Genomic DNA, 288,358 nt, shown 5'->3' with positions numbered 1-288,358 from the left:
ACAGCCACTTTACCCCAGCTATTCCCTCCAGCTCAGAGCATGGGTAACCCAACCACTCCCTCTGCCACTTTTACTCGACTGGAAGGAACCCCTTCTTCCCAAAAGAGACTCCCTTCCCCTCGCTGCTGGCACTGAGGTGAGGTTGCATAGAAAATCTCCAGGTACTAGCCATTCCCCCTCTTGGTTTCTGCAAAAATTAACTCTGTCCTGGCGAAAACCAGGACACAGCTTTATAAAAATAGCTATAAATTCAGAACACTCTATCATTATAGCTAATAAATAGACAGTTGGATATGGCAATCTAATTGCTATAAAATTAAAATATATTCAAATAAGGAAAATTTATTCTTCTATTTGGGCTGGGCAAGTGTCTTAAAATTAATGGGCAAATATCAGACATTGAAAGTATGCAAAATTAATGTATTCTCAAATTAAGGCTATACCATTTCTTAGGACATACTCGGCTGGTTATCATCAGCTCCATCATCCTCTCTTGTGCTCACTTGTAAATGATCAACCCTTTCCTTTCTCAGGCAAATTAGACGTAATCCTCTCTATACTGCAGTGATATATTCATGAGATAATGGGACAGCTCTATAGAAACCTGTGCTAACTTCAGTGCATCATCTAATCTAATTTTTAAGAACAAAGAAGTACTAATAAGACATAATGACAGACTTTCTCAGATTTATAGTTCAACCGTGCACTTGGAGAGGAAGGATGCCTTTATCCTTAATTCTTTTCTTGTCTTCTCTGGAACAAATATTCCAACCTACCTCTTCAGTTCCCTGTAAGATCATTTTCAGTTTTCATTTTAGACTGTGCCATAGTTTCAGTTCTGTGTAAACATCTTCCCTCTGAATGTGACAATAAGGAATATTCTAGGAATATTATTCATATTATAACTCATATCTGAATTAGTCACTTGATTTTTGACTACTTTCTGCAATATTAATTTTAAGGAATATTTAATACTCTTTTGAAGTAACATAGGCTGGCTACTTTAATATTTGGACTGTGTCAAGAAAAGCTGAGATAGTTCTGGTAAATCAGTATTGCAATCAATAATAGCTCGAGCTGAATAAACTGAAACCATAATATTTTTTCTGATGTTATCTAAGCTATAGATATGAATAATGATATGCTTGAGGTGAAAAATTTAGTTTGCTCTTTGTATTTGATCCCAAGGTGAATGACATCAATTAAAAGCCTCTTTTCCCTTATGTTATGCTTTGGAGCAAGCCTAATGACATCAACTGAGATACTCATTTCCCTTATATTATGATTTGGAACAAGTCTTAAATTATGAAAATGTACTTACTCCAGTTTTAATTTGACAATATTGAGATAAAAATTAGACCTAGCATATTGGCAAGCATTCTGAAGTTCTGGGTCACAGGAATGGGTGGGCACAAGTCAGCCTTTCCTTATCACTGCCCAAAAGGCAGGTAGTCTATTCAATATTATTTTTCCCAGGACAAGGAACAAAATAAAAATACTTTACTAAGGTGAGAAATATTAATTTTATTTTTTTACAAATAAATAAGAGAAGGTCAAATAAAACAATGGATTTCAACTTGGTTGGAGAGTTACACTTGATCATGAACACAAACTGCATAGTTTGTTATCAATGGACTTGTCCCTCAGTTTTAATTGCTTAGCATCTATGAATGGTCTGAAATTTATATGTATTATAATTTTACTTTCATATGATAGTGCAACAATGTTTCCATGTCTTATTATGGGACAGAGTATGGCAACATTTTTTTTTATAATACAATTATAATTCCTACCTTGAATGCCTTTGTGTTGGGATCCCTCATTCCCTGCATGAGAGAGAAAGTGAATGTGTAAGCTGCCTTCTCCCAGCTTCATGCACATTTATACTCTCTGTCCTGCCACAACATAGGGTCTTTGGATCTTTTCTGGACTTCACTAATTGCTTCTCCCTGGCAGAAGGAAGGACCTGATTTCACACACAGTGGGCAGCCTTCTTTGCAGCTGCCTGAAGCCAATGTTCCAGTCAGGAGATACAGCTTCAAAAGTTGCCACTTTATGAGTAGCAGGTGTGCAATTTGCACTTGTTCCATGTCTTTTTACCTGGCAATGTGAAATTGCTAGAACAGGCTCAAGTGGCAAGAACCCCTAAAGGAAAGAGAGGATGTGCTTGTGGCTCCTGATGTGTAGAATGACAACAAAAACCCTTTTTCCTCTCTCCTCTGCCCATATAGGAATGCTGAGGAAGAAATGGACCAGGAAGCAACAGGTCTGGGATTCAGTTGTGGGGTGACAGGGTTTTATGTAAGTGAAGCAGGCTGTGGAAATATTTATAGAAGAATTCATGACCTTTACTGTACAGGCTATCTCTGCTTGTTCCCATAGCAGTTAAATTACTAAAGTTATGTCCTAAACTCATGCTTTGAACCTTGGTTTTCTTCCTGTGCATCTAGGACAATAAAGCATCTGATGGAGGAATAAATTGGTGTCTGGCTCAAGCCATGGGTTGAAATTTAAATTTGGAAATACTACTTGTCAAAAATAGCTTGTCTGCAAAACATGTGTTTGCTTTTACACTTAGTTATGTTCAGACTATAAAGCAAGGGCAGAATGACAAACACAGGAATGTTTCCTTATTCTTGCAGTGACTATTCTCTGGTTCATTCAAAACAGCCTTTGCTCAGACCCACCAGCAGGAATTGAAGTGCATGGACTGCCTTCACTGGAAGATATTTTCTGGGCTCTTGGAATGTTGCCACCTAAATCCTGTGGGTCTAAATGTGAATTAAGCGGTAATCAAGTCAACCAAATTGAGTCAAGGCTGAATACTACCTAAAGGTGACAGCAATAAAGGCACTTCTTTCTTATCTAGTTTATTCTGACAAATTCTGTGAAAATATTAGTAGGCACTTTTACAGAGACCAGTTGGAGGCAGGGCCACTTGGCACTAATACTGCTAGAAATAGAAAGAAATAGTTTAATTCTAGGAATGACAACTTGTTTGTGGTGAGCTTGAATTTTTAGCAACAAAGTTTAAAAAAAATCTCCCATTTCCCATGCTAGCCACAAAGCTTGTGAATCTGCTGAATATCCTCTTTGCTAAATGTAACTCAAGCATATAAATCAGACAACATCTAGCTACAGTGTTTTGAATGGGCTACTCAAACTGTTGGGTTATTCTGATTTGCTAAGTCTAGATTCCCCTGGTGGGAAAAAAAAAATCCCAAAAAATGGGTGTTAAGGTGTGATTTAATCCTTATTTAGATGACTTTTTTTGTGCTCAGTGAATTTCTCACAGTTTTTATCCTCTAACAAGATGCTTAAAGAATTTTCCCATATATTTTACTTTATTTTGAAATGAGTGCCTTAAATCCCAGAAGTCCAGCTCTCATAAAAACAGTACTTACCCACTGTTGTTGGCTGTTGAATGACAAGACTGAGCATATTGTTCATAGGAGGTTGTCATACTTTGCTCTCCTTATTAGTTTCAGTTTTATCTTTTTAATTTCCTGTATGTGCAACAAAAGTCAGAGGATTTGGCAAACACTGATAAAAAGGATTAAATCCTCAGTAGCTATTGGAGATAGTGCGGTTAGGAAAACTGCAGAGCTGACGCTCCTTCTCACTGACAGCACTAATATTTGATTTTCTTTCTTAGGATAAATTTGTGTGGTCTACAGAATGGGTGTTGCTAAACTCAGGTACTAATATCTTTACAGACTTTTACCTGGTTTGATCACTAATGGTGAAAGTATGGCCACCAAGCCCTGTATTCATCCTGCGAGGCTTTTCAGACTGTGTTCAACTTAGTTCTGCTGTGAGTGTTACAGTTATGTTATTATTTCAATCAAAAACTCCTGTCTCAAGAACCACACAAGACACTATAAGGATGACTATGCTTCTGTTTTTTTCTTTTTTTTTTTTTTTTTAGTTTAAAGTGCTAATATGTGATGTCATTTGTTTACATAGCTACACCTGGCAAAGTCATTCTGTAGGCATTTCATTTTTTTATGACTTGCAGTAGAGAAAACAGAAACTAAAGATGACAAAACAAGCCACATCTGTTGGGACTCATTCAAAATGAATTTATTTTACAGATAGCTAATTACTGATTTCAAACAAGCTTTGGTAAAACTAAATACTTCTCTTTAAAAAAAAAATTAGAAGATGACAAAAAAGTAAACCAGGTTTTTTTCAGGAAGGTCAAAAAAGTGGTTTACGTAACTTAAAATATAAAACAAACATATGCCTATTCTTATTTGATTGTCTGCAATACATATAGTACAGTTATATTATAACCATTCCCATGCTGGCTTTATTGAAAGTGTATGATCGTGTATAATAGTTCTGCTGTTTTCATTCCAGTGTTTCTGGACTTGGACTCATCCATAGTGTCATATTAATGATTTTTTTACTTCTAGCAAAGAGTTAAAATAGAATACAGAAAAATTGTGATGGATTATCTCACCATAGTGATAAAATATGAATTTCTGATTAAAAATATAACTACAGAAAAAGTAAGGAAAAAATAAAGCTGAAAGAAGAAGAAAAAAAACTAATTAAGAAAAAAACCACAAAAAGGAAACAAAAAATGAAAAAAAAATGTTTTAACTACAAAGCAATGATCTATGTAAAATGAATTTTAAAATTATTTGCCCAATATCTGAGTTTATTTTATTTGTTTTTAAACCAATGCTTTAAGTTTAATTGTAAGGTATATGCCTGTATTAATATATATTTGTTAATCAAGTACTGGATCTTGGCCTCTACTCAGTCATTTAAGAAGAATTTAAGTAAACTTCCTCCTCAGGTTACTTAGGTAGAACTAACCATCATATCTATTTCCCAAGGATATGGATAACAGAAGGTGCCAGGCAGGCAGTAGCTGCAATTGCACTCCACTATTGCTGCCTAGTTACTGGCCAGCTACAGCAATGCTGTGCTGCTGGGGAAACGTGGGTGCTGCCTTTTCACGTGTTTTATCAGCGCTTCAAATGAGCAGGAACAGTCAGATCCTTCTCAGATCTGTTACTGTTGGGATGTTTCTTCAGACCTTAAAAATACTTAGACATTGAAAAGTGCTAAAGCTAAACAACAACTGTTCAAAAATAAATTCTGTGATTGAAAAACCTGAAAAGCTTTCGATTGTGCAAATAGTCTTAAATGTTTTCAATAAACCCAGAGCTGTTATCAACCTGACATTCAGGCTAGGGTGATACAAACACGTGTGACGGTCTAAGCAAGACATGAAAGTATTTATATTTTAAAATCAAAATTTTATGGTCATTTAATTTTGCGTTGTTTTGACTCAAAACTAAGTGGACCTTACTAAGTATTACAGAATTTGACAAACCCACCAAAATCAAGGACATAAGTTGTATCTGAATTCTTTTGAAAATAACTAATTCCAGTAATTCTGAAACTAATCCATGTTTAAAAGGATTTGGCACAGAAAGAGCTATACCTCTAATTGCCTTAAATGCAGCAAGTACAAAAATCTGCCTAACCTCTTGCTCGAAGGCACACTTTTAATTGACTTTATTCTCCCATTTTGTCATAAATACTATCCTAGTCAAATTATCATCCTGGTCTCTTATGCTCTTCCTACAGTCATACTTCACATACCATAATATAGATTTATACAGCACTTTATTAGATTGCAGTTTTTCCAATCTAAGATAGTTACCACTCTATGTGTGACATAAACACCAGAACTAATGTATTTATTTTCACTGTATATAAAAATACATACAATACCCCTCCAAAAAGGGGTATTTGCAATTCTAAGCAATTTGTCTCAATAAAATACTGTTGAATCTACATTCACATATAAAATGCAATAGGAAAATGCAGGTAATTTGTTCATTTAGACCAAAATATCTACCATTTTTATTCTATTAGACATTTTCTTTCAAAGGAGTGCACGACAGAAAGTAAAATAGAACCATACAATAGTTCTTTCATCCATAGTTATTATGAACAAATACAGGGAAGACCATGAAGCTGATGAGAGTGCTGGAGCAACTCTCCTATGAAGGCAGGCTGAGAGACTTGCATTGTTCAGCCTGAAGAAGAGAAGGGTCTGGGGAGACCTTTTTGCAGCCTTTCATTGCCTAAAGGAGACCTACAAGAAAGATGGAGAGGGACTTTTTACCAGGATGTAATGAGAGCACAAGGGAGAATGGCTTTAAACTGACAGAGAGTAGGCTTAGATTAGATATTAGGGAGGAATTCTTCACTGTGAAGGTGGTGAGGCACTGGAGCAGGTTACCCAGAGAAGTTGTGGATGCCCCAACCCTGGAAGTATTAAAGGCCAGTTTGGATGGGGCTTTGAGCCACTTGGTCTAATAAAAGGTGTCCCTTCCCAAGGTGATCTCTAAGATCCCTTTCAAACCCATAACATTCTATGGTTCTATGATTAATAACTCCATTGTATTACTGTTTATTATTCTTGATCAATGTTTCTTCAGGTGACACTCTTTAAACAAATCTATTATGTTTAATTACTATATTCCTTGTTCTTTCTAAGTTATTTTTGGGGATAACTTAAGATTGATATTTTCAAATTTCCCATTAATTTGTGGGGTTTTTTTCCGTGTTTCCTTCTTCTTTCTGTTCTATTTTTTTTCCCTGAGTCACTTTATTAATGCAATATCTCACTGTGCTGTCCATAAAAAAGTTTTTCTTTGCTAATTTCAAGTTTAATGAAATTTAACTTATTTTAGGCATTATTCACATCAGTGTAGCTCATTGTTTCCTTCCAATGAGCATTGTTGATGTTAATTTAATCCTCCATAGTTACTCCATTTATGAAAATTCTCTGAATTTTTCAGTCCTTCTTCTCCTAAATATTGCTGATTTTTGCTACTTCATAATCTGAAATTCTTGCATACACATACCTAATTACACACAACCTTGTCCTATTGCTGCCCAATTGATTCCCTTATATCTTTTTATGTTGATAATTGGTGTATATTGCCACATTCTTCACATACCTCAATGCTTTTAGTGCACAGCTACAATTTCTCTCTCCTTTTTGTGAAAATGAGATAGAAACAGATCTGTGAGTGATTTTTACAAAGAAGGATTTAAAGTACCTTAACACACTATAACTACTTACTCTAAATGTCTGCTGTAATTGTTATTTCCTCAAAAGAGCTCATTGGAAAGAAACTATTTTTCCTTGCAGTTTTTATACGTCTCTTAGTGTTCTGCAAGATTTCTTTTGAAGATAATTTTTTCCTTGGTTATTACCTCATTATGAAGCAAAACTAATCAGTGAACTCATATTATATTGTATTGTCTTGTCTTGTATTGTCTTGTATTCTATTCTCTTCTATTCTATTCTACTCTATTCTATCCTATTCTATTCTATCCTATCCTATTCTATTCATCAGTTTTTAAGACATTTGTGCAATGAAATGGGATTCTCGCCTTTTGACACAGCACTTGATCAGAGTATTTTAAGAGCATAGCAAAGCTCAGAACTTTCAGATGGATATCAAGGTGTCCTGATGACCTATTGCAATAACTCACTGCATGTTGTTTTAGCAATATCATTCGTTATATCATGTTTCTGTTAATGAGTCACAGAAAAGTCACTCACTATAAATTTCCTGTCCTAAAGAGAGTGCACAACATAAAAATATCCAAGAATGTAGTGAAGGAGTACCAAGAGGTGTGTGAGGTCAAGGCTTTCTATACAGTGCAGCAGGTTGCAGAATTAAATTAAGGTAACTCTTGAGTGAATGGTGCAATGTAGGCATATTTGACAAATGTACCTACATGCATCTTTGAGTTACATATTGTTTTTGATTTCTGTCTTTGCATGTTTAAATGCTGGTATAGATGACTTTGCTAAAACAATTCTTTCTAATATTGCTCCAACATGACAACCAACCCCAAAAAGTATTACTAGCAACTGGGAAAGAAAATGTGTGTGTGTGAACTGTTGAGAATCATCTTAGCACATTACTCAAAGAGTATGTGAGAAGGAAAAAAAATGTAAATACCCCCAAAATAACAACAAGGTGTAAGGATGTTGAGAGTGAAGTAGTGTCTTCACATGGTAAGATTAAGGCTAATTTAACTGCTCATAGAGGACTCAATCCTGAAATCACTGAACTTCTAGGACCTAAACTATTATGTTCATGCAAATACAAAGTCTGGAAACCAAAACCCAACCCAAACCAAGTACATCTTTGACAAATGAAAGGCGTTGAATGGCAGTAATGGGCAATTAATTTACCAGAGTTCAGACATTCCCTGTTACTATTTTTATTCCAAGAAGACAAGTGACACATCAGGAATATTTAATAGGTAGAAACCCCCAGGAATTTATATGATCAGATAAAAAAGGTGTCCTGAAAACTGTTATCTGGAAACATTCTTAGTCAGAGGACATCCATACCACAGAGCATGACAGCTTGGAATACATAGACTCTTGCTGACATTCACAATGTAAAATAAAGCAGGCAGGATTCAGAGTCAGCTTTGTTCTCATCATCTCTGAAGCATCAGCCTATTTAACAAAACAGTTTTAACTGTAGTGTTCCCACACCATCTTCCCATATCTGACAAAGCCTCACCCTAAATATTTGCAAGAAATTGCTCAAGGATTTGTTAACAGCTCATCACCTTTTGCTGAAGGCTGACACGAAAAAATAACCTTGTTGTTTAACAAGGTCCTCATGTCCCTTAAGTGTGCCGTCCTGCCCATTACCCCATTATCTCTGAGGCCTCCTATGGAATATTAAAATATTTTAAAATCATCTCTCAGGAGTTTTTTAGGATTTTTATTTCATTCATTTTTCACAGTCTTGTATTCTACCTGCTGTAACTTAAATTACTACTCACTTGTACTTTTCCCCTATCAGTTCCTCACCAGTCAACCTTCTGTAATTTTAAAAAATTTATTCTTTAATATTATTTTATTAATTGCTGTACTGTACTAACATTCAATGTATAAGTGCATTTGAGGGTTTTGAATTCTGTATTAATTGTTAGTAACATTCTTAGGAAATGTGATTTGTTTGTCATTGAGTTTTTCTTTCTACAAAGATACTAGCTAGACAACCAATTGCAAAATCATTCTGCTGTATTAGCCTCAGGTTAGTGGATGGTCTCAGACTGTTCTCTTTTCTACATAGTTAAATTATACTGTCTACTGCTTTAATGAATGCTGAATTTTTCAATAAGTAGATTAGCAAAACTGGTGAATAGGGAAAGGTGTTCATGAGCCTGTGTGACAAGATATTGTTCAAATAACTGATCTTGTTGATTCTTTTCATGCCACTCACCCATAAAATGAAAAATCTGTGAGCATCCTGGGGAACAAATAAACCAACAAATTCAGAAAGGCAAAAGGAGAAGAAAAATGAAAACATTTGGTCACAGCTAAATACGAAATCCTGCTAGAGGGATGCATCGCAGGTAGTTGAGACATCTTCCCAGAAAGTGGCTGCATGGTCTATGTTTACTGCATGGGGATGGGCAAACAGGATCTCACAGCTGAGTTTGACTTTCAGTACATGCCAGCTTTAGTAATCAGAACTCGGGACCCTAATGGAAGATCAGGTTTTACAATGTCTTTCAATTAAACTCAGCTGATCCTCAATGAGGAATTGAAAATCTGGCTCCCCAAATACAAGGATTTTCATTTACACTCATCAAGCAACCCTGTATTTTTATTGTTCACTGACAGTGACCAGGGAATAGCAATCCCATCTGGATATAATAAAAAATTACTTGAACATTTCCTCACATTCAAGGTTTTTGGTTAGGTGTTTTTTCATTTTTCATGAACTACATGATTTTGGCAGGAACTGTGTCAGAAGTACCACAAAATACATTGGTTCCCACAGTATTGCCAGGCTAGTTTTCAAGCCAGATTGGTTTGGCTAAGTTCAAATAAGTTTTGTCTGACTGTTCTAATTTGCAGATGAATATGATGAATGAAGGAGCACTGCTTAAATTTCTTTGCCCATCCTATGTATCAGTTTTACCCATCCTATGTAGCAGTGGGTTTCTTGATAAAGTAAGATAGTAGAAAAGATAAGACTAGTAGAGCTGATGTGAGAGATGGGGGTTATTTACCCATTTGAACCTGACTTTGCAAAATGATATTGAGATAAATGCCTTGGATTACACTGTCCAGCAGGAATATGTAGGGAGCAATAACTTTTCTATGCTGTAGCTCTCTTGAAGACACATGGGAATCAATAAATTATAAGTAGGATGATGTTTTGTGCACTATTTGTAGGCAATTGGTAATAGGATGGTAAACTACAGTCTCGGCTTTTCTAGAACATATTAGTATTATGCCTCCATGCTCAACAACAAAAGCTATGTGCTTTTTCCTCCACATTAAGGTGGAATGAAGACTTTAATCATACTGCTTTCATGAAACGTGCTTGGGATGACAAGGTTTTAACTGCTAGTTGCAATAGATTTGCTGCCAAAGCAAATTTTGGTTTGTAGATGCAGTGACTAGGAAGCAATCAGCGGGTCCTTGCATGCACTTTGCATTCTGCCTACGTGGGCAAAGGCTGCGGTGCAACAGGGAGAAAAAACCTGGCCTGATACGTGCAGTCAGCTGCCATGGTTAAAGCTTCCAATTCAACAAAACAATCACTTTTCCAAGCCACACTCTGGGCCAGTGTATTTGGACTTTCCAGATGCCGGTTGCAGGGAAGTGTATGCAGGAAGGTGTGCAACGGGAATACCCAAAGTGCTGTGAAAGCTGCCAGGTGGGGACAAACAACTGGAGCACATGTGGAGTGCTGAATCTCAGGGAAGGAGACCTGTTCCCTGCTGGGTGGCTGCTGAACATCTGCTCAGAGAGATGATTCATGCCCTTCAAGTGACCATTATGGAATTTTAAAATTCTAAGATTACATCTGCACCACACTGGCCAAAATATCCCCTGGGCCTTGAACCATTCTGCATGTTCACCTAATAGCAGCGTAGTTATGACTGTTTTCACCTCCAGGTCAGTTTTCACCTCCAGGTTAGCCAAGCTGGCCATTGTACTAAATGAATTTGAAGTGACCCAATTTCCATCATATTTTCAGCCTGGGAACTCTTTCTTTACTACCACTTGGAGCTTTCCAAATTACAGATAGGAAAGAATCACAGGGTGCATTTTCTGTACTTATAAAAATGCTCATTGTGGTTCTATTTCAGTGTGTTTACCTCAGTCATAAGAAAATTGAATAAATGAAAAAAAAAAAAAAAGAGTTTACAGTCAAATGATAAACCAATTTAATTTTTAACAAAAAAGGAAAATGCCAAAAATGTAAGCAATCAAACGAACAAAGTAAAACTTCTAATGTGTTTCTGTGGTTCAGACAGGAGATGGGGAGTTTTTCTTGGCACGGTTGTATTTTTTTCAGAGAATTTGTTTGGGAAACATATCTCAGCTATGCATTTAAGTCACAGCACATTGTTGAGAGTGCAGAGGCGGGTCATTTTTTCAGTTTCAATCCCTGGATTAAAGCAACCACATAAACTGGGTTTATGAGGTCAGTTCCAATTTTTTCCTCATATATCAGTGTCCCAGGAATGTCTGAAAACATCTTGTTTTTCATTTCATCAGTGAAAACATTTCGGTTTTGCTTAAAAACCAAACCATTTAATTGAGACATTTGCTACTTTGGGTGTTTTCTTAGACCAAGATTATCCAAAAAAGGCTAGTGATTTCAGGTTTTTTATAGGGTCTTTTTTTCTTCTCTTCCAAAGCACATTTAGGTCTATCTAAAGGATCTCAACTGGGAAACCAAAGATCACTAGTCAGTTTTTAAGATCTTAGCATCATTTTCATCAAGTGCAATCATCTCTGAGGAGTAAATATGTAAGGTAGTCAATACCTCTTGTTCTGGGGGGAAAAATAAAAAAAGTCTCTCAAATCTATGGTTTGGTTTGGTTCTTTTCAGTTTTTAACTCAGAAAATGAATGCAGGAATAATGCACTTATTCATTGCATCCTGAAAACTCATCGCTCTTATTTTGACTGCCATTTATTTTTTATTGCAGTGGTGTCAAGAGGCCCTAATCAGGAATCAGCATGAGATATAACAGGTGGCTACTAACAGATGGGGGAAATACAAAGTAACAGCAAGGCGATTGAGCTTGATGAAGTAAGCCTCAGTCTCAGTACAGCCCTTGCTACCTAGAACTATAGTAAGTTGCCAGTCCTTCTCTTGCTAAAATAACAAGTGGCCTCTTAACTATTCAGGACACCACTCAGAATAGGTTGAGCATGTGCTCAAGGCTAAAATGGTTTAAAGAAACTGGGAATTAATAGAAAGTGAAGAATCTGCCAGTGTGATTTCCTGATATACCTACGGTAAGGATTGGCCTCGCTTTCCTCTCCTTGTGAGCATCTGTACAGCACACACAAGCTAGCCAAGGTGCTTACACATTTGTGGAATTTATTGTAGCTTAACCAGTTACAGCATTCTGGCTGGGCCGCTGGAATTGCCAGTTTGCAACATTTTCACAGGGGGAAAAGGCAGGACTATATGACTTCTTGTAATTTTTCTCTAAACTATTTTAGTTGTTGTTGGGTGATGGAGCAAACACAGAGGCTACCAAGGCTACGTAACTCATAGCAATTTTGTAAACAAGTAGAAAAATATTAATTAATTTTAAATCTTAATGCAAATTAGTTTGGGAAAGTTTGGCTCAATGCTCCTGTATACATGCTCATTGCTTTATTTTTAACAGAAAAACATCAGCTGTTAACTTGCTTATCTCATCCTACTCATCTTAGTCTGCTTTTTCTCATCCTACTCTGAGCCTCTTTTACCTAAACCCCTGCTTGCAGTGTATGAACAAGGTCAGTCTCTTTCTTCTCTGCTTGATGAATGGCTTTGGTGACTATAATAGAAGAAAAACCTCATAAAGAGAAGAAAGAAAGGAGAATGGGTAAAACTGAAGTAGACCAGAGAGTATGCCTCACCAAGAGATCTGCTTCTGGGTAAGAGAAAACAAGAATTTCCAAGGGAACACAGTGACATTACAAAGATAATTTAAAAATGATTACCAGTGACACATATTGTCGGCTGAGATAAGAGTCTTTTTTAAGCATTGACTTTTACTGTAAGTAAATTTCCAGGTTCAGTAAACATATAACAATAAACAATGTCCATTTTCCAAGGTCTTCTGAAATTTGACAGGTATAGTTTAAATGCTGCTATAGCATTTTAGAGAAAACCTGAGAACTAATGCCAGGTCTTTGTGTCAGATCTGGAGTTTCAATGGGAGTTCATCTGTGTTAAAATGACTGAAAATGCTGAAGTACACAGCAAGATGCTTTAATTATTGGGGTTTTTTGTTTACAAGTGCTCATTTTGCCTGTCATTCCTCTGCTCATGAACTACTAGGAAGTCTTAAATCATGCTATACAGTGTTTTTCTCTCCTAAAAGAGGAGTAGCAGAAAACTGGTGGTAAGTTTGCTTATATGTAAAACAGTAGTTTGGATGTCAGTCACAGCACCAAATGTCAAACTGTGGAAGATATTTTTGCAGCAGCATCTGGTTCTTCACAGGTTTCCAGATGCTGCTGCAGTGGTGGTTTTGGAGTTGTTTCTGGCTCAGTTATTTTGAGACATGGGTTGTCTGACTGTTTTGTCCTCTCAGAAAATGTTTTCTTTTGATTTAAGCTATAATACTTGAGATTTAGATATACAATTCCATATATAATTATTTTATAATATAGAAAAAAAAAAAAGTAGGGAGGTAAACAGAGAAATTTAGTATACATAACTTATGCAGAATCCTTTTTTTGTATTTCATTTAGAGATATGACCCATTGTACTCCTGGAACATTTCAGAAAACAGGGATCTGTAACTACTAAATAGCATCAGCAAAGTGCTTAAACAGCAATGAGACTTAAACAGGAATTAGTGCAAAAGTCACTGTGGTCATGCTGCTGGCAAAAATAACGTTATTCTTAGTAATGGGAAAACAGATGATGCTTTAAAATGCAAACCACAAAAAATGTTAAATAAGGTGTTTGAACTCATCTGTGGATTTGGTCCTCAGCAAGGAACTGTGGGCAGTTGCAATTCACAAGGCAAAGGGCAAGGCATGAACCTTCAGAGTAGGACATATAGACAAGGGCAAGCACAGATAGCAAAAGTCTTTGGCACTTGTGATGCCAAAATAATCCCAATGCCAGCATGAGTTTTGGTGCACAGGATGTGTAACACAATGATGCACTTATTGCTTTTTCAAAATGCATTTCAGAAAGACCACCTGTAGGTCACAATTTTCATTTCACAGCTCATCAGTAAAGCTATAGAATGTGCTTCATATACTACAGAAAAGCTGTGTTGGACTGTTTGGGAGAGTCTTTAGAAACTGTGGGAATTGTTTAATGTATCCTTGTGCTTACAAAGCCATTTCATTTCATTAAGAGTGAGACAAATAGACAAAGACTAAACAAGATTTGTGACATAAAAGATCTCCTAAATTACCCCAAACTAGATTTCTCATCCTTATTAATGTTAGCATTTAAGATACCAAATATCTTGGACCCTTCCAAAAGTTAAATACAGCCCTGGTTCACATACGTAGATTATAATCTGTTTTCTGCTAACATATCCATATTTTAGGAGTTGGACTCTAGAGTAAGATTTTCATGTATCCAAAAAAACACACTTGTGTATGACTATATTTCAGCCAACAGCAAGTGTTCTACTATGGTAAAACAATGTGCATTCCAAATAAAGGAAGAAAAGGTTATTTTGTAGTGTTTATTACCAAAAACAGTGATTTGATCAGCAGTGGTAAGAAATTTGCAACATTAGAATTTGTCTCAGAAGTTAAAGCTCACAGAGAATGGATGAAGTGACCAAATGTTATCACGAGCTTTTAGTTCACCAAATTGTCCAGCACTTCATCACAAATTGGCAGAGATCCATTTTTATGCTTGTAATTATCTAAAGCTATGTAATCTTGAACCCTAATAAGGTCTCCAACCTGTGGGCTGTAGTTGCATGTTTGTTTCTGTGCATGTATCTGTAGACACCATTTGATTATTCTCATTTGCAGTCTGGAGGTTACTGTTTACTTCAAGGTGATTTTTTTCCTTCACTGAATACTGCAGGTGAAAGGAGATATGGTGACTTATGGCAGTTAGCGTAAGAATATCCAAATTATGCAGCCACAGAGCAACATAAATGTCAATAATAGACCGATTTCTCTGTAGCCTATAACTGTACAAAAGAGCAATTCAAATAGCAATCTTTAATGTGCCAATCACATGCTATTTCTAAGAGAAAAAACAGTTTGGGGGGAATAGAATAAGGAAGATATTTTCAGACTACCAGACAGAAATAGCACTGCAAAACACTGTCTACTCAAGGTTTAATCAATAGCTATTAAAGTTACTGGACAGGTTCTTACAGAATTCTAATAGGCTTTGGAATAGGACAGCAGTGATAACCCATTCAGTGTAACTTATTTTTAAGACATGATTATTAAATTCAGATATTTTTTTTTCAAAGCAATAGACAAAATAAGTAACAACTTCTTTTCCTTCACCATTCCACAGCCTGTCACCCAACATCATTTGCATAATACTGCCACCATGCAAAGAATGGACAGGTGTATTAAAGACAACATTTCGGATCAGGTAGATTAATTCATTCCAAGGATTAAAGCAGCAGACTCTCAGATGTTAGCTTAAAAATAATTCTTAAAGACAATACTACTAGTAAGAAAATATTATTTTGAGCACAAAATATTTCAGAAGAAAAGATAAAGTTATAATGTACATAAGGAAGGTGTATAGAAAATGTTGCAATGAGTAGCAGCATGTAGACAATCAAAAAAAGTAGAAACACAATATTTCTACTTTAATTTAGATCAGATGACCATGCTTTTATGACACCATGAAATATAAGTTCCTCATCTCTGGACCCAACAGGCTATAGATATGGTATTTCTTGAGAAATAGCTTGTAAATGTACTCACAGACACAACTTTAGTCTGTGAGTATACTAAATTGATAATTTCAGTGCTGGAATATATTTAAAGAAGGAATTTGAAAGAAGAAAGTAGTGATAAGATTTTTTTTTCCAGGGCAGAAAGCAACTCTGCATGTAAACCCCAAACCTGAAACACTATTTTATATTCTATAAACCACCTACACACATGCTTTAAGCTAAAAATGTATTTAAAACATCTATCCTAATTGAGGCATAGGTTTTCATTTACTGAACTGGGGGCAGACAAATGGATAGCAACTTTATGTCACAAGTAGAAGAAAGCAACAGAAATAGTGGTGTTTATGTTAAATTTCTAAATAAAAAAATAAAAGAGTGAAAACCTGCATTGAGGAAAACTAGTGAAGAACACATGAGAACGTCTGTTCTTTCTGTACTTCTAAATTCTGAGAATCCCTCAAACTAAAATTATTGTAGGAATAAGAGATACCTGTTCTTAATTTTGTTTTCTAAAATGAACAATGAGATTTTCACAAGGAAAATGAGAGGTCAGTTTGAGTCCTGTGTATCTGATACTTAAAAAATATATTTAGAATACATTTAAAAAATAATGTACTATAATTTATATGAAAAAAACCTTAGAAAATTTAATAGAGCTTGTTAGTAGGGATGACCTAATAACAGTTAATGCTGAAGTATAGAAACTTTTAAAATATCTAAATTAAAACAAATTATTATTAAAAGAGTTTCCTTTTCTCCTGCTCTTTACAACACTCCACTAACAAGAGAGACTTTCTTTTGACTTCATCTGACACTGACTTCATCTTTCTTTGCCTCAATTTCCCCATCTGCACAATGAGTCCTGTGGTATTTATAACACTGGAAAGTCCTTTATGATCAGCTGAAAACAAGATGTTAGGTAGCTGCTAGACTCCTTCAGTAAGGCTTCCCACTATGCAGTACTCACTATGGAGAACATCTGTAGCCTTAATCATAATGATAAATGCAACATTTTGCGTTACTGAGCAAAAGAAGTGCTACATACAATAGAATCACAGTCATTTGTATTCCAGTGACACCCCCAATGTGCTAGCCACTGTTCTTGCACACACATACAGTCAGACAGGCCCTAAAGACCATGTTTTTAGGAAGTGACAGCAGTGCTTTAATGACATGTCAGTAATTGACAGCATCAGAGACAACAGCATGATACATGCTTTAAGGCACAATACATCCTAAGCATGCCACATCTATTCAGAGACTAGTCTAGATAAGGCTTTTCATTTATGGGGATGCAGAATCGTAAGAACTGTGTTTAATTGGAAGTACTTCTAAATATATAATTGTAAAGGCTAATAAATACTAATTAATCATGCTGATTCCTAAAAATCCATAACCATGTCAACTCACTATTATATAAAATTCAATATAAGCATATAATAAAAGACAATCAAGAGTCTTTAAAATTTCACCTGGTAAATGAAATTAATGGTGAAGATGGGAAATGGAGTCATAGTGGCACTGCCTTGTTTTTCCACATTTTCCTGGTTTAGATGATCTGTGTGACCCCTTTGCAGGTAGAAATCTAAGGAATCTAAGGAAATCTAAGAAATATTTGCTAAGGAATGAAAAAGCACAAATTGATAGAACTATCTCAGGCACTGTCCACTTACAGACAGCATTTCATGAACACTTCAGTTCTAGTGATTTTTATAGGGGGCTGTAAAGCCTTCTCTCAAATTGTACTTTCTATATCTCACAACTATTCTTTCTTTGAATGAAGGGCATGTTCTGCCTAAGGGGAAAGCACGCCTTGTGTATGTATTAGTTAACATCCTCTCCATTACTAAGTGGAGATTTGGTTCTCTCCAAACAATATTGAGTAGAATGAAACTTCCAAGCACTAGAAGGTTTTTGGTGATTTTTCAGAATGAAACATTAGTAGAATCTGAAGGGGGAAAGAAAGAAAAGCACTTGTATTTCCTACAGCTTAATGAAACAATCAAAATGATACAGGAGCTCCAGCTTCTTAGCATCAATTGTAAAATATTCTCTTAAACCTCATGGTTGTATGAGGAATTGAGAAAGCAATTGGATTCTTAATGCTGGAAACCTTCAAGCATAAGGAGAAGAGTACCTGGGGAGAATAAAAGATTGACAAAATATATGAAAACCAGTTCTTTGACAGTATGTTTTGAAAAGAAAATATGTTTTATATACATTCAGTAAACTTGTTTGGGGTTTTTTGGTTTTGTTTTATATTTTGGAATGGTTCAGTTTGGTTTGGTTTTGTGAGAGAAAAGTGTCATTATAGAGATCAGTGAACTCTTTCTTTTCCATTATTTCCGTATTACTCCTCTACCAGTTATTCTCCTGTTTATTCTCCTGCATTTTCAAAATGGGACGATGTAGGTTAACTATAATTTTATTTTTTAAAATTACATCTGTAAGTACCTTGCAGTCTTTTTAATGTAACACTTCCTTTTCTACCTCTTTCACCCTTCCATTTAATCCTACACACTGACAGTTTCCCTATGGTATGAGGCTTATATGGACTTGGGGTACAGTATTTGTTGAATAATTGTCTTTATAATTTAGCTGTACTTAAATGAAGAAGATAATGAGTGTTTAGTATTTTTTTACCTGAAAAAAAGGGGGAATAAAATTTTGGATAGTGTTTTTTTCATTTTAATCAAAACTTTCTGTGGGATCAGAATCTTTCTACTTTCCTATTCCCAATAATTATTTTAAAAGTGAGTTATTGCATGGAAAAATTGCAGTGGTTCACCACTTAATCTGAAGTAAATGGATTTTAGTATTGATTTAACTGAAATTGGCTTTAACCTTTATACTTAAATTATTGCCATCTCACAGTGGTCAATTTACCCTCCTTTTTTTCCTTTTAAGGTGTGAATCAGTTACATTTCTGTGGAAAGAAGTGAATTTAAACTTTGGAAATGTCCGCTTAAACCTTAATCACAACTAAGCTAGTAGATGTCACATCAACGTCTTCGTAATAATGATCTCTTTTTCTCTACATTTGTAAAGGGAGAAGGGAAGGATTCTGAACATGGTATGACAGTAGCACTATAAGGAGAAAATATTACTAAGTGAGATTATATGAAAATATATAGAAGAACTGAAGTATAAAACATGAACTACAATGTAGCTCTCATATTTTCAATCAACAATCACATTTTTTCTTATCTCTGTAATAGTAACTATCCTGTGGCCCTTGAATATACAGCAGAGCAACACCTAGATTCACTAAAGTGGCCATTGTAACTTGGTTATCTTGACTAGTTGAACATGTTTTCTGGAAAAGAAAAAGTGAGTCTATTTTCATGTTAGAGAACTAAGAATATTTAAGAAAAAGGATACACTATAACTTTCATTGATTATATAGACATACAGAGTACAAGACTGGGAGGAGAAAGACTTGTAAGACTCCATTTTTTTGCTTTTGAATTCAAAAAATTTTAACTGCATTAATGCATTTTCTAAAAGTAGCATTAAAACACTAGTATTTTTCATATTTTGGATGGAAATTATAAGCACTTGGGTGTGTTCCCAAGTCTGCTGAATAGGGATCTGTACAGTGAATCCTGTATGCACTATCCTGCATCAGACCATAGTAAAGTATTGTGACTGCTCCACAGATTTTGGACCATGTGGAAAGCTAGATCCATCTAGGAAAAAAACCAATGCACTTTTGACATAAATAAGGATTCAAATCAAAGCAAGAAAAAGAGAAAAAAAAATGCCTTGGAACCACCCATTTTGCATTGGCCTACATTAAATTCAGTCCCACCTTTTTTGTGCGATCCAATATAAAAGACATAGGTTCCTCTTGCCATTTTCTGAGCAGGAATCTTTTTCTAAACCCCTGTCCGTTCTGCAATTTGGTCAAACATTTTTCTGAAGTATTTTGTCATCTTTGAAGAAAAGTCACTACATAGACAAGAGGCCTATCAGCACACCAAATGATAGCAACAATTTTGATGCTTCCACTACAAGACCAGTTAAATCATCTTTATGTTGTGTTCACACTGATTGCAGCATGCTCAGGCCATACTCGATTTTGGCTATACCCATTACTCACCTTGATCTGTATATAAGCTGTGATTGTTTTCTGTAACTTCTGAGAAACCAAACTGAAGGGTTCTGGACTACATACAGAATCATTACAGTTTAGTTCTGTCATTAGTAAGAAAATTTGGAAGGGTTACTTCCTGATGTGTTCACATGGAAGCCAAGTGCTGGAATGAAACCAATGCATGTGTTGTAACACCTGACATGTTAGGAAAACCCATCCAAGGCTCTTGCCAGAATATTGGTTTTGCTGGTAAGCAACTACCATAAATGAATCATTAAACTGGAATCAATGTGTCAAAACAAAATGGATATGAAAAAAAGAATTAAAAGTTGTAGAGAAATGCCATTAGCAAAAGGTGACTTTACTATCTCTCCTACTGGGAATGAATCACTCAGGCAAAGAAAGCCTAAATTCACATGTTATATCAAACTTCTCAGAAAAACTAGAGTGGTGCACAGCAAGGCATAGTTCTCTTTTACCCTTGGCAATCTGATTTGGAACTGCTCTGTACAATGCTGGCACACTGTTGATGAAAGAATATCCACAGCCCTAAATCTCCATTGCCTGGAGAACAGAGCATTTCTTACATCTTGCATGCTGCATACCTTCTAGCACACAGGAGTATTCCTCCTTATTTTTTTACTATACATACCTCAAATTAGGGTTTTTTTCACCTCATGTTTTAAAAAGCTTCAATTAAATTTTCCTTTTGTTGTAACTCTGGTTCCTTTTTCTCTCTGGTAATAAAAAGAAAAAAAAGCAGGTATCAGTCTTCAAAAAGGCAAGAAGAAGAACCCAGGAACTACTGTCCGGTCAGCCTCACCTCAATCCCTGGAAAGGATGGAGTGCCGCATTCTGGAGGCCATCTCTATCCACATGGATGATAAGAAGACAATCAGTAGTCAGTATGGATTCATTGAAGGTCATACTTGGCCAACAAGATTGCCTTTTACAATGAAAAATTTACCTGGATGGATGAGCGGAGAATTGTGGATATTGTCTACCTTGACTTCAGCAAGGCTTTTGACACTGTCTCTGACAAAATCCTCATAGGCAGGATTAGTGGGCAGTGAGGTGAATTGAGAACTGGCTGAACATCAAATCCCAGAGGGCTGTAATTAGTGGCACAGGGTCTAGTTGAAGGCCTGTCATGAGTGGTGTCTCCCGAGGTTCAGTACTGGTCCTAGGATTGTTTAACTTCATCAGTGACTGGGATGAAGGCCCAGATGCCTCCTCAGCAAGTTCACTGACAACACAAAGCTGAGAGGAGTTCTGGGCTGATCCCCCTGAGTGCTGTGCAGCCCTTCAGAAGGGCCTGGGCAGGTTGGAGAGATGGCAGAAAGGAACCATCTGAAATTCAACAAAAGCAAATGCAGGATCCTGCACCAGCGGAGGAATTAGGATCCCTAATTCTCCTAGGCTATGTGATCCCCTTTATACCCACAACTTTAGGGGTTTTTCTGTGTGACATAATTAACATGCACAAAACATGTTTTCCCATATGTTTTTCATAAAAACTGTTACAGAACTGATTATTAAGCAAAATTTATTTTACCGTAAACCTCTCTACAAACTCCTCTGCATAATTTAGCAGTAATTTATAGAGTGACAGTTTTAAGGTAGTCCCATGAGATGAAAAGACTTCAGAGAAAATAAAGTTTTTCAAGAAGAAAATCTTATGCACTGGTGTGACTTGCATTATTAACAAGATTATCTTGTAAGATGGTCTTGTTAATAATAAACATAGCCACATTTTTCACACTGCATTGGAATGGTGATTCTTAGCTTCAGTCACGAAAAGAAAAATTATTAACAGGCATGAAACTAGACTCTTTGGAAAAAGCCTTAAAAGGATATTGCAACATAGATAAAATACAAACTCACAGACCTCACAAATTTTAATGCTGGAAAGCCTGACCATCCAAGAGGAAGTTTCTACTTAAGTAAACAAATGTTTGAGAGCAAGGAAATATAAAATTAATGGCATGCAGACAGCATACATCTGCTGTCATACCCCTTCCATAGCCAGAGAGTTTGAGGAAGATTTTCAGCATTGAATCTCTCATATGTTTTAACCTTATGGACTGCTTAACAAAGGAATTTTGAAATTTTCCAGCTTAAATGCTGAATATTGACTGCCTTTTATCTTGGTTGCAGACTAGATTAGGAAGAAATTCAAGACAGCGTAACACAAGTATATTTATGGCGAGTTCCCAGGAGCAGAGCTAAAGACCTAAGAGTTTCTGCACTTTAGAGGAGATGTGTCACCTAACAATATGCAGAGGACATAGTCAAAACAGGACGAATGCAAGTTAGTGCCTAGTTGCATACTGATATCTTATCATCTAAGATCTGGAATTCTGACAAAACAATTCAGAGTAATTCAACACCCACAGTCTAGGGGACAAAACTCATTAGGTAATAGTTGGGTTTTCTCATGTCACGTTTTAAAATAACATTGTTCAAAATGATATTAAATGAATAAACATCATACTGTCTTTCTTAGCCTGCAAAATTATGCATCTTGTTAGATTTGGTTTATGATGCAAATTATACTTGAAAGCCTTTGTAATAAAGAACACTTGTTTATGTCACGTGTGTTTGATTTACTATTCAGCTACAATCCCAAGTGGAAACTTGTGATCTGGGATTGGTTCATAACTAATGGTTTTCCATACCAGCTGAATAAGTGAAGTTTCTCACTTTTACAGAGCTAATTAAGTATGGAACAAGAGAGAATAGCCCCCCCCAATTTCTCCATTACAAATAAAATCCACAATTCTTCTGTCTACATAGGGCATGTAATAATTTAAAGAGATGCTAAGGATGGTAAGTACTGACAGCACATTTTGTTGTGTACAATGAAATTCTCCAGCTTTTCAAAGAAGTGTACATTTTCTGTTTATCTTATGACTAGTAATATGAAATTCATATGGACATTAAAAATCTCAAAGTTCATATTGCCGATCAGGCAAAAAAAGAAAAAATATAAACAAAATAGAACAATATGAAAACCCATCCCTTCCTATACATACACACTTTCTGAACTGAGTTTCAATTTGAAATATTATTGTCCCAGTCTGTTTAGAAGAACTCTGCACAGTATCTAGGCTAAGAAAGAGGCTGGAGCTGGTCTTGGGTTTGACCTGTTTCCAAAAAGTTTTTTATGTATTCTTTCTACTAACAGTGGGTTGATTTCAGCCTTTTGGCTACTAACACATTTTTGTATAGCTGATTGATTTGGCACAGTTCTTCAGGAAAGCAGCCCTGTGTTGCTGGCTGCATGTCTTTTGAGGGAATTTATGTTTTCCATAGTAGCAATTAACTGTGAAGATGGAACAGAATATGCACAGACTTTTTATACTGAAGATGCAAGAGGTGGGGGACAGAAAGATGAAAGATAAAAATCTGAAAAGTTAAAAAGTACATAACTCTATACTACAACTAAATTTTGTGGTGTGTACAATCCTTCTTCCTATATTTCAGCCCTCAACAATAAACATTATATTTAAAGCACACATTTAAAAAAAAATGCTTACCCTTCCATGAAGACTTAATTAGTGGCATACTCTCTCTGCATACTTGTCATGTCCTCTCCATCTTGCTTTATGTGGTATAGTTGTTTTCTCACCATGCCTTTAGAAAAACCTTTATACACATAGTTGGAAATGCATTTAAAGTCAGGCCTACCATTCCTCTTCACATGTCAATTGAATCCTTTTGGATTGAACACAAAATGTCCATTCTCCACTGTGCGTGCACATATACCACATCCTTTTAATCCTAGTGACATGCTATCTGTGTAAGAACACTCTCACCAATGAAAGAATAAAACACAGAAACTAACAAAAAAAATGCTCTACAGGAGCAGAATGGCTCAACATGTTTGAAGTGAGCTATTTATAGAAATCATTGCAAGGCTGTAAACTTTAAATAAACCCCTTATTTCTCTGCTTTGCTCATGGCAATGACCTAAAGAGGCAAAAGGTCCTGGCTACACCAGGAAGCAAATACATCACCATAAAGAAATTCTTCCATACACTCTATGAATTGTTATGCTAACCTGATGCAGGAAAGGCCCTTGAATGGCTACATAAGCACTACAAAGATAAAAGAAGAGAAGTAGGTATAAAATCCTGCAGGCAAGAGTTCACTACACCCTCTACAAATATCTGTATTAAGATTGTTGTCCATGTCCATTAACGCAAGACAGGGAGAAATGAGTTGAATTGTTGAAAGAAGAATGTTGCCCAGGAGTAGAAGGAAATGCCCTAACTGTAATGGCAGTTCGGCCTATTTGATTGCCTAATGCTTTGCTGCTGCTTTCAGGTCAAAGAAAGACCATATTAGAAAGAGTGCATGCTATTTACTAAATTTTTTTTCTATTGAAATATTCAAACTTCCTTCTTGATCCATCAGGAATCTTTCTGTATCACATTTGGCACTGATCAGCACCAATAAGTGTTCATAGATTATTTTTAAGTGACAACTTGCAAAGAAATAGTTCATGCATTAAAGCAGGTTTCCATGCTAGTAGGATTAGTATTAGTATTAATATTACTGCTTATAATATTGCTGCTATGACTGATACCACTACTACTATTTTTTAGGCTGCCTTTGTGTGACCAATACTAATATTCTCTTTTTTCTGGCTGATCTTAGAATTTTAATTTAAAATACAAGCAGGAGAACAACAGGTAGACAAAAACCTGCTGGCCCAACAGTTCATGAACCAGCAGAGAATCGTAATTAGAATAAATATTACATAATGTGATCCTCAAAATATCATCCTGGTGAGCTTAGTACACCTTCTCTGTTTCTGTCACAACGCAAAGAGATAGCAACACAACAGTAATATGCGTATAACGGTTTAACAAAACAGCAATGTGATTATACTTTGCTTCACATACTTAATGCTAATTACAAAAGATTTTCATGAAATTTACTCATGAGGTATCATAAGATTTAGGGAATAACCCCTATTTTTGAAGTAGGTTACAGTCTCAGTACCAGAAATTTATTTGAATTACAGGATACTTATATAGAGACATGTTAATGTAGTATGTAATCCTTGATAACCCTGAAATCAACTGAAATTGAACATTCATCCATATTGCTTTGAAAACATGAATATTGCACTAAAAGTATGGATACTATCTTTTTTTAGCAGGGCATTAGTAACTGCATTAAGCACAAAAATCTCATTTTATTCTAGAAATTATAATATATGAAAACGCTGGGAAGGTAAGCAAATGGGGGCCTTGAAGTCATAAACAAAGTTATAAAACTTCCATGGGAAAATAAACGAATATTTACTCTAGGGTATTGCTCAAACCTGCATTATTTTTACAGGCCAGAAGGCAACTGTAATATTTTAAAGCTCTTGTTGCAGTAGCGGGACACACTTTTGCTTTCATAGCCTCCTTTCTCAGGTGGTTGCCACATGTTTGGCTTCTGTGCAAAGGTATATTATTTCATGGCTTACCTTTCTGGTACACAGTTTGATTGAGAATGGGGAGATTTCTTTTAGAATTGGAATGTTTAGCCATTCTGCAGAATAAATATAAACCAGCACAGCAGAGGCTAAACTGCGGATTAGAGAAGAGAGAGGAAATGATTGAAGAATGAATCCAAATATAGATTCTGGCCACTGGTCAGAGAAGCCTGGAAGCATAGAAGCAGCTATCCATTTGAATTGAGGGACTGTCTCCATATTACTTATAGAGTAATAGAATGGTTTGGGTTGGACCTTAAAAACCATCAAGTTGCGAACCTCCTGTCATGGGTTCTTTTCTAGAAGGGAATTTTTAATTGTAATAATGTCTGTTAAAAAAATCAGAAACTCATACGAATGATGTACAAGACCCTGTAATGGCTATCCAAAAAACCTTCAGAACCAGCCTTAGGACTCCAAAAGTCCTTAAGTTCTCCTTTCCATTACTAGTAAATATTAGAGACAAAATAGCAACCTACCCTCCACACACCAAATATATCTTCTAAATTTATTTCATGGAAATCTTCCCTGATGTCTAAAAATTTTCACTCAGCTTATTTATTCATTTTGCTCTTTTGGGACTTCTCTGGGACCACAAGCAAGTCAGGGCAGAAAAACACTGTAAGAGGCTGATTTTATGGTATTTACCATCTGACCAGAAAGAATTATAGAAATCTCCCAGAGGTGTTTACAATCATGAGGTTTGCATAGCAAGAGCACTTAGGAGTTCTTTCACTGAAACAGCTCATTTGCCAACCTTTTTAAGTTTCACCCTCAAAAGAACTGAAATTACCTCAATTCAAAACAAAAACACCAGTGCAAAAATAAATGCCTAGTGCTGTATGGTAATATCATGGTGTGAGACAGTCTTTAGTTTCAGTGGGTGAGCATGTAGTGGCTGGGGTAATATTTTCTTCAGTAACATAAGTGCAGTTCCTAACTGCTGTTTCTAGCCCTGTACTTTCAGTACTTTTCTTGTTTCAGCCACACCTAACCCGAACTCAATATATTAAAATTATGAAAATTTTCTGTGTTGCTCTTTTCTTCTGCATTTCCTAACCAGGATGCTGTTTTATTTAAATAATTTTTACTGTGCCATCCAGAGAGAAGGAATCAAAAATGTGAAAGAAGACTGAGAATATGCACCATGTTCTCTTTTGGGTTTGACTCTTGCTGCTACGCCAGCTTTCTTTGATGGCTTCACCACTGAGGACTGTGAGCCACACACATGCAGAGGTCAGTTGTGCTAACCTCCATGGGACAGATTTTATCTGGTATGGCAGTTCAGACTCCAAAGCAGCTGCTAGTTCATGTCATCAGCACATCTGGCTCCATATATCCTGAATTTTCCTTTTAACAGTGTAGCTGGCTGGATGTATGTGAAAGACTAAGCATGGGGTCATCTGCTCAGGAGGTATTAGCCATATCCTTCAGAGCCTTACTGAGAGTCTCAGAAACAGTTTCCCTATTTTCTTGTCCCAGGGACAGGACTTATGCCTGCCTGGTATGCAGTTTTTCATCCAGGGCAAAATCCTGTCTTCACAGCTAGCAATTAGCATTTTCTTAATGATGTCCATAAAGGCAGAAATTTTTTCTTAGACGCAATCTAGGGAGCTGAGAAACACTGAGAAAATTAACCTGGTGGCCAATGTAAGCATACTACTTCTGTGAAGAAATACGTAATATTATTTTATGAATCTTGTAATTAATATAATGATATTATATATAATATAAAATTTATATATAATTTAATATCTTATAATTATATTGGTTATATAATATATTCTTAATTAATTTTTATCCACGCTTTTCTGACAATATTGTCATTTGTAGCTGCCAGGATAATCTTCTTGCAGATTATTTTCTGCCTTCCCCATTAACAATTTTCTTCCATTGAATATTTCCAGGAAGATATAGTCATTCTTTTTAGAATTAGTTGTAATATGTAAAGAGAGTAGCAGTCTCTTTTTGTACAGTCCCATTTTAACTCCCTATGTGGATTTACATCTTCATCCTTCAAATATGCTTGAACAAGTAGTTTCTTATGCTCATTTAAATGCACAGTTTTATTGATTTGCAAAAGGTGCTCATGTAGGATATATTTTTGAGTAATTATTTATGAAAGTAGGGCCATAGGACCTATTACAAACAGCCCGAAAAGAAAACTTAAAATCAAAACTGGTTATCAGCATTTCTTTCTTCAAAAATATCAAAAGTAAACAGATAAAATTATTACTTATCACCTTGTTAAATAAGACAGAATTCTGCATTATGCTGTTCTCACTGTAGCTCAACAAAGAATTTTAAATAATTATATTCATGATGAAATATTTCACTAAGCTAAGGCCTAGATGAATAATACATATTTCACAGATATAGTGGAAGGTTAGGTCTTTGAGGTCAGCTTGAACCCTTGACTTTGGAATTTAATACAAAAAGTTTATTTACAAGACTTAGTAGAGTGTGTTAAGTATTCAAAGGGGTACTTCTTTATACAGTTTATTATAAATTCACTTCTCTGTGTATTGTATTCACTAGAGATTCACGTTCTACTCATAAACCCTGTAATAAATTTTTTATTTCTGATTTCAAATGCTGCAATAATTTTTCTAATAATAAATGTTATCCCAAAGGGACTGTGAATATGCTGATTACAAAAAGCATCTCATGGGAGCTTCCATAACAATGAGAGGAAACCCTCTGGCTTCTCACAACAAAGTGAGGAGAATCTCTCTTTAATATCTGTGTCTACTGGACATTTTTCACACAACATAGTGACTTTTTTATCTTCATGAAAGAGCGTTTTTCTATTATATACAGAAAAATTCAACTTGCTATGTGTATGGCTTAGTAGCAGATAATATATTAATGAATTATACAACGTGGGTGCTCATTGTTTTGAAATACAGTGTGACATTATTTCTAAATATTCTTCCTTCAACTCCTCTCTCAAATAGGGAATCTTGAATAATGAAAACATAATTCTAGATAAAATTTTAAGTCAATGTCACACTGATATATCACCTCAGATCTTTTGACCAAAATTTACCTTCTTATATATTTCGGATCTGTATTACCCAGCAAGACTGAGCTGCACTGCTAAATTTGGCTTGGAAATAGATATCCACAGGTTGGATTTCACTTCAAGCTCTGTTGATGGATCCCTTTTTTTCTCCTGTGGGTAGAAATATATTTATATGTATTTATATATACTCTAATATATTTATATGTACTCTAATAGCAGGGCCAACATGAGTAATATCTATATATACCACAGGATATATAGAGTATCTATTAGAGTATCCGTCTTCCTCATAATCGTCAACTCATTTATCCTCACAGTCCTGAAAAGAGATTTTCTTGTCCAAAGAAATACAGCAAAAAGAAAGAAAATAATTAATCTAAGGCCACGGTAGCGACCCTTCAATACAGGGGAGAGACACGGCATCTAATTGCTCTCATGTATTACTGAAGACTGCCCTTACCATTACATGGTTTTGGCATTCTTCCTTTGCTTTCTGTATCCCAACCTTAAAATAGCTACTGAAGTTTTTCATTCCTTATTTTGCCTTTCTTCATCTCAATTACACACTCCATCTGGCAATCTGCCCTGCCCCTGAAATCAGAACTCTTCTTGCCTCAGTGTGCATTTGGCTTAATCCTTCCCTATAACTAAAAGCACCTGCCATTCCCTTCCTGTGTTCTGGATAGTGTTTTTTTAATGTCTAAATACAGCCCTACTTTGTCCCAAAGTGTTCCTTGCTATTCACAAGATACCATTTCCTTCAAGACAGGTTGTAAGAGGACTCTGTTTAATAAAATCCATTATCAAAAATGTTTTTTTAGAAGAACGTTTAAGTTATTCTTCAGATATCAGGAGAAGGAAAGGAATGAAAAGCTCTTTTTTTTCTCAAAATCTTCAACCCCAAGCCATGTAACATTCAGCAGTGATCTGAGTGGCCAGAGACCCAACTAGGGGTGTTCTTGTCATTGTGCTGATCAGTGTCACAGCAGTTTCATGACCATGTGCATTGGTGCAATACAGGCCAAGGTGTGTTGCTCTTGGCATGGGCAGGTGAGATGACAACCCAGAGGAGAGAACAGCATGAAAAACAGCACCAACAAATCTTTGAAAACTGATTATGAAAGGCAAGTTTTCAACCCACTTGATAGAGAGTGTGTTTCATTGAGTAGATGAGTAGTTAAACCTCAGCAGTGAGTGGGAGGTTACTTCTGGTTTAACCCAGATCTGCTGCAGCCAGAATCATATCTCTGGCTATGCCCTGCATGCACAGGGAATAACACCTATGAGTCTCTAAACACTGAAACACAAAAATGCTCCCAGCATTTTGGAATTTCAGCCTTAATTTTATTCCTATCAATGTGAAAACTACATTTATCTAAAAGTTGTTGTTTTAGGATCAGAGCCTCCTTTCCCATGATGCTCCTGTATTATACAGTCTGAAGCTGTGTATGTTCTGTGTTGGAATAGTTTCATATGCTTAGATAAGTCATTGAGATGATGAAGATGAAGAAAAAATGCCTCTGGCAAGTAATGAAGGAACTCTCACGGTCAGAATATATCTTAGGTAAAACCACAATCACTGTTGACTGGAATTTAAATAGACAAAAAGGCTGAATTAGGCAAAAACTTAACAAACATATGCAAAATGTGATGCCATACTTTCAAGTCTACTAAAAAATTATTTATGTTCTCACTCAGATATAAGAATTCAGAATATATTATGAATATATTGATGATAATATATTTTGACAATATTTTCCTGAAAGGAGCATAAAGACGTGAAGGGACTCTGGACCTCTATGTCATTACTTTACATAGAAATTCTTATTTAGTTAAATAGCATTGTAGGATTAGATGCTAGTATATAGAAATGCCAGAAACATTGTTTATTTAAAGCGGTTTGTACTTCCTTCAATAACAATCATGAGATATTGCTGTAGCAAACACATAACAATTTTATGGTTCTAGACTTCAAAAATATCCTCAAGTTATCTTCAGCTAGTTAATCCTCTGAGTCTATTGATTAAATTTATTTATATTGCATAGATCCATTGAGATTCAACTATCTCTTCTCTGTGTTTGGAAAAGAGTTGATGGAAGAACCCAAAAAAATTATTTAAAATATTTGAAAATGTGATATTTTACAGATCATAAGTAATTTAACAGAAGTAGTGGTTTTTTATTATAACCTGGACTACAGATATTTATTTTCCTGCATGATAGACTTAATTCTTACCAATCAGGAATATTGGAAGGGCAATTATAAGCATTTAATAAAATTATTTTTTTCTTAGACTCTTACATATAGCAGCAGTGTCATACAGCAGCAGTTTATGAAAACACGGTAAAAGGGTAAATAGTTTTCCCAATAAAATGCAGTCTGTGCTAAATCCAAATGGGTAGATATGAATCTTAAGAGGACATACATCTCCTTGTTGATTTCTCCTCTTTGAAGAACTGTACGTGTATTCATTTTAGCACAAACCAGACTTCACCCTTAACAAAAGTAGGTTCCTAATCTTTCCTTCCTTTGTTTTTTCTTTCTTTCTCTCTTTCTCTTTCTTTCTTTCTCTTTCTCTCTTTTTCTCTCCTTCCTTTCTTTCTTTCTTTCTTTCTTTCTTTCTTTCTCTCTTTCACTAATGGTATAGTTACTTAAACATAAAGTGGAATTAAAATTCTAAAGGAAACAGTCAAAATATCCTATATTATTTTTTTCCCATAGTCATGTAGCTAGAAGGATTTAATATAGTTGATATTAGTCAACTATTTTATTTTATCACTTCTGAAAGGTTTTCATAAACTTTGTATCTCAAACTGAGCTTCCAAGTACAACCAAATCAAGGTAAAATTTAACTTTAACCCAAGAAATAAGAAAAATAAACGTATTGATTGAGGTATTTGGGTAATATTGCTATTAATCACAAATCATAACTGAATATGTAACCATATGCTCAAATTATTTGAAATTGCAGACACTTTATCAAGTCTTTTTATAGTTGGCATCTGTGGGTAGTTTCTTACAGATCCCATTATTCTATTGGAAATTTTATAAAGTTTCTAATTTATTTGTATACTCATATATATGTATACACATCAGTTTGATTCTCCAGTCTAGTGCAACAATGAAAGTTTTCACACTGCCATCATTACTGGACTTGCTGAACTAATGCCTAGGTTTGTTACAATAGAGTTCTTTGGTGGGTGGGTATATATGTACATATCCACCAAATATATGTGGTACTTTATATTATGCAAGTACTAAAGAAACAACCAAATTGTGAAAATCAACTAGGTGGTTAAAAGCATGAAGTGAAGAAAACTGAAATGGGAATTATTTATAATAAGGGAAAGCAAATTTTCAATGACCTTATACACAGTTATCTTTCTTCATTATCTCAATTTAGTAAGTTGGTAATATAACAGAGATCATGAGCTTAAATGGAATATGTGTTGCTTGACATGATTTGTTCATTTTTTACAGTCAATTTATAAGTAGAGAATTAAAGAAACCAGACGGGATAGTATTAGTTAGCCTGTGGGCTGATTAAGGAACATTAGCTGCCTAAGGCATCAGACACAGAGGAATTCTTCTAACACATTTCCATATATTTTAAATCTACCAAGTGATTAGATGAAATATACAAGCCTAAAGTACCTGTCTCCAAGAACAACCATCCAGACTATTTGTGTACCAGACAGACAAGCTGATTTGTGGTTGCTACATTGTTAGGTAGGAGGGAAGTGAGATAAACAGTGGAGAGGAGTCATGAGTGAGGCATCCAGTGACAAGAGTACTCCCTGAACATGTCACTAGCTCTTGAATCCAACACATCCTAAACATGAGTGAAATCCAGAACAGAATATAATACTAGAAAAAGGGAATGCTGATTCAATTATGGCACCCTAAGCCTCTCAGGACCAGTCCCATGAACCATCAGCAGACTCTGTTTTGATTCCAGCTGTAGACCCCTCCCTCCTTTGCCTTGAACAGGAGCTCATCACACCCTGGTGAGAGCCAGTTACACCTGCCCAGGAAAAGCTTTTTCAGAATACCTTCTGCTATTTTATTTTTCCCTCATCTGTACACAATACTTTCCAGATTCTCCTGTTAAGTCCTGCTGAATAAACTGCTCTCATGTTTATGCTCCAGTAACCCTGGTGGAGACCTTCACAATAATTTCAACATGCAATTCCTTTTTTCTGACAATTTTTGAACATACACAAAAAGAGAACACATTCCATAAATCTAATAAAGCTGCATGGTTAAGAGCAGCCATCCTTGCCATGCCTGTGAAGTTAAATGCAGCACACTATAATTCCCTGATTGTGCCTGTACAATTACTCAGAGACCAACAAAAATGTGAATGAGACAAAAGATGATTGTGTGTCTGAGCAAAATTGAGGCTTACAGGTCATTTGGGATTTCAGCAACCAACCTCAGTGCAGTACAGCTTGCTGGAAGACAACAGACACTGGTAGGCTGACACTAGTCAGTGAACATTGAAGAAAATATTTCACAGATGTTTCTTCTAATCGGATTTATAACAACACTTTCATGATATTTTAAAACTTTTATTTTGAAAGATGCTTATACTTTTGATTTTTTTTTAATTTGCACAGAAAAAAATGTGCCCAGAAAGCTTCATGACTTATCTGCAGGAAGTTTCAGGCTAGTAATGTCCAAATTTGTCTATTTAGAGATATTCTACATAAGAAGGAAAAGTTATAACACATGAAAAAAAAAAAAAAAACAACGCACAAACCAGCAGATTATAAAACAAGATCAAACACACAATTTAGGAAAGCAATTTGTGACCAAGTAACAATGAAATGTCTACTGAACTGATAAAGAAATATGGATTGGTCTGAGAGAGCAGAGTAGGAATCCAGACATTAAATATCGATGATATAGGTTACTGTGGTGGGGAAGAGTCTTCATGTCAATCCAACTGTCATATCTGACAAGCCAGACTCTTGCTTTTTGAACAAATCAATTGAAGTTCAACTCCAAATAGATACTTTCTGGAGAAGCAAAGTGGTCTTTTGGATTTGAAGTTGTCCAGCCCCTAAGGGCCATAAGCGAATTGGGCCATACATTTAGTAGTTGGACTTAAAAAATGATGTTTCAGTACCATGTTCAGACTCATCAAGAGCCTCAAAACACTTCTTAAACTGGTGTCTACATTTCAAGAGATTAAATTTCTCTGCTAAAAAGCCCAAAAGGCCTCATGCCAGTGGCCTTGCATCTTTCCATCAGCTAATATTTCTTACACGGCTAATTCTTGTCCTATGCTCTGTATGGAGCAGGATTCGCACTCCCAGCTGTTTCTGCTGGGGAAAAAGACAACTGAAGGCAGGAGATTGATAAATCAAATCACAGTCTTGCTTTATTGTCTACATAAAGATTTAAGCTTACTGTTTTTCTGTTCCCATGTCTGGAGATTTCACTAAAGGATTTTTGAGCTTGCTTGATAAACATTGGGGTATTTATTCTAATAGTATGTGAGCTTATAATTTTTATGAATAATTCTCACCACTGCAAACTTCAGGACAACTTTGATTTGACTGTCTGCACTTTTCAAAGGTGTTTAATTCTCCAAATAATATAAAGGCCCAGTCATGGATTTAATTTTCTACCCTTTTGAAAGCTGCATTTGTATGTTTGGGGTTTTTTTCACAAATAGCCCGTTTTTAAGCAGCACCTCTCAGCTTGATAAGAGTGCAGAAAGTAAACTTACATGAATTGACCTACAGGGCATTAACTAGGCTCAGATTATTTTAGTAAACATGAAATCCCTTTAACTTAGTTTGGCCTAAGCAAAACAATTCAGCATAGACCGACCTATCCAGGGGCATGTGAGAGATGCATTCAGGACTACAGAGCTCTTCTTTCCATTTCCTTTGCCTTTCTGCCTTAGTTGATAGCACTTGCAAGATATGCTAATGTCATCATTACACAGCCCCTGACTCTGCCTTCAGGGAAGAAAAAACACAAGCTAGAGTGAAAGATTTGTCTCTGAAAGGCCATTTGAAAGGTCACCTGAGAGTAACAAACAGAACTTCACTGTGTTTTCTGGCTTGGAGAATTTGCAAACTTATGGAAGGACCATGGAGATGTACAGCAGTGTATTGCTGAGCCATAGCATTTCCATTACAAAACACAGAGGGCTCTAGGAAGTTAAAATTCAAGGTCTGAATAGAAGTCGGCCAAAGCTGTAAGAGAATAGCAAGGAAAGCAAAAGGCAGCTGGAGCTGGGCTGGCTTCCAAGGTCAAAGCAGTAGAGATTGATAATTATAAAGAAGACCTTATCATATCCTTGCATTTATCTGAGGATTTAGTTATAGGATATCAATTAATTATTTATTGTGTATGAAGCCTACATTTTAAAAAATGCCTGGGAAGCATTGGGTTATTCACTGTGATTATTCATTACCCATCAGGCAGCTTCCCAGGTTATGATGACTCTTCAGCATTCTCCCAAACACCAGATGTACTCCTAAAAGGCAAGATGTCAGTAACATTGACAAAATGCCCTGCACAGAAGTTGTCAGCACTGGGCAGCAGGGATCCATCCTACAGTGCAACATGCCCATGCCTGGGAGCCAGCTACCTGCCCTCTCATTAGCACAAGGGCACTTGCTAGTGCTGTCAACAGTAATGAACATGACAGGGGATTGCCCGTGGGACACACGCCACTGACAAGGTGCCCTTCCCTACCAAACAGTTTGCAACCACTGGGCAATCGAATGAATGTGGTAGGGGCAACCTCTGACTTCAGGCTGCCTAGAGCTGTTCTTCTTGTTCCTGTCTTGGAACATCGTGGGTGGGGGGGTCTCAAGACATTGCCTTGCATATGCTGTACCTTCTTACAAATGCAGCACTAGCACTAAAACATTAATTAACTATCTCTCAGTAGTGATTAATGACAGCCTCTGTCACAGTAACTCAGGGTGTTCTATTCATTTCGTAGGCACATCATCTCCTTATATCTTCATTTGACATTTAAGAAAGTGTATTTGCTACAACAATTGTATTGCAAGCAACAGCACCTTTCCACTTAGATGCATATTTTGAGACCAGAATGGAACTAATACAAAAGTATTCATAACATAATGTCATTATAATGGATTTGTAAACACTCTCCTAGCATTACAATGATGCCAGCCCAATAGATTTGTAACATACCGGAAAGTGAAACACCAGCACAAACACTTAGAGCATGCAGATAGGTTTCAAACAATTAAAATTTGCGACTCTTTGTCAATTTTTTTCCCATGTAATCTCTGCTCTCTTATTTTAGATTTAGCTAAAATATGGGCTTCTGTATGTTCTTGACATCCTCCTCTGCTTCAAAACAGACATAGGCTAAAACATTTGTTGAATTGCATCCAGTGTTTTGTGGAAGAGAAAGTTCTGTCTCATGGTTACTCATCCCTTCCAAAGCAGAGTTTTCAGCTTTCAGGCTTTCTTTTAAGTTTTATTCTGGGAGAATGAAAACAAACACACAAAGATATCCCATGTTTGCAGTCTTGGCTCCATCACCAACTCAATGTGTGGCCTTTTGCATATCACTTTGCAAAAAGCTACTGGTGGCTTTCCTAGGCTCAGGGAGAAGGGTTGGCCCTGCAGGAATCTTGTTTTGGAGGAAGGCTAGCTGCAAAGCACCTTTCCCAGGAAAATAAACCTTTAAGCAAATCGCTCTATTTTACAGGATGAACTTTATACCCAAGCCTCAAGCAGATTTGGAATTTGCTTGAAGCAAACAGTTCAAAACCTCAGGGTATAATTAAATGTCTTTGTTTGGGATGAATGTGCTCTCATGATAATTCTCCAGTTGATGAATTTTACTAACCCCTGAAGATCTTCACATCGGAGCTGGGTGAGCTGATCTAGATGGGATGTTTCTTTTCACTTTTTCTCTTATTTGTTTTGTCAGGTGTAAGAAACCGTACAGAAAATATTATGTGCCTATTATTTTATGGGAATTGTTAACATTCTGAACACTTTCCAAATTTAATAGATCTCTCAACAAATTGGTATTCATTCACAATGTCTTTTAAGGGTATTGTGTTCATAACAGCACAAAATTGAAAACAACTCTTGCTGGCGTGGAATCATATCACATTCAGAAAATACTCATTAGGAAAGGAAACAGCAGAACAGATATGCTATGTCATATCTTGCCTTTCATGCTTATTCGTAGTCTTTTACTAAACATTGTATTTCAAGGTAGGAAAAAACAAAGAAAAATATTAGAAAGCTACTTTCATCTACAAATTTGCACTATGAAGCTGGTCAAACACTAGTAGACCACTGAGACATGTGGTGTTAAAATGGCATTAAGTGAAGCAGCTGGACTGAGGATGCATATTAGGTCAATTGCAGAAGTGAAAAGGGGACCCAATACAAAATGAAGTGCCTGGCAGTTTCACAGTTTCCCTCTCTTTCCTGGAATTTCCCTTTAGCAAACTAAAATTAAAGTTAGATTTGGATTACTTAACTTCCTGCTAGTTTTCAGCAAGACATAGTCAGAAAACCTTAAATTTCTGCCCTTGAGCACCAGCTGTCTTTCAGAGAATCAATTATAGAGGGTAACCTGGAATGAGAATTTAATCCATAATCACACCTCCTGAGCCCTGTTATGTTCAGGGAGTTCACACCACCTCTGTGTGAGCAGTGGCAACACTCACATAGAAAGCCTCCCACCTTCTTTGCATCTCAGGGAAGCCAAGTTCTACTTTAAGTCAGTTTAATTCTATTACCTCTCTTCTGCCAGGATGAGAACTTCCTGAACCTCTTAAGCAGGGAAAATATAGTAATATAACTAGAAAGTTTTGGTAATATGTTTTGGCAATTTGTGCATCTGTTTATTAGAAAAACTGCATCTGGTTCTCTCCTTAGGTCACTAAATGGATAATGTGAATTAGTTTCATAAAATGAGAGCATATTTTTTTATACGCGTAGATTTATACTTCAGTTCTCTTTAATCATTGAAACTCATTTCCCTATTTTTGAGATGAGTAAACTGGAAGTTTAGTCTCAGTCTTGGAGTGAATTTTCCAGCTTCCATTTAAAAGTTCTGCAGATTTTTGACAAAAATTTATTTCCAACTTCTCCCAAGATTTGGGACTGCAGATCTTACCCAGTGTACAGGGCATTTGTAGTTGCCTGTCTAGTCTGGATACATTAAGGTTTATAGCATGAAACTTTCTTAACTGAAAGTAGTCGATGTATGGAAACTGGAGAAGTCTTAAGAATGTATGCAATGATTGCCACTTCCTAAACTATCAAAAATGATCACATATTATTTTCTGTAATGACTATGAAAAAATTTATCTATGATGCTTTTCCAAATGTCAGTGAGTATGTGTGTTGTACGAACACCTGTGTGAGTACATACTGCACACTGCCTGCATCAAATTGTTCTCAGAGATAATGCAGGTGCAACTTCACTAACTTATGTGATACCATGCTTTTCCCATATACAGATGTCAGCTCTAATGCTTTTTAGCTACTGTGGAGCTCAAGAGAAAATTTTTGTAGCAGAGGGAGGTGTGTGTGTCTGTCTGTATTTGTGTGTCAGCTTGTGTTCAAGGACAGTGTATGTTATTAGTTAGCAAGAAAAAAATTTTTTTTTAAAAAATTGACCACATAAAGCATTTTGTTGTACACTGGTAAAGAGGGGAAACTGGCCAATAGTAGAGGACTGCTTTTTGTAGTGCCACAGAACAGTGCCATTTTGGGGACATCCAGTGAAATCCCTTGTGTGCTACCATGCAGGCACAAAGTACTGCGCATTCAGGGCTGAGGTGTGTTGTAGGTGCACCCATTGTTAGTATTGATATGAATGACACTAAAATCGGAAAATATGGATTAATACTGTAAATAATAATTATTGTATTATGTGGCATGGCAGACTTGCAATTATATAAAAACTGTACTTCTCCAAGTAAACCAGATATAACTGGTTAGACAACACTTTTTTTTTTCTTTTCTGAAAGAGTCAGTGTTCTGAAATCAATATTTTGTGAGAAAAGGCTCTAGTTTTAGCAATAAGCTCTTTGATTTGTAATGTATTTAGTGAGATACAATGCAGAGACTATTTCAAGCAGGTCGATTCAGAAATAAAGGCACAGAACCTCTTGCTTGAGAAGACTGAGTTTAAGTTGCTGCTGTGTGACCTTAGATAAGTCACCAGTCCTCCGAGTCCTGTTTCCTCATCTCATAAAATAGGAATAAGTGGGTTTATTCTGTCTCACAGAGTAATTGGGCAGCTAAATACATAGGAAATGGTTGAGAGAGCTATAATAATAGGGGCCACGTAAGTCCATAATGCTTCAGTAAGGAAATAGAAATGCTAGCACTGAGAAGTACTGTGCTAAAGTAATGATTGTTTGGAGTTAATGTACCCACTTCATGGCTTTTTCAGTGAAGAAAGAACTGAATGTGTAATGTTATAGTGATGAAGTTCTGTTTTAAATTCCATGTGCCCAAGGCTTAAACTGTGAAATTACTGTAGCCACATCTGTAGTGCATTTAATCTAAAAAAGTCACTGCATATCTGCTGTTCTAATAGAATGTTTTAAGAATTTACATGGATGTAAAAGGATTTAAGCAATGCCATTGATGTCTAATTTTTAATACCTAATTTTCGTTCCACAAATGCTTATATACTCTTACTTTTGGTTTATTTACACTAGATTAGATAGGACTGAAAAATGCTTAAATCTGTGTACGTTAGTTTCAACTTGTGTTTCTGGGCTTTACTATTTGCCTCACCTTTTTTTCACTTTTTCCCAACTTTTTAAATTTTAAATATTTCTCTGAAGAAGCAATTTTGTCAATCTCCATCATGTGAGAATCTGACCATTTTCTCATTGCCTCAGCTCTCTAAATCTTCCAAAATCTTTTCAGGTTGTCTGTTGAAATCAACATCCTGAGTCCAGAGGCATGTCTTATTCTGGTTCCTGCTTCGCAAAGCTTTCAATAAAGCTAAGTCATTTAAAAGAAGCAGCCATATAACATTAAAAATACTCCATGAATCAAAATGAACAAAACAAGGTCATGTCTATATGGACAAAACATGCCATGGATTTTTCTTCTCTGTCACTTTTTAAGTGCTATGAAAGCCACATTTAAAAAATCACTTTACTCTGGTACTGCAGATATATTTGTGGGAATGCAAATTTTGTGGACAGAAAACATTACAGAGTTTGAATGGTCTAATAATGTATATCCAGAGGGCAATGTGTTAAAAGGAACAGTTCCCTCAGAACCTTTCTCTTAATGTGTGACATAATGCAGCTATTGAATGGGAAGTCACACAATTTTTATTTTCACTATTTCTTTAGTTATGGAAGGCACCAAAATTGCAATAAGGAGAGACAATTAGGAAACACAGGATATTCTAATAATTCACATATTCTAATACAAGTTATATGGCAAGTAAATACCTTTCAATTGTTAAGGGCATCTGTTGATTTTCCAAACAAATTTTTTATTGAGAAGGGGAATTCTTAAAGGTAACTATTTTCATGAAGAAATTAATTTTGTTCTAAAAATTAAAAAAACCCTTGAAAATGGCAAAAAGCTTTTCTGTTTTTCTTCAAGAGTTTTACTTCTCTTTTTGCTAAAAAGATGGAGAAAATATTTTATGAAGTAAGAATTTAATATTTTATTGCATTTTTAACTTATTATTTATTGGTGAAATAAGAAAATATGAATGTAGGAAGAGAGGTACTCTGCAGTGGCCTAAATTTGGGAGTAACTACTGTGGGGCACAGAATATTCTGTATTTGTACATAACCAGCAGTACAAGAGATTGAAAAATAATTTTCATACTCAAAAACTTCATAATAAGGCTATTATTGCCTTCCAAACAAGTGGACCCATTACTCTGAAATATTGCAAGAAGATGAGAAAGGAAACAAATGAATTTCAGATCACAGTGCCTTCCTTCCCTCTGTGACAAGATGGATAGGATGACCTAACATGCATTTTGCATCTCTCAATTTAATTATACTGACTTAAAGTGTCCCCCTAGAGTAGATGGCCATTATACTTTCCAAATACATTCTTGGACATACCCTGGAAAGGTCTAAAATTTTGCCTCTGAAGCAGAGGCATCAGGACAGCAAATCCAACAAACTTTTGTTTTCTGGGCAGCAGCCAGGTTTGATTCCTGGTAATTTTTCAGCCACTCTGGCTTTTGAGAATTGTTTTCACCAAATCAACTTGTGTTGCTAACAGATCTCTGTTCTGTACCACAGTCAGCATGTTGTCTAAACAGACCATTATCCCTAGCCCTTGCACACAGAAGGCTGCTACCATGGAGCTGACAAGAGGCCAAATGGTAGGCTGGAGATCTGCCAAAGTTCTCCTTCCCAGCAAAGCCTGGAGGTACCTTTGACATTTTTTCACTAACAGGATAGTAAGACATCGTTCAGGTCTAATCTCACCATCCAGTTGTCCTACACTGAGGTGTCTCTTAGGAGATGGAGACCCTCATCTTGCAATGCATTTATTGATATAGTACTCTAGCATTCAGTCTTTATAGATTCATTACAAATTAATTCTCATTCCTCTCTCCTTTTGAGCATCAGGAACAAATTTCTTGCAAATATTATTTGGAGTGAGAGAATTTTTACTATTACTTGCTTTTGCTTAAGGAAAAATCATCTTTTGTTGTGTATCAGATATTTGTTTGAAAAATTGGAACTGTGAAGAATAAAAGGTATCTGCAAAATCTGTCAGTGTTGACATTGTTTATTTAAATTTTACCAGGATCTTTACTTCTGTGTACTCAGCTGTTGAAATAAAATTCTTCTTTCTTCTTGGTCAATGACATCCTGGGTGGCATTAAATGAAGGGGGACCAGCAGGTTGAGGGAGGGGATTCTTCTCCTCTACTCTGCTCTGGTGAAACTCCACCTGGAGTACGGCATTCAGCTCTGTGCTTCCCAACACAGGAAGGACATTCACCTGCTGGAGCGTGTCCAGAGGAGGCCACAAAAATGACCAGAACAAGGCTGGAGCACCTCACCTATGAAGACAGGCTGAGAGAGTTGGGGTTTTTTCAGGCTGGAGAACAGAAGGCCACAGGAAAACCTTAGAGCACTGTGGCAAGGCATATCACCCCTCTCCCCACCACAGGGCGGGCAAGGCTCAGCAGGTATCATCTCCTCGTGCCAAAAGGTCTGCCAGCTTAACAGATGTGAGAAGAGATAAAAAACATAGGTGACCAAAAGGTCAGTTTTACACTATAAATGTACTACAGATTATCACAGAGGCAGATGTGTGCAGGCATCCTGCACATGCCCTGAAAGTGTGCCAGACTTCTTCCCGGAGTCTGGACTCAGATTCCACGGTTACTTTCCTAGGAATTGAGGGAAAGAATTTCGATGTGTGCTCCATCGGCAATTGGATGGTAAGAAACATTGGATCCTAAGTTACATTATTTCTTCCATAGCTGTAAAATTAATGGTACCTTTAACCCCGCATATATAATACTAGTTGTCCTCATTTGTCTTATCCCTGTGTAGTAATAGTCTGTCGTAAGTCTTATGTCTGTTAGTTTTGTGTCTATTAAATAAATAATTCATTCTATAATAGACAGAATCAGCCATTGATAAAGAATTTCCAAATGAGGGTGGGTCTTTGGGTGCTGGCCACCTCAATAAACTACTGCCTGCTACCAGAGGCATGGGCAAAAGGCAGGGACTTATTTAAACCCACATCTAATTCATAACAAGCACCTTCCAGTACCTGAAGGTGCCCTGAAAGAGACTGGAGAGGAGCTTTTTAAAAGGGCACGTAATGATAGGACAAGGGCAAATGGCTTTAAACAGAAGGAGATTAGGTTTAGATCACATATTAGGAAGAAATTATTCATTATGAGGGCGGTAAGGCGCCAGAACACGTTGCCCAGAGAAGTTGTGGAAGCTCCATCCATGGAAGTGTTCAAAGCCAGGTTGTATGATGCTATGAGCAACCTGGTCTAACAGACATTGTCCTTGCCCATAGCTGGAACTAGGTGAAATTTAAGTTCCCTTCCAACACAAGCCATTTTATGATTCTAGGAATCCAAAATTTGAGGGGCAGGCCATTTAGATTACCTGTAAATTTCATACTTTAAAAAAACTAATTTCCTATGGTAACCAGAAAACCCAGTGCTACATTGATCAGAACATCAGATTTGTGAGCCTCTAATTTTGGCATAGAGCAGAATACTTGTCCTAGTGGCATAAAAGAGCAACCAACTTCTTGGGTGAAAATCTTGTGCTATTCAGTTCAATGAAAAATCTGCTCATAGGTTTTTCACTTTACTGAAGCTGAAGGGATGAAAAGGAAAGGAGAGGTTTAGGAAACCGATTTTCTGTCCCCTTAAAAAAAAAATTATTTACAGAAAAGGGTCCAAAATAAGGGTAAAATGTTTATATACAATATTTTGCAATCAAAATGGTTGTATTCAAAAAACCCAGTTGTTTGGGAAAAGTTTGACTGTTTCATGTAAGCTTTGAGTCTGTTTGCTTTCTGTTATAAAAGTAGGTAGTTATATAAATTTTTTGGACTGGAAATTTGAAGGCAGTTCCAAAAAACAGTCTGAAATTTGATTGATAGAAAGTATTAATCAGGAATCTTTTCCAAGGTGACACGGAATTCATAAAGAGTTTCTGTTAAATTTTGCTGTGAAGTGATTTGCTAGATCCCATATTAGACTGTTAGTGTATCTGTAAGAGCTGAGCACATTTTCCATTTACATAGTAAGTATTTTCATAATTTGTCAATTTATTAAGCTTGCTGGCTTTAGGGGTTCCACCATTCTCATTTCAAGATTTTTTGACCACCTTACATAAGGTGAGGTTCATGACAAGGTGAAAATCCATCATTCTTTATTTCTATTTTCCAGAGGGTCTGAACTGAGCTATCAATCTTACATTAATGGATATTTGAGAAAAACAATATTTTGCAGCTTGATGTTACTATCTGTTATTTTCCTTACTTCCCACACTTCAAATGCAGACATACTTTCCTATGTGTTATCTGTCCAGCTTTTAATTCCATGTACCAGATGATACAGAAAATAATTTCCTCTCTCCTGTTCACTGAAATAACAGTGCAGGACTGCCATTTGCAGCAGCAATCTTTTGAACCTATTTTTCTCTTTTGCACACAGTGATTCAGATATAGTTTGCACAATAATCAACAGCAAATAATTTGATCATCTAATTGGAGTGCACAGCAAACACAAGCACCTTACCATGGTTCGTATTTATACCTGCAGTTTATCAGTGTCTGAAATTGCACGTCCAAATTTTAGTAAATTAGACTGAAGACATCTTGACATGCACATGAATCTGATTAGACGTAGTGTTTAATAAATTAAGATTATTTTACTCCTGCTTTCAAGTCCTGTTGTTGTTTCCTCTGATCACAGTGCACTTGATGACACCTCTGTTTTCTAGAGGTGAAATAAACATGCTAGAAATAAACATGATCTTTGCTTGATTTTTAGACTATTTCATGTTTTTTATGTGTCCAGTACATCTGCATTCTCAGTTTCTCCATGACTTGCTTCTCTGATGCGTTGTTTGAACCATCATTTTTTTATCACAGTTTCTCTTCAATAAATCTACTGCATTAGACACTCTCATATCTGAGGTTTTTTTGGACATGACCTTCATTTTTGTATGTTTCCCAGCAAAGAAATCTGAAAAATATGAGAAGCTTACCTAACAGAATTGATTAGTCAGATGTCTGCTTTTTTAAACACAGCTGCAGTTACCAGTCCTGTCTGAAATATAGTTTGACAATGGCTAAGCAAACCCTGAACTTCCAGTACCTGGTTACCATATGTGCAGAGATTCTGATCCATCGAGGAAGTTCTGTCGATAAAATGGAGGACATTTTCATGTCTTTTGCATGATTTTACATTCTATTGATAGGACCAACCTTGTCTAGTTTGCAAATGAATTGTATCTTCATAGAATAACACAAGATAGAATAACACATGGCTTCCTTTTATTTTTTAATTTTTCTTTCTATTGCCTATATATTTCATGGCCCTTCTAAAGGTTACATCTACTACATATAAAATGTTTTTCCCTCTACATTTATCTTTCTTGGGACAAAAAATCTAATTTGCAGAAGTAGTTTTGTTCCTACCCTCCTGCTTATGTCTCCTTTACTCATGAGCTGCTTCTCTGTTCAGTAACTAAATTAAGCTTACTGTTCAGAATACCAGAACAGCCTCTACCTGTACCAGGTAGAGGCTCATTGTCTCCACTTCAGAACCAGAAGTCATGGAAAATGTTCTCCCACAGCCAGCTCAATTTTGGAAGCAGATCAGTAATGTTAGTGTAGCTCTTTACCCAATCTAGATAACTCTATACCACGTTCCCAAAGGGGGAAAAAAAAAAATCGCAGTAAAAAGCAGCTTGTGAAAGTAATTGTTGCGTAGGATAAGAATCTTTGAACATTATAATGAGATGTTTTAAAGTAGGGACTCTTCTCAAGGAATGGAAAAATTGCTCTTGCTAAGTGTTGGTGCTGCTGGTCTCTCTCCTGATCTGGGTGTGGTAAAGTTTGAGGAGTGACCTAATAACACAGCACTGCCTCTATGCAAGCCTTTTCTTCTCCTTGCTGTGATCCAATCTCCCTGGTTCATATTCCTAGACAGAGCATGTGTCTCCTCCCTGTGATGGTCCTTCTGCCCATTAACATTCTCCAGGTCCCATCCAGGTGTTTATACTTTGCTGAGATAGATTGTCAGGGACTACCCACATCTTTTTAATTGAAATCTTTAACTTATCTAATGGTTTTGTTTCCTTCAGAGAACAATGGCAAACTCTTGCTTTCTCTGCTATGACTGTATTAGAAACCTAGACTTTTGCTTAAAATTCCTGTATTAGATATGTGGGGTTAAATGAAGAGAATAACAAATGTTCCAACAATTACTAGATTTCAGAAAAAAACATTAAAAATATCTTTTATATGTTTACTTTTCAACTAATAAATAAATCTCACATTTTAATAAGGCTTTTTATTTTATGTACTTGATGTGAAATTTGTCTCAAGTAAATTTTACACTTCATTACTTTTCATGGTATATGATTCAGAAAAATATCATCAGTTACCCGTGACAGATAAAATAAAAAATTTAACTTCTGATATTACTCTCTATTTTGTGTAACTCCGAAAATCAAGGATCCATATCTGAAAATATTACATCAAAGTCACTTGGCATACACTTTATTTGTTCATTTTAATAAATAAGAAATATATAATTTTAAAGCAGATTATAATATTATATACCTTAGATTATACCTTAAAAGCTGAAGTGTAAAATACTTGCTCCCCCTGGAGATTCATTACTGGCAAATCAGTATGGTTTTTGATAGCCAAACTTTATGAATGGAGTTAGAAAGGAACCACAAAGTGAGTCTGAATTTGTGAATCCAGCTCTAGGATTCACTTCAGATTCTTTAAAATTCTTTGTCCTGTACTCTTTTTATTACGTTAACACTACAATAATCATTTCCATAACTGTGGTTAGTAGACCAAAAACCACCCCCCACCCATTTTTACTAAAAGCAAGGAGTCAGAAGGAGCTAGAAATTTTTTGTAGAAATGGTCAGAGAAGAGACTTCTCCATCCTGTGGGAGCTATCACAGGGTGCTGAGTGTGGGGCTAAGCAGGCAGGAGAACCAGTCTGATGTTCCTGTAGCACAGACCGGCTTAGGAGGAGAAACTCTGGAAGGAAAACAGAAGTGAGGGTAAATCGGGAAGGAAAGAAAGTATCAAGGAGAAATGAAAACGTGGGGAAGGAAGTTCTGTTAATTTTTTATACACATTATAATGATGCAAGGGCTCTTGAGTAGCTTGCAAAAAATAGATGGATATAGCAGTTGCCCTGAGGAGCTTAAACATATGGGAATAAAATAAGTGAGACTGGAGACAGTGGTTTGAAACACAATAGCCTAAATGTGTGGGCATGGTAAAAGCTGTGTCACTGAGTTCAATGGCAGAGCAGGGCTGAGGTGCATCATATATCAAATTCACACATATCTGAAGTTCAAACAATCCCTATCTCTGCAAAGGTCTGTCTCAGCTCAGAACTCCAGGTAGAGCAAAGAGCACTGAGTGTAAAGAAAGGAATAATACTGAAATCTCCAAGACAAAAACTAGAAAACTCTCTCTATTCTCTTTTAGCCTTCAAAGAGCTTTGTCTTACAGTTAAGCTGGTGGTGTGAAACATGCCCTGCTTTATTGATATAAAAATAGAAAACAACTGATTTACTTTTCATTATGAAATTAATTTTCATTCCAAGTGAATGATCAGTCTCCTCTCAACACAAATCTAACTTAAGATGTTCTCAGAAAGCATTATTTGGCAAAGTAAACTAACTTGCACAGTTATTTTTCAGTGGTATTTGCACTATAACTACATTTTACGAGCACAGCACAAGGATACATATGTATGTTTATCAATTTCCTGCTCAGTAACTATTGAAGATATTATTTGGGGGTGTTTTCTTTTTTTCTTTTTTAAGTAAAAACAATGGCAGTTTTCACAGCAAAACTGTCACACTAAAGCATTCTTTTTCTGAAAAACTTATGATGTTCTCATATTCAGTATAGTGTGGATATAGAGCCACCTGACAGTGTGAAAGAAGGCTAGTACAGCAAACCATCACTGAGGACTTTCAGATTTTATATGAAAAAATGAAACTGTCATTTCACAAAGTGGTTTCACAGCATATCTGTAAGGGTTTATAAAATTTCCTAGTCTTTTCAGATACAATTGAAAACTTTCTTTTTATTCATCCACATACCTTTTCTTTTCCTGTAATCTGTTACGTTGCTATCCTCAATATCCTCAATAAATGTTACATTGCTATCCTCAAGTCCAAGTGAATTATATGTTATGTAAAATTCTCTTTAATCAGTTTTATATTTGCTCTCCTGCAGTTAGTTTTTGTGTTCATTGTCTTTCGGTTCTATGCAATGTACCCATTCCATATGGCAAAATGAGAGAAATGTTAGAAACAAAAAAGGTACTAGGAAGATACCTTGTCAAAACCAGGTTAAACATATTGATGTATATAAACATACATATATTTAAGTGAATTTCCTAATAGAAGATTGTTACAGTGGGGAAACTGCAACACGTGTATCAGACAACGAGGCCCAGGGAAAAGAAATATCTATGGACCGGTTCTTGCTAGATGTTTCAGAGATGTTTATTTCTCCAGCCTCATGGCCGGGGCTCAGCGGAGGAGCTGAGGCAATCACGGGACCAAGGGTCCTTCTGCCCGCGCAGGGAACACAAACCAACCAATGGGAACGAGGCTGAGCAGGGGCAGGGAAACCCCGTGTCTGTGCCCTCAGGGCCCCTCTCCCAGGGCTACATGGCGGGGGAGGGACCCAACAGAAGATAGCATGGAATCAGTGGTTAGCAGAGTGTGGGGTTTTGTTCACTAAACAATCACTTATGAGACACAATAAATAAAATAAGTAAAGTTTTCATTAATAGCAAATAAGATGTTTACTCTAAAAAATACTAAAACATAGGTGGTTTATCACTCTATTTAATTTCTAATTATACTTCAAGACAGAAAGCACTCTAAGCAGAAACCTTTGGAATTAAAGCAGGATCTAGTGTTGACAGCATGTGTCCAGATCCAGAAGACAACTCTATTTCATGTGGCCACATTTTGTAGATTTTCTGTATTGTGTGACCTTGTAGCAACTTCATTTTTCCTACATGGATTCAGTTGAAAATTTTTTTGCTCTATCTTAATGAGTAAATAAATACAATTAAAAAATATTTTCCTTCAGAGAAGAGCAAGTATGACTCAAATTATTTTTAATATAACAGTCTCTAAATGTGATACATATATTTTTCTTTTAATATGGAAAGGGAAAAGGAGTAAAGCATTTTTGCTGTCATACACAACAGTTTTAAATTTATTATTTATCTTATTTATCTCTTTTATTTTTCCAGTTCATGTGGAATCATGAAGAAGAATTTTCTGGGACTGTAATCTGATTACAATGCTTTAACCACAGCAGAAATGAATGGGCAAATGGTGAAGTTTAAAGAAAGGATTATGTCAAGCCTGGATGAAAACAAAAGCAAGGTCATAGAATTATCAATCATAGAATCCTAGAATGGCTTGGTTTGGAAGGGACCTTAAATATCATCCAGTTCCAACCCCTTTGCCATGGCCAGGGACACCTTTCACTAGACCAGGTTGCTCAAGCTCCTTTCAACCTGGCATTAAACACTGCTGAATGATGCTCAGTGCCTCACCACCCCCACAGTAAAGAATTTCTTCCTCATATCTAATTTAAACCTACTCTTTTTCAGCTTAAAGCCATTGCCTCTTGTCCTATCGCTACCTACCCTTGTAAAAAGTCTCTATCTTTCTTTAGGCAGCCTCCACGTATTGGAAGACCACAATTAGGTCATCCAAAGACTTTTTTTCTCCAGACTTAGTCACTGGATCTGGGATGACACTGGGATGCATCTTATCAGGTCCCTCCAGGTCTCACAGTGAGAGACCAGAGCTGAATCTCTGCCATGGAAGATATCTTTTGTCCTTAGAGAAAGGCCATGCAAGAGCACAAGCTCTTTGAATGGGTTCCTGAAGCATGTCCTCTTCATATTTCCAGCTCTGTGACAGATCTAGGAAATTAAAAGGTGGGATTCAGCTAATTGTTACAAAGAACCAAATATAGGGAATAGTTGCCTGGCAGAGTTCAGCCTGAAGAAGAGGAGACTGAGGGGAGACCTCATCACAATATACAACTTCCTTGTGAGGGGAAGAGGAGGAGCAGACACTGATCTCTTCTCTGTGGGTAGCAGGGACAGGACCCGAGGGAATGGCCTGAAGCTGTGTCAGGGGAGGTTTGCACTGGATATTAGAAAGTCGTTCTTCACCCAGAGGGTGGCTGGGCACTGGAACATCATCTCCCCAGGGAAGTGGCCACAGCACCAGCCTGACAGAGTTCAAGAAGCATTGAAAATGCTCTCCAGCCCATGGTTTGACTGAGACTGTCCTGAGCTGGGCCAGGAGTTGGACTTCTATGATGCTTGTGGGTTCCTTCCAACTCAGCATAATCTGTGATTCTGTAATTCTGATATGGAATATAAAAAATGATATTTGTATATGATTTAACAACAGTAAAAGTATTACGTTAAAGAAGACCAACAGATCAATGACCTTGCAGTTAAGTGGCCTTTTCAAAACCATGTATCATTTCAATGCCATTCTCTAATGAAATCTGCAGAGGCCATAAGGCCTGGATAGAAAGAGATGATTCTGTCTCTTGATATGACAGTTTTCACATGTCATGGTTCTCTGCCCAGGAGAAATTTTCAACGGAGAGCAGACATTCACTTTTTTAAAAGTTGTGTGTTTTTCCTGAAGATATGATGAGTTTAGAAATATTCCTAATCAATTTCTGATGTCAACAGAATGACACTGTTCTCTGTACTCTACACTGTTTTACACTGTACTCTATCAGTTCATAATTAGCATGAGCAATACAAAATGTAGCAGATAATGTTAATATAGGCAAAGAAGTTGGCTGTAAATTTTCCTTTTTTTTACAGTCATTGCTTTAAGAAAAAATACTTTAAATCATATATTTTGATATCAAAACAAGTAGTATGATGAGTTGGGAAGTGTCAGCATACAAAACCATTCTACAAAGACAAGTTCAAAATTTAACATATAGAACACTCCCTCTTAAGAATTTATTGTGTATCTTTATCGACATGGGTACTAACACACAAAAGAGGGATTGTCTTGCTGCATTGTTTTCTTTTTATAAGGCTAATAAAACAAGGAGAAAATTTGTAAAAATATCTATTTCCATTAAATATGTTGGAATTGCTTTTTCACAGATAGACTCTAGTCTCTAGTATCAGTAAATAGCCATGGACTAATAAAATTCCATTTTAAAATCTGTTGTTTTGGTTTTTATACAAACATAAAAGCAGGAAAATCTGTAGAGACAGCAGACATTCATATACAAGCATGGCCTACAATTTTTCCATCTTTGAATGAGATTTACAGCATAGCCACAATGCTGCATACCGTGACCAACAGTGCAAATCAAACATGTTGCTTTTGATTAGCCATTTTATTTTTCTTTAATTATGGGCCATTGTGGTAATATAAGAGGAGGTCATGTGTCAGCAGTGAGTGAAAAGATATGTAATGACCATTACTATATGATATTTGGCAGCTGCCCATTTTGCTCCTGAACCAATTTATACCACTCTAAGGGCCTCTCTGGAGTGCACTAGTGAATCTACATTTCTGCAGGAAGAGCTCTCAAGCTCTCTTTTCACAGTTCAATGCCATTTCCAAGGTAAGAGCCAGTACATCACAGAACAGAGTATTTCTGGGCACCAATTTCAGGAAATGGGGGTAGGGTGGAGAACAGTGTCACTCAAAGTTTGAAGAGTCACATAGCAGTATAAATTGATAATTAATGTGGGGTTTAATCTTATTGTCTTCTCAGCAAATTTTCATCACTTGCAGTCCAAATCTGTCAATACAGTCATATTTACTTCCATCAGTGGATCCTATCCCACAGATAGCAGGACTACTTATGCGCTTGACATTAAGCACATATGTATGATCATGATCTTTTCTTCACAGTATTTGAACTAACTTGATATTATTTACTCAGTTCTTAAAAACCTCAGGATTACGCTGCTGGAAACAGGTGTCTCTGCACTTGTTCCTGATGATAGGCTGATACTGACTTCATGAATGTTACCCCAAATTCCAAGAGACATGTAATGCCAGTGTCACAGCAAAACATAAATTCTTTTTAAAGAGAAGAAAAATTTGTTTGAAATAGAGTATATGTAAACAAGAGAAGTACAATTTTTCAGATGGCAATGAATTCTGAGAGCTCATGTGCAGTGAGGTATTTATTGTCAAAGGTGTTATTTGGATTCCAGGATTATTTCTACTTCTCTTTTCATAATAAATAGCTCCCCTGTGCCACTTAAAAAGGCCATGGCATTCATTACATTTCATGGAGAATGAGCAGCTTGTTCCTTGGATGGAGCAGAGTTTATTCCCCAGAGTCAATTTTGGAGTATTTTAAGATGCTTGAGAAAATATCTTCTATGCAAAATGTTAGATGAGTTTTAAATGGGCTGGACAAACTTTTTCTAAAGTAAAAAAAGAATTATAAACCATTAACTTGTTATTTCCAGATTTCTTTTTCCTGTTATAAAAGCCAAACTTAATCTTTTTTCTTGAGAAATGTTCTCCTCCAAAATCCTGATCTTTTGCAAGTATTTGGATGTATTTATTCAAAGCTTAGAATGGATCAGGCTCTAGTGCTGTGGAAAGGCATATAAGGCTGGATCTAGATCTCTTTTCTTTATCACTGGCAGCATATCCTTCAGTCACTGACATGTAGTGAGCACATGAGGGTCAAATATTTGTTCCAACAGAACATCTTCCTGTTTCTAACCTTCAATAATTTGCATAATTTTCCATATTTTGAATAGAAATCTAAGAGGTTTCTCTAAGCCTGCCATTTGCAAAATAAAAAATCTAGGCAAGTCATTATGTAGCTGAAGGTACTTGTCTGAGACACCCTGGAGCAGACACCTGCTTTCAGATCTGTGAAAGGAGTTGCAGTCATGACAGGTTAAAGTAGTCATGATAATAGGGAGACGAAACTAAATGAAAACAAAAACTGTTTGATAAATACATTCACTTCTGCTAGTGTTCTTGCCTCTTCTAATAATCTCAAGGGTAAAAACCAAAAGACTTAACAAAAATTGTTTTGAGCAATGAGATAAATCTAATATTGAAAAGTTCATGGTTTGGAAAACGGCTGAATACAGTACTGAAATGCACCCTAGTAAATAAAGTCAGCTGTTATTTGTTACCAGTCATATTTACAGGAAATTAATATGTTTCTAGAAGTAAGACACTATTTTAAAAAGTTTTTTGACTTCCTCATGACTGGATACAGGGAAAGCAAAAATAAAGTATTGAATGAAACATAATGATGCTTCTGAACTCATATAATAAGCTTGCTACTTCACTCTTTCTTATGTACTCAGTAGCCTTTCTTCAGGAAATATCTGCAAAAGAAGTACCAAAACAATCTTCTTCTGTAATTTTAATAGGAATGCTGCATATTGTTGCCACTTAAAATCTTCAGCCACTTAAAATCTTCAGACTCTGCTTGAACTAACACGTGAAGAAAAAGAGATATTTGTTATTTTACTAACACTACATGTTCCAGCCAAGATTGAGCTTGACCTTGCATATAAATAATATGGATTTTGAATTTAATGTTCAGAACCAATGGATTTACAACCACTCCAGAAAAATCTGAGGCACATCATGGGTGCACATTTTCCTGACAATATTGACAGAGCAGAGTCCCAGGTCAGTGGCTATTCTTCAGCTGAGTGAGCCTATCATGGCAATAGATAATGCAAAACCTATCTGAAATTTTACTGCTTTACATTATATATTTATGTATTTATTTATATAAATAAAGCTTCTCTGGATCTCTCTTCAGATGCACTTAAGCTTGACAGGCAGTGCAATCACACAGTTCTGAACCTAAGGAAGCAACAGGAACCATACAATCACCTAGGTTATTACAATATCATTGAATAGTATCGTTTTTTTCCCCCTTCTGTAATTAGCAGGGTGCTCAAGATAAAATATGTATTTTTTTGCATGGATTTAGGGTTGCTGTGAGATGTTGATAAGCCTACAACTACAAGAGTCAGAGAGAGCACTAGTGTTTGATAACTTAGAGATGACATCTATGAAACAAGATGAATCAGTGGTGAACCTCTGCCTGTGTGCATGATAAAATGCATCAGAAAAAGAGAAATTGCTTTTCCTCACCCAGCATATTTATAGATAGCTGTTGCTAAGAAGTTTTGAAACAGATAAAGTGATATTTATTTTTCTCTTAGATCATCAGGGAAGTTATCTGCATGGTTTGTGGGATTTTTTTCAAATCGCTACTTTATACAAAGCAAATGTGTGAGGCTGTACTAAATATTCATCTCTCCAATAGTAAGCAGTGATAAATGCCTGGGGAAGAGCAATGAGAAGAGGATGAGCAGTCTGCAAGGCTTTTCTGAGATGATTCTTCCTGCCTTCTTCCCTGAGTGTGTTGCTACAGTGGCTGCACCATCAAGAGGCTGTCCCTGATGAATGAACATGTTAGCTTGCTCTCATGCTAGAAGGAGTGCTAGAAGGAAATTTTAATACCGTTTTTGAAAGTGCAAGAATTCACCAGAAAATGCCAGACCTCTTTGGGCATGTGTTTGTCTTATGAAAGAACTAGACTTTGTGGATGACCTCATGGGACAACAAGCTAAAGAAATGGATTGCAAGGCCTAATCTAAATAATAGGTGTCAACTTGAAACTCCAGAACTTCATTTGCACCCTTTGCTCCACAGTGAGGACAAGTGACAGGATCACAACAAGACGAAGTTGGCCTATGACATGATGCAGTAGGGTGGTAGAGCTGAAAGCCCATTTCCACAGCCCAGCAGAGTGTGGAGGTCAGAGGCATTTCACAGTGGAAAATGGGAGCTTGACAATGGCTTATCCTCACACCTGCAGTGGCAATACTGTGGTGGCTTCATTTACATGGAAATCTGAAGGTGGCAGCTCTTCCAAATCCTTTTTCTACAGGAACATAAGAAATATGGAACAGACCACAGCAAAAGAGAGCAGCCAATCTACAGCTGTGGGTCAGGGTTTTAATGGGGAGACTGGGAAGAAGTTGGGTGGTTTGAAGAATACAGAATAAAACAGCAGTCTGAGATCCTCCTTGGAAGGAGTTCAGTCAGTTGAGCTCTGTGATTAGAAATGAAAGAAACATGTGGAAAAGAGTGTGAATGAGTCTCTTTCCCCATGTGAGTATTGTTTGAAGGGGAAAAGAAAAACGAAAGACCGGAGAGGTTAAACTGGCTGTTAAATAGAAGCACATTTCTTGCACATAAAGTTTTATTGTGAAGGTTGTGTTTATGGGCTTAGTGAGAAGGGCTGATTAAATGGCAGGTTAATAAAGGGACAGCATGTGGTTTCTGAACTAGGTGGAGAAAAGTTATAAGGTGGAAGAGAAAAAAGGCTGATTGAGAGCCAAAGTATGGAAAGAGGAAATCTTACATTGACACAGCCCATAATCAGTGCACCTTATTCAGTATGGAGGAAGCTGTTGCAGAGAGGAAAAATAAATGTGGCATGTTCCATTGCTTTACCACCAAGGCTAGTAAATTCATGACTAGTTACCCGTAGTGACCGCAACTTGTGTGACCCTAAGTTTCAAAATTTCTAGCCCAGCACAAAGTAAATGTGGTATGAGAGCATCAAAGTCAGATATAATAAAGGTATAAAGAACTGAAAGTTTTGTACGTAACCTTGTATGTTAAAATGTATTCTTTTACATAGGTAAGTGACCAAAAATTGAAGAAACAAAACAGTAAAAAATTTACTATGATGCTTCTTGTATAAATCTGCACAACGATACAATTATAATATCACTGATTAATAGAACAATTGATTATATGATCTGGATGTGATAGCCACTGTAGAATTTGGTCAAAACATGGTCACATCTTCAAGCATCTGAGAGTTGGTATTTTATGTGTAATTGTCATACATCTACACTTACAAAAGTGTAGTAAACTCATGTAACTGAAGTTGTTTCCTTTATATCTCAACCTGCTGTCTTTTCCAGTTTGAAACCCTTGCCAGCACAGGTCCAAATTTTGTAACCGAATTTTGTCAAAACTTCTACACAACTGTAAAGTCTACATTGCTGCTTGCCAGGCAGATTCTGTCTACTCGTATTTGTGGTACTTATCCTTCTTTGTTGACAGAGCTTTTCCTGAAATACAACCCACTTTGATCTATGGTCTTGGAAATGCCTATTTAGTGTGGCAAATTTCAAATGCTTCATCAGCACTTTTGAAAAATACCACTGTTTTGACAGAAACACATTATTTTCAAGAAAATTTAGATGTGCGTCTTTATAATGGAACATTATGACAGGATGCCCTCAAGTGGCAAAATCTAGACTCCACCCAGTAAAAATTAAAGTGGTTAATATATAGACATTCCCTGCTAGAAGACACACTGCTGGTTCAGATATTGACAGTCTAGATTAAGCTAAATATCTCCTGGTTCTAAAAGAGTATCAGGAAATGAATTAAAATCAGATAACATAATTTTTGCAAGATAAAATCTGGGAGAGAAAAGAAGTTGTCAAAGATATAATATTGTCTAGCCTTTAGCCTACATGGATTGAATAATTTCTTACCTACAATATTAGCTTCTAGTTATTTCACAAGACTAGCAAAATCTTCATATAGTTCCTGGTGCTGCTAGAGAGGAGCTATCAACAGTCAGTGTAATTGCATGGATTCTAATTTATTTGCATTAATTCAGGCATGAGCCTTCTATTTCAAAACCATACTGTACCAAGTCCCATAAAATGAAGTACATTCATGTATTCATAAATAATCACAGATGATGTTTTATAGGTTCACTGCTCTTTGGCAATACAGCACACATTGACACAAATAATTTTCTGAATTCATAGGAAGTTGGGTTTCACTGAGTGACAAACCTGGCAACAACAACAAAAAGAAATATTCAGCAGTTGGTATGAATTTATTTTTTAAAAGTTCTTCAGCTCTTAGCAAGAATTTTCATTCTCTTTCCCCTTAAAAAAAATACAAACCCAGAAGATTTGACTAACCGAATATCTTCAGTATCCCAACAGAGGTTTTGCAAGGAATACCATTAGTACTTTGCTAATATAGTTAGTTTATCTTATATGAGATTTAAAAAAAGGTTTTTTTTATGTAAGCCAGAGTATGTAAATTTGAAATATTCATTAATAATTCGAATGCCACCATGATTACTCTGCTAAATAGAACAGAGCAGAACTTTAGTAGTTGCTATTTCTTTCCCTTTAAAACTTTGCTTTTTAACTAAACAAATCTCATCTAAAAAAATATTTGAAAATAAGTGGTAAGTGGTTCAGCTAATCCTAAAGTCTTTCTCTTTAAAGTCACTGTTTTATCTAACATCTAAGTTTCTCTTCATTAGGTCTGTAATCTTCTTAAAACCTCCTTTTTCCATGAGAGCCACAAGTATCTCCACGTAAGTTTTTTTAAGTAGGTAATTCTGGATACATTCATGAGGCTGATGTGACATCATCTGCACTGCTCAAGGACAAAGGACTTGTCTTTATTAAAACATCATGCTTTTCAGTCGTCTTTTACTAAGCTAAGACCTATATTATTTCTAAAAGTACCACACTGAAGATTTTGCATGAGGCATTTAAAACAATGTAGATAACCTTATTCTGATTTTAGGGAAAAACCCCCAACAACCCAGCCCCAAAACAAAACAACAAAACAAACAAACAGAAAAGCTGTGAAAAATCATTAATGTTACCACAGGTGTGGGAAGTGATGCTAGAATAATTCCCTTTTTGCACAACACTTTCCCTGACTCTCCGCTCAGGCAGCTACGTGCCCAAATAATGTGGTCCTTGCCCTCTTACTCTCCCCTTCTGACTGCCTGGGTCAGTCTTTACATAAAAGAACCCAAGTTCCACCTACAAAGCTGTCTCTCTGTCTTTATTTTCATGGCAGACACTTTTATATCAGAGTACTTTCATCACAGTGGCACCCATACCAGAGCTACAATACTGTAGTTAAGGGTCTGTTCTTTGGCATTTCTATTCTAAAGCACTATTGTATGAGGTTGCTCAGCAGCTAAAATTCCTTCCATGCTGAGACTTGGCATACAAGTGCTTAGCTCAAAAGCAATTTAATTTTTTAAAAATTTTGTTTTTAACCCTCTACTGTCCCTTTGGAAAATGTAAAGGTGAAAAAATGCTGGCTGTCTTTGAGTGATTGCTGATTTTGTGATGGTGTGAGTGTTTTTTATAATGAACTATTACATGCTGTTTGTCAGTAATATAGTTTTCAGGAGCTATCTGAAATCTTTGAATTACCCTCTACGAAATAAGTAAAACAAGATCCAGTAGTAATTCTGTCTGAATGGATGCTGCATTTCCTAGAGTGTGAAGGTGTTCTCCTAAAATGATCATTTTTAAATATTACCTTGATGGTTATTTTACAGGTATAGCTAAAAATAAGTATATTAAAATCAGTAGACTTTTAAAATCTGAATAGCTTTGACTGGGAGATTTAGGAGATAAAACAGTTGCTACATGGGCTGAAACAGAATTTCTGTCTTCTCATCTCCTTCATGAAACACTCTGTGGAGCAAGGTTCACTCTGAGGATTTCACACCATCCTTTGAAGCCATTGTTAGGGGTTGCTCATAGTGGCAAGGTGCCAGACTGATGGACTTTTGGTCTGTTCTCCGGTAGTTAAGAATAGAAAGGGTGTCGAGCATCTTAATGTGGATTAGCACTTTAAATTATATCACTGTTATTTCAGAAAAGGCAGGAAAAAACTGAACCATGCCACGTCAGATTGTTGATTTACAGTTCTCATACACCCAGAGACATTACTAGTAATATTAGTAATAGTAATAGTAATAGTAATAATAATAGTAATAATAATAATAAAAGGATTAAATGCACAATGGTTTTTGGGGTTGTTTTTCTAAATTTTTAAGTGACCAAGACCTGGGGGTTTTGGCTTAAGAATTTCTGGCAGATGACATAAATTTCCAGGAAGAGGCACAGACACTAACTGGCAGTGATAACTTTTTATTTAAATAAATGATGAAACTAGAGGATTTATTTCTACGTTAGAGACAAGGTGAAGGTGTAACATCCCAGCTGTAACATCCTTGTGTACAAAACAGAGCTGATGGCAAAACTCACCCACTGCAGGAAGGGTAATGTGTTAAGCCATATAATTTTGTTTGGATGTTAGAGTGATGTTTGAAATCTGAGAGTAGGACATAATTTGCTGAAGGTACACTGGCCAGAATTCTTTATTCTAAAGTGTAAATGCCAAAGGTAAATGATCTACACATTTTCTATGAGTTAACTGACTGGTCTTATCTGAACTATCTAAACTGGCTTTTAAGATGTCTGTAGGCCTGTTTGGAAGAATGGTATACAAGTATATATGGCCCTCAATTCTTTAACCCTGTCATGCAGGTTTCCAAGTAAACTAAGCAGTCCTCAATAACCTAGTCATGCCCTGAAACTACTTTTTCATATGCCTTCTTCTGAATCATAATCTATTCACTTTCCCTCACAGCTTTATATAACCCAGTGTACGTCTAAAAACAGAAACATTAGGTATCAAATGTTGTCTAGTCTGAAAAGTATTTGTATTTATGACATTTTTCATTCCTAGTTTTTCAGTATAAGCCCAAGAAATGTTTATGCCTTAAAGGCATCTGTATCTCTTGCTGGAAAAGGAAAACCAGAATAATTCAAACAGTCTTCCTTGATGCTGTAGTTCCTTTGTGAGGATTATAGGCAGGTGGAAAAATTGTGCGCATGAACAAGAGGAAGAGTGGATTTTTCCCAGAATCAGGCTGTTATCACCAACAAGCTGGTTCTTCTAACTTTTCCTTTTGGAAATATCTAGCATCAATAACACCCCCAAAAATGTGCAGACAAGGTACTGGTGGTCCAAGAAAAAAACCCAAACATATGACAGATAAAGTCCAAACCCCATATATATCTATATTGGTGAAATTATACTTGGGTCTGTTACCTTCCATTTTACTGGAAAATCAAATGGAGAAATGTAATTGGAATAGCAGAAGAACTCTAATTGCAAATCAATTGTCTGCTGGAACAGTAAAGAAAACCTTTTAGTATTAGCCAGCTATGCTTTTCTTTTTGTGTAAATATCCTCTTTTTCAAGCTTAGTCGAGTGTAATAATAATCTCTCTTTTTTAACAAAATGTACAAAATATCTGAAGCAATTAGACTGCATTACTGTCTAATTACAACAAATGGTAATTTTTAAATCAGAGCTGCTGTCTTTTCTGTAGCTATACAATCACAAATTAGTAAGCTCTTAAGCTAGTGAGCTTCTGCTGGAATCACTGGCAAGGTCTTTAAGTACAGTACAGTAGTGTGAACACACATTTCTGTAATACACCCAATTAGTAAATAATTCTGTTACTCATTATCCAATTAAAGATTACTTTTCTTTTTTACATGTTTTTACACACGTGTGTGAATTTGGGGGTTTATGAATATGTATAGCCTATAGAATTAAAACAAGATGGACTCACACATTATTACTTATGAACTGTCAAACTAAAAAGCTCTTCCTCATGGATTGGCTATTTGTGAGGTTCTTAATTTTGTTGCAAATGGAGGTGATGGGTGTGTAAAGATTAAAACCAGATGTCAGTCTCTTGATCTTTAAATTGTAGGTTAGTTGTACTATTTTTTTAACTGTCAGTTTACTCCTTTCTTCTTACAAAAGTATGTTCTGTGTTTTGCTTTCATGATGGACAGTATTTCTTACCTTGCAAGATGTGAAGACTGATGAGAAATTTTAACAAATTAGAAAATAGATAAGGAAAATTTTGATTAGACATCGTAATTTTTCAAAGAGGAGTAAGTGAATAAATTAATCACAAAATGACAGGATAGGGCCACTGTGTATACAGCTGAAAAAAAACCCTCACATTTTTGTAAAGAACTAATTACACTAAGTGAATCACTTATTTGAAAAATTATTTGATAAATTATTTGAATTGTACAAAAATAAAGAAGCAAATTCTTATAAGAAATCTGGTATAATGCATGTTTTTCATCTCCGGGTATGTTTCATGTGAATAAAATTTTGATTACAGTTTTAGCTTCAGTAACATTTCTATAAAGTCATAGCAAATCCATAGAATACACAGAACTAGATCTTGATTTAGTTTCTTTTCAAATAAAGCAATTGTACTCTTTAGGGTAAATTATGTACACTAATTACTTATTATCTTCCCATTCTAAAAATCAAACTTTTCTCTCTGAAATATGTAAGATGGTTTCTTCATGTTCTAGACATAGCAAATATTTGCAAAAATGTGAAAGATCTTATCAGATGACAACAGGAAGGAGTATTTGGGAATATGAATTGATTGTAAGACTACTTGTGACAGTAACTGAATGTTTCTGAAAAAAAAAGAAAAAAAGAAATGTATCTTAATCTTTGCAAGGATGCCCTCTGAAATACCATACAATTGTAGTGATTCCTCAATTGGAATTCTGTGGGCAGTGGCAGCAGATGCTACTTAACAAATATAAATTCAAACCTGAATGTATTCAGAAAAGCGTCATTAAGATAACCAGGTGAATAAATCATTTACCTTATGAGATGAGAACCAAAAACTCTTAACCTACCACCAACTGCCTAGAAAGGACCTGCTTTTTTTTTTCCAAGCAGTATCTATGCCCATGAAGATGCTTCCAGTTCTCCATCCTCTATAGGGAGCTACTGTCTCAGTTTCAATTAAAACATCACCTGAAGTGTGTATAGTCAAAATTTTTCAATGCCTTCGGTGTATAAATCTGGACTGAAAAAAGAATGAAAATACAATCTCCCTTTCTTGGGTGCCTTCTCTTACTGCTTCTTCTCCAGTCAGGTGCAACCTCACTCCTGCAGCACCAGGACACCAAGGCTGATCTATTCACAGCCAAAAATGAAGATATAAAGAGCCAAACTAATGTATGGAACTGAAACTGCTGGAGCTTTGCACATTCATCCTACAGTGATCAACACAAGGTTTCTTTTGTGTTTGCATTCCAAACACAGAAACCTGAGTTTTCCAGAGTTAAACTGTCTGCTATATATATATTCGCTGTTCTTTTTCCCTCTGTGAAATAAGGCAAAGACCATTTAATGGCAATAACCAGGTTATTACCATTTACCTCTACCATGGATATATCCCGGATTCTTTTATCTCCAGTCACTGTACAAAGAAAAAAATATCCTTTGCTGATGGATCTTGAAATCTAAGGGGTCCCTTTAATGTGAGAAAGCTAGATGAGAGTCATTACTTGAATTGCTCACAGCTTATGTACAATTTAACAGGCAACAGCAGGGATATAAGCATGCCTGGATCTCCAGAGGGAGACAAAGGAGTGCATGGATAACACCACATTCCTGAAATCTCATTCCAGATCATAAAGTGAGTCCTCTTGATAGTGGTGTGTATTGGGTTCATAAAAGACGATAAAGTGTTTGCACCTCTCTAAGTAGGTGTATGAGAAAGAATTGTACACCTGAAGTTAGGGAGAGCTAAATTTCAGACACACAATTCTTTTTAGCATTTACAGCTGGGGCTCTTACCTGTTACAGGCTGCCTCACAGCAGCTAATAAGCAGAAAGATTTGGGTCACCTTTACAGTTAAATCCCCCACCTAATGTTTGGCAAGAAACTTCAGTGGGAAAGGAGAATATTGCAAATATATTTATGGATATCATCTAATTGCTTATGCATCAAGATAGCACTGGAAAATAAATAAGAATATTCAGGGTTTTTTTCATATGTCACCACAGCTCATATGGGGTAAGTGTTTAGTGGCTGAGCTTTGGAACATTGGCAGAGCAAGGGAAACCATGTGAAAAGGTTAGCCAAAAATGTCAGCTTTAACTTTAGAGGAATAACATGTTCACTCAGAATAGAAAAACCATAAAATACACATCGGACTAAAATGAAACCAGCAGAACAGCAAGAAAGCCTACTTTGTGTATAGAGTGCATAAAGCTGCTAATCAATCTGTATCAAAATTTTCCTGTTTCATGGTCACTTATTTACTGGAAACTAAAGCAAACTGATTCACTTTCTACAGATGCTGGATGAGGCTGAGAAATCAGTCCACCTCTTTAGGTGCCTGAGTATAAATAGTAAAGTTTTTCTTTACATACTTCCATTTTGCACATTTTGCCTGACTTAAGATGTTACAAAGCAATGGACACAAAGGAACTGAGATGTTTTGTATCTGCTTATTCAAAGATGAGGTCATCATGATAGGAAACATTAAGTATTTGGCAATTCAAATCAGGAACTGGAGCTGCAACTCTAGGTGTATTCTGTCAGATGGACTTGCAAACTACTGAGCTGTGGAGACCCTGTGTTCTTCAAAGATGCCCCCCTTAAGGAAAACAACAGGGTTTTTTTTTTACAATAGGCAGCACGATAAATGATGTTCAAACATGCCAATTATATATAACACATTCATTTTCCTACCTTCTATTCTTCATGTTGCTTTTCGTAATGTGCTTATTTGGATTCTTCTCAAGGAAGAATAAAAAATATATTTTTAATTTGCTTCTTAGTTATACCACAGATTTATATTAGAGAAGGATTCCTTCCTTTATAGTAAATTGAAACTATTCACATCATACTCAGAGAACTAGGCATGATTAGACAAGTCATTTCAATAAAATAATACAATTTTTGTGTTATTTGATGCAATGTACAATTTTACTGCATTAAAATACCGCTGAAGTATATAGTGTACTATTATAATTCTCTAAATTGTGACTATGCTCTCTAATTTAAGAAATTCACCATGCTGCTTTTGAGTTGGACACTAGAAATACTACTTTCTATCAGTCTTTAATATCACAAGGGCTAAAGAGTTGAGTGAAACCTATTTCATGTATTTTTTTACAGCCTTGAAAGTGGCAGCAAGTCCAGGACAAAGAGTGTGAAATGATTTATCCAGCTCTGACACTAGAAGAGGTTTTCTGTTTAGGTAAAATGGGGTTTTCCTCTTCATTCAAGCTCTTTAAGGGTTTCTGCAAATGGCTGCAGATGGCAGAAGCCAGGATGTCTGAATAGCTCTGTGATGCCCCACAAACTCAGTTCTGGTGGGACATAAGTCTGGGATATTTGTAAGTGTCTCTCAGGAGATTGATTACCATGTTCAGCTACCCCTGCTTTCCTGCCTCATCCAGGCAGGACTAGTATGGTACCTTGTCCCCCTGTCCTTGCTACAGGACCTCCATGGAAACGTTCAAGATCAGGTTGGATGGGCCTTTGGGCAACCTGACCTAGCTGAAGATGTCCCTGATCACTGCAGGGGGGTTGAACTAGATGGCATTTAAAGGTCCCATCTAAATAAAACAATTCTGTGACTCTATGATTCTATGAAGCATGAGATGAAATTTTCTTCAGTTTATAAGTGTATAAATGAAGTCTTACTAAATGGTACTGCAAACCCACAGTGCACGTCATTTCAGTAAATTAGCAAGCACCTCTTAAGTGCAAATATTTTAACATAATTTTGAAGTATTTAAGTAAGAAATATTTATACCTCTAAGCTTTTTCCAACAGGACCAGCATCAGTGCTATAGATTTCACTAAAAAATATCATAGGTAACTATTACAGATTTCAAAAATTACAAGAGATTTGGTTTAAAATAAATGTTGTCAGCTTGAAATTTAGTCACTGAAAAATAGTCAAGAGAGTAGTTATTTCTGACATACCACTCCTCATTGAATTGCTCTACTATTGCAGGATGCTTTTCAGCCATACGTATTTTTTACATTCTTTTAGTTCATTGTGAAAATAACTCCAAAACTATAATAGAAGATATAGTAGACTATTCAGAAAGACTGGAAAATGTACTAGCAAATAAACGAAAAGATGTAAAGTAAATAACAGGTTTGAATTTCCTTCCGCTGCATTCCTGGGGTTTACTTATTACTTCTTTTTTGTCTTTAATGTCTAGAAGTGTTGTTCTATCCTTTATGTAACCTCATCTGAAGTAAAATTGACAACAATATTAATCTCCGGCAGTTCAATTATTTTCATGTTGTAGCTTTCAAGGTGGTGCCATAAAGGAATTAAAACTTGCTTCAATTAGTCATCTTTCCTATTAGTAATTTCGGATTTTAAAATATTGTCAAATAATAATAGGGTAGAGGGACACTCTTTCAAAGGAGTGAAGATTGTGACATACAGGATTGGAAGATGACTTTACAAAAAACTGAGTCATGCTTTATGGAGCAGACTTTGTGCTGCACGTACCATAAAAAATTGAGGGCTTGTTTATTGGGGTTTTTTTTGGTTGGTTTGTGTTTTGTTTTTTATTTTTCAGTTTACCTATGAGAATTATTCTAGAAATATCTTTATCTTGTCCAATTTCAGTAAGAAATCCAGGTATGGAAAAAAGCTGGATTTTAAGCTGATAGAGCCTAACAATGATTGTGTGCAACCCTTTTGAGGATTGTTTATTGAGCAAAAAGACTGTGTCCCCAATGCTTGCCATGCTCCAAGGAGATCTGAGAGACACGGCAGAGGAGCAGGTGAATGTCTGCATTTTGACCAGTGTGAATGTAAACAGCTGTGATGCAACATCTTAACAATGATCATCCCAATTGCTTCTACGTAAAGGAATCATTTTATAACAAAAATAGTTGTTATCTGATTTAAACATCCTTGGGGAGAAATGAATGGGCATGGTCGGTCAGACCCAGCCATCCAAGCAAACATGTGATTTTGCAGCACTACAAATCTGACAAATGTAACCTTTCTGAAAGATTCAGTTAAAACAATGATCGTTGAAGTGTCAAATTTAAGAAAACCCTTTTGTCTTAGCTTTTGTTAATTTGCCCTATTTACAGAGTCTCTGAGCACCTCAGATAATTTTAAAGCAGTGAATCAACTAATATTACCATCATTGAGGCAGCAAGGATGGTACTTCATTAGCTAACTCTTAACCATTTTCAGTTGGAAGAATTGTCTAACATAAAGGAAGTTTTCCGTTAAAGATGAGACTTACATGATTGTTTCCTGACTGTTCAACAGAGGAAAGGCCTACTGGCATAATGTTAACTTTGAAGGTAAAGATGATTAGATGAAAGCTGTCGGCCTTTTGTTTCCTCTATATAGGTTTCAAGTGTTAGATGAAAGTTCCCCATGACAGCTGTGGGAATACTTCTACTGTGTCAGGATTATTTTGCATCAGTGCTAAGAACACCAGAGCCACAAGCCAGGAATAAGACTGCTATTGGGTCGGTACTACAGCCACAGCAGCACAGAGTTTTGTTTGAGGAAAATAAATTTGGTTTTGTGAAACTCTATCATTCTATGTCCAATTCCCGCACTAACTATATTACTATGTTGACTGTTCCTACAGACAACTCACATATAAAGGACAACAGACTGCAGTTTACCGTGACTGATAGAAACATAATCACTCTAGAATACTTAGAGGATTTTCTCAGGCTGTCTTCAGTCCATTAAGAATTATCTTTAAGAAGGTAGTCGTGGAGACAGAATTTTTAAAGGGAAAAATTGATAAATTTTTGATTAGCCTAAGTTTAATTCCTGAAAAAAATATTTAATCAAACACATTATTTTCACTACCTAGAAGATAACATGGAAATAAGAACCAAGCATTTTTTATAATCAAATGTCATCTATTCTTCTTTTGAGATATTTAATGCTCTTCAGTATAGTGTCATATATATTGACTCCACTAAGAGTTCTAATGTCTTGCATGATAAGTTGAAACTGCCACAATGTGGTGATGCGATACCTTTACTGTATTTTTATATAAGTTTTCTGTACCCCAGTGGTTCATCCCTACCTTCCCCACTCCTATTCCCAGTTGGTTTGCCCCAGACCCAAGCCGCTCCCCCGGTGCTCCCTACATGGTTGTTCTCCTCCCCTTGTTCTGGCTCTTTCCCTATCAATCACCCAAATCCCTCCTGTTGTTCCCGAAGGTCCAGTGTCCATCATCTGAAACCTCCCAATTTACCCTTATATGGTCCCCATCAATCCCCCGAGACCCTACCCCTCTAGATACTGCCCCCTTTGGAAATCCCCTAAACCTCCATGCCCCATTGGGGCATGTGATCCCTTTCCCTCCTCCCCTTGAGGCTATTGGCCCAAGGAAATGTCTATCCTCGTCCATATCCCTCCCTTAGAGATTTCTATTGGTCCCCAGTTAAGCCATCCCCATTGTAACACCTCCCTTTATAAGGGGTCCCCTGGAGCTGCTCGAGGCTTGTCTCCTGGGAGTTGCCTCCAATAGTCTTGGGTTATCTTGTGTGGCAAGCATCCTTGCTACTTTTTATCCTCTCCCTCGTCGAGACTGCTGACAGCCACTGTGCCTGGAGCTTCAGCTCCCCTGGGCAGAGCTGAACTCCTGAGGAGCAGCTTTAAAGCCAAGAGCCTCCAGCTGCTCCCCACTCCTGTCGCACACCGCAGGAGCTAGCCTGGGCAGTGGTCAGTGGCGGTCATTGTGACACCACAAGATGAGCATACAGATGGATAGAAGAAAGTTCTGAAGTTAACTGTCAACTTAAAAGAATTGTCTAAGCAGGATTCCACAAAGCTCTGGATGGAAGCTATTCAAGAACATTACTACTAGCAGTTTCATGGAACACAGACCCTGTTTACACAGTGGGAGTGACTGCAGGTATACAGTGCTGGGATTCAGTGTGATCCTAACATTGCAGAAATAACCCTTGAAAAGACAAAATACAAGGACAAATGCAGAGTCTGACATGTAATTTTTAGCAGGTCAAAGGCTGAGTGTGAACCATGAATGCAGCACTGTTAAAAAACGCCAGTGGGTATAAATAGTATAACTGCAAAATAAATTAAGTGGCCTTTTAAAACTATTGCTGGCCATTGTTTTTCTTATCTTGGACATAATGGTTCAAAAAAGATTTTGACTAGCAGGGGAAATTCTAAAGGAGAGCAAAGAAAGGATGCAAAGGTCACAGTGATGGACTTGTTTGAATCTTTGTCAGACAAGCTGCAAAGAGGAAAAAGATAAATCAACCTCATGTCCATTGTGGTAGAAGTGACACAGTATCACAGAATTAGCGTTGAAAGAAAATTTGACATGTTCTTGCAGGCAACATCATCCCTTCTAAATATATTCTGTGTTAACCTTGAATCATTAGTCCAGGTAGAGAATTATTTTTAACAGTCACTACTCTGATATTTAGAAATCTCCTTCTCAAGGAATCAGATCACGGGAAACTCAAATGAAAGAATACATTCTTACTCAAATTGAGTATACCCTAAAGCCTGCTGTGTGAGAATTATTAGCATCCCTTGTTATGAACATCCCTTGTATGTAATGTCTGACACTTAGATATTGGATAGCTAAGAGTGTAAGTTAATAGAATTTTCAAGAAAATTTCAAGAAAATCAATTTTTCCCTTTGTTTTTTCTCATTAAAAAAAATATGCATATAAGGACTCTTATAAATAGTATTTCGCATTTTTTAAAATATTAATTTTCTTTCAATTTTTAACCCTATTTTTTCAAAATCTGAAAGTTTATTAGTATTTACTATCTTCTAAGATTTTCCCCTTCTTCCTGAAACTTAGCTAGTTTAGCATCTTCTGAGAGGCTAAATGCAGCATTCTTGTGAGATTCAGTAATAAGTTTCTTCTAAAAAGCAATGTGAGAAAACAAAAAAGAGCAAAAGTAACATGCCTGACAACAAAAATATATATTGCCAAGTCTACTCTGTGCTCTTTTGAACTTTTATAAGATGTGATCTTGAATTGAGAGCTGCACTAAGCTTTTTCTTAAAGATCTAAACTGCAGAGACAGGGACCCTTCAGGAAAAAATTCTTTTGAACTTTATATATACGAATCAGCTGTTTTATCTGGAAAACTTGTAAGAGCACTTTTGCTACATGAATTCAGAATAAAAATAGCATATTTAATTTAGTGCATTATACATTGTTGGAAGAGGAGTTCTGAAACGACTTTTTTTAAGCTCTCTCTAGGCTTTCAAAGCTTATAGGACTTTAAAAAATATTTCATGTTCCCACAGTTTTAATTGAGCTGTATGCACAGTTTTACGGAAAAGGAGAATTTTGAGATGTTCAACAGTTCAACATATCAAAGGCAGTTTGATAAAATTTGCTTGAGGTTAACAAGCAATACCTCACATATTACCCTAACTAGAGAAAGAAGCCATCACAGCCAACAGATAACATTTCTGCTGTTGAGAAAACAATTCTCTATCATATTCAAATTTAAATGCCATTGGGACATTTCTTTGCATCTGTGTTATATCTAGTTATTTGTAATAGACTGATTTAAATGATACACTAGGTTGAATTATTCATCCAGAAAACACACAGAGCATGTAGTCCACCTTCCTTCCTGTCTCTCCCTGAATTAAGTAGTGTTTTAACAAGAGGATGACTTCTAGAAGGGAAACATTTAAAGAGATGGAAAACTCACAATACTGCTAGCAGTCTGTTCCAATGGCTCCTAAGTTTTATTACTTAAGAATCTTCACATATTCCTGGTTTAAATTTTTCTACCATTTGTCTTTTGTTACATTTATACGTGAAAGACTGAAGAGCTCCTTGTTAGGAAATTTTTCAGTCCCTTAAGATTTAATGTGATCAAATCTCTCCAGAACCTTTTCTTTGATACTCTAAAGAGATAGATTTTGAGTCTTTGATTATAAACCATGCTTTCCAATTTTTAATCATTTTCATTTGGTTCACTTTAGAGAATTACATCTACTCTAAAACAAGCATGTCTGATGCTTGTACTTATGCTACAAATTATTCCTATAATGGTAGTATGGTGCTCTTCATCCTGACTAAAACGTTGAATGTCATTTGTCAGTTTGATGACAATGCTAGTCTTGAGTTTAATGGAAAAAGAGTCTGCTGGAGATCTCTTTTCAGAGAATTTGTTCTAATATCCACTTTTTACAGTTTTCTGTCCAGTCTTTCCCAATTAATCTCATAATTTCCCTTCCTTGACTAAATTATGTTCCAGTACTTCTGGGGTAGGTTCTTCAAAAGTATCACACCTTGATGTGATGCTCATCTCCCATACAAAATAATGGTAAACTCCTGTTGACTTCCAGGAGCAGAAAGGAGGAAGCTTCATTACTTTCTTTTCAACATATATTTATTTCATAATATATTTATTGAAATCTTACTTTAAAACAAGATGTCACCAAAGTACTTATATATTTTAGTTTGCAAAGCATTTATTGAGTTAGTAGATCAGAAAGTAACAATGATATATATAGATACAGATATAGATATAGATTAGATATAGATATATATTAGATATAGATACAGATACAGATATAGATAGATATATCAATGCAATTAAAATAGCAGCCTTTAAATTCTTAAAAATCACCCTATGATTTAAATCACTGTGATTTTAAGCCCTCCATCTTTCTAGGGACAAATGAAGTTTCCAATTTGCCTTGGAACCTTTAAAAGTTTGTGGGAGACTGTGGGAGATGTGAAGGATTTAGAATAGAGTTTAAATTTGCTATTAATTCAAGGCAGTTTTTCATAAGTTATATCAGTTATACACAGTTCATGGTTATGCCTTTAAATTTCCTCATCACCTCATTAAATAGAGGCATAATTATTCACCAAGTAGAATGGAGAGAAGACATTTTCCTCTAAATATTCTAATCTCACACTAGGCATCAGGTCATTGTAAATGCACCTTTCTCTTGGAAACAAGTAAAAGATTAAAAATTTCTGCAGAGGTTACCACGATTTCAATTTCAGTTTCTCTGGAAGATGATTTACCAGATCAAGGAACAGGAAACAGTCATGTGTTATCTGAAAAATCTAAAAGATTTTCCTGTGCATCATGCTATGATTTATAACTCTTAAGTGATTTTGCAAGGAAAATATTCAGGGGATGTAATGATAATGAGGAACAATCTGTCAGTTTGTTAATTGCCTTTCAAACAGATCTGGGCTCTATAAGGCTGCCCTTAGCCTCCTCTTATTCCAACTAAACAGCCCCAGCTCTCCCATGATCTCTTGTGCTCCAGGGTCCTGATCAGCTAGTCAGACTTTGCTGGATGCTCTTTAGTTCCTTAACATCCTCCTTGTACTGGGGGGCCCAAACATAGATGCAGTAATTTATGCCAGTGGGGACTTACTCAGTGTCTTATTTGCGATGACAACACAGCTGCCTCATATGCTATCATACATTCCAGCACAGAAATAATTAAAATAGAAATCCTAAATACCTGACTATCAGCAAGCAAGTAAATAAATAAATTAATAAATAAATATTCCTGTGCCATTCATTGTTGAAGAAGCTACAATGCTGTTAAGGGAGGTGGTGGCTGTACATAGCACAGAAAATAGCATTTTATGGAATTCTTCATTCTGTAGTTTGACATTAAATAGCAAGATGAGAACTGAAGTGGGGAAATTAATGACTGCAGGAGCTCCTAGGAAGTCTAGGATATAAGCAGGGATTATATCCTCCTGACATAGGGCCTCCATACTCTGTGCAGGCACGGACATGCCTTACTAAGAATGTTGACTATAATGTTTATACCTAACTAACAAGTTTTAAGTGAGATTCCAGATTTCATAGCTGAATATTTTCAGTGCCCCTTGAGACAGAGTTTAAAATCATACACTATGTTTTTGAGACATTGGGGTAGATTTCCACTGCTAGTTTGGAACTAACCCAATCCAGCCCTGTGATGATGTTTAGAAAAGTAGGAAACCCATTTAAATGACTAAAGAAGCTTCTAAGAAGCCCAAGTGGGCTTTGACATGAAGACTAGAGGCAGGATAAAAATAATGTCTCTGTTTGCATGTATCTAATCCCCTGGGAAAGCGACGCCAGTAAGCCAGGAGAGTCTCCAATATGCAACATGTACCTTTTACAAGCTGCAGCAGTGGGACCCCTTGGGAGCCTTTTCCATCTGTCAGCTATAAAGGTTCCATAGCCAAAGATTCCAAGAGTTTGGGGACTATTGATTTTATGACAATTTTGATATGCAACTCATGAGGTCAAAAAGTACTTTTTTCAGAAATACTCTAGTGCATATAATTTGTATTTTTCAGAGGAGAGAAAACCATTAGAACAGACATTAACTGGAAAGAGGATACAACTCCAGTCTTATAGATGAGATCTGAGAAAATTGTAGCCTTTTCTTGGTGTTTTGTTGTCAATATGCTTTGTAGCAGACTCCTTTCCTTTTATTTTTAATTTCTAAGTCTTCTTGATGTCAATTATGCATGTTTCCATTTCTCTCTATCAGCAATGGTATCTGTTTGTTTTCTTCTTTATTTCAAGGGTTTCTATTTGGAAGTGTTACTTCTTCTTCCTCTGCTACTGCATCTTACTTCAGCATAGTAATTTAATTGATTGCGTCCTTCAAGTGACTACCCACATTTTGGATTACAATTCTTTGGATTCTTAACCCAAAGTTTTGCAAGATATGTTTAGCATTATATATTACAATAATTTTTAACATCCACTTTTATTATTTCTGTGTGCTTGTTGATTCTCTTTAAGTTACAGCATGTTGTAACAGAGAGTCAGGAGAGATACCCAAATCTACATTTGAAATAGGCTCAGTTGAAGGCCAGTGTATCATAATTTATTATTATTCAGCTATCCCACATTCTTTCATGTAGCATTGCTTAGGACATTCATTCCAGGATTCTTCTTAGCCTATAGATTACAAGATTACAAAAAAATTTACCGACATCCAGAGCCAAAAACAAGTGAAGTAGTCACATTCAAACCACAGGGTTCAAATCTCCAGAGTCCCCCCACTTTTATATTGCTGTCACTTCATTTGAATCAGTGGTGTGGTATGCTGAAGAATCACAAAGGGTTAGTGCAGAATCCAGCTTTATTTAATCTTCATTAGTGATCTGGAGGTGGAAGCAAACAGCTCATTAACGGAATTTGCAGATGCTAATAAATTGAGAGAAGTTATGTACCCGAGGGAAGATTGCAACATAATAAAAGGACATCCAACAGGGGTTTAAAATGTGGACAGAAAAAAACCAATTTAACTCAGGAGAGAAAATATTAATACAACTCAGAAAATAATTAAAAGCACAAATAAGAATGCAAATAAATTCCATACCTTACAGTAAAGAATGAGACATTACATCAGCAGAAGAATATCTGTTCTCTTAGGTATTTGGAAAGGTAAACACAAAACTTAGAATTAGAACCGGTCATTGATGATAGGCAAAATAGACAGGCAAAATGCATACTTAGAGGCATAATGCAAGATGCTTCTGCTTTAGGATTTTCAGTGAACTGATGAAGTCTCTGATTCACTATGCATGCTCAGTGAATCCTGCAGGGGATTTTTCACACCTTTGGTTGTCCAAATATTCTCATTTTTCAATCAGTCTGTCAGGAAGTTGACTGGATCTAAACACAATTAAAATTCATATGATAATACGAAGTTTGGAATTTGAAAATGTAAAGACTGTTTATGCCTTTTGACTTTTATTAGTTTTTAAGAATTGGTAAAGGTTAAAAACTCTGTTAAAATAAGGAAATTCAGGAATTGCTGGTATTAAATAAAGAGCAAGTATTACACCCCTTTGACCTGGAAGGAAATATTTACAAAGCTATATCAGTCTTTTATTAAGTTTATTATTAAGTTTATTTACAGAGGTAAATAACACTGCTGTTATGGTTTAAACTATACATTGTTGGATATTATCATTAAATTTCTTCTTTGGACCTCTATAGCTGAAGACAGTGAGATGTCAAAAAAAAAAAATCAGTAAAAACAATAATTATAAGAACATTATAGTTGTTTATACCTCTTTTTTATCCCGACATTAGATTCTTCGTTTCCTCTCTGTGGGGAATAGTATCTCAGATGCACAGAGAAATAAAAATTGCGCTGCTTGCTTTGGCTAGATTTAAAGTTAGTCATGAGCTCATGAGGACATAATGCCATTCAGATGTGCGCCTGAGGTTTTGCTAAACATTTCCAAGTATTTTGACAGCTAATCCCTATTCCTTTTATATTTAGAAAGTTAAAATTATAATTAAAACCTTCAGTTTATGTAGTTCATTGTCCAAACATAATATAGGTCACTGTATACTTAACATGTCTTCCCTCCAGTAATTTCCAACCCATAGCATTTTTTTCCTTACCTTTTATCCTTATTTATTTGTTTAATGTTCATATCAAACCAGAAAATGTTTCCTTTCTATTCCCAATACAGCTATTCTTCTTGCTCTTCTGCCTTCCTTTTGTTAGAATGATATTTACTGCAGTAGCACTTCCTCTGCTTTTCTTTTCTTTCTCTAATTGCATTGAGGACTATTTGGAATGATTCCCTCTGTCTCTAAAGACTCTTTAAGGTCAGATTACTTGATCATCTCATCATTTGTGCAGTCCCTTAGTTGGTGGTGGCCTAGAGCTTCTCATTTTGAGCTTCAGTTAATATGATGTTCTCCTGTCATTGCCACTCAAGCATATGTATCACAGCTGTGAAGCTGCAGACATGCAAGTTTTGGCAGTTATCAAGCTTGCTTTGTGTTTGAGGCAGATGAGATAAAAAAGAGCTGTAGCATCCTGAGACACAAATGATCACATATGGGGGAGAAGGAAAGAAAATAAAGATTGTGTAGGCTTTGACCTCAAGAGCACATTTTTCTGTGACTAGTTGCCTAATGACACACATCTGTGAAATCAGTATTGTATGCCCTCTAAAAAAGGGCAGTTCAATTTGTTGATGTTATTGTGGACTGACAGAGCAGGATCTGATCAGCATTTGTAAAGTACAATCCAACTCAAGAAAAATGAGGAATACTGGAAATATGTAGGCTTTGCAGACAGGCAGAGGAGGATGAGCAGTGGAATGGAATTTCAGCTAATATGTGTGGTATGTCTGGAATCCCTATCTGAGATAAAGTATTAAAATTGAATTTCCCAGAAGAAATATAGGACTGTCAGAGAAACACCACTGGCAGCATGAGAATAAAAATAGTCATTGCTTTCATTCTGTTATTTATCTGCTTTACAAGCATAAATCAGTCATTTTGCTTTAACACAGAATAGTTAACATGTCACTTTCCCCTATGCAATTCCTCAGGTATCCAGTGAGACAATTTTCTTGGCTGTCAGACACACGCACCTTGGAATTGCACACTCATACATTTAGGGCCAGGTTTGCTGTCTTTCACCAAATGCAGCCCTCTCATTCATCACACCTGGGCAGGTCACCAGACTAGTGCTGGTGGGCTTGCTTGGCCGGCTTCCCTGTGTGACAGCTGCAGAGTGCTGACTGTGATTAATCATGTTGCAGTTACAGTGCTATATTAATTATTTTGCTTCACAGACAAAAAGAAAAACTTTCAAAATTGTTAGGTCTCTAACAAGTCACAAATTGCCACATTAGTCTCTTCGAATCGTGTTAGAAAACACTGAAAACAGTATTAGTCTCTTATTTTCTCTTATGATTATGATTCAGGCTACTGAGGATTATGAAGTATCTTCCAGTCAGATAAGGTAGCATTGTTTTGAAGATTGTAAAATAAATTAATAATTAGGAAATATTAAAATTTATGTTTAATTTAAGGTTTCATATTTTCCCTAAAAATGTTTATCTTTTAAGCCCTTGCGATCAATAGCTTTTTGCAGTTTGTACAAAACTTAAAGCCCAATTGTCTGAAACCCCTTTTTTTCCCTCTCTTTTGGCTGTAATTGTAAAGAAAATCCATACTTTCTACATTTTTAAATAAAAGTATAGTTTGGGATTTGATTAGGAATCTCAAGGATTTATTTCTCTTTTGGCCCAAGGGTTGAGTCCAATGCTCATCACAGCTAAACTCAGGGTTGTGTCTGTGGCTGGTTTATGGCCAGAGTGCTTAATACCATTCTGTTGTACCAAGTTCTGTCTTGTTCATTGTTTTCAAAATCCATCCTAAAGCTTTAGTTCGTGATTTCACAGCAGAGTTTAGTAAGCCTGATACTTTTTCCCTACCAAAAAAGTCAACAGTTTCTTGGATTCCCATCCTCAACCACAGAGTCCTCACGTCTTCCTCACTGTTGTTCATCTGATAGCTGGTGGGTGAGCTGATGATCAGAAATTATCCACTTGAGTGGTGGAGGGAGAGAATGGTGTTTCTTTACTGATATCTTAATTAGTTCACTGTGGAGAAAAAGAAATGCCCTCATTGACAGAAAGCCAACAGACGTGTATGGTGAGAAGGAGTTGCATAGGGGAGGACAGAAATCTGTTCTGACAGCAGAAAGCATGAAACTCACCTTTAGCATCTGGTCCACAGTTTGCTGGGTTAAATAAAATTGTTCCCATTGGGTTCAAATCCCAGTTAATTCTGAATTATTTATTGATTTTTATGGTGTCCTCCTAGTTTTACTTATAATACTCATAGCTGAATGCTCCACATAGGTGTGAAAATCCAATACACTTTATTTTACTGCTTATTCCTGCTTTAGTTCAGCATTGTCCAGGCAAATCATCACTGAATTCTTGTCTGTAAAATCATAAGTGTCTCTGTTGCAGGCAGGAAAATCATGGTGCTGCAGAAGTGGACTGAGTAAAATATCAGAGTGATGGTTCTTGGCTGGATAATATCCCCCTTGGATCTACCTGAGGATGGGGTGACATGGTAATGAAGAGCTATCCAGCTCCTTTTTTCCTTTCTGTTTGAAAATTTCTAGACCAAACATGTTTCTTGTAACCCAGAAAAGTTATTCTCTATTCAATGTCTCCATTCAAAACAAACAAACAAAAAACCAAAAAAATCCAAATTCAATGTATATGTTGTTCTTCATATCCACTGTGAAAGGTTATCTGTTCTTTGAGGAGCAAACTGCAGAGAAGCTAAAGGTTCCACTAGATTTATCTGCACTGGTTTATGATATTAGTACCTTTGGCTGTGTGCCTTGCCTCTCTGCTCATGCTGAATATACTATAACATATGCATTCCCCTCATCAAAATTCCTTCATAGGTTTGTTTTTTATCATTATTCTGCTGCCTTTCATTACTTGAATTAATACGTTGATCCATGAACTTGAGTGACTCAGGTAACAAAGTATGCTTCCTTCTACCCCTCCTGCTATAAGCCAGTCAGTTCTGATAAAACAGATAAAAAGTGCATATCATGTTTTATCATGTAGCCATTAAATCCATTGGCAAACATCTGTCAGAGTGCTAAGAAAAAGAGCAAGAAGCCATACTCTCAGCATGGTTCAGAGGAAAGAGGGAATTCTGAGGCCAAATTTTAGTCTTAGAATGCTGAAAAAAGAAGTTTTCAGATATTTTCTTGCATCTCATTCCTCACAAGGTTTCTCCAAACTATTTTTTTTTATGTGAAAAGTCTACATATTGGAAGAAATCAGTCTGTTATCAACTTGTCTACATAAGGTCATGAACTTTAGCTTTTAGGTCAAAGAAAGGAATCAAAACTTTTTTCCCACAAAAGTCACCATGAGACTACCATCCACACTGACAAAGGATTTCTTTTTGATTCAGTACCAGCTAATTGTATGTGATGATACATATTTCAATGCATCATACAAAACCAAGCAGAACAAAAGTCTTACAGTGAGGCAACCACAATATAATGCATTATCTTTTGTCATGCACAATTCACATTTTTTTTGTGCTGTAGGACTAGTACATGTGAAGAGTTGGAATGTTTAAACACATCCCTTTAGAAACTGGGATAGAGATTAAAGTTATGCAGACAGATAAAAGTGATAAATAGAACACACCAAATTTTCCAATACCTTGGCTCTGAACCAGTGCCGTCTGGTTTTAAGGACAAATCACTCAGGAGAAGAAGTATCTAAGAGTGACCTAAGAGTAAGAGGGATCTCCTGGTGGAAATACATTTGGTGTCTCTGCTGCTGACAGGGGAAAAAAAGTGAAGATAAAAACAGGGTGTATGGCTGAAAGAGCAGTGCTTTGATCTTGGACTGTGCTTTTAAACAGCTATCCACCTTCACAGCCTGGCATATGTTAAATCAGCTCTTATGTTTCCTCCATCTACATGTGGGGAAAATTGTTGCTACAGAGGAGAGCAAGGCTAAGAAACTCAACACTGAATTTCAAAATTTACATACAGAACACCCTTTAATCCAGTTGTGGTCATAATCAAATACCTTCCCCCTTAAATCTTTATTGTTCTTAATAAGCAAGAGTTTCAACAGTTACAGAGCTGTAAGAGCATGTTAAAGCCTGCCAACCCCCATCTACATATCTAAGATTATTATATCAGAGAATTACACTGAAAGTTTGTGGTGTCTAAAATAATCTATTTTAATTTTATGGCTAATAGCTTGTGGGGTTTATAAAACAACTATAGATTTATATTTTTTTCTAACTTTTCTTTTATGACAGTTATACTCAACAGACAGTGGAATGGGGTGCATCTCACAGGAAAATCAGAAAATTTGTGAAAATATTTGTCATCCTATCTTCATTGAAGCTTGCATTGGCAACACAACCCAGTGGTGGAAACGTGAAATGGAGGTAACAATCACCAATGAAGGCAATGAGGGACAAACTTTCCTTTTTTTCTTTGTAATGCTTGAAAGCATTACAGACTGTTACAAAGCTTTATGCTGAAACCCTCACCAGCTAAAAAATGTTAGAGCTGCCTTGATCCTTCAGTTTAATTTTCTAAACCTTTGAGTGGATGAGCTACTCTACTTCACCTAGATCGCAGGGGGTATGTGGGTGACTATAACCAAAACAGTTCTCTAATTCTGTAACCAAGGTTGTTTCAGCTTAGAGAAGACAAGCTACATTCTCCAACTGAACTCACTCCTGAACTCTTGTACTGCAGCAAGTTTTAGCATGGACAAGCACTTTTCGCTTTTGCTTTTCCATACTTGACTATACTTTTAGTGTTGCAAGGGGAGGGCACAGAAGAGGGCGCAGAAGCAGTTGGCTACCCCTCTGTAGCTCCCAGCCTGACCCACATTCCTCCCTGCCTCCTGTTTTCAGGAGGAAGACAAGAAGCCTCTCCCTGTAAACAACTGGTAAAGAACTGGCACAGATTTTCCTCTCTGAAGTACTATTCATGCTTTCCTATGTATTTACATTCTTATTTATTTTCTTAACAAAGAGATTGCCTTCATAAAGTGTGAGGCAATCATATTTCCTGTTAGGAAGGTCTGGAGATAATTCAAATGTCTGTTCTGGTTTTGTTATATGTGTTTATTTTGGGAGAGCTAAGTGGAAATCATGAAAGGAAACTAATCCACAACTGTGTATCTTCCCAATTCCCATTCACTGGTATCTCGATGCCTCGTTGTTCTCAGTACTTCTGAAAAGCACAACTTCAGGTACTCCATATACCAGTATTATTTTAGGGTATCTTAGCTACAGAAGATTGATTTCAAAATAAGACACTCTTTAACATCTTGTACCTTCTTCTTGTTCGTTTAAATATTGGTAAGATCAGCAGTTTAGAATAACTACAGCTGTATTCGTGACTGTGTTTGTTGTCGTTTTGACTACACTAAACTTGGCATCAAATTGCTCATCAACCTCCAAAAGTCTGCTGTGGTGGTAGAGAGGATAATTGAATTGTCAACAAAGATCTGTAAATTAATGTTAAGATTCCTGTTTGAATTCTCTAGTTCCTCAAATCCTGTTCATAGAACAAGGAGAAGGATGTAATGAAAGATGTCATAAGAACCTGATTAGAATTTATATATTGTAACAGGCTTACAAAAGTTGTTGCAAAAATGAATCCCTAAATGTTTTTGCATATTCATCTACCTACTAACTAACAAGTTACCCAAGATTCAGCCATTCCCAAAAAAGATCTTCTGTCTCACTGGAATGGAGTCTTCTTTTTCTTGCTTTTCTTTGCCTTTTCTTGTTTTCTGATTAATTTTATAATTTTTATTTTAATCTCTTTATATACTTAAATACATTAGTAATGTACCTTTTCAGTGCTTGGCTTTGGTATGGTATCTCCAGATGAGGTATTCTTTTTTCCACTCATATATTTTTTGCAGGTGTAGCAAAAAGTAGAGGCAGTCATTTTTGTGAACAGATTGAGGGTAGAGGTTGTACAAATAATATACTTACTGCTATTTCTGATATGCCAAAGATTTTGATTTTACTGAAAATTTGATTCCCTCAGTATGCCCACTTTATCCCAGAGTCTTTAACTATCTTTGTGCTGTATGTACTGGTTTTAAAACGGAGTACCTAAAACAAGAGCAAAGGCTTGCTCTGCAGGTGTAATACAAGGTAACTATTCTACACAGGACTAAGGTCTCAGACACAAACAGTGAAAATATTAACACCCACCCATCCTTTCTCTGTCTTCCATTTACCTATATTGAAAAATTGCTACCCTTCAAAGTATGCATGTCTATGCCAGGAAGTATCACCTGGAACAGGAGGTGACAGTAAGTAGGAGCAAGACAGTTATTCATGACCCTCTTGAAAATAAGAGTTTTTTCACAAATTACCCAGATGTAGTTACACAGATGCCTATCAACCCTCCAGTCGGATAAGTGTTGGTGCTATAAAAGTCTAAAATACATCTAAAATATATCCTCACATGGAAAGAAATTTCAAGATTTTTTCAAAATACATAAATAAATCCAATTGTGGGGATGTTTTTCATTACAACAGTTGATTGTTTTCCCTGCTGTTTTGTTTCGGTTGTTTTTTAGAAAAGGAGCATGGATTTTCTAGTGCACTACTTTCTATGGGGGGATAGGGTGGCACAGCTGTTGTTAACTACTCACAGCAGAAGGAAAGCTGATACTGGGAACCAACTTCTCAAGTGCCCAAAAACAGTCCACAGGCTCCTGTAGGACCCCTGCAGGAGTTCAGCCTCTGCTGGAGAACTGTTGCTGGTGAAGCAGAGGTTGGCTGAATCTTGCCACTGAAGAGGCAGAAGCAAATGGAGAGTCACCACTGCATTAGTATTTGCAACTAATCCTAATATGTTAGGGCTGCTGAACCTGTAATGCTGCATGCACAAGGTCTCTGAAGATACCTTCCCAGCATTTAACATGCTTGACATACAATTGCTGTCTCTGGAGACACGTCATAAAAAGGGTGGGGTGGATGAGAAGGCTGGCAGCGCGTCTTCTTACCAGGTATTCTTCTACCTCATGAGGATATGGTTCTTCTGATTATGCTTTACAAAAGTCTTTACTTTAAAAAGAAATTCCGTCAGCAACATTTGGACTTTAAAGCACCCATGTCTGTTTTTACTACTTTATGGATGGTATTTTCCAAAAGCTACCTCAGTGGCATGGAGGCATAGAGATTTTTGTGCTGAATATGAACAAGTAAAACTTACTCCTGTGACTCTAACCTGTTGCATTTATGCTTATTTAATTCAGGAAGAAGTCTGAAGATCCTCTGAAGAAAGAATATTCTAGAATTAAAGTTGATAATGCAAGAAAGGAAGAAAGAAGTGAGTGGCATCTGAAGGCAGTATGGAAGTCAAAGTCTGTTAGAGCTCTGTCTCAAGCAGAATTGTCTACAGAAAATCTGATGTTAGCAGAATCTCAACAGTTAATACTAAAGATCATTATTCCTTAGAACTTCTGGAAGAATTTAGTTAACAACCCATTTATAAAGCAGGGAGATATATTTTAAATTTTGGCCAGGATTCTCTGTCAAACAATTCTGTTTAGACTGAAGTGCTGTGACCTTGAATTCTCATTCAAACATTGGGTGCGCAATGCTATTCTCAGGTAGAAAGATGCTTAATGCTTGACTTGTTCAATAAGATCAATTCTACTCCAGGTATATATTTTCTTTTTGTCAGACAGCATTCAATGTATAATATTTTTTTACAAAACTGTGGGGAAAGGGTAGTTGGTGATCATCAAATTTTCGTATACCAGAGGTTTGGGAAAAACAATTACATAATAGTGGAGCATTAAATATGGTATATCCCACATAAAACAAATTTATATTTGAAAAGCAGCTATAGGCTATAATAAACATACAACAGCCTAATTGGAAAAGAAAAAAAAAAAATGAATACAGGAGTGCCCGATTTTCCACAGGGTTATTCCAGATCCAAATCAACAAAATTCACATCAAAACCTGATATAAAGTTAAATGGAATTTGCCTGTTAAAAGCACATCAAGAAAAATGAGAGGGGAAAATGCTCTTTTGCACTTTTGATAATATCCAGACATTGTCACGTTTAGTTTTTTGAATGTGTGCTGACAATGCCAAATCAATATTTTAATCACTATCAATCAAAAAATGCCTGATGTTACTGGTAAGGAAAATAATATTTGGTGCATTTAAATTAAGTAGAAGTTGAGCTCAGTTTGCAATCTGTAAAGGCCATGATGAATATTGCAAAGGGTACTTGTTTGTTTCTTTCACACTGTCCAGCATTCACCAGAAATACACCATCTTAGATCCATGTGATGAATGCGATTCATAGATCCATGGATCATAGCGAAATGTTTTCTTTCAGGTTAATGGTTTTTTTGGGTTGACAAATTAATTGTTTTCTGTGTGATAGAAGATGTGTGCATACACTAAGCAAAAGAAGGGGAATAAGTAACTTGCTGACTTTCTAACTTGGGAATGCATGCAAATTTCTAGTTTTAGAGAAATTACGTAGGTAATATGCAACAAAAAAACAGTTCTAGTTCCTCATTTGAGTAACTGAGAGCGTAAATGTGGAAGTAGTGTTCTTACCATACACACCTTTGAGTCAACAGCTAAGTTATGTTTTACATTATTAAATGCATTTAATTGAAGTAAATATGAATCCTTGGCTGAATATTATTCAAATTTCAACACTTGACAGGAAGGACATGCTGTGATTTTAAGATATTTAGACAGTTCACTCTAGCTGACTGTAAGGTTCAGTCTGACATTTCAATCAGTTTCTAATCTACTCCTATTATCAAATGAAGGGAAAAAATAGGGGGTTTTGCAAACAACAATTATTTCAATAGACTTAAATTAAAGAATTTGATGAATGTTACATCATTTACACACTGTACTTAGTATACAAATGCCTCCAATTTTCCTTTATTGCCACAAAAACCAGGGGATAGTTTTCAATCTACACAGAAAGACTTGCAATGAGTAATGTGGCTTAAAACTAGCGAGTTTTAAAGTATGTTTGTTTTACTTACTATCAAAAAAATGTGGTAATGTTAAGAAGTGCCAGTGCTCTCAAGATGCCTGGGGTGAAATCTTGAACCTACCAAGATGAACAGGAATTTTGTCCTTAACTTCACTGACTTAAGCTTATATGTGTTTATGTGTCAGAACAGAAAAGAACACTAAAAGCATAAAATCTTAGTCCCACTTGGGAGCTATCTCTGATAGTACAAATTTAAGAAATGAGTAAATAGAGGCAAGAAGTTCTTTATCACAAGATATGTAGCCACAAGACATAGAAATCTAAAGACTAATAATTTTGCTTAGATATTTCCCATCCCTACATCATATTCAAGTAGCAGAGATAGAATTTATTTCTAAATATACCCAGTGATAATATTAGCCTCTTACAACGATGATTCCGGTAGATTTTAATTGTCTGCATTGATACAATGCTAATATTTTCTTTGCACCATTCAAATATATTACAGTAATGTTAACCAACGTCTCAACTTTGCATCACAGGCATTATCAGAAGCAATAGACAGGTCCATGAAGGCACAGGTTTAATTTACATAGGAATTGAAGGTTATGACTTCAGCTTAAAATATCTGAACATCCCCAGCAGCAATGTCTCCTGAATTATGTCTGAAGATATATTTAATTAGGACTGTATAGGTTTAAAAATTGAACACATAGGTTATATTTTGCTTTGCTTAAATATTAGTCTTAATGTTCCATAAGTGGAAAATAGTGTTTAAAATTGGGAAAAAAAATTGAGCTCCATGTGAAACATTTTTCTGCAGCAGTAGACGTACCATAAGTAATGGATTTATGTCCGACGCCTTGCACTATGAATCAATACTTGACAGAGATAAATCAGCCTGAGAAAACTGAAAAAAGCATGAATCAAAAGAAAGGGGAAAAAGAGAAAGTATTAAGACCAGACAAGTATAAAAATAACTAAGTTAACTGAATAAACATTATGAAAACAAAATATAGCCAAGGGAATAGTAAGGAAGTAGCATAAATACTTCAAAGCAAGTCTTATTTTCATGAAAAACAATATTATGATTAGTCTCAGTTTTCTAGCCGAAAGGTATTTTTCTAAAATTCTTTTGTACATTATTCATATTCTTAGTATAAAGAGCCATGTTGGCTCTGTGAGGATTGGTAGCAGGATAACAACAGAAAGAGCTGCTTTGCTTTCTGCTTTGCATTCTTGCTTGAGCTCGAATGGTAAAGTGGCAATGGAATTTGGCTCTCAAGTGTCTTACCTTCACTCTCACAGCTAGAATTTGGTTCCCAGCATTCACAGCATCTTTTGAAAATGATGAGTCAGACAGATGCTGGCAGAGTTCCAGATCTTGGTTACATGTGTGAAAGGACACTGCTTTTCTTTTAAAGAAGGAAAAAAAGGGAAAAATAAATCTCAGATGAGCAGTCATAGTTTTGTGCCCAGAGAGAAGAGGATGAACTGAATTTGCATTAGAAACCCTTGTACCCAATCAAGGAGTAGAGGAATGTACATTACCCATAAGAATACATCTCTTACATTTCAAATTCTCAAAAGCAGGGAAGTAAACAAAGATTATAAGAATGATTTTTGTTTTAAAGAAATGTTTTGTAAGATTGAAAATAATCCTTTTTAAAAAAAGAATATCAAATAATAAAAGAAATCTATATCTTGAAACTCACTTTTCACCTTTCAACAAGTATCAATTAACGTAACAAAATTGTTCTCAGACACATTTTTCTTCATTGAAACCTACATGAGCTGAAGATATAATGAGAATCTCATCACAGGAAGGAACAAGTGAAGACCTTCAGGCAATGGTGAAGATTGAAAATTATCTATACCACAAGCAAAACCAACTTGTTCAGAAAACCAAGGATCAAGGTGTGGAACCTGGGTCTAACCTGGATTCCAAAACTCCCCCAAATTCAGGAAAAGTTGGATATGATATCTTTCATTTAGACCAAAGCCCCTAATTTCTAATGAACTAGAGAAAGGGGTAAAGGGTTTGGATTTACTTTACGCCTCACACAAGGGTGACCTCTTCTGGTCAAGGACAAAACTGCCGACGGTTCTCCACTGATTTCTCAACCTCTTCTTTTTAGCCTAAGGGAAATTATTTCCCTCTGAAAGGAAGTACCCAAAACTTCCCTAACATTGGGACTTTATTCATCACAAAAAGTCCAAATGTGCCTTCTGTATCAATCTGAAGTTTTTGGTGATTTATAGGTATTTATGGTAACTTATGGTAAACTTACCCCAACACTAGACTATCTGGTTCTATGATTGGCACTTTTAACACTGCAAAAGTTCAGAGTGAAAATCTGCAAGAAAAAAAGAAAAAAGAGTCGTGATTTGTCAACTTTTTTTTGCAGATGGAATGGATGCAATTGCATGCACAAATATAAATTCCCTGATGTATTTCCAAAGGAGGTGACTTTGTCAGTAACTGCTGCTGAACGTGACTGGAAGGAACTCTAGAACCATCCCCAAAGGGCATCATAGGCCAAAAGGTGTTGGATGAGAACCCAGAAGACTAAAATGAAATCTTGACCAGCAGAGGTATCAATGAGTGTTTTGTAATCAGGCTCAGCAGCACCACAGTTCATCCTTAAGTCTTAAAAAAATTTATTCATATTTTAAACTTTTATAAATGCATAATACCACATGTGATGGAAAATTATTTCATTTAAACGTTAAAATAATAATAATTATTATTTTAATAGTAATAATTTACTGAGATTTTCTCAGCAGAAATGTTTAAAAGTTTCTGCAAAACAGTGACATGAATAAACTTGTAAATGATTGGTTTCAAATAATTTTGAAAAATTACTATCTTCTTCTGCTATTCAGATGAAAATACAGACAGTAAGTCTTTGTTATGGTTGGTGGTTACCATAAGACATACATAAAATATATGAAAGGCTGCTTAAATATTTTCAGTGCAATGACTGAGTCTTCTTAAATATTGTAGCTGTTACAACAGATGAAGTTCCATCTGTGGTTGGTAGTAATGCAAGTTTAATTCAGTATTGTGTTAAAGTCATTCTCTTGTTGATGGAATTTCAATTCACCAGGCACTAAAAGGGCCCTTTTCCAAGAGAGGGTTAGAAATTTTTTCTTGGGAGTAATGAAACCTGTGAATAGCATTGCTGCCCTTTTAATAACAGATATTTTATGACATCAGTTCTCAAATTCTGAATTCCTTAGACATAGAACCAGTAAAAAAATAAATTATTCTCAATTGCTTTTTTGATATATTCTTTGCAAAACACATCTATCCTTGTCTCTGAAGAGCCAATCCAGCATCCATGAAATTTGTGTATAAACATCCTGATTATTTCTAAAATTTTCTTTAATACCTCGTTGGTTCAGGCTTAAAAATTAACTTAATAGGAAATAAAATTGCTGTGATGTTAGCTGGGGCCTAAAATTGTACTTGAGGAAAAATGCTTGATCTTTCCCTCAGCTGAAAACTGCTTTTAGAAATCACCAACAGATGAATGTATCTGAATTTCCAAGAGGTACAAAGAGGACAGGTTTCAGTGTATATCCCTTCCAGGAAAAGGTTTGATCTTAACAAACTTAGATTATTCAGTGCTGTGAACTTCAGCCCAGCTTGGACACAGATAACAGAATTGCATAACTGTAATTTTATTGATTTAATTCATCTAGGATTTGTCTTTGTGGTTGAAAAGGAGCTTTAAATGTATAAGGGAAGATTTGGTCACTGGGAGTTAAAATGCTTTGCTTTATTGAGGAAACATCTGGAAAACTTAGATACTTTCATATACGATGTTGGCAACATCAAAGCAGAACTCCAAGCATATTCAGATATAATTGGGAAGTCACTGAAAATCTTTCCATTATAACTCCTAAACTTCCCCAGTTGCTAAGAAAAACACTGTCACTCTGCCACTGGCAGTCACATACAGGCCTGTTTGAGGGCTCTGACTCATACAATTCAAGTGGCTGGGAATCTCGCTGCTGCCGCAGGAAACAGGCAATTTCCAGGATACCTCTATTCAGGGCAAAAGCCTTTGTTAAACACTTGGCTTTTTGATTGAAAATATGGAGCATGGTGGGATTAAAGAAAATCAATTCAGTCACCCAAATGAACTCTTGTAAATTTGCAGCTTATTGCCTGGTTCATCCTGTTTCTCCAGGGGGAAGAGAGACAGGGGAGCATTGCCATTGTTGTCAGCTTTTGGTTTAATTTTCTCATGTGAAATAATTCGTCACATTTAAAACTGAGAAATAACTAATAGCTAAGATGAGTGTATATGTGTGGCTGTGAAAAGGAAATACTTTGAAATACTGCCTTGAAATACTGCTTTCTTTTTTGATACTCAACTGCAGAAATCCCAGTAAGTCTGAGAAATGCCTCTTCCCACTGAAGAGCTAAATTTTTGGTATGTGCTATCAAAAATGTTTATTAGTGCTATTGTACTGTCTGTTGTCTGATTTTGATGTGTAAGTGCAGATCCACTTCTTATGAGGGTTTCCACTTATTTTTGAAATTTCAACTGACCACTTGGCCATAGAAAATAGAAAAGCATGGACGAATCACATGGAGGAAATATAACAAGAATTCTGAGATGCTGCAGAATTTATGAATATACTAGCAATCTTACTTTACTTTAGATCTTATTATCATGTATCTGAATTTACATTAAGTAATGCAAGCAAAAATTCACAATTAAGAACCTTTTTTTTGTTAAAAAACAAATGCACATATAAAATGGGGCAACACACAAAAGTATTTTCATAGCTCAGGGATTCTATCACAGCTGGATACCTCATCAGTGATAATTCATCAATTTAGAAGAAAATTTACTGAGAGTTTTACAGGTTATTTTATCAGAAAAGGAGTCAGTTACTTTTCATCATATCAGACAATCATATTACTGGGGCCAGGGTTTCTGTTACCAACAAGGTGGGACTAATGAGCTTTAGAGTTCCTCCACTAACACATGAACTGCAAGCTCTCCCTGTACCTTTCAAATTAGTTATATACTAGAATGAAGAGAACTGTGGGTTTAGTTCATCACTTGACATTTTGGGCAATAGATTTCAGGTCAGAAACTGGGTCAGCATCCAGTCCTCAGATTTGCATTTCCACACATAATTAAGTATCTCATGCTATAAATAGATACAAGATCAAATTCTAATACATATAGGAAGCCAAGAGTTGTTCTTAAAAGTCGTATATCATCCTGAGCAGGATTTCCCTTACCAAAAGAAAGACTTAGCTTCTGACATCACATCTGGGACCTACATCATCGATTTAATATATACAACTTCAGTGATCTGTTCATGCCTCAAGGTTAGCTTATCACAGCCATTTTAAAGATGGGTAGATGTACACATAGTCATCACCTGTCAGGATTATCCTTTAATGTCCTTTTAGAAGTAAACCTTCTAGTCTGATACTCTCCCTTTGATTCTTACAAAGAATTTTGATCTTGCTTCTTTTTCTGCCTATTTTAAACAAGGCCAGTCATGGATATGATTTGCTGATACAGCTAGGATCCATGATAACTGGTAACATGGATGCAGATCCATGATAACTGGTAACTACTTCCCAAAGTTCAGACAGTGCTACTGTGTCATGAGAAGGGACCCTGTCTCATCTACTACCATCCTCAGTCCTTGTCTTTATCAGCACTAAGCTGCTTCAATCCTCTCCCTCCCAGAGGAAAGGAAAAAACTTAAAACCTACCCCAGTCACAAACATATACATAAGTTTCTATGACTTTTGGGGCTGGAAACCCATCAGCCCTGGATGATTCCCAGCACCTGCGCATGATTTCCTTACAAAATGGGACCAGCTGCCTTTTTAAGGGCCCCGGAACTCCCATGTTCTGTAATGCTGCAGTGGGGGAGAAACAAATTTCTTAAATTTTACTTAAGTGAGCTCTGGACTGGAAGATAAATTAGAGCTTATGGAGTCATGAACAGGAGGTTAAGCTGAAGGCAGAAATAGAGTAAGGGCAAAGTTGGGAGGGAGTAATGGGATCTGCTGTAAATCAGGAAAGAACAGTAAAAAAAAAGAACAACAAGGCTGAAGAAAAACAAGTGTTCTAGAGAAGATGTAAAACATAGGTAGGAAGGAAAACAAGACTGTGCATGCATAAGGGAAGAGGCATGAGGTACAGTAGAAAATGAAGACTGGAATTAATATGAACATGGGCAAGGATATAAAGGTGAAAAAAATCACTTCTGCTTATAAACAAGGAAATTAAAACCCCAGCTGTTGAATTACTATGTTATATTTACTTGGTGTATAGTGAAAACTGGAAGAACTTATTTGTAGGGAGGACCCAACTTTAGAAATTATTTCAAAAGTCGGGTTTATACATGGTAGACCAGAACAGCTGTTCAGAAGCCATTGTGGTCCATTGTGCAAATTTTTCTTAGTTCAGTGTTTATTGGCTTAATAGAGTGCTCAGCAGGAATTCTTATGGTCCCCTCTATTAATCTTGCTGTCAGCCCTGCACAAATTCCATACTTAAAAAAATATCCCCAGCCCCACCCCCTTAACCCCCCTACATTTACAGCATGACAAGAATGCAGAGGGAGTCAGACCCACTCTTCTAAAAACAGAAGGAGGCTGCACAGTGAAGATACTGTGCATTGCAGGGGTAACGGGAGAAAGAGGCACATTGCTGTATTTGGCTTCCTCTCATTTCCTTTTTCTTTATCTAAGCACCTTATTTTTGTCTGACTCTCTTCTTTTTTTCACAGAACCAGAATTTTTATCTCTTCTAAAGTATAAGACACCTGTCCCTCATCACATTCTAAAACACAAGGGATGCAGAGTTCTACTCTTCACTCATCTCTATCTGCATCTTCTACACAAAATGATCATATAAGTAGAGCTTGTAGCCCAAGGTCTGACAGATATCTTCTTGATATTTGTTTGCATGAAAGGCATTTTTAAAAGGATTACTGCAGGAGGGGATATAATTCTTCCCTCTGCAGTCAAAGCAGAGTGTATTAATTTGTTTTTTAAGCTTTTGGAATGATACTTCCTAGGCAATGTCCATCTACAAGGTAGTAAGTACCGTTGCATCAAATAGCTAGAAGAAAAGTTGCATTGAAATTGCATGGGATTTTTTCTAAAAATGTCTTCATTATCCAGTGTATGCAAAATAGATCCTGAAACAGCATTAATTTTATGTTTTCCCTTCATTCCTGCGCAAGATAAATTGTCAGAGAATTTTTCTTCCAAAGTAAGCTTTGATTTATCTTTGAACTAGATTCCAGGCTGAGGTAAATTTTTCCTAATTAAATTGTAGTCCCTAGAAAAACTGCAGAGAGATGTTGACATAACCTTAATCACTGTGGTTCTGACAGTTTGTTTAACACAGCTGTTTGTTTTGGGGTAGTGAATTTAGACAAAAAAATCTGTGCATATTGGACTCCACAAAGCGCATGAAGGTCTGAAGGCTACATGTAGTACTTATTGCAGCATACTTAACTTTCATCTGGAGTCGATCAGACCTCTTTATGTACCACATATTGCAGGTTGCAATCTAGCTCATCCTTCTGTACCAGCTTTCTTATGGGTCCTGCCCTGAAGTTCATCCTCTTTTGAGCTTACTCTATGAAGAATGGTTATGATTACATTAATTTTTTCTCTCTCTCTCTATTTTGAAAATGCATTTACTTACCAGAGTCTTTCATGGTGCATTGAAGTTGTGCATCTGAAGACGAGGCTGAATATTCCATGTAGTAAACAGAGTGAATAAAGCAACAGACTACAGAATGCTATGTAAATTATTCACAGGATTTAGGATGTTTGGTTATGTCTTGAATTAATCAGTATGGTTTTAATTACACTTGTTACAAATGTAACACATTTTTTACTAAAGGATCAAGGAGCCAAATTTGAAGATAACAGACTTTTCACATGTTTTCTACCTTCTGTCATGACAGATCAAGCTATCATTCACTGCATGATGTGTATTACTCTTTTAACAGTAATGCTAGTTTTCTTCAGGGCAATGTCATAACAAATAAATATAAAGCATAAATGTGATATCTTTATATCCTTAACATCTGAGGTGTGAGATCGCCTACATTAGCAACTGCCCTTGAGCTAAACAAGATAGCCTGAAAATTCAGATCTCTAGAAGATTTTACTGTTGTTCTTATGCTTAAGAATGTATAGATAAACTGGTGCCAACTTTTACTACATACATAGCTTGGATTTATTGGATTTTGTTCAACTTCTAAAAGCCTGTTTTGACAGCACAGATCTGTCTATGGGTAAAATAACTTAAAACCAGGCAGAATGCAGCTTCCCTTGTAGCTGAAAATAACCTATCAATTTGAAAGGCATTCTGAAAGAATTATATAAAAAAACATGAAGGGACAGACATGGAGTTACTGGGAGTAAATAAGCATAGCTTTTTCAAATTCAAAGAAGCCACACTGATTTATACCAGATGAGGATTTGCCCATAAAAAATAAGTTTAAAATTTAAATATTTATACAACTGAGGTATTACAGAAAATTTAAAAGTAAAATACTTTTCTTAATCTTCCCAGTCAAAGTTCCATGACTTTTTGTGGTTACTGGTATGTTTCCACCATGTTATATTTTTAACCAAGTCCTGGCTCTTAAATTTGCTGCAGGCCATCGTGTACCTGTATCTGCATGTAAATCTCAGCTGAAAAAATTAAGCTGAATAAAAGTAAAGTTATTTCTTTTTCTAAAAGGGCTTACAATTAATTAATAATTGCCCTCGAATTACAAATACAAGGTGATAACTAGAAAGGCAGGATTTGCTAACACATAACATCTGAGCAGTTGTCCTGATTTCAGCCAGGGTAGAGTGAAAGAATTCTCCACAAAAAAAAATCTAAGGAAATCTCAATCCACTTATGTTCAGCTGAAGGCTCTCCGTAAATCTGATCTTCTTGCACTTTGAGTTGTCTCTCTGGATGGTGCTCAGGTCTCAAGTCCTGCCTTTCCCAGACATGTTCTTGTATTTATCAGCAGCTTCCCTGAAGGCAATGGCTTATTCTGTATTGGAGACCTTGTGTGTAAACTGAAGAAATTTTAATAAAACCCTCTAGATTAGAGGTGTTTTATTGAGGATTTCTAAGTAGAGTCTTATGTCCTGGTCCAAATATACCTTAAGGAACATGTGATTCAGTAGTGTTAATGTTTTGTATAGTTCTTTGTGCTGATCCATAGTCCAGATGTCCAGCAGAAGTTATCTGGAAGCCAGTACTCTGTTTGGGACCGTTTGTTGTTTTTTTTTTTTTAATACAAAAAAAGTGAGTCAAGTCATCCACCTGGAATAATGAAAAGAATTCCCCCTCCTCCAGGAAAATAGCTCAGCTTAGTTCATTGATATTGCAGAAAAAAAATTTAAATCCCCTGAACTTTCACTATGCCTTCTGATTTTGGAAGCACTTAGCGCATACTGCCTCTTCATCCAGTTGTCCAAGTGTTATTAGAAGTGTCTGGTGTTTTACACAGGTAAGTATATTAGGACGGAGTTTCAGAAAGTTGAAAAGTGCTTTAGCATTGCTGGAATGTCAGCTGTTTAGTCTTTGCTTTTGCTTACAGGAAGCATACATAGGATTTCTCCATTGCAGACCCATTTCAGGGCTCACTTTTTCATACAAATATGCCTGTACATTAGCTGCACATCTGGAGCTGTTGATCTTTGATTTTCATATGAGTTGAACGAGTTACTTGAATGAGCATGCACTTTTCAATGGTCTTTTGGGTCAGTATGCAGGCTGCCCACCTTAGTTGCACAATAACTGAACCCTTCTTCATTTTAGTTAAAATTTCCCTTTGTAATTCAAACTATGATCATTGCTATTCTGACTTTCCAGATGTTTTAAAACTTTTGTCAGTACAAATACCACTAATTGGAACCATTCAGGTCCACTAATTATAGATATTTCTGAAATCCGAATGCTACTTCCCCACAGCAACATCAGTGTATCTATATATGCTTAAGGAGAAATATATGTAGATGAAAAATTAAGGGTTCACCTATAAATATTAAAATTGAAATAGCTGTAGAAACCTCCTGCCCCTAAAAAATTAAAGTGCTTTTGTCCTCTTTGAATATTAGCTTCAGAGTTATTATTCAGGGCAAGACACACGGGGAAATAAACTATGTCTATATGTTTACACTTTTATTATGTAGAACATTCCTTGAATACTCTAAAATGCAGTAGAGTTCAAAATTGCTGTTACATATAGAATGAAAGGTTTGAAGTGTTGAGTACAGTAGCATTTTTGATAAAGGAGGTGTTTTGATCATATCAAAAGATTATGGACTGAAGTTTAACATCTCAAGCATACAAGGCAAATGTCTATTTTACTTTAAATATATATTTTACCTCTCACTGGTTTTGATATATTTGTTCTCACTTGTACAATCCTATCAGATATTACTTTATTAGTCTATTAGTTTATTTTCCTTAAATAAAGAATAAAGTGTGCTAATGAATTTCATAGATTATACCAATTTGAGAGAAAATTATTTTAGATTACTATCACAGTAGTATATGATTTTTTATGATTCATTCTGTTTTACTCATTTGTGCCCAAAAGAGCCTAACCATTTATATGTATATGTACATATATATGTATACATATATATATTAAAGTATGACATCTGATCATAGTATTACTTAACTATTATCTTACTGCATTATTATAAGAAATTTTTGAACCAGTACTCTCTAAGGTTAACCTTTCCCCTGTTAGAGGATCATGTAAAATTGCTGAAATAAGGATCAATGGAAACTGCTAAGTTACCTTTATTGGCACTGGGAGCCCTTAAGTGTGACACCTGAAGATGAGACAATATATTAAAAAAGCTGAACATGCCTCAACCAAATGACTCGGTAGCAGCTAGTAGTGTAACAGACTGCCACATGCAGCCAGTCCAAACACAGTTAGGCAAACAACAAAAATTATGAATGAAAGGGAGACCTGTGCTTTGTCCTGAGAGATACTGCAGCTAAACTTTGACAGAAAATATCTGGGAAAGAATATCAATAATGCTCACCCCGAGACGAAAAGGCCTCCCGAGCCAGCCTCTCAGGGTTCTATTCCAGAGTACTTAATACTCCATTTTATCTAACGCCAGCTGTCGTGATCAGAGACCAAGCAACAGGTGTCCCTCTCTGGAAGGAAGGGTCAGGGCTCATGGGAAAAGGGGAACAAGGAGATTTTATAAAGCACACGCGTGGAGTCCAGCTAACAGCTGATGAAGAGACGACTTTGCAGGTAGGAAGAACTCACAAGAAAGTGGATAGAAGACATAAGAATGTTTTCAAGAGTGATGTTAAATCAGTATGTGACTAGAAAAATATATTATTTTTTAAGATAACTCAATAGGACTATTTGCATGTCCTGCATATGAATAAGAGACTGTCATACAATGGGAAGGGAACCTGAAGAAAAAAAGAAAAATGTTTCTATTTCAAACATTCTGATTTAATCCAGAATTGTGTTGAGGCTATACTTAGAGAAAAAGGTCAAACCTTACTAAAATTTGTTCAAAATATATGAAAATTTGCAGCTCAAAAAGCCTTTCCCAACATTTGAAGAACCATTATATCTTGAGAGGTTTTATTCAAGTTTTTTTTCTCTTTTTGAGCTGAACTTCACTGGTTTTGTATTTTTTTTATCATTTTTTCCTTATCATCTATAATACTTGTCAACATTTATGACCTTAAAATATAGAATAGCTTCAGGCAGAATTAATTCAGTCATGATACTTCTATGCTGAAGCACATCACCAGGAAAATTAACACTCATTAAAACCAAAAGTGTTTAAAATCTAATATCTCATTGCAAAACTGTCCATTTACTAAAACCCAATTAAAATGCAATTAGTTTTATAAGTGATGTATATCATATCTAAGAAGGTCAATTGCTCTGCACTTTATAGCTCTAATTTATTTTCAGAATATCTAGTGCAAGAAAATTTAGAATGACTTTTAAACCTTTCACTTTTAAGAGTTGTTACTAAATGTTGTCATTACTTAAGCATTTTTATTTAAAAAAATATTAATAACTCATTGTGAATAATTCTGCATTTATTTTTCTGTTCCTTATGACAGCCACTAATGGTACAATTGCTAGTAATAAACAACCCTCTTTAAAGAAATCCCTCACTTTTGAAGATGCTGAAATACTTATTTTATTCTACAGAGATTAGCATGTTCTAACTTTCAAAGATACATAGTCAAACCGTAAATAGCTATCAATGGGAGAATAGACACCTGTTTGAGGGTATGATGAACTACTTCTCTAGGGACCCTTTTCTCTTTACTGACCTGTACTGACCTGATCTGGACAGTTAGCTGAGATGGATGCCTACATTCCACATCTCTTACATGATCTAATGATACGAAGCACGACTAATTATATGTAGTAATTTGCTTTGGAGAAAATTTGCTATATTCTAAATCTTTTGTACTAAATCCTGATAGCAAAAAGATCAATTTCAAAGATTTGTTATGTTGTTAAAAATATGAAAGAAATCTGTGTCAAAAGCCGGTGTAACCAACTTGCTTCTCATATACATTATTTAACAAATTATGAACAACCTTGAGGAGGAAACTAAATTCTTGGCTATCTCTTCAATGAGATTTCAGTGTAAACTATTTAGCATCCTTATTTCCTTCCCATTCATGTTACCAGGGTTTGTTTCTTCCTAATGATTGGTGGACTGAAAAGATACTCTCCCTTCATTTGATATGCATATTTGAACTTGCTACTTCTAAAGTATGTAATAAAAAATGTTTCCATTCTTCTGCTTTTCTGTATCTGATAAAATGTCCCCTTCTACATCCACAAATAATTCTATCAATCTAGAATTTGTCTTGCTTCTATTATGTTTAAACTGCTTTATTTGATTAACTAAAAATCAATAGCTCATACATTCCATTATCTTTTTTTCATTTGTATGAACTTATTTCCATTGCTCTTTTTTTTCTCTTTCAATTTTCCTATCAACTCAACAAAGTTTTAGCAAAAGTAGTCTCTGATTTTGAATTAGGTAAGGTTTTGGGTTGGGGTTTTTAAAAATTATTTTTAAGTATTCTAGAGATTTAAAAAAATGAATCAAATTTTTTTTTTGTCTTAAGTTTTCTTGTTTCTTAGGCAGTGATTGTAGATATGATTGTAGATATTTTATTTACACTCAATTACATCAAAGAGATGGTACCTAGCAGGTAACGATGTTTTTCAGCTTTTTAATAAAGCGAAAATTGGTGTATTTTCTGACTTCACTGCTCATTTTTATCAGGGAAACATCAGGGAAAAATTACCTTCTGGCCTTATGTCTGCTAAATTATGATCACAGAGCAAGCCAGACATTGTCAGGTTTGGAAGAATTTAAATCCATCTTGTTTCAAATCAGGTTTTTTTCTCTAAAAATACTAGACAAGTTATTTGGTAGTTTCAGAGATAGGTATGACTTTTTATGTGAATGTGTTTTGATATGGAATGCTCGAACCTGTGTGAAACCATTTTGGATGCTTGGGTTATAATGTTTACATACCCTCATGATCATCGAGATAAAAGTGTCTTAGGAAGTGGGGTTGTGCAGGTATATATATATGTATATATATATATATATAATTTTATTTTAACCTGAGTCGTGTACTTGGGGCTGGACTTGTCCTATATCCAACACATCTGGGTGCCAGCCCAGGCTCAGCCACGGTTTCTGCATATGTTCTAGAGCACGATGGAGGAGGTAGTGTGGACCCTCCTGCCCTGGGCAGCACAAACACGCACAAGACAGGAGCACCAGCGTTCAGGGAGTGTTCTCCATCGCCTCTCACAGTGGTGTCACTCACCTGCCCACTCCACCGTGCAGTGTATGAGCAGCCTGTTCCTCCGGGGCCTGTAACCTGAGCACAGGTTTGTGTCATTCGAGGTTTGGGGTGGTGTACTTTCTTCTCACTCTTCTTCAAAGACACAACATATTCATAATCTATCTATATTCTATGAAATTGAAAACATTGCTGAAAAGTAGAACTTTTTTCTCTTTAATGACTTTGATTTTCTAATGAGATAGTTGGCTTTCTTTTTTTTCTTTTATTTCCCCCCATCCCGGTTTCTCATGGAAAGTTAAGGGGAAAAAAAAAGAGGGAGAAAAACAGAACCTCATTTAAAAGCAGATGTAATGAAAATAATTAATACCTTTGTGCTTAGTTTTTTAACAAGAAAATTATTGCTTATGAAAAAAACCCCTCAGCTTAACCCAATCAGAAAATTAAGACATAAGTAAGCAAAAAACCCTATAAGTGATTATTACCTTCTAATCTGCATAGATAACTGTAAATATTCTCATGGAAGGTCACAAATCATGAAGAACTTCAAGATTATTTTTCTAGTCTTTTATTTATTTTGTCATTAATATTTTTCAACAGTCTGGACAAATAGAAGTAGATATCAAACACATTTTTGTAGTCTTTAATTAGTATCAAAGCAAGCCCAGAGTGTGATGAACTTTTAAGGAAAAAACCCATTATAAGTCTAGATCTATTTGTGCACTTGTGACTGGAGTCAAAGTTGACAGTTTATTGCACTGTTGGTATGTACATAAAATTCAGAATCACAACCCCAGAAGAAGAGTGTTGCCTTAAACAGATCAGAAGTTCCTTTTTTTATTTCAGTTGACTAATACCCTTGGAAGATAGCTTCATGGTTTTTATATTTGATGATAAATTTGTAAGAGTCATTGCCTGTAGGAATGTGGTAGATGAGAGGAATACGGACAGAAATAAAATCCAAGCAGAACAAAAGGTCCACAGAGGGACCTCTCCAGCAGTTAAACTCCCTTACTGATTGATGTACCATTCAGTATCTTCTGTTAGGAGATTTTTACTTGGACATTCTGTTTTTACTGTTATCTTGTTATACAAACTTCTTAAAGTAGGGAAAAAGAAATAGTCTCCTTACTATGTAACTTTGGCAAGAGAAAGGAAATGGTTAAAACCATGTGCTCACAATATCTGGGTGAAAATTCTGGTGATTTTCATGAACCTTACATCTTCATAGTACTATTCCAATAATAAGGTACTTCATATAGTAGATAAATATAAGATCCCATATGTTTTTCTATTATTATTACAATTGTGACTGATGATTATCACACATTAATATAGAAATGGGGTTTGGATATCATTACAGAAGTTCAGAAAGAAAAAGCTTTTCAAACAATAAGCTGTACGACCTTTGGATTTTAGATAAGGGGGTATAGAGAACTTATCATATTTCCTCTGTAACTGTATATTTGATAGAAAATATGCATGGAATTGAAAAGGACGTCAGCTAAAAATGTATTCACATGCTCATGAAGGGTAATTAAAACTGATAATATGACCCAACTGGAAAAGGGAGGACAGGGTGCATTCATGAAAACTTAATGGAATATTTAAGTAGGGATTTTTTAAAGTGCTGGAATAGATTCTATTTTTTAATCATTTTTAATCTGTTCTATAAAATTCTCTACTGGTACCAAACTCATTTTATGAATTTTTTAAAAGCTGGGTTGGTCATGGGTAGCAGGAGTGGAATTTTAAGACTTTTTTTAATATTGCTATTATTTTAATTTAGTATTTAGGAACTACTGAATATTTGAATAAAGGAAAACGCATTCAGTCTGAGCTGTGATTGATGAGGGGACAGAGGGCATCTGAGCCTTTAAACATCACAAATATATTTGAGAGGTTGGAAGAAACTACATAAAGTGTCCTGAGTATTTTCATTTTCTTCATTTTGGAGTATTTTGTAGAATCAAAGACTGTCAAGAAATGATGTGTGTGCACTGTGAAGGACAGCACCATTGAGAAAGGGCAGCAAGAGGCATTGTGCCAGATCAAAGCAGACATTTGGAATAAAACAAGTTTTCTTGAACATAAAACATTGTCATGCCTGTGGATACAAATAGATAATTCTAAGAACTCTAGTTCTTAATATCCTTTATCCCCTTGCAAGATAAACCTGGGAAAAAAGTGAAAAGGAGATCCCATGATCTCCCATGCCCAGAGCTTGTGGCAGTTTCCAACAAGCTCATGCAAGGACACAAAAAACAGAAAGGAAGAAAGACACCTTACAATTTTAAAAAACCATTTAAGCCTTTAACAAGATTTTTGATTATTGTTCTTTTTTTCGTATATGGGAGAGGATAGCCAGATACTGGTACCATAAAGATATGAAGAAATACACAGTGAATGTCCACTTTGTTGGTTTTGAAACATATTTGACCTGGGAAATCGGGATGGTAGTCGAATCACAGGGAAATATACACAGTCTGAAATGGAATTTGGAATTAACTAATAATGTCCCTCCTAATTACACAGTCTAAAATCCCTGACAGTAAAAGCAAAAATCTGGTCAAAATTAAAATTAAATTTACCTTCAATCCTTTTTGAGTTGGGAAATATCTTGACTCCTTGCTCACCATGAGAATGACCACAAGGTAGGCAATGCCCTTTCAAAGTCCAAAGCCCCGTTGCCTTTGAGCCTTATTTTGTGCCAAAAATTTTTAAAGCTTCCTTGATTCCTTTTAATGCTTTACTTTCTTCCATTCGAATTTATTCCATTCTGTCAAAGCTCTTTCCTTACAATTTCAGGGCTTTCAAGCCTCATAATGACCTTTCTAGTTGACCCTGACCCATTCTTCATGTTACCATGATGTAGTGTCATAATGCTTCCATGAAGTACAGTCCCTGAAGGGGTTAATGCTCCCCTGCCATTCAGCTGTTAGTTTCTCTTAAATTTCCCACTGGACTGTCACAAAGGATAACAGAGATGTAATAAAAAGGTCACGCAGGTGCTCCCACAGAATATGTTATCAAGTCCTAGCAGTGAAGGAATGTGAGTAGGCCTATTTGAATGAACAATGAGTAGACAATAAAAGGAAAGCTGAATTACAGGCAGCAGGCAGGTTTGCACTGAAAGAGTAAACAGGATTTACTGTATTCAAGGAGTCTGAAAAATTACACTCATTAACCATGTATCAAGTAAATCAATAATACTATTATGTGTTACAATGAGAATTAGCTTTAACAGCTATTTCATACAACTCAGCAGGGACTCACAGCTAATTCAATTTCTACTGCATTGTATTCACACTGATATTCCTTCAAAATGGTATTATTTTTGGCTTGTCTTTCATCTATTTCCTCACCTTACTCAATACATCTAAGAAAATAAAATACAGTTCTCAAGAGGTGTATTTATAACATAAGGTTCATTGCTCCTCCACCTCATGTCAAAACACTGAAGACGAAACCTTTGTCTTGCATGTACAGCCTATAATGCTTTCATTAGCCAGTCAGCGTTCTATTCCACAGTAGATCAATGCCCACTCCCAATGATTCCTTAAAACAGGTCATCCATGAGGACTGCTGCAGTAAGGATCCTTCTGTCTACCTCTTTCCTTGCTTTTCCTTTATCAGAGGCTTCCTGGATGGCTATTATTCTCAAGTGCAGCAGCTGCATGCTTAATTGGGAGCCAGCAAATGAAAACAACTCTGTGTTCGCACCTTTACTGTGATGCATGGCCTAATTTAATAAGTAAAGGCAGAAAGGAGGGAGAGATACAAATGGGTGTTTTGTTAAAAAGAATCCAATAAATATGGCTGATGTAGATAGAAAACTCATACCCTACAGAGAAAGCAGAATGAAATGTAAATAGTGAATTGTGGCAAGGCAATACAAGAACGACATTTAACAATTTCAGTGTGCAGAGACTTGTGGCAGAAGTCTTAGCCTTTATGTGAGAGAAATCAGGACAAATATTCAATAGAGCATGTAATAAAATGCCAACAGTCTTCCATAGGGTCATTTCCCTTGGTAAAGACATCATAATCAATTTAATTTATGTATTTTACTCTGTGAAGATCTTTTTAACACAAAGTGATAGGCACACCAAGATTTTTTTTGTGTTGAAAAAACCCCAAACGATTTCCAGAGAGAAAATGAGGAAACTAGAGTGATTGAGAGAGGAGAATCATATATCATTTGTTGCATCACCACGATTGCTCTTCTAAAAATTTTTCCTATATCTGACTATCTATTCCTCTAGACAGGTATACAAGGTACTAAATCCTGAGATATATGGGATGACTAAGTCTTTTACAATAGTCATTGAAATTCACTTCCACAAGTCATTTCCAGCATCCTAGTATATGCTGCAAATGAGACACACATGCCAAGCATGCGGCCCAGATTGAAAACATTGCTTCATAATGTATTTAGCCTCTGACAGTGCTAGTGAACCCTAGTGAGTTGCTTCTTTTTCTAAAATTTGAGGTTCCCTTCATTCCTTGTGGGATTTTTATCTAAAATGCACTTTTATATCACTCTTACTAAATAATTGAAAACCCTGATATTTCCTATTTGACCCCAAGTGGAAGTCTGCAATAGATCAGAGTGATCAATGTTTCAAATTGACCATTTGAGTTTATTTATTGAATTTTTTATTTGTGTCAAATAACAAGTAGAGTGAAGAAACTATTCATATATGAGAACAAAACCAGTATCATAACTGCTGGTGATTATTTGGTCATTCCTGTGCATTGCAAAATAATCCTCTTTTCATCCTTAAAAAAAAAATAGTCAAATGCCATAGAGTGCACACAGGTTTTATTTGGAACTCAGCTGTTCTCTCAGTTTTTTACCTATACAGTTATTCTTCAGAATCCAAGCAAACCCCTGGCTTCTAAATTTGCCGCTTGCAGATTCTTTGCACATGACTGTGTTTAAAGTTTGACTGAATAATAATAAAGTAGCTATTAGGTAGTACTGGGTAGTTAAAATATACTCATGTGCAGTTTTTAACGGGGGTTTTTGTCGTGGGTTTGGGTTTTTGTCGCTGAGGGAATGCCTAACTGGATGGGGAGGCACTCCTATAGCATGCTTGAACTGGTGATTGGTGATTGTTTTCAATTGAAAACAAAGTTGCAGAAGGTCAGAATGGGTCACTTGTACGATATTGAGTGTTTCTAAATTGGCTGTTTTCTTGGTGGTTTACTAAGAGCTTGGTTTAATGTTTGCCAGCCTTTTCCTTGTAGAATGTTGCTGTAAGGGAGACAATATCTAAATGTGTAAGAAACTGTCCTACCTAGGCAAGGCCCAGAGCTGTTGTTTGTATTCTGTCTTCAATTTTCACTGAAAAACATTGCTTGTTATCAGAAGTCTGAGTAGATCATCATATACAATTTATTTATTTATTGAGAACTGATGACATCTGTACAAGTTACATGTCACTTCAACTGAGAGTGCTAATAAACAAAGTTTTTTAAAAGTAGACAGAAATTGTAAGAAAGTAGTTTTGAGGGGAGTCATGAAGCAAAAGCCTTCAGAAGCAGATGAACAGAAGGAAGGAGGAAGAAAGTAACAAGATCAGAGTTTTCAATATGTATTTTGAACAAACCCTTCTGCCACCTTGCCCTTTCACATCCAAAGCTGCCTTTTGGGACCACGTCCTCTGACATACAGAGGCAGACTGTTATTTGACCAAGACAAAACAACAGAAACCCACACGACGGTAACACGCAGACTCCACTTCTGTCTGCATCACTCTCTAGTTTCATGCATTCATTCATCTGCAGCTGCCTTCTCTCATCTTCGAGGCTACATCAAGGCTTCCTGCAGCCAGGCTGTGGTGAGACATCTCGGCTCAGACATCCTGGAGGCAGAATGAAGGCACCCATGAGTGATTGAAGGTAACAGATAGATGGACTAAGTGCTCATTAACAATACGTGTGCATATGAAAAATCTGGTGCCCCAGGCCAACTGTCCATTTGGCCCAACCCCAGCATTTAACAGTTGCTCAAAAATATTTGTATTCCATTATAGTTAATTTTTCCCACATATTTACTGTAAAGGATTGCCATTATGAGTTCCAGCTTTTGAACTAGACTGACCTATCTTGTGAAAATTAGAGCCATGTCAGCAGAAGCTGGAGACTTGTGAAAGCTGTGTGTGAAGCCTGCTGCATATGATGTATTTCAATACAAATTTTTTCTCTCCTCATGTAGCCCACCCCATGTCTGATGAACTCGGGATGTTCTGAGGAATGTGTGTGCAGTGAACAGCAACAGAACATGAGGACAGCGTGCTGAGATACAAACCATTGTTTTTCTAGTAGAATATGCCTTGTCTTACCTTCATCAGGTACACACACAATGCCATAGAGATGAGCGTTTCAATTCTTGACCTATTCATCTTTCTTATAGCTTGTTTCTGGGGGCGAAATCAGCCTAAAAATGAGCCAAAATATTGTCTTATTTCTTTAAGATCTTATTTGCTAGAGCATAACTAACAGTAAACAAAAGACTGGAAGCTGGCTTGCCAGCTAACAAAATTGATTACATGAAATGATATGACTAAGATTCTAAGACTGCTATAGCTTTCTGAAAATAATGCTCTATTATGTGTGAAATTCCAAGCATTTTTTGATAGATCTGAACAGAATACATAATTCTGTCAGACTTCCATCTCTCAAATCACTTTTTCTTCTCTCAGGCTCTGGGAATAGATTTTGTCATGTGTAAACTTAAGAAATTCATTGTAAAGGCATGTCCTTCAGACAGCATTTGTCTCATCCTACCTATTCTGGGCACTGGTGAGAAGCAGTGGCCTTGTCAGCTGCCCAGAGGGCTGTTGCCCGCTAGGTCACGGGTGCATGGTCCCTATACTCCCAGACCATGCATGTTGGTCTCTCTCATCCTCCCTGCAGGAGGAGACAAGTTAAACCTTCCAGTTTTATTTTCTGTGATTTTGCTGGAAAAAGCAAGCTGAACAAGGGAGGGTTGTGATTTTTGAGGCATTTCTTACTTTGTGTAGGTGCTCAGAGGCTCCTACACAAATCCGGTGATCCTCACAGCCCTGTTTCTGTCGCAACCACACTTCCTGCTGTTGGAGAAACTGGGAGGTGACTCCTCAACCAGAATATTCCTCCTGAAGCTTTGGACAAATTTTTTATTTGCTTGCACTCAGTATTAACAGGCTGTAAGTCAATATTTACTGGAAAACTGTGCAGGGAACAGAGGTTGATGTTCTTGTCATATTTCATAATATTCTAATTAGCATAGGGAAGCTGATAAACTTCACAAGATTAAATTTGACTTCAGACACAGGTTTTCAATCTCTAATAAATTCTGCTTTGGTCCATTTTATGGTAGCAGATATTAATAGAAGGGGAAGTACTACTAGACTTCTATTACAGCTACACTGATAAAAACTTCTTCCTCAAGCTGTGGCCCCTTGCTCCACAGACAGGGGAACTGAGTGGCTCATGTGCCTGCTTTCCAGGGTGAGTCACTCTAAAGCCAGCAGGTTATTGTCATGTGTCATAGCAGTCCAAGTCTCTTGTGAGCTGTTCATGATGCCCCTGTAGCCTTAAAGCCTAGGGTCTTTTTGTTTGAGAAAGCATTCCTTAGATAGCTTGAAGACTATAACTATATAGTGTCACCCAAATGTTGCATGGTATGTCCAGTAGTGCCATTAAAGGGGGTATTGGGTATCTGCAGCAGAAGGGCTGCTGAAATAGCGTCTTCATGCTGGAAGGTTGGAAATAGCTCAGCCAGGTGTAGCTTCATTCTTTTACCCTTGCCACCTGCTGAGAGAGGTCTCTGAAGTAATTTATCCCCAGAACCATACATAGATTTCATCTCAGAGAGGAATGTGGACAGAATTGGAAGTCAGAACATGAGTTATCTGCAGTGATCTTACAGGCTAAAGTTGTCCCAGGTCAACCCAAGTGTTGGGCCAAAAAATCACAGAAATTTGGATTTAAAAAAAAAGAGGAAATTTAAAAGTTCAAATTTAGAGCATTGGCAGTATTTTCAGGGGTAATGCCATAGTTCTATATTTTCTCCTCTGTTCACAAGCCTTCATGTATAGCATTGTCTGTGTGTAGGTTTTATGATGGTACCAACATACAATAAATACTGTGTATAAGCAAGTGCTAATTTCATTTCATAATTTCTTAATTTTGGCTAATTTTTTTCTGACTTGAACCACCATTTGTCCTCAATATTGTCATTTTGACATTCTCACAATGATTTATAATGTATTTTATAAGAAACTTTAGTTAAAGCTCTACAACAAAGATATCTTGATCCCAGGTTGACACTCTCAAGGCCCTATAATATTACAGGTAATAGTAAATATTAAAATACCGTCTTGTATGAGGGGTTTTATGCATCAAATTTATTTATTTTGTATGACCAACTGTTCTGAAGCTGACTTCTACCGCTTTTTCAAAACAATTGCACTCTTTTCCTGCTTATCTTTCCATTTATTCCACTCTTATTTTTCTTATATATATAACAAAAACTAACATCCGATATTAAACAAAAAAATTTGACAATTGCTTAAACTGAACATCTGTGTGTAGAAGTCAACCAATAAATGATGCAGTGGGTTGAACCTGATTTGGTGGACAGACTTTTAGACCAATAATGTGATGCGTTAATTTTATACAAACAATGTAAAGCAGAAGAAAACATAATGCAGTATTTATTTTATCATCATAAAATAAAAAACTGAAGCCAGGAACACCTCAATCATCCCACCTGCACACATCCTGGAGGACACTGTCCCTGACAGCCACCTCCTTCCTTGCCATGTCTCATGGGTGTGCCACCTTGTAGACAAGCCTAATCCGTGTTGCCTATTGTTAGGTCAGCATTTGACTCTTTAGCTATAGCTGAGGCCAAGTGGGCAGCTAGAATGGACACACTAACAGTTTCCACTTCAGGGGTAAAATGTGGGTAGTTCTTTGGGGTTTTTTTTTTGTAGGTAAGTGAATTTTTAAATATGTAAATATGTAATTATGTAGCTCTCCTTACTTTTGCAAATAGTCAGGTACTATGGGAATTCAGCATGCCAGTTTTTGTATTTTACCTCAGAACTGTCTCCACATATCCTGCTATCATAGGCCTTAGGCAACTAGAAGAAACAGAAAAGAAATTAAAATAAATAATCAGAAGACTGTATGACATTAATGACATTAATTTTTATTTAAAATACGCTTTGTAGATATTCCTTAGAGAGCTCTCCAGAGTATCTTGTCATATTGTGAGATTTTCTAAGCCCTGATAGATTTCTAATGACTAATAGAGAGTAGTATTACTTTCCAACTGATCAGTGTGGCTTCTTTTCATCTTTGAGTTTCTAGGAAAAAAACCTCTAATATAAAGTCTAATGTCTTTCTTCTGTTCCCATACACAGCAGATGGCACATGCGACTACATCCTACTTTCTAATTCCTATGTGACATTTATTATTCATCAGAAAGGAAGTTAAAAATTATTATCTTTGCAGCTTCTGGTTTGGCTGGTCATATAAATTAGACAAAATATTGCTTAAAAGAAATTATATTTGAAAACATAAAAACTATTAAAAGTATAGCATAGGGGCCACCCAGTGGGGCAGCAGCATATTGTTCTGCCATAGCATAGTTCAGTGAAGAAAGCACAGTTGTTGAAACTTTTTGACAACATTGTTCACTACGTATTTTTACACTCACCTGTGATATTTCTTCATTTAGTAATAAAGAAATTTGAGAAAATCTCAAGTACCGGTGATCGTATATTCAATATACCAAACTTTTCTTCTATTTGAGGTCTCAGTATCATTTTATGTTTCTTTAGAGTAGTGCTTATTAATGCCTCGTTCCAAACTGCAGGCAAAGCTCTCACTTATGTTTACAGGTATCTTTAATTAAAGGAAAATATTATTATTCAATTTAGTGAAAAATGTATACTTTTAAGTAGGTACGACATTCAGAGCTATGGTACATCAGACATAGAAGGTGGAAGAGTCTTGGACAGCAAGGCAAATCTGCCTGAGAAACAAAAAAATAATTACATGCTGGTAGATTAATTTTTCTTTAGACTGAAGTAATTCTAGTGTGGGGTCATCAAATACATTTGAATGTTTTAGAAACCCAAAGTCTTGGTATTCAAAAGAACTTTTTTTTTTCTAGGAAATTACTTACGTTTTAATTTTTTAAATTTTATTTTAAAAAAACCTAGATTTTTTTCAATTTACAGGGTGAGTTACAAGTTCACCCAACACTGACTTCCCTTTAGAAGTTCAGGAACTGACCTGGAGTTCTGTACACTTCATAAACTGTTTCTACTGTCAATGATGGGAGGGGTGTGGGGGAGATGCGGTGGGGGGGAAGAAGTGCAATTCAGCTTTCTCTTCTGGTTTAAAAAAAAAAAAAAGTAGATTTAATTTAGAATTTGGTATTGTTTTAGTTTTCTACAATAGTAAGGTGCTTTGGACTATGCCTTCGTGCTACGTCTGCTCAGCCTCTTGAGTAGAAAGACATCGGTTCCATGGTAACGTGATTTTTAAATACAAAAACAAGTCACTGTAAAATATCTTACAAAATACCTGGCTTAGGGAAAGACGGAGTATTTCTACTCAATCCATACTATTGTTACTGAATTTTAGCCACCATAACTAAAAATTTGTGAGGTCTGTTTATCTCCGTTATAGTTGTTGCATGCATCTTGCTGCATGCAAATAAACATCTAAAGGAGATCAGTGCATGACTTAACAGATTTAACATTCTTGAATTCAAGGCATATATGTACCAGTTAATCTTGCAATTACTCTTCACTGTACACCATTCCTCTGTGCAAACATAGATCTGAATTTCTTAATTATTTCTTTGATGTTGATAATTAAATGCCATTGGTTATAAAGATAGATGTGTTTAGCGGAGGTTACACTAACGTGGGATTTTAATCTGCATTACCTTGTAGAAAGTCACCCTGATAATAGCAAAAGAAGAATAGAAGAGACGCTACAAATTTGCCTTGCTTTCTAATCACATAACATCTACTTTTATACTTTTTTTTTTAAAACTTTGGAAGGATGTAATTCCTGATTACTTAATATCTTCAGTGATGCTTCTCAGTGATCAGCTTTTAAAGTGATCTGGGTGCAGATTAATCCAGGATCTTCAGGCCTTGGGGTCATACTCTTCTCCAAGAGACTATTGTCCTTGCTAAGGCTTGGAAAAATTTCTGTCAGAATATAATTACTGACAAATAATCAGAGTAAGGGACAAAGTATTGATAGGACATCTTATGACCTTGAAATTTTTTATATAAATGTGGGAATCCTGAGACATCTTTCCAAAAGAGATGTCTCTGCACAAGTAAACATGAACCATTCAGAGTTACCCTTAAGAGTTTTTTTAAAAAATAGGAAACAACAATCAAGATGATCACATTGAGCTAAGTGATTCTCATGATACCCAGGTCTTCACTCACCCTATCTTCACTGTAAATGAAAAGGCCCACTTATTTTATTTAAGTTTACGAGATTTTAACCCCTTGGTTGATGAAATTTGGATTAATTTTCATGAGGCTTGTGAAAGCTATTATTCAAAATGTTTGGAATATTTTTGAAATTGACAGTTATCTTTATAGCATTCGGGTTTTTTTAATTTTCAAAATAATGTTCACCAGTAAGAATGCAAAGTATCAAACTTCAAGAATTTACACCTTGCATATAGTCCTTTCAAAGTTTATGTGGTAATGACACATTATTAATACTTCTTTATAAAAGGCAGTATATGTTTTCAATTTGAATAAAATATTTTCTCTACCTCTGTACCCTTCCACTTCCTAACTAGTTATTGAAATACCTGAAATTTATTTTCTTCTATATTAAAAAGCTACTGACAGATGGATTAACAGGATCATACTCTTCAAAGCTCCTGAAAGTAATTTGCCTTTGAGAGATGGAAAATAAAACTGTAATTATTAGTCCAAGGATTTTGTAAGTTAATCTAATTAAGAATCCAGACTTGTTATGTCTTGGTTGGAGTCCTATCTTAGTACCAAAGGAATTTATAGCTCATTTCACTAGAATTTTTTCTTGCCATCTGCCTATAGAAAAAAAACTAAAAAGATTTCTACAGTACCTACAGCTTGCATCACACTTCCACTAGGCATCGTATTTTGGTACTACATTGTGTTGGGTTGACCCTGAGTTGATGGACAGTCTTTAAGACCAATTACGCTTCTCACAATTTACATATTTAAACCGCACAGAAAGGCGGGACTTCCCCTTTTGGTCGGAGCTCGCCTGCTGGAAGGTGGGGGGGGCTCCGAGCCTCCCGGCCCCGCTGGGCCGGGCCGGGGCCACTGCCCCTTTCCCCCTTTCTCAGCACCACGGCACGGACCCTGGGTCGCTGGGGGGGACTGTCCCAGAGCCGCAGGCAGCTAAAACCAGCCATGGACTGCTCACAGCTAAACCCATCCAGCGCAGCTTCTGGGGACAGGCGGGTCCCTCTCCTCTCCATGCGGAGCCGGCGGAGTCAACGGGAGCCAGCAGAGCCTCCTGTCTGCAGCCAGCACACTTCGTGCTGAACTGAAGAGGACACCGTGCAGCCAGCAGCACAGAGGGAGCGAGGTTTTCCCCACCGTCAAGCCCGAACAAGAACACCCTTCAACATGGCGGTTTCAGAGTCAGAGAGAAAGAGAAGTGAGTCACGTGGGACGGAGCTGGAAATGGCGACAGGAGAGAAGAGGGCGGTGCCGCGATTCTGGCGCGCAGCTTAAAAGAAACCTTCTTGCATGCCGTGGTAAGAAACTGTAATACCACAAACTGTTTGTCTCTTTAATCCATTTGAAGAACATGGGGGGATGGAGTATCCTCGTGTGCCTATGAAGTTTGTGAAGAGTGCCTATGTCAGGCTATATAGAAGTAGTGAGAGGCTGTTAGAGACTTGTGGCGAAGAAAAGCCTCTGTGTGCAGGCCAAAATAACTTATCCTTAAAAAGATGAATAACCCCATGTGATGGCCCATGTTTTGTAGTATGAAAGAACTGTGAAATTCTTCATGGGAGAGATGTTCTACACACAGCAGACTGTTTGTTTCCGGGCGGGCCTGCTATTGGTGGCAGTTTGGGAACCATGTGCAATTGAAGGAAAACCTTTTCTTCCTTAAGCATAAGAGAAAGACTTTTCAAGAACTGCAACACTGACTAACATCCCATGTTCTGTTATCCCTTGTGTGAGCTGGATAAAAGGAGAGAAGTGCTGGAAAAGGGGGGGGGGGGGGGGGGGGGGAATTTACTTTAATTTTGTTTTGTTGTTTTCTCTTTACTTTTAATTCTGTTAGTAATAAAGCTCTTTCATTGTACTGCAACTGTTTAAGGTTTGTGCCTGCTTTGCTTTTCTCCTAATTCTTATCTCACAGAAGGAAAATAAGTAAATAATGGATATTTTGAATCAAAACCACTACATTTAATTGGTGTTTCTGCTTGGTTTCGAACTCAACCCGCTACATCAATGGTGGAGAATGCGGGCAATTAATGAGCGCTGTGAGATGAAGATTAATTAGGAGAAAATAATAAGCAGAGCAAGTAGAAAGTTATAACATTAAGTAGAATAATAGAAGAAATTTGCTTTGTAGTAGTGGTAAAAATTCTAGGGGTGGAGGTTTATGGAATTTGTTTTCTTTTAGCTCTGGTTTTGCTATTTTAAGTAACTTTTGGATATGTAAATTTTAAGAAGCGAGGGGTGGAATGTGTTGGGTTGACCCTGAGTTGATGGACAGTCTTTAAGACCAATTACGCTTCTCACAATTTACATATTTAAACCGCACAGAAAGGCGGGACTTCCCCTTTTGGTCGGAGCTCGCCTGCTGGAAGGTGGGGGGGGCTCCGAGCCTCCCGGCCCCGCTGGGCCGGGCCGGGGCCACTGCCCCTTTCCCCCTTTCTCAGCACCACGGCACGGACCCTGGGTCGCTGGGGGGGACTGTCCCAGAGCCGCAGGCAGCTAAAACCAGCCATGGACTGCTCACAGCTAAACCCATCCAGCGCAGCTTCTGGGGACAGGCGGGTCCCTCTCCTCTCCATGCGGAGCCGGCGGAGTCAACGGGAGCCAGCAGAGCCTCCTGTCTGCAGCCAGCACACTTCGTGCTGAACTGAAGAGGACACCGTGCAGCCAGCAGCACAGAGGGAGCGAGGTTTTCCCCACCGTCAAGCCCGAACAAGAACACCCTTCAACATGGCGGCTTCAGAGTCAGAGAGAAAGAGAAGTGAGTCACGTGGGACGGAGCTGGAAATGGCGACAGGAGAGAAGAGGGCGGTGCCGCGATTCTGGCGCGCAGCTTAAAAGAAACCTTCTTGCATGCCGTGGTAAGAAACTGTAATACCACAAACTGTTTGTCTCTTTAATCCATTTGAAGAACATGGGGGGATGGAGTATCCTCGTGTGCCTATGAAGTTTGTGAAGAGTGCCTATGTCAGGCTATATAGAAGTAGTGAGAGGCTGTTAGAGACTTGTGGCGAAGAAAAGCCTCTGTGTGCAGGCCAAAATAACTTATCCTTAAAAAGATGAATAACCCCATGTGATGGCCCATGTTTTGTAGTATGAAAGAACTGTGAAATTCTTCATGGGAGAGATGTTCTACACACAGCAGACTGTTTGTTTCCGGGCGGGCCTGCTATTGGTGGCAGTTTGGGAACCATGTGCAATTGAAGGAAAACCTTTTCTTCCTTAAGCATAAGAGAAAGACTTTTCAAGAACTGCAACACTGACTAACATCCCATGTTCTGTTATCCCTTGTGTGAGCTGGATAAAAGGAGAGAAGTGCTGGAAAAGGGGGGGGGGGGGGGGGGGGAATTTACTTTAATTTTGTTTTGTTGTTTTCTCTTTACTTTTAATTCTGTTAGTAATAAAGCTCTTTCATTGTACTGCAACTGTTTAAGGTTTGTGCCTGCTTTGCTTTTCTCCTAATTCTTATCTCACAGAAGGAAAATAAGTAAATAATGGATATTTTGAATCAAAACCACTACATTTAATTGGTGTTTCTGCTTGGTTTCGAACTCAACCCGCTACATACATCCAGATGGGCTGCTCATTTGCTATGTAGTTAGTAATATTCTTCAGGCTTGATCATAATGAGGGAAAAACATTTGTAGTATATCTTCCAATTTTTAAATAAACTGTTTAGTTTATACAGAGTGAGCTTGTCCCTTTCCCTCTTGAACTTTCTCCTTTTCCCCAACTTCTGCTATATCATTTTCTAATACTGTACCTCAGCTACCACTATCATTCATAGTCTGATAGAAGTCCTGAGAGATATAAATGGGATAACACAATCTTTTGTGTCTTTATTTCCAGAATATTGAAATTCTTAGTTTTATTGGTTGTATGCATATAATTTTCTTACTAAATTTCATGGCTATCTAATTTCAAGGTTATTTAGGTTCCTTCTGGTCACCTGTGATATTTCCATAACATTCTCATCTGTTTGGTGACAATTGGCCTCATATTTATTATTTTCAAATATTTTAGTTCTGAAAATTTAAGATAAAAATGGATTTAGTAATTTACTGTAGAGCCTACTCTATGAATCTTCTTCAGAGATGGGTCAAATAACCCATTTTTAATTTGGTTCCATTTGTTTTAGATCATATGAATCACTAAAAAAATATTCAGTAAATCTTTTTGTGAAGGAAATATTTCCCATGCATATGTTTGGATTTTTTTTCTCTCCCAGCTTTCCTATACATTTCCTACTCATTAGATTTCATTCTACTGACAGGTAGAGGGGAGTTTAAACATTGTTCTTTTTTCCACTGACGATAGGCTGAGAATTAAACATGCTGATCAAAGTTCCTTCATCCATTTCTGAAGCCTTAAAAAGCTCCAATTAAACCAGGCTAAACAGAAGATAGGCAAAATATCTGCATTTAATTATATGAAGTCTGTCTTTCCATCTCCTTTAGTAAGATCCCATTCTTTGCTTTTAATCTGTCAAAAGGAAAGCAAAAGCCTTGTTCAACTCTTCCAAGGTAACTATTATCACCAATTAACAAATGAAGCTTTTAATGCTTGAAAGGTAGACAAAATCTAAATTCTTGGTATAGCTTTCATAGCTCCTGCAGAACTCTTCTTTACTTGATCAAAGCCTAGTCTGGCCAATGGACCCACTTTTTCTACAAATACTGGCATTCAGTCCTGGGTGGGAGAGACCTACCATAGGTGTTTGGTCCTTGTCATTTTACCCTTTGTTTTTCCCATTTAAATTTAATAATAAAGTATTTGAGCCACAGAGACTCTTAAAGAGTCCCTTAGCCCCTAAATTCTTTGGCATGTAGGCACAACAAAATCAAGGCAAAATGGAAATTATCAGTCAAACACATATGGTCTTCAATTTACAGGTATTGTAAATTCTGATTCCCAGAAAGTATTCACTTTAAAAAACGTGAGTTCAAAATTGGGTTTGGACTGATTTATATGCTCTGTATTTCTAGAAATACAGCTCTTTGAAAAATGTTAATTAGATTGAAAAAGGATCTCTGAAGCACATATGCACTAAGTCAATAAGAGTGGAATTGCTCAAACAATGTCCTTCCTATACTGGTGCAGTGCTCTGCATCCATAGATCCAGGTCTGCACTGAGGCAGGTGGAGCCGTTAAGATAAAGCTACCTTCCAAAACCATTGTTTTTTGTCCCCTTAATAAATATTCTCAGAGAGGAAAAAATCTATTGAAATGAAATTAAATGGTTTCACAGGATTTTGTCTTTTTATCATGGTAATAATTTGGCCTTTCTGCTGAGGCTTTATTATTCTCAAACATAATTCTATATGATTCCCATGCAGATGAAACACTAACACAGATGATAATTTAAAACTCTCCTTATTATTCCTCATAAGAACTCCAATAAATCATTATAGTGTTATCATTATTCCAACTTGTTTTGACAAGGCTACAACCTTCATGTTTCAAAATGAGCTAGGTCTGAATTTATCTAAGCCCAGGGTACTTTATGTGTTCTGAAAATGTCATGAAATTTTCACTGCCATATATCTTCATAGTGCTAATTTACCACCAGAACCATATGTTTCTAATCTTAGATTACGGCTGTACGAAACACTCAAAATTGTGTTCATTAAAAGTATGCCTGTAGTTAGGTCAGCCTATCTATATTTATTTTAGGTATGAGGTGGAGTTTTTGTTCTATTGCTACTCATTTGGTAGAGACTGTAGGATGCATAGGAATGGCACAGAGGAACTGAGAAGAACAGCAAATGTGAGTACAAGACATTTTTTTTGTCCGTGAAAGGAAAGTTCATATTCTTATTCAGAGGGTTGTGTATACATTAAACATTTGTTCAATCCCAAAATATAACTTCAATGTTGGCATGGAAAGAAAATGCCAAAGGTAATGCTTCAAAGCATGCATTCCTTTTCATAAATATTCAGGGTTACAGTTTTGGTTCTTTTCAGGAAGTTGGAGAAAAATACTGTCAAGTACACTATAGCAAAAGGGTATCCAAAAGAAAAACATCTGGGAAAAAAGTGCATTTTGAACCTGTGTGCTTTTTGTTGTCTGTCCTACTCTCAAAATGGTGCATGAAGGAGACAGATGCTTGCATGTACATTGTTATGTGCAAGAACCTTCCTTGGAGGGCATTCCAGTGCATTGTGTGTTGCGAGAAATGCCATGCAGCAATGTTAATTTATTTTTGGTGTTGTTGTTTAAGTTAAATAGATACATAAAACTTACATGAGTTGTTGGCATGCAAGTTATTGCTTCCTGGGGACTGCAGCAAGTTACTGAAACCTTTTTGAAATGATGTCATGATTTTTTGTAATTGAATATGCATATTTTACATGTTGGAGGCTGAAACACACTTTTTTTGGCAGGCTCTTTCAACAGATGCACATGCTGGGGCCCTATTCTAGGAGGTCTTACAGCATACGTAAGTCAATATTTGTGCATAATTTATAAAACTGAGCAGTGGAACACAGCTTTTCCATCAAATTTACACAATCATATTTCCCTCACTTTGTTTTTTGCTTAACAGGATGTCAAAGCCCCAAAGACATAAAGAAAAAAAAATTATAATGTAGGATGAGAAACTAAACATTATTAGCTAATTCTAGTAGAAATTGACATTTTTTTCTGAAGGAAAAGTACAAATGAAAAACAGAAACAAAGGGGAGTATTGAAAAACTTGTAATTAGTCTTTCAATCCATACTCTCAAGTCTCTGAATTTCTCTTTAATTAGCCTGTCTTTCAATTTCTTTCAGGTTTTGATGAAAGAGATAAGCATAGACAAGGCTGTACTGAACAGAAACCATTTTCGAAATGTCTGAAGTGTTCATAATATTAGTTAGAGTTGTCTGTGTATCTTGTAGTTCTTTATATTGCCTTTGTTCATTTCAACCAAAAGAAAGGGAAGATAAAATAAACATGCTCGTGAGGAAAATGAATTGCTGTGTCTCAAACATGATGATATAGTCACTGAATTCAACCCACTAATTTCTGCTACTGCCATATTGATTAGAAATCCACTGAAAAAAATCATGTGCTTAATACATCATCAGCCATTTTCTGTACAGAGCAAAACTTGAATGGATAATAAGGTAAACATTGATTGACTCTTTTGACTTATTGCCAAATTATCAATAATGAAAATATACCATACAAAGCAAATAAAAGAGAATAAAAATCTCAGAGGATAGTGATGTTTTAATTTATTTCCTATATTTTCATAAGACAAGAATAAGAGTCGTGCTGCTGATCAGAGAATCAATACCTATTATAATGCGTATCATCTATATCCAGTATTTTAGCTATATGCAATGAACACTTGGTACAGAATAGTTTACATATTCCTGAGTACCAGTTTAAGAGGTTTGGAACTATTATTGTAAAGGATAAACCTGAATAGTGATTGCTGTGAATTAGAATATATTTTATTGATGACTTAATGACAAATTATATCAATACAGTGTCCTATCAGGACCATTCTGAAATATTGAAATCCAATAAACTCTTATAAGAATCCCTTTATTGAATGTTTTTTAAAACATGTATTCTTCCATTAGGTCAAATTTAAAAGACAGAAATTAGACCAGTAGAGTTCTTGGCGCAGCTCTGTGAATGTACACAGAATGTACACTCATGGATTTTAATGTGTTGGCTTCTCTTCTGCCTATGCTTTTTTTTTTTTTTTTTTTTTTTTGGAAAATCTTCTCATTACAGGCAAAAATAATGTCCCATCACTGATTTTTTGTTGTTACCTTACTATTGGATCTGAGTATATATTTCATCACACACAACTTCAAGGTTTATGAGAAAAGTTTGATGAACCTTCTAGAATGTGTTGGCTTATTTTGACCCATGATGACAGCATGTAATTGATTATTTACTAGTTAGAAAAGTAGGTTGAGGAGGAAAACTGAAAATCCAATCCTAATCTGCCCTCAGATGCTCTCAGATGTCTTGAGTTTATTTCCCATCAAGAAACAACGACAGAATGATCACCAAATTCTGGAATTTCTCGTTCCAGGAAAAATATTAGTCAATATATTAGCTACAGCTTTTTTTGTTACAGAAATCTGAGAATTGGATTATTCCTTTATTTCTGGGACAATAAAAATCCTGCAGTAAGTGTCCTATATGTTACTTTCCCTTTTGGAACCATGAAATACTAAAATATTTTTTAAAAATCTGAAAAAAACAATTTCAATTTTTTGCAGATTCAGAAAATGTCTTTGTTAGATAATGTTTATATTACCACAAATTTTGTAATGAGGAAGTAGCTTTTCATTGCAGTGAAAATACAATAGATCTATTTATTACTGCTGCTATTGAGTAAAACTCTAAACATCAAAGCATTTAGAAGTCAATGAAAACCATAAAACTGAAGTGAGCCTAAGACTCGTTCATGCAAACTCGAGTGGATATCCAGATCTTGCCACGTGCAACCTAAGTTAATTGTTTAACTGAAAACTGAGAGAAGAATTCCTAAATTTCAACTTTTAGATGATATACTTTTAGTATGGAGATTCATTTATATAGCTCTAGTTTTTAGCTTAGCCTTCATTACACTGTATAGGAAAAAAATTTGGTAACAAAGATTTGTGACTCCACAGGTATCAAATGAATGACAACTATGACAGTATCCCAAGAAGTTCTTGCTATTGCACACCGATGAAGAGCTATCCTGGTGAAAAGCATGGGCTGCCAATTACAGTAACTGTTTTCAGTGACAGTTTAGATTCAGACATGAATTTTCTAAAGAATATGAAATAATCAGGGATAAGTCTTTAAGTTTTGGCTCCTCTTACAGAAACCAAAGTATTTCAACATGAGAAAGTAGAGAATTTTCCTAAAATACACTAGGTATTGTGCTGCTGTGTACATTTTACCTCTAGGTGAGCTTACGTACATAATGACCCCAGACCACACTGCAAAAATATGTGAGTGGCAAGAATATAAACTATATGTTGTCACTAATTATAGCCATCAGACCTCAGTCCCATTAGCCAAAAGATTTCATTTCAGGAAAGATGTCTGGAGATTGGCACTAACAAACTTGTTTTCAAATCATCCTGTCTCGAAATAGCTGAAAGAATAACTGGGAAAATGGGCCAAGAATTAACTACAGCTTTCACATTCCTGGCAACTTTTACTGGCATTCTACTGCAGACACCACTTTTAACATACTGCTTTCATAAATTTCAAATAAAAAGATAATGATGTCAAAGATATGGTGTTAGATCTGGCATAAAGAACATAGTTTACATATACAATGATAAACTGTGTAGAAATAGCTAAGAATTTGGTTTTATCAAGCATATCATAGTACAACTAGAATAATGAGTCTAAGGACAATTTCTCAGTATGCAGATGTGATTAAATTGAGTGGAACATCAAGTAATGAGGAGTAATAAACTAGGACTTGAATCACCAAGGAAATATGCCTGAGCTAATTTATCGTAAATAGGTTTTGACAAAGATGGATGTATCATAAGGTGCTAAAAGGAAAGAACCTCATCTGTGGGAATGAAATGGTGCAGAAGTCTTCTCATTTCAGACCAATAATCCACACCTCTGCCAATACCTTATACAGGTTTACTTTACATATAAACAGCATTTTGTGTGTAAATATTGTTCCACAGCAACAGTAACATGAAATGAAAAGAAAGACTGTGAAACATCAAAAGAAAGCCAATGGAAAAGGAAGAAAAAAGAAAAATAAATTGGAAAGAGTGGGAAAACAAGTACAAATTCTGTTGAAACCTTCAAAGCTAGATTCAAAGATAGATTGAAGAGAAGAATCCTGCTTTATTAGGAAGAGTCAATAGATTGAATACTCCATTCTTTTCTGTGTTTAAATCCTTTTTAGTCTTTGTAAGATTACGGAGTACTGGTTTCTTTTTCTAGTTGAAAAATATTGCTAAATGCTACCTTTGAAAATACAACCCTTTTTTCCTGATTTTCTCTTTTTTTTCTGCACTTCCTTTATTGAAAATTTCAGTCTCAACAGAAATAGATTTTGGAATTTTAGTAAAGACAGGTGTTTTGAACTTAGCTGCTTGCCTAAAACTTAAACCAAAGTAGCCTAGAAAACTCATTGAAATAAACACCCTGTACACACACACATGTACCACAATATACTGGATTCTGTGATTCTGTGTGCATTTGGTGACTGCTAGCCTATATGCCCTTTTATTCACTTTGAGCTCTTCAGTCACTCTAGAAGGCCTTTCTGTCCCTTTTTAATCACCCAAATTGTTTCTAACTGCAGTCTAATTCTCCCTCTTTATTTACTACAGTCACCACCCTTGACATGAATCCAACCCCAATTTAATAATTAGTTTTACCATCAGAGTGAGCTATCTTAACCAGTTTCTCTCTCTCATCTCTTCAGCCTGATGACTGAGCAATAACCACGAATGAAATCTAGTGTTAAATCTGTGCCAATACGTCCTTTTCCTATACATTACACAGAGAGGAAACCAGATTCAGAAAAGGAGAGCTCTCATTTTGTCATTCTGTGTTTTCTTCATCATTCTGAAACACACATGTATGTATCCAGAAATGAAATTAAGTAACCAAGGGCTATCTGCAATCTTAATCTGGTCAATGTGCATAATCCCCAAAATTATTGAAATGTAACGTAAAGGAGAAAAGTGACATTTGTTTTCACACTTTACTTTTAATTTCTTGATAACTTGAATGCATCAGCTGCTTGTTAACAGCTATCAATATATCTGTGCACTGAGAAAGCAAGCAAGCGTTAGTGCCTCAGGTTTTTTTACTATTGCAGGTCATTGATGAAGTCAAATACAAACTGAAGGCTTTTGAGATTTTCTCTTTGCATCCATTCCTGAAAAAAATCTGACAATATATAAAGATGAAATACAACAAGTAGAAAAGAGCTGATCTTCATATCACCTATTGACCATAAAATGAGTGAAATGTCTAACATAATAGAATTTATGCTATCCTGTTTCTGGTTCTTTCTATGCTGAATTAAAATGAGAGTTCTGTATGTTTTAGTTTTCCATTGTTAGAAAGTGGCTGCTGTACATGAAGTAATAGAGGGCACACAAAGCCTGCCTGTCTCTTTTTCTCTGCATGTTTCAAAATAACCTAATCTAGAAGGAAAACTAATTTCTGTTTTGTCTCTGTCTCTGAAGTATATCAGTTCCCCAGGGAAGGGGAAGAATCAGTATAATTTTCAAGATAAAAAAACTACACTGAAATATAGTTTATTATCTTATAAATTAATTTTTATATAATCATTGAAATTAAAATTTACTTGATTAAGGTGTTGCTTATGCAAAGTATATAATCGCCAGATTCACAGTGGAACAATATTCTTAAAACTGTATTTAATTAAATTAAATGTAATTTAATAAAGACAGGAAAACTTTTATTTCCAGGAGTAAAAAGTCATTTGAAGTGAATATTATAAAATAGCCATATATCTCACCACTATCTTCATCCTAATATAATATTTCTTTAAGATTTCTGGCATGTCTCAGGAGGCCAAATGCACTTCCATAAAGGCAGTGTGAAGCAAATACGACCAATCACATTCTACTGTGACTATACTTGCACTTTCCATCAAGAAATATTGTAGTTACTGGGTTTCAGCAGGGATGTTTTACTATCTGGCAAAAATAAAATCTCCATTTTAGAATTAATATAATGTTGAACAAATATCTCTTGAAAGAGATATGACAGAAAAGAAAGTAAAATTACGACAGCTATTTTAAGGCTGTGCTAATACAGGGACAGCTTTTGCCAAATCTATGTTTCCCTTTGTTTCTTTACCACCATGTCTGTACCTCTTGGCTAACCTGGTGACCCTTAGACAGCTGAGGTTGTCTTTTTGCTGTTTTACATATGTCTAGTCTGTTTCTTTGATGTATAGACACATATTTCTAACAGTAATTATCATTAGAAGCATTGATGTTTAACCATGTTGTGGTATTTCCAAATGTCTCAGTCTTTTCTAATAAGCAAATGTACGAAGTCAGAGGGAGCAGAAGACTACACTAATTCAAAACTATATTATTTGAGTCAGAATAGTGCCAGTGACGCACTCTGTGTTGCCCTCACTTGTTCATGTTTGGGGTTCAGATAAATTAGTGATGAGAGTGGGAGCCAAAGGAATCCGTAAGATCTCTTCATTAAGAATCCTTTTGTTCCCCCCTCCAAACAAACAACATTTCATCATTCTATAAGATCAAAGAAATTAAGTCCAAAGAGTTCTATTATGAGCCATTGAATAACTGAGCTGATAAAGAGACACTGATTTCTATCAGCCAAGGGTACACAACAAGGGAGTGTACATTAGCTGCCGAAAAGAAGGGAAGCAATCCAACTGGCCACATACTGGTTACTTAAGTGCCATTATCTGTACAGCTCTCTGGCCATACCATACCCATGGTCACTGAAGATAATAATTCAGAAAGTATTTATAAACCTGAAGATACCCATAATGTTCAGTTAGAAAATTAAATGGATCTTCCCCAGACCATACCTTCATTTTCTGACTCAGAGGCATCATTTTTAAACCACCTGACGAAAACACAGATGTGCCTTCAAGCACCAATAGCAGGATTTTCTGTGATCCTTGTCTGAATTTCGTGGTTAACTGCTCACTTAACACCTGACTAAATGAACACATCACTGAGCACTATCTCTAACTAACAAAACAATTATCAATGTCAGTACCACAGGCAGATTATCCTTTCTTTTAAATACTATGTGTGGGGAAAAAAAGGGTTGAAAAACAGAAGACTGGTGAGGAGAGAGAAAAATAAGTTGGTTTTAGAATTGTTTTCCCTCAAAGACCAACCTTGCATCTGGGACATGTTAAAAAATACTCATTGTGAGAGAATTCACATATTTGTGTTTGCTTTGGACTGTTTTCTGTCCGCTGAAAAAGAAATTAATTTTCTCAGAGTAGATAACAGGATGTTGTTAAAGACTTAAGAGGCTTTTCCACAGACTGGGGCCTCCTTATAAAAGGGGAAAGGGAGGTAAGAGGGTTTGGAGATTGTAAAATACCACTGGTGAAAGATTGCATGTGCTTCAGGCCCTTTGATATGTAATGCAGGGATCGGGCCCCACCGCTTTTGCCCCTGCTAAAATGAGCTTAGAAGTGTATGTGTCTCCGTTAGTGTTTTAGAATCATCCAGCCAAAAACATAATGGAATAAATCTACTTTTTGCACTTCAGCCATGGGTTGTTGTCTTCTTCATGTTAGTTGCACGTATTTGGTTCACAGAGTATAAGAATACATTATAGAGCACAGATGTTCAAAGGGTTTTTCCAACTGAGATATCTCAGCTTGTTGGGGTTTTTCAAGTGTTATTGTTAATACTAATTATCATCGTCGTCGTCATCATCATCATCATCATCATCATCATCTCTATGCTAATGCTATCAAACACATTCAAATAAATTCTGTTTTCAGATGTGTGCCTCTCTGGACACAATATTCCTTTGAGGGAAAGATTTAAGCAGTTCTGCTTTGCTGCCTATACAGAAAAGAGTCCAGTCCAAAGTATATGCAAGGCTGCCCATGTTCTAATTCCAGCATTCATTTACTTTACAGCACTGCAGAAGGTGTTTGGGCTCAGGAAGGAGTGAGTAAAGGGGTTACTTCCTTTTTGAACATGAATCACATTTATTTTCCTCTTCAGACACTTGGCACAATAACAAGTCTTGTGGGTTTTTTTGGGTTGGCTTTTTTTGGGTTGGGTTTTTTGTTTGGGTTTGGGGTTTTTTTGCCTAATAAATATTGGGGTTTTTTATAATAGCTGGAGGGTATCTGTCAGTTTGTAGCATGATCTTGGAAACAGTACATCTACCATCTTGCAAAATTGAAAATAAATCTCTGCTAAATTTATGGAGCTCCCCAAGGTGCTGGCATTGAATATTCAAATAAATTCAGAAAGCCCTGAATTAAAAGAGCTTTAAATATACCTTCAAGAGGCACAGTCCTTGCTCCTAAATGCTGTTTGCTGACTGTGGCAAAAATATTTCTCATGTTGCTCCCATGAGACTCAAGGAAAATGAAAAAATCCAAATCCCAAAATTGAAAAACAAAGCACATAAAAGCCCATTATAGCATTCTTATCCATGAAGATGTGAGAGGCTGGAAAGATTGATGTCTCAAGATATTTTGGGGTGTGTAGGTGGGGAGGAAGGGGCTGATCAGGCCTTGCTCTGGTGAAGTGATCCCCTGTCCTGCAGTCCCCACCCCAGAGCCTGTATTCCAGCCTGGCAATCCCTGGCACACAGAAGGCAATTCTCCACACCCCACGCCTGGAGCCCCAGTCCAGCCCCCAAGTGGCCAAATGACCGGAAGTCCCACCTGGGGGAAGGGCCCAGGGAGTCCAAGGGATATTTAAGGCACGAAGTGAGCACGCGTCTCGACTCTACCTCCTCTTGGAATTTCTATCGGCTGAATACTGATGGAGCCCAGGAGTTGGTATCTATATGTGTCCTTTTCTATATATTTTCTGTCTTTATCTCTTTCTCTTTCTTCTTCTTCTAATTCCCTCTTCTCAGAATTTTTGAGTAACTTAAAATCGAATGGGCTTAGAGTTTGCTAAGTTAAATGGGCAAGTTAATACTTTGAGTATTTATGTTGACTGAATGTTGCACAAAATCTTTTGCCAAAGTTCTCTGATTTTCTAAAGTTGCCAGGCAAGTCAGGTTTTGTTCTTTTTACCTCCTGAGAATATCTTTTCAGTATTTCTCCTGTGTGTCTCACTCAGAGTGTATGAACAACTGTAAGTCCTTTTAAAACCCTCATCAAGTGAGTTTTTTGGGGCCTTAAAGAAGATAAAAACATTGTTACTACTTGATGATGGCAAGATGAGTAATAAGGAGTGGCACAACTGAAAACCATAAAAGTGTACTTTCAATGTATTTAATGTTGGTAATCAGAAGAATGTTGTTCTGGGATCATTCATAAGAATGAACATTGGACGTTGATAAGAAAAATGGAATCATATTTATTACTATCTTCTTTTCAATAACAGTTTTTCACTGGTAAGAGTTTTTCAGGAACATGGAAAACAATTTTTTAGTACTGATGACTCTAGGGAATTCCAAGAGCTAGAAGCTTATAAGATTTACTTTCTGATTCTTCTTTAATTGCCCGTTTGATGCTAAAGTTTCTGCAATGTCTAGCACAAAAATTTGCAGTATTAATAGCCTCAAACTATTTTGGGTCTTAATCAGTCTTTATGGAGACAAAGTCCAGGAAAATTTTCACCTCCCCACATAAAACTTAGTTTTATAATACGCCCGTAGTTTTAAAAATAATTTGACCAAAACACTGACTCAGTTAGCATCTTCATAGATGAGAATTCTTCTATTAATAATTTTGTAAAATATGAATATAAAGGACTTGCAGCTGAAACATCAATTTTTAAACAGGAAATTATTAAATTAAAGATTTACTGAGGCCTGTATACAATGTAAGGAAAAGTGAAACATCTAAATCTTCAATGGAATCATGAACTTTTCCATAATATTAAACCTAATGTTTCCACATATTAAGACATACAGCTCTCTAGGTGACTCTTAGAGAATGATACTTTATCTTACTACAACTGAAGTTTACCTTCATAAGACGAGAAAATATGGTCCCTGGTTCCCCAAAAACCTGGAAAACCTGAAGTTATACAATAGCTCAGAACAGAAAATTATTGATGCCAGTATGCCATTTCTGAGGTAATGCTTTTTTCATGTGCACCTGTAGAGTTCTCAGCAATCACAATATAGTGTGGTGCCATGCGCTAAAATAGAGTTTTCCCACTGAATTCAGTGCAACATTGATTTTGACTACAATTACAGCTTTTCTTGTATCTAAACCCGGTCTGTTCCAGCACATCCGGAGTTATGTCTTATGAGACACGATTTTATTCTGGGTACATTATACTATCAGGACACACTGGAGGATGACTTAAGAGAACCTGGCCTGTTGAGGCCATAGCTGTGGAACATGCTGTTGCTCGTATTGTCGTTCTCCACAGTGGCAGAGCTAGTCTCCTGAGAAACGCCAGAGGTGGATACTCAAGAGACTTGAGCAGCCCAGGTTGCAACAGCCACACCTGGCAAGAACTGTTATTGAGTATAGCTGTGGGAATCAGAAGGAGGTCATGGTTGCCACTGCTATGACCAGCACAGGATCTGTACACTTTAATATCATGCCCATATCACTGCAGAGACTAAGAGATGCAGCTATAGAAACCTTGTGTATCTTATCATCGAAACTGCATTCTACTGTCTTTCCAGACTACCAAGACACTCTGGCCAGACAGTGGAGGTGCCACCTGGCAACCCAGACATGGAAGACAGCCAGTGCTGTTGGCTGCATCCCTGTATCCTTCTGGCTCTGTCATAATACCCTTCCTGGGGTGTCTATGCCTTCCTCCAAAAGCTCTCTGAAACCACCTCCTCCTTCTCTCCTCTCTCACACTAAGGTGCCTGGGGACACACTACCATCCCCACCACCTGCAGCCTGTGTGCTACATAACAGCATATGTTGTGGCGTACACAGGTCAGGCCACAGGGAGTGTCAGAATCAGGTCAGGCACGCTGAAAATTTGGTAAAGGAGAATACTTCTTGATAATCTTGTCTGTGATACACTACACATGCCCAAATCAGGCACTTGAGCCTGAAGTCCCTTCACTGGAGTAACCTCCAAAAGTGAACAAACCTATGAAGGTTTTGTCTCCCCATTTAAAAGACTACATTTACTAGACAGCCACAGACACAATACAGAGCACATAGGGAACCACAAATTACTTATGAAAGTATGATAATCCCTGTTGTTCTGAATAATTTGTATCTACTACACTTAAAGGCTATTTCCTGGACTTATTTCTGCTAAGCATCTTTAGGAACTAGTAAAAACCCAAAGCCACTAAAATGATGAAATGGGATTTTGGTCTAAGGATGGAGCTAAATGCTCACTGTACAGTATGAGTCTTTAAACAGCTTCAGGTGACTAGTATTTTGAGCTAAATACTATTTATTTTTCTTTTAAATATTGCGTAAGTTAAATTGGAGTGACAGAACTGTGGCAAAGATTCTATGGTTACTATTTTTAATGTTAATTTTTCATTTTCTAATTTTTAATGTTTAATTTCTTAATTGAATACTATATATAGGAAAATTTTATTCTGTATATGTTATTTATTGACCTGTCATTGAAATATGTATATTTTTCTGTAATGTTGATTGTTCACTTTTTCTTTGTTTCAGTAACTTGAAATAATTTTCTGTACTTCTCTTCATTGTTTCCAGATATTTTACTCTATGCTTTTGCTATTTTATGTAGGCTTTGTGCAGTGAAGTATGAATGCTGATTTATCTGCAAGAGACACATGGAGGCAGAAGTCTTGTCAGGCACATGGAGAAGAAAGCACACTTTTCACAAATGAACTGCTAATTTCTTTCCCATTTCGGCACCTATGTACTCAGGGACATTGGAGCAGCTGCAATGAGGATGATGGATGTTCCAAACTGGTTGCCATTGAACTCCTGCAATTTTAAAAGGTCACAGAGTGAAGAAAATGAAAAACCTCTGTTTCGGCAGAGACAAAGTTACCGTGGCATGGCAATCAAGTCAACAAATAGCTTTGTGCTCATATCTCACAAAAAATCCTAAAACTATTTCTAAAATACTTTTTCATCAACTTTATAAGGTTGTTTTCTCTTTAACTCTTTAAGAGTTTGATTTTTTGTAGTTTTGCTTTTATGAATCTTGTGTTCAAAATTTAATCCCAATGTGTTTTTATGCTTCTAATCTCTTATTTACACATATTATGCATCTCTCAAGTATCCAGGTAGCACAAGTATTCCCACACCGTCAAAAAATTCATTCTGTTTTTATCACTCTTTTTTCTGCATCAGGTCTGATCATAGGAAAGATAATTCAATTAAGATTTTGCTTTTTTTCAACTGTAGTTACTAGTAAATTTTTGTTTCTTTTCAGCACAAATCCTTATTTTCTCCTAATTGTCAATCATATTTCTGTGCATATATTTAAAGAGAAAAATGGGCTAGTATCTTACATGAAGATTTTCTTCTCTTTTTTTTTTTTTTTTTTTTTATGCAGTCACAGAGCCATGAAGGTAATTATTTGCCTAATTCCTGTTTAGGTCTGATTTGCTGATTAAAAAATATCAGCATACAGACCCCTGATGAATAAGATGCAGGTGCACAAACACCCTTACAAATTTTCAACAGTGAACCAGAAATATTCACACTGTGCAAATTGTCCAGTTCATGTGGGATTCTAAGAGCTTTCCTGTGAGAATCTGGTAAGTATCTAGTAAGTAATGACTCAGAGCATTCAAGTTAGAGATCTACAGTTACAAATAATTAATTTTTCTCTTAATGCCCACTTACATCTTTGTTATTTTTAATTACATAATGAGTTGAAGCCATTTCAAGGCTCTTTGTTCCCCATATTCACACCGGCAGAACTCCTAAAGAATCCTAGATTCCCCCCCACCTTTGATATAGGTAACATTACTTAGCACGTCCTTTTTTCTTTGCCTTAAACATAGTAGAGCTTTTTTCCTCTTGATCGTTATGGGGGGGGGGGGTTTAAGACCCTTAGAGTTTACATTTATTGAATAAGGGTGTTGAGAAATTCACACAGTATTAAATGAGGATTCATTAATATCTAACTCATTGGTTTAGTTCTTATATTTACATTAAATCTTCTTACAGATACATGATAGGATTGAATTTTCTAGAGATAAAAAACCAAATATTTTGTTGTCATTCTGCAGTCAACTAACATATCGTGATTTTGAATTAAATGTAAATATCTGATATTTTTAATGAGTCTTGGACCAATTCAAGTTCAATTCATAGGAAGAGTATGTTGTGGAAAAGCATTGCAATGTTCTAAAATAGGAGATGGTGACCTACCACCCTCAGTACTCTCCGGACAGATTGTAAGACATGGTATGGGCATGGCAACAAGTGAGCAGAACAGATACCAAAAAACCTGAAACTAGATGTTCTTATCACAAGAAATCTTGTGGCATGCTAAATGAGACACAAATGCTAACAGCATTGTCTCCCATACTCTATGCTTTCCAGCTTGGTGTCATTAAAACCAAGGGAATGTAGGGAAGAAATGTTCTTCGGTGACCGCTGCCATTCAGAATTAAACATCCATAACATGCAAGAAAATGGGAAGGAATTCCTCGAAAATTTGTGATTGAATTTCATCAAAAAAGGGACAAGACCTCTTCACGCTGTCTGAGACAAAAATCTTATCAAATCAGACAAAAAGAAACAAAATCCACTAAGTAGCCAGCTTCAATCCTTCCCTTCCTCCACAGATCAGACCTGAAGTAAATGTGTGTATTCCCTGGAAAGAGAGTTTTCATGAAGCAACAGTCATTTAACATGTTTAAAGAGAAACAAAGGGTGCTCAAAGTAGAGACTGGGGAGTTTAAGATTTCCTGAGGTGAGCTGGATTTATTAATGAAAATTTCCTGCAAGATATATCCTGACTGCAAAAGGAGTATACAAGGTATGCACCCTGAAGACCCAGAGGAGGAAAGTAATGCAGTCTGTTCACACCTGTGGTATGGCCACACCAGTGCAATTTCCTATAAACAGAACCGGGATGCTTCCAAGAAAATCCATGTATAAAGACACTGCCTCCAGAACAACACAACATTGCACCAAAGTAGCTCCACCCAAAGATCTTTTGGATGTGTGATCACCAAAAGAGGGGAAGAGAAATAGGGATGAGAAGCCAGGAGCAGGGGAATGTGGAATGTTACTATAAGTTTGCTAGCAATGGTTGTACATAAATCAAAAGGTTAATCCTCATCTGTCTTAAGGTTGTTGAAGAAGGGTGTAAAAGAATAAAATACATTTGACTCAAACATAAATATTTATCTGTCTGCTTGCATACTTCCATGCACTATTCACAACTAGGAGCTCATTTTTATAATAAATTTAATGCTGCCAGAAGTACTGAAACAACTAAAGAGACACTAAAGCAGTACCAATTTAATGGATTAAAATAAAGTACCACTTATGAATCCAGACAGATTTATAACTTCTGACCACTAATAATATACCTGGATAAAATCTCCACCACTAGCTTGGCTTTGTTAATTGAAAAGCATAAATTCACAGTTAAGAAATAATTTTCCCAACAAGGATGTATCAGAAAATACCATAAGGAATCAGTACTAAAAACCTTCTTCAGATGAATTGAGCCTTTCTACTGAGTATTTTCACAAGTATACATATATAAACATATATGATCCAGTCTTAAATGGGACAAATTAAATTTAATTTAAAACTAGATGTTTTCTTATGGTGAAGGGTCTGGAGAGGAAGCCTTATGAGAAGTGGGTGAGGTCATTTGGCGTATTCAGCTTGGAGAAGACTGAGGAGAGAACTCATTGCAGTCAACAAATTCCTTGTGAGGGGAAGAGGAGGAGCAGGCACTGATCTCATCACTTTTGTGAGCAGTGACAGGACCTGAGGGAATGGGTTGAAGCTGAGACAGGGGAGGTTTAGGATGAATATCAGGAAAATGTTTTTCACCCAGAGGGTTGTTGGGCACTGGAAGAGGCTCCCCAGGGAAGTGGTCACAGCACCAAGCCTGACAGAGTTTGAGAAATGTTTGGACAGCTCTCTCAGACACATGCTGTGATTCTTGGGGTGTCCTGAGAAAGGCAAGGAGCTGGACTCGACTACCCTAATGGGTTCCTTCCAACTCAACATATTCTATGATTCTATGGTTCTATGATAGAATAATAATTATTATAAAGTATCTGATGTGTGTAGACTCGTATTACTAGGCCAAAATTCTCTTTGCTGAGGAAGGGCTCAAAACTTTCTTTGCATCAGTAGATTAATAAATGCACATCTCAAACACCAATTCTGTTGTACCACCTCCTTCTTTCAGAAGGGTTTTACTAAATCTGGAAAAAGTGTGAGAACGGTAACAAAGATGGTGAAAGACATTCCGTAATTCAAATATAAGGAGTTATTGGAAGAGTGACCCAAGACGGTACTATAATAGAAATCGATAAAATTATGATATTACAAAAAAGTAAACCTGGGAAAAGATGAAAATTAAGAATCACCCAAAGAAATTATAAAGCACAACTAAAGAAACAGGAAAAAAGAGTATTTTTTCACATAGTGTGTGAGTAAACTGTTGAATTTATTCCTTTCACAAAAAGGAAAGACCCGAACTATGAGCGCAAAAAGTAATTAGACATGTTTATTGAAGAAAAATCAGCCAGGAGCTCCCTAAATTGCTTGAGATGGAAGGTTATGTTTACTGTCTGTAAATAGGATAAGAATATTTCTCTTGCTTTTTTTCACTAAACATCTGCTGTTGGTAGCTGTCAGAGAGTCTTGGGATAGATGAAAACTTCATCTGATCTAATGTAGCTGCTGTGCACATGCTCTGTGTAAATCAGGGGGGCTGACCTCATGGCCCAGCGAGATACTTCATCACTTCATTTCCTTCAGGTCCAGCGAGTGGACTTAGAAAGTACTCATTTTCCATGGCACCTCATTTCACCAGCACCCAAATTAATCCTTATGATTCAGTGGAGAATACTCAGTTCATGCAAGTCCTAAGCTTTCCTTCACCTGTGGGTATCCAAAAGGGCAGCTAGGAGAAACTTGTTATTTAGTTTAAATGCTTTCAGATATACGAGACAATGGTTCTCTTGTAACACATGATAAATTATCATGTTTGGGCAAACTGTGATCATCAAATCACCATCAAATGCTTCTGATTTAGCTTTTTCCTTACAGCTTTGCTAGTCTTAAGGTTTCTGCAATACAGGCTCAAGAGGTTTTACAGGAAGCTGTATTTGCTTCCCTGCTCCCTGTCTTGTGCATTGCTTTTGGGACTGAGAGGAAATAGGATAATCTCAGAACCAGTTTCATGTAGATGAGGAATTCACCTCTTATTTTTTGAGACTCAAAGATTAGTAGGTTTTATTACCAAGTTTTTGTATTTGTTGGAAGCTTTTGCTAGTAGCACATTCTACCTGCACAAAATTAGGTATGCTTAGACTTCAGAAATTAATTTCATATGAAACTTTGCAAAAGAAACAATGTCTTCCTATTTCCAACATTTTTTTGCAGCTAGATCTCTACAAAACTCTATTGACTTTCTGAAATAGAGTTTGTACCTGACAGAGCCCAATTTTCCCAAGGTCGGATTGCTCTGCAAACTCAGATATGATTTATGATTTATGCATGTTAAAATAGATCAAAAGTGTGTCTGAAGAAGGACATAATTATATGAGACAAAATATGAAAAAATAATGAGGTCGTTGCCTATTCAGGTATCTATATACAGGTCTTAATCCTTTCCAGGGAAAGGAAGATCAAAAACATGAGTGTCACAAGGTATTTCAGATCCAATTTTATGTCTTATTCTCTTGATTCTGAAACAAGACTTCAAAACTAAATAATTTAATTAATTAATTTTGGACTGCACTGGCCTTTTCTGTCTGCGAAATAATAGGATATAAATTAAGCCATATATACACAGTTGAATATAAAAGTATGGTTATATATCAGATGTAACTACAGACTGAGTAGGATAAACCATCTGGATGAGCTCAGTCTTGAATACAATAATAACTGAAGTAATGTATGAAAATCTCAGTCCTGTGTAACTATAAGAGAGCAAAGAACTACATATCAAAGGATTTTGTTATTACAACCGAAAAATATATACTTTTTCATTTATGACACTAAGGCAATTCTTAAAATCTTGTTAAGTACAGTGTAACTTTAAAACTAAGCATTAAGAACGCACTAAACCCTTAAAAAGGACAAGTCAAAGTCAGATGCAAGTTAAAGTAAGGCAAACATAACTTTCTAGTACAAAAAATTTGAATAATTCCCAAATCTGATTAAAAGAAGATGACAAGAGGTAAACCCATACTGGATTTGGTTAACGGAGTTTAAAAACCTGAAATATTCCCTTATACCTCACTCAGTTACTGGCATACCTGCTCACTGTCTCTCCCCGCCACACTGGGTTCCCTGGGTCTCCAGTCCCCAGATGGGAGGTGGATGCTCACCCAGGGAAGTTGAGCAGAATGTTGCATCAGTACACACCATTCTTGGGGATCACCAGCATTTGAGTCCACACATCTCTGGAACTTGTCCCTATTTCCCAGTTTTATTCTCCAGCCACAATCTTCACCTTCTACTCCCTGTAATTCCGTCCTTCCTTGCCGTCCCTTCTCCCTCTCTTCCCTTCCTTCTCCCTCTCTTCCCTTCCTTCTCCCTCAATCCTTCCTCCCTAATATTTTCCCCAAGACCACCTCTTGCTTTTGGGAATCTCTCTTCTGTGCAGCACCTCTCCTTTCCAGGATCTCACAACCCCAGTTTTCCCAGTCTAGACTGTCCAGGTAGGGAAGCATAAGACACGACTGACCATCTCTCTTAAATATTTCTTTTTTCGATTCATAGATTGAGAGTGTGACACTTTTGTTTAGTCCAGGTGTTACAAAAACCAACCCATACCAGCTGCAGCTGCAGCTGTACTCTTCCCAAACACATAGAGCCAATTGTCTTCTGCCTGGTAGTACTCACAATTTGAGCCACATTTACCTACTTTCCTGCTGAACAGCTAGTGCTATCCAGCTTAGAAGAAAGAGCTGGCAGGGACAATACCATTTTATGTTGCAAGCATATGCTAGTCTATCATAACAGAATATGTGGCACACCTAAGAGTTTGACAGCTAGAGAATAAATTAATGACATTACATAGTATAAAATATATAGTCACAGAACATTATACTTGAAAAGACAGCTCATTCGCTTACTTCACCCTCATGGAAAGAAGAACTAAACCATATATTCTCTTGAACTTTATCCAGACATATTTTCATATCATATGTCTGCAATTATGAGATTTCCCTTACTTTTCCTGAAAGATTTTTATAATCTAGTATCTTGGAATACAACTCTGGGATTGATGAAATTTTTTTCACATAAATACAGTGAGGGCTATTGATAGTTGATGTTACACAGTAATCCACTTCTCAAGCTTGGTTGGTTTTGGCTGGTAAAATTTATGATATTGAAAACATAAAGCTCTTTTTTAAGCAGATGTTCATTTCACAGTCAGGCACAGCACAGATGATTAGAATTGTCCTTTACGGACTAAAGACTACAGAAATCTGTGAAAAAAATAGAGCAGTGATCTAGTACACTAAAGAGACAAGAACCAATAGTGAATATTTTGTGCATAAAACACTTTTCAATGGACTGAAATCATACACAAAAGTCTGACACAATAATTCTATTCCATCTGGTTAGTATTGTTAACTTTAAATATTAGAAATCTCCTAAAATATTAATCTATATAAAATAATCACTGCAAATACGTTCCAGTAAACTTTTCTTCTAATCTCAAGACCCTGAAATTCATGGAAATTTTCATTTTATCTCTTACTGGTATCAATTTATCATTTTAACATCTACAAATTAATTACCCAGAAGGAGACTCAGCATGAAAGGTAAATACAGCACAATAAAAAGGTAATTGTCTACACACAGAAAAAAAAATATAATTGCAGAGGAATTAGTCTGAACTTTTTAGGCAAATTTCCACCCTTTGGAAAGTCAAAGCAGCACCCACTTCCAGGAGTCCATATGTAGTAAAAGAGGACATTACTTTTTTCACTATACATATATAGTTAAAGAAAGCAAGAGAACATTCTTCCAGGCGGCCTTTTCCTTCTAGAGATGTGGACCTGTAATTTATACTTCTCCAAAGCATTTCTTACAGATTAGACTATGAAAAGTAGCCCGAACCAAGACTGAGATTCTGTCCATCCAGTGAAAAATGCACAACTATAAAAATAAAAAAAGCACAAGGGAGACTGGCTCTGTATCCTTCTCTAAAACACAGAGCTGTTAAAGTGAGGATATGATGCTGTTAGTGCATGGTACTCTGCAGTGGTATAGGATAGGACAAGGGGTCATGGATTTAAACCGGAAGAGGGTGGGTTTAGATTAGGTATTAGGAAGAAATTCTTCCCTGTGAGGGTGGCGAGGCACTGGCACAGGTTGCCCAGAGAAGCTGTGGATGTCCCCCACCCAGCAGTGTTCAAGGCCAGGATGGATGGGGCTCAAGCAACCTGGCCTAGTGGAAGGTGAGAGAGATTCTAGCATAAAATCAATGCATTTTTCATTTCAGCATTATTTTTTAAAAACACTGCACACATTTATTTAGTGCTATTTACTTTTTTCCTTTTTATTTTTCTTTTTTTTTCTCTTCTATATTGTCCAATTTGTAAGGGAAAATAATTTGGAAATTATAAACTTGGCAAGAAAGGGGTTCTGGTAATTTTCTTTCTAACAGTATGTCGTGTTGTACAGATGAGCCATTCTTTGACACATTATCTAAAATGTGTGCCATCTTTTAATTCCTTCTCCAATGACTTATGCCAGGTAGATCTGGAGTTGTAAACATCACTTTGGACGTACAAATAAGGAAAAGAATGAAGAACTCTGAGATCTAAGTATCAAAATATCAAGATCATAATGTCAATATTGAAAGATGTAAGAAATTTTGCAAGAGATCAGCATAATTTATTAGGAATACAGATATCCAGGTGATATACAGGAAACAAATTTACAGGAAAAATAGGATTCAATAAAGGAAAAGGAAATACTGAATAATCTAGTAGAAGAAAGAATGAAAAATCCAAATATGTGTTCATTTAGTATAGGGGCATTAAATGGGATATATTATGGAAAAGGGGTATAGCAACTTATTTCTTATGTATTTAAGACAATTACAGGAAAAACAATATTGGAAGGGATTTAGAGGTAAAAATAATAGTTTCTACTTGTTTTAAAAATATTTTAGTTCTTAAATCAAGGAAAATCTCTTTAGAGAAATGTTCCCAGATCAATTTGAAACCTTTTGAGGAGTCACCATAATAACTAAACAAAGTTGACAGCCTGCATCTTAAGCCTTTCTGGAACTTCAAAATACTTCGTATGTTTGTAAAACAAGAACATATTGGCAGTGGCTTTTTTTTTAATAAAACATATCTTTGCAATTTCTGTGCCACAGCAAATCACAGCTGATTATATGATATTACAGTATGTGTTGATGTAACCATAGCAATAATTAAATTCATTCTTGGAACTTGTAGGACATATGGATTCTCCAGAAGGTTCAAACATTTGTTCTAGAAGCGCAACATTTTCTTTTTAAAAATTACTTCATTTTAAAGAAAATACAGAGCTTTTGTAGAATGTTCAGACACAAAAAGAGTTGATGTTCATACAGAGTCTGGTATAATGTATTTATTTCATGCTCACATTTCTCATTTGCTCTTAATCAGTCTGAATTAAGCACCATCTATTGTGCCCGCTACGCATGATGCCTGGCATTTATCAATTCACTACACACTTACATACAGCTTTAAAACTTAATCTGGAAGACGTGAGCAGCAATTCCCTGCAGAGTGAAGAGTCAAGAACTCTCAGAAATATAACAGTAAGTGACAAATTAGATTGTTTAATTATAAACATGAGTGGAGGTTATTTGTAACTTCAATAAATCATGAAATAGTGTCTACACCAGGTAGAATTTTAATTTGCCCTTTCAAGGAAGAGCCCTGAACTATAATTCACCATTATTGGGAAGATAATGGAAAGATCAGATGATAAGACTGAAGAGAGAACACACAGATGTTAATAATAAGTCTTTTATTTCACTTTGCTGTGAGAATTTTAGATGGCAATATTTAGGAGATGATGAACTTTTATACTAGTCCATAAAATTACAATTGCGGTAAGGAATATAAGGTTAAGTATATAGGTACTTGTTAAGTAATTCTCAGAACCTCAAAGAGTGGAAGGCAAGATAACCATGACATCTTTGGAAATGGAAATATGGGACTTTATTATTATTTTGGGGTGATGAGCAGAAGAGCAGTCATAAGATTTTGGAGCCAATTCTCATTTAATTTCGTGATCACTGCAAGTTTCTTGAGCCCAAATGCAACAATGGATCTAATGATAATTGTTTTTATAAGCTTCCGTATGATAAGTGGCTGAAGAAAAACCCTCACTGTATAGAGATTAACACAAAAAAAAGGGTTATATATTCTGACAAAAGTTTACATACAATTTATTACTTTCAAACATAGTGTAAGGTAGGGAACAATTCAGAGTGAGAGAGTATACAAGTTCTTTTGATCTTTTTGGTTTGCCATCTAGACCATCCATGAATCAAAAAAACCAGTCTGGCCAGAATTTTCAAATTGTTGTCTCAAGATGGACTACAAAAATAATGGCTTCATTTTGACTTTTCATAAATATTCCAAAATTTGCAACATGTCTCCCTGAAGTTTTAATGCTATTGATTTCTTTTAACTACATTTCAAACTGAAAAAGTTCTAGAAACTGGCTCTGTATCATATATTAATGGTAGTAAGGAGGGTCATCATCCAAAGAAGCAGTCTAAAATTCACAAGAGATGCATTTTTAGGCTAAATATTGGAGCCCTGGCCTTCATGTTATTAATTGTTTAAATGATTAAAAAGTAGTTATCACACAGGGTAGGAAAAAAATAAATGAACCAGTATTCTAGAGTTAGTGAATCTTACAAGGCTAAGTAAAGGAGTGGTCTGTATCCATCACAAAATGACATTATAAATCTTTGTAGCTTGCAAGGCAACGACATGAAAAATTAGACTGAGCAAGCCAGAGATGCACTATTTGTAAGCCTCAAAGGAAAGGTTAATGCAAGTTAAATATTGACATGTCAGCAATAAGGATTATAGCAATTATAAATTTGCACTAATGCCAGCTGCTGTTTAATTATTATGTGACACTGACAGGTCAGTTTGGAAGATTGACAGCTGAAGGCATTTGCCTTATAGGAATTATTCAAGATCTTTGGAACAGGCTCTGATCTCAGTTACACCAGTTCAATTCTACACACAAATCTCCTAGAGTCAGGAGAGTTAATTTATATTTCCAGCGGCAAGAGCAGAAATCTGCTGTGTCCACATATTATTTTCCTTTTACCAGAGGTCAGGAAAATGAATTATTAGTTGTGCTGTAAACACAAAATAACACACTTCTCTTTTTCTTTCCATCAAGTCACTCTTTTAAGAACTACACTAGAACATAAGTAAATACTGCTCATTTCTACCTGATAAAAGGGTGGGGAGGAAGTAAGAAATGTGCATTTCTACTCTAAATGGGAATGCTTTCATTAATCTTAGTAATAATTATAAATCTTGAGCTTTTGGGATGTGCCCAGAAAGAAAAAATATGTAGATTGAAGAATTTTATTATAAGTTAAAAAGCAAGAAGTGATTAAAACAGAGGAGTATTTCTGGAGTACAGGGAAAATAGTAGATTGAATACCTCTGTTGAAATATACTGGGTATGATTAAACTATTTCTCTGGGAAAATTAATTCAATTGCTGCCATTTTACTGCTCTTACATTGTTTGCTAAGCAATCTTGACATCTACAAGCAGACTGAAATTATGGCACTAAATGCCTGCAAACGATCAACACAAAGCCCATGAATCAATTAAATTCTAATTAAACGTTAACAGACTGAACGAATGAACAGGATTTAACTCGTGGAGAAGTCTTATCTTAGTCCCTCCACACACTGGTGCATTTCTAAAAGACTCATTAAAATAGAAAATTGTGACAATCATATCTTTTCTCCCTGAAGTTGCATGAAAAATAAACCAAACAACTTAGTGATTTCAGTGGGAGAAGATTAAAACAAGTCTTGTCACTTTTGAGCTTTCTAGATCATTCCTTTTCTATTTCCAGTGCCTAAGTAAATCAAGAAACACATCCCAAAGCCCCATAGAGTTCCTGATAAAGCTGAAGTTTTCTGACAGACCTTTCTGTGGTTTTGGGCAGTTATTACTCTGTTTACCTATGGTAAAATATGTTTAATTTTGAATACAGGAAATATGTTGAAGTTCAACACCCTCTTAAATAGTTTGCTTCAGCTATCTCAGACTATTTGAAGGAGATACTTGCTGAGTCTCAGCAGGTAAGTGGAATGACATTTCAGTTCTCGACAACTATTTTTGCTTCAAATCCCTCAGTTTAAGTCATATAGAAAATTACAAGGGATTGGGTTTTTTGCTTTTTTGTTTTATTTTTTAGCTTAACAGTACAAATTTTGCGGAAAATTATTGCTAGAGGCTTCTATATGCTTCTATGTTTCCCCTTTTCTTACACCCAATCTTATGCATTCATTAGTGTCATGGAATCAAGGTTTTAACCTTCCATGGTGTTCATTACACCTCTATTTGAATTCTAGTCTTCAAGTTTTAATTAAAATGTTAAATTTAATTTCTGGTGAGATAAAATCCATAAGTACAGTATTACATGATTAAACTAAAGTATCTGACTTTAAGCAAGAATTGTTGGCATTCTTCTTTGTTCATTGAAAAATGGATCTTTCACTTGTTAAAAGAAAGAAATTTAAAAGTAACCTCCAAGAAATTTCACATCCAAAAATATTTCATGTTAACTTTTTACATTTACAAAATTAAACCCACTACAGCACAAGTACCTCTGAACTTTAGTTTTAGGACAAACTTGTGGTTTAGAGTCCCTGGAATGCACTGCACATTCCTTTCTTATTGTAAGGAAGCAAGTTTAGATCAAGCTCATAAAAGAAGAGTGTTGTTTCCTCTCCTAAACGAGAGCAGAATGAATGGTGACAGTCGGTGGATTCTTTTAAAAAAATACACTCCTAATCCTAATGTAGACATATCCTGTAGTGTCATTCCATTATGCTCTTCACAATAAATGAAGATATTAATTGAGATTTCTTTATGGCAATATACTGTGGCAGCAATACCACCCTGCAACAACTCCAAAGACCAAGGAGGTGACTGAATCAGAGTCTTTTACCCAGACCTCTCTTGAGCTTTGGAGAAGAAATACAGGTGACCCTACACTGCAGTATTTAAACAGATTATTTTAAGGGCTTTCAGTGATCAAAATATAACCAGGCTTTTTTATTTTTATAAAAGTTTCAGTGTTAGAAATTAGCCTAATGTTTGCAATTATGTTGATAGAATGAAGTCAGAGAGCTGTCTTCTATCAGATCAAAATAGATTAATTGGATGGCTCTGCCAGTTAATTTTTCTCCTGCACCAAAACTAATAGCATCATCTTTTGGTTTAAAACAAATATATTTATAAGTGTACTTTCAATTAAATGGAGCAGACTGTATTTTTATTATGTTTTCTGAATTTGAATACACAAATCCAATTTGTACAGAAAACTAAAGACATTTCTCTAGTTTGAGGAGTTGTAAGGGAATTATGGCACATATTTCAAGGACACAAACTTTTAAAAGATTGACCAATCTCAATTATGTTGTTAATTCCTGAGTGTGCTCATATGAAAAAAAGTCATAACGAGATCCAAGGGCTTTGGCAACTAAGTGCTTCAGCACCTGGCATTGTACATGGTCTGAATCACAAGCAGGCAGAAAAGTAGAACTCTGCATTTTTTATATACTGTAGATGTGTGTTTATTTATTTATTTATTTATATCTATATAACAGTAGCAGCAAGTGCCATTATGAGCTTTCCAGGGCAGGGAAGAAATTTCACTAATTTCAGTTTGGAAGACAATTGTAAACAAAACTGGTTACATCAAGAAATTTTGCTTGTTTTTTGATGTAAAAGCTATTTATCTCAAGCAACCATAAGCACATCTTCATTGTTCTTCCAATCTTCACTTGGTTCCCAAAGTTTTAAATATTTTTTTGATTGTTTAAAGAACAAGTAGATCTCTGTTATTTGGTAGTTATAGAAGTAACACCACTTTCCAAATCTACTTAAATTAATTCACCTAGAAACAAAAAAATATTGTTGCTGGCTTTGTGGTTTTAATGCCAAGAATAATTTTTCTTTTTTTTTAGAAGGATATAAAATTTTAGCTTTAAAAACGACTAAAAAAATAGGAATATATTTATGTATTTCAATAAAAAACATGGCTCCAAATGGACCAGATATATTCCTTGAGACATTTTTTTTCCTCTAGAAAAAAATGCTCTACAGAAAGCTGGGAACTGCTAGGCTGGTTCAGACCTATCATGTCTCTAATCATGCATGCTGTTTGAAATAGTGTGCAACACCAGTTTGTAGACGTCGCATTATTTACCCCACTGCCATTTTCCTAAGCAGATTGAATCTTCTTTTCATTAAGACATCCCAACTCTGTGAGCTTCTGAGGTTGTGTCTCAGAGTCAGGATAACTAGAAATGCCCAGGGAATCTTTCCTGAATTGATGCACTGCACCTATAATGTGAATAGGAAATTCAAATAATCCCTCTACTGTGGATTAAATAGTATTTTTTTTACTTCTGTTTACATTATGCTACCATATTACTAGTTGCATAATCCTCTAATATTTTTTGTGGCCTTCTCTGTATTTGTCTATTCATGAAATAACTTCTGAACTTCAAAGCTATATTATGAACATTCAATGAATATTTACAAATATATTAACACTGGACTTTTCATGGAGATTTGAAACTCTGTACTATCAATCTATTGTGTCACAACTGACCATTTCCCATCTAGTTTTTTAACTCTTGCCATTTGTGGGAGACTTTTGAGTAAAGGCTTGTTCCAATACATAATTATTACTTTACAATAATGTCCAAGGGATTCCAATCACTTATCAAACTTGTTAGATCTGATATCCTGTGGCATCCAGCTTCAAAAAAGCAAAATTATTGAACATAAATTTCTTAAACTGGCTTGGGTCTCAATAAATGGAAAGAAAAAAGTTTTAGTCCCAGACAGCTCTTCAGCTTATGGTGAGAAAGAAGAAAATAAAAAAGAAAAAAAAAAAAGAAAAGTATCCCTGTATCCCTGAAAATCTTTTATGGTATGGAATGAGGTTAGAAAATCATTTAACTAAGCAATATCCTTACCTTCTTTCAGTGTTTCCTCAGTCACACTTAAATATACAAAAAAAGACCCTGAACAATTTGCTCTGACATTTATTGTGCAGTTAGAATAATTGTTATGCACATGGCACTGAAATGATGAATAGAAGAGTTTTATTATAATTTACAACTTTGAACACATCAGAGTTTAGTAATGTCGAAGATAAGAGCTGAGCCTGACAGGTAGCTGAAATCAATGAAAGGCAGAGGCAAATCATGAGATGAAACAGTTTTTCAAGCTTTTCATGTCCCTTCGTGTGTGAAATGCACCCTCACACATATTATGGGTTTGCAAATTACAGGACCCATAATATTTCTGAGATCACTGTAGAAAAATAGGTAATGAGAGAAAGAGAACAGAGTGAGCAAATTTTCACCTTTATTGCATGACATGAAGACTTTCCACAGAAGTCAGGGAAAGGATTCTGCATGCCTTTCTGCTTTCTCTCTGGCCAGGTAAGGCTACCAAGAAAATATTTTTAAAGCATATTATATATATATATATATATATATTTATAAATAATTTCTTTTAAAGTTATAAACATTACATTAGTATCAATACTGTTTTCCCTGAGGGCAAGGATTACCAGAAAGTTATTCTTACTACAATGGTGTTTATGTAAAACCATCTTTCAGCACTCTTCCATAAGGATTCCCACCAACACAGGGCAATAATCAGTGGTGATGATGCCTAAAGATTTTTAGCATTTTATGTATTTTTCATATATTTGTAACTCTGTGGACTGTTAATACATAGTTATAACTTCTAGTACTTCTTCTGCCCTCTCCCATAGTTTAACAAATCCTTAAAAATACATTCTTGAAATTCTGTTTAGTCTTGCCTTTAGTCTAGTAAGGACACTTTTTGCACCATACATCATAGACACAATAAAATGCAGGGCTAAAAGATCCAAGGGGGAGGGCTCCAATGGGGCAGAACCTGGGGGAAAATTGCCTAACCAACCACCCTTCTACTGGACAATATTTGAGAGGTATACTAATCAACTAACCTCATAAAATTGTAGAAATATTGTCTCATGTGTGCATATTGCTATATTGTGAAACTTGAAGGCTTTCAATAAATATTTGCTTTTATATTAGCATTCTAACACTGTTTGGAAAAGTTGTGTGGTTTATTCCAGCCAACAGGGAGGGGGTATTACCACCACCCAGTTATCAAGTGAGTATTTTTTCTTTATTCCCCTATTCATTCCTATCCATTGGTTTTCACTGATCAGATGCTGTGTTTGTGAAGAGAGTTTTATTCCATGAGCATCCAAACATCTGTATCACCAAAAGGTCTGGGTGGAGCATTTATTATCTGTTCAAAATTTATTCTCTATTTATCCTCAACAAAGTGGGATTCAGCTTGCATGTCTGTAATTCCTACAGACTACCATAATTGTGTGATCCACTGTTATAATCTCCAGTTAAACTAACAATAAAATTGTATTTGTTGAACAATATCTATTTCCCATGAATTTATGTTAGTTAGCATGAGCTGTTCTCCTTTATGTCCTCAACAGTGAAAGTGTATCCCACTTGTCATAACTAAAGGTAAGTCCTCCAGGCTTATAAATATCATACTCCTCATACTTGTATTTCTGAGCATTGGCACAATATGAACTGTCCTTCAGTCTTCTGGATTTTTTTACCTGCTATCCCTGAGATTTATTACATATCGACACTATCGAGCCAGAGATGTCATCAACGGCTCTTTTTAATGCAACTCTCCCAGCTTGATGATTTCAAATGTTTATCACCTCCAGATGTTACTTAACACCTTTTTTGAGTTATAAATAGACAACATGTATCCACCTAAACAATAGACATATTAATTCTTACCAAATGTAGGAGTGTTCCTAAACCCTTTGCCTTTCTTATTTCTTAAAATGTCTTAGTCTTCTCCATGCAGTGAATGACCTCTCGTTCCTAAGACTTTTCTTGCTCTAATGAACTTAATATATATTATTTTATAGAAATTTTAGCACAGAATATTTCACTATTAATATTCTACACTTGAAAAGATCTATTTTTATTGGTTGTAAAATGATTCTGCTTTTAGCATTTTTATGTATTACGTTTACCTTTTGACTTCTGCTTTAATTTCGCTACCATACCAATATTAGGCAAGCAGCCAATTTGACCCCTCTGTCATTTTCAGAATCATATTTTTCATTAAGTAAACTCTGTTAGGCATTCTTAATTTTATTCACATGGTCTTTTGTGTTCTGACTGCTGACATAATTCTTGCTGAGAATTTGTTTTCTGGTGTGATTAGACATTAGTAGGGCAGTGGATACTAATGGGTTAACATCTCCAAAGAGGAATAACACATTATTTAAATAAATTTAGAAGTGAAATGATTGACATGATGTATAAAGGAAAGTCACCGAGATGTGAAGGAAGGCAGTATCACCTGTCAGTCTTGACAATTATAATTCCCTAGTCTAAGTGAAACCTCATATATTATTTGAATAAATTCTTTTCTGTATGGACATCTTAAATTTTTTCTGCCCAAGGCTAATGATTCAATAAGCGCTGGAACTGGTCCATCTCTAGTATTCTGATGCTGCTACTCCACACTAGACTATAAACTTCTAAGTTTTACAACATGGGGTAAAAAGCAACACATTCTCTGTGGCACAATTATCAAAATAAATATGGAGTGGCTGTAGTGGTTGTATGCTCTCTAAACTGTTCAAGACTTAAAATGATCTGTTGCAGGGGGTCTATATTTTGCTTTGATATTCTTAATCTCTTTTGCTGATCCTTAAAAGCACGCAGAAAATATGCTGTTCCTAAAGAAACGTGAATGCATAATCTTAAAGGTCTGCTGAAGCACTTCTGCAAGATTTCGTATTTGTAAGTTACAGTCTCATTCTGGAAGATATTTATGAGGATATTTAGTTTACAATAAGTAAATAAACACACTAAGGCTAATTGGCCCCATTGCTAGTTCTATTTATGGTTTACATATTGAAACATATGTAATGCGATAATTTTTCATAAAGGAATTATTACTGCTAACAGTTTGCCTTTCTATTAGCCTTTCACACACAAGCATTTGTTAAAAACTCCTTCCAAAATCTATGACTGTCTAGGATATGCCTTTCAGATAGATGCAGCCTCAGAAATACACCAATTTGTCTTCTCTTGGCTAGAAACATGACAAAATGTACAGGGGAGTGAATTTGGAAATATGCAGCAAAGTGTACCTAAAAATTCAAGGGGGTGCAGGTGCTTAACATGAAAATCAAACATCAGTTCTTTCCATAGATTTCCGGAGTGTAGCCTTAGACTTCTCTTCCTAAGAAAACTGGAGGTGATGTGATTGCCCAGAATGAGAGAAATAACTGACAGTACTGCTTATTAAGCTAAGTGGAGGGTTTTTTTCCAACAGGATGGAAAGAATATTTTCCAGTCTGATTCAAGGAGGCAAGAATTCCCACAGAGTCTAAACCCCATTTCAAGCCCATTTTCTACAAAATATGAGGTATATCCAAAAATAAAGTTGCAGAATATTGCAGTCGTTAAAGAAGTAGAAAAAAATTAATTTCTCTCTTCTTTTCCTAGAATCCATTTTAGGATGACTTAAAATACATTATTTTTATGGTGTTTAATCAGATTCTAATCAGATTTCGCAATGGAAATATCACAATAGCAAAAGAGACAAATGTTATACATGACTTGGTAGTCTACATCCCAGTTTTAAAATCTCTAATAGTAATTTATTCATGTTTTTACAAAACTCAACCTGTTCTAACAGAGGAAACTCTGGTTTTAAATAAATTCAGGTAGTTTAAAAACAAGCATAAAGAGTGTAAAGCAGAACCAAGACTAATTCAGATAATTAATCCACTTCTGATCCTGGATATTAGCTGGAAAAAAAAATATAAAAAGGGAATTATTCATTCCTGATAGCATTATTAGGAAACTAAAATATTAATTTAGGCCTTCTTCATAGTGCAAATCCAAAGTCTGTGATGATTCTTAGTTTTTAAACAGATTATACATACAATATAGGAAGCGGAAAAGTTCCCTATGGAATGTGTAAATAAGCCTTTAATAACATGTAAGATAATAAAATTATTAGAGTCTTTTGCTCTGCTTTGAATATGCTCCCCCTAAGGCTAGCAATGAAATGGTTTCCGAGATGTTCTTTCCTAGGTGTTCTCTCCCTTAACACAGATGTCTGTTGAAAGGCTCGGGGACACCAACAAACCACAAACCCGCTGTTTCTTGTTTCTACAAACCAGAAACCTGCTGTCAGGTTCACAGTTTGCACAACTGAATTAATAATGCAGCCCCCAGATCCTTGGCTGATGTCAATCAAGGCAGCCCTGCAGATGTTTATGGAGGGAGTATCCTGTTACCAGTGCCCAAGCCCTGATAATGATTTTTAGCAGTGGTCCCAGAGCTAAACTGTGCTTCAGGAACTCCAGATTTTCAGAGCGGCATAACATTTTAGTTTGAGAAGGAATGTTTTGCCTCAAAATATCTTCTTTTCTAGTGAAAAATACGTTGTTATTCCAAGATTTGTATCTGATTTGTTAGTACAGAATTTGTTATTCAGCCCTTCTCACTTCTCTGCAAAGGAACTTTGAGACTCTAAGTAAATGTCATTGTGCCAATCAACACAGAGAATATCTTCTCTCAGTTACTCACGTCCACACCCCAGCTGAGGTCTCCATACCTTACATGGGTTAGTGTTACCTTGAGCCTGAGAAGATGCTGAGAGGGAAAGGTGAGAAACCCATACCTCAAACTTCATCCACCACTAGCCAGTTGATCTGGAGGTGAAGATGTGTATGTTTCCTCCATGAAATCTTTATCATTGTACACAATATGGGTTTTAAAATAAAAAAAACACCCAAATCTTTCAGATGAGTTCCTTATCGAAAAGCTTGGCAACACAAATGGTTGGATGTAGCATATGAACAGATGTAAACACACATTTAGAAATGAGCAGTGAAGTGTAATTTTCACTGCAATATACCTGTTCAAATGAAAAGTTCTATATTTTAAATATGTCTGGACAATGCTTCATTGTTCTAATTTCAGATCTATTTTAGTATCTGTAACATAATCTTAGCCATTTCATTCAAATTTGAAAATGCTAGTGAGGCTTTTTAAAGAGTATAACTAATACCATTTTACTTTTAACAAAGGGGGAATCTAAGAGATTATGTATTTCATCAGTTTTTATAAGATAACTTTAATTTTCTTTGTAAAACACCTTTTGACTAGGTAGAATGTACATGGAAACTTCATTATCCTACAATGAAAACATTTTTCTTTTTATGGGAATGCAGTGGTTCGTCTATTTCCCCAATGGGATTTGAACTAGTTTAGCAAAATCTAGTTTACTCATAACAGCTGCAGCTTGCACCTGTGCAGTATTTCAGAAAATCATTAGGAATTGTATATTACTTTTTCATTGCTATGTTTTGGGGGAAACAAATGGGTAGAAAGTGGTTACTGAGACCTAATGAAAAAGAAACTAATGCAATATCAGTTTGAAGAGGTATTTATTTTTTGAGGTATGGTACTAAATGTACAAAAGAATCAAGTTTAAGGAACAAAATTGGCATATTCTCACACCATTTTCAAAACTGAAACAGTAGCTAAGCTAGATATAGAATGTTTGATGCTTCTAATTTCTTTCAAAGTGAAGTTTCAACCTTTTTTGTTTGTTTGTTTTCTTTTTAGAATCATTGACAAAAGTCTTCATTCCGGGTTTTAAAGGTATGAACGCCTGATGTGTGGTGAATCAGTCTGTGGATGAATTCAAATCTCATTATGCTATGGATATCAGCCCTCAGGGAAGCTGACAAGGGAGAGTGCTATGAGGAATTCAGAGTTTGCTCTTGTCAGATGTTGACCATCCCAACCGACACTGAAGTCATGGTGAGCTACAAGCACTCATTAAACTAAGGGAAGGGCATTGTGTTGTATCCAGCCCTGGTCTGGGAGAAAAGGGCTGTGTCAGCATGAACCACACCAGGCCAGAAAGCACAGGACTCACATTGTGGCAAATGGAAGGAGACAAAAAAATCAGAAAGCCACAAAGCCCCCCCAAACACATCTGTATTTTTCTCCTCTCTAATACATTTTGCTAACTGACAATGTCAGGTGGCACAAGTCATGCCATGGAAATCCAATCCTTCCGTCAATTCCCAATACCCCCCTTTGGTGACAAAAAAATGAGACAATGAACAAAATTTCTAACAATATTCTTGTAACACCAGTTGTAGCATTTTAGCACATACTCAAGATAGAAAATAAAAATACATAAAATATATGTACTTTCATCCATTTCTTAAAGACATCTATGGCAAGCTGCCTTACAAATAAACATAAGTGCTTTCCAGTTAAAAAAAAAGAAAAAGAAAAAAAAATGGACAGAATGGCTCCCTATTAAATGCAGATAGAGTAACACTCTTATTTTAGGTTTTCAAATGGCTACAAAGAAATCACTTAAAATGAAACATAAAAAGAATGAATGCTGTTAAAGACTGTCACTAGGCTTGACAAGTTAATGAGGGCTAGATTATGAGAGTATTATTGTTTTAGCAGAGTATTATATTCCACTCAGATTCTGCTCCTGACTTCATAGACAAAACTTGCTCAGAAATCTGTGCCAACTATTACATTAGGTTAATGGGACCCTGACACGCAAAACAAGGCAATATAGTCCTGTTGACCTACCACATGGGAAAAGGATACTATAACTGCAAATTCAGAAGGGATAATAGATAGTTTTACTTATTCTTTTGATATGTGAGAATGAAGCAAAGTGATTAAAAATATGTCTAATACAATGAACACCACTTAAGGAATTGTTATACTCCAGGAATATACATTATTGTTCCTAAGTGAAATAGGCTTCACCTCCTCTTCCCGCTTCTAATTTTCTCTTATCTTTAAAAGAGGTAGAATACTTCCTATAAGACCCAACAACTGAGAAAATCTCATAAAGACACTGTTTTCACTAGTACTTTAACTTGAGGATCAGAAAATATCTCTGTTTTTCTTTCTTACCTTAAAAGACAAATATAATGCTTTTGAGCCGAGGCATGTGAAAAGTACTTCTATAACCTGCTAATTTCATTAAGGTCTGGACAAAACAACCACAATTACTTGAGCTTTTGTTCAAAACCACAGCTGTGGCATTGTTGCAATTTTGTTTCATATAATCATTCCGTGGCTAATGCATTCCTCTTGAATGCAGTAATTTACATTGAAATGTCTTCAGCTGACAGGGTTTATAGCCACAATCTGAATTCCAGGAACTAAAAATCTGAGCTGTCTAGTCCAAGCCCCACAGAACAGGCTTAGCAAGTAATTCAGACCTAGGCATGTAGAAGGTATGTAAGACATCCAGGGAAGTGGTACCAGACAGCAGAGGACAGCATTGCCAGCCATGTTCCTGTGGAAGGGGTGGGCTGCACTGGCCATGCAAATGAGTTAAGTGGGCAATTCACTAAATCAATTGCTCTCTCAGCTCTCCTTCTGCAACTGTCATGGATTCAGGTCTCTCTTTGCTTATGCAATCCATGTCCTATAGCTATCTTAGATTTTTAATCCCTTCTTGGACTTGGATTCATCTGAAGAGTTTCATTCCGATAAATTTTTTTGGTTTTTTAGGAGAAGAAAAGATTATAAGAAAGTCAACCCCATTCCCACCACTCTCATTTCCCCCCCAAAGGAATGGCTGCAGGATCTGTCATTACATATCCTATTTAGGCTCTGCTAAGATTCATTGGCCCAGAAAGGGAGGATTACTCCCCTGCACTGTCACTGTGTCATTTGTGCAGAAGAGAGAGTTTTTACTGTATTTTATCATGTTGCTCTTTTGTTTGTCACCTGTGTGTGCAGTTATTGTTAGTGGGATGTTCTGCTTTTTTTACTGTCTGCTTATAGCCTCTGTCTTTCTATGCCTTCCCTATGTGGCTGCTTTTCTGCATAACTAAGTACTGATACGATTTATACCCTTTCGTTTGGGCTTTATCTAATTTAACCCCTTAATCATTAACCATTCTTTCCTCTCTTTGGCACACTGTTTGCTTTACTGCTTTCTGTCTTGACTTCTGCACCTATTTGAACAGCTCAACCCTACCCTCTTTTTTGCCTGGTTACACTCCTTGTCGCTCCTTTTCCCTCAGACACAAGTGGACCTTTGTTGTCTTGTCATAGTTGAGATCAAGGAACTTCAGCCAATTTCTGCAGTCCTTAATCAATGACTTACAGGATAGTCACTTGATTAAGGAGTGTGAACTTAAGATCTATAATGTGTGACAGTACCCATGAAGTTTGTCTATATCCAGAAAAAAGTTTACACTCCTTACTCCAGTTTCTTTTACAATGCTTTTTTTACTGTGTTTTATTTCTTACATTCACAGGATAAGAATAACTCATCTCTGGAAAAGAAGCTTAGTTTTATGAATGCATACATATTAAAATAGATTAGAGAGAGAGAAAAAAGTGAGTTAGAATTGCAGAAAAAAAGCTTTGGTGAGTATCATATAGCTTTTCAGGCAAAGACAATTATTAATAGAAAAAATTGAACTGCACTGAACAAAGATTTATGAATGGAACTGTACATGTGGCAAAACAAATTTCACCTGCTTTTGTGGGAGAGTTTGGACTTTCAAGCTGTGTCTGGGCGAAGAGCCATTTTGAAAGGCTTTTAAATCATGTCAACAGAATGCAAATCAAGCAAAATGTGAAACACTGGTATAGGTACATAAAATTTTTAAGCTTATGCAACATTACGTTTTATCACAACACTGTAATATTTTTCACTTATCCATAGTATTTCAGAATGATAACACAAGTGCATGTGAACTTTTCCTATAAACTGTAGGTTGATCAGCTTTGCCTTGGCAGCAGCATTTGTTTAATCAGCCTGCACTGACATTTTGTGAAAGATTCTTGTGCCACAGTGTCCCAAGAGCGTGGTCTCTCTGGATTTTATTCTTGTTTGATGATTGCTCAAATGTGCCCCCTGCCCCATTACTCCTTAAGCTATGCTCTGTATTATTTAACTGATGGTATTTAAGCTGACATAGCAGCTGAAATGACAGGCAAACAAAGCCACAGAAGCCCCTCTGCTTACAGCCAGCCTCATCCTTGACAGTTGCCCTTGTCCTGCTAATTTTAACTGTCATGCCAATTGGATTTGAGAGCCGAAGAAAAGATGAAATCAGTAATACAGAAATATTGTTCACATTTTATGTCCACATTCCTGTTTACCAGGAGAAAAGATAGAATGAAATTCATGTTGCCCAGGCAAGTTTGAGGGTATGGAGGTCATTTTGCCAGTAGATGTGTTCACACAGAAAGAATACTTTTGTTTCAGTCTGTGGAATAAACTGATCAGACTGCACAGAATAGATGAAGGTTTTCTGTAGTAGCAAATTATAACTGTACTGCTATCAGCAGGAGCAGCTTCTACAAACCTCTCTGATGACTGAAAAATTGCATGTTAATTTGCTTCTGATAAACAGTGTAGCAACTGTTTCTTCACTACATCTCTCTTCTAAAGTTTCTTAGATGGATTTTGAAAGTTAATTTGGGTATAATTTGTTTCTAATCATTCTTACGGTTTTCCAGCAGTGCCTTTCAAAGGCATCATTTACTCTGCAAATATTTTTATAATCATTTAAATATATATCTAATATATACTTATATATATATGTGTCTACTTAAGATTCAGTAACTTTTTATTTCTTTTTATTTTCTTATTTGCTGAAAGCTGTAAACATGGTCTATTTTTTAATAAACTGTTCATTTTTATAAGAGTGATATCAATACAATGCTGTGTTTAAGGTAGGCAGAGGAAGAATACAAGCACAATTTCTTTCTTGTTAAGCTTAGTCTACCAAGGGAATTCGATAACTCTGTGCCATCTGACATGAAAGCGTCACTTGAGATCCTCTTACCAGAAGAAACAGGAAAATCACTATTGCCGCAAGTGAAATTAGACAGGAAGAAAGTAAAAAAAAATTAACATGAAATACAAAGTAATCACATTTCTGTATATTCTGTTCTGTCTCAGCTGCCAATTTCTTCTAATTAACCTGTTGAGTGAAATGGTATTTATTCATGACCTGAGCTCATGTGAAAAAAAATCTGGCTCATGTCATTGGGGACTTCCATAGGAAATTTCCTGATTTTGCAGGAACTAGAAAACCTCTTGCATCTTTTAGGCTTGAAATTTTTGCATGGAACTAGAAAATGAGGTATTTTTTTACATTTTATTGTAGAAAGACTATTGACCAATTCTAATACATCTTTTTCTGTGTTGAACTCCTAATGGGTTTGTGTTTATATGTGGTCTTTTGCTCCTCAATAAAATATACAAAAGAAATAAAACCAAACCTTAAACAGCTCCTTCCCTATCTGTCTACAGAGCTGTCATCTCAATCAGGGACTGACACATTCATGTGTTTCTGAAAATCCAAGAAACACGTACATTAGCAATTGCAGGTGTGCTGGGTATAAGAGAGATTCAGCTTTTTTCTACATGACGGTAAAAATATCCAGTTCAGATCTGAGTTTTTTACTAAAGGTGCTATCATTCTGTTATTTGTTTGTACAGTTCCCTACACCGTTGCATGCTCCTGAATGACATGGCAATAGAAATTAGAAATAATGATTTAACCAAAAGAAAGGTGCTTTGTTCTCTTTCAGAATACTTTTTAAAGGTACCCTCATATGCCTGGGTTTAGTTATTTATGGCAGAGGTCTATAGAGAAAGTTATTTTATGGGTAATAGATTTTGAAGAAGTGGCAAAGATAACAAGGTCAGAAAAAATGTGACAAATCATCCGTTAGAAAGAAGGGCTATAAAGAAATTATGACTTATATGAGCAAAGTTCTGATATGGTCATGGGGCTGGCTGATCCTTTTCTTACAATATGCCAAATTAGGAGTCTATCACTCTAACTCTATGGATTTCATACTACTGGAATCAATGGACTTGCTAATGGATAACTCTGCAGAAAGGGAGCAAAGATGCATTTTCCTGTCTATAAATAATCTAAAGGATTCAAAGAAGTTTTTTCTCTTTTTTTTGTCTTACTTTGACCCTAATATATAAGGCAAGAAACAGTCCTGCCCACTTAAACAAAAAGTGTTGCATTTCAGCTGATGGTAGTAACATCTTAAACCTTTTCTTTCAACATTCTTGTAAGCAGAAGACAACAAAACACAAAGAATAATGAAAATCCTGAGACTTCTCTATTATGATTAATTTTTCTGCAGAGTACCACATTTTTAAAGAATGAAAATTTTTACCAACATGGCCAAAATACACCCACCTAAACCATATATGTATTTTTCTTTGAGAGACAAAACTATGCAAGTTGAGTGATCATGGAAGTTCCCAGCAGCTCAAATATGATTACTCCACTGAACTTTTCTCTTAAGGAATCTGATTTAACTTGAAAAAAGAATAAAAATTGTTTTTCACTAATTTCTTTTATCTTGTTTTAAATGCTGTCCAGACCTTGAGAACCTGATGATTTTCCTTTTAAATTCATAATGATTGAGTTAGAAAAGTCATAACAGAACTGTTGCCTTGAGTTCCAGTTATATGTAGGGTTATAATATGCATAACTACCATGCCCTTCTAGTATACAATTCATCTACCTGAAAGTTCAGTAATGTCAGAGATATCTGATAAAACAGCATCTTAAACCAAGGGAAAGGGAGAGTTTCACTACTACATTTTTTTAAAATACTTATCGTATGAAATCATAGGATACCTCAGGTTGGAAGGGATCAATAAAGATCATTGAGTTCAAATCTCTGTTCCTCACAGGAGTACTGAAAACTAAACCAAATGACTTGGAGTGTCATTCCTTGAACTCAGACTGGTGCCATGCCCACTTCTCTGGGAAGTCCTCCTTTGAGCGACTGACCATCCTCTCAGTGAAGAACTCTTTCCTAATGATCAACCTGAACCTCTCCTGACGCAACTTCATTCTGTTTTCTCGTGTCCTGTCACCAGAAAGAGGAGAGCAGGACCTGCCCCTCCTCTGACCTTTTGAGAAATCTGTCAGCTGTGATGAAGGCACCCCCAGCCTTCTCTTCTCCAGGCTGAACAAACCAAGTGACTTCAGCTGCTCCTCGTGAGTCTTGCCATCGAGGCCTTTCACCACCTTACTTGTCCTCCTTTGGATGCTCTCTAGTAGCTTTTTTCTTGTATTGTGGTGCCCAAAGCTGCCCCCAGCACTCGAGGTGAGGCCGCCCCAGAGCAGGGCAGAGCAGAGCAGAGCAGAGCAGAGCAGAGCAGGACAATCCCCTCCCTTGCCCAGCTGGTGATGCTGTGCCTGATGCCCCCCAGGACACGCTTGACCCTCCTGGCTGCCAGGGCACTGCTGACTCACATTCAACTTCCCTTTTTGTATCTTTTGCATGTAATCACCCTCTTTTATACACTGTTGCTGTCATTGCTTGCTTTCCTTAGTGCTGTTTTTTCCAGTATATTGTTATCTCAACCCATATTCTCTGCCTTTTTGTCCCTTTCTTACTGGAGTGGGTGGGAAGAAGGGGAGCAGCTGCTTTAAACCTAATTTCCAGTTGGTTTTAAGCCACAACATATGCATGCATAAATCTGTAGCAGTTTTGGCTGAAATTCCTCCTATTTCAGTACTGACTTTACAGCACAAATAAGAAATTACCCCCTGACAAAATTTCTAGTGCTGCTCATGGATGTATTTGGACCCAGGAAAATATGTGTATGAAACGCAAAATACATAAAATATAAATACCAGACATTACAGAATTTTCAAGTGACAGTCGGCAATGGAAGAGACGGGGCAGGTTGCTTGGATGCAATAAGCCAATTTTATTGATACAGAGCTGAGTATTTATACCTTTTCAGCAGTAACTAAAAATAAATTCTTATATAAGCATCAATCTCTATAACAGCCATATCTATGTTTCTTAATAACATTGCAAAACTAAAAGCTAGCACTAACCAACACAGGTACACACCAAGCATGCCATTCCCTTATGTTAGCTATTTTGTGGTAGGCCATACTGCCTGCCATGGTTTGCAGCCTAACAGCGTTAGTGTGTCCACTTCTGACATGAGTTTAGCAGTGCTCTCACTTCTGCTTTCTATCTGTATCTCCACAGAGAATCAGTAACTTGATAGCAAGATAGAAAGGAACTGGGAAGAGATAAACCCCAAGTTCTTAGTACAGAAATAATTACATATTATCTAACAACCCTTGCTTTTCTAACAGTAAATGGTTCAGAATCTCAGCTGGTGCAAATGTCCATATTTCAGATGATGATAGTGTAATCATATGGACATATGATAGAGGAAAAATTCTGTTTTATACAGATTACTCTGCTATGCAGATTATACAGTAATCCAAAATATAACCCTTCACTGTAATTTTATTTTTAACTAGCAATATTCAGTCATCCCAATATTTGTGGAATTTAAAATATATTATTATTGCTTCTTCTCCAAAATAGTCCAAATTAGTGTTTTCTAGAAGCATGATTTAATAAGATGGCTTTAATCATCACCATGTAAACACATCATTTGTGATATGACTACACTAATTACTATAGCTAGATTTCCATGTGCAAATACAGAGTTAAGTTATATGGATTCTATAAAACCATAACGGATTCTCCTTTACATTGTCTCTGCTAACTTGGGCATATTTACCACTGGGGGTTTATCTAAATGTTAGTACGATGATATGAATTGGACTTCAGTGAAGCCATGCTTGCTTGCAAAAGACATCTTTCTTTGAAAAAACAGAAAACAAATTTAAGACAAATAAATAAATATATCCACTTAACCTACAAAATTGAGACCAGGATGACTGAAGGATGGACATTTGTTATCTATTATCAGTTGCACAGTTTCTACTATAGTAGCCAAAAAACAGTCTACCTATAACAAGTAGTATAGCACTTCAGTTTTTGTTCCAAAACTTTTGGGGTTTTCTTTTTTCTTTTTGTGTTTTTACTCCACAGAAACTCATAGCCTAGCGTTTACTTCAATATCATTATAGTCACTTAATTCCCTTTGAGGTTTTTAAGTGGGAGGAGTCATTACAGCAGTACTGAAGCAATTTGGAAGTATCTATTAAGTACTTAACAGAATCTAACAATCTATCATATCATGTCAATTGATAGTGTTAAACCACTAAAATATTGAGACATGAAAGCACTGGAATAATTCTTATACACAGCAGTCAGATTTCAAACATACACAGGCTCAAGGGAGACAATTTAAAAGACAGATTTAAAACACCTGCAGGTTTTAGAAAATATGCTTTTTTTTTGCACCATAACCATCACCGTTCAGTGATGTTACGTGCCAAAGTAAGATTTCCATTAGCACAGACTGCTTACTTTAATAGCTTTTTTGGTGCAATTGCCTATGTCAGAGTAAATTAAAAGGGAAGTTCCATGATATGGAGCAGAACAGTTTTGTTTGATAAGCACACATTTGGGGGGAGATAAGAAAGCATAACTGAAGGAAAGGATGAGATGCTAAAATCTAGGAGATAAACTGTAGATTTAAGTTTTGCCAGTGTAATTCTATGTGGACTTGGACTTGTGCATGTCCAGTCCAGCTGACTCAGTAGAACCACTAAAGTGATCTGAATGTATATTGTGGGCAAGCTTTGTGCTTTTTGCATTCTTACGTAAATTTAGCTTTGCAAAATAACAATATTTTGAAAATGGAGGCTATAAACGGACTTCAAAATGTGTTTCCATTGTCATCACTCAGAGGCTGGACCCATGAATGGCCATGAATACAGAGCCTCCATTTTTACACTTTAGACTAGTTGTGACCTGTCTTAGCTCTACTGATTTCAATTCAGCTACCAGGAAAATCTGAGTTCATAATTCTAAACCAGTAAAGAATGGTTTTCAAGCAAGGCAATTACTTTCAGTGATACCAGTTACTAAGAGGGTTTTATCTTAACGTGAACTCTTGTAATTGACCATTAGTTCCTTTCCCTAAAGCAAGAGTGTAATCCAACCACAGTCCTGCCAGATGTTCAGGCTTGGAACATTCATTTCATGGACAGTGGCTCACTCCTCCAAGCCTGTTTCAGGGAGCCATTCAGGCTTTCCTTTTCTTTGAAAATAGATTGGTGGAGGCAGATTTCATACTCATATAATGAGCTATCCTTTTCGTAGACAAAATTGTCATAAGCATCTGAATAGTGCAGAAATCCAAGGTCCCTATTACATAGTCTTTGTTTAACCAAATCTGCAAGAGCAAAGAGAGAAATATGAATTTAAAATCACTGGAACAAAAGCCTATATAACTTGAAAAAATAAACCACTAATTAAAAGGGATCAAGAATCCATTCTTTTGATCTGCTTTACAGAAGTACTTTACACATGAATGTTTTAATTGTTGGAATCCTTCTGGCCAATTTTATTTCAGTCTGTTTTCTTACCATTATTTTTTTCATAATAACGTTTTCAGTCTGTCAAATAGGTTTATGAACATACATTTTATAATAGACGACTCAATACAGTATAGCTTTTTAACAGGCTCATCAATGTACTAACAAGATTTTATCAACTGTGTAGCCTGAGATAATAGCAAAAAAGCAGGAAAGGTAGTACTAAGATGGGTTTAGCTGGGTAGTACTCATAACCCTTCTGAAATAATTTTAATGCTGTTATTCAAAGGACTAATCTCCTTTTCTTGTTTCTACAGTCTCTCATGTGTAGAATTTTTTCATCACAAATGCTTCAAGCCATCAACTGCATCACTGTAAAGTACTGTAATCAAATAGAGCAATCTTCAAATGAAAACCTCTGTGCTGAAATTGTAAAATACTTGTTAAAAAATCAATTTTAAATCTCTGAAAGAAATGTGGCAGCTAAATAAAAATATTGACCAAAGCTTAAAAACATTAAGCACAGACAGGTCCAGAAGAAAGACAGAATTTTTTAAATGTCAACAACAAACAACTTTTTGATACTCTGTTTTGAAAATCTTGGACATTAGTATCTTATTCCTGTATATAGCTCCTAATTGACATTTATTCCTATGATGACAGCTATAATGTAAGCACTTAGTATGTTACCATATATAATCTTTCTCTTTGACCTGTCACATTAACTTCCTCTTCAAAGCAACATTATAAAAACCCAAGTGACTAAGGTCCAGGTTACCTAAGACTTAAAGCTGTACAAGTGACAAGACCAAAGAAATTTAGAACTTAAGAACAATCTTCCTAAAAGTCTTTTTTTTCATGGCGAGGGCATTACTGGGTGAACTTTCTAGCTAGCTCTTCACTTTTCTTCCATCATTCTGGACAAAAAAAAAGACAAATTTCTTCCATGGACACACATTTGGACAAATTTGACTTAGGAAAGGCGGTCTGTACACACCTGTGCAGAGATAGACAAGGACAGTGAGGTCTGAACACAGCTCTGTCAGCCCAGAGGAAACTTGCAAAGTCAGATCACAATGGGTGGAACTCTGGTGATGATACCAAGCCACCATTCCTAAAATTAAAAACTCTGAATTGATAAGTAGGTGGAAGAGGTCAAGGCTTGTGAAGCTATGATTCATTTAAAGTCAAACATTTTCTTTAGTTTTGAATAAATCCCTGGTAGAGGGACTATTAGAACTTTCTGTGTTGGGCAACTGTCCTATGCGAAGCAACAGTTATGCTAACTCCTGCAAGATGATGCAAATTTATATCTATTGAGAACCAAATCTTCTCCATATTTCTTTACTGCTTAAATGGTGCATTTTTCATATTGATAATTACATCCTGAAGTCATTTTTTTCCGCAACTCTAGTAAGAAGAATTTGGGTAAATTTTAATTGAAAAGCACACGACACAAATTAAGTACTTAACAGATTTCAGTGAGGTCCTGTTAACCATTTGAAATACCTTTCTAATTAATTTTCACAAGCTGGTTACAAGAATAAATCCTTTCCAATTTCAGAATTTATAACAGATTTTTAACTGCTATATAAGGAGTAGAATTTTAAAAAATATAGTTATTTTAATATGCTGTCAATACCATAGTTGTAGAATATGTACAATCAGAATAACAGTAGAAAATAATGTTTCTATGCCTAAAAACACAACTTTCTATCACCAAGTGTTGACACATGGTGCATTGCAATGAAACACTACTAACTGTTGTACTGCAAATATAGATTTATCATTAAATTTTCCTAATTGTAAAATGGTTTTCCCCAACAGACACCATGATTTTGTTTCTTTTTTTCTGGTACAGGTTAAAAATGGAAATTTTTCCCAACTCTGCCTGCTCAAAACTTGCAATTTAGAGGAAAGAAAGAAGGAGGGGAAAAACAGCAAAATAAACATGAGCAGTCACCAGGCTCTTTGGCAGAACACATATAATCTATAGTTATCACGTTATTGATACCATAACAACAAAGATAAGAGTGATTCCCTAGAGGAGAAAAAGTGCAGGCAGTTTTTATCAAGTCATTATAATTCAGTGTTTTACTCTATAGTTATGAAGGGCAAGTGAGAAATTCTAAGGTGCACCTTTTGCAATTTGGTTTGTTTTTCTGTTTTTTAACGTCTAAGTGGAGTTTATGGATTTAGCATCAAGTATTTAATGTGACTTGGTCTCTATGAACCTGGATCTACCTAAGTGGAAAATAAACATGGGGTCTTCAAGACATTAAAAAAGAAAGAACACAAATAAAACAGAATGGGACATTCAGGTGAAGAAGACCATACAGCACATTCCAGTATTTATTCTTTCAATAAAGAACTGAAGAGAATAGATTCTGGAAAAGACTGAATATCTTGAACACTTGAAATATTCAGAAGATGTTCAAAATATTCTGCAAGATTAGCAAAACCTCATTCCTTTCCATCACTGCGTCCCCAAGGAAAATGTATTTTAAACTGGAAGATAGTGGTAGGAATTTAGATCACAAAGCCTGAAAATGCTGGGCTGTGTTACTTGCCCAGTTGTGAAATTTTTAATTTCTTCATATAAAGCTGATATTCTCTAATACTATAAACCATAGTCTCTACCATGTATTTTCAGAAACTCATTTTTCAATGTATGTCCGTAAACACTTGTCTCAATTTTTCTGCCTGAGGAACTCTGAATCAAAACTCTGTTTTCCAGATGTGAAGGGTGTATGCATTAATTCATTTCTTTATTTGTTTGTATAAGTTAAATTTTACTATGTAAAATGGTTTAAGTAAAACTAAGCCCAGTAGAGTTACAATTCTCACTAATAAAGGGTATTATGGAAAGACTGCTCCTTTCAATATGTATACAAAGGATTAAACTGAGGGTAATGACAGATATGGATCACAAGCGTATTAGTCATGGGTTTGGTTCCTATATTTTGATATATACTTTAACATAAATACACTGATCTTCAGTCTCTAGGTGAGAACAGATATCCAGAAATGGTTGGCATTGGCAGGCTCCCAGATACCCACCTAGCTGCTCTCTCAGCCCCATTCCTCAAAAGGACAGGGGGAAAACATAAAATGAAAAAGCTCATGGAACAAGATAAAGAGCTGACTTATCTATTACAATCACAAGTAAAATAGACTCGACCTGGGAAAAATTATTTTAATTTATTGCTAATTAAAATAGATTAGGTAGTGGGAAATAAAGAGAAAATCTAAAATGTGTTTCCCCCACCCATCCCTTTACCAAGACTCAAATACACACCTGATTCCACCTCCCCTCCTGCCCCAATCAGCACAAGGAAGATGGGAATAGGGGACCATGGTTAACCTGTAATTTTTCCTTTCTACTGTTCTTTCCTCCTCATCCTTTTTCCCTGCTCTGTCATGGGGTACCACCCATGGGACACAGTCCTTCAGGAAATACCCTCCTGCTCTGGCATGAGGTCTTCGACTGCAGTGTGGACACCTGCTCCATCACAGTCTTTTCACAGGCTGCAGGAGAATCTCTGCTCCTCTCCTTCTCCTTCTGACCTCTGCTGACAGGGCTGTTCCCCACATCGTGTTCCTCACTCCTCACAGCCATGCAGTGTGTTGGCTTTCTTTAAACATGTTAACCCAGGGGCACCCACTGGTTGGCTGATAAAGTGAGCTGTGCCCTGTGATGGGTCTGTTGTAGCTGGTTGGTGCCAGCTGGAGCTGTGTCTCCTCAGAGAGACCTCTACAGCTCTCTGCTCTTGTTTCAACATCTGGACATGATTATAGCCAACACAGCCCATCTCCTGCATGGTCCCTTACCACTGCAATCACAGAGCTTGCACAGCTTTGATGGCCATGATGAAGAAATGGAATCAAAGAACCATAGAATAGTGTAGATTAGAAAAGACCTGTAAGACCAAATCCAACCATTAACCTAGCACTGCCAAATCTACCACTAAACTATGTCCTTCAGAGTCACATACACATATTTTTATATACCTCCAGGGATGGTGGTCCAATAATTTCCCTGGGCAGCCTGTTCCAGTGCTTCACAACCTTTTTGGTGAAGAATTATTTTCTAACATCCCATCTAACTGGAGCAACTTGAGTCTATTTCCTATTGTCCTGTTACTTGTTACCTGGGAGAAGAGGCCGACCCACACCTGGCTACAACCTCCTTTCAGGCAGCTCCCAAGAGTGAAAAGGTCTTCTCCGAGCCTCCTTTACTCCAGGCTAAACAACCCCAGCTCCCTCAGCTGTTCCTTGTAAGATGTGCTCTGGAGCCTTGGCCGGCTTCATTGGCTTTCTTTGGACATGCTTCAGCACCTCATAATAATAAGCATTATCTATCCGAGACGGAGCCAATAACATTAAGAGATGCTGAAGTTCCTTTTCTCATCTGCCCTATTTCTAATTTAACAAGTGCACAGTCCACATCTGATTCACATGGCAAGAACAATGTCCAAGTGCCTTATTCTTCATCAGATCTGGCAAAGTGTTTGGATGAAGAGCTGTGATCAAGTAATTCTTGAGATACATGTATTTTAATATAATACATTTTGAGGCTAAAACAAAATACCTAATCAGCAAAACCATGATTTACTAGTCTCTCTTTTGAGATTATTCTGAGCTTTTTGAGGTCATACTTTCTAAAGAAGCCAAAAGAGAAAAAAATTCACTCAAGTAAAACAGAATGCAATTAGAGATGTAGCATATGAAAAAGTACCTAAGCGGTAGGAACCATGATCTAATTAAGGTTTATAATTAAAAATAAATTGAGACTGAAAAGGGAAAAATACATCAGTATGCTTAATGTCAGAAGGAAATAGTTGTCAGATTAGTTAATATATTCTCAGGGGTAAACAGGCTACCAAGCAACAAAGATAGAGTAAGATATGGATGATGCAGATTAATATTGTATTAAATATAACCAAAGGCATAGAAGAGAGGAATACCCTGCAGCTGTATAATATCAAATATAGACATTAATTAAAGACTATGGAAAATAACGAGGGGAAATGGTGTGAAAGAAAATAGCTCAGAAACTAGCAGTGGAGGGGAAAATCAGAAATTTCAGTCTAACAACATAGGATGCATAATGAGGAAATTTCAGCAATGAGTAGCAGTAGAAAATTAAAAGATTTCTAAAAGATCTCTGATGTACTCAGTGATCAGCTTTTATGCTAAATTAAAACAATTGTCCTACTTTGCTAGTTTTTTAACTAATGCTTAGATTCTGGGAACACTAGTCTAGATTTTCATGCTTTCAATTTAGTTTTAAATTTCACATGCTCTAATCTCTGTTTAACTCTACCTTGAAATTCAAATTATAAACCAATAAAAAATATTTAGAGAAAAATATATCAGAAAATGCCATTTATCCACATACTGCTTAGACCATGGCTATGATTTTTTAAAAAATGTTTTTCCTTGCTTCTTGGAATCCATGTTCTCTTGATGATGCACAAATGATGATGATGAAAGAAAAAATTTCACTGAAATTATCAGGAAACCAGGTAGACCATCTTGGCCAGGCTGATAATGCTGGCCAGCTTAGGTCTTTTTAGAGCCATGGGGTCCAACTCTCCTATGCTGCCCAGCAGAATCATATTTCTTGAGCAGCTAGCTGTGTTTATACTTATTATATTTTTATCTAGTGAACAACAAAGACTATGATCCATCTAGTACACTAAGAATCAGAAAAACTGTGGATATATGTAAAAATTATATTTTAAAGTTATTATAATGAAACGAAAGACAAATCTGATTCCTTTATAGAAACTGTCTCAGAAAAACAACAGACATAATATAGTGGGAAGAAAATATGGCTAATACTAAATGAGTGTTTCTAAGACTTGGTCCTAAATGGGAATGTAGGTGTTCTGCAGAACTGTCCTGCAAGACAGCAGATGAAACATTATTAAGTGGTCTGACCCATGAGGTAGGATATCAAAAATGAAAAAATAGTGTGAATGCTTAAAATTTCTGTTAGTTTAAGGGTGTTTAGTGTACTATCCACTTGAGAAATATGTAACCAAAAAAAACTGCACTTTTAGCAGTTCTCCTCTTCAGCACTAAAAATACTTGTTTCCTGGTCATTTAGGCTGCACATATCATTCCAGATTCTGGAGCCTGCAGTTCCAGCATGTCCTGTTTCTAGAACAAAAGAATATATATATATATATATATATCCTTCAAGGAGTTTACAGAAAATGAAATTTTTATATAGGAAATGACGGTGTAACCAATAAGGAATCCCGCAGAGGAGAGATCTGAGGGATGAAGAGGATGACAAATATGACAAAACTTGAAGTGAAAAAGCATTGGTTAAATACTTGTGAGGCTCATGAATTAATCTGAAAATACAGTGTCCAAAATGTGCTCAATATAAGTGGTTTTAACTTAAGATCTTGTCATTTATATAACTCATTAGTAGATGCATAAAATTATAAATATACATATAGCACAAACAGATGTAATAACATAAATAGCTGGAGATTGTTCTTTCATATTTAGGAACAGTTAACATTTGCAGTCAGATATTCCTAACACCTTCATAAACACCACTCATCCAGGACTATGTTTTCTTCCCTCTTGTATTTAGTACTTTTTTTCTTAAAGGAGTGTCTTCAAAGATCACAGTTAGTCATAAATCACTAGAAACAGGATTCAGCCATTCAGACACTTGAAACGACACTAATAAGCACCTCCATGAACCAAGAGAAAAAAAATCAAACCAATCTAAATATATCTTAACTTGCTAGTAGTGAAAATGAGTTTGGGTCTTAATAAAAATAGCAATAGCACCATGAATATCAAAATGCAACTCAATTTTTCCTCAATTAAAACCAAGAATAACAAGTCTATGGAACTGCTGGGTAAGACTTCCATTCCATCCTTCATTCTCTTATTTCTAACATACTTATTAAGTCTTTTAATAATAGTATCCGTGTTTAAAAATTATCAGATTGTTGTAACTAACACGAGAGGACTAATGGATATAAAGAATTCCATCCTAAGGCAATGGCATACGCGTGACATGTCCATCCCTCATGGTGATTGATCAGGATGTCCTTGTCACTAAGAAAACCTATGGATCTTTCTGGGTAACGCTAAATTTAGCTAATATGGAAAGACTTGCTCTTGCTCAAGTGTGTACAGCATGTTCATTGGGGCTGGGATGCAACTGGGCTGCAGCAAATTACGTGTACATCCTAGTCCAGTCCCTCTGCTGATGAAATTTGGGTATGTTCCTCATTAGGGTGAAAAGTGTTTCTTTGATTGATTAGCCTTCCTGTGCTTTGTTCTCTCCTAATGAGAAACTAAGTGTGGACAATTTTATTCAAAATAAATATTCTTCAGATGTACAGTGAAGGTAGAGTAAGAGTACAAGCAGAATTAGTTTACTTATTTGTTGGTTACTGGCCAATAATATCACAGCAAAAAGAAAATCAAAGAAGAAAAACAAATCACTAAGTAGAAACTTGCCCTGGAAAACAGCATCTATGCTGATACAACACAAAATCCCTGCTTTTTTCACCTAAAACTTCCCTTTTTATTTCTTTCCTTTTTATTTTAAAAGGAATTACAGCAACTCAGGATGGGAAAAAAAACTACACTGGTGACAAATGTTCTCCTATCACACTAATATTTAAGTCATCATCCTGAATTATCTGTAACGGGACTAAACTTCTAGTTAATATAAACAGAGTGGAACTTCAGAAAGTTGAAACTAAGCAATAGTCAGGGTCATCTTCTCTGAGTGGTGTTTGGATGTTGTCCAAGAACCTGAGGCCATGCCTGGGACTTTTTGTTAAGAGTGGTACTGCTGTCAGTGTTTAACCTCTTATCTCTCATGAGTCTTAAGGAAATCAAACTCAATCTAACAGTTTTCCTTTAAGTGGTACTAATTGCAGGTTTAAGTCATGACTTGGAAATTCTCTAGGGAAACGTCTTCATAATCACAGAATTTAAGGCCAGGCAAGACCATGACAGTAATTTAATTTGACCATGTACATAGCCCAGGCCATTACTTTCACCCCATGAAGTCTCTGGTCAACTGAGAGCATATGTATTTAAAACATCTAAACTTGACTTGAAAATACAAGGAAATGCAAGCACATCTTTTAAAAGTGTCCTGGCTCTCACTATGCTTTTTCTCTATTAAAGGGTCTCTATGGACAGAAATTTTGTCCTCTTGTAGATGCTGTCAAGCATTTTTCTTACTCAGAGTTCTGTAACTCTGGTATCTTTAAGGCAACATCTTTTTCACTTATAAGAGCCTGTCCATGCTTACTTCTGTCCTTGCCAACAGTTACCCATTTTGCCTAGTGGATATTTGACTTGAGATCAAAATTTTAAGGGAAGTTCAAGCTTTCCAGAAAGAGACTGTAAGAAAATTAATGATGTTTCACTTGGTAAAAATTCTGACTTCTTGCTTCACACTGTAGGGAGTTTGCTGGATTATGCTGTATAGCCAGATGAGGTAAGGGTCTGAAAGAAGAGACTAATGACTAAGATGAATTATAGGATCACAAAATAGTTGGGTTTGGCAGAGATCTCTAGAGATCATCTAGTCTAATCTTCCTTCTCAACCAAGGTTATCTAGAGCAAGTTACTCAGGCCCACGTCCAGCTGAGTTTTCAATATCTCCATGGGAGGAATTGTTTCACAAGTGCCTGTTAATTGTATTATCCTCATTTTCTGAAATTGTGTGGTCCAAATGAAAAAAATGCTCAATATTTTCCAGCAGTCAAAGACAGCAAGAGTAGTAATTTAAACATATGATGCTATATGTAAATACCAACACCCTAAAAAAATTACACTGGACAACTTGGATCCAAATATATTTTTGGAATTTCATTTATTTATTGAAAAGGGGGTTGTACCATCCAATTCTGGTTTTACAGGATTGTAAAATTCAAGTAACTTTGTCAAATATTCATACATTGCTGTGAAGAGTTAAACAGAAGAACTTGCCATAACTAGCCATTAATTAAACTTTGAGTATAGAATTCAAATAGTATAGGTAATAACCACACTGTAAAGCCACAATATGGATAAAGAAAAATTTTCCTGTGTGCATTAATTAAGCACTACTTAGCTGGCAGAATGAGTCAGACAATTCTGAGGGGAAAAAATAGCAACTGTACAATTTAAACTATGACATGAGTTTGCAGATGGGTACTGAACTAAATTAGCCCAGAATATTCTTTATATCAATATCTCCCATCAACAATTTTGGCGTAAAGGGTAGTTTTATTAATTTCTAGGTATTAATGTCTGACATCTTTAGAGAAGACAAAGATTTCCTTTAAGTATTTTCTGAAGTATTTCCTAATCTGCAATAGCCTTTTGAAGTCTGAACAGCAGAACTAGATAAAACATTGGAGAAATATGGCCATACTAAATCTATGTTATTATACTTTTATATATGAGAAATGAAAGACAACTTTAATTTCTAAGTTCTGTGGGTTGCATAAACACATGCTCTGACATTGTGTACACTTTAATTTTTTTGTTTATAAATCATCCTTAATGCAAGTCCAACGAATGAAACAATAAACAGATTAAATATATCGGCTGACTAAAGAGCTTAATTAAAAGAATCTCTGAAATAAGCTTTTTGTTTGTAATGCTTGGAATTGCTGTTTGGGATGCTATAGACTGATTTTTCAAACCATGTCCAAGAAACACCAAAAGAATTTTAAGTACACAAGAGAGCTTCAGGCAATTCTTTAAAAAATATATCCTTATATTTGAGAGTAGACATTTCAGAAAATATAAAACAAAGTAGAAAGTTGGTGAAATCTGGTGAGAAAGAGGACCTTTGTTGGAGTAATAAAATGTAATCTCTTCCTGTTATCCCTAATGAGCCCTAAAATTCAGATTTGCAAACAGACTTGCATAAATTATATCTTCCCTTTCTCTGCATTAGCCCTCCAGAACATTGTTTTTCATAAAATATGTTTGTGTCTCAAGCTTCTCTTTTTGCCTTCTTCAGTGATGACCTTAGAAAACGGTGATGGAGGGTGCCAACATGGAAGACAGAGACACTAGTTTACAAATATGAAGAAATAGTTACTCACCAAGGCTAAGGTTTAATAACAGCAAAGAATCTCAGAATATTTTGAGGAGGTAAAAAGATAATAGAAAAGCACTTCTATACCTATAGAGTGCATTGATCAGTCTAGAAAATAAAGCTGTCTCAAAAAGGAGATAATCACATGTATTGTGAAGAATGAAGACCTTTTGAGTCAGCACTACTAGTATGTGTATTAATTTATGAAATACATTTCTCACACTTCTTGTGTGAAAGAAGATAGGGGGTTTATTCAGTTAATGAAAGAATAGATTCTCTTGTGCTTATAATAAATATGTTTTCTTTTGACACTGTAGAATCATCTCCTTAAAATTTCCAGAATACTGTGAAAGTTGTCGCCCTTTGCTTTTTCTCTGTTCTTTCTAAAATCAACACAAAATTCTCACAGTATATAATCATATAGGCTAGTTTCCATTATCAGCAAAACACCAATGACTGAATCATTGCCCTTTTCAGGTACTCCACAGAGGAAAAAATATTTTAGTGGCTATCTATTCTAGTGCCTAATTATCAAAGAAACCCTACAATATAAAGATCTGTTTCCTAGACTTTCTAGGGCTTGGTCCAAAAGCTATTCAAGTCAACAGAATTCATATCAAATTAATAAGATTCAGGCCCCTGTGAACAAAAATATATAAAATAAATAAAATACAAATATTCACCTGTATTTGGCAAAGCACCTAGGAATTGAACAAAAAAAACCACCAGCCTGCAAACAGTAAGCTTGTAGCTAATAACATATTGTTGCACTTCAATGTTTTCTTTCATTTGAAGTATCTTCAAACAAATAATAACTTTTTCTGGAATAATAGTATTTGTTTTACCCTTCAGATTTTAAAATATATTTTATCCACTCTGTTTACTGAAAGAATAAATTTGATTAAAAACTGTGTTAATTTACCCAGGTGTCTTTACTGCCAGAGGCAATTTTTTTTTTAAAAAAAAGTATACTGTCAAGAGTGTTTATACAAGTAACTAGACTACACAAGATTTCAGAAGCATGCAGATCAATTTTTCAGTACTTGAGAAAGCCTCCATGGTACAAAAGATACTTAGGATATTTGACTAATTCTTCTGTTGGAAACCACTTTTTAAACTCTATTAACTCTATTTTTAACTCTATTTTGATACCTTCACCATATCTGAATATTTTCATACATCTCAGGATAGCAATAAAATTAGAATAAAGAGATGCAAAACCCCTTTATTTTGTCATGTTCATTTTCCTGCAGGCCTACAGGATGTAGGATGACTGATGTATCTGGACTAGATTTAAATTATTCAAGAAATTGAGCTAATTGTCAGCCTAAATTTTTCCTTTGCATAGTGTATCACATCACTCTCAGTTGTGTCCCATTGGACTACCCTAAACAGTTCTTTTTCATCTCTAATTCCCATGCTCTCCAATATTCCTAAATGATTGTTGGAGTCCCTCTTAATTGATCTTAGCAAAAGTAAGAATCTGAGGTGTGTTCAGAATGCTGGCTCCCATCATAGAAGCAATGTATTAAATCATTAATTACATGGCTAAAGACATTTTTTTCTTTCCATGAATTTTATACAGTCATGTTATTTTAATCATGGACTGAGCAACAAATCAATAGACTACAAAGATCACATTTTCCTTCACTCCTTTGTCTTGGAAACCTTAATGGGGGTCTAATAGCAGCCTTTAAATACCTTAGAGGAGCTTATTGAAAGACCTAGCCAGAACCTTCACAGTGGTGTTTGGCAGGAGCATAAGTAGCTGAAACAAGATGTTCTGGCTGGGTATCAGTGAAAGCATTTTCCCCATAATGACAGTCCAGCAGGGAAGAAGGTTTCCCAGAGAGTTGGTATCATCTTCCTCCTTGAGAGTTCTCATGACCCAGATGAATAAAGTCCTGAGCAACCATTTTTGATCTCATAATTGACCCTGCTTTGAGCCAGAGGTTGAACTAAAGTAACCTTCTGACATCACTTCCAGTCACAGAATTATCACGTCATTCTACACAAAACAACAAGGAAGTAACAAAGCAGGGAAAAAAGAAACAGAGGAGGGCAGAAAAATAAATAATTTGCTTAGTCAAAGTTTCTGGGGATACTGGGGTTTTTTTGTCATATACATACCTTCAAGAAGTAAAGACATGAAAATAAACTTTCATTCCTTAAAGTAACATTATCTCATTATCATCATTGTCTTGTTATTGTCATCACTGAATAACAGTTTAAAAATGTGTTTAGGCTTTTCCCCATAATTAACAACCATGTAAGATTTCTTGGTAGGACTCTCTCACAAAGTCATTTGTTGAAAAAATAAAGATGCAGGTAACATATACATCGACATGGCCCATTGGAGCATTCAACTCTCTTAGCCCTACCTATTGATAAAATTTGTTTTGAGAATTGCAGTGTTGAGCTACTCAGAACCCCATGTAAGTCATCATTATGCCTGAACTTCGTATTCTAAAATATGCAACATACATTCTTGGTTATGTGTTGTGCATTTTAATCCCATCTGTCTCTGTGCTTGATCAGCTATTAAACAATACTAATGACTACAGGAATTCAAGGAATGGAATGTTTACTCCTAGAAGGAATTGCTTTATTCCTTTCCAGTTAAGTTTCACTGCAATAAATGTTAAATTTTTTATTTCAGATAAGTGTTAGAGAAGATCCATAACAGCTTTATTAACTTAGAGAGTTATTTTACATAAACATTCACCATTTGTTAACAATGGATACAAATAAAATCAAATTATAACATATGCAATTATACAGTTTAAAAGTTAAAGATTACTTATTAACCTAAAAATAAAAGCTTCCTGTAGTGCCTTGTTTCTGGTTACACAGACATTTCCGTATCTTCTTCAATTACTTGACCAAACAAGCTCTATGTGATTTATAAAGATCAAGATGTTTTTTCTCTCATATTTAACATTTAGTCACATACATGACAGCTGTCAGACTCATGGTTAAAACTGGGATGATACTCCTGTGGATACACTACCATGGGAAGAATTTCTGGGTCCCGGGCAAGGAACACTGAAAACTTATTTTCCCATTAGATAAGCACAACTCTGAATATACCTATGAAACAGCCCAATGGATCAAGTCTTTTTAGAAGGGAAAAGATGCTATTTCTGCATGTATGTATATATATATATATGCAAATATACATGCACCACTAAAGTTCAACAATAGCTCTTTTGACAGCTCTTGGTTCAATAGTTTCCAAAAGGCCTTGTTTTTCAAATGTATTAACTGATTGTCATTAAGAAGTAATAGAAAGAATAATACATCTGTCATTACACCACATACTTCCTTAGCTCACTAATAAACTGAGAGTCAGGCTGGAAAACAGTAACACTGATTGATGGCTCATTCTAAAGCAGTGTTCTCCTAAGCAGCCTGCCATGGCACCCAAAGAGTGAATGCCAGGAATGTGCAAGTATTTTTACCAGTGCCATCCTCAGTTTAGCGCTATGGCAATGGTTCTGTAGGAAACTGCTCGTTGCAAGGCGCAGAGGAAACCGCACTGAGTGCTTAGTTTCTGCAACTTATATTCACTACGAAGGGAATTAAAAAAGAACATTAAGTCCTTGGAAGGCAAGCTCCCACTCACGGATGTTGCAGAATTGACAGCTAATGTGTTCATTAAATGTCTTGTTTCTGAACCTTTTACAGATTTAAAGATAAATGCTTTTAGCTCTAAGCTGATGCCATATGATTATGTCTAAGGAAAAGAGACACTGTGATTATTTTGAACTTATCACAACATGAATTCACTAAGGAAAAACTGTTGATGTGCTTTTTTGATTCTAAACTAAAAATATATTGCTAAAAAGAGATAAAAATTGTGCTAGGTGCAGTAGGGAACCTTTCATATGTCTAACTCTCGTGCAAAGATTTATATGCTTTGATGATGCAACTACCCACTCTGAAGGATCTGCACAGAGACTAGAATGTTTGCTTCATTTTCTGTTTCAGTTTTGACTTGAGACATAAATATATTAAAGGCCAAGGCTCTCTAATATGAGTCCCTCTACCCCTCCATCTCTAGTCTACTTGAAAGTGTCATAAGTCTATACAATAGATCTCATTTATTATGAATTTTTGATTTGCTGCCATGAATACCTACAGGTGTAGTTCAAAAATCTTTGATTGCTGAATTGCAATTTAATAACCGACTCTTAAAAGCTGTTATAAAACATTACTGACTGGCCAGACATACATAAATATTTAATCAAGAGTCAAGACTTCCTTGCATTTTCTCTTAAAAGACCAGCTCCTTAAAGTAAGAGAAATGGAGACTTTTCAAAGAGTGTGTTTTAAAATACCTCATAAGTGCTTTTAAAGAACTTTTTTTGTTTTAAAAGGATTTGCATATATATAGTTACTTATATATATAGCATACAAATACTATTTGCAAAAAGAAAACAAAGGTCTAAATTTTAAACAAATCAGTTGAGGTTTAAACTAAAAGATTAGTAATTTCATTAAAAAATAATTACATTACAGTAAAGCAATTAGACAGGACTTTGATTACATTCCCTTAAGGAAAAATCAGTGTGATCCTGGTGATAGTGCGTTGTCTCATGCTATCCAAACACCACTGTTAAGCAACATAAAGCTCAAGGCTCTTCAGGGACATGGACCTTTAAAACTGAAGCATTTGTTATAGTGTCATGGGCTGTGAAAGAGAAATCATCTCTCTAATTTACTTGCCGTAAAAGGGAATTGAAAATTTGTAAGAGAAGGGGGGGAAATATAACCTTGATAAAATGCATGTTGAATATAAAAATATAGCCTCTGATTCTGTTTAGTAACATTTGGTTTTGTTCTCAACTGAAGTGCTATATGAACCTCAGGACACTTTAGACAGAAAGAACTAGCTTTAGTCTTTCAACACCTCTTTCTTTAGTTATAGAATGTGAGTTAGAGTAGTTAGGCAGTATAAAAAAAGTCTAAATCTCATTAATCTTGCTGCCCATTCTGTTCCCAGCTGTGCAGTCTCCAATGTGGCAATCATATTTGCACTTAGGCAGCCACTATTTGCTCAGCAAGAAGAGTGATGTAGCAAACAGTAGCAAATACAATATTGCCTTTACCATCCAGCATCTAAAATTACTAAGACATGGTTGCTTCCTTTTTTCTATATTGAGGCAGGGGGAAAAAAAGTGTGGTATATCAATTTCCCTGTTTCTAGAGATCAAGTATATTTCCAATTGATTTCTTTTAGCCTAAATTTGAGATTGGGCAAATGGAACCTCCCACACAACTGTTCCAAATGTCAGCAAGGAGTTGTTGAACTAATGTATCTCCATGGCTATGACTGGAAAGGATCTGTGCTTCCCTTCACTACTTTGAACGTGACAGTAATAATTTGAGAAGAATCATACTAACAGGATTTCAGACCAAACTGGCAGTCACTTCATAAGAAACACTAATCTCCAGAGATTTCCCACCAGTTAAGCCAAGAAACAGTGAGAAATATTTGCAAGCTTCCAGCTAACACGTGTGAGTCTAAATCTGCATCCTGGCATGAATAAGAGCACTGCTGCTCTGGCCATTTTTCTTCTGTATGTCCTCACGCCATGGCAGTTTCATGGCACCAAGAAGATAATAAAGCAAAACAAAAAGGAATGATAAAAATATCATCAAAGTTTAAAATAACTACTATTAGCTTTCTTTGGCACTTCAGAAAAAGTTTCTGAAATATAATGGAAAAGTGCTGTTGAATAAATAAGTAATAGTAGGCACTGCAATACTGAAAGAGAATGAATGTATAACAAATTACAGAGTATGCATGAAAGCATTGTGTTTGCTTTATATGTACTTGTAGACTGGTGAAAATTAGCAATAAATTGCTTTTTAATTCTTCTTAGATAAAGTTACCTTAAAAATTCATGTCATCTGCAATATGTGCAGTGATGTACAGTTAGATAAATAACACACATTGTTATTGTCAAAAAGGAACTTATAAGTTCTTGGATGGAGATACATGACTAAGAATCTTAATTAGAAACTGGCTTAGCTCCACAAAAATAGATAAAAATATGAAGAAAATAATTCCTAAGAAATGTCTATCATTCCTCAAACTGATATATTCAAGGTAGCTATCACAGGATTTTCCCAATCTTTCTTGCTATAAATACTAATTTCCAGCCTGTCAGGTCATAAGTACAGACCTGCTCCTCTGTAACCCTTGAGCTTATTCTATTTGACTTGCTTGACTTGAATCAGATGGGTGAAAGGTTTTGTTTGCTTTAAAGAAGTAACAAGAAAAAAAAGCACCCACCAGCAAGCAAAGAGCTGTCTAAGAATTATGTGACCTAATTGAAGTGTCTTTGTTTTCCAAGACAGTTATAGCAAATCAAGCTTAAATGTTGTTCAACTGACACCCAGTCTAGGTGTGATATAAAACCTTCTTAGGACTGTTTATTGACACATTATAGGTCAACATAAAAGATACTTTTCTCTGGAACCATATATGTGAGGAGAATGGGGATAGAAAATTGAACTACACATACACTAAAACTAAACAGTTGTCAGAATAAAAAATTGGGTCATTTTCCTCTGTGGCTTGTAAGAAGTGAATACACAGACCCAGCCCACTCAGAGTGCAGGCTGGCTTCATCAACAACGGGCAGCTTAGTTGGGACACCATTCAGCTGTCACATTACTTTGTTTTTTTACCAGGCAATTAAAATAAATCAGTTTCAGTATTGTAGTATCTGTGTAGACCAAGCTCTCTTGTCCCAGATTGGCATGTTTCTCATACACAAAATAATTTTAACATGTAAAGTTAGGTCTATTAAATTAGGCATACAAAGACACTTGAACAAATTTCAGTAGTTAATAATCATCGGAATTAGATCATGCCACACTAAAACTCTCTCTGCTCTGCAGTTAATACCATAGTTACAAACAGGAGATGTGGGCTCATCTGTTTAGGATTAACACACGGCATTGTTGCAACAAGAAGAAAAGCAGCTAAGCTGTGAGGAGAATATTTACATAAACTGCTGACTCTTTAGTAATATAAAATAAGCTGTCTTTGGATTTGCTATGATGCTTTACTGTTTCCCTTTAATTCCTTTTTGCCTTGCTGTAATGTAAGTTTACCTGGCTTCACCAGGTCATTGAAATCTCTTGGGGAAAAATGTGAAACGTGCAACCTTATCTATAATTTGGAACACAAGTATGACATAACCAAATAGTCATTCTGAAGTAATTTAACCTTGCTTAGCCCTTAATTCCTGATGGAATTAAAACATTTCATCTGTAAATTTAGCAGCTATTATTATATATATACAGTAGAAAAGTTAAATACATATGTTCCAGCCAATATGAACAAAACCAACCAACTACCTAAGCATCCCTTAGTTTCAGATAGAGTTAGAGGACATTCTAAGTCAACTACCTAAAACCCAAAAAAGTAACCAAGAGTAGTACCTTTTCTTAGTGCATGTTGCTGTAAGAATTATAGTCTTCCACCGAGTTTGTCTACTCAAGGCTCACAGTTGCTCTAACATACATATCGAATCTATGATGCATCAGCTGTGTCTCATTATAAATAATTAAACTGAGGGGCTTTTCCATTCTCTATTTCTCGTTCTGTCTTTAATTCTCAAAATCTATGCTATTTTTTTTTCCCCACGAGAAATGTGTCAAAGTCATTGCCTGTTGTGTATTTATGGTCATATCCAGTGAAATACTTAAAAGGAACAATAAGTAATATTCTATATCTTGCAAAAAATCATTAAACACAATTGTCCTGATACCCTGTACAGCATAGCTAAATATCTGGACATTTGTAGAAGGCAGGTAAAATTTAGATATTCTCAGCCTCCTGAGTTAAGGAGTGCTTTCAGTCATGTGTAGTCATGTAAAGTGTAAAGATGGCAAAAGCTACCAGACAAAGGAAGAAAGAGGGGGAGAAGGTGGTCCAGGTGCTAGAGCTGAGATTACCCTGCAGCCCATGGTGAAGCAGCTGTGCTTCTGCAGCCCATGGAGGAACACAGGGATTCAGAGATCCACCTGCAGTCCTGTGGAGGAGCCACACACCTGAGCAGGCGGATGACTGAGAGAGAGCTGTGAACCCCTGGGAAACCTGTGCTGGAGCAGGGTCCTGTGGACCTGTGGAGAGAGAAGCCCAGGCTGGAGCAGGCTTCCTGATAGGACTTGTGTCCCTGTGGGAGACCCAAGCTGGAGCAGCCTTGCTTAGTTATACGTTCTACCTACTTCTCTTATACATATACATATCACTCTACTTATACATTTTCTTACTTACAGTTTTTACAACTTCTACATAACACAGTACTTATGCATTTTACCTACTTACACACGTTACTCTACTTATACATCTTACAACCTTTACATGATACTCTGCTTATGCATTTTAAAACTTACCCATAATACAGTACATATACATTTTGCAACTGCTGTGCATGAGATTTCACACTGCTTGATTGGTTTCTCTATCCTGTCCATGAGCTCCGCACACACTTTTCTGATAATATGATTGGTTTTAATCTAGTGCAGCACAGTCCTTTTTTATCTATTCCTTGCTGTCTTGGTAGTTAGTTTTTCAGCTTCTTCTTTCTCAATTCTTTTCCAACTTAGTACAGTTTACCTTTCAGTCCTTGATGAATTCCTGAGGGCTCTAACAGGTGGGGCTCCCAATCCAGGCAAGAAGCATCAAGAGGATGACAGCAACAAAAGCCATCCAGTGATGAGCAGCCAAGTTAGTCCAGAAACTCCAAACAACAACACAGGAAAAGACAGAAGACAAACATAAACATATCCCTCCTCTCCCCTCAAACCTTCAGACTGGATCTTAAAAACCCTCTTGGGGCTGATGTGCTGCAGCTGAAGGTGGCAAGGCGAGGTGAAGCCAGTGAAGGTAATTCCATGCTGGTCCCACTCTGAGGGGACAAAGGGTGACCCATGCTGCAGCAGATCATGAAGAATTGTTGCCCATGGGATAGATTCACACTGGAGAAGTTCATGGAGAACTGTTTACACTGCTGGTGGGGAGTAGGTCGAACTTGGGAAGGAGGGAGAGGTGGAAGAAAGGTGGTTTTTTGAGATTTAATTCTCACTATCCTGACTTTGTTAATAATAAATTCATTTAATATCCCCAACTCGAGTCTGTTTTGCCTGTGACAGTGTTTGGTGAGTGATGTCTCCCAGATCTTATTTCAACTCATGAACCTTTGCTATATTTTCTTTCCCCTGTCCAGCTGTAGAGGGAAGTGACAGACCGGCTCTGGTGGGTGTCTCCCATCCCACCAGTGCCAACCCACTACACCTTTAATGAAAGGATAAATCTTTTTCTTTAAAATATACTATTTTAAAAAGGAAGGGAGGAGAAGAGAAAGACAAACACTTTTCTATGCCAGGGGAAGGAAACTCACATTCAGTTCCTTTTCCTGTCTGAGGAGTCCAGCATCTTCCTTACTCAGTCTCCCTTCCTGATGAAGAGAGACTGAAATACTGAGGCATGCTGTACTTAAGTACTTGCCACCACTGTTTATTCTGTGCAGAAGAATGTCCAGAAGCCATTGGTTTATAAGTGGGCAATAATTAACACCTGGTTTTATAAGTTCCTATGTACAGAACCACATGAAATTTTTAGCCCTGAGCTTTGGCAAAAATTCCCACAAAATTTCTTGCATTTTATTTTAAGCAGTCATTGAAGAAAAGTTGTGAATTTATCTCAAAAATCAAGATGAAGCACAGATTCCTTCGTCCCTCAGTGAGGGATTTGAATTGAGAGAAGTGCTCAAGTTTTGTGCCTCCACTATCAAGCAGAGGTGTAGATACACATGTGTAAAGAGGTACTTGTGACTGAATTTGGGCAATGTAATCTAAAAACATATAGAATGTGGGGACCTTGGGCAATATCAGCATCAGGAGCCAGCTAAGCAGAGGCTTTCAGAATGGCAAGTTTAGTTTTAACCATCTAACAGATGTCTGCATCTCTTGTTGGATCTGGTCCATAGTTTTGCCAAGGAAACTTGTATAGGCTTGACTGTAGCTTTTATTTGAAGACAAATCCTGGGAGAGACCTCTAGTCCTTAACTAAGTTCTAACCTTTTCCTGTGTAAGCAAGCATGCTTCATTCTTGAATGTGTTTCTGTTCATGCACTGTGTGAATCTCCTACTGCAGAGTATTAATGTCAACAAAAGGTTAATAAAAAAATAAGGTTTTGAGGGCTTTTATTCATGCTTGTCTGCTCCCACCTGATTTGTTTTATTACTGAAGCTGATGGTTTTCAATAGCACTTACAGCAGTAGCAGCAGAGTTTAACTCTCACTTCTTATTGAAAAAGCCAAATCAAGAGCTGAGTAATATCTGTTACTTATCTGTGCTTTTTAAAATAAAAAGCAAAAGTTAAAAGCTGACAGGGTCATGGGTAAGTGTTATTGAAAGTTACAGCCAGCAAGGATTTTGCAGCTGGAAGAAAAAAGTCCTTTCCCTTCCTTTTCTGTAGTCAGTCATGCTATTGCTATTCTTCAGAGTTTTTTCATTTCTTCCCATGCCCTTTAGCCAGCACTGATGGTCTGTCTTGAAATAAAGTTCACCTCTCTAATTTTTAGAGAAAAGGTAGCATGATCTAAGGTTTTTTCTTAGACCAAAGAATTCTCCAATCTGGATTTTAAAACTCATATTTCTACCAAATCACCATGCCACTCATTTTTTAATTCCCTCCCCTCTTTAAATTTTTGGTTCAGAACAAGAAATAAAGGATAACAATTCTATGATAAAGTACTTTGATATCTATAAAGAAAGAGATCCAAATATTATTTCTTCAAGGCATATACCAGTATTGCAGTCCATAGGGAAGACAGGAGACAAGCTTCGAGTGTGGAACATTTGGGAGATACAGGTCATTAGAAAAAATTGAAATCTATTTTATAACAATGAAAATGAGCCAAATCTAAAATGTGTAAAACTAGCTCTGACAAAAATACCTTCCTTCACTCTTAGTGCTAGTGGATTGTTAATTTTAACATAACTAAGCATCACAAAGGTTATTCACAAATGAAATAAAGAATTTGTAGAGTTCATAAGAAATGAGAAAGACAAAAAAAGACATCTAAATACTGAGAAGAAAATATTGACATTTCCCTTTCAGCAAATCTGAATGTTTCAGCCAAATGCTGTCCAAATGATTTAGTGTAACAATAGGTAAATTTTCATAAAAGATTTTTATTTGCTACATAAAAGATTTTTATCTGATCTTGATTTTCAGCTAATCCCCCAAAATTTTCAGTGAAAAATCTTTCCAACTGATAATTGCAGGAGATCCTAAATTTAAAAGCATACAGGGCTTTGACAAACCACTACTGCATTGGTGAATGCCAGTTCACCATCTCGAGTGCATTATGTGGAATTACATATGATAAGAAAAGCTTAGCTATGAAAAAATTTAGGTCTATAATGGAACGTATGGACAAAATGAAATATAACCTCCAAATAGTCAGCTGATAACAATGAAATCTAGCTAGTCAGTTAAGGCACTTTTCGTGACATAAGCCAGACCAAGATTCAGAAGGAATTTACAATTTCACTTTCCCTCATTCCAGGAAAGTGAGTTGGCCAAATAAAATATGGTATAGGCAGAATTGTACTCTGAAGTCCTGTTTCACTGAAGAAACTGTACAAGAACTTATTTTCATTGTGCAATGGAAAAGGACATTACTTTCTTTTCTTTTTTGAGATCTAAGAAATTTTCTGATAACCAAAAATCCACTTTGTACCTTTCTGTCCTACACTTATGCCTTCTTAACTACATCAGTGTTAAAAATAGAGATTTTCTTTAATCAGTTATTTTTTCACATATTGAATCTGACAGTATTGGAATATGCAAACTCCCTAGTACTGGCAAAACATGAAAATGGAATATTGATATTTTACTCACAATTCTTTTCAGATCACGTTACATGTGCTTAGCATCCTTCGCTTTGACTGCAAAGTATAGTTCTTTTTAAAAGGACCATGCTGTTTCCTTCACAACTCTCTGCTTAACAAGGTTGCAAAGCATAATGTTACACTTTGTTACCCTCCTGACAGATAGAACTGCCAAAAAGCCATTCTCTCTTTCTTCAGACACATTGGTGTGTCAGTCTTTATCCTCAGTTGTTCCTCTTCCATTTACATTACAAAATGAAATTATATTTACAGAAGAGAAATTATTGTTCACATTACAGTTTAATTGCTGTTGAATTAACAAGTAATTTTATTAACAAGATTTGAATCAACATGTCTGTTGTGCCCTCATGGAAATCCTCCAGAATTGATTAAAGAAAGCTGAGGATTAAGCTGGTGATTTATTGACAAGAAGAATGTCACCTTTATCTACAAGCAGGGATGTTTATCTCAGCTGGAGTGCTTCAATCCCAGTGTGCTTCACATCTTTTTTGCCCACTACCTTTCATTTCCCCCAATCTGAAACATAAAAGAAAGGGTGCTCTTAAATCTGGGTATTATCTGGGGTAACCATAGGAATGGGAGCTGCACCTGCCTGCAGGGTCACACATTTTCTTGGGCTGATGGAAAAAAAGTTGAAAACAAGCAATGACCCAACCAAAAAAATAACAAAAAAACCCCAACATAAGGGAAAAGGTCCTTTTTAATATTTTTTTATCTTTTCCGTGATGTATGACTCAAAAGCCAGAGGTACAAAGAAAAGTTTATTCCACCAGAAAACTTGACACAGAAAAAGTTGGTGCCATCTGGCTTCATTCAGCTAATAATTGTTATATTGGTTTATAAAGCTCTGGTGGCCACTGCTCCTGAAAGAGGTGCTTTAATATTATGTGTTTGTAGATCACTTAAAACACAGCAGTGGTGATTCATCAAAATGCAAATCAGTCAGGGTGGCTAAAATAACAGCATAAAAGAAAGTGATTAGAATCCTATGAATCACAGCACTTGGTATCTTACATGTGATATTTTTTTGCAATAATCTATTTGACTGCACTTTGCACTAGGCTAGCTGATTTTCCATAGGCTGTGTTTCATGACAATATCCAATATAACCTGCACAAAATAGAAAGCAGATATGAAGGTCATTTCAAGGAGAGTGAGGAGAACTTGCAAAAATCTCTCAGCTGAGCAAGCTTACTTTTCATTATAGTTCATAAAGTGTCCTCAGCCGATGAGCATAGCTCATTTATGCTTTTAAATTTTTCTATTGTGAAGGATGAATGATTATCTCTGAACATGAAAACTTGTTTTAACATTTGCCTCCATTCAAAAAAGTTCCTGCTACAATCAAAACATTGAAAATATATACAGACAGAATTTAAAATGTCCTCCTTCCATTCACTTTTCATTCACAGACTGACTAGAAATCCATATTTCACAGCTATTCTAAAGGAATTTTATTCATGCTGCTTTTTATTAAGAACAGATATAGATTCATTAATTTAGTCAACAATCTATTTGCAATAACCAGATCTGTACAGCAGAAACCAGCAGATGTTTCTGGTCTCCACAGTGTCACACCTTAAAAATTAAATTCTAGTTTCAGCTATATAACTGTTAAGATGGTGAACCAATGCCATTGATTTCACAGAACCTTCCTCAAAATAGTACTGGTCCCACACTGTAATGTAGTCTGGCATCAAAATTACACTTTGGTGAGCCTTTTTATTAGTTTTATTTGAAATATCTGATAAGTAAAGTATTGTATAGCTGACTTCTGAAATCCAGAGATCTTTCAGAGGGGTACCAGACAGCACCTAGAAATAATATTAGCTCTGAGGCTTGCAATCAAGAGCTGCTCATGACCACAACATCCTAGTAGTGATAAAATATGACAGCAGGGAAGAAGGATTCCAAATGGTTTCACACTTCCTGTCTTTACTATTATGCTTTGGAAACAAGGCTACAACAGTTTTTTCCTCAGAGAACATCTAAAGCACTCAGTCAGGAAAAATCAGATGGACAAGCAGACTCTCACTCCAGGGAGCTGTAACAATGAATTACTTCTGAAATCTTTTGACAGATAGAAAAATGTAGGCTTGTGCTTTGTTTTAGACCACTGTGTCCTCTACACGGTTCATTTCTGTGGTGAAGGGTGTGAAGTGTTTGATCCTTGCTGTTTGTAAACCCAAACTCTGCAGCACTGGCAATAGTCGCCACCCACTGATCATCCAAGTTAATTGTCCCTTTTCAAAGTGATACCATTTGCAATAACTCAGCCTTCAAAGGATGTACCCAAAAATTTAACAAATGCACTCCCCTCAAAGCAGGTTGTCTTTGATCTAGTCTACTACATAAAGAGGTCAGTTTTTGTGTGTGAGTTTTATGAGGGCCATTTGTTCAGTAAAACTGAAAACAAAAAAAAGGAAAAGGAAAAAGGGAAAACAGGAAAGGAAGAGGAAAAGGCAAAGTGGAAGGGAAAGGGAAAAAGAAAGGGAAAAAAAGAAAAAGGAAAAAAAATTCTTCTGACTGTTTCATAACTCCCAGAATGAAAACGTCAAATTCTGCAAAGGATCTATGACATAAAAGAATTGTCTACAATTATGATATTTTTTAAAACTTAAATATATTAAAAGCCTTAGTTGCGCATTCTCTTAGACTTTTTAAAATAAATATACATTGTTCTTTGTGTTCCTGTTTACACCATAGAGCATTTTGGTCTTCCTGACAATCAGGACTTTTTCATTTCCTTAAACTATCTGGAAATGGATCATTTGTACTGTATGCAAATGCAGAGTAAAAAAATTATGCCTCAGGAAACAAAGTTTAAAGTACTTAATTTCAGGCATAGAAGCACAAGGCTATCCAAGCTTGCAAAGGAATAGCAAGTTATATTACAGCTTGCTTATTGACTTGGACTTCGGCGTACATTTAATCATTTCCCCCACAGATTTTTCCTACACTGCAACAAAAATATGTACAGTATGTCAGGGGTACTTTATCTCCTGCACTGGATGACAGTCCCAGCTCCCCAAGGTGATTTCTGCTTGCCATGCCAGGGCCTGGACCACATCCTACGTCTTATATGTGTAGGACTGACCAAACTGCAGTCACAAATAAGGAAAAATGGTCTGAGGTAGGAAGATAATGGAAGAATGAGCACGAGTGTAGGGTCATCCCATTTTCTGGTCAGATAGAATGCCCGTAATTTTACTTTTAATTCACACTTCTCAATAAAAGTAAAATGCTGGTACATGCTAAATTTCTCAGCTTTTCTAAGAAATGTGCTTCTGTTCTCACCATTTTTAAGACCACTGATAAGAATTAGCACAAAAGTTTAGGGTATGTGGAATAGAAGGGAACATGGTCAATTCCTTGCTTTCTAGTTAGCTACTCAAAATATTTGAGTTCTGTCTCATGTCATGTAAGGATACACAAACCAAAAGCAAAATACTAGAAGTCTTCACTTGGACAGTTTAACATGTGTCAGCATCATTATTTTCCTTAAGATTATATGATTTAAACTCACATTCCTAACTTACAGCGGTAGTGGAAGACATTGGAAAACTGAGAAATCTATGACTACAAAAGATGGAACTCTGGCAAAACATGGGATTTATGCCACATAAATCCTTCAGTATTTGGCACAAAATGGCTTCAAATGGTAAAAAAATACATCAGTATTTTTTGACTTTGCAAAGAATAAATTATATTTTATTTCTTTCTGTGTAGTTACATATGTTTCTGCTTGAAACATTTCCCATGTGTCTCCCAAAAAAAAGACATTATATATTGATTTAAATTGAGTCATGCAACTGGATCCAAAAGAACTTGCAAGTTTTCCTGATTACAAGTGCTTTCATTATTTTTTTACCAGCACAGTGAAAAAAAAAGGTTTTTCCACTTTTATGGATTTCTAAAAAAAAAAAATAATTTTTATGTCAGACAGACACTTCAGCAAAGAAAAGAAATATGAGACAATTACTGAGCTAACACACTACATTTGTACTTTTCTAATTAAAACTATAATAATGCAATAATTAAATTAATGTCTCTACTAAAATTGAATCAATATACCAATAGATTAAGTCACCAAATTAATAGCAAGTAATCAAATCAAATTAATCGATTGGCACCACAGTGAATTATTATATATCAGTATTTTCTGTGAAGATTTTAGGAGAACATACCTCCTTAGTGAAAATCAGATTGCTTTTTCCCCAGAAAAGCTGAGAAAAAAAGTTGGTGACTTATAGGAACTTTTGCCACGAAATTTTCCTCAAACTCTTGGCTGAGGTAAGAGCTATTAGAACATCAATAAAAACACTCTTTTATAGGACATGTAATGACAAAACAGATGCATTTTTTTCCATACATTTATTGTTAAGGACAAGTTATCACACTGCTTTCAACATTTTAAAAATATCCTGGACTTTTTAATGTCAAGGAATTTGAGAATCAATATGAGCTCTTAATTCCTACTAATGTCTGTTTATAAAACATGAGCTGCTTCTACATTTATCAGAATTCTACTCATAATTAAGCAATTTTTCCAGCTGTACTCAAATTTCTGCTTAATACTTCACATCATTAAGCAGAATGTTAGTTCTTCAAAAGTTGTATCTTTCCTTAATTCCAGGCAAGTAATCCCAGGAGTCCCAGTTTATTTTAAAAACCCAGTTGCTTAGTTTTCTAATTCAGAGACATTGTTTGTTTCAAGTCACTTCCTCTGCAAGTAGTTATTTTCTTCAGTCAAACTGTGAGATGAGAAGCCCTGCTGCTCTTGCTGCCTGAAGGTCAAAGGGTTCTGTGGGAGAGAATTTACCATGGAAGAAACAATCCAGCTTTACCTGGGTGACAGCAATTATGCAGAACAACAAAAAGAGAAGTTAAGTTACAAGACGAGAACTCTAATACTTTCTCCCCAGGGTCTGCCACTCACTCAGCCATGAGGAAAACAATGTCAGACTTCATTTTAGCAGTTGCATCTCTATATCGCTGAGATAGCAAAGCCTATATGATACACACGGCATACTTTGTTGCTTTACTTCCCGGTCGTCTGCTCTTCAGGTCGCCTCCCCTTAGGTTGTCATTCCTTGGAAGAAAAAAAGAACAGACCAATCAGTTTTTAATTTAAATGTCCCCATGAATAGACAGTGAAGTCATAACTTTCTTCAAAAGGCCAAACCTGGCCACACCTTTAACCTGTAGTGAAAGAGAAATGTGGGAAAACGTATGGAACAACACTCACAGTATATTAATATCCAGATCAAGACATAAGGGAGAGGATTGTGAAGGGCATGGACCCTTCAACCCTCACAATAGGAAAGGTGCAGTAGGGGGGACAACACATTGTCTTGATTGGGATGGGCACTTCAGGAGGAAATACTTCGAAGAGGTACTCACCCACACACATTCCCTGCAGCCATTCCCATTAAGTCCTGAATCTAACTGAAAAGTGAACTACAAATGAAAAATAAGTGCACCTCCTGTGTACATAAAAACACCTCCTGTGTTTCATGTATGAAAGGTACCCAAGGGTGGAATTTATTTATTTTCTTAGGTTGTTATTTGCATATTTTCTTACACTCAGGTGTTTTTGACCATTTAAAAAGTAAGTAATTTTTGCCAATTATCTCAAGTCGCAATTCCCTCCCTGCCCCGAGTATATTTTAATCACTCTAGAAATGCAAATTAAAATCATATGTAAGAATATTAACAAAAATAGGCACTATTTCCAAGCTTGAAAAAGTGAGACTCAGAAAGGTCAAGATGTTTCCCAAAAAATGTGCTGATTCCATCAAATAAATTTCAGTGGCCCGTAAAAGAAACAAAAGCATTCTGATGAGTAATCTTGTCTCTAAACAACAACAAAAGACCAATCAGTCTCTGAAGATTGCATTACACAATTACTCAAACTATTACTTTATCCCTTTATCAACAATTACTGACAGAAGCACAAGCTAAAGGCAATGGGAAATCTAAGGAAAAGAACTTTCAGACACTTGTGTGGCAGTTAAACACTGCTTTATTTCATAAAGCAATGATTAGAAAAATTGTTTCTATCATCAAATCAATAAGAATATGCAAATATGGATATAAATTCCCAGTTGCTGCATATACTTAGATGGTAAATGATCTATAGAGGTCTTTCACAAAATACACCTTGGATAAAAATGTTTTTCCTTAGTGAGTGATTAAATAATGATGCATAGTAGATAATATCAATACTTTGAATAAGTTTAGTTTAGCTTTCTTTCGCAAAAGCCTTTCTCTATGCACATTGATATGTATAGAAATAAGCACTGAATATGATGAATTTCAAAGGGGAAATACTCTGGAACTGAGAAATTTTATTAGTTTCACTGTTGTTCGGTGGGGCTTTTTCATTCTATTTATATTGATTAAACGAACCAAAATTATGCACTGAAAATCCAATATTTTGGTCCAAATTTTCATATTTTGGGGATCTTCTTTTAAGGAATACTACTGAAATGTGTGTTTAACTTATTAATTTTGAAAATGAGAAGCATGTCTTTTTCTAAGGGACATTTGGCCTGTGCTGCTGTAAGTGGTAAGTCAAAGTGCCAGAAATATGTGTCCTTATCTAAGGTCTGTTCAAAAGACAATGAAGAGTTCAGTTGGCTTCCTCCAAGTGTAGCAACAAACTCTTGGGAAAATACATGCTCCCAGTAATCATGCTGTATGAAAACTCTCTTCAATAACATCTCATGTCTTAGTTAAATTTCATTGTTCTGCTAAACTTTGTTCTCTTATTTTAGTAATGTGATGCATATTTTACAAACCTATTAAATTTTTTTTTTTTTTTATTCTTCCTGGTTCCACTACTTATTTTCAGCAAATAGAATGGCATACTTTATGTGGATACTTCTTTTCTCTACTCTTTCACTTGCTTTTGCTCCTTAGGTGGTTAAAAATAGAGATTGAGAACTTTTCATGTTTTCACTCTCAACCAGAAGCTTTCCTAATGACATTTGCACCTGTGTCATGAGTCATTAGAGAAATCCTGACCACAAACATCAATAATCTGAAAGGCAAGCAGAAAATACCTGAGGTAAGGCTGTATTCTCAGCTTTCATTAGAAACTTATGTTTAGACCTTTCAGTGAATGCTTCAGAGGGAATGAAAAAAATTTCCCAATGTTTTGCAATACACATTGCATTTAAGAAATACATTTATGCATGTGTTGTATGAATATATATGTCCACATATTTAGAATTATGTTATATATATATACAGGTATCACATCCATGGCTTATTAAGACTTACTACCCTGGGATTTTTACCAGTTCCTCGTGGGCAGCACTGTAACATTCTTAATCTCCTGACATCAAGTGGCATCCTCAAGTCCAAGCCTACTGATGGAACAAGCTATACTCAAGAGAAAACAGTCCCTTCTACAATATGGTCCTAGTAGCTACTGCTCCGGAAATTAGTGAACATATCATGACAGACTTAATTTGGATTCTCTGGGAGTGGGATAAGTGAGCTGGGGACTCAAACAGTGTTATTAGGGTAAGTTACCTATGAGCATTTTAATCAGATTTCCAGTAGAAACATGCTTTCTGGAACCCATATGGTTCTGGTGAACACAACACCACAATTAAGTTATTGGGCTTTTTCCACAGCAGCTGCTCTGCATTAATAATCTTTCTCCCACTTTACCCTCTGAGCAGTGTAAAACAATGGGTCATTTCTTCATCTGATGCAAACTGCTGTTTACCACTTATTTAACACACACTGTAAAGCAGTGGAACCACACAGATGTACACCAAAGACCTGGTGTACACTCAATTTTCAAAGCCTCCCATTCCAATCTCAACAAAGAATTGTTGTATTTTCTTCAAAGTTATTCTATCTGCTGTGCAAAATGTATGAATATGCAGCTCAGAAGCTCTCGAGATTTCTCATGTTTGGGACAAAACCTTTGCCCATTGGAAAAAGTATTTTTCAGCTGCTGTTTTCTCAAAGGTCTAAGTTTATAGGAAAAGTGATGTTATTGACTGTAAGGATCCAGTATAGTACACCCATCTCTCTACTCTTCCCAAACATTTAGTAGAGTGCGAAACATATTTCTCCAGGGGCAGATAACTTCTATACTGAGCTGCTATTCTCAGTCATCGTCTGGAAGACACACGAGTGCACATATATATTTGGTCCCAATAATTTCCCCTTATACACCTATAATAGTTAAAATGTAGGGGAAATATTCTCCTAAATAAGACTCCTGAACTAGATGGCTAAAGAAAAAAGCAGCTGGAATATCCTGTACTGTTTCTATACTTGGAAGGCCAAAAAATATTGTATTATTACTCTAGGAAGATTTTTAAAAAACCCACATAGCTAAATAATTTCAGGTAATTTATAAAAATGTTTTTTTTCCTGTTGCAACTTTTAAGAATTTTTGTATGCTCAAATAAGTTAAGAAAGTGGTGGCAAGTCAAAAGCCATGACTTGGAACATGAGGTGGAGAATATTTTAACTTGTAGCATATATTGCTCTTATTTTGTGATTTGTTGTTTTTAAGATAGCATTCTCCACTACCCTTTTCCTTGAAGCTGCATTTAAATAATTATTATGTTTGCCATAAACACATGCACAGCAAGCACTTCCAGTGATATATTGAATAGGAGAAAATTATCTTTCCAAGGATATTTGCTTTCCCGGAAACAGCTAAGACTGTGTAAATATTTAACTGTAATTATGCTAAAGCACCATTCTTTTATGCCACAGTTACTCACAAAATACAATCCTATAAATGCTTTTCTCAAGATTTGTTACATGCTGGCTTTCAGTCTTATGGGAACAAATCTCTCTCACTGCTATTGATCTGTTCTTTAAATTATTCTCCCATGAGGCTTTCAGCTAAGAGCATCTCTTCCTTGAATCTCTTTGTATTTTTAATTGGCTTATGTTTGTTTAAACAAAATCACACCAGTGCCTTAGGCTGCAGCCATCAACTCATTGCATTCAAAACCAGACACACTGTACTCCAGCAGCCTTCACTTCTGTCCTCTACTGGACTCATCTCTTTGGGGATGAAATCTGTCACAAGGACAAAAAAAAAAAAAAAAAAAAAAAAAAAAAAAAAAAAAAAGGCATACAAAATTGCCTTTGGATTGGGTTGCCAGGGACATAGCCGGGATTTGCATAATGCTGTTAGAGTGCTAAAGATGAAAGGAAGGGTAGATTGTGCCATTTGTCTGCGAGTCCTGGCTAGCAGGTGGTGAGTAGACACTGCCACAGGAGGAGCGCTGGAGAAATGGTGCCTCAGACAGCTCCAGACCTTCCTTCCCACATCGTCTCTGAGTGTGGGGAGAGGCTTTACGCACTTTTCTCTGACATGGCACCATGCCTTTCACCCGTTCTGCTCTCCCAGGTGAAGTGAGGCTGCCAATACTGCAGACTCAGCTTTTCCCTGAACCCTGTTCATCAGTGGATGAGTGGTTCCCAAGCTCCCCTCACTGAGGGCAACACAGGAACTACTAATGTGTGCTGTCCATGCGCCACTGTGCAAAAAGAAGTTCTTATTTCCCCTCTACCCCTCCTTGGCTGAGTAAAGAGGGTTAAGAGCCAGAACACAAAATAAAATAGAGTATGAGTGGCGAAAGCAATACGAAAAAGCATTTCTTGTCATTCTAGTTTATGCTTATGTACTTTGATCCCAGATTATTTTTGAATAGTGTGAAGTGAGGCATTTTCAAGGATTTTTAACTTTATCCCATTCTTTTAACTATTTCCAGTCAATTATCAGCTGCTAAAGCACTTTCCTTCTTCTGTGCCATAAATACAAGAGGAAGGAAATAAAGCTTTGCACATATTCTATTATATTTTAGTTTAAATTTGTGTAAAGCCAAGTCTTTACAGGTCACATGGGCATGCTAACTATACAGTCTGGCTTGGGCTGTACAGCCCACATCCCAGTACAGCCTCACACAGCATTATCTTCATGTCACAGTCCACAGTAAGAATTAGTCCCTAAAATGCTTGTTCCTGAGTGCAAGCCTGTTGTGCAGATGCTCTGCCTCTCTCCTCATGACCTTCTCCCTTCCATGCAGCAGGGTAGGTATCGTAGGAGGGACATCTACTCTCACGTGTCCCCTTATCAAGCCTTATGTGTCTCCTTTAGTGCCCACTCAGTTACTTGCAAACAGATTGAGATACAACTAGGGATAGTAATATTTTTCAAGTCAAATAAAAGTACATCTGGCATGACTTCTAGAAGACACAGACTTATTGCTCCATAGACAAGCACTGAAATGCATCATTGATTATTGATGTTACCTGAACTAGCAATTTTTGTGGCACCAATGGGAGTACCAGCCTCTTGGTTAACTCCATTCAACCCAAGCTTAAGAATACTCAAACTACCCATTCTTGTATGAACTAACCACTAAAGTTTGGTATTGAACTATTTGTCTGAAATAGTTAAGTTCATGCAAAGTAATGAGAGGTATTGGGCCACTAGATTGGAGGACAAGACATTGCTGGGTTGTGTGAGCACTACATTGTAGTTTCCCGCAATCAGCATTATGTCATAGAATCAGAGAATCAGAGAATCAGAATGGCTAGAGTTGGAAGGGACCTTACAGATTATCTAGTTCCAAACCCCCTGCCCTGGGCAGGGACACCTTCCACTAGACCAGGTGTCATCAGGCATTAAATGAGTAGAAAATAAGGCAAATTACTCACAGCCATGGTATTAGAATGGAACAGCATTCAGTTAAACTAACTGATTGATTTAGAATAGCTGAAGGAAAGTATTTGTTTGTGCAGCCAGTGGTGGACTTGTAGAAGGTGCTTCCACTGCATGTTGGAGAAGAAGTTCAAACCAGATCAACAACAGAGAAACTAAAGCAAAGAACAGAAGGTGTCCTCTACAATCCTGAACCTGTCACCTGTGTGTTCTGGGGCAGGAAGGGCAGAGTGCACTGCAGAGAGCAGCCAGACTCACAGACTCTCCCCAGATAGAGTTGCCTGCTGCCATGTCTGAAGAGAGAGCACTGCGCTACAAAGATTGCTGCTCCAGCCTAGTAGGGCATCTATTCTCATATCCTTTGGTTATGCCTGCAAGTAGTAATTAATATTCATATTTTCCCTGCAATCTTGCCTAAAATATTCAAATAGGTCCTACTGAATTTACACACTGCACAAGTGTGAAACTCCCCAGGCAAACCAGGGAATTTACAGACTGAGAACTGAAACATTGCCATAACGCAAACCATTCAGAGGAAATTCTAAAACTTTGGAATGCTTGCAGACCAGTCAGGTTTTCAGGTATGCAGGGATGACAAAAGTACTTTTCACAAATAACAGAAACCACAAGTGGCGATGCAAATTCATCATCAAAAGCAAGATTAATTGGAACAGGTTGGTAGACATTTAAGTACAAGAAGAAAAATTGAACTGCCGTCATGAGGTGTTTTGCAAGCTATGAGATTTTAACTAAATCATACAAATCAACAATATACTTGGAGAATTACATTCAGAGGTATTTCTTGAGGTTTTTTATGAGATATGGTAATATGAAGAATTAATAATTTTGTATTTCCTATTAAAAAAGAAAAGAGGATAAACAGAAGATCACTAATACTTTTCAATTAACAGTAGAATGCAGCAAAAAACAAATTCTGTCTCAGAGCCCTAGATGCAAAAACATTCCTTCTCATTATTATCTTGATTTCAGATCTTTTATCCTTCTTCATATGCCATCCTCTAAAAAAATCATTCCAAAATTTTGTGCTGAAAATAAGGTTGATAAAAACATTGTTAGTGTCATGTGTTGAACACTTAAATGAACTTCGAATCTTAAATGAAAAACTTGGAATCTGTTTTCCCAATGGTAGAGTCAGTGGCTCCCAAGATGCAAAAATTGCGTATGATTCTTGAAAGAAGCAGCCAGGAGGAGACCATTTCATAGTTAAATTTACAAAGGAAGTAGCAAATATGACTAATTGTTGTAAAGTCTGAATTACGGTAAACTTTTGAAACTTACATTGCCAACTTACATTGTTTCCAGCATTCGCCAGTCGCAAAATTCTTTGTAAGGTTGGTTACTATTTAAAGTGTCAATTCTTCCCCTAAAGAAAAGGAACCATCCTAGTGACACAAAGATAAAAAAAACTATTGGAAATATTTAGTGTTGTCATCTTGAAAATACAGAGATGCAGTGAAAATGCCTATAGTTCTGAAAGATTTGGACTACTGCTATTGCTTCAGTCATTTTTTCTAATTTATTCATTAACAAAATGGCTTCTAATGCATTTATAAAAAGATCCAATTCCTAATGATGTGTTTTACATATACTAATATAAGTGATATAGGCAGAGAGAAAGTATTTTATAGAAGTGTGAGCCTTGGAAGTGTTTTAGTTAGGTTTAACATGCAGTGCTGCTTATCAGTCAATGACAATTGAGCTGGATGCAGACGGTTAAAGTGACAAGAGGCTGCCCAGTTGCCTCCCAGACAAGTGACACAGAGGGCATACCACAAGAAAACGCACTAATGCAAGAGGGGGAAAAAAAGGATGCCCTCTGGTAAACCTGTCACTGACCATTGTCATTTCCTGTGCATTTTAGTCTTCTCTATTCAATTTTATTTCCTTCTCCAGTTTCTGTTTTTATCTATACTGATGTTTACCCTTGGAATTTTCTTCTTTCAGATCAATGGGAACTGATTTAAGAGGGCATATAATTGTTATAAAAATGTGCCTTAGCATTTTTGGCAGTCCTAAAAAGCAAATGCCCAATATTATGGGTCATACTGGAAGTTCAGTGGGCTAACTCAGCTTAGACGTGGTATAAGCAAAGGAGCTAAAGCTTTGAACTGACTTTGTCATTGCCATGTGCATATGTTCAACATTATCTTAAACAACTGACTGACTCAAGACCAGGGTATTTTTAATACACTAAGCTCCAGAGAGCTCAGAATCTATCCGAAACAAAGGCAAAGGATTAAGAATCTAAGCTGAGGGATCAGACCAGCAAATTACTCTCACACCCTTTACCATTACTTCAGTGTCAACCAATGAAGAACATGTATTGCAGCTTTTACTCAATTTTCTCGTCCACAACTCTTTGCAGTCGCTCCTTTACTAGATTATGCATCCATTTTGCACATGCCAAGCAGATTTTTGAGGAAACACTTGGCTGCTAAATGTGCATGCATATTAGAAAATGTTTAAAAGAACAACAACAAACCAATTGCTGGATGATGTTTGCAGCAAAGGTCTCCTGGTCAAGAAGGTTTCCACGTACACGGCCTCCACTAATCAGTACTTTTTTTCACATCTAATATAATTGAATTTCAACATGAATAGCAGATAAAATTGGTCTAATTCCAAATGTAGATATGCTGATTTTGGCTGGAATAATTTTCTTCACAGTGGCTGGCATGAGGCTATGTCTTGAATTTGAGCTGAACACAGGGTTGATAATGCAGAGATGTTTTTTGTTATTGCTGAGCAGGGCTCACACAGAGCCAAGATCTTTTCTGCTTTTGAACTGCTACACTGGTGAGGAGACTGACGGTGCATGAGAAGTTGGAAGGAGACACAGCCAGGACAGGTGACCCAAACTGACCAAAGGGACATTCCAGACCATTTGACATCATGCTCAGTGTATAAAGTAGGGGAAGAAAGAGCAAGGGGGGACATTTGGAATGATGGTGTTTGTTTTCCCAAGTCACCACTATGGGTGATTGGGCTCTGCTCTCCTGGACATGGCTGAACTCCTGCCTGCCCATGGGGAGAAGTGAATTAATTCCTTGTTTTTCCTTGCTTGTGTGCACTGCTTTTGCTTTCCCTATTAAACTGTCTTTATCTCCATCCATGAGTTTTCTGGATTGTTCCCTTCTGGTTCTTCCCCCATTCCTACTGGCGGGGAAGTTAGCAAGAGGCTGTGTGGTCCTTGGTTGCTGGCTGAGGTTAAACCACAGCCACAGAGAAAAATCTTTCTCTACCTAAGATCCAGTTTTTCCATATTTTCTGTTCATAGGTGATAGTTTTAAAATAAATACCACCACAGTACTGTAAACAATGACCACCATTTTAACCAGAATTAAATCTGAAAATTAACTGGCACAAGATAAGAATAGAAGGTAGATAGAAGCCTCACAGAAAATTTAGATTTCATAAACATCATGAAAAGTTAAACTAAAGATACAGTCACTTCTGAAGGAAAGGAAATAAATATATCTTCCATTTAAGCTAATGCAAACAAAACCTCCATTTAGTGCTTTAAATTGCTGTTCAGTTGTAAATACATTCAATATTTTTTCTCCCAATCATATATTATTCTTCACTGGATCAGCGTTTTTTATTTTCATTGGTAACAAACAATGGTAGCAATTGAGTAGACACAACCCACAGTACCAAAGTCTTATGCCTACAAATATCATGGACATTTAGAAAAACATTTTATCAATTCTGTTCTTGTGAAAATCATTACCTTGTGAACAAAAGGATCTATGGAAACCAAGAAATCTGAGATAAACCCAATGAGAGTTTAAAAGAAAAATAAATAAAATAAGATCTTTTGCTTGAGTTGAATACTGTCCATTCAAGATGTGTAACAATTAAGTCTTTCAACTCAAATGAAATTATAGTCAATGGTCATCATCTAGTTTATATTTTCCTGACTCTTGCTTTGAAGTGGTCTCAATTACGTACTCTTAATAAAAGCAAGTTTTAAGCACCTTCTTGTTATGTCTGCTATAAAAGAAAAGCAGATGGAAACAGAATGTTTAAAGATAACAGAATAAGAATATTTATTTAGAAAATTATTTTTTCTTCATGGTTAAACAAACCTATCAAAAGTGCTAAGGAAGACAAATGTCATTCTTGAGTTAATATTAATTTGTCTTTGTTGCTTAAAATTTCTGAATTCTGATCACTGTGTTTGATCACTAAAAACAGAATTCACTAATGGTGATGAAGGATGCTGCTCACTCAAATCTTGCAGAGGGTTTACACCCTCTTCAGAGGGAGGAGGTGGGAAATAATGAGAGGGGGGTGTTGCAGAAGGTGTCAGAGTGCTGAGGGCAGAAAATTTTAGAGTGAACTATAAAGTAGAGAGAAATGATAGGCAATTTGCAGCTTAAGAGTTCACTCAGGAAGAGAAGTAAAAATCTTTAGACAAGCTCAGATAAGAGAATTATGTTTAAGCTGAGGAAGTGAGTTTATTCCAGATGTGTTTGACAGCATGAGAACAGAAATGGAAGTAGTGCATTTGGTAAGGAGCCAGTACTGGGGATTAGTCAGGTGGAGAGCACTGAGAGAGTAGTGAGGATCTGAGAGCACAGGGGTGGGAAGAATTGAAAATACAGGCTCTGGCATCAAGCAAAGGGAATGAAAACAAAGAGGGAAGGAAAGGAATTATAGAAGCAGAGAAATCAAAGGGAGGTTTAAGAGCAAAGCCAGCTTTGGTAGAGATCACAATGAAAGAATAAAACCAAGAAGGAAGGGAGAATAAGAGCTACTGAGAGAGTGATGCTGGTGGTTGTGGGGAGGGAATAAAGGGACTGGAGATGATTTGGGGCTAGGTTTCAATAAGTGAAGATGAATCTCTAAAACTTTCCCACATTATGCCCTGCAGAAGGGGTTTTATGAGCACTGTTGGTCCTGTATATGTGCAGTTAGTTCTGTCTGATATTGGATTTGTTTTTCCTTATGTTTCTTTTCTCAAACCTACCATCTAATGACTTTATAACAGTGTCATTTTTTCATGCACAGTCTTCTTTGTTCCTACTTTTTAGCATATGGTCAGTACATGCAAACTATATTTTTTGCTGCCAGCCTACTTCAATCCAGGTGGCCCTGAGAGGCATTTAGAGGATCGGCAAGCTGTCTGCCATGGAAGAGTATTGTGATCAGAATTATTTCTTAAGGCAGAAGTGGCTGACCTAGGCAATAAAATACATATGCAGTTCCCAAAAGAGGAAATGGTATGTCATCTGAATAGCTTTTTTAAAAGGTTGTTTAATTTAGGCAACTCATATACCTAGACCCCTGTCTGTCTTTGCATAGATTACAGGACTGTATTCTAAGTGTCTGACCATCAGCTTGCACGCATGCGCATGTGATCTATAGGCTAAAAACCAATGTCGAGGGTATTACACTTCAGGCACACCTAACCTCAAGACAGCAATTGCTTTTTCTACAGAGAAGTTCTGAGAGTGAACCTTTTTACTAAGAAGAAAAATTATAGTAATATTGAAATGAGATTCTGGTGTCAGAAGAAGGGATAATGTACCCTCACCTTGGTATCTGGACTCATAGATGTCTTTGCAGAAATATTAAAAATGTGGAAGAATTAATTACGGGCAAAGTGTAAATCTCAGTGTTCATTGGTTTAGACAGTTGTTGACATCAAAAATAAAATAGCTTGTGAGCCCTCTGGTGGTATTTATTTTTTTATTTCTCAGATATTAGCAGGACCTGCCATAGCAACAGCATCTAAACGTACTTGGATATATATGCAGTGGTGTGTATTGTTATGTTTATTTACATATAAATATATATGTACATATAAATATATATATAGACATAAATATAAATATACAGGATTAATTAATGTGAGACAAAAGTATCTTGGTGAATTTTAAGAGTCACTGCCAGAGCAAGGGAAAGAAGAAATCACTTGCCATCATGATCTGAGTGTTTATGTGTAAGTCTCCTATCTACCTGGAAGAGGGAATATGATTATATAATAAGAGTATTATAAGAAATTTAGAAAGATCTTTGCTTTTCCATATCACAAGTTCTATCTGTGCTATTGTGATGCTTGTTAAAAGAAAAAGAAGTCACTATTATGATCCCAAGGAACAAACCATAAAATTAATTCCCTATAAGGTTCCCAAGGGATTTGACAAATATAAATACTTAGAAATATGACAAATTAGAAATACTTTAAAATTCCTCTACATCACAGCAAGTTTCTGATTAATATAGTAACAATAACAGCTTTCCAATTAGGAGCAATAAGTAAGCAGTTTCCATTTTTCTTTACAACTGCAAAACTGGAATGTACCAAAAAATCTTTTCCTATGCTGAAAAGTTTCATAATGTCATCATGCCAAAGACAACCAGACACTGTAACCTTAAGACTAAGAAAAAAAGAAGAACCTAGTAGAATGACATGTTGTTCTCAAATTAGTTCCCAGGAAATTTCAATTAAATTATAAATAAAATTCCATGCTTACTACTTCATTAGAAATTCATTACTAGCTTGTCGTTATCATCCCTTTAGCCTATCTTGTGGGGTAAAATTTAAATTTTAGGTGTTACTCTTTGACAAGGATGATAACCAAGTTTCATTTTCAGAACATTTTTTGTTGTTATAAATGATTGGCGATTCCTGGTTTAAATTTAAATGTTGAACGGCAATACCTCAACAATTACTATTGACAGTAGAGATAGGAACTCTGTCATAAGGGAATTTTCATAATCTGTCTCTTTTGGATGTATTTAAGTATCATTTGTCATTAGGAGGAGCTTTAAATAGTATGAGTTTTCAAATTGTTCCATATTTTCACCTCATTAAAAAAGCCTCAACATATTAATCAAAAAAACAGGTGACCAAAGAGTATAACTAAGTTGTTACACACACATAGGGTTTGGAGGGATTTTCACTGCCATAGCCTTTCATTTATGGCTTTCATTTGTAGAATCTGGAGCAAAGCATTATGCTTAAAAATTGACAAATTTTCTTTACTCTAATCATCCATTTCCTATTGTCCAGTGCAGGTGTTCCATTTTCTGGCACAAGGAAGGTTTGAAATGTCAGTGCTGTGCGTTTCATTTAATACTCCACTATGTTTCATGTCAGCTGGGAGTCAGAAGTGGTGAGTAGTTACACCTCCCCCAAGAGCTCTAGGAAAAACAACATCTCATGAGGATGCCCCTGAACTTCTGGACTGCATTGCATTGTGTTGCAGCTGTGCTTTTTCTTTTCCTTTGGACGGGAAGAAAATAAATGTATTCCTGGAACTGCAGTGCCTTTGGAGCTCCCGTTCTATTCCAAGAGGGAATACTTGGTATCAGACCGTCACTGGAGGCAGCCCCCTTTCCCACCCATGCTCTACACTGTTTAAGGTCTGCCATTCCTCCTGGATACAGTGGGTTGTTATTGCCAAACTAACCCAAATAAGTTTTACTATTGGAATGTGTGATGCTGAAATGAACATTTCTGGATGCCATTTTTAGCCTTTTCAATGTGCTGATGGGTGGTTTTGGTAAATCATTAGTCACTAATCTAAAAGCTTCAGTGAATCCAGTTTCATGGTCTTTACTCTCTGTGCATTAGTCAATGGATCTGCAAAATGAATTAATAATTCCTGGATTATATCCCCCCAAAAAATCCCCAAAAGTTTAGATCACTGTTCTTTTAGAGTACCAAGTTATTTTCAGTGTTGTGGTTTAACCCCAGCCAGCCACCAAGCTCTAAGCAGCCACTCACTCACTCCCCTACCAGTGAGATGAAGTAGACAAAGGGAAGGGTAAAAGATGGAAAACTGGTGGACTGAGATAAAGACAGTTCAACAGAGAAAGCAAAAGCCACACACACAAGAAAAGCAAAACAATTAGTAGACAATAATTCACTGCTACCCATGGGCAGGCAGGTGTTCAGCCATCCCCAGGAGAGCAGGTCTCCATCACATATAACATTACTTGGGAAGACCAATATCATCTCTCCAAATGTCACCCACTTCCTCATTCTTCCCCCCATTTATATACTGAGTACGATGTCACATGGTCTGGAATATTCCTTGGGTCAGTTTGGGTCACATGACTGTGACTTGGGTCCTGACTGTGTCTCCTCCCAACCTCCCAGGTACCCTCAGTCTCCTTATCAGTGTGGCACTACAAAAAGCACAAAAGGCCTTGGCTCTGTGTAAGCCCTGCTCAGCAAAACCAGATTATTTCTATATTATCAACCCTGTGGTCACCATAAATCCAAGACACAGCCCCCATGCCAGCCACTGTGAAGAAGGTTAACTCTACCCCAGCCAAAAGTAGTACAGTTAGTCAAGTGTTAAGCAGAAAACTAAAACATGACTGCAATCATGACAGTTTGCACAGGACACAAAAATGTTGAGCAATAAAGTTAGATTCTTAGAACAGTAGGGATAATGCTGACCATTGAATTTGAGATTTTGACAGATGATTCCACTGAGCTCATGTCTCCACCACTCTTAGTGCAAGGATAATTCTGTCTGTTTCAGACAAAATAACACACCTATCTCTTCTTGCATCTGCCTCATGCCACCTAAATGTTTAAGTGTTAAAAATATGTTAAAAAATAAGAACTATTTTGAAAACATTGAGCAAATTTTCTTGAAATACAGTCTACATGACCAGTGTATGTTACTTCCTTACAAATGATTTTGAGTTATTTTGGAATACCATTTGTGAAATAAATAGACATGGGCTTAATTTACTAAAGTAGTCATTTTTCTCCCACAACTCCAAATTGGAAATCAAAATACAGTAAAATATTAAATGGTTATTAAATCCAGATGGATCTTCAGATGAAAGCAAGACCCACAGTAATGGCGGCCTTTAAAGGGCACTGTCAGCTTAAAACAAATTTAAAAATACAGAACAAAGGAGTTTTCTTAATTTTCCTATTTTTTTGTGGTGTTTACATTTCTTGAAAGTAATTTTTACTGTTTCTTCTCTGTAGCAACTTTACATGATTATATTTTATTTTCCTAATTTCAGATTCTACCTGCTGATATCCAATGGGACTTACATAAACATCTTAATATATGTACAGAGGTGCCTAATGGGATTTAGGCCCGTCATTATTTTGTTTAAAAAAATATGCCCTGTAGAAGATCACAGTTCAAATTTTACCAAATATCTTTATTTGTCCCTCTGTACTCACGGAGTTACAGCAGTATTCTTTACAGCAACCTTAAAAGATAGATTGCAGGTATTAATTCTTGCCTGGGATATGCAAGATACTTTAGTCCATTATTAAGTTCTACCAAAAACACTCTCTAATAACTTTTTTTCAGACACAATACTGTCAGGCTTATTTACTGAGATATTAGTAGTGAGCTGTGTGCTTCTGGAAGTGTCAGGAGACTACCCAACAATTTGCTATGATATGACACCACATCTGCATCCACAATGCAATGTGACAGAAAGCAAACTGGGGACAGTGGCATGGCTGGACATGGCACAATATAAACAGCGTTTGAACCCATGTAGTGTTTCATTTCTGTGCATTGCATTTGCAATGGAAACATTTGTGTTTGGAATGGGTCAGTACAAAATCATCATAACTGCCAGAGGCAAGTCCTCCAAAGGATTTAGAAAAGGATTAGCACGACTGAAGATCAAGTCACCTTTGCACAAAAAGAAACCATCAAGATCTTTATTTTGATATTTCACCTTAGAACTCTCTAGGTTTCTCCTGAGCAGCAGTACTAGGTTTTCTTGTCATTTCAGGATCTCTAGAGGTGCACAGGATTATCACAAACAGATGGCAGCCAGTGAGACACATCACATCAGACCTTCTTTCTCAATTCTTGGAATAGGAGCCTAATAAAGAAGTCACAACTCGGCACTTCCTAGGAAATGATATATATTATCCTCAAATAAAATTTCAGAAGCCAAAAAAGAAAGGCACGTAAAGATCAGGCAGATTGAACTTTTCCCCTGCTGCATCACTCAACAAAAAATTCCTTTCTTTGTGTACATATTTATATTGCTAGGAGTAGAGGAACATATTAGTTACCCAGAACATCCATTTCAGTTCCTACCTTGTCTAGCTGAGGAAGTGTTTGAGCCACATGTGGTAGACCACATCCTTTCTCTTATGCTAACAGATGATGAAGGAGCACATCTGGATTCAAAATTTCATTTTCACCCTCAACATTTTTGTATTAGCACACTGTCATACTTAATATAAATTGGAAAACGCTTAGTCCCATAGCACTTGATTTTCTGGAAGAAGACAAAGCATGACATTATGGAGTCCATAAACAGCGGGGGGTATAATTCATAGTAAAGCTATATAATATGTTCCATATACATTGCAGCTGTTGATAGATTTTATTGCATTTCAGTTAAGGGCCTTATTACATTTGCAGGCAAGATTTATTATATTTGGTTGTATTGCTTCTAAAGTTCAGGATATTTTCACGTTTGTAACTGGCTTATTTCATCTATAATCACTGAGTTTACATCACAACATCATTATAACTGTAGGTTATGAATAATGTCACCTGTTGTTATGACGCTTGCAGTCAGTTTTCATTACAACTGTTCCTAATACTTCACAATATTTTGCAGGTGCTGGATATTAAATTGCGGTTTCTAAAAACATATTTTGAAGTCAATGGAATGTAACAGAGAAATGTCTGCAGTAACGGCTCCTGCAACACAAAAATGACTCAGCTTCTCTATGCTTTATAATTTCATCTATGATAAGATGAAAACATGCTTGCTACTAAAGGAGGAAATAAATGTCACTTCGATTTCATGAAAAATCTTCAGCGATTTACCATGATAGTAAATGCATAGTTTGAAGAAACACTAATTCAAACTAATGAGATAGTGCACTGAGTTCAGTTGCACAAAAGATAACCATCTGTTGTTAACTGTATTTAGGAACCACATTAAAGCACCTCAGACATTCCATTGAGCATTCACATGTTGAAAGTTGTTTCCATCTTGTGTGGGTAGATAACATGAAACAACTCTAATCCTTTGCAAATTCTTCCTTTCATTTTCCATGCTGAATCAGGTGTGTCCTTGGTATAGCAGCTATTTTCTTCCTGATGATTGGGGCAGAATATGTTCACCAGAGTGTGTACTTAAATGCAGTTTTCAAAGAAATCTATAAGAACTCCTCTTGCATGAGTTTAAGTCCTGTCTTGTGTGGCACAGAAAAGCAGAAGAGGCACAGTGTACACCAGATTAGCAAAACTCTACAGTTCATATCCATTTTGGTTTAGTCCCACATGTGGCCCTTGTCCCAAAGCACTTGAGAACAGCGCCTGTATGCTCTCTTCATGGGTTTTAATCATCTGATTAGACTTCAATTGAGAAGAAAGAAATGAAAATGTTTGGGTTTTTTTTTTTACATAAAGAGTTTTCTAATTGTCTTATCCCTTTAATTATCTAAACATGGTAAAAAACATAGCCCCAACTATAATCTAGGGACACTTTGCAGAAGAAAGTGCTTCTCTTGAAACATATCAAAGAAACAAGATGTCAATTCTCATAAAGACAAAAGACATTCATAGAAGAAAGTGAAAATCAAAGGCAAAGAGAAGTTGTAATAAGGAAAGGGGGTTTGGAATTCTGAAATTACACTGATACAAATCCTGTTGGGCACTGAGAAGCAAGGAAACAGAGGAAGAGAAATATAGAGAGGTGCTTTATTGATTTATCTAGTGTCTGTTTACTTCTTGTGCTAAGAAAAATGTAATTTTGGTGCTATCCCTGAAATACGTTAATATTTTATCTAGCAGTTACCTATGGAGATATTTACTAGAATTAAAATGTCCCTGTCCTGGCTTTAAACTGAAAGGCTGTACCCAGAAATATGTCAAGAACATCAGGAAAGAAAAACTACATTGATCTGGGGAAGCTTAAAAATGTTTGGGTCTAGTGCAATATGACCTGCACAAAAAAGCCCATCACGCATCTCTTCAGAATTTAAAGTTTAGCAAATGCCATGAAATACATTTATATTTTCGGTATAGAACCTTTTAAATAAAAAGCATTAGTGTTGCAATCTGCCCCCCCCCCCAGACCCCAAGGCGAAGCAATTAAAGCCAACTCCCATGAAATGAATATGATTGCTTTTGTCAGTTTTCATCAGCAGACCTTTTTCTCCTCTTTTTCTTTGTTTTCCTTTCATAAAAACTTAAATAATCCTGATTGTGAGCACAAGTTGCAATTCTTATACTTAGGGAAACAGACTTCACTGAGAACCACTGAGTAGAAACCCTTCAGAGTGTTACAAGCAAAGCAATTTTGTAGACCAAGCCCTTTGCAGATTAATTTCATTCACCTAATTAGTGATGCTTCTTTAAAGAATCCTTCTTTTTTGTCCTTTTGCATTCATGGTTTAGCTTGGAACAGGCTTATGTTTTCCAGTTACATGTTCTCCAACAAGCAGAACAATAGAATTTACATCTGAAAAGTTCACAAAGCGCTGTGTTGTAGAGTGAATTAATCAGTGACCTTTCACTACCAGAAGTGTGCATGTCCTGATAAAGCTGAAAGCCCTTCTGGACGCAGGAGGGGGAAAATAAAGAACATTGTAAATTAAAGGAGATTGGGACTGGGAGTCTCATTTTCTGTCTTCTGAGTTCAGAGATGACTATTTCTCACCTAAAAGACTAGTCTCAGCCAGCAATTTTTCACCATGCTCAACATATTTAAATGACATAATTGACAACATTTGTTGAAAGGACTGAAGAAACTGGGATGATAAAAGACTTTCTTGCATGACTAGTGTTTGGTCATTCTAGGTCAAGGTTCAGGTGGCACGACAGAGAGTCTGGCACCCAAACTGTGAATAAATGTAACATATTTCAGCTGGGATGTCTGATCTTTGAAAAAAGAGTTTCTCCTCTCTATCATTTTCCCAGTATTCTGTGTATGCTATCATATATCTAAATTGAAGGCACAGCTGCATATTTCCAAGCAATGAAGAAAATAATTGATGTTAATTATAATAATTCAAGATTAAATTGTCATGCATAATCTACATAGACTGGATCAATGCTGATAGGCCAAGTGGTTGGAAAAAATTTTACTAAATGTTCTAGCAAAAGTAGGACTTCCTGCCTCAGCTGTAGTGCTATTAACATTCTAAGTCTGTTCCTTGAAAATTATAAATGATGTATTTATTGTGTCTCAGTGCTTAAATTTTCCAGATACACAGAAGCGTATGGATTTTAATTCACACGTTGTAACAGAAGGGGAGGGGGGAAATCAAGGTGGGATTCTTCCCCTCTTCAGCTATTCAGCCTCATCTTTGCAATTTGAATTTGCTTAGAAACAGAAACTGATAAAAGACTTAAGGAATTTACTAAGTCAATTTCTCAGCTGTAGTGAGACAATTACTTTCCAAGTGATTGCAGCAAAGATCACATCTCACGGAATTCAGGAGTGCCAGGAAAAATGTACTAGCATACACTTTCCACATTCACCAGCATAAAATGTCTAAGAAAAATTAAAAGTAAATTTTCTTCTATCTGTAAGGTCAATATATGATGGCATTAACACTGACCTGTTGGGATTATCTTCCAAGATATATGTACAAGATATGTATATCACATTTCTTATTAATACCATAAAACACAGAATCACAGAATACTGAGCTGAAAGGGACCTCAAGGATCATCCAGTAAAATCTTTCTTGGCAAAAGCATGGTCCAGACAAGAAGGCTCAGTAGCCTGTCCCATAGAATATTAAAAGTGTCCAACATTGAGGAATCCACCACTTCCCTGGGAATATTATTCCAATAGCTGATTGTTTTAATTGTGAAAAGTTTTCCTTTCTGTGTCCAATCAGAACCTCCCCAGGGGTAACTTGTACCCATTACCCCTTGTCTGTTCCATGTGGTTTCTTGTAAAAAGGGAGTCTCCATCTTCCTTGTAGCCATCCTTTAAATGGTGGAACGTAATGACAAGGTCTCCCCTACGCCTTCCATTCTCAACACTGAAAAACGCAATTCTCTCAGTCTGCCCACAAATATTTTGCACAGCAGTTTTTGTAAAGCAAAACTTAACACAGTGTTCTGGGTGTGGCTGGACAAGTGCTGAATAGAGTGGGATAGTGGCTTCTTTATCTCTGTGGGTCATGTACTCGTTGATGCTACCCAACATCCCACTGGCATGCTTGCAGCAGCAGCACACTCATCACTCACACTGAGCGTCACAGAGGTGCAGTTCTCCATCTTATTCTTTAAGAGTAATATTCTCACTATAATTTGTTTTATTATTCAAGAATTTGAGTTCAGAATCCAGATTCCATTCAGAAGTAAGTGGAACACCAGTGGTCAAATCAAAGCCTAAATTAATCATTCATTTGTATTTCATGTATTTGATTTATTCCTATAGTTCTAATTTACAAACCCATTCAGTTTTTCTCAAATTATTTTCTATATTGACTCCCAACTACTTGTCCCAATTACTTGTCTTTTTGCTTGTCTGTCAAGGTGATTAAAGAAACTAGATCATCCTAAAATTATTTCTACTTGCATTAAACCTCTGACTACACATTCTAGCCATATCATATGGCCATATCAAATGCTTCATGGAGATCCAGACAACCCAGTTCTATTGCATTTTCTCTGTTTAGATCATGAGCTTATAAAAAAAAAAACAACTTTTTTTTTTCTTCTGGCACAACCTGTGCTTTCTACTTCATAATCCTTTGGGGTTTTTTTCTTTTTTTTTCTTTTATCCATGTGTCCATAAAACACCTGGATGGTAGTTATATATCCTTATGCAAGGTCTACCTCAGTTTGAATTCTTGTGGGTTTTTTACTTTATCTCCAAACACCTAATATACATATTTTTTTTTGCTCATCAATTCATTCTTTTTCCATTCATTATAGTGTCAATATCCTTTCTGAGAGTATTAGGTGTTCCAAGCAGATCTACATCTCATAGTCTTTTATTACTCTTTCTTTGGAGTCCATATTTGAAGTAGTTTATGCTTCTACATTAAGAAAATGGCAAGTTTTTCAGTCAGCTTTTGCCCCGAGCTTCTCAAATGAATTGATTTCAGGAACTTTCTTATGCTGTCAAATTTATTTTTATGATATTGTGTAGCAGTGATAGAGGATCTACTTTTAGTTTTCATTAAATTTCAGCTGAATTGGCCTCAGATTTTTCTGTCCAAGACCAAGAGAAATTTAGATAAAGAGATTTATAATTTTCCTCAGTATTTACATAACCCAACAAAGTTTGCTGATTTGACAGTTATTTCGTAAAATTACAGTAGTCACGCCTAAGAATAAGTAGGAACAAGCATTATTCCTACCATTTTTCCAACCCATATTCAGTAATTTTTGAAATATGCCAAACAATACTGTGTGAGAAATATTGCTGTTGTGGCCATCAACAGAAGTCCCACAGAGCTGCTCACTTACCAGCTGCACATCACCACAGTGGGATAGGAAGAAGAACCAGAAAAAGGTAAAATGCGTGGGCAGACATAATAAGTGTTTATTAATTTAAAAATTTAAATAATAATGAAAAAGGAAAAAAAGAGAGGAAGAAATAAAACCCAAGAGAAACAAGTGATGCAGAATACAATTGTTCACCACCCACTGACCAATGCCCATCACATCCCTGAGCAGCAACTGCCCCATCCTGGTCAATTCCTCTGCAGTTTATATACCGGGCATAATATTCTATGGTGTGGGATATTCCTTTGGTCAGTTTGGGTCAGCTCTCTGGCCATGATCACTCACAGTTTCTTGTGCACCTTCTTTGTGGCAGAGCATGAGACACCCAAAAGTCCTTGATTTGGGGTAAGCATTGTTCAGTAACAACCAGCATTATTCTCATACTGAATCCAAAACACAGCACTACACGAACAACTAGGAAGAAAATTAAGTCTATTCCAGCTGAAACCAGGGCAGTATCCGTCCGTTATTCCATACAATTTACATCATGCCAGGCCCCACACTGACCATTATAACATCACCTCTCCTGTCCTTTTATATGTACACACAGACATCGTTCCCTTAGTCTATGGACCATCCCTATAAAAGTCTGTTCACTAACTCCATGACTTTGGGGTCCATCACTCATAAGTCTTTCAGGGTAGGAAAGATGATGTGTGGTGCTGGATTGTTACATGCTGAACAGAGTTCTGATCCAATCACCACTGTCCTTGTCCAGTTTCATTAAAGTTCATTCTTCAGTCAAAAGTAAGTTAGTGTCGAATCTCCCAATCTGAAAAGGTAGAGAGGTGCTGTGAGGCGCCAAGTGTTGTGATGGGCATATAGCCAGCAATTAACATTTTTTATTGTAAAGTCCATTCAGCCCAACTAGTTATCCTTCTTCTAGCCCGAACTCAACATTTTTAATCTCATAGCTCATTAGACATAGAGAAAAATAATTTAACTAACCATTATCAATTATATCTATTCTTGATAATTTATGCAAAGTTATTGCACTCAGCTCCATGGATGAATGACCTGCTCAGAAAAAAGGGTCAGCCATGTTGAAGAGATTTCATTCTCTAAATGGATCAGGGTTCCGATGATCCTCAAGGAAAAGAGGAGGCCAAGTTACCCCTCTCATATCTCTTTGGCTTCATTTTAAAACCAATACTCATAAAAGGCACAAAAAAGCTTCTACTTCAGTTTTCTATTTTTCTCTTAGTTTTCCTAAAGAATCATCTTCAAATTCTCCATCAATGACATTTACAAAGAGTTTAAACTTATCACATCTATTGCACAGAATCATTATTAATCTGGGGATGCATGCATCCTGTTTCTAAGTGCCAGAAAATACTACAGAAAGTTGAATAATATTCTTCTCACTCTGTCACTGATGTAGGCACTTCAGACTTCTACAAGCAATATAATGGGAAACCTCAGGATAGGACAGTAGCCTAAATGAGGACTGATTTCTTTTCTGATCCTAGAATGTATACTTGCTCAGTTAATGTTTGTTAAATAGGTAGAGAAGCTACAGGAAGCTACAGTTGGAACCCTGATGTGCCAGGTTTGGGATCAGTAATGAATATTACATTTTTTTAGAGATTTCTTCTCAGTTACTGTTTAAAAAATGCCAGAAGTCTATCTACTTCAAGTAATAAGTAATTTATTTCAGTATTCTCCAGTGACAAATTTTTTAATTCATAGGCTCAATGGTAGTTTTTAATATTCAAATTCTGACACATTATTTTGTCCAGTGATCGGAATACATCTCCTGTTCAATATTCAACTACTGGAAGAAAGCTGGGGGGAAAGCAGAAGGGCAATTTTGGCATGAATGGAAGCCATAATTCTCCAGTTATATTTAAGGTAGCTTTAGGCTCTTTCTTAACATAACAGGTGGAAACATGTTCTTATATATCATCCTTATGAGTTCAAGTAAACTTACCTGGTCTATCTACCTCAAACAAAATACTATTACTATACTAGTATAGGATTTATTAACTTAATTCACCATCAGCTCTTGGGCATGAATCCCCTCACGACCTTAAGGTTAAAAAGCAATAGTAGTTTGCAGGATGGGGTTAAAATATTTCCTTCGTAATTGAAAAAAAATTATAAAGAGTTGTAGGATTAAATTTACTTATCTGATTTAGCCTAAAAATCAAAACAATAAATTTGAAAAGAATGTTTGACAGAAGTAATCAGTGCACAGTCAGAGCAAAGCATAGTCCAAATGAAGCAAGATTTCTGAGAAGTTTTGCATTTCTCTCATCAAAGAATTATGGTCAGCACTTGCTAGATAAAATTTGGGTTTGACAAAGAAACAATATTTTTCTTTGAATAGTTTTCAGCAACTCTACCACTGCTCCAAGCCAAGACAAAGCTATAGGAAAGCAGCTGTACCTCCTCTGAAAAGCAGCTAAATTTGCAACTTTTTAATGAGTGAACCTGATAAATCAGTCCAGACCTCTGTGAACAGGAACTATAACTTGATATGTATTGCCATAAAATTGTTCTAATCAGTCAGACCAGTACAGCTGTTAACAAATGGATTTGTAGAACCAGCCTCTTAAGTCACTACAACTACTTTGATTTATGGACAGCATAGCCCATACCATTTATAACAAATTTACTTTACAATAAATCCCTTAAAACATAGTAAAATTCATTAGTTTCCCCTAAGAGCATACATTCTGTACAACCAGCCACACTTCAGTAGTATAAATGTAATTCCTTGGGAAGAAATTCAGGCCGCTATGCCTCATGTATCTCAAACCTATGCCTCTGTAACTCTATCAAAGCTGGATGTCACCAGGAGACTTTGTTGGTTGTATATTGCTTCTCAGAGCTATGCATTACTGAAGTATAATCTTGCAGTACAATAAGAAATGAATGTTCTACGGGAAAAAAAAAAGAAGTAGGGGTAAACCAATCAAACAAGGGGCATTTTTCTATCACATGTGGAAGAATGGGGAATAGAAAAAAGTGGTTACAAATATTCACCAATTCATTCTGTGAATCCAGAATTCAGTCATTCTGATTTCTACGTGTTTCCAGCAGCATCAGTTTCACTCACATCTGTGCATAAAGGACAACATTTGAGACAAGGAGACTCCTCTTCTTCAGTGATATTACCTATCCTGCCCATAGGACACCACACACTGTACCTTGGTGGGAAAAGTATTGATGACATTTTAGTCATCATCTTCTGGATAAGAAAAACCACCACTCCAGAAGATGTAGCAGATGACACAGAAATTGTTTCCCTACAGAACGAGGCAATGGTTTGGTGTTTTCCAGGCTTGTCAGGAGGTGGCTGGATGAGGAACACGCACCATGCCTTTGTTAGCCCCCCAGAAGCACAGCTGCCACTGCCCCTGCCTGTCAGTGCTCAGTAAGTACAAGAGCTACAGAGCACAGCTTCAGAGATGTTGAACAGGTTTCTTTCTGATGATGTCTTAAACCAGACACTGTCAAAAATCTGGCAGAACAGGCATCAGATCTTGTGGTTTGTCTAGCAAATCAGAAAACCTCTTCTCCACATAGTACTGCAGCAGAAATTTTCTTCTCTGAAATTACTGCCTAGTTTTTACAACAGAAGGGTCACTAGTCCAATGTTGTGCCACCCTCCAAAAAGCCACGAGCCACCACTCTGGGTGCAAAACACAAGACTTTGCCTCTCTCAGACCCACCACACGTTGTGATGAAGGACCTCTCACTGGGGACAGCTATCATGAGCCTATTTACTTCACATTCCTCTCCTGCAGGAGACAAGGGCTGTCACTACGGATGTTTAGTGCTCTGAACTGTCACACAGAGGAGTTATGGTAGAAGGAGAATAGGAAGGTATAATTATAAGATGAGATATAATAGGATTAACTAAGGACCAATGTGAAAATAAAAAGAACAAAACCTTTTATATGAAATATAAAGCTGGAATTCAGTGGCAAGGTATAACAAAGAGAGTTTGAAATATAAGTATTTTTAAAAAGGGTTATAAGGAAAAGAAGTTCCTAAGAAATGGAAAAGGAAATTAGAAATATAACCAGAAATGTCAAGTACAATAAATTAATGAATTCTATGTTTTGCAAACTTCTAGAAAAACGTTCAGTTGTGTTCAAAATTCCAATTCTAAAGAAACAAATATTTTGGCAACAGTGATAGGCTCCTTAGAATGGGAATCTGTTTAGTCATTCAAAACTCAAAAACTGAAATGAAAAGAGTATTTAGCAAGATACAAAGAAAGTAGCATGGGTCTAAATTTTCTACACCAACAGTGAAAGTATTTATAGGAATTTGAATTTTAGATAAAAGTATTCAGAATAGTTGTTAAAGCCTCTAAACTTTGTTAAAATTGTTCCCTCAAACAAAATTATGATTCTGAATGGTTTAGAAACTTAGTATTTTTGAAGAAGAAAAATTAATAAGATGACTTTCAGTGAAAAGTTCTCTTCCCTAAATAAAATGCATGAGAATTTTCAAGCATTAGCTTAAAATATATAGCACTAGTGATTTACCAGGTGCTTTTCCTTCAATAAATAGGAATAAACTAAATAACTTCAGATTCTAAGTTCCACCTAAAATATTTTTATGTCTGAAAATCATATTTGCCAATGCTTTTAACTGATGAAGATTATGAATAAGTATCTAGTAGGACTGTCAAAAGCCTTTATTTGGGTTAGACAACTAAAACTTCCTGAGAGATTTTTCTCTTTGAAAATCTCAAGAGATTTGTATTCTGATCATAACTGCCTATAAAACTGTTAAAAATCGGATTCAACTGTACTTTTAGATTTTTATTTACCTGCTTTGAAAAATACACTCCCAGGGTAAATTCTAGGCACCCATATAATGGTGAGGAAAATAAAATATGTGTTTCCAAGAAAAAAGTTAAAATACTGGTTACTCGTTTGGTTTTTCCAAGGTTTTCACCACAGAAAGGTTTATTTCAAGAAAAATAAAGATGTTTACTTACTCAAATTAGCCCCTTTTTTAAGCTTTAAGAAATGGATTTTGACATTATGAGTCTTCTTTTTTCTTTTCTTTTTTTTTTTCCCCAGTGTTCATTTTGATATAATTGTCCTGTCACAGCTGTAAAAGGGCAGGTCTGGAATCCTGGAGGCAAGCTCTTCATTTCAGGCAGAGCAGGTACATTCTCTTTCAGATGGCAGGTAAGACTTCAGACTCCTAAAGACTATCAAGCTTCATTTTGTCATACTACAACCACTGTGCCCACTTATGTGAATGAAAATATTTCAGACAGGCTCAGAGAGCCATGGGAAGGACTGTCACGTACAGAAAGCAGTGTCATTGCTAACTTCTAAGATCACACTGTTCTAGCATCCAAGTGTCAGATAACAGTGTTGATAAGTAGATAAAAAGTATTACTTTATTATTATACGAACAAATGCCAGTCTTATCTGAAAAACTTTTACATTAATTGTATTTTCCTCTTTTTTTCTGAACCATTCTTCCATCAAATCACTCAAGAATATTAGGGAGAAATAGAGAAACATTTTTTTTACTGCTGTATGAACTAATAAAAACACATTAATCAATCTCTCCTTTTATGTAGGATGCAACGTGGAAATTAATTTCATATATCCTGATGTAATGGAATTCACTGAAACACTGTTGTACATTTACTGACTTTAATCTAGGATTAAATTACTATTATGTAAAAGTGGAAAATCCTGCTGTAAATTACAGATATTTTATTCCCTTCCAGTCCTCCTATTCCCTGTACCAGGTGAAACCTACAGTGCATCCTTGAAAACGTACAATAGGACCTGCTATGTGGTAAATGTTCAAAGCAGTATTCTGGAAATTGCTTCTATGGCTTCTGGTATCATTAGGACTTGCCATCTTAATTCACAATAATTTGTGCTACAGAATTCTACCCATTTGTAGTAAAGGTTAAATGTAGGACTGCATCTTCCTAGACCTACTACAATTATTTCTGCAATGTGTTATGACATACATTTCTCCTGTACTTAGGGTAGGATAAAGCACGCTATGTGAGCACTTTATTGTGATATATCTGTTCTACAGAGGTATTTACCACCTAAATTAAACCTCCTAAAGGCAGCAACCACATAGAAAAGCATTGTTAGGGAAACAGAAAAAAAGCAAAATAAAATTTCATATGCACTAAAATATGTACAAAACATATGCTGAACAGTATAAGAGTTTGATTATGTACACATTGAAATCTTAAGTGTTCTTTCTGCTGATATAAGTGAATTTGGCCCACAGTCAAAAGAGGTTATATCTCTCACTAGTAAAGTTGAGACAAAAGGCTAATACAGAGTGATTTTAATCTGACTTTTCATGAATTTATCCTGACTGAAGTTTTTTATGGCACCAGGACACACACTTAAGTATCATGGATGTATTGACAGCCAGAGGGACAGCAACACAACTTTTACCTGTTTTCTTCCAGACAAAAGGAAAACACCTGGGTTTTTTTCTGGTGGCCATTGCTTCTTCTAGATCTATACTCTGTCGCTGATGCAAGCTTGTGTCAGGGGGCTTGAATAAATGTAGAGTAAATCCCAAAGCAGCTTCTACAGGACACTGTAATCAGAAGGAAAAAAAAATCTTTGTTTTTCTAATCCTCATTAGTTTGAAACCAGATTATTACTTGATGGAAAAGGGGAAACAGTGATAAAGCATTTAAGGGCACTCATTGTGGATCCACAGACTGACGAGAGTATGTCTGGCTCCACCCACCTGCCAAAGCTAACAGAGACTATCCACCCAGATGAGTGTAAGCACCAGGGCCCCATAGGTCAACAATCAAGAGTAGTCAAAAATTATAATAGTCACACTACTTATGTGATATTTCTGCTGGAAAACAGGATTCTCTAGCTGTCTTTTGTTAATTAGCCAACCAAGTTCAAGAAGATCTGTCTTTGCCTTATTTCCCCACAGTAGAGGTAGAAACCTGTGCCTTTTCTTCATATATAGGTTTTTACGTCAAACGCTGTAATAACTTTTTCCTGTACTTTCATATTTTTAGCCCAGTTTCAAACGAATCCTGATTTGATAAGCATGTCTTTCTGTTTCCCCCCTACCTAATTTACCTCAAAAGAAACATTTCTCTTCCCATGTACTCCCGTCTCTAGAATTCTACAAAAGAGGCATGATCAATGCAGGAAGGCAGATACACAGAACAAAAGCTCTAATAGAATACCTCCTTTTCTATTTCAGAGAGGACCAAACTTCAGAAAACTCAAGATGAAATATAACAAGCTTAACTTTCAATGATTCCTATCTCTGACCTGAGCCTGGAAAGAAGAAACCAGCATATTTTAAATATCTTTGCCATACTCACACTCAGGTCAGGATCTCACAGTTGCTTGTACTTGTATTTTAGCTCCTGGGGCCCCTTATGGGTCCTGCACAGTAGGCAATAACCAGAAAGGAGTATAGCCTGTCCCATCCCATCTATGATACATTCCTTTTTTCCCCACTCATTCTGGAGGGCAGAAATTTTCTAATTAGAAGCATTTGTCAAATCCATACTCCAGTTCAGCCAGGGAGTACCTTTGTGCAGTAAGTAGGCAGTAAGTGTTTTTCTAATTTCATAAAGATCCCTTATCTTCCTGGTACAAAATTATATTAGTTTAAATAAACAAGATTAAGACCTGCACAATTATATATTTTTGCTGCCTAAAATAAATGTCTGGGGTCTGACTTTACTATTGCTATGACTCCATGTGTATTTGATGAGCCAGTTTCTAGGGAGGTGATGAAAGGGAGAAAGCTTATGAAAAATACTCTAATGCCCACCACAGAAAATTATCTTAATTACTACTCTGATTATTTACAATGATTAAGATTTTTTTGCCTACATAGGATGATTCTCCTATTTCCAAATAAATTAAGACCCCAATGGTAACCTATTTATTTATTTTATTTATTTATTTTGAGGACTTTATTCACTAAACTTCCTCAGAGCTCTAATATAACAAGTAACCTGTTTCGTCGAAAAGGGCCTTTGCTCTTTGGTCACTGGGATGTGAATCCTGCCATTCCCTTTGATGAGTGTGAGGAAATACTTCTCTTTGAGACTTTGTTTTTGCTATCAATCATAGTTCAAACTTTTGACCAGTATGTCAATACCAAGGAAAACACAGTACACGCAAAAGCGTAATTTCTGTAAAATCTGACCAGGAAAAAGGAAACTTCTTCATTATGAAGGACAGAACATACGAGACTTTTTTTTCTTAAATATATATTTTTTCACAGACTCACAAAACCATTAAGGTTGGAAGGGACCTCTGAGATAACCCTGTCCAGTCACCCTACCAAGGCAAGGTCACCTAGAGAAGGTTACGCAGGAACTCATCCAAGTGGGTTTTGAATGTGTCCAGACAAGGAGACTCCACAACCTACCTGGGCAGCCTCTTCCAGTGCTCTGCCACTCTCAATTTTAAGAAGTTATTCCTTATGTTGAGGTGGAACTTTTTGATTATGACCATTACTGGCACCCATTAACTACCAATTTGATCTTTTGAGGAACTGAAAAAACCATCAGCTTCTCAGAATCTGGTACAGCAAAGGTCTAAGAAAATGGACACAGAACACCAAGGGGGTCTAGATTGTGGGAAGAAAACAGTTCACAATAAATAGATCTAAAACTTAGAGGGTCTCCTCTGCTTTTTGAAAAGTCATGTTCTAAGCAAGTATTAATTCAAAATAGTATGCAGGATAGTGAACCAAGTCAATAAAGAAAAACAATTTTTTTTTTTAAAAAAGCAGTGATCCCTGCTATATATATTTTTTGTATCAAATCTTTAAAGTATAAGGTTTACTGTTTTCAAAATTCAATTCCATAGAAACACAGCTTGTGGCTGGAACGCAAGGATCACAGACAACAATAACAAAACCATCTCTGTGACCTTCCCCTCAATGAACAGAGGCCTCATTTCTTTATAAAAGCTCTGCATGTGTTAACAGGAACTTGGGTGTAGCTGGCTGTGCTGATCTCAAGCCTTTACTGCCTTGTGTGACCTGTCTTACTAGGTGAAAGCTGTTAGAAAGCTTCAAGCACTTACAGAAATTGTTTCGTACATTTTCATTATGACTATACAAAGTGACAGCTTTAGTAACATGAAGTCTTTTAACTCTGACAGTTAAGATAGAGCACAATGTAATCTTAGCAAACTCTATTGCTAGGAAGAAAGAAAAGTAAAGCAATGCTTATCATCATAACTTCTCCCAATTAATGAAACCTGTCTGGAGTCAAGTTTCATTTTGTGAGGTATAGGTCTTAAATATTCACTGCACACATTTCAGCTCTCAAGGGTCTTTTTCAAAGAGTCAAAGTATGAATTTAGCCAAGCTATTCAAAGTTTTCAGATCAAGGTTTTTCACATTGGTATTTCCTGCCTGGGGGCTGTGGTGCAAAGGATTTGATAAAGGAGTTTCATTTTAGGACAATTTCCGAATATCAGTACTTGGGAGAAGACATACTTCTAGTCTAGACTATTGAGGAATGTTGCAAGAGCCAAAACACAAGCACAGTACCAAGTTTTTCCCTTATAATCCAGGAAACATAAATCTAGGAAAAATTCATCATTTTGCCATGTCATTCTGGTCACTGTTTTACTAAATACATTACCAGAAATGTATATATTCCCCATCTGATGGAAAAAAGGAGTAAAATCTAATATACCATACCAAACAAAATCCATACTCTTGCTAAACACTGCTGTTTCCCGGCTACATTTATGTTATCATAACACTAAAAAGGTCAGTGAGCATCACTGGACAACTGCACCCAAAAATCCTTGTAGATGTAGACATGTAAATAAGCAGTACATCTCTCTGTTTAAACCACCTGCTGCCTAAGAATGCTGAAGGTGTCTTCAATAATTAACTCTATCCCACCATAATTTGTGGGCTGAGGGGGTTCAGGGTTTTTTTGTTTGGTTTGGTTTTCAGTTTTCAGGTTTTTGGGTGTCATGGGTTAGCAAGTATAGTCCCGAAAGTGATTTTCTTGCAAAGAGGTGCTTACAGCTTCCTCTATGACCAGACAGAACCTATCAGCTGGCTAGTTTGAATATGGACAATTTTTTAAGCCACTTAGAATTTTGACCGCCTCTGTGGTCCACATTTAAGAATGGACAAACCCCAGGAAGCTCTCTCTCTTGCTTCCGGCCAGAGGACTGGTAACTGGGCTGGGCCCACGCAGGGCCCTGCCGGGACCTGCTCGGCTCCGCTGGGACCTGCTCGGCTCCGCTGGGACCTGCTCTGCCTGGGCCGGGCCAGGCCACAGCCATCCTGGAGCCGTGCAGCCCTGTTCCAGCCACAGCCTCCCCACATCCCTGCTACGTGCAGACAGAGCAGCCCGGTTTCTCCCCTCCTCTCCAGTGCAGCCGAAAATGAAGATTCAGATGAGGCTGCCCACTGCCCGGCAAAGATCATGTGACCAACAGTGATAAGTGAAATTCCAGCTGCAAGGCCCAGGTGAGATTAACCCTTTTAGTGCTGTGAAGAGCTGAAAACCTGAGGGAGGAGAAAGAGGAGATGCTTAAAGCTGAAGTTCTGTTGTAAAGCTATGATGGTGATGGACTACGATATATCAGAGTACCCGTTGTAATTTCATGAAAGCATGGAGGGTGGAGTGTTCAACTTGTACTTGTGAGCAAAAGCACCTGTGCTGGAATAAGCAAATGCTGAAGCAGCTGTGATTTGAAGAGCAATTTGAACAGGGAGAGATGGAAGCGATGAGGACTCTTGCTCCAATTGGAAGGAGAAGACCTCTGTTCTTAGAGATACTCCCAGAGATTGTCTTAGAGATGAAGATGTTTTTTTTCTCCCAGGAAAGGAGGAGGGCCTCTGTTCTCAGAGATGGAAATGCTCCTAGAGATGGGTGAAGAGAACTTTTTTTCTGAGTGGTTCAACCTTAAAATTGTACCCCAGTAGCTCAAGATTGGACCCTCAAAAGCAGTTGTGGGAAAAGCTGCGAGTCGGGGGAAGGGACTCACATGCGAGCAAAGAACCAACCCAGGCAGCTGTCTGGTTGTGATAATGTCTCCATAGTATGAGCAAGAGAGACTCCTCTTCCTAAATGAACTGAACAAGGTTATTATGGAAGTGGTAAACAGACTGAACATCTCAAGGATTGTCTTTTTACATTGTCAGTCGGAGAAGGGGGAAAGGTGGGGGGAGGAGAAGTATTCTGAAGGTGTAGTATGATTTTTTTTTTTCTCTTCTTTTAGGTCTATTAATAAACTTCTTTATATTCTTTCAAGTTTGGCGCCTGCTTTTCTTTTCTCCTAGTTCTTATCTCACAGAAGGTAAATAGTAATGAGTATTTTGGACCAAACCACTACATTGGGTTTTGGGGTTTTTTTTTCTCAAATGCTGTTAGCCTCCCTTTGTACAGTCAGGAAATGAAGCACAAAAGAAGGAATTAACCAGAGAATCTTTAGCATCAGTCAGAACAGAGTCAATTTTCTAAACCCTTTTTAAGTGGAAACCTTGACCTATAAATATGTCCCGCATATTTATATTAATTGCATGGCTTTTTTTTTTTTTTTTTTTTTGCTATTATAAAATTAACTGGATGTAGCACCTCTGACATATGAGATTTATAGAAAGAACAAAAGAAAAGGCAATCATGACAAAATGACAGATGGTCACATTACAAAGTTCTGAAATCATGCCTCATTATTATCTTCTGCAAAATTCAGATATGTTTGGACTCAAGTGTTCACTGACCTTTGAAAGGTAGATCTAACCTGATTCTGCACAAAGACAAAAAAAATCTAGAACATTACAAGAAAGTGTATATCAGCTATACTTTCTCCTGGGTATAATTCTTGATGTGCCATATGTGTTAGTACTTACTAGTTTTCTATTAAATTGTAGTTTTCCTACTTGGCATTGCCTTTTTCATATATTAATTAGATTTAAATATTTTGAGTGGATCATAGTTTCAGAATTAATTTTTACTCTAGAAGAATATGGAGAGCTAACTAAGAGGATATCACATGTTTTGTCACCTATTCTCAGTCATGGATTCCACCGAGATACAACACAGCATTAGCAAAGTTAAAACAACTTTTCTAAACAGTTATATTTCATTATTTTCATATTTACAAACAGCCATTTCATAGCAATAAGGGTTTACAACTGATACTAAGCCGAGTTAGTGTTAGTGTATTCATGAGCAGAAGACAATTCAGGTGTTGGTACTGTTTAAAAGGACAAGACACAGAAGGAGTAAAAGTGGAAAGAGCACAGGGAAGTTAAGTGGCTTTCTCACGATCTCATGGTGCCAAGTTCAATGCCGTTTAAAGTGGACAACATGACAGCTCAGGGACTTCATTTCAGCATTTTCACAGTGTGTATTTGGGCTTACAGATTTCTTGTCTCATTTCTAAAGGCCAGTTCCTGAAAAGCATAGAAAACTTTCTGTGGGTTGAGGTCATTCAGCACCTTGCAAGACTGATCCTGATATTCAGAGGTGCTGAGCACACACAGCTCCTGTTGACTGAGTTCACTGTACCTCTGAAAATCAGTTCATGTCTAATGGCCTTCTCACCTGTCAGAAAAAATTGCTGTTTCACAGAAGAATACTAACTCAGTTGCCGTTTTGTTTTTAAAGGAGGCTATTTATTTTTAGCCTCCTCAGAAACTGATCTGCTAAGGAGGAAGATCAGGAATAAATTGTGTCACAAAAGGAAAATATGTTTTATATGAAACACTCATTCTTCTGGTTTTCAGTCATAAAAAAATACATCTTTTAACAGTTTTTTCCCTTGCAGAAAAATCTGTTTAACTAATCCAATCATAAAAAAAAATTATTTTTTCTAACAGTAAGTGTTTAGTTGAGTATTCTCTGCTGAGGTATATGTTTTACAGTCTAGGAAAATCCTTGATACCAGCAGAAGCAGCATAACATGTAACAGGGGGTGTCCTTTCTTCAGCTGGATCAGTGCCCAAGTGTTGGAGAGCCTTTCCACTAAAAGCTATTATTTTCAGACATACTCCTGATGCCTTCATGGCTTCAATGTTCCAGTAGAGAACACCTTAGTGTAATTTTCTGTTGTTCTAAGACAGGTTTAGAGATTAAAGCAAAGCTTTTCCATGAGTAAAATTCATACATCTGAAAGGATGGGACAGCAGGGCCACATCAGAAAGTGCAAGTACATTCAACGGAAAGTAAAATGCACTTTAGGAAATAGTGAGCTGCATGCCTTGGCTGTAATAGTTAACAGAACAGCTCTACTGTGATAGCATAATGTGTACAAACTCAACAGAAACTTCTAGATTTCATGTCCCTGCAAATCCTTCCTCACAAGGTTGTCTGCATGATGAGAGGCCTGTCTTTTCAAGTGCAGCACAAAGCAAGCATTTGTCTTGTCTCTAGATCAGATCTTCAGTTCCCTGTTCTGCTAAACCTATTTTTCTATTACAAAATGAAATTTCACTTTGACAATTTTACAAAGGCAAAGAGTTATGAACACTTGATTTTTATTTAAAGCTTTTTAGTCCAATATGTCTTTGTATCTATTCATTTATATACAAGTTCTGAGAAAAATCTGAGTGATTTAGACAAAGTATGCAATGCAAAAGCCCTAAGTATAAGGTTTTGATGCACAGAAAATATTTCCATATGGACCTGCTTAACATGTATCCCTGGGTAAATGCTATTGGTATTCAGATTCTAAAAGCTAGAATAGTAAATTGATAGTGTGCATATATCATAAGACGTATTAGCCCCTAATGTCTTCTAGCTGCCCAGGGATGTATTCTGGCTCAATCCTGTTTTCAAGAAAGTCAATGACTAAATGATATCAAGGACCAGAGCTCCCTCCCTCATGCAGGTGTTGGAGATTGAAATTAAAAATTACTATACTTTGTACCCTAGAGGTTGGATGCCCCAGAGCCATAGGTCTGTATCCCAAGGAAAACAGCTGGAGGCTACTGTGATGAACGCTGCAAGGGCAAAAGAGAAAACAACCTCAGTTGCTAGCGAAATAGTTTTTCTCATGATTGCTCTGACATGGCATATCACCAACACTCTGCATACGCATCTTTTCTAATTTAAGAGTCCGGATGCTTCTGGAGGAAGAATACATTGGCCTTTTAATTTCTCACATTGGTAGAAGTAATAAAAGATTACTTAATCCCCATAGTTTATCCTTTGCCACAGTTACAAAATGGGAAAACTGCACTTAACAGTCTGTCCATGCATTTAATATCAGTTGTACATAGGTATTTCCCATGGCATATGTCAATATTTTTATTTTATTTACAACCTGTTGTGTGGTTTGTTGGAGCTTGTTTTGGTCTTTTTTAAATTTCAGCCTACATAGTATTGTAGTGTGCAGCTTTCTTTTCTGCAACTTGTTAATATAATTCCCTTTTTTTTTTTCCTTCTGGAAAGGAAAATTATAATTACTATGGAACCATGCTATCTTTTCTTCCTGACCAGTGCTCTTCATCTCCCACTGCCTTGGGGCTGTTACTTTAATAGAATAGTTCTTCAAATGAATTAGATTACCTGTTTCATTGCTATTCTGTCTGGATGACATTCTCATTGAAAGTATCCATCTGCTTAGTAATTAACATTGAAAATGGCATTGACTAAGTAATTCTATTATGGACAAAACTGTATGTCAACAGTTGTCACTTCAGTTTGTGATTTAAACTGATGAACTTATTGATACAGTAAAAAAACATGTTCATAAAGCTCTCTTCCACAAGCATGCAGTGCATTGCCACTTTTGCAGGTACATTTATATTGCAGATCTTATGTATCTCTGCAGTATGTATTATGAGAAATGTATAAAAATATACATTTGTTGGTTATAAAATCTATTTTCCTACTTCCTTGATTTTCTTGTAAAACAAAGCTTAGATATATAAGGAACAAGTTAACAACCATGGCAGACAGGTATGATGAAAAAGAAGAACATTTGGTGTAATTTTATTATTTAGTGGTTTTGCTCAGCTCCACTGCTTCATCTTATTAACTTTCTCTTTTGGGACATGTAAGGTCTGTCAATTTGTGTGATATGGTAAGCCTTTGTAGTAAGGATAAGTATTCCTTGGTGATATACTCTACCTCATCTTTTCATGTTACTTCAGAGCTGTAATGCTGGTCCACATAAAAGTCCCTTAAATACACAAATTCCCTATGTATATATGGAAAATGTAAGACTACAACGTACTTTAAAACTTTAATCAAGTAAGAGCAGTTAAACTAAGGATGAGGGAAAAAAATTAAACATCCCCAGTAATTATTCTTTTTTCCTGTGGTCCTCAAATATCCTAACTTAATTAAAAGCAATTATTTATGCCATGATTTCCATCATAGTATTTCAACAGAAGGTTAAAAACAGTCTTACAAGTAAATACTTATAACCATTTCCTTACATGTTCCCCAAAATCCAGTTGCAACTCTATGCTAAATAAGATGAACGGCAAGCTGTCTTCTAGTGAAGATGTAGTGATCAGGCAACAATCTATGTTTCAGTTCACTGGAAACACCATGTAGAAGTAGCATTGCAGACTATTGCTGGATTATGTGAAGCTGAGAGTGTCTCACTGTAGATCAGAATTTAATGCACTCCATCCATCAACAAAAGTGACAAATCACTGTAGCTGGGGAAGGTCTTCCCCTCCTAACAATGTATTGTGGAGGTTGGTTTATTAATCATCATTTCAATTTAATGTATTTGTAATTAATTTTGTATCTTAGAAAAGTAATGTTTTAGAAAATTGATTTCTGACTTAAGAAAAATATTTTCTGTTTTTACATGTTGTGCTCTTTTGACCAACCTCATATAAAAAGAGAAAATGCCATTCCAACTCAATGCCTGTTCTTATTTTGATAGTCATGAAATATTGACTTTACAGGGATTTAGGGTTGCATCAAAGCTATGCTTGCAGTGCAACTGTGTTGGAGAAGAGGGGTGTCCTGGATTTGGCTGGGATAGACTTAATTTACTTAATAGACTTAATTACTTTTCTCTCTCTTTTCTCTTTTTCTTCTACATCATCATCATCATCATCATGTTTTACTTTATTTATTTTACTATTAAATTGTTCTTATCTCAGCACAGGAGTTTTACATTTTTCTGATTCTCTTCCCCGTCACAGTAGGGATTGGGGACTGAGTCCTGTTGTACTGAGTTGCTGGCTCAGGTTAAACCACAGCAAAGGGCTGTGAATTGTCCTTCAACAAGAGACATCCTCTGATAAATAAAATTAATTGAGATGGAATTATAATGCTAAAAGTGGCTTATATTTTGGTGAAGAATTTTCTTCAGTCTACTAGAAGCAAAGAAGTTCCAAAGTCCCAAAAGTAAAGCTCTCAAAGATAAACCTCTGTAGACATGGGGGAAAGAAGGAAAGAAAGAAAGAAGGAAAGAGAGAAGGAAAGAAAGAAGGAATGAAAGAAAGAAAGAAAAAGACTAGCTTTCTGTAAAAAAAGCCTTCAGATATTCATCTCAAATTATTGTTCCCTACCAGGGACCTTAAGGTGTGTTGGCTTTGTTTAAACTGTTTATAAGGAATGCAACCCACCCAGGAGAGGTTACATGACAAAAGGCCTTTTTTTAAGAAGACTTTTCAAGTGCATAGTGTTCACTGAAGCTCAGCTCAGCACACAGAAGGAGAAAGGGAGGGAGAAACTTTCTCTGAGAAGCCTGGAGTTACTTTTCCATGTTTTGAGGGTATAGCACAGACAAGGAAGGAAGCTTCTTGATGGCACTGCTAATCTGTTTCAGGGTAGGGACATTACCCAGCTCTTGACCTTTTCAGTTTGAGTCTTTGCCCCGTGTATGAATACCATTTCCGGCACTGAAACGTACAGCTCTAGTGTCACCTAATAACTAATACCATTTTATAGCACCATATTGTCCTCCAGCAGTGAACTTCGCCCTCAAAGGAGACACAGGTTCAAATTCCATTCCTGAAAGCAGCTCCTGAGTTTATTTAGACTGCTCTAAGCTGTGGAATACACAAGGCAGTACAAACCATGCACTCCTCAGAGCCTCGAATACAACTCTGCTGAGCTCACTGTGGAAGCAGTTTCTCAAACCATTTCCAGTGTCTTTTCAATGGAAGTAAGGACCAATTGTCTAACTGTAGCTACACCTACACATGTGTGGGAATGCTATAAATATCACAGGATTTGGATCTCCATGATGAAAACAGTAAGTGGAGATCTGTAGAGACCAAATCACCTGAGCTCCTCACAAACTTTCTGTCTGTACTTGGAAAGAAAACAGAAAAGTGACCTAGTATTGAAAACCATTTGTCATTTGCCTCAGGTCTGAAATGAGCAACATATGTAAAGATTTCATGCAAAGAACACAGCAGCACAATGCAGTATAAAGCTCCCTTTATTCTGAAATTAAACTTTTCTATAAAAATCTACAAAATCTATTGATACAGAACTGTTTATTCCTTTATAAATCTCTGACTAATGTCAGTGACTAAATTCCTGAGAAAGGAAATCAATGTAACTGGTAGTTATCTGTCCCCAGGTGTTATTTACAAAGATTATACTTGTTCTTAATAAGTGCCTATCTAGTGTGAATCTAAGTGTCACATGTATAATTCCATCTCTTCATTTTTTTGATGATTTCAAAAAGTCAAAAGATTGAAAGACAAAGGCTGAAATAAAATAAAGATTTCAAGTTTTCATTTTCAGAAATATTCAGGAATATTTTTACTTATAGAAAAGATCCATTCAGGTGTTGCTATGTAATTCTGAATATAGATTTCATCATGGTAACTGGGGACAGATTTAGGTGCACATGATTATAGCAATTAGACTTTGGAAACATACCTTGATTTTTATTTTATTTTTAAAGCCATTTAATTCTACACAATTGGGTAGAAAATATTCGTTCAAGCTTTATTGAGAGGATTTCACTTTCTCATTTTTTCTCCAGCTTGAGATATCATACAAATAATCTTCTCCAGAGGTATTTCATAATGTCTCTGTCACATAAATGACAAACTAGAAAATACAGCAGTACAAAGCATAAGATTTCTTAGCTAACAAAAATTAGTATTTTATCTCCAAATTGTGTAGTGTTTCAGAAAAAAAGTCTTCCAATGACTCAATTTATCCTACCTCATCCTATAATGCACTTTTACTCTGCATAACAATCAAAAACTTTGACATTTTTTAAGTCAAAGATAAATTTTATGTTTTGTTGCTCAGATACCTTTCTTAGCCTTGCCTAGTCTTTCTGCTGATGTTTATATTGCAAGCAGGCAATTCCTGTTAAAAATAAGGGGTCATAGGATGTGTCCTGGGCCTGTGGCCTTCTTGTCTTGGAACTGCTGCACTCACTTACTTGTACAACATTATTATTCGTTATTATTCAGGTGCAGTGATTCATTTCTCATGATACAAAAGATAATTCAACCCCCACTCCAAATTTAGCAATACCGAACAGTTACAACCCTCATTGAAATTAATGGTACTTGGGAACACCCTGCCCACATAAAAGCTGATATTCTACCTGTGAAATCTCAAACTGCCACATGAAAATTAAAACTATGAGTTTGTTTGAATCTTTTCCATCTGTACATATGCATTGTAGGCACAAATGTTTACTTCTGACAGACATTAAAATTCTCATTAAATCAAAGGCTCATGAAAACAGAAATGCAAGGAATATGACTAATATATGACAATAAATCGAGAATGTCTGTTACACTCCTCTGGTGTAATGTCTTGAATACTGGGCTTTTTAAAACTAGTTCTTGTGATGTAGAAGATAACTCTTAAAAATATCCAAATTGGTTGGCAGGGGTGGGAGGAGAGGGAACAAAACAAAACAAAAAGACCTGAAATATGGGAAAATTCACATCAAAATCTGGTTAATTATTACAGTGGGCTGCTCTCCAATGGCTCATTTCTTGTTTGAATTGATAGTTGCAATGCCTACAATGTTCTTTCTATCAACCAATTTCTTTCCATCTTCATTGTTAGACCATACAGTTCCTTCTATTAAGCTTGAGCTCTCCTTTACTGTAGAAGCTGTGCAGCTTCATTTCCTACATTACCACTGCAGATAAGATGCACAGTTCCATCTCCTGTGATGTGATTTTGTCTATTCACCTCCTGGACTTGGACTGCAGATACCCATACCCCAATTACCATCAGGGTCTTACTTAACTGTCACTGTCTGAGCTCAACAGCTCTAGTTTCTCACAGTTCTCACTGCCAGCTACATTTTTTAAATCTTATATAATTTCTGTAGGTCTTATCTAAAGGCTCTCTACCATAGCAATATATTTATTGGTCTGTTATGAGATGGGATAATAATTGTGGGAGAGGTCATACCTCAGTGTCAATATAGAAGCTATATAACCCTACTTGATATTTTTCTTTTAAAAAATATTTAATTTAAATAAGAGTTTTAAGCAATGGCAAGTAGTAGTTTAAACTAAATTGATGGTGTAAGCTAATAAACTGCTTCCAAGGATAGTACCTCCTCTTCAGCTGTCATGTTGTACTAGAAGCCTGCCTTTCACTGTAGTCCGGAAATCACACAGTTGCTTTTGAATCCCAGCAACTGCATTCAAAGACTTATCTGTTAATTTGTAATCTCTTCAGTGTCTGACATATTAATTTTGGTCAGGTGAGTTGGACTACACTGAGCACTGTGTGAAAGTTTTTGGGACAAGTTCTTTCTATATTTATTCCTATAGGTCTTATTGATGAAGACAGGCTGTTTTTCTTCTGGTTCCTGCAGTCTTTTCCACTTAGGTTCCTCATTTTAATGTACTTATTCCTGTAAGAGGGCCTTGTTACCAACAGAGAACCCTTAAAAAATTCCCAGATTCTTCTCAAGAAAGATACAATATATGAACAAAATAAGTGAAAAGACATTACAGAGTGAGGAAAGAATGGCTATGTGTTTGAAATGCATGCCAGAAACCCACATGACGACTCTTAGAGAAAATTCAGTGAAAGTAACAATTCATGAATGGCATTCCTATGGACTTACAGTTAACTTTCAGGTTGGAGCTAACCTACAACCTGGTTTTTACTGTCAAGAGAATTTTAAAATTTTCAAATATTTCCCAACGACTCCATAAATGTATAATTCAAATCCAATGTCATAATAAATAGATTTGGCTTGAAAACAGGGGGATGGAGTTCCTGTCTGACATTTGCATCACAAATCCAGCCAGGAATCAGAGTGCACTAGCCCACTGAAAGCTGGAGAAATCTAATGATAAACAAGCACACTGGGAGGCACAGCATTATTGCTAAATGGATTATTTATGCTAGTTCTCAAAACAAGGAAGGGAGGTGAATAATCCTCTTCATATCTCAAGGCTGCTGATCAAATAAAAATTTCCATTTACAATAAAAACTTTGGCTCCTAGATATATATTGGAACTCCTTGAGCTTTTCTTCCCTCAGTTCAGGAGAGAAAATTGTTCCACAGCTGCAAAGAATCAATTTTTGTTACTCCTGAATTAGGATTTAAGTTCCCTGTGGGACTGCTTAAGCTTTCCATCCCCTTCAGCTCTCTGTGGGAGGCACCCATGGTTCTGAGGAAAAACATTTCTGAGGCCAGGCCAAGTTTGGAGCTAGAAAACACAGCCAGGTGTTGAAGCCAAGTCTGTGAACCTCCATGGCACAGTGGTTCTCCAGACTCAGAAGTGGGGAAGGGCAGGGGAAAGAGTCACATCCTGCTTTTCCTGCTTTTCTTCCCACTTTGTGCTGGATTTGGCAGGAATTTGTCCCCGGTACACAGGGGAAACATGTTTTTCACTTAACTTTTGGTTATGTATAAACTTGAAAAATTAGGCTGGCGACAAACCTGGTTTGCACAAGATTTAGAGGTGAAATTAGCATCACATGTACAGGCAGTGATCAAAAGCCCAGTGGAATTGGTGGGCAATTTTCCACTGAGATCAATGGGCTCTGGATAACACCCATAAACCCTGACTAACGAGGCGTCATGTGGATTAAAGCACAGGTTAAACCAGAAAATACAGTACTTTTGTGCCAATGGGATTCTGGATCTCTTTAGCTTCCCATAGATGTAGCAATGAATAACACAGAGGGAACATAAAGTCCCATGCAAACCTGTTGTGTGCAGTCAGACTCCAAGCTCTCACAGAGCCCGTGGGCTCTGAGTCTGAAGGAATAAGGACTTAGCTTGCAAGCACACAGAGAGTGCTTTGGTGTCAATTTCCAGTGTTTCATGAAGTATAACATTAACAGTGTGCATTTCCTTTTTTTCCTCCTCTTTTATGTATTTTCTTCTGCTGTGCATGGGTAGGAGAAATTATATGCATTCTAAAACGTTTATGTAGGCTTAAGGCAGGAAGAGAGACAAGGCACTGTTAGACATTTTGAAAAGATAGGCAATACCAGAAAGTTTTGCAGAATGAACTTGTGACCAGGCTGGTTTCAACAGTCATGTGTCTTGTAAAAGGCACATAATGAGATGAGGTGTGGTAATCTATGGTAAGAAGAATCTTGCTGGTTTATATTTAAATTAATTTCTCATATCAAAAAGGAATGCACATTCTTTTTCTACAGATTTGCTATCACCGGCCCTGCAAAGAGGCATTAGACTGTGGCTAAAATATTTATGTACTTCTCTTTCCCACTGCAACTCTGTAAATTTATGATTTGGGTCAATTAGGGAACAAAATAGATATTATGACGTCTGGGATCTGTAAGCTCATTATCTTTATCATCAGAAATTATTTTAATCATGTCAGTGCTTGGCAGGAACAATGGTTAGGCATCCAAAATTATTTTAATTCACAGAAATAAAAAATACAACTTGTAGTGCAGGGCAAGAAGAGGAAGGTGGGCACTCGTGCCATCTATAGAGGCAAAGTATTGCCTTTCAGCTGTTCCAGCCAAAGCCAGTATGGTCAGCACGAATCACAAACTTGCAAGAACAGATGATTTTCCTTTCCCATGCAGGATGTAGTAAATCCCACACTGGCCTGCAGGGATTCAGAATTCCCACTTTAAAAAGTGACAGTATGTTGCTGTTTTATATGCTGTCTTAGATAGACTGCTGGTGCTGAGTCAGTTCTCATCATCTCCTTCCTGCCTTTCTTAACACCAAGCAGCTTGAATAGCTGCTACTTCACTAAACTGATTAATCAAAGCTTTAAATGTTGTGCAAAAGAAATTTCAATAAAATAAAAAAATCATATCTGTCAGATAGGTAAGATTTGAGACTGTGAGTCTTAATATTTCAGCACTTATAAGCAGTTGCATACCATGAGATAATGTCATAATGTGCATCAAAGCACCAACCATCCCCTGTCATCTTCACAACATAGTATATGGAACACTATTGAAAAGAAGATGTTACAGAAGTAAAAATGGTTGCACGAACCACAGAGTTATCATGTGGAACTAAGGACTGCATCTAAATTGATGGTTTGCATTTGGAGTATCTCATGAAGTTTGTCCAGCTTTTCAGACCAGTCAAAAAGCTGAAACAACAAAAAAAAAGGCTGTAAGTACAACAAAACATCACAGAAATAAATGTAGCAGAACTCCTTTGTTTATTCAAGCTGCATTTCTGCTCTAAACAATATGAAATTTGTCTAGCTTCAATATTCTTGTACATCTAAGTAACGCAAGTCTATAGTGTAATGAGAAATGCTGCTCAAAACACTGTGATTCTGTAGGCAGCAACATAAATACATTAGACCGAAGTGGACTACAATCTGCATTTCTGAATCTCAACCAAGCTATTAAAATCCTACTATACTCAACCATTCAAACATCATTTGTAAATATTGCAGCATGGATTCAATGAAGATATTCGTAATTAACCCTGCAGCAAGTGTTCTCAACATAAATTGCTCAAGAGAGAGAATTTATTTATGACATTGAACTTAGTTTTCCTAATTTTGTCACAGTCACTGGTCACTTGCAATCAGTACTGTGGAAAAACTGCAGAGAAAACCACAATTTGTAATGGCCCTTGGCATCTCTTCTGCCAAGCAATGCGCCCCTGACCGTGTTCAGAATGGAGCATGGGAAAGCGTGGGCATGCATTCTCAGCCCTGAATTAGGAGCTACTGCCGAATTTGGCAGGGACTGGGGATCCAGCAGCAGTTTCTTCTCACGAAGGTCATGCAATCCCTCCCTTGAGAGGCGAGACAACCTGCTTCTTCACTCCTGCTGGGTGTTCAGTGAAGCAGAACCTTAGGGATTCCAATGTGCACAGAGAGAAAGCCCTGCATCCCTGAATGGGCAGATGCCTGCCCTGGTGCTGAGGTCAGAGCTGTGGTACAGGTCCTACTGCTCCTCTGAGAAGGCAGCACTCCCGTCATGCCTGAAGAAGCTCAAGGGCTGGTGCCAGACTCCTCTGGTGGAAATGGCCGTGTGACTCAGCTGAAGAAGCTGAACAGTCAATACCAACTTACTTGTAAGCAGGGCTGACTCTCACCTGGGGAAGAGAGGGATCCATTCCCACCAGAGCTTTACAAACCTCACTAAAATCTTTATTTAGTCATCTCTCTTAACAGTTGCATGCTGTTACAGTAAAAGGCAACAGAGGTGTAAGAGAACAAAATAAGAACCAGTGTAAGTAACTCATTAACAAGACAATACAAAGAAGATGAGCCTGGTTAGTTTTTAAATATTGAAAATCTGAAAAAAAAGTCATTATTCCATGTAAAAATTTTCCCCATGCATTTGCTTTTGCAAGTGCTTAAACACCTTACGGAGTTACTTCACCTGTGCAGTAGCCCCTTAGTGGTTTCATAGGTTGTTCCCCAGCTTGCTAAAGCAGGCTTGTGGCAACTCAGAGTATAAAAAGGGCAATCCTGAGGAAGTTATAAGCTTCTTTACAAAGTAATTATCCATTTATCTGCAATCCTCATTCTCAATTTGAGCAGCGTATCTGTATAAGCTCTGCTCAATCATAAACAAGGATTTCTACTTCAGAATAAAGCTATCAGAAGGGAGAAGTGTGGCTAGTGTCATGCCCAGCACAGATAGGACACCCAAGTAAGCACCACTTCAAAGGTTAGTTCTGGGTAAATTTGTTCCAGGCTCTTACATGCTTTAATCCAGAACGAGCTCCAGGCCCAAACCAGTTTAGTGTTTCTAATATATCTATACTGGTTTTAAATGTTTAATATACTGTGGACTTTCACATTAAATTACCATTGTTCACAACAAACTTCTATTCCTGGGGCATTTAAAAAAAAAATAGCAGATGTATCTGCTCAAGCAGATTGAAATTCCTGTCCTGAAAGTGTGTAATTCTTTTTTATTATTATTATTTAAACAACCTCCATGCATTCTCTAAGAAAAGCATACTTAAGCAGTTTCTTTTAAAAAAATGTTAAAGCTTTGATGTGATGGATGCATTGAACATGTCAGGAAGAGTATTATCAAAAGGAGAAGTTTAAAGCCATTCCCTGGGGTATATATGTTTTGATGTCCTACTGTCCTTGTCATACATGAAAGTATTTGGTCTTTCTAGAAATTCACTTGACCCAGAAAAACAAATTGTTCAGAGTTAGCAGGGAAAAAACCCACACACAGAACAAGGGCTGGGACTATGATATGCTCACTATTGCTCTGCACTCTGTTTGAAGTAGATTAAGAAGAAACAGTAACAAGTAATTAAAATGTGTCCCATTGGGCCTGTACTACTGTCCAAACACTTCTGTAACAAAAAAACCCCAAATCCACAGCAAATTACTCTGACTCCCAGATGTTTTGAATGAGTTTCTTCATACCTGAGGTTTCATTCATATGGCACAACCTTCTCGGGTGACAGTATACCTGGAAAACTTTTTTCAATGGAGTGCAAAAGCGGTCTAAGGGAAGGATCAGCCTACAATTTAGTATGAAAATATAGCCATTAATACATAATTCAGATAATAGAAAAAAAGGTTGCACCAAATGCAATGATACCAGCCTTCCTAAGATTATATGATAATTTATTAATTCTCTGATATTAAATAAAATCTATTATTTTTACTTTTAATAAAATAAAATTTTAAATTACTCTTATGTCTTTGGCAAAGGTGCTTGTTCCAAAGACATCTTATAAAATGCAAGCTGAGAAATGTTTCCCTCAGCTTCAGAGTATTTGTTGAAAACACAGAGAGATCAAAAACAAACTTTAGTGCAGCTTTCAGGACAGCTTCTGTGTCCTAACAAGGGTAAGAAGAAGAGTTATTTGCCACGTGTTTCTGGAAGTCCTTTTTAAGTTCTCTTCATAGTTAGCAGACAGACTTCCACAGACTTCAGCATAAGTAGGGTCACAATTTTATTTGGAACTGACACTTGCTGACTGCCATAAATTTCTTCAGGAATGAGAGAGCATGAGTATTGGGGTTCCTCCCCCCTGGCGTGGGGCCCAGGGGGAGGGGACCCTGGGGTAGAGGCACAGCCCATGGGGTTTCCCCACTCTCAGGTCAATCCTGTTCCCCATTGGTTGTTTTGTGTTCCCCTGCCCAGGGAGGACCCTGGCTGTCCCGTGATTGCTCAGTTCTTCGGCAGTGCCCCGGCCGTGTGGCTGGAGAATAAAGATCTCTGAAACATCTATCAAGAATCGGTCCCTATTTCTTTCCACGGGCCTCGCTGTCTATACATGTTGCAGAAATCCCTGCTGCCACATGAGTGTTAGAGCAAAGTGCAGCAAAACTCAGAAAATTAAGGACAAAACTGGCAGCAACTAGATTTATAGGAGGGAGAAAGCAATAAACTTTTCAAAAAATAGTTTGGCTATGCAAGCGTGAACAGCATTTCTGGCAAACCAGCAATCAGCCAAGGCTGAGAAGTATTACCAGTTCAATGATTTCAGAATCATTTTCTTAAAATAGCAGAACAGCAAAAGGAGATTCAAATTGTCTCTTGGGCTTCAACAAGCTCCCCAATTTTCTCTTTTGGCAGAATGACGTACAAGTGAAGAAGACTTAGAACTGAAGTAAATTGTGGAGATGACCCTAGATCTGATACGTCACATTTCCGAGGAATGATGAATTACAGCCCTTTGGAAAGGTTCACTGTAATGAAAAAAAGTGACCTTGAACAGCAGTGATGACAATCCACCCAGGAGTGACTACTGTGGTCCAACTATGAGAGTCAGTCAGTTGTAACTTTTATCATCCTGAAATTCATGGCTCACTGCTGGGAAGAATTTGAAAGAGACAGATCTGCAAACATTAAAGTAGTTCCAAACCTATCCCCTGGCTCTGTGTTCCCTGAACACTTGCTCATTCTCACGTGCTAAAACACAGTTTCGGAGAAGTGGAACCTGGCAGCTTCAAACAGGTCTTGCTTTTGGGATAAACAGCATGAATAAATGCACGTAGAAAATTCCGTAAGGCCATCACAGATGTGTCCTAGTTTGTACAAAATAAACATTGACACCTTAGACAGACTCTTTCCCACACTGTAAATGTTTTCATATTATATAGAGAAGCCCTAAAATTCAGATTTATTAGCATATGTACAAAACCAATATTCACATGATAATATTTATTTTAAATGTAACAAATCTTGCCTTACTAAAGTAATTAATTCTCATTATCATTTTTTTATTTCTCTATGCTTGTTTATGTGTGTCAGTGCTTAGCCAAAGACTTGAACATGAGGTGCATGGCTAAATGTTGAAAACTGTGGTAATATAAGAGTGTATTGCTGATGATAAAATGTTCTGACAAAGTATAAAATGCAAATTATGTGTTATTGCCTTAAATTGTTCCAGTTCATTTACCTTGCTATGAGCATTCATTACAGCTAATTATTGAAACAGATTTTTATTATTCATAATTACTTTTCACATTGTAGTGATCATAAATTTTTGAAAATTCTGGTCATCATCTGTCACCATTCATGCTTGTCAGATCTTTTTTTTGTACAGAACATTTTGCATGCTCATTATCATTAATATATTTGTAGGCTGTTATTATTCAAAACTAGTAAGGATCTTTTAAAGGAAATGCAATACTGTTTCTTAAATAGATCCTTTTAGTCCTAATGACAGACTGATGCTGAACCTAACTTAGAAAATTAAATGAAATGCCATTAATTAAATATACAGTTTATTCCTTTCACTTACTTTGCCAGGTTCATGAATGCACCTACAGTTAGACAGACATTATTTCCCTGTTATTATCATCCAGTCAGCAAGGCATTTTAAAGACCAATTTGTAAAATGAAAAGGTTGAAAACAGAAAGCTTTACTTACCAGCAAAAATGGAGAATGAGAGAAATAGCAAAAGAGAAAAAGAAAACTGCCTACAGAGCTGTAAACAACAAAACGTTCACAGAACCGAGAAACAGCGAATAACTTGGGCTCATCAATGTGGTCCCATTTTATGAGGTAGCTGTAGATGTCAGATAGCTGTTTCATCAGACAGAATAAACACAGAGGTTTTATTGTTGAGACTACCACTGTTTTGCAGTTTCACTTGATTTTCTACTTCTGAATAGATCAAAATACAAAGTGAATACTTCCCTCAGAAGTTACTCTGATTTACTATTTCCAGAACAGCAGATATTACCAGATAATTTCACAAAACATAAAAAAAAATAATTTATGTGACCTGAACTGGTAGATGAAGCAAGTGCACAGAAATAAAAAAAAATAAATCCAACTGATGAGAGAGACATCTTGATTCACAGCATCATTCAGTGTCATCAGAACTTTGGAATTTATCCATTCCTTACAATGACACAGTAATAATGATAGCTGGATAACATATACTACAGTTGATAGAAAAAAAGAAAAAATACATTGCATATCAAAACGTAGGGGGGTCTTTTGTTAATATTTCTCAGGTCTCTGAGGAAGGAACTGTGGATTGAAGCTCACTAAATATGGTTACTATTTACAGAGCAGATTAAATGATAGGAAAAAGAAAGCAACTACAAATTTCACTTTCTCACTGAGCCTGTGCATAACATATGATGCCATCACAGTCAGGGTACATCTTTCTAAACCATTTGGACAAAACACAGTCTGGCAACTTTAAAATAAAATAATTACACATGTTGATAAAACTATTGTTCCTCTGACACAAAAAGCAGAAGATAAGGAGGTTACCAGTCATGGTTGACTAAATAAAGCCTTCGACAGAACTTGACATTCCATGATCCAACTTGAAAGGTTATGGAACACATTCCAAGCTGATTAAATGGGTCAGAGCTTTTCCTATGGACCATAGCCAGCAGGTTAAAGTCAATTGTGTTCCCTCCAATTGGCAAGCGATTAGTGGAGATGTCTCCCCTGGGCACTAAATTGGGACCTTTACTCTTTCTACTAATGATTAACAACCTTGTATTATACGATGCAGCAATAAAGAATAAGCACATGATGCTTCCCTCACACACTGTTTTCTAAATCACTTCATTACAGGTCTCAAACTTCAAGAAAAAACAACATACAATAAATAGCTGTTCATGATTTTAAGTTACTACCCAATAAGAACTATACACTCTGTTGTTAGCTGAGGAATACAAACACAGAATGAAACCACTTATTGTATTAATTTATTTTCTTTACACAGTACAGTTGAGATCATTATCTGTACTTTTTCCTCATACTCCTAGAAGAAATATATTGGAACATTAATGTAGAATCAATTAGGAATAGGTGAAAATACTCCTTTTCCCTATTAAAAATAAAAGCTTGGAAAAGTCGGTCTAAATCTCCATCAGCAATAACTTAAGACATCTTTAAGAAGAAGCTCCATCACTTAATGAGAGTGTGGTACATTCAGGACATTTTATTGAAAATTCGCCACCCATGATTTGGACACACTTTAGAAGGTAAAGCGATAAACAGAAAACTTTCCATTACAGTGAAGAAAGAGACCTGGAGACAACCAGATTGTATGTTTCAAATGGAAACTAGCAGCAGTGTTTTAGGAGAAAGTCAAATATTAATTAAAAGAATGCAGAAGAATCTTATTCACACAACTATCTGAGGGCAGTTTGCTAAGCTGGTTCTTCACTAATTTTGTTCATGGCTAACTGTATCTTAATTTCTCATAATGAAATAAAATAAATATTTCTTTACATTCCCTTCAAACCTCTGTATAATTTTTAAACATATGTACTGGGGGGAGAGGGAGGGGTTGGTCTCTTTTTAGCTGCTAGAAATAGATTCTGAATGCTTTATTTTAGATAAAGCAAGATATATTGAAAAAATTTCAGACAAAATTAGTCTGATGTTTGATGTGTGTTCAAAGGACATCAGATTTAACAATGTTCATCAGTCTGGGGAGAAAAAGAGTTCATGGCTGACCCCAAGCTAATGTCCCCACTATCTTGAGAAGATCAAAATGAAATTCTCACATATAAAATTTGTGGGAAACCTCATCAAAAGAAAGAAAAAAGGGAAAGATACATGGAAAAACTAATAGCTGTTTTTCAAACCAAGATGTGAAAAGGAATCCCTTAACTAAGCAAAAAAATTTAAAAAGCAAATACTAATATTCTAAAAGATTACTGAATAGGTCTACACAGAGATGTGAGCAGTGCATAACTATCAAAAGATTATTTTTCTAAAGAAGAATGTATGGTAAAGCCTCTCAGATTTATCTTAATTGATACCTTTATGAATGAACAATAAAGAGAAACATCACATCACTGGTGATAACATCTGGAAAGAAAAATAATGAGTGAGAAAGTGCAAAGACTGAAGAGACATAGTCACTGTTACAATTACTAGTCTTGCAAGTTCACTGGAAATGTCATATCACATTTGAAATTTTTTTCTTAAATGATGCGTCTAGTTACACAAGTAATAACTTGGAAAAGCCCTGCAGTCAGCAGGTTAGATTAGGTGCTGACAGTTGTCCTTTGCAGAATCACAATCTATAAATCTCTAAAGCTAATCTGTTCATTTCTTCCCATTTGTAGAGCTGCACTTGACAACAAATGAAAAGTTTTGTCCTTGTGTTAGGACATTACTGTGTGAAATGTTGGGAGGATAAGGAACTTGTCATCAGTATGTTAAAACTCAAATTTTTAATACAGCCATCTGATAAAATATAAGAAGGTAAAACTGTATTCAATTAAAATTTGTAAGCATTAATTTAATATCATTCATTTTTTCTTCTTAGTTGGAAGTGATCTATGGCAGCCCTCTTTGTCACAGCAAGGCAACTCAAATGTCTGGAAGTGCAGTCTGCAGCTGATGCCCTTTATGTCATCTGGTGCTCCTGAGAAGAGTATGACTGTGTCAGCTTTGAGACTGCCTTTTAAGCAGCTGTAAGCTCTCAGATCACCCTTTAGCCTCCTCAATATCTAGCCTTATCACTACTTAGATACTTGTCAAACTCTAAAAACAATGCTGTCAAATACTGCAATTCATGTACCACTGAAAAAGGACACTTTTATTCTTTTCCTTGGGAACAAAGAAAACAATTGGCTGGCACATTTCCTGTTCTGAGGTGTTTCTCCAAGACACCATATCTCTCAAACCTTTTCAAAAATAGAAAAGCATCCCTCCAAAGTTGCCATGGCAAACTTTTCTGGTTCCTTGGAAGCATCAGGCTGCTCTGAGGAAAATACATTTCTTGTTCGCTGCTTCCTGGTTTAAATATCCAGTAATTTGGGGATCTAATTAAGCTGTTAGAAGCCCATTAGCTGCAAGAGAACAATACAAGTGTTATATGTATGTAATATGCATTAAAGATATGAAAGGAAACATTTAATAGCCTTTGATGTTCTTTCAGACTCTCAGCAGCTCTCTTAAAATTATCTTGACTACCTTTTATGACACAACGTCTTTTCAGAATCGCACAAGTGGGAAGACGTGGCAAAAAATGCCCACAACAGAGTTAAACTTAACCAGTATCCCTTTTTATTGTCAGAGTACTGAATAAATAATGAAAAGATACATATAGAATATTCTTCAAACAAAGACTGTCAGTTCACTGGGTGTCTGATATTAACCATCATCTGTCTTAGAAGATCTCTTGAAGGCTAGAAATCCAGAAATTGACAGCTGGCTATTTTAATAAATGGTAGCAAAGGCAAAAAACCAACCTGGGGAGTGGCTCATCTCTTTCATCATTATTGTTGAGAGGTATATTATGTAGAACTAAGATAACGTCTTTGAATGGACATTGTTTTATATCTATTATGCATATTCAACCACGATGATTTGCATAACATTTTTTGAGTATCTAGCCATAATATCTACCTTGAAGGGAGGTCTAAATTATTGTTATTCCAGATCACTACTTGACTGAAATAGAGGGAAAAACATGTTATCTAAGATAATGACCCAAATATTTAAAGTATCATTGTCCAATATCTTAACCCTCTCAGGTAATGAATTAAAAAGTAGTGAACAGTGTGAGGCACAAATGAAGACATGAGACAAACACTAGTTCTCTGAACTAAGACTGCAATACAAAAATTAAATGAAATAAAATGATTACTTAAACCAAACATGCAGTAACTCTTTTTCTCTATAAGTTCACATGGAATAAGTTATTAGATTTTCCTATTTAAAAATACTGTTGTTTCTCAGTTACTGTTGGATAAAGCAGTGGAAAGTAACACAGAGCTTCCTTAAAATATCCAAGACAGCCTTGAAAGATGATCATTATTAGTCTTTAAGATCCTATATTGTTTGTCTAATAATGTAAGCACATGTATTTTGCCAATACTGCAAGTTATGCGCTGCATAAATGAATATCAATTTCAGTCTTGCTGTCAGTTTGCACCCATGATGACCAGGACTCATAAGCAAATTCAATAAAAAACACACAGAAAAATACATAGATTGACAAGAAGATGCTGTGGACAAAAGAGACTTCATAATCAAGAAACCAGGGCTGAAAGAAGGGTATCCCTAAAAGCATGCACACAAATAAGGGCCTGATGGGGAATGTGCCCACGCCTTCCCTGGGAAATCACCATCTGAAGTGCCTGTATAATAATGCACGTAGAGAATAGTGAGTGAACAGGAAGAATCAGAGGTCTGCTTGCCCTTGCAGAGTTACAGGCTCATTAGGATCACAGACACATGGCAGGACGGCTCAGACAGCTGGAGTCTGATAAGGACAAACAAGCCAGAATGGCCAGAATGGGCACTTGCCTGCTTAGGGATGGTGATGATCCAGCTGAGAACTTAGAGATTGGGGTTAGACAGTGGGCCAGCAATAGTGATGCTGTGATGAGTGTTACTGTAAATAAATCAGCTGACTTAATACAAGATAATAGTTCTCCTGTCAAACCTTGCCCCATGTATATCTTTAGACCATGTAACTGCTTCGAGTCTCTAACATACTTTCAGAATTAACCAGACATTAACACCTTGGCAATCATGGAATGGCTCATTTTCTCGAGAAATCGAGTTTTTGTCTTGATAATAAATGAACCAATTCTTGAAATCTTACTTTTTTTTGAGGAACAAAATTCTCATTTTCTGAACATGTACCAATAAATCTGAAATAGTCAGAAAACAAACCGAATTTTTGTTGACTGTTGGAGCAGAAAATGAACAGGACAACTGGCAAAGACACCAAAATGAAAAGCTAAAAGGTATAAGGAATTACATGCCAAAGATGATTAATCGGAAATATATTAAAAATGTGCAATGGGAAAGGAAAGCAGAAATTTATTTCTTGGTTTAGGTTAAAGAGCATGGGAAGACTTAATGGACGATGTTTACCCTTCAAGTTAAGCTTATGACCAAATCTGGAGTTTAAGTCCACTTGAGCCCACAGAAATCTTCCTGCCCCTCCTAGAGTAAATAACATGAGATGCTAAGACTGAGTCTATGTGCAGTGAGAATGTATTTAAATTAACTAACATTGGGTACTCTAGTTTATCTAACCTCTTTGTGAAGTATTTGAAGAATGCATTATTCTTGACTTTTCTGTTTCACAGTGGCACAATGCACCTTCCAGTTTACCTATGCTTCTTTGCTATTTAACAAGCCTTTGAATGTCACCTTAAGCCGTAAACACAAACAAAGCAGTGAATTATCATAATTAAGTTAATTTTGGAGCAATTGTTCTCAGCCTGTAATCATTTTAAATTTGCTGCTTCTGCTGCAGACGTGAAGTACTTGTGTGCATAATTGTGGTGGTGCATTCTCCCCTCCCCCCAGGACACATTATGATATGAGAAACATTCTAACAATTATCCCAACAGATGTTATTTTGTTCTCACTATTAATGGCTTGTTTGCCATTACTTGCTTAAAAAAAAGAAAAGAAAAAGAAAATAAAATAAAACCTTCAAAGGGTTCTAAATGTTAGGAGATAGATGAAAACAAGCAGTGTTACATCCAACCATTGACTTCATTGTCTATTCCTATCTTCTCCCTAGATTTGGCCAACAATAGCTTTACAGCATTTTTGCTTTGCACAGAATTTCCCCTTTTCAGAGCAAACTGGAGATATAATTTCAGAGAGCAAATATTGGTGTCTAACTCAGACAGCCAGATTTCAAGATTTTAGCCTGCTTCTTGAAAGATGTACATAAAGAGGTTTCACGTGTGACTTTTATCTTTCCTGCATAGTATACACAGAGACTAAATACTTGAACTGACTCATTTTATGCAGGGAAAACAACTTGCTTGAAAATAGCCTGAAGCAAAATTTGGAGTCTTTTTATGTTTTCAAGGAAGATGAGGTGTTACAAACACTCTGGAGAAACAATAGAGGAAGAAATTGTGACTAAGTGCTTAGCCAAGCTAAATGAATAAAAGCAACTGGAAGGTGAGCAGAGCATCCAGAGCATTGCACCCTGAAGGCCGAAGTTATTACAATAACCAGTTTTTGATAGTTGAGGTGTAGACTCCATTCTCTAAGCTGCTGAGCAGGAGACTTTGTTGACTGCCACTTTATTAGCAGCTGTGATGTCAACTGATCTCCTACCACTTCATTAAATCATCATTAGATAACCAGTGCAGCAGTTCAAACGAAGCCAAGGTGCTTCCAAATATTGTAAAGAAATGAAACGTGAAAAGACACTTGCTTTCTTCACCAGAATATTTCATGTAAGAGCCTTAACCATCTGTATCCTGATTTTTGCTTGGTTCACAAAGATGCTGAGCATTTTTCTTATTACTGTCCCCCATTCTGCTAGGTCCCATCAGGCATTGGCATGGTCTAGCTCTATCTATCATGTCTGATGGCATGAAACTCCATGTGCTGACACACATGTTCACACAATGACAGCAGGTTGACAGTTGTCAGTGGATCTGACAACATTGCAAATACAGTGACAATCCTTTTTAAACCAATGAAAGGTCAACACTAAAATTTTAGGTGAACTTTGATTTCAGATGCTTGTCCAAAGCTACCTAAACATGGTTTTGGTTTTGTTCTCCTTTTCCAGATCACAGGCCAGCAGTATTTCATTTAAATTAGTCTTTGAAATAGTCAAATGCTTACCCTGAAGCCATAGAAATTACTTGCAAGTGATTTCTGTGAAATAAGAACAGATTTGAACCTTCATCTATTTTATCCTTTTTCAGGCCATTTTTTCTTCCCTGAACCACATTTTCCTGATACACTCCTCTGCTCTGTGTTCTCAACAGTGTAGGTCAGCTACTGTACTCAGATCTTTGGGGTCTGCTTGGCTCAGGGATGCATTTTTCAGACACTGCTGCAACAATCAACCTCTCACTGATTCAGAAACAATGCAAAATCACAACATATTGGTGAGACAGAAATTACCTTAATTCTTGCTAAGTTTCTGATTTAGATTTCCATCCTATTGACCATTCTAACTTCCATTCCCACTCTCTCTCTACTGCCCCAACCAACACTAACTCCTTGTAATACAGAGGAGCAGGAACCCAACCCAGCATCCAAAATGAGTGGCATATTGTGTAAACACAGAACACGAAACTGCCTAGCAATGAATCTAAATAACTGTGTTCGTGAAAGGTAACTCATCTGAGTAACCCACGGAGAACACACACAATATAATCCTGGTTCTGCCTACAGCAAAATGTCAGCTGCTCTAATTGTGGCACATCCCAGCAAGTATTGAAGGTGAGATGATAAATACAGATCAGCTTGACATCAGCTGTCACAAGGAAAACAAATGAACTCACAGTGATGGAAAAGCTGGAGAATACCAATAGCACAGACAAATTGAAAGGAAATAACAGAGTCAGATCTTGCCTGGCTGTTTTAATTGACAATTAGACAGAAATACCATGTTTAAAGAAGGACATATAAGGCATTCAGGAGCAACCATAACATAGAAACCTGTCTCTGAAAACAAGGTAAATATCCAGTGATATCTCTCCAGCATATGCTAGCATCCAACATATACTTAAATTATATATCATGTAATTAAAATACATGGAGTCTGTGTTTCCAGCACCTGCTGACATTAATAAAGCCCCAGTTCTTCAGGCTGTTTCAATAGAGGCTCCTCTGATGTTACTCACTCCTCTCTGTGCACCATATTAGCCTTTCAGTTCTTAGACCAAAACCACTTCTATGCCTCTGCTGAGAGCAAATCTGGGCAATTGCTCTGGTTTAAAGTATACTTGGGGGGAAAGAGAGAGGGGGAGAGAGAAAAGTGTTTCAGAGCCAAATCAGTTCACTGCAAGCTGACTGTGGGTGCACAGACCTTTGTGCCAGCACAGCTAAGAGACCCATTCATCACGGCATGATGAACTAGCAATTGAGAATGTTTCTACCTCTTGTGGTTGTTGACAAAACCTTGACAATGGAGGGAAAGAGGCTCAAGTTTGTTATTTTTTAAATCTTTCCCTTACAGACGAGGAGATGCCAGCTAACTCACAGGACAGGGGCTGTTGCAGAAGCTGGAAGTGCCAGTGAAGGAGGCAGTTTCAAAAGCCAAGGGAATTCTTAAAACAAAAGCTGCTGAAATAATTCCTTGCTGAAAATTGGAATGAGCACTTGTTACTGTGGACACTTCTCATAGCAGCTGGTCTGGAACCACTTTTCTTACTTTTTATCAAACTTTTCAGGCCATCTTTACTGTGTCTTTCTCTCACAATTGCTGAATACTGCCTCAGTCATAAAACAGACACAAAGCAGGTATATTGCAGCACTCAAGCTGTGCCTGTTTTCAGTCTGTAGTTTTCAATTTTTCATACAATAAGTGAGTACCCCTTCCTACTGAGATACTTTCAGTTATAAATGCCTCCATTGTAGATGGTGCTCTGGAGGGAACTGGTTCAGATAATGCAATGCTGAAAGGCAGGGGAACATTTTTCCTAATTGGACTCTTGAGTTTGGAAAATCTTTCTTTACTGGCTGGAGGAAATACTTCAGACTCAATGTCAGGACAAGAGATGATATATAAGAAAGGGAGACAGAAGGAATCTAAGGTAGAGCCTAATTTATGACTCTTGAATAAATCTTTTTTGATTGATTGCATTCAGTCTGTTTCTGTGCTCAGTTGAAACTCCCTTAAACAGCGATCCTGTCTCTTTCATTTGAAAAGAATTTAGAAATATGCCTCTCTCTCTCTCTCTTATCTTTGGTGTTCAAATGACTGTAAGCATTTTTTCAGTCTAAGAGTACTGGTCCATATTAATTCCTAGTATAATACTATGGCTCTGTGCCCAAGATCATTTTGACCCATTATATATAACACAACGAAAGGAGAACTGTAGAAGGAAAAGAGATTTAAAGAGCATATTGAAGACTTGCAGCAGTAGCAAAGGATAAAAATAGGTGAAAAACAAAAAGGGAGAAAAAAATATCTTAAGACAATGTGAAAAAAACCGCAGGGCAATAACCCCCCCATTAGAACAGTGAACAACCATTCTAGCTTTCATTTGAAACCCTTAGCAAAACTTCAGAGAAATAAAGTGACAAAGCTCAAAAAACAAAAAGGATGAAATTTACACAAGACAGTAGAACTAGCATCAGGCATAAAATATCTGCTCCTTCTAATTGTTTTTTTGTCTTAACACCTGGAGTGTCTATGCCAATTTCAAACTTAACTGGATGTTCTTTAACTGAGTCTAAGAAAATTACCCCAAAGTTCTTATTTCTGTGGCCACCAGTCAGGAAGACTCAAAAGTGAGTTGGCACCTGCCTGAAAATTCCTTAAACATCTAAATGGCATACGTGGATGTACACATATTCCAAATTTTTTAATATTCTGAACAAAGGAAGATGAAGTAGTCTGGACAAGTTAACTTGGAAGAGAGAGAATGGCAAGAGTAAAATACACTGACAGACATCAACTAGTGAATGATATAGTACAGGTAATAAGACATAATATTGACTCTGTGTTTCTTGCATTAAAAGAACAATGGACCACTCGGGTGAGAATATTGTGTGCGTATTGTGTCTTGGGGTGACCTTATGATGTGTATCCCATATCGCTGCCTATGCCCAGAAATTAATTTTTGTGCCTTTCTATGCCTCTAAACTGAGCCTGAGAGGGGGAAGGAAAAAAACTGAGCAAAACCTTCTCAAAGCATTTTGCAGCTTGTTCAAGGTTACAAAAAGATAGCAGGTTTTTTTTCCCCAGCTGGGGCAGGGGAGTGAGGAAGCGCCCGGCTTGCGGCTTTTCCAGTCAGCTTTTGGCCAGTTGTTTTCAGTTTCTTGTTCTCCAGAGAGACACTGAGAGTTGGACTTTGGATTTCCTTCTCTGGAATTCCGGATTTTTCCCCTTTTCTACTGGACTGCTTGATTGCTGTAACATCAGAGCACATCGGGAGGACTTTCCACCGGGCACAGAGGGCCTGGCCCCAGCCCAAGCCCCAGCTCCGAGGAGACCAAAGGGAGGACTAGAACACTTTCCCAGGTTTTTTCCTCTACAGCGAAAGATTTTACTATCTAACATTATTTTCCTTCCCATGTGTTTGTTAAATAAATAGTTTTATCTTCTTCACTTTCCTTCGAGGAAAATTTATTTTTTCCCGAACCTGGTGGGGGAGGGGTGGTTGTGCCTTCTCTCAGAGGATATATTTCTAAATTTGGCCAAACTGGAACACAGTCAAATCTAAAATTCATATAGTTCAGTTGTAGAATAATTAATAATTGAAATCACCCCTGTTTTCACATGGGGGAAGATTTTTATCATGTATCATGCATGTAGACATTAATCATAATATATATATAGAATTGTTTCTATTCACTAATTTTATATTAATCATATTCCTCACTTTTTTTATTGTAACCTTGGTGAAACTTGACAAAAATCATCTTTATTTTCCAGCTTATTATTCACACACAAATTTTGTATTTGCTGCAAGAATATACCCATTAAAATCTATTATAATATTATAATAGATTTCAATAATATTATAATCTATTAAAATATTATAATTATTCAGGTTCCATTGACACACAATAGCTAACAATGCACATGGCTTTATTATTATATTTAAGGGACCTTAAAAAGCATGTGGTTTCAACCCCAAGCCATGGGCACAAACACCTTCCACTAGACCAGGTTGCTCAGAGCTACATTCAAACTGCCCTTGAACCCCTCCAGGGATGGGTCATCCACAACTTGTCTGGGCAACCTGTTCCAGCACCTTACCACCCTCACAGTAAAGAATTTTTTCCTAATATCTAAAACCTATATATTAACCTAGGTAAACCTACTCTCTTTCAGTTTAAAGCCACTCCCCCTTGTCCTGTCACTACATGTCTTTGTACTTCCCTCTCCAGCTTTTCCCACTCTGTTGCTGATAAGGAAGTTAAACAGCGCTGGTCCCAGCACCGATCCCTGAGGAGCAGCACTTGTCACTGGTCGCCACTTGGACACTGTGCTGACAACCACAGCTCCTTGAGTACAGCCATCCAGCCAATTCCATATCCCCTGACTGGTCTATCCATAAAATCCCTGTCTCCCCAGTTTAGAGACAGGGAAATCATGCAGGACAGTGTCAGCTGCTTAGAAAGCAGTGACATATGGGTCACTGTGGATAATTACATCAGCACAACTGTCAGAGCAATCTGCAGCAAAGAAAGGTCATGTAACACTTAGGAGTATAACCCAAAGAACACCAAGTAGAATCAGGGCAAGTTTTACCCCAATACAATTTAGCAAACCAGACTACCTCTATGCTTAGTTTTGTGGTCCACATGTGAAGAAGGATGTGGAAAACTCCAGTGAAAGGTTAATGAGGAGGAGAGGCCAGGATAATGAACAGAAAACAAGCATTTCATAACAGGGTTTATGAACTTATTGTAACAAGATAGGAGGCAAAATGGCATTCTAGACTCATTCCTGAAAATATAGAAGGAATATTTGAAATATTTAATATGCACAGTGTTAGCTAAATTAGGTTGGTGCTAACTTGACCAAAGTTACTGAAGTTTTCTGAGAATTAAATTTGCCTAATTCTTTTGACACAAACATCAGACAGATTTTTCACAGAGATCAATATTTCCCAAATATTTAAGACTATAAAAATTTGCACATTTTGGACTCTAAACCGTGGGCAGTCAGAGATGTACTCACATGATCACTCTCTAATGGACAGGAAGATGTACTCAGGAGCTAAGATATGGAGACAACCTGTATTTTTAATGTGCTATACACCTACAGAGAATGATACCAGGAAAAAAGGAGAAAAAGGAAAAAAAAAATCCAAATAGGAGTTAACTAGAAAGCAGAGAAGAAAGCAATCACTGCACAGTGCTGGTTTAGAAATTCTGCTGTGCTACTGGTGAAACGGTAACCTTATTGACAGAGGTCTAGAAAATTAAAACACACATTAACCCTATTTGTTTGCAAAGATCTGTGAGTGTCTAGAACAGCAAAATAAAGATGACATTTAGTATAAAGTGTGGTGATAATGTCTCTCATTACATTTTTTGCTTCCTGCAGGAACCGTGACAGGACCTAGAAAATCATGGTTCATATCAGTGAACATTTGGAGTGAATAGACAAGTATCTAGATCTGACACGTGAAGTAACACAGGAAACACAATGTTAAACAGAGCACAAAAAAATTTAGCTAAATGCAGGCTGAAGAATAGAGAACCTAAAATTATAGCAAAGGTGAAATTGCATGGCAGTTCTTGCATAATTTCCTATAATCATAGAAAACAAATATATTACAGAAGGACCATTTTTAGATACTTACTTCACCAGTACAACAACTAAGGCAGGTAACATTCCCCTTTCCCTCAGTATTGATCTAGAGCTGTCACTTGCCAGTACTTGTACTGAATAAGACATTTTTAATGTAAACCCACCTAACAGTGTTCAGAAAATTGGTAAAAATAAATGATTCTATGCAGTAGACTTGTCACACTGAAGTGCTACTCCTAGAAATTCAAACTGAAAGCATGCCTCACAAACTCTGGCTTGATTAAGCAGCAGAGCATCTTCAGCATCAATGAGAACAAAGTGGAACTACTGATACTGAGAGCAAAGAGATCAAATTTGCATGCTATTATGTTTTAAACACACCATTTTGCAATTGTACACCTATCATATGTGCATTTATACATCTCAAACATGGAGCTGTGACACAAATGTACTGTTTGACCTTCTAATTTTGTGTATTTCACAGGCTTCTGATGAAATTATCTGTACAGCCATGACCAGCAGATGCACAGCTCTGTGAGTTCACTAACTTGCAAAGGGGAAATATGAATAGACCTTATTAATTTAATCATTTAGGCCTTGCATCTTTCAAAATCAAAGCTTAGCTCTCCAAAAGAATTATTGCAATCTACAAGGGCCACACCAGCCCTTGAAATATGTGTACTGATACTGAGCCATCAGTGCAAGTGGAATTTAATATTTTTACATGTTTCTTCTTGATGTTTTCTTGGGCCAAATGGCCTACAATAATCCATATGCATTACTTTACATTTTTCTAGACAACATAATATTGTTGTTTAAAGGACTGTACTTTCTGATGAGATGTGAAGAATCTGACAAAATCATTTGCATAGCAACGCTACCACACAGAAGAAGATGAATTTGGGAAGTTTTATTGTCTTAGATATCCAACTTTGTGACTAGATGCTAGCTCAAGAGAAATTTGAAACAAAGAACAGCAAGTAATGGAATTAATCCAGCAGAGTCATAACCAGACAGTAGTTCAAGAGGTTTGCCTATTTGCTCTAATGGGACAACATTGATAAAAGTGAAGTTTTTCGAAAGAAAACTCTCCGATGGTATTTTAAGACCACACCTACTCACAGAAATAGCACTTATTGGCATTATGCAAGTTAAATTACATAATTGACTCTAATCAATCTTCTTGATTTTTCCAAAAAGCAGAGTTCAAATTACATTTGAAAATCCCCCACTGAGGCTGGAAACTTTATGTCCACTGCACCATTTTAGTAATGTAAAACAGGCCTGTAGCTGCAGTATCTTAGGCTGTGATCCTGTCAGATTTCATAAGGTGAGCAATACCAGGCATTGGAGAGGAGACCTCTTCAAAGCAAAACCAGACAGTACAGGAGGTGGTGCTGGCAACACTGTAATTGATGTACTTCCCTCTGAGTCACAGCTGAGCTGAAGGTTCCATTGCCCAAGGTGGTGCTAGGGGTGCTGTCAAGAATCCTGTCTTTCAGATTCAATGTGAATCAGGATCTGTGTCTAGTCCCCCCCTAAAGGTACAGCTTTAAAATATCTGGGGGCTGTCAGTAGAGTACAGGAACTAGTTTTTAACATTTCCCACGTTAGGGAACTGATTTCATGGGCGGGTATCTGATGAAACTCCACACACAATGTGCAAGTCTGAAGGCACAGGGATTTTGCACAAAATGTAAACTGTGAGTTTCTTTAAACAAAATAATCTGGTGCTACCAGTAGCCATTCTCTAGTAGAATTACTATATTTCTATTCAAGTTATTCCATTCCATTTCCAGTGCCCCTTTGTCTTAATTACATCATCCACCTTCAGTCTGAAGCTACTTTTAATGTGGTTTAAACAAATTGTCATAAGGAATTCACTAGTATAGCCATATCTAGCCATATCCATTCATGGACAATGCATTCAACTATTAAAGGCATGTGTAAATACTGCAAATGTTTTCCTAAGAGATCTACTGTTGTTTTGTAACTACTGCTAAAGGTAGTTAGCCGTTCAAAGCAATGATGAGTCTGGCTTTCAGAGCATTTGTAATGAAGTCCTTCCTTTTCAGCTTCCAAAAGCATGCTTTTCCTAAACCACAAAGAAGCAGCATGAATGAAATAGTGGTGATAGATGCACTAACATTTTCTCTGGAATTGCCAGATTTCTTTTTTTTTCCACTATCCCTTCTTTGCATATGGGTCCCAATTGTGTATTGAGCAGAAAATTATTCCTACCTAAAGATCTATTCCTACCAGACTTCTAAATTGTTTGTTGTAACAATTTGTTTCCTTTCCTCTATCCTCACAAGAGGCTGACCAGCCACGCACTCTAATCACATGGTGATTATAATTAGTGTATGACTGGAAATGCAGTATGAGTAATGCATCGTGCTCTGTGTTAAACAAATCTATTGAAAACTAGAAGAAAAATATTATCCTAAATATTAAAAATAAGAAAAATATTAGGAGATTAATTCATGGCAGTTTAAATCTCACCTGCTGTTAGCTAATTCACTCCTGGTTCTTACCTTATGAAAGGCACACATTCTTTTATTCAACAGTTCTGACAGAGTGATGTTTCTTGTTTCCATGGACTTTCATTTTATTGGAAACACAAGGAAACAAATGCTGCTTGAATGATAAAGGGTTGGAAAAAACGCCAATGAAGTATTCGATCTGAAAGCATGTTTTATAAATTTCTCCTCTGAATATCAAGATTTAGAACAGGAATGGGTTTTTTTATCTTTTGAATTGCTTTTTGAGCATCAGTGCGTCTGGACTACACATGTGTAGTACACTACATGTATGTGGCACTCGTGGGGTTTTGCTCTTCTTCAGTAGTATGTTTACAGTCATTCCTTAATTTTCCTTTGTTCTCTCCTCTATGGCCATTGAGGGAACATTGTCTTTGTATTATACATAATCTCTTGAACTTTGAAAGGGAGGACAGATGGAGTAGAAGCAATTTGAAATTATGTCTTTAACATCTTCAATACTTTATACTTCCGATTTACAAGTCAAACATCTTAATACTCTCCTTGTGCTATAACTGAGAAATGATGCTCACATCAAAATATGACTTGTCAATAAACTCTCCAAATACTGATAAAAAAATTCTTACATTCACCCCATATAAATCCATTAATCTCCATAATTTAGGGCTTAAGTCTCACTTACATTTCTCACTTACATTAAAAAGACAAATAAAGCTATGATCAGTTCAGGTCCACAGACATTTCCAGAGAAAGCTAACATAACATGAATGAAAGAAAAATTAGGCCTTCCATTTTCAATTAAAAAAAAAAAAATTAAATTTCATAGAAAACATGCAATTTATCTGTGATTTTTATTTACCTGTTCATTAGAAGGGCAAAAATAGGAATTTATTTCCAATAAACCTCTCCATTCAACAAATATTTTGTCTCACCGGTTGACTACTCAGCATGCCTGCCTTTTGTTAACATCATTGACAAAGGAATAGACACACGTCTGGGGTACCCAACTGTGTATTATCTACACTACAAATCACCCGTCTTCACTCGTTAGCTCCTGCACTGAAACACACAAGGGAGCTCAGGTGTTCATATCACCAAGGCATGAATTCTTAAAACTGTTTTTTCTTAAACTGACTGGTGGACTATCACGGGTGAATGGGAAAGCAAAAATAAGAGCTGGTGCATTTGAAACAAAAGTTGACACTTTTATAAAAACAGAGACTGAAAGCCCAGCCGCAGTGCCGTTGTTCTGTATCTGGAGTCATAGCAAAGGCATAATGTAAGCTGACATCTTCACTCCATTTGTGCTTAAGGGCAGAGGACAATCCCTTCTCTTTTTTTTGATCCCATCATCTTGGGGAAGCTCTGCAGGACTTTGGATATATCTCTATCTACAATGTATATATGCTTTCATGTTTTACTATGCTGCATTAAAAATCCATCCTGTAATTTCATAAAGGTACTGACACCACCATTCCCTCTTAAGAGTTCAGGAACACTTGAAGAAAGCACTGTTAATTTTCTCTTTCAATTATAACAATGTTGTGTGTCTTTTCTGTCTAGTGCATACTATAGCCAAATAACAAAATAAGGCTCATGATCATTTTACAAGCCTTGATTTCATGTGTGACTTATACAAACTAAAAGGTTAGGTTTACTGAATTACTCAAATGACTGCTATTAGGCAATTGCCCTCCTCACAAAACCCATATCCTATCATTTCTCAAATAATTGTAAATGGTCAATAACAATAGAGTTCCTATCACTCTCCATTGTAGTCAAACGAGGATTGAATTAGATACAATTGAACAACATACACCATAACTGCATTTGATGTATCCTATTTGATGCTTTGTAATCTTAATATTTGGAAGCTTTTCTATCAAAATCAATGGCAAAAGAATCCAGTCCAGTATTTAAAAAAAAATAAACATAGTTCATAGCTGAAAAATAGTAACATCAGCTCAGAGCGTATATCTGATTACTCATAGATCACATCTTGAACTTAATAAATAAATTAATTACTCCAATGTCTTGCATATTGGTGTCTATTGTCTTACATCTATATACACAGATGTAAAGCTATCCTGCTTCTATGTGAAATTCAGGAGACTTTTCCATGGGTTGCAATGGAAACTGAGAGGAAGCTTATGGCATTGCACAAGCAAATTAATTCTGTTTGGGAACTGCTTTAGTCCACCTGTGCAGTGCAGCTCTTACAAACACTGTAATAGGCTCTTTTCCTGCATAAAAGTCATAGAAGGAAACTCACACTACTTTGCAGAATATCTTAGTAGCTTAAATCATTCTTTGTCTGAGAATATGGGTTTTCCTGGATGTCATCAACAAGGCAATACTAAACCACAAAAAATATCTTTAACCTTAAACATGCATGTGGTTCTGATTAAGCCTTCCAAATCACTCACATTTAAACTTAAGTAACTGTTTAACAACTTCATTTGTGGGAAGTCAAAAGAATCCATTTCCTTTTTTATTTCTGATGGTCTTCCACACAGATACAAAAGAAAACAAAACAAAAAAATCAAAACAAAACCAAACAAACAAAAAAAAAAAGCAGAAAGTAATCGTCATTATATAACCATAGAAATCTAGGAACCATAGAAATGAAGTCTGTGTTTGTTTGGCGGGGTTGTTTTTATTCACAGTTTGGTACTGAAACTATTTCAGTTGGTTTCTCCCTTTCTAGCCCAAAAAGTTCAGTTAAAGTTTCTGCTTCTTTGTTTGCATGTTTTCAAAAAATTCTTTAAACCAGTAATCCAGCTGTTGTGAGTTTACATTGTCACATAAACTCATCCATACAGATCCCAGTTTGGAAGTTACAAATCCACTGTGTTGTATATGGATTGAAATCACACACTGTAATTTTGCTCAGAAGGAGAGGGAGACAATGGTTATTTGACATGCAGTTTTTTAATACTTTCTCTGCACTTTTGAATATGTATCTATAGGCCTTATTTATTAGACAGTATTCAAAACCTCCTTGTGGGCCCAATCACTCATTTTCTCAGGGGCTCTTCAGTCAGGGTCTCAGTACTCTAGAATCTGAATACTTTCCAAACCTTAATTAATCTATTGTTGCAGAGTCCTGTGAGAAAAGAGGATTATACTGTCCAATTAACAAATAGGGAACTGAGAAAATGTGTAAGGTAAAAGCCTCCATTACACCAAATGCCTATTCTAGTGTACTTATATCTGTCTTTCTCACACGACTGAACCTTGATAGCATTATATATTTTTAAGGTAGAAATTTCTTGGATTTAGCTATAGCTAAGAGTACAAGGTTAAATATTTTCAAAACAAATATGATGTGTTCTAGAAAATTAGTATGGATTAATTGGCTCACTTGCCGTTGCAAAATTTCAGAGATAGTTAATTTTTTTCACAGCAGCATATTCATTTTCTTCAACTGTGAAGGTTTCCTTTCTCTTCCAGAAGATTTCTCCTTTAGTCATGGCAAATCTACCCATTTCTGCAGCAAATCAGACAGAGTATAGAGACAGCAGCTCCTCTCTTACTAAGCTGCAGAGAAGCTTTATCCAGTGAAGCAGGAGGAAAATATTAATTAAGGCAATTGATGATGAGACAAAATGTGTAACATATGCAAAAATCTGGACAGTGAGAGGTGCTCTCTATGTCATAGGCTCTGTAATGGCATAGATTTTAATTTCAATTCCATCAAAAGGTGTCTCATAAGCTCTAAGGATTGATTTCCAAAATAGTCAATGCTAATCAGTTGTCCTGCCACAAGATTTCATCAGAGAAATGCAATTAAATGACTTTATCAACATTAAGGTAATATAGGTCAAGTGTAGAGATTGTAATTTATTACAATCTAATTTCTTGATTTCATTGTTGACTTTGCACAGGTTTCAATGTCTACACAGAGAACAAGATAGGTGGGCAAGGAAGGAGACAGTAGGTTGTGTTCATTTCCTAGATAGATTAATAACATAAATTACTACCAGTAAATATGCAGGGGTTGTATGAGATAATTTTTCTGGATGTCTTTTGTGTGTTCTTTTTGCTGCACAGCATGGTTTTATTTTTGTTTGGGAGCAGTGAAGAAGACGAAAGAATTGTTCTCTCACTAAGGAGAATAGACTTATTGATGTAGGAATGCAATAAATTGATAAACCAATACAAAATCCAGTCCAATTGCAAGCCTTGTGGCTCCAGCTGTGACATATTAGATGCACTGTTACAAACTAGGTATCCTAGGAATATTAAAATTCTTAGGTTAGCAAAAAAGAAAGATATTCTTATCTCATATTCCTGGAAAATGGCCACCAAAGAAAATATTACCCCATATGCCAGCTAACATTCATCACTCACAGCCACTGGCATCAGAACTCCACAAAACTGAGTTTTCCATTTAATTTCTTGGGCTGATTTTTTTTTCCATTTGTTCCTAAATTTGTCAACTATTTTTGTATATCAACTACCACTGACACATGGTAAAAATGGGAAAATTGGTAGAATATTTTATTTCTTACTTTCATACTGACAACTTTACCAGAAATCCTGATATTTTTCTCAGGCTGAATCAGAAAACAAAAAGAAATCTCTATGGCCTTTACCAGAATATATTCCAAACTTAATTCATTTGAATCACAAAAACTATTTGCATTTTAAAACAAAAGCAAATGATGTTGGTTTTCCCTGAAGTATTGTATCACTATTTTGTAAATAAGATAATTCTCATTATACTGACAGGGTGGGAAGGATTTGTATATTTATACTCTATGTGGTATACAAGTACCAATATTTTAAGTGTGTACAGTTCACGTACCACTGTCTATTGACCTTGTCATTCTGATTCCACTGAGAAAGTAGGAACTGTACTTTCACATCTTTTATTTACTCACAGGCTGAAATTAGTTCTATGGCCTATGGGTTCCCTGAAGCTACTTCTGTGATTCACTGAATTGCTTCTGCTGGGTTATTGCACATTAGAAATGAAATAACTGCCAGCAGCAGTTGCTTTCTGACCGATACTGCAGGCCAAATACACATAGATTAAAACATGTTACAAGAGGTGTCTTCAGGAGAAAATGAGTATTACAATGTTTAACTAGCCATTGTGGATGAGACCAAATTACACTTGAGCTGTATTTAATTCTGATCCCAGGAGAAGGGTCCAGCTTAGGTTTAGAACTGTTTTTTGTTAACTCTGTCAGCATTGTTTGCCTGTATCTTGATGGAATATCAAACCACTTTAACCTGAAGCAATTTTGAGCCCTCCTTAAATAGAAATGTAATATACAGCTGCTCTTTTGAATAAATTTTAAAATCAAAGTGATCAAAAATGTAGCAAATTAGAGAATGACAATCCTACAGGATCCAAGATTGTTACTAAACTTCCAGCCAAGGTGCACACTCAGCCATATCCCTGTCCTGGTTTAGGACGAGACCTGAGCAGGAAAGCCAGAAGAGGAGCACAGCCGAACAGACTCCTAAGCAGCAAACCATGCACATACATGTCTTTGCACAAAACTGCAGAAATCCTCCTAAACAAAACCTCTCAATAGTGGTAAGTCGGAAAAATATTTCGATATGTTGTGTGCTTAGAAACAAGACTGCATAAAAAGACTCTTCCAGATCAGGAATTCCATTGGTATTTACTAAAATTGCTCAAATAAATCTACATAAGAGAAGTATGTTTTGACTTCTTCATTGCCATGGACTTGGCAATGTCATGGCATTGTCCATTTCCATGAAAATATGATGCATTTCTTGTCTTTTTTTGTATCAGTTTACAGTAGATATTAATTTAAACTTTGTATGTTGCCTGTTGTAAGCATGCCTGTAGCAATTATAATAAAAGTTACTCAGATTAATTTTTAGCACTCTGGAGCTCCTAGTATGTGGCACACAGATAGATAAAATACCACAGAGTGCATCCACTATTTAATAATCATGTATAAGCATTTATACATGAAAAACCTGGAAAAACATTAGGTGAACTTCACCTCTTGGCAGTATTATCTTCACTCCAATCAACATTGTCACAAGTCCCAGAGCACCAAGAAAATGCACAGACATCCAAGACCATAATCTTTGGAGCCAGATACTCTTCTGCTGATGCCCACACTTGCAGTGGTTGCATGCCATTCTGAACAATTTGAAGTGGAATGCTAGCAAAATATTTTAAGTCATTCCAAATTGAGAAAGATAATACAGCTTTCTGAAGCAGTGCAGCCATCTTCCAATGTTAATAAAATTCTCATTTCTATAACACATAAGCCTGAACCATACAGCCCTTTAAGTTCCAAATTATTTCATAACAAATTTGACATACTGGGTTTTATAGGCCTAACGCAATTTTAAACACAACACTGCACTATGCACTGTGATCATTTTTAGAAACACTTAACACAGTCACAGCTGTTTAGGTCTTGTCCTGCTTGCAAAGAGCTTTATTTTTCAAATTTAATCCGACAATCATGGAAAATATCAATAGACAGTAATACTAGGGAATGTATTATGCTAGTATATAATATCTTTATGTCACATTTGCCTCTCAGAGATAGTAAATCCACCAACACCACCAAAATGATACAAATATTAAGATATGATCAGTATACAGACATTAAAAGTTTAAAACAGAAAACACTGAAAGAAAAGTTACCATCAAAAATTGTATTTTTAATGCTCTATTGAGCATTGAAATTTAGTCATACACTAATACACTATACACTATACACTATAAACACAAAAATCATGTCTGTGAGATGACACTGCATAATCAGATATCAAAACTAAAAGTTTTAGAATAACTGTATTTGGAAAGGTGGGTAGGGGCCCCAAAGTTTAAAATTAGTTTGTCTTCTATAGGGACGTATTACTTTAACTGTACATGAAAGAAGGGGAAATGTTATGTTTCCAACACATAATAAATAGTCACTATCCTAAAGAAAAATTATGCTTGTGGCATTTTTGGCAAAACTACAAGCTCATTCTATAGTATTGAATCAAAGCTCCTATCATATGATTTACTAAAAATGTGAATTAAAAAATACTATATTTGAAAAAATGCCATTTCCAGAAGTTTATATATTCCTAAGATTTCAGCAGCAATAACCATCTTCTGTATTTAAAAAATGCTTTGAGTAAATAAAATACCTCAGGTGTCAATCTTTGCAAGAATCCATTAGATCTTATTGTCAATTCATTAAGTAGAAGACTGATATACAATAGTCATATTATCTTATGACTGATTATTTATGACTTCCATTTATGACTGAAAAACAACACTCTCAAGGAATATTGGTTAGTGCACTGACCTTCCAGCATGCCTGGTGATTGTATAGCTCAGAATTATCTATAGAGCTCCTCCTTTGTGCCCCAAGCTCTTCTGCTTTTCTCCTGTGTCTAAAGACACATAAAATTTGAGGAATCAATCCATTTCCCTAAAGACCTTCTGTACAGATCTAAAACAGCCTTTTCTCGCTGTTTGTCAGCTTATTCTGGAAAGCTCTTTTCATTTGTCACCCCACAAACTGCAAGTCACCTCCAAGCTTATGTTCATGATCTCCAAATAAGGCTGGAAGAAAATATGTTTTCTTGGTTCTTGGTCAGGACAATCCAGTAACTTGTATACAGTTTGCAGTGTTATCAGAGAACCTGAATATTGTACTGAAATGAATATCAAAAGAAGGCATTTTTGGGCATTATAAGACAATAAATTATATATAAATTTTTCCAGAGAGGAAGAGCTGTTTTTCCAGAGGATTTCCTCATTATTTCACTGACTGATGAAACTATAAATAAAAAGACAAACTTTCAAGGCAGGTTACAAACCTCGGCTCTGATACTTTAAACATACCCACTACCATTAGGCCTACCCCAAAATCTCTTCTACAGATTACTCACAACAGCTGAATGCTTACTAATGAGAGAAGTGAAGGAGAAATGCTATGAAATGGAAGAGGTTTTTCCAAGCTTCCAATGAAAGAACACAAGAAAGAATGCCTTAAGGAGACATTAGAATGTGACCGTTTCTTGTCACTCTGGAGGAAAGGTCAATCTAAAAGGGCATAAGGACAAAAGAAATGGAATATTGCAGTAAAATATTGTAATGGCACCAAGGTTCTTCATCAAAACTTTGATGAAAAGTCCAAGAGAAGAACCAAATTTTAAAACAACTATCTGCTTTGTTAAGTCAGTTCTGGTTTTCTGATAAATCCTCACTGTATCTTCTTGAATATGGGAGAAAACACTCCTCCTGATAAGGAGTAGTTGTAGGAGGATTGATAATTTGTAAAAACCAAAAAATACAGATCCACAGAAGTCAGCTTTAAACCTAGGGGTTTAAGGCCTAGAAAAATAAGTTTGGGTCACATTTCAGTTCAGGCAAGGGTTTGGATCAGATGACTTGCATAGAGCCCCATTACAGATATGTCGACAAGCTGTACTCCTGTGTATGATGATTAGGAATGCTTATTGTTCATGCATATAGAAAATACTTTATTTCTGGTTATCCACAAGCTTATCACTTTCTTCTTCTGCTAGCTGGACTGAATATCTCTTGGGCCCATAACTGTAATGATATAGTTATGATAATACAATGACAGACACAGATGCTTTAAATACTTTTTAGAAATTTATGGTACACTTTAAATAATAATGTTGCTGCATTGGCCGTTTGATTTAAGCACCACTATATATCTTTCTCTTCAAGACTGTAGTAACCCAGGTAGGTTAGGCAGATTGGAAATATTGTGGGAGCGACCTGAAATATGTCTTAAGTGGATTATCAATAGTAAGGTTTTAGTTTCATTATCATCTGACCTCAAGGTCAAAGTCCATTTTCTTTTCAAATTCCCCACGATATTTAGGAAAGAGAACTAAAAACATCCTCTTATTATTTTTGGTGGATGGAGAGAGACCTAGAATTAAGCAGCAGAGCCCCTCTCTCCTCCCAGTGAAAATTCCACTCAACATTTCAACTCAGAGCCCCTCTCTCCTCCCAGTGAAAATTCCACTCAACATTTCAACTAATAAAAAAATCAGTATTCCCTTATCTGAATAGAGGGTATTTTGCTGAAAAAAAGGCACATGTTGATAATAAGTATAAGAATAGGCAGGCTGGAAACTGAAATTCCATGGACATATGCAGATAGCAAGAAAGATAAAAGGAAGGAACATGCCTCAGTAAGGAAGTTTCAGTAATTTGGATATACAAAGCAGATCATACTTTACACTGTGCAGCTACCACAGTAGACAGTCTGAAAGCAGACAAATCCTCGTTTAGCCTGTAGCAATAACCCTGTTAACACTGGCCTTGGGCAGGCACCCTGAGACAAATGGCACTGGCACCTCCCTTTTTCAATTACCCCGTGCCTGCCATTTGCAAACTGTCCAACCTATTGTTCTTCAAAGCTACCCTGGCTTTCAGTGCATTGTATGTAGGAAAGCAGGGGGCTAGTAAAGATGGAAGAGAGTTTTGCAGTAAGTAGACAGCACTCTGGAGCTTAAGCATCTAGCTGTATGTTCATGTCCTAGATTTGGGTGCACAGATAAATTCTCAACATCTCAAATTGGATTTAGTTCTAAAGATAGAAAATAGCTGCCCATCTAAATTCCAGTGAACTATGTTTTTATCAAACAAATTCTGCTATTTTTCTGAGTTATGCTACTAAAATGCAACATGAATAATTGCCTTTGTCCTAGTTCATAGTAATAGCAAGGTTTGCATGCATCTTGGTGCAGTGCCCCCATTCCCCTGGGCAATGCTAGACACTTAAATCATCACAGATTTATGTGATATTGAATGGCAATTTCAATACCAAAAAGTGGGGTTTTCTTCAACTCCAAGAGGTGGGAGACTATCCAGATGTGCCAGACTTGGACTGTGGGAAGCATCCAATAATGTAATTGAAAAAGTGTGTGCAATTAGTAATGACTGTTGGAAAATGATTATCTGTAGGTGAGGCGGGTGAGGCATATCTGTGGCTGCGATGGTATTGAGAAACAGTTTGAGCATCAGTGCAAAAACACGTCTATTTATGTAAACATGATTTCATTTAAATAATGAATAGTAAATGAAGCAGAACATTTGAAGATATTCATCACTACGGCAGTGGCAAAGTCCTCTCTATTCCAAGTTACCAGACTTTTCATGAATAAGACCTGATAGCTCAGCAAGCAGGAAACTTTAAGTCAAAATTCTGAATTCTTTAAAATGTTTTTCTGTAGGAGAGAAACTAAATCAGCATAAGAAAGAAAGTCAGTTATATATAGCATCTGTATGATTCCTAGCAAATTAAGCAAAAAATTGGGGGGAAAAAAAATAGAAATAAATTCTGTCTTCGTCAAAACTGGGAAGAAGATTTCTCAAACACGTAATTGCTCAACAGAAAACACATGGTTTGTTCCTTGAGGTCCTAGGTATGCTGGAATACACTGAGGTTTGCCATATTACATCACAATATTTCATTTCTCTGTGTACTGTGTTGACTTGCTTATGTCAGTACTAATCTTTCCTATTGATGCCCAACAGAACAAGGAAACAGACTACAGGACAGAAATAGGTCTACAAACCATTTAAATCATATGCTTGATTTTACTTCATTAGACTAAAATGGCACCCTGAAATGATGAACATTCACTTGGCACCTGGTTAAATATAAATACTTAGAAGCATATTTCCTATAAAAATAAATCTAGCTTTTGGTAAGATTGTGACAACTATTATAAAATTGGATTGTATCTCTAAATCAACAGTGCTGGCATCATACCTCAGATCTTAATTTTATTCCTCTAAAGATTTGGAGAAAATGCAGAAATAACACTCTGTAGTTCCAGCAGAAGCAAAATAAAACTTAAATTCAAACACACTGATATTGATGTTAAGGGCTGTTTGTAGAACTTTATATACACCATGAGTGTGTTTCTAATAAGATTCATTATGACACACAAGAATGTGTTCCTTGCCTTTTTGTCACAAGAAAGTGAAATTTTACAAATAACTTGTTCATACAAACAACAGAAGACATCAACTAAAAAAAAAAACAACTCACAAAAACAAGGCAAACCATAAAAACAGCAGTTATGGAATACATTTTAAAAGTTGTTCATTAAATTGTTGCTAGTGATGCCATGAAGATTTTTGCCTTTTCTTTTATACCCGTTATACCTCTTTACAGCTTCTGTATTCTCAGTGCTTTTTGCCTACATTCTTGGACTTGTTTGTTAAGCTAAGAGACTAAACATTCTAGAAGCTTCGTAGCTAGGGATCAGTGTGCCCCAGACCCCAAGGTCCTCTCCAGAACACATTTTGTAAACTAAGATAGAACCATCCAGGGGAAGGTTCCTTGGGGAGGGGGGGATCACTTGAACCTCTCATTGGGGAATCTTTGATAGATACGCTAATTAGTAAAGCCTATAATGTTATACCCAATGTTGGGGGGGACACACGGAAGAAGAGAGACACAGAGACACAGGGAAAGACTCGGTGGGGTACGTCTCGATGCATATGACCTGGACGTGTACACCTAAGGATCCTTAAGAATAAATACCAAGGTAAAATCCCTTTTCCCCTTCTAACCGTGTATGCCTCTTGATTTTAAGACCAGGAAAAGGCATCACTAGTATAAAGGAAACTTTCAGAAATTTAAGTTTTTGTGAAAGTTTGGGAAGTAGAAAAGAATGTAAGTCCAGAAAGTGAAATATAAAATAATGAAAACATCTAAAAAATATTTAAGGAACTCTTTATGAGTTTAGAAAACTAATAATAAAAAAAACTAATAATAAAATCTTTTCAGTATGAAAAGCAGGCAGTCTGACAAAGACTCTATAGGACCAACAGGTGATTGGGGAGCTGTAAAAGAAGATAAGGCCAAAGCTGAATGGTTGAATTAATTATTTCTATTGATGTTCTCTATAGATGGGGTTAGACTGGTTTCCACAGGGGAAACTTTTTTGCAGAGGGAGAATTATAGGAATTATTTGCAATTGGACTCTCAGTGAAAAAAATCTTAGAACAAATCACTAAAATGAATAGTAACAACATGATATTCATCTATGAGCTAAAAAAAAATCAAATATGAAATTGTCAGATGGTTAATACCACTGAAAGTATTCTTAGTGCTGAGAGAATTAATGATTAAAAAAGCAGCCCATTCTACTGACAGGTTTAGGTTTGGGTAGAAGAAAATATGCATGAGTTAATCTGACCTCTTTAAAAAAAAAGGATAGTAAATGTAAGAAAATGGTAGACCAACACATAAATATGATAGAATGAGAAGAATTAACTCAGCTTTTGTAGTGTATTATTGTGCCTCACAAATTTACTGCAGCTCTTGAAAAATTGAAAAGCATAATAGCATGGGAGATGTGGCTGACATAATTTACTTGAATTTTCAAAAAGGTCTTAACAAAATTCCTCAGCAAGGGTTCTTATAGACAGTAAGGTCCTTGGAATAATAGGAAAGATATTTTGTAAGATACTTGATTTCTTAAGGGACATAAGGACATAAAGAATAGCAAGTTTAAATGAAAAATCCTTCTGTGGAGGAAGTTTTCTAGAAAACACCAACAAGCATGTGGACATCTGTTTTATTCAGAGTTGATAGCAGGCTCTGGGGATACTGATGAAAAGATGACCAATTTTGCTGAAAATGCTAAATTATTTAGCATTATCAAAAGAAAAGCCAGCTGCAACAAGCTACAGAAGGTTATCAGCAGGAGTGTTTGGACTTGGGAAATATCCAAGGAATATCAACATCCACTAATACAAATCAGCTATTAGTGTCATGAGTCTAAATTAGCCACGTTCACTCCAAACAGAGTTTTGGGAGTCTTTAACACATCTATACAAGCTTCAGCTCAATACTCATGAGAGATCATGAAAGCAGCAGAATGGTAGACATAGTTGTATAAGGAATCGAAAACAAGTGTTGCTTAATACTGAATATAGTCCTACTTCCCCACATCAGAAAATGGACTCTGGAGAACTAAAAAAGGTACAGAAAAGTGTACCTAGGAGGATAAAAAGTTGTTATTTAAAGTGGAGAGATGAAAAATACTAGGTAGAAAAGAAACACCCATGAGATTAATATGATGGATACTTATAAAATATTGACTTTAATAAAGTATACAGAGAACTGTTCCCTGGTTCCCATCATGAAAGAACCTAGGTGACTTAGTTATCAAGTGTCAGGCTTAAAGCAAACAAAAGGAAACACTTTTCATAAAGTACATAATTAAACTGTACAATGCATAGTTACAGGATGTTGGAGATGTCAAAAGCTGAGGTGGGCTAAGAAGTAATTAGAAAAATCTTATGGAAGAAAAATTCATCCAAGGCTATTCTAAAATACACATTAAAAAAAAGTTTCCTACTCACAGAGTGTTCGAGTTATGGTTTGACAAAAGTCAGAAACAATAGCAGGAAAATTTTACTTTCTGCTTGGCCTGTTCCATTATTCTCTCTCAAAGTTTTATCTGTGGGCCGCTCCCAGAATACTGGTCTACCTAAATCTTTGCATTTGTTCCTATGTTTATGCTCATCACTTTGTTTCACAAAGGACTTGACTTTGATCTTCAAGATGACTTGATAAGAAGTAAATTTACTAAAATAAGAGAAAAAAAAAGTATTCTTGCTAGAGATACTAGGTGGAGCCATCTCCTATCCAAATTAAATATCTATTCTAATTCACAGGGAGCACCCTTATCATTTGTGGCAGTCTCAAGACAGCTTTATCTAACAATCTGTACAAAATAGGGGTCATTGCCCATGCACTCTGTAACCCACATTTTTCTGTAATCTGTTTCTAAGTGCATCTCCAGATACTGATTCTATTTTACAACAAAGTAGTTTGGATCAGCCCAGGAACTTTGGCTGGCAAGCTTGATTTTAAACTAATACAGCTGCTCTGCAGATCAGCCCCCAGCTCCTGAAGAACTTCTATGAATACTGTGTTCACGTGCTCTCTGAGCTGACAGTAAACAGTTGAGAATTATCAGGACCTTATTAGGCATGTCTCTCTTGAGCACAATGAATTATCATTTTGGCATTAAAAAAAAAGCCATAAAACTCTACATCTGGCCTTTAAGAAAACAGTTCATGTCACCTGGTATTGTTCGGCTTACACAGGTTTCCTGAGAGAGGTTACAGCTAATGAAATTTCCACACGTTTCACAGGAAAACACTTTTGATATGAATTTCTAGACATTTTACCAGTACTTTTTTAGCAAAAAGCATTGTGAAAGAGTGTGATTTCTAAGGTTTTTCCCAGATGTTAGACCAGAGTTATCTTAGAGTAGCATTACACAATGTCGGCCAATATTCAGTTGATGCAGGAATAATCCACATTATAGAACTACACCATTGGCACTTAGAGAGGATGTAACTTAGTCATTAGCCTTACAATTGACGTTAGAACTGATACTTTTATATTCAGTCACATGCTTAATATAGGTATTTATATCCAGATGGTTTGAGGCTATTTCTTCCCAGAAGGATATTATAAAATTGCCTTGCTTGAGTAACACCCAGAGCTCTTAAATGTGGGACATCTGAAAGAAGCTGCTATCACAATAAGCACTGAGGTACTGATTAGAAACAAAACTCAGATTGCTTACTTTGTTTTTTCTCAGCTGAATGATTTGAGGAAATTCAGTGTCTACTATTGTACAGTGACTCTGATGATGACTTTGCTTACTTAGCAAAGAGAATATTCCAGCCCTGCTCTGTTGTCTATGCTGATCTGAAAGCTATTTCTAGTGCCATTTTAAGTTGCTTTCAGTTGGTAAGATTTTCTGCAATTCATTGGTGTTTATTTATATTCATGAACTCCTTCTTCTTCATAGAATTTTTTCCTATCCACTTGAGAAATCAAACATTTTCTACATCAATCCTTGACTTGGTGCATTGTGGTCCAAAGAGGCATATGGGTTCTCTCTTAATTTCAAGACTTTGCTGCTAAGTGGAAGGAAAAAGAACAAATAATCCAAATAAGCCTTACCTAACTTGAACCTTCCTCCACAATCTTTTCAGACATAAAAATGAGATATGAAGTATTATAAAGCAGAGAAAAAAAAGGTCTCCACGATTTTAGGTTTGAAGTTATGTGAAACCTGAACTATACAAAAGTGGGTCAAGTTGAAGATATCCAGCAACGTTAAGATAGCCAGACTAGCAAGGAGATGAAAAGTTCACAAGCAGTGTACAAAAACACAAGCATAAAAATAGCTGTGTTCTTAGCAGAGTGATTATACAGAGCTCATTTGTAGGCTGCAGACAGATGTTCATCTAGCAAAGAACAGTGACAACTGAAGTTATGAGCAACCCTCAGAGTTTCCTCCTGTCTGTTCCTGAGAGCTTGCCAGTTCTGCAGCTTCTGGGCATAATGGGTCATATGAGAACCCCATAAGGAGTCACAGTAGTAATAAACAGCTGATGAAGGCAGTCTGAAAAGAGAACTGGCTTTGCCTGAAGTGGATAAGGCAAAGGTCTCAGACTCCTTTGTCCAGCAGAGAATGGGAAAGGCAATGTGGGAATGGCAACTTCCAGCTGTCAGATTATAGGTATGGAGAGATGAGCGCAGTAGCATCCTCATTCAGCACTGGAAGAGATCTTCTCATGACCCTAGATAGATTAGACTGTCAAAATTATTTAGAGGCTTACCTTTTTTTTATCACCAAGTCACAGAAAAGGAGGGGGGCAGGGGAAGGAGATGTTTGGACGTACACTTTTTTGTCCTTTTATGATATGCAAAGAAAGCTTGAAATTTTTTTCTTTTCTCTCTTCTTTTAAAATGAGAAGATTAGACTGGAAGGAAAAGAATAATTTCACGGAAGTCAGAAATATGACCAGAGAACAGAAAACATTATTAACACAAAATCTAGTATTTAAATATGTATGATTATTCTAGCAAGATTAGGTGAGATTTTCCATATTACCACTAAATGTATGCAAGATTACAAAAAGTAATAAAAAAGAGACATGTCTGTTTTCACAAATTCTTTGTAAATCACACAGACTTAATCCCTTGTGTTTATCCCAGATCTCCTTCATTATCCGGTCTCTACAATAAATGCCGAAACATTCTAAGGAAGTTGCTTAACATCATTTGGCCAGTGCCTGTTATCACATTATGAAACTGATGTATCTCAGGAAAACACAGCCTCTTTTACAGTAGTACAAGTTGTACTAGTTCTACAGTTATTTTATACTTAACCTTCAAGCCATCATGCTCTAGGATATAAACCAATCATCACTGACAGAGATTAACAAGAAATTTCCTCTATGGGCAGAGGATTTCATAAGTGCTCACTGCAGGGTTTCTTGCACTTTCCTCTAAAGCATCTGGTAACAGCCATTGTCAGATGGAATAATAGCATAAGCAAGCTGTTAGTCTGATCTGGAATGGCTTCTCTTGTACACTAAAGCTTTTGTCCCTGATCTGCCTGTACATTTTCCCTGCATTTTGGAAGGGGCAATACAGATAACTCCACATTTATTGCCAGTTAATTAGCAAAATCTTTCTCTTATCCTTGCATAATTTGGTTGAAAAACAGTAACAGCCATTGCAGAGAATCATAATTCATCTTAGATATCATATGCAAACTCCAGGTATTCCTCCAGACCAGCTTTTGGAAATAGTGTATTAAATAATGACATTGAATTTAAGATTCATTTTCCAAGTGTTCTTGGAATTTTTGCTGTTCCCAGGAAGAAGACATTATGTAAATATTTCTTCCATTGAGAGAGTAATAGTAAATAAACAAGATTAACAAGAATTACCTACACACAATCTCATAAATTTTTGATTTTTATATGTCGAGTTAGATAAAGTACAAATTTCTTCAGCAGATACCTGAATCAAGAACTAACATTCCTTTAAAGCAGTTGTCCATTACATTACTTTCCTTAGGAATGACCTAGTTCCTTGAGGAACATCTCACATCAACATGCAGAAAAAGAGAGATGCTAATTTAAAATCTCATCATGTAAAAGATTATTAAGATATTTGTGTGCCTCTAACAGTTACATTCCTATTCTTTACTGATTCAGATTTAATTGGAAATCATGAGAAGTACTGCGAAGAAAATTACAATTCAAAAGTAGCCTGTACACATACATAAACACATACATAGATAGATAGATATACATTAACATCTATGACTGTTTCTGAATGTAGTTTCATATTTCTGTGACTGAAAGAAGTAGGCCTACATCACAGAAAACCATATTCCATAACAGATATTAAGCCAAACTATTCTCTTACCTGTTGCAGTTCAGTTCCTAGTTTAATGAGGATTCTTAACATACATGTCAGTTGCTGAAATGTCTATAACAGCCTATGGTGAATATTCCAGCAATACAGTTTTAAAAAACCATGAAAAATTATGAAGATGAATTAATCAGTCACAGTTCAGTGAGTTCGTTGTTCTGATTGCATCCAGACACTGAGGGAGTTTTTGTAAGACCTGTCTGGGAAAAACAACTTATTTTGCCTTCTTAGTACTATGAAAAAAAGAGTATCTTAGATACTGCTGTGGTAAACACTGGCATCTATACAGGAACTAACACTGCCACTGACAAGCAATGGAAACTAATGATGATTTTACAGTGTGGGTACAAAAATTACTCTGCAGTGGCTACAAGGGAACTCAGCTGTGTGTTTAGCTCCTTGGCACTTGGTACCAAAGCGTTAATGGAAAACCCATTTTCATAGGAAGAAGTAAAGGACAAAATTATGATACTTGTTTACTTAGAATCTGAGTCCAGTAGCACTGCCTGGCTCAAAATCTGAGCCAAAATTTTAGTATAGTTTGGTTCAGATTCTTCTTCCAATGACTGATCAGAACCGTGAAGGTGGTGTTAAAGCACATCTTGTTTCTAAGTTGCTTTTTGCATCTTTCCAAATGGATCAAGTTTTGCATGTGTGAAGCATAAAATAAAATTACCTGGAAAAGGAAAAGCCTAAAGCAGATATTGCCACCTTCCTAACACCCAACCATTGTATTAAAAATATTAACCTGGTGTAGTTATTCTATAGTGCATCAAAGGACATTATATTAATTGTATTCATTATATTCAGCTTGAATAATTTGCACTGGGGGATTTGTCTTTATAAAAGTATTGGTGTGTCATTTATCCTAATCAACCTGGCATTTAACACTCTTTCACTGTAATTTATTAAAATGCATTGGTGTTATGTAATAACCATGCACTCACATTAAAACAATGTATCAAGACATCAGCTTGGAATATCACAGATTAGAGTTGTGCTTTACATGGTATGGATGATACTAAAGACAGTCATGCACTGTTCAAAGAACATAGCATTCTTATTATTATTACAGTTATTACATATGGTAATATAAATGTCCACCATCTAGAAAAGAAAGAAAGAAAAAATGACATCAACATTTTCATTTCATAAGTTAAAAATTTAGTGTAAATTTTTAAAGTTCATTATTTTAGATCTCTCCACACAATGGATTTTCAAAGTCATTTTCTCTGTATTGCTTATTGTGTAATTGAGTGAATTTTCTCCTTTCAAGATGAATATACCTGTATTCATATGAAAAAGTATTTTTCTTTCCACCTATAATCAGTGCATTAGCCTTTTTGTTCTTTTTGAAGTAAGAAGAGGTTGTTTTTAAACATAAGGGAGAAAAAATTCTGTTTATACTAAAAATGTACTTGGGAATGTTTTAAAAACCCTCAGTTTCGGTCTAAATTCGTTGGATGTTAATGGCAAAATTTATTGATGTCTATGAAAGCCTATGGTAAATGCTTTTGAGTCAGGCCACAAAACAAATTGACTGACTTTTTTTTACATCAAAAAGATGTGAATCTTTTTGATTTGTGCCTTAGGTCATTTATCAATCTATTTTCCAAGTGTTTTCCACCATAGTTCTCAGGCCTAGAAAAATTTATTTTAAATGAAAATTGAGATTTCTGGATATTTGTGTAAAACATGGATATGAGTCACAACAGAAAGACACAGTACTATAATTTTTTTCCCAAAACACTATAGAGTTGTCATATTTGTTTCCCTGGGTGGAGAGATGAGCCAACACTAAGCCTTCTTAAAGATCTCACCTTGATGGACTACGTTTTAAAAGAGATGTTTTGAAAAGTGTCAAACAAAAGTATCTTGGATTCTCCAGTGGACAGAAGAAAAGGTCCATCTTCATATGAAAATGAAAGTTCTTAAATACTCATCAGACTGTCTACAGAACAGCATCCATGGGAAATATTTTGATTAATATTTTGTGCCAATTTCAGGAAATTTATGTCTTCTCCAAACTTGTCAGTATACTAAAACAACATGGGCTGATACCACTTATTTTAAAGAACCGTATTTATTTTTTAAAACATCGTTTCCAATAGGGTAATACATGTATTAGAAAAATGGCAGTATAACCCACGACAGAGAGTAACACGGCTCAAAAAATACATAAAGACAGATGATATGCAAAAACAACTTTCTCATAAGTTCCTGTGTTTTGCAAAATTAAAGGGAAATTTGGAGCAGGAGCGCCATATTATAGCTACAGAAATAAGCAAAGTTCATGTTAAGCTTTTTCAGTTCTATGCGCAGTTCTGTAGCCAGAATTTGAACGCCAGACTGGTTTGAATGGGAATCCTGCCATCTTGTGGTCATGGGTTTCTCTGCAAGACTCCATTCGACAAATTAATGCAGAGTTTGAATACACACAGCTTTTGCAAAGACTCATTAAAAAGAAATTTATGCTTTAGCAACTTCAGGATTGTTTGATAACATTTAAATATTACCTATTCATAATAATGTCATTCAGCCCAGTGAAATTTTGCACAGCATGTTACCTATAAAGATAATTTTATCTTTCTTGACTATTTATTCTATACATTTAGAGGACAGATGCAATTTTTATCTATTTAATGTTCACTAACCAAAAGTCTTTCTCCATGAGACTTTTCTTGTGTTTATGTATATTTGGCTGTTACATATAATTCGCTATCATGCAAGATGCAAACTTCCAAGCCAGCTTCACTGTGAAGGTTCTTTTGAGATACAATAAGTGATGGTGATTATGAGTTCAAATTGCAGTAAGATTTTTAAATCATCATTCACTGCTGCAATTCAGAATAATATTTGTTTCTGTTCCACTCCAAGAGAACATACGTTCATAAATGAGGTCTACATGGGATGATGAACAGGATGGTGGCTCTCTTGGTATGCCCCACAGTAGTCTTGTGGCAGTTTGCTAAAAATGACGACTTTAAAAGTTTGGACGTAAAAGCCAGAACTCAATCACCATTAAAAGAAAGGCTTTTGACCTTGCTCAGCTACACAGAGTTCACACATCAAGGTCATCCAAGAGAAGACTGAATTTCTTCAGAACAGAAATTTTCCACTGCATCTATCTATTCTCCAAAAGACTCCTTTCCACCATCTGTTCCCCCAAACACACTCACCCAAACAGTAACTGCTCTCCTGACACCCCGAGAATTTCTCAATCCAGATTTCCTTTTCTGGCTCTTTGACCACCATTTTCTCAGCAGTTCACTTCCACACTTTTCACAGCCTGCATCTTTCTTCTTGCTATTTATGCCTCCTTTTTACATTTAATCTTTTTGAATTTCCACCAGATTCCAAAAATTGAGTGAATAAGTAACTGCAAGTGTGAGGCAGAATAAGGCCTGAATTAATGGGTGGCTGAGTGAAACAGGAAAGAGACAGAATGGTGAATGAAATAAAACTAGGTACATAGGAAATTGTTAGCATGAAGAGAAAAGTAAATCAAGGAAGTGGGTGGATGAGGAATGAACAATCATAGCTAAGCTGAAGAAGAGCAAAGAAAAATTAAGGAAAACTGTGAAGAAAAAGAACAGAGAAACAAACCTATTCAGAAAGGTTTTGATGGAAAACTTGGAAAAAGGAAGAGAGGAAATTCAAAGTAACTGGAATAAAAAAACTGGACAAAAATCCACTGAGTCCTAATAAAAAAAACCAGCAAAGGGTTTCAACTAGGAAATACTACAGGAACACAAATCATACAAATAGAAGATTAAAACAAAAAAAAAGGAAACTAAAATATATTACATCTTCACCCCTTTCTTTAAAATAATATTGTTTCAATATTAAACTGTAGGGAAAATAAAAGGAAATGGAGACTTGATTGGGGAAGGTGATGAGAGAAACCCTTAAATTCCTCATGTCATAACTCATCTTCTTATACCCCTCCACATTAGCCTTTCTATCCACCTCCAAGTAAAGCCTACATCACAGACCAAGTCCACTCTTAGCATGTTTCCTCATTATTCCTTTGAAAAGCTGGTCACTTCATGTTCAGTACTGATTTTTTAACCCTCCAAACACCAATTATTTCAGGAAACTCCTTGGTATTACATATTCCTCATATATTAGAAAAAAAAATCAGTTTTCTGTTAGGTAGATGCTGTTCTTGAGTCTTTATTTTCTTGTTTTTCTATTGCTCTTAATGCCATTGTTAAAGGGAGAATTCATCTTGTGCTTTAAATTGACATGAAAAGAAACTGATAGAAACTATTTCATTTTTTTTTTACACCTTTATCTGTGAAAAGAAGCAGCAAACACTAAAAGCTATAACTATTTTTTTTCCTCACTAAATAGTTATGATCTACTGGGTAGATTTGGATGCATATCAAAGGACTCATATATGCATAGAGAAAATCTGGTGACTTTCTCTTCTTTGCTACCAGAGGTTATGACAAGTTATCTACAATAATGGTATCGTGATAACAAAGTGGTGTGGTCTTCAAAACAGTCTGCACAATCATGCCCATGACCTTTGGGCAATTATTCAATATCTGTGTAGCTACTCTGCCATCATTTCTCACACTATCTGTGAATAAGTGAATTTACATCTTCTGCACATACTGCAATTACTGTATGCCTAGGAAAAGGACACGATTTCTAAGTTTCTTTAAAAGCAAAATCCCTTTTAAGAAAGGCAAAGAATTTAGCCAAATTATTATTTCAACTGTATGTTAAGACAAATACTTAATTAACAAGCTTTGATTACAGTACTCCTAGCCTTCTACAGGTCACAATGGATTTCTAATCAATTTAACATATGGATAGACAAATTATTCAATAAAAGCTCTGGATTGGCAGTGAGTGAAGTGGCAGAAATTTCTACCTCTAAACTAAACTCAAAGAATAAACTGGGAAAAGTAAAATTTTGCCTATATATAAGCGAAGAGCAATCCATAGTGCAGTGTAGTCATAAAATACTTTGTGGAAAACTTTTACTTATTTTCTCAGTTAGACTACTTAGACCTAAGTATAAATAAGAATAACTTGTAAAGGACTCACTTTGAGAAGTGTGTTCTACTGGAGGTTAATGGGATCCACCTGTAAGAGAAAGAAAAGAGCATCTTCAGTCACAGGCTTGCCAAGCTGGCAGAGAGGGCTTTAACCTGAATTTGAAGGACATGCAGTAGTAGGAAATGGGGTAACAGCTTCAAACTGACAGAGAGTAGGTTTAGATTCAATATTAGTAAGAAATCTTTTCTTGTCAGAGTGGTGAGATACTGGAATAAGTTACCCAGGGAAGCTGTGGATGCACCATCCCTGGAAGTGTACAAGGCCAGGCTGGATGGGCCTTTGAGCAAACTGGTCTAGTGGAAGGTGTCTCTACCCATGGCAGAGGGGTTGGAACAAGATGCTTTCTAAAATCCCTTCCAACCCAAAACATTCTATGATTGCACGATAAAATCAATTTTCTTAAGCTAACATTTATAAAACCGTTTCCATAAGGATTATTAGGCATTCTAAGCAACCTAACCTAAGGTTTAGCTCCAATACATATGCAAAGCAATTCAGACTAAATAATTTTACTGTGTCAGATTATTAAAGAACAGCATTAGCATTGGTAGCAAAAACAAGCTAAATTATGAATGTATGTTCAACTGGGGTAAAAATGTTGCTTTTAAATTGTGTCTCATGAGGTCATGTTGTTGAATAACCAGCTCTGAACGTCTTCTACTTAAGGACATCATGTCAAGCTTATTATCTGTTAAATGTGCCTATTAGAGTAAATGTATTCACTTACATGCTTTAGATGTTGCAGTGGGGTGAAGATTTAGAAATAACAGTAAAGGTATATCAGCCAAATCACTTCAGAAACCTTGAAACATGTTTTGAAAGCAAATAGAGAGCTAGCAGAATCTATGAGCGAAAACATTGAATCTATAATTTGTTTCATATTAAATCTAGGCAAATACATATTGTATTAAGAATGATTAAGAGAATAGTTTAAAAAAATCACCTCTTTACTACAATAATTTTTTTAAAAGAAGACTCGTCCTTTCTCTCCATTATGAAACATTCATGAGTGTTTAATATCTGCACACTTTGAATAATTTTTATGGGTAAAAGTGCAACTGGCTATTTATGCAATAGTATCTAATGACAGGACATGTTAGGGAATCTGATCTAATTTAGACTGAGTAATCTTGTTCAATTCTGTCTGTTTAACAACAAAAATTGAAGCTAAGTCAGAGGTTATTATGTGTAGTTCACTGAAGAGAGAAGTGCCATTAAAATTAGGAAGCATTAGCTCTTTTCTTGGCTTTGCTACTGATTCAATTTAGGATTTTGAGCAAATAAATTACATGTACATATATATGTATATGTGTGTATATATAAATGTGTGCAGATTCAGACCTATATATTTGTGCATACACAAAACTAAATACAAAGTGCGCAAAATGATAATTCTTTAGAATACTGAATGATCTTTTTAAATCAGATCCCAAATTTCAATACAGATCCCAAAGCATGAAGTATTTTGATGAATACAACACACTACTTACAAATTGAATGCTGAAAGGGCCTCAAAGGAATTAATTTATCCAACTCCCAAATATTTAATTAATCCAGAATACACTTAGGCAACAAGTAGAGGCTGGCTGTGAACTGAAGACAACACAGCTAGATTTCCTCACAAGGAAATGAAAGACATGTACCTCACAAGGATGAAAGCTCCCACATTTCTTGGTTTTTCACAGCAAAGTAATAGATATGAACAACTTTAAGCTCAGGTCATTTTTGGCTACTCTTTTTTCTCAAACACAGTCTGAAAATTCAGTCTTTTATTTTCAGTTTAGAAAGTATAGTATCTATGGGTGTTGTTTTTCCAGAAGACACAAAGAGACCTTACCTTGAAATCAATGTTTCCAAACACAGTGATTTGCTGCTTATATTTTTAGTAAACAAATACTGACACTGATTTGCATCTGAACAGAAGGAAAGTGGGAAAGTTAACTAACTGTGCCTTGTAAGTAGAAAGGTTTTACTTTCTTTTCTTTTTTCCCCCCCCACTTATGTTTTTGTGGCCTTCCCAGGAGTCTATAAATAAAACAGAACAGTGGTTCTGCTTTGGCAAGTGAAAAATCAGATTTCAAGAAGGACTCAAGATCAATAGACTGCTATTTTGTAGATGAAGCCTGGAATATTAGTCCCAGAAGGCCAATATATATCTTTAGATGGAACTCCCAAGTTTTACTTTCTTCATACTTAAAATATTTATGCATACACATGATACTGCCAGTTTTAAAAGCATTAATGTCTATCTGTATGGGTTAGGAACATGTCAGTTATACTCTTCAGTGAAATAATACAGATGATTTCATGTACCCAGAAAACAAAATTCCATAAAAATATAAATTGCCATGAATATACACGGCATCAAAACAGGGAGTAGTATAACATCCATTAAACAAGTGACACAGGGAGGAGAAGAGAAATAATCATGATTCAGCCAGTTTTCATGTCCATAGATAAAACAGAATTAGAATCTGTCAATTCCAGGTGCTAGGTGAAAACTCCACCTGCCACACAGCACTTCTGCATGAGAGAAGTTTCCAGAACAAGCCTTCTTCCCAGGCCAAAAGACCTTCTCCATTACAAAGGAGACAAATTTCCAATCTAACGCTGCCAGTGTACAAGGGCTTGCATGAGATTTAGTCTTTCTGCAAAGGTTTCCACAGCGAACTCCTTAGAGCATAGCACTTGAAGAAGGAAGGTAACATAATACCTTTATATTTCTGTACTAGTTGATTTTGCCTCTAAATGCCTTATCCTTGGTGTGATGCAGTTCATGGCTCCGTTGGTGAAAAGCAAGAGATAAGAGAATTTAAATCCTTGTTAGGGCTGCTTAAAGCTACTAGAAAATAAATAAAATAATAAAAAGGCATCTATGACTGCCATGAATCAACAGGTGTTTTAAAGCACCTTTAGCATCTCAAAATTTGAAGTTTCTGATGGCTATGACAGTATCTCTGTTCTAGTTACAGTATGTAAGCGAAGGGGCATAAGGCTAAATGGGTTGGAAAGATTACTAATAATCTAGAAAAACACCCTTTGATATCTAGAAAATGTGTACTCCCTTCCTATCCGGGTCTTTACTTACTTGAAACTTGTTATTACCACATGGAAGGAGACAATCTAAAGTCAATTTTGGGATCAACCAGAAAACTAAAAATAGTGGCAAATATTATTTCACTTAGATACCAACTGTGTTTCATTGGTCTCAGTAAAGACTTCATCCAGGGATTCTCCACCCAGCTCTGATATATCAGGTGTGTCTTCTGTTGCCACTGGTATATGAGGCATTATTATTTAATACACAAGAATGATTGAAATTCTGGACAGACATCTTTAGGTTTTGCTCTAATTAAAGTCTGTAGACAATAGTGTGAGCTATCTTTCATGTACACACTATTATTGACATTGTAATGTTGCAGCTCTGTGAGACTTTACAGATGGTTCCGGCACTTTTATTGACAGACTTTTTAAATAGTCCTTGCAAAAACAGGAGGTGATTGGCAAAGAACACAAATTATAAGAGGAAGTTTGGATTTTTTGTCATTATGGATGATGTGCAGAGTTATTCTATTATGAAGACACATTCCAATCTGAGAAGTCCCATCATCATCATCGTCACAAAAATATTTCTACATTATCTACACTGTTTTCAGTGCAATTCCAAAACATGGCTGTGTGGCAGCTACTATGAAGAAAATTAACTCTACCCCAGTCAAAACAAACACACCTTTTGAATAGCTAAGGAAAGACATTGTGCAAATAAGTTTCTTTTCTCATTGTCATGTCAGATGGACCTGTAATTCTTTATAGTAAATTCCTTGTTCTTATATCTCTGCATATTAAATAAACTGAGTAGAAACCTTGTCCATTTTATTCAGTTACTGAGCCAGACATTTGCCATAAGTTCTACTTGCATTATTTATTATAATTAATTATTACCCTTCATTTATTACTGAGAAATTTTATCCAAGGACATGCATCATCCTTGAGATTCATATATCTTGATATTACAAGGATCATAAACCTTAAATTAGGAAAGGATGGACTAATGCGCATAAATTTCTCTCGTGTACTTTAGGAAAATCTTTAATTGTCTCTACCAGAGTGATGGTGTATTTCTGGTATCTGTCTATCTGCCACTGATGCCTTTGCTCTTAGCATAAATTAAACTGAACTGTTTATTCCCATAGTTGTTATAATTACGAATTAGCCCATGCAAGGAGTCATTTCAGCATATTTTTTACTCAGAAATTAGAGAACTCAAGAAGGCTAGGTACAGCAACGACTCTAATCAAGTTCCTGCTCTTAAGACAGGAAATTACTTCCTTTAGTCTTCACTTAGTAGAATCATTTGAGGAATGCAAAATGAACAATTCTTCTCCACTGTTCTATTGCTATACTCTCATTGTAAAATCTTCTCATTTTTAGCAGAAAACAGAGAAATGGCAGGGAAAAAAAACGCAGAAAATACAGAAGTTTTGAGCTCTTAGTTTTTTCATTTAGCATTTTTGGTCTTAGCCATGCAGCACCGCTTACACTGGGCAATAAACACAACAGGAGACACAATGCTGCTGAAACCATTTAAAGTTCTCTAAATTTATGGTTGGGCTTCAGCTGAGCCTTCAGCTGCCTGCCAGCTTCCTGGAGGATTTGTATCTGGGAAGTGAGCTGTACCTGCAGAAAACACATAGGTTCTAGGGATGTGATAGTGAAGGATGACAGTTTAAAACACAGATTATTTCTGCCAATTCACTTTTAAACTTTCCTATCTAAGATAATATTAACTAAGCTTTTCAAGCAGAATCTTCTTTGGCTCCAATCCTACTAGGCAGAATGTTACATTCTTCTTATTTTTTCCACTGGAAAACAAATTTCTCCGTAGTCTCTGAGTTCATTTCAAAATATGTGAGGCAGACACCCTAAGGAAAGTAAAGAAACACCTTTCCCAGTACTTTACTAGATGATAAAGTAGCTAAGAGTCAAACAGGTTGATTTCAAACACTGTTACATGTCAGAGGAGCTCTTATTGAAATATTAAGAAGGCATAATGATTTTCAGAAATTTATTTTTACTTAGAATAAAGTATTTTTGAAAAAAATCATTATAGCTGCCCATTGATTTCATTAAATTTACAAAGCTCAGTTTTCCTATGAAAAGTTAATTGATTCAACAATTTACAAACTGTCTCCTCAAGAACTCTCCTCCAAATTAAATAGCTAATCACACCACTTCCTTCAAATAAATCTGACTATGGAAGGCTGGCAGTGCCCCTTGCATGTTAGACAACTAGTGCTTTCTCCCGACAGAACACTGCAGGGGCTTGTAAATGGGTCACCTACAGATGCCCTGCGGTACTCCCCACAGAGTTTGTTACCTAAGAATTATCTCTATTGAACAGGTCCTAATTAATCTCAACTGCCTGGGCTCAGGAAATTCATCAGGGTCTGTATCAAATCCATCTCCTAAGTGGACAGACTCAAGCCTTCACCCTATGGAGCCCCAAGTGGAATAAGATACCTGTGAGGCCCTTTGGCTAGCCCAGGTACCAGAGGCATGGTGGCAGCTTTCTGCCAGAGCTAACTTGGCAGGGGTTGCTCTTTCTTTCCTGTGTTAATCCACATACTGGTCTGTATGTTTCTGAAAAACAGGTCTTTTCAACAGTGCAGACAGGAGAAAAGAATAATTCCAGCCAAAAGAACTTTTCCCCTATATTTTGATATTTACTTTCTCTTTGAAAAACATTTATCTGGGCAAAAAGAAAGATATTTTTGCAGTAGTGATTTCAATTTGCTATTCTGTCTCTCTCACTTATATAAACACACTGCTGTAAAACACTGTCCTCTGACAGCAGAAATCAATAGACTCTTCATATCTTAAAAACCATCAGGTAACACTTCAGTGATTAGGGGATTGATTCTGTTGTGCTGTTGTCATCTGGAACAACTGAACTGAAACCAGTGAATTTATATTGCTGTAAGATCACAATCCAGCCCCCTACCGGAGATGTTTTCCTTTGCTTCAAAATCCTATAATAAGAAAAAGGAAAAAAATGTTTCAGCAACATTGCAGATGTTTTATTTATAGCTTGTGCACCAAAAGAACATATCTTTCCACAGAGCAAAGGGCTTCAGCAGAATACTCACACCTCTTTCAGCACATGCATACATGTGTAAGTATATATTTCTACACATATGCAGATATGTCTACACACAAACACAGAACGCAAATACGCATCTCTGTGAGCACACATCCATAGCTATACAATCATGCAAATATAAATATCTGTCATAGAAGACAATGAATATATAGCAAATATATTTTTCTCTTTCCTTCCATCTTTTTAAATTTTTTCCCTCTTCTGGGGCTCCAATTAAAAGTTTAAAATTTTCTCAGTATACCGGACATTTCTCCCTCACTTTTTACAAGAAAGCAGTTTGTATTTAATAAAATCCCCTGTTTTCCTGGGCTTTCAGATACCTTTTAATAAATAATTGTCTAAAAGGGGATTTCTGGGAAATATCCAATTATTGACTATTAAATGTTAAAGCTGTAACTGCAGATTTTTAGTTTTACACACTCCAAAGAAAAATAGGGTTATGAGTCAGAAGGGAGAAGACATGCTGTCTGGTTAGCTAAGCACTGAAGAACTAGAAATTAGATTTCATATTATCTAAGGCAGGTCAGTTCTTTAGCCTCTTGAGTGTCTTTTTAGTATCAAACCACCTCATAATTTTTATTTACAACTTTGCTTATAACTCTTATTCATCACTACTGATTACAAAAAGGAAAAAAAATCCAACACATGCTGGCAAGTCCTCAAGCTTTCACCATGCTGCCTGCAATAGTCTATTCTTTGCCTTGAATAGTTGGCTGTGGAGTGGTTCAAAATAAAGATAGAAAAGTTGTTTATCATTTTACTCCAAAAGGGCTTATATTTGGTCACTCAAATCTAGAACCTCTTTCTCCCCAGTCAGTCTCAATTTCCAGTATGGATAATAAGGTAAAATGCACTCTGAAAGAGACACCTGCTTTCACCACACACACACACAGAGTTTCAGTTGATCTGCCCAAAACTCAATGAGTAGAACGTGTGAAATTTAAGGATGTTTCCATGGGGCAGCCATCTGTTTTATGTTTCATTCTTTTCAGACTACAATTTTATATTTCAGCTTTATGTGCATAGGTTGAGATTTATGACATTTTATGTAACTGTGACCCATCATGATGAATATTACAGATGATGATAGGCTCGTTAAGCACATCTCATTTTAGTCAAACTGCAAGTGGCATTTTGTTTATATGGTTCATTTCACCAACAAATTAGATTCCAAATTGATTGCTTTCTGGAATGACTTTGTTCATCAATTTCTAGACTAGGCAATTACAAAGACTATACTAGTAATTAATAAGCCTCTGTATCAACAATGTTTTTAAACTGCTTGACAGTAGTAGTGAAGTTTACTGGAATGCAGATGTTAATTTTCAGGGTCTAACAGAGTTTCAGAGCTTCCAGAATTTCGTAGAATATCTCCCAGAGATATCTTTTCATAATGCAAAATTAAAAGCCTAACACCTAATACAGAGATAATACCCTCTTTACCTCTTAGCCTTATTAGAAAGGGAAAAAAAAAATTGCACCTAATTTGTGAACTATTCAAATAAGAAACTCAGTGTTACTTTTTTCAGTAATAAGTGAGAAGAATGATGGGGCCTAGAATTAAGTTTTGATCTGCCAGGGAACTGGTGAATGACATTGGTCAAAAGTCTAGGATTTGTTTGCATATCAAAAGCTAAGTCAGATAGAACAAGCTCAAGCCAAATGATCTTGAATCCCCAGGGCACAATCCCACAGTGAAGTCAGGACTCTGCCCCAATACCTAAGTGAGCAAAAACACCTCTGAATGTGCCTTGCAAAATACAACATTAGTGACTTTCCCAAAGCCAGGTACAAACCTCATGTCAGAGTGAACTCTAACCAGTGTTTCTGTTCTTAGTAAGTTAAATAAGGAAAAGAGCATCTCCTATCTCACAAGGTTGATGTGCATCAAGTAAATGGTTGTGAGGCTATCAGGCATCATAGCCGCACGCTCCATCTAATTAATTTAAAATTCATGTTAAGTCTTCTAATAATAGGTTGTATTGGTCTTGGCTGGGAAAGAGTTAATTTTCTTCACAGTAACTCACAGAAGGCTATGTTTTGGATTTGATAAGAGAGGTGTTTTAGCTGTTCCTGAGCAGCACTCACACAGCATCAAGGCCTTTTCTGCTTCTCACATCACCACCCCACCAGCAATGAGACTGGGGGTACATACTTGTGAGAGAGCACAGCCAAGACAGCTGACCCTATTGATCCAAAGGATACTACATTCCATATGGTGTCACACTCAGCATATAAACCTGGAGGAAAAAGGAGAGGGGCGTCACGTTTGGAGTGGTAGCATTTGTCTTTCCAAGTCACTGTTACTCATGGGGAGCTCTGCTTTTCTGGGGACAGCTGAACACCTGCCTGCCCATGGGAAGCAGTGAATGAATTCCTTGTTTTTGGTTGGTTGTGGGTGCAGCTATTGTTTTATATAGTAAACTGTCCTTATCTGAATACATGAGTTTTTCCATTTTTAATCTTCTAATTCTCTTTTCCTTCCTACCAGGGGAGAGTGAGTGAGTGGCTGTGTGAAGCTTGAGCAGCAATCAGGGTTTATCCACAACAGAGGTCAAACCCAGCCTATGCCACAGACTTTTTTTCACTATCTTCACAAAGTTATATGTTACCTGATGTTCCTCAAGATCTCAAAAATATCTTCATGGGAGTCTCCATGTGTAAGACTATCTCCTACTCTTTCATATCTGCTGACCAATATCACCTTCTCAACTGTGGGACCAGGTAGACTGTGTTGCAGCATGTTTCTAGGGCAGGTATTCCACTGCATGGGACATGTCACCTCCAAATGAATTATACCAGGTTTCTGTCCAAATGCCCAGATGATTTCTAAATTAAAATTTTGAAGGGCTATTAACCCAGAACATAAATCAGAGACTTTGGGATTCAAGATAAAAATTAGGAAGGGAAATGTAACCTTAACTTTTTCACTATTTAACAGAAGAGCACATATTAACCATCAGCATTTGCTAAAAATTAATGTAAACAGTTCATGTCCTTGCAAGCTCTGAATATCAGGCTGTGGCAGAAATTATTAAGCTGGCTCACAGTACTGAAATGCCAGAGTATGGAGAAGAGCCAGCACCTCATGAAAATAGAAATGAAATTTTTAGACACTAAGGATCGCAAAGGCCTTAGGAGAGCAATGAGGTAAGAGAGTAAACCTGCAATAACTCTAGCCTAATACACACTTTAAAAAGCAATAAAAATAAAGAAACCAGAAGAAAATGGAATCCTCAGATGTCCAAAAACTGCAAAAAGTAAAGACATCTGAAATGCACACACTTTTATTTCTGACGCTGTTGAAGGGGTTGAAGTCTGGACATTGAAGACTACATTCTCAGCAACACTGTCAAATCCTGCTTTAAATGGATGATTTAATATAAACAAATGCTATTAAGCTTAGTTTATTATGCCCCACTTTCTCTCTGGACTAAAATTTTCCGTTGTATTTAACAACAATGGAATGACACATACACTGGAATTATCTTCTGATTTTTCAAACTCCTTCTTGCTAAACTTTGGAGTTTAGCCCACTTTAAATCCAGGCAACTAATATCCAGGCAGTTCAAGCCTCTCTTACAGCTGCTGTTTCAGGAAAAGGAATGTCATTTTTCTGACAATTGTTCTGACTTCTATAATTCTCAGCTTTATTGAGAAAGTCAGCCAATCACAGGATGAGTTAATGTAAGTACCTGAGATATCTGTCTAGCATTCAACTTTTGCATTTTTCCAGGAAAATTGTTTTAAATCCTCCCTAAATAACTAATCAAAAGCTAATCAATGGCTTTCTCATTGATAATCTCCTCCAAATTTTTTTCAGGTTTGACCTTTGAGTAGATTTGCGCCTTATACTAGATATTATCTCTAGACTAATAAACTATAATAATCTACATCATCTTTGTCAGCCATAGATATGATCCCCAATGTTTTATGTATGAAACATATTAACCAACAAGAGAAACCAAGATTAGTTGCTATCATCATGGAAGAACTGTTACCGTTTCTTCAACCTTAACTTAAAAGGACAATTTCTGCTTATAACAAAATCCTTTTTCTTCATTAGTAATGGCATTTCAGGTTTATACAAACTAAACCCACAACTATTACAGCAACTATTACCAAAAGATATATTCCACTTGGCCCTAATCACTTGGGTCATGTGGAAGACATAAACCAGATTATGAAATAAAATGAGTTCAGTTTTCACTTAGATGAGAATGTATTTCCTATATCAGAAAAGTTTATTTTACATGCTGTATTAGCTGTTTAAATAGACTCCATGCATATACTATAATGAATCCATATATAATACACTGAGGAATTAAAGGCTCAGAGTACTGGAATTAAAGGTTCCATTATTTTTCAGGTAATTTATTTTGCATCACTGTATTATAAGATTGAGGACAGATGCTTTGGCCCTTTGCCTCAACTTTGCAGACAGTTCACCTTATTTATGTGAATACTTCCTATAAATCCAACAAGTCCCAAGGGTATAGTTAAACATGCACATAATATTGCCGGATCAGGGCCCTTGTCTTGATTTGCTATGGGGCTTTTTTTTCCTGTTTCTGTCCGACTCCTTGTTTTTTAATCATCTTTCCAGATGATTTCTCCTGCCTTCCAGGTCCATCTCTGTGTGGGGCCACATATACACCTAGCAGGTTACTCCTACCCATTTGTGTCTGATTCCATAATCTTGATGCTTCAAAGCATAAAAAAGAGTTCTCTACCTGGAACTCACCTTGCCTGAAACCCGCGTTTTGTTTGATTTCTCCTAGTTCTATATGAAATATAGAGAAATATTTTAATTCGACAATATTTTATTTTAAAAGAGAGATTTCTATGACTACATTAACAAGGATTTCAGCAGCTGTTAAACACAGTGGTATCCTTGTTTACTTCAGCAAGATTTTTCAAAGTTCTTTTAATTACCCTTCAAAGTTATTACATAATCTTGTTCAGGCATCTGGGGAGTCTGGGTAGTAGGAAATAAAATAAAAGTTAAAGAGTTGCATGCTATTTCCAATCCAATTTCCTCATACATATTGTCCATCCCTCCATTTCCATGCTTGATAGGTTTTCTAGCCACTTTTGAGGACAATATTACCACAAATTAGAGGCGGATGCATTGTGCATATTCTGTCTGCACACTATAAACATTTTTTTGCATCATTTAATTGTTACAAAGACTCAACAAGGTCAGTGTATTTTTATTAACGCTAAGAAACTGAGGTTTTTTCTTACCCTGGTAGACGGTTCCATAGTGTTTGCAGACTAGTCCATTGACAGTAGGAAACTGTCACAGATTTCATCTTTATTGCACTGCATTAACATCAATGTCACATACTTTTCACTTAGTAAATGAATAAGAGAGAACTAAATTTGTTTTAGCCTTGGCAATGTTTGTAGCATTTCTGGCTAAGTAAATTAGCCACTGTCTGCCATCTTTCGATACAATATTAAACTGAGGCCAGGAATATTTAGAGGCATTTAGTTTTCCAAATAGCTCTGCTCACAAACATATTGTAATAGTCCCTGTGTCCTGGCCAAATTCAAATAAAATTATTTCCTCTTTTTAACTACTTCCAACTATCTATGTTGTTGCCCATGGCTATATTTTGCCCAATATAAAAACATTTCATCTATAAATTGCATCACTGCTGTTACATCAATTCACAAATACTACACTTAATATTTACTCAGGTAAAATTAATAACCTTCTTGCAGGGAAATTACTAGTTAGCAGTATGTACTATCCAAACTTATTTCCCCCTAAAAAAGTGTGTAGATATGGAAAGTAAATAACGTTGGTCAATAGGGCTTAGGAAGATGAACATTTTGAATATACTTGTGCTTTTGGAGCACAAGATGTAAAAGAAGTTTAATCCATAGCATAACCATATGACATTCCTGGGTTAAAGCAAGCCATGTTGAAAGACAAACGGAAGCTGATAAGTGGGGGTTTTTTTCTTGCTTTTCCAACAGGGAAGAATCAAGAAAGAAGCAGCTTAGACTGTAGGCTTGTCCTGAAAGTTATTGGCAACTAACCTCAGATTTGTTTGTGTACCTTCATTCCAAAACAGCTTTTTTTTTTTTTTTTATATAACCTTTTAATTGACTACTGATGAGTAAAAAGGTAGATGTTTTAGACCACTATCATCACCAGGAACTGTAAAACAAATACTCCGGTTGTCAGCTTAGAATCCAGCTTTCATGCCACTTAAGGTGTTGGATGCTAAGGCTTACAGCATTAATATTGCCTCAGGAAAATAAAAATTTCCAAGATTACCAAAAGAAAACAAACAATAAACTAACTCAAATATGAAGTAATGGTCTGATTTTCAGGAAAGTTGAAGGGCATGTACTTGTTCTGGACTGGATACTACTTCTGAAAATATTCTGTAACTTTCACAGAAAGTAAATCAGCACTTAAGAGACTATATGGAATCAGACCATGTTTAGAATTCTAGATCTTTTGATTTATGTCTCTCTTCCAATCTTCAGGCAAAACAATTGTTTCATCTGTCTATATCTTAAATTTGTATTCCCTCTGGTAAAATATTTTATCTTAATATTTTATTTCAGGAAATCTTTTTTTTATTTATCATTATTAGGAAACTGTATATTCTATTAAACACATTAAATGTATCTTCAAGACAGATTGGTATCAAATCCCTTAAACTCATAGTGACATATCAAGATCTTCCCCAGACAGATATAGCTAGAGAACTTAAAGCTGAATTTACAGATTGTTTAAGGATGTAAGTCTGCCTTCACAAGATAAGAGATATGGAATATAACAAGTAGACATCAACTCTGTCCAGAAACTAGGTTTGATAGCTACATAGTACATATGAGCTGGACCACTTCAATAATGAAAACAAAAGCATCAGCATTTCAGCTGAAACAAAGCTGTTAGATTCCAGAAGTAAACATCCCAGTGGTTTTTTCCATCATGCAACTCTAATATTTCATGAAGGAACAAATTAGTGTTCTTAAGTAATTTCTCCCCAGTGAATACTAAATACAAGGCTCAGGATTTATTGATTGTTAACATTCCACAGGGCAAGTATGCTGTTCAGTGTGCTCAGAAGTCTTACTTTTGATTGATCCAGTCTGGGGGATGTATTGAAGCACACTGTAGATTTCTCTTTGGCTATACACCCAACTTTCCTCTTTGTATTTGGAACATAGCCTAAGTGCAGAAAGCACTTGCTTGACAGTCTACACAAAGCCAATATCAGCACTTTCTGAAAATAAACATAATTCTTTTATTTCCACTCAAATTTGCAAACCTTTGCAAAGAATACCCAAGCATATGTACCAGCAGGAGATCACAGCAACCAGCTTTGATCTGTACCAGCAGAACAAGGTACGTTGGAAGTGTATATTAAAGTTAAGTGTTTCTTCTTTTGAAATTCCAGTGGTATTTATCCTTTGGAATGGGTTACACAGCAAAGTGATCATTTTTTTATTGCCTGACAGCTTTTCCTCAATAATAAACATCTTTCCCAAAGATAAGCTGATATAGCTTGCATTTGATTACTGGGAGAGTTGCTATCATCTGAGTAACACCAAATTAAGTCCCTTTGGCTCCAGGTTTACAATGGTATGAGGGGCCATTCCCTCAGATCCTATCACTGGCTACCACAGAGAAGAGATCAGTGCCTGCCCCTCCTTTTTCCCTCACAAGGAAGTTGTATCTGTAATGAGGTCTCCCCTCAGTCTCCTCTTCTCTAGGCTGAACAGACCAAGTGACCTCAGCTGCTCCTCATATGGCTTCCCTCAAAGGCCCTCCACCATCCTTATTGCCTTCCTTGGGACAATCTCTAATAGGTTTATATCCTTCTTATGTCACTGTGCCCCAAACTGCACACAGGACTCATGATAGGCCACACTAGTGCAGAGTGGAGCAGTCACATGAATATAAAGGAGAAATTCTTGAACAAGAAGGGAAAACAGTTTTAGAAAAAACTGTTAGCATTCAAGGAAGAGGAATGTGTCCCATCTAGAATGAGATACAAAGGGAAGGAAACCAAAAGAACCACACCAGTGACTGGACAGCATGAAGTGGACTGAATAGCAAATTGTGAGCCCTTGCATCTCCCCATAAGATCAGAATCGGTGATGTACAGTATAAAAACAGTCAACTGCATTAGAAAATACTTGATTTCAGATCATTGATTTTTATACTAATAGAGCCTGCTGAATTTTAAATGTGTTTCTGATCTTTTCAACCTTTAGTTGTTGGGTTTTTTTCCATTTTCCAAAAGGGGATTGGGTCTTTAATTCAACTGCTTTCCCAATATTTATTGTCAGACACCCCAAAGCTATAAAAAGTGCTTTTCTAATCAATGAAAATTTTGCCTCTTTGGTGAAACATAGTAATGTTGGCAAATTAGCTTCAAGAATAAAAAAATACATGGAGAAACAGCAGAAAGTAAAATTGTCATATTATAAATTTACCACTGTGCTGGACCGTTCTCTGCCTGAGAGTGAAAGGCAATGAGCACTGCAGAGGACAATCAATGGGCTCAGTTCTCACACAAGAGCATTTTTCACTAAATCACACTTTATTGTATAGACCCTGAGTTTCATGAAGAGGCCTTTTATCCAAACGTTCCCTTGGTCCAATCTATTGTAATGTATTTAATCTAACTTATTTGCGGTACATGAGAAATGCAGAATATTAATCACGTTTCCTTTTAGTTTTCTTTGCAATTATATGAAGCTTGCTTTTACTCTCTCACACACCACTGTAAATCAGAAGTAAATTTACAGAATTAGGTGGAATTCACTGGAACAAGCTTGCATAAGAAAGTGAAGAATCAGATTCTTTATACTTTAATTCATTGTTCCTGCTTTCTTTCCTTTCCTGCCTCCCATCATTATTTTAGCCCAGAGGTAACTAAGGTCAGTATATTTTGTTTGCAGCCTTGATCATGGTTACATCTTGTCTATATTTATAGTGAATGAGACAGATCAAAGAACTCTAAATCAGCTGCAGAAATAGCTAAAGCTTGCTTAAACAACAGCTGAAAAACACTTTGCATGCACTGTTTGACCTAACCTCAACTCTGCCCCCATGATGGATGAAGAAATGCAGCTTTCCGGCTGAACAACAAAAGTAATGGGAAACATTTACCAGCACAAATATAATGGTAGATGGCATACCGTGTTAATTTATGAAACATCAGGCTTTCAAAAAAATTCTCTTTCTACCAGAAAACAAACACGAAAATCCTCAACTTGAAAAGAACCTTTTTTCTTTCCCAAGAAAATGCAGATGACAACTGAAAATTGCTGTTTCATTTATCTAGAACCACTAACACAACTCCAGAAATTCTGAAGTACTTGTAGATTATAATGCCTTAAGCTCACTTTTGGTCTCAAGAACTGCTCTTATCCACACACATAAGAAAACAAAACAACCATTTAGAGGAAATGTTTCCCTGACATTTTGGACACAGTAAAACCAGTACATGGGGCAAATGGTGGGGTCAGATCACAGCATGTTCATACATTGCATGTCAATAAGGTAATTAGCTAGTGCAGGCTGACCTATTGTTTTGTTTTTTCCTTGTTTGTTTCAATCCTGAATTACTATTTAAAGCAGTTACTAATAGAATGGGGGAAATCTATTGACTAGCCTCCATTTCTGATGCATGTGTGAGTAACTCCACAACTAAATATTTGATTCATGTCACAGTCAAGTACTTCAGAAACTGCCCCATCATGCACTGTCATAAGTCAAAACATGGAGCCTTTGGAGGGCCTTGAGTTTACTTCAAATTCTCAACCAAATTTTCTGGGGAGTATTCTATTCTTAGCCGTAGTAGATTGAACTTGAGTTGATGGACAGTCTTTTAGACTAATGACGCTTCTCCCAATTTACATATTTAAACCATGCAGAAAGGCGGGAATTTTTTTTGTTCCAGCTCACCTGCAGGAAGGTGGGGGGGGTCCTCTGAGCCTCCGGGCCCCGCCAGGCCAGGCCGGGGCCCCTGGCCCCCCCCCCCTTTCCCAACGCCACGGCACGGACCCTGCGTCGCTGGGGGGGGACTGAAACCCATCCAGCACAGCTTTTTGGGACCGGTGGGTCCCCCTCCTCCACGCGGAGCCAGCGGAGCCAACAAGAGTCGGCGTAGCCTCCTGTCTGCAGCCAGCACACTTCACACTGAACTGAAGGAGACATGCAGTCTCCTTCTATGCAGTCAGCAGCACAAAGGGAGCAAGGCTTTCTCCACCATGAAGCCTGAACAAGAACACTCTTCAACATGGCAGCTTCAGGGTCAGAGAGAAAGAGAAGTGAGTCATGTGAGACGGAGCTGAGCATGGCGACAGGAGAGAAAAGGGCAGTGCCGCGTTTCTCATGCGTAGCTTAAAAACACTTCTTGCAGGCCATGGTAAGAAACTGTAATATCACAAACTGTTTGTCTCTTTAATCCATTTGAAGTACATGGGGGGATGGAGAATTCATGTGTGGCCCGTGAAGATTGTGAAGAGTGCCTATGCCAGGCTATACAGAAGCAGTGAGAGGCTTTTAGAGACTTGTGGCAAAGAAAGCCTTTGTGTTCAGGCCAAAATAACTCATCCTTAAAAAGATTAATAATCCCATGTGATGGCTCATGTTTTGCAGCGTGAAGGAACTGTGAGATTTTTCATGAGAGAGATGTTTTACACCACAGCAGATTGATTGTTTCCGGGAGGGTCTGCTGTTGGTGGCAGTTGGGGGACCATGTGAAGCAGAAGAAAACCCTTTTTTCCTTAAGCATAAGAGAGAGACTTTTCAAGAACTGCAACACTGACAAAAATCCCATGTTCTGTTATCCTTTGTGTGAGCTGGGTAAAAGGAGGAAAGTGCTAGAAGGGCGGGGGTTTGCTTTAATTTCTTGTTATTTTCATTTTACTTTTAATTCTATTAGTAATAAAACTCTTTCTTTATATCGCAACCATTTAAGTTTGAACCTGTTTTCCTTTCTCCTAATTCTTATCTCACAAAAGGGAAATAAGTAAGTAACGGATATTTTGAACCAAACCACTACATTGGCTTTCAGGAATATTTCTGCAGATTATGTCTCACAGGATATGCTTAGTATCAAATATAGATGTTCTTCTCAAACCTTACTAATCCTCCTGCAGAGTATAACAACACAAGGATGAGATGACAGCCTTAATCATGGATTTCCCTTATTTTTTAGATTGATGTTATTTCAATATTTTGAAGAAATATCTGCTTCAGAGTAGAACATCTATAGTCTGTAAATCAAAACTAGATTTATAACAAGGGTCTGGGAAGTGCAAGAGCCAAATAGATATTCTTTCCCAAGGAGATGTTCCAGGCAGTCAGATCCAAGTACATTTGTTGTTTAAAGTAGTGAGCTGACACTGCTAAATCTACATAATCCAGCAGACAAATCAAAGACATTCTCCAGTGGTGAAAGCATTTGGCACTTTTCATGTGTAGGTGCAATTCAGTGATTAAAGCAGGATTAATTTTTCTATATGTTTCATTACCCGTCTTCACAGAAGACACACAGAAAAGTAATCTGAAAGCATCTCTAGTGATCTCGGATTCACCATGTGCAGGAAATTCATTATTCGTACTTTTATTGCCAGCAAAATCACACCGTTGGACATATACCATACGTCTTTGCCTTGGGATCTGGGAAACAAGTTTAGGGAGTTTTCAAATGCAGTACAAAGGACTTAAAGTCTATTTGCTTAGCATCTGAATATAATCATGTAGTTAGACTTCTCATTCAATTTGCCAGTTTACTTATAACATTATAAAGAGAAACAGTTTTTGTTTCTTACCTAGCTTATTTGTCTTCTGTGGAATATTTTATATTCGGAGAGCAGTCATCTAATGATAGAATTGACTTTCTTTTGTAAGAGTTTTTAGAATACACATGAATATGACACAAGACAAAAAAAATAGAAAAAGAAAATGGCTCTAAATGAAAACAAACCAGTCTTACTAATTTATAAGACACAGTCAGTAAAAAACACAGAAATCTTAAATCTCACTTTCAGGCCTTGCATCTTATTTCATTGTGGTAAAGCACCCAAATTTGTTTGATTATAGTTAGCTTGGGTTTGGAAAGGAAATGTCAGGCAAGTACTAGAAACAAAAAAATTTTCTGGGTTTGGGTTGGCCGTTTTTGGTGGGATTTTTTGGTTGGTTTGTTGGCTAGATGGTTTTGGTGGGTGTTTTTTTGCCAAAGTAAAGCGCTGTCTTCACAGACTCACTGAAACAGAGAATCATGAAACCTTTCTTTTCTGCCCACAATGTCTTAATTCCTGACCAGATTTTGATACTCAATTTCAACTCTATTTGCATTTGTACCTTTGCAAGAATATGTTTATTTTCTGTGGACAAACAGCAAACTTATACAGTATGATAGGCCTACATATTCATCCATCAGCAAAAATACATAACTCACACTCCTATTGTCAAAATTGTAGAGAAACAAGGCTGCATTTTTATAAGAGTCAAGTCCTTAACAACTATTGCCTCCTTAAAAAGATAAGATTCTGCTTCTTGCTATCATTTCACCATCTAGAATGGGAAGAAGAGGCAGGAGACATGGATTCTTTTCTCTTTTTCATCTTCAAACATTGCTACACCACTTTGGGTGTGAAGCCACAGTAGAACCGGCCTGCTTTGTGAGGGAAAGTCTTTAGGTAAAAATGACTTTATCATGGGAGACTCTGCATGTTTATCCGATTCATATGTGAGGACATTCAAATCTGCCAAACACCAAAAAACATTTCAATAATTAGTTAAAATCAATAGATTTGAAATTTTCCAATCTAGATCCTGGAAGAGCTTATCGACCGACTGCAGAAAATTTGCCATTGGTCAGGACTTTCAACAAAAGTAGGATTCCATTCTGAAAAGTACCAAGAAACAAAGGAAATATTCTCATTCACTTCACATTGTGAATGCAAACAATGAATGTAACTTTATGGCCTGCTATGTAACGGGACAGACTGAACAAGTAAAATGGAACTAAAGCATTCAGAAATTATACATATTTGCACCGCCTCCCTTCTTCTGTCCAGTGCTCCTTCATACACCCATTCATGAGCTGGCCTGGTATATAGAGAAATTCAGGCACATTAAGAGAGCACATTAAAACACCTAATTTTCACTATACAGGTCATCACTGGTCAGTCTATTCTCAATTTTAAGCACCTGTGTATCATTTAAAACAGAAATATTTCGGCACACAAAATAGAAAGTATCTCTATCTGTGCCATAAATTTTCCCCAAAAGGAACTGCAATATTCTCCTACCAAAACATACTTAGGTTCAGCTTTCCCCAGAATACCAATGTCCATATTGTTTTTGTTTCTTTAAGGACCTATCCTGGGCTGCATCCAAACAGAGTGGCCAGCAGATTAAGGGAGATGATTCTGTCCCTCTGCTCTGCTCATGTGAAACCCCACCTGCAATGCTGCATCCAGCTCTGGGGTCCCAGCACAGGAAGGACATGAACCTGTTGGAATAACTTCAGAAGATGGCCATGAAAATGATCAGAGGGATGGAGCATCTCTCCTATGAGGAAAGGCTGGGAGACTTGGGATTTTTCAGCCTGGAGAAGTGAAGGTCTTGGGGTGTGGCCTGCCAGAACCTGAAGGCAGCCTTTAAGAAAGATGGAAGAGACATTTTATGAGAGCATGTAATCACAGGACAAGAGGAAATGGGTTTAAACTGAAAGAGAGTAGGTTTAGATTAGATATCAGGAGGAGATTTTTTTACTGTGAGGGTGGAGAGGCCCTGGAAAAGGTCACCCGGACAAGCTGTGGATGCCCCATCCCTGGAAGTGTTCAAGACCAAGTTGGATGGGGCTCTGGGCAACCTGGTCTAGTGCAAGCTGTCCTTGCCCACCGCATGGAGGTTGGAACTAGATGATCTTTAATGTCCCTTCCAATACAAGCCCTTATATGGTTCTGATTCTGTAA

This window comes from Corvus moneduloides, chromosome 5, assembly GCF_009650955.1.
Source record: "Corvus moneduloides isolate bCorMon1 chromosome 5, bCorMon1.pri, whole genome shotgun sequence".
NCBI lineage: Eukaryota > Metazoa > Chordata > Aves > Passeriformes > Corvidae > Corvus > Corvus moneduloides.
The sequence above is the reverse complement of the archived record's forward strand: the minus strand, read 5'-3'. Positions refer to the sequence as shown.